At 32.4% G+C, this 232,876-nt stretch overlaps 5 protein-coding genes and 2 long non-coding RNA genes across 9 annotated transcripts; 6 read left to right on the top strand and 1 right to left on the bottom strand.

Moving 5' to 3' along the window:
- The first annotated feature begins 11,526 nt into the window (after positions 1–11,526).
- Positions 11,527–26,101, top strand: LOC148618740 (uncharacterized). 2 transcript variants are annotated; one of them, XM_088577920.1, is made up of 10 exons: positions 11,527–11,761; positions 15,836–15,910; positions 17,004–17,081; positions 18,975–19,030; positions 21,073–21,246; positions 21,699–21,845; positions 22,320–22,433; positions 24,406–24,669; positions 25,037–25,169; positions 25,264–25,939. In XM_088577920.1, the coding sequence occupies exons 1-10, from the start codon at positions 11,742–11,744 to the stop codon at positions 25,523–25,525; spliced, it is 1,323 nt and encodes a 440-aa protein (XP_088434046.1). In that variant the 5' UTR covers positions 11,527–11,741; the 3' UTR covers positions 25,526–25,939. The 2 variants fall into 2 exon arrangements, with proteins under 2 accessions (XP_088434046.1, XP_088434047.1); XM_088577921.1 differs by lacking the exon at positions 25,264–25,939 and adding an exon at positions 25,967–26,101 and having other exon boundaries at positions 11,528–11,761.
- LOC148618739 (uncharacterized) lies at positions 25,976–59,010 on the top strand. Its single transcript, XM_088577918.1, is given in 45 exon segments — positions 25,976–26,116; positions 26,471–26,819; positions 27,376–27,670; positions 27,929–28,055; positions 28,463–28,687; positions 29,113–29,313; positions 29,724–29,995; positions 30,163–30,286; positions 30,690–30,908; positions 31,187–31,343; positions 31,813–32,093; positions 33,161–33,361; positions 34,593–34,722; positions 35,236–35,270; positions 35,486–35,627; positions 35,946–36,160; positions 36,575–36,742; positions 36,994–37,177; positions 37,976–38,218; positions 38,897–39,117; positions 39,779–39,884; positions 40,403–40,519; positions 40,729–40,864; positions 42,030–42,210; positions 42,583–42,859; positions 43,180–43,366; positions 43,567–43,778; positions 45,435–45,667; positions 45,861–46,014; positions 46,267–46,445; positions 47,746–47,889; positions 48,499–48,667; positions 49,262–49,400; positions 49,694–49,815; positions 50,074–50,213; positions 51,037–51,184; positions 51,600–51,803; positions 52,073–52,092; positions 52,094–52,277; positions 52,479–53,222; positions 53,602–53,814; positions 54,192–54,287; positions 55,435–55,763; positions 56,556–56,757; positions 57,443–59,010. Coding segments are annotated over 45 exon segments (8,844 nt in total). The 3' UTR covers positions 57,721–59,010.
- A 10,041-nt stretch (positions 59,011–69,051) lies between these two features.
- On the top strand, positions 69,052–76,845 carry LOC148618738 (uncharacterized). Its single transcript, XR_015921428.1, has 4 exons — positions 69,052–69,269; positions 72,311–72,385; positions 73,599–73,676; positions 75,555–76,845. It is a non-coding gene; the product is annotated as an uncharacterized LOC148618738 (long non-coding RNA).
- A 6,757-nt stretch (positions 76,846–83,602) lies between these two features.
- LOC148618737 (uncharacterized) lies at positions 83,603–104,425 on the bottom strand. The gene is made up of 3 exons (XR_015921427.1): positions 104,289–104,425; positions 95,047–95,143; positions 83,603–87,338 (listed from the first exon to the last, which is right to left on the bottom strand). It is a non-coding gene; the product is annotated as an uncharacterized LOC148618737 (long non-coding RNA).
- A 219-nt stretch (positions 104,426–104,644) lies between these two features.
- Positions 104,645–169,830, top strand: LOC148618736 (uncharacterized). Of its 2 annotated transcripts, none has more exons than XM_088577916.1 (54): positions 104,645–104,802; positions 121,894–121,963; positions 122,987–123,070; positions 123,971–124,026; positions 127,907–128,080; positions 130,657–130,803; positions 131,086–131,199; positions 132,959–133,222; positions 135,152–135,284; positions 135,381–135,600; positions 136,050–136,199; positions 136,538–136,886; positions 137,256–137,550; positions 138,459–138,585; positions 138,982–139,206; positions 139,660–139,860; positions 140,276–140,547; positions 140,717–140,840; positions 141,244–141,462; positions 141,752–141,908; positions 142,378–142,658; positions 144,106–144,306; positions 145,542–145,671; positions 146,185–146,219; positions 146,435–146,576; positions 146,894–147,108; positions 147,513–147,680; positions 147,930–148,113; positions 148,911–149,150; positions 149,828–150,048; positions 150,726–150,831; positions 151,349–151,465; positions 151,675–151,810; positions 152,975–153,155; positions 153,528–153,804; positions 154,125–154,311; positions 154,512–154,723; positions 156,383–156,615; positions 156,809–156,962; positions 157,215–157,393; positions 158,013–158,156; positions 158,788–158,956; positions 159,564–159,702; positions 160,002–160,123; positions 160,384–160,523; positions 161,371–161,518; positions 161,946–162,149; positions 162,419–162,622; positions 162,825–163,568; positions 163,945–164,157; positions 164,545–164,640; positions 166,249–166,577; positions 167,368–167,569; positions 168,219–169,830. In XM_088577916.1, exons 2-54 carry the CDS (start codon positions 121,896–121,898, stop codon positions 168,494–168,496), a joined length of 10,110 nt encoding a protein of 3,369 aa, XP_088434042.1. In that variant the 5' UTR covers positions 104,645–104,802; positions 121,894–121,895; the 3' UTR covers positions 168,497–169,830. The 2 variants fall into 2 exon arrangements, with proteins under 2 accessions (XP_088434042.1, XP_088434043.1); XM_088577917.1 differs by having other exon boundaries at positions 104,649–104,703.
- Positions 169,831–186,687: 16,857 nt separating this feature from the next.
- Positions 186,688–199,414, top strand: LOC148618735 (uncharacterized). Its single transcript, XM_088577915.1, has 6 exons — positions 186,688–186,793; positions 186,998–187,133; positions 189,522–189,707; positions 191,223–191,314; positions 196,824–198,223; positions 198,904–199,414. The coding sequence occupies exons 1-5, from the start codon at positions 186,694–186,696 to the stop codon at positions 196,937–196,939; spliced, it is 630 nt and encodes a 209-aa protein (XP_088434041.1). The 5' UTR covers positions 186,688–186,693; the 3' UTR covers positions 196,940–198,223; positions 198,904–199,414.
- LOC148618734 (uncharacterized) lies at positions 198,973–203,058 on the top strand. The gene is made up of 5 exons (XM_088576867.1): positions 198,973–198,978; positions 199,398–199,635; positions 199,803–200,014; positions 200,379–200,580; positions 201,297–203,058. Exons 1-5 carry the CDS (start codon positions 198,973–198,975, stop codon positions 201,641–201,643), a joined length of 1,005 nt encoding a protein of 334 aa, XP_088432993.1. The 3' UTR covers positions 201,644–203,058.
- Positions 203,059–232,876: the final 29,818 nt, after the last annotated feature.

The raw sequence follows: 232,876 nt of genomic DNA, 5'->3' as shown, positions 1-232,876 counted from the left end.
CCCTACCGGGGTGAAAAATGTCAACTCAAAGCGGCCATTGTTAATGAGCAAAAACCAAATACAGACTAAGCATCGGAGTATGAATGAACTGTTTTTATAGCAGCTAAGAAAGCATTGACCAAATGTACTTTTAAAGCAACCAGAACAGATTTGTAGAGAAAATTATTAGTTGAGGTATTTCAAACTATGCCAAGAACAGGGTTTTAAAACTGCCGGTTTTGCTGAATATACCAGTTACACATAGATATTTCCCTTACAGGCTTAAAGTAATGAACATATGTTTTGATACTCATGTGGTACCTGTGAACTTATGAGGTCAGATATTGTTTCTGCTTTGAAGTTCTTTGGTGTATGATCTACTTCAAAGCAACTGTTTTTCGAACAAGTCAGTAGGTGTTTTAGTGACACATTTATTTAATACACATGCAGAAGAATGGGTAATCATAGTTTCTTCTACACCTTCTACACATTTTTGTTCTCATTATTCAGAATTTCATACCAATACAGTGCACAGGAGATTTACAAGAGGTTGCAACAATTGACAAAAACTGTTTTTGTCATATATCCTGTGCGGCAGGTTAAAACATCTTCTAAATGTTAAAATGTTTGCGTATTCCCTGTCAATTGATCATGAATAGTGTTTATCTGTTGTTACGTTTTATGTGCGCAAACAAACTCAAAATGAGATATCAAATAGCCCATTTTTACATAAAAATAAAAATATCAAGGACAGAAAGGATAAATACAGATTTTTATTTTTAGTTAATGCATTATAGTTTCCATGGAACGAATACATTTTTCATCAAGAGTGCCATGGGAAAAAACTTTTTTGAATAATTTTCCGCATGAGACATTAACTTTTTTGGACAACTTTTTATTTGCACCGCTTCCGCCGGGCAATTGATATTGGGAGGGGTTCATCTAACTATAAGTCATTTATATGGTTGAATATAGCAAGAAAACTTCTCCTTAGTCACTCAAGTGAATTTTATCAAACTTTAAAGAAAGGTTGGGAATCATAATTTATATAGGAATGAAGGAATATAGTTAACCAATACTCGTCATTGTTAATGAGCTAAAACCAAATACAGACTAAGCATCGAAGTATGAATGAAGTAAAACTCATCAATATACGTGACTGCCTGAACTGTTTTTATTTCAGCGGTATAGGTTTTACAGTACAAGAGAATTAATCATTATTTTGTGTTGGCTGTTGACTATACATAATCGTTTTTTAGAATATGGTAAAATACAAGTGTTTATTTTTGGGTGTTTGCAAAATAAAAGCTTGAAATCAAGTCTAGATATCCATGTATAAAGATAAAATATCCTAAATTATGTGCAACAGTCGAATTCGATTTTGTCATAAAATGGCAAATTTCAATTACAAGAATGTGAAGAATTAAAAGGATAATTGGTATCTCAAATGGGAAGAAGTATTTATTTTGAAACTAAGGAATTATCAATGGCCTACATTGAATTATATGCAATTGTAATTGCCGCTTTGATGATAAGGGTTCATGGGTGGACACTAAAACGAATATTGTTTCACTGCGATAACAGATAACAATGCCACAGCGTTTATTATCCAAAACTCTCGATCAAGATCTTTAGAAATTACCGAGACGCCTTACGAGGTGCTCTGCAAAATACAATTTTGTTATGCATGCTGAGTTTCTTTGGTGTTTCATAAACATGAGATTTTTAAAGCTCGAAGATCTCTAGTTGACATGAGAGCCACAATAGTAAAAGGTATTCAGTGTAATTTCTGTTGTGTAAATTTGACCCGAAGTACAAACATATCTTACCCAAAAATTGTTGCGACTTATATTTCCAAAAAAAGTTCTTAACGTCAGCTTTCGACTAATTTTTGACAAAGGTTCATATTAGGTGTCGTTAAAAATGAAAATTGTCACTGAAAGTCACTCGCTATAATATCTCCGAACAAATTAATGTACACTGATCCATTACTCTCTCTGTAGAGGGAGAGAACTGTGACATTTTAGACCAACAATTCAAAATAAGAATAACGGAGCGGATATGCATTACTTCCGGATATAACAACTTCTTCTTTCCTTGTAAGTTTAAGAAATATTGTCATTCGATTGTTTCGAAATTGTCACTTTTGAAAATACACTAAATGTCCGCGATTGACAAATGAAAATTGAATACATTCTTACTCAAAATTTGGATTATCAGCTTTTCAAATAACACAAAAAGAACAGTTCCAATTAACTATAAATACTAAGCAACTAAATAAACTATTGAAATTAAAGGAAAACACAAATAACTTAGCTTTATTAGATTTGGAAGTGTGAAGAGTTTCTCGTGTAATCCTCGAACGAATCTTTATTTTCAATTATGGTGTACGGAACAAGTTTGTAAGGTGTTAATAGATTATTTGCATGTGGTGTTTTTACTAGTACAAAACAAACTTCCTTTAAAACAGAGTCTTTAACTTGCTCTTAATGCCTCAATAGTCTTTTATTTTCTGTTTGTCCTTTTCATCAACATGTCTGTTGTCTTTTTTGATTTGATATTGTATTCGGGCAGTTTAGTTTTAATGTTCCTTCCGAATAAAGCTGTAGTTGGGGCTACACCTGTGGTGCCATCTGGAGTCGATCGATAACTTTTTAAGACTTTGTGCATTCCCGTTTCTAACTTTTATCTTCAGTACGAGCTGCTTTAACAGTCTTGCTAATGGTGCGCACAGACCTCTAGGCCTCTCCGTACGCATTTGCTCTTGGCCAAAGCGGAACGATTTTCCTCTGGCGTAATCCTAAATAATATGAGAATTTTCAAATTCTTGGATCTGAAACGTGGTCCAATATCGGACTTAAGCTCTTCTGGAATTGCAAAATAGCGCAAAAAATGTTACCTAACTTCCGAATAACTGTTTTCGAACTGGTAGACATCGCAATTTCAACTACTGGGAATGTCAAATAGTCATCGGTTAGACCTGATACTCTCCTCTCAGTAGCGGTTCATAGAAATCAGAAGAGACGAAAGTCCATGATTTATCTGGGAGCTTGTTAACGAGTATGATGGCTTGACATTCCGTGCGATTCGATTAAAAATTTCAACAATATTATTTATACCAAAAAACATTTTTCTCTCAGAAGCTGTTTGGTTTTTACCAGTCCTTGAGAAATGTTTACTATTTTTTGTGTAAGCGGTGGCGGTATGACAATACGACAGTTGAAGCACTATCTTTAGTCTGGACGATAGTTAGACTGTCATTGATACAAACGTATGATTCTAATTCTGACCTGTTTTGTAGTCCTTTCCAATTTTCCACGAATAACAATGTATCCTCTGTTGTCGCGATTGCTATTTCAGACATCGACATGGCTTTTGGAATAAAATTTTTGTCACAAAAGTTAGACATTCTTCTGCCTTATTTTCATGACGAAAACTTGCCTGGCTATTGCTTCCACAAGGGTGTCGTGACATATAATCAGTTTGATTGTTCGAACCTTGTTGGTACTTCACAGTGAAACTGTACGCTTGTAGTCCAACGTTCTTTGCGTGCTGGTGTCTTTTTGTTGTTAAAGATGACCTCAAAGGGCTTGTGATCAGTGATCAAAGTAAAGTTAAATCCAAATAGAATCAAATGATAATGTTCGCATCCCCATAAAATGGCCAGTGGTTTCTTTTCAGTATGTGAATATCTCTTCTTCAAATCGGATAACGCACGGCTTGCATACAATAGAATTTTGCTTTCCTGGACAAGAATTTCCCCTTAACAAACTGGGTATCAACGATAAGTTCTGTGTGTTATGATAGATGGAAATAGGTCATTACACTGTCAGTCAACTTTGTCTTCAGAGTTTCAAACGCTTTCGTTTCGTTGTTTCGTTAAGCTGAGATTCCATCTTTCGAAAATACATATCTGAAGAATTTCACTTTGTCTCGATTAAATTTGCACTTTTTTATTAAGTGTTATGTTTCGTTCTCGAAGGCACTGAAACACTTTTTGGAGTCGTTCATTGTGTTCTTGTTGATTTGTGCCATACACAAAAATATCGTCGCTTATACTTGGATATTCCCTTGGTAATCCGGTGGTTAAAATGTCATTCGTCCGATCTAGTTACCGAGCTGGCCAGACGACACTAATGTTATTTATATAAATAAAATTCGGATATTTTACTTTCCACCTCTGTACATTATGTCATATTCTTGTTTTTTTTTTGTTTAATTATTAAACCTGTTAATGAAAATCAGTTGTCAAATATCAACCATTGTTTTCATTATGTTTTTCTTTAAAAAAATTGCTTTAAGATGAGGTAAGAAATGTTTTAATTTGTCAAATCTTTGGACAATGTTTTTATTTATCTGCCTTTCCATAGTTTTTTTTCCTTTCAAACATGGCGTATTTTGGTCATGTGATTGTTTTTGGAAGCTTTTCAAATGGCAGGCGATAAATCAATATCGAATGATTGGTTCCATGTGTATTTTCTACATATCTGAAAGGGATGAAATAATATGGCATACCACAATTTGGGAATAGTTGGACATATTCTATGTTGAGACTAAAACTTAAAAATTACATGGAAAGCCGGCAATAAAACCGTTGTTAGTGTGTTGATGAAACAAGCAGGTTTCAGTGTCGACAAGCTTCTGACCTCTGACCCAAGGATGTGCAATCAGTTCCGTACAAAAAAGGAGATATTAATAATACATCGGAACAGTTATACATCGGAAAAAAGGTTTAAGCAGTATGTTTTTTTTACATCTTATAACCCATATAAAGATTCTCGGATAATCATCTGAAATTTCTCCGCAGCTGATGAAATGTCCAATATCAGTCTTTTATAACGTCTTAAACCTACATGTGCCCAGATGTAGTTCTAGATGTATTGGTATCTAGGGTTTAAGTCTAGCTTACTAAATATTTTTGCTGTATTTTACGCCACTATGATGTCATTTATAGTAGGTGAAAAGTGTTGTTCTCTTTTGACGGCTTCATTAGACAAGCGCATATCGACGCATATTCGGATTTTTTCTGGATTTTTAGGTTTTGGTGCAATCTCTTTAGGAAAAACCCATGGAGTGGGGCCAACAACTTTTTCGATGATGTCTAAATCCTCCAAAGGCTTTAATGCATCCTCAACTTTTTATCTAACGTGAAAGAGGATTCTGCGGTGAGGATGTGCTACCGGTGTACCATCCTCGTCAATGTGTATTTCGGCTTGATTTTCCTTATGCAATGAAAACGATCATCATACTCTTAATTGATATCATCTACTTCAACTACTATCAACAACTCTTATAGTCGGAAACTTGTACAGATCAGCTGCAGTAGAGTAACTGAGGAAAGAACCATAAATCCCTTTCATTACATAGACAGTCGCTTAAGTGCATGTCTTGTAGATAGTGGAATTGATCTTAGTGTCAAATGTTCCAAAGAGGTTAATAGTATTTCCTGATTTATAAAGAAATATCTTGGCTTTACTTGCAGATTTGACAAAGTTCTTTCATCCATAGTGTTCACCGTTGCACACGTGTCAATTACTATTTCGAAATCTGCATTGTATTTTTTGTTATTTAAGCTTTTGGTTGTTTAAAATTTTGTTGTTTTGTAATGCCAATCAAATCCTCATCATCAGAGCTTGAGTAATTTTCATGTTACTGTTCGTGTGATTGTGCCTTCATAGCATGTATTTTTGTGCCTGAATTGCAAACAAAGTGGTTTTGCTTTTAGCAATTGTTACAAGTCTTGACTTTGGCTGCGCATAATCCCCTAGAGTGAGGGAAATTACCTCCTTAATTATAAATTCTTTTTTCTTTCATTTCTACCTTGATTGTCTTGTCTGTGATTTCTAAGGTTGCCCCTATAATTTACTAGCCCCCTAGGTGGTCCACGATCTCTCGAAAATTTTAGTTTACTTTTGTGATGGACAGCATGGATGGTTTCATCTTTTTCAATATTTACGGTTTGTTGTTCGCTAATTTCAAACGATCGTGCTAAAGATAGTAGTTCATCAAGAGTCATTTGCTCTTCCCGGGTGGCCCTACGCCGAAGCCTTGATAATGTGCAAAATTGTATGATATGCGATTTGCTTGCACTGTCTAAATGTGTAAATGTCAAACACCTTATTACATTTTGGAAAAAATTAAGCATTCAATGCATCGAATGCTTGTTTGTATACACCGAGATCACAATCTTCATCATAGGGAGCAATGGTCAAGGTCGAGAAAAATCTTGCACCTTATCTCCGGCATAGTGCAATATATATATGTATATATATGGCTTTTTGTCTGGGTTTGTCTTTAATGTCATTGCTATGAGTAAATTATCTGATCAGTTCTTCCATGGGGTACACTGGCGTGTTACATGCTGGGGTTGTCAGGCTATGTCACGGTTATCGCACGTTAAAGTATCCTGCTGTTGTACTCGATAGCAGTAGGAACCTTTTCGCGCCGCCACAGGAGGCTAAATTGCCCGACCCTAACCATCCCTCCCTTTTTCTAGTGGCAATCAAAATTGTCGATCCTATTATCCATGTGTCCCATCCCTTTTTCATTTCATTATCATCATTTCATGTTCATTCTATTATCTATTTCATGTTCATCGCCTGAATATAGCTGAAATATTGCTGCTCGGACGTTAAACCCCAACAATCAATCAATAAATAAATAAATCAATCAATCAATCAATCAATCAATCAATCAATCAATCAATCAATCAATCAATCAATCAATTTTTCCACCGTGCTAATGTCGAACCTTCTCAATTGAAGTTGAGAAGGGTGGAAAAGATGTTTTTGGCAATGTTTATTTTCGTTGTACGTGATTATGTTTTGTTTAGTTATTTATACACTCTATGCAGTAGAACGGGTGTTTAGGCCATTCTACACATATTTCTTGTTGCGTTATTTGCTGGTTCTTCGTCGCTAGTGTGATATATGTTGGCCTTCTTTGCAAAATAACACATTTCATTCAGTTGATATATTTATTCTCTCCAGTAGGGGATCAATACAACACAAAACAAATAATGGAATGGACATGAATAACTTTCAGATAAAAAGTCAAAATATATTCAGACTATGTTGTAGTCATCAGCAAAAATTTTTGCGACAAGGTAGCCAATGGACAGGTCAAAATCAACATTTATAGCACTTTAAAAGTTAATCGGTACTAAATGTATGACAATTTTTAAAGAATCTTGCACGGAAAAGACACTTTTACGTTCATAATAAAACTGTTGTTGTCTCTACAGCTAAAGCACGAACATAAATAATCTTTATCTGGCAAAAAAACATTGTGGTTGTTTAGCTGTTCTCTTGGTGACTTTGTTGAAACAGCAGTTCATTAGAATACTGAATATACATGTACATTACTGTGTTTATGTTTTATGCATTCCTAAGACATGGTTTATTTTGTGTCTTTGTTGTCAAAATTTTAAAATGATTTATTATATATCCCAACAATCATGGGGTCTTTAAAAATACTTTCAGTCAATTGTCAAGGATTAGGTGACCTGTCCAAGAGGACGGATGTTTTCAATTTTCTGAAATCAGAAAAGTATAACATATATTGCCTTCAAGACACTCATTTTGCATTTGAACAAGAGAACAATATTATATCACTTTGGGGTTTTGACTGTTTCTTTGCATCTTTCACTACTAACTCTAGAGGAGTTGCTATACTATTTAATAAGAATTTTGAATTCAAGATTACAAAGGAAAAAAAAGTTGAAAATGGAAATTATTTAGCTTTAGATGTTATGGTTGATAAGATACGTTTTACATTAGTTACTATGGTCCTAATAATGACTGCCCTGCGTTTTATGACCAGATTATGTCTGTTATTGATGACTTTGAGAATGAATATTATGTAATATGTGGGGATTATAACCTGGTTTTGTCTCCAGATCTAGATTATAGTAATTATCTACATATAAACAACCCCAATGCTAGAGATAAATTACTGCAAATAATAGAGGATAGATCTCTGGTAGATCCATTCAGAGAGCTTTTTCCAAAATTAAAAAGATTTACTTGGCGGAAGAAAAACCCTCTAAAACAAGCAAGGCTTGATTTTTTTCTGATATCAGAGGGTATGTTATCATTTTAAAAAAATTGCTGTGCTGAACCAAGTTATCGTTCAGACCACTCTAAGACATTACTAGAATTGGAGATCTGTCCATTTGTTAGAGGGAAAGGGTTATGGAAGTTCAATAACTCATTACTTTATGATGAGGAATATATCAAAATTGTACACCAGAAGATACTTGATGTAAAGAAACAATATTGTCTTCCAGTTTATAATCATGAGAGTATACAAGATATTGATAATGAGTCAATTGAATTCATTATAAATGATCAACTCTTTCTTGAAACTTTATTGATGGAAATACGTGGAAAATCCATCTCATATTCAAGTTTTAAAAAGAGAGAGAAAAACAAAAATGAGGAAAAACTTAAGGAAGAGGTAAGATATATAGAAGAAAATTTAGATAATGGTTCAATACAGCAATTAGAACAAAAAAAGCAAGAATTAGAGAATATCAGAAAGGAGAGATTGCAGGGTAAAATGGTTAGATCTAGAGTACAATGGATAGAGGAAGGGGAAAAGCCAACAAGTTATTTCTGTAGTCTAGAATCTAAGAACTTTACGAGTAAAATCATTCCTAAAGTTGAAAAAGATAATGGGGAGGTAGTTACAGATCAGAAAGAGATTTTAAACCAGGTTAAGGAATTTTATGAAACACTTTATAAGAAAAAAGACAATGACAATGTCAATGTATATGATGATATTAATCAAGGTTTAGATGGTGTAAATTTTACAAAGTTAACAAATGATCAAAAAGACAGTTTAGAAGGTATTATTACTGTTAATGAAGCTGGTCTGGCATTAAAACGTATGAAAAATAATAAAACGCCAGGTTCTGATGGGTTTTCTACTGACTTCTTTAAGTTTTTTTGGAAGGATTTCAAATATTTTGTTGTTAGATCATTAAATGCAGGGTACCAAAAGGGAGAATTATCTGTCACACAAAAACAGGGCATTATTACTTGTCTACCTAAGGGAAATAAACCAAGACATTTTTTAAAGAATTGGAGACCCATATCTTTATTGAACACAGTATATAAGATTTGTTCTGGTGCTTTAGCTATGAGATTTAAGACTGTTTTGAGTAATCTTATACATACTGATCAGACTGGATTTATCAGTGGAAGATATATTGGGGAGAATATTAGACTTATTTATGACATTATGCAATATAGTGAAGAAAATGATATACCTGGCCTTTTATTATTAATCGATTTTGAAAAGGCTTTTGATTCCATTTCATGGAGATTTTTGAAAAATGTTTTAAAGTTCTTTAACTTTGGGGATTCTATTATAAAATGGACAGAAGTTTTATACAATAACATAAACTCCGCTATTATTCAGGGTGGGAATCTTTCAGAGTTTTTCTTAATTGAACGGGGCTGTAGACAAGGGGACCCTTGTCACCGTACTTATTTATCTTATGTGCTGAAATTTTGAGTGTGAAAATTAGAAAGAATGATATAAAGGGAATCAAAGTCATCCAGGTTGAACATAAATTGTCCCAATTTGCAGACGATACATCTTTACTTTTAGATGGTTCAGAAGAGTCCTTGAACCAGGCATTACATGAACTTGATTGGTTTGGCCAGATTTCGGGACTTAACATCAACTTTTCAAAAACTCAAGTTGTTTGGATTGGGAGCAAAAAGTATTCTAAGGAGGTTTTATGTAGAGAGAAAAATCTTTCTTGGGGAGTTACATCTTTCAAATTATTAGGTGTTAATTTTGAGGTCGACCTGGATAAGATGATAAAACAAAATTATGATAAAAGTATCAGAAAGATCAAAAGTATAATAAACCAGTGGTCAAAACGCAATATCACAGTAATTGGTAGAATAACAGTTGTTAAAACACTTTTGTTACCAATTTTGATTCATTTTATAATGTCACTTCCAAACCCAAGGGATGATACGGTGAAAAATATAAACGACATTTTTTATACATTTGTGTGGAATTCACCTGTTCATAAAGTTAAGAAAGATGTATTACAAAAATGCTATGAAGAAGGAAGCCTTAAGATGATCAATGTAAATGCTTTCATTCAAGCCATGAAATGTACATGGATAAGGAGACTTTTTAGAAATGAAGGAAATTGGCAAAATATTTTCTTATCACAGGTAGACAAAGAAAAATTGTTCACCTGTGGATCAGCATATATATCTCATTTAAGAGAAAATATTAAAAATAATTTTTGGCGAGATGTTCTGTTGTCATGGGAAATGGTAACGGAGAGACAGAAAGATAAAAAATGGGAATATTTTTTAGCCAGTCCTCTTTGGATGAATAATTTGTTTAAAGTTGAACAACGACCAATTCTTTATAAGAACTGGCTTGATGGAGGTATTCGTTATGTTAATGATTTGGTTGGAGAAGATGGTTCTTTTTTGAAACACGACGAATTACAAAATATTTTTTATGTAAATTTGAATATAATGAAATACAATAGTATTATGTCTCTGACATCAAAGATATGTAAGCAGTTTACAAAAGAAAGCTACAAACTAGCATCTCCTTTCATTCCATCACATGTGAAAACTATATTAAAGAGTCAGAAGGGCTCAAGAGATATATATTGTATTTTAAATAGAAATGATTGTACGTCTACAGGGAACACCAAGTGGAGCACAATTTTAAATGTAGATATTGAGAATTGGAAAGTTTTTAATAAACTTCCATTTGTCGTTACACAAAACACAAAAACTGCATTGGCTCCAGTACAGAATTAATCAGAGGATTTTGACAACCAACAAATTTATCAATATAGTTGCCAATGCCTCCTCTCCATTTTGTTTCTTCTGTAATTCAGGAATAGAAACTATTGAACATTTGTTATGGGAATGTGAACACGTACAGGATTTTATTGAAGAAATTGATCAATGGCTCCTTCATAATGGTATAAGCATAGCATTCACTAAAATCATATTTTTGTTTGGTAATATTAAACAATGTTGTAAAGGTGATCCACAAAATAATATTATTCTTTGGATGAAACATTATATTTACAGTATGAAGTGTTATAATAAACCATTAAATGTGCAAGGAATGTTAGAAAAAATGAAGTATATGTATAATATTGAAAAAATGATAGCTGCGAAAAACAAACGTGTGAAAAATTTTGAAAAAATTTGGAACTCTTATAGATTTTTGAATGCAACCTAATGCTCCCAATGTTGTAAACATTCAGCCAGACTTTTTTTTCCTTTTTTTTCAGATCAAATTATTCCTTTTTTCACCTAATTTACTGTATTTTTAATAAACCCAATAGGATAAAGCATATATCTCATTATTAAGCTGGTTGTTTGTATGTACAGAATGATGCGGTTTAAGTAAACAACATGTGATGTTCTTCATGTAGTTTAAACTATCTGTTATGTATATATGTATCTTATTGAATAAAAAAAATAAAAAGTTAAAAAAAAATAATCTTTATCCTTTAACTTAATAAATAAGGAAGTTTAAAATATTTAGACAGTTAAGAGCGTGTGTATCATTTTATTCAATACAAAAGTTATGATAGCATTTTTTTTTAAATAGCTTAAATTGTATGGATTTAAAATTCTGAAGTGAATACTTCATATTTCTCTTATTTTACGCACTTGCGTTGTGAAGAAGATAAATACCTGTGTTCGGAAAATAGGCCGTTAAATTAAACCGAGAAGAACCTATCAAAACCTGTTTGAATGAAGTCAAGGGTGATTTGGTAAGTATTAATGTTATAATTCTATATAAGAATTATACATATTACATATAGTCTATAATATATAAACAAAAATGTTTCTTGTGAACAGAAAATAGATTTTGTATTATTATTTAATTACAAAACTTTCTTTGCGATATCGTTTACGCTGTAAAATTATTACGAGGAATTAATATGGCTGTACAGTCTAGTTAGCCGAATGGTCATGAGAATTAGACAAAATTCAGTGTTTCCTTAAATGTCAGGGCAGAAAGACCCAATTTAAATCACGCATTTGCATTCACGTATTAGTTAAAGTGGACCTTTGGAGTAGATTTAATATGAAAATATTCATTTCTACATCAATATCAACGACTAGTTTGTAAATTTATCAAACTTCTTAGGTTTTAGATAAAATATAAGAAGCGAGATTGTCCTTGTTTTATTAACAAATGAACAGCACCTAAAGTTGTTTTGCACAAACCTGTGTATCCATAGGTAAAGAAAAACAACTGATGGCATTTTAATAAGTTTAAATCACCAGAACAGAAAGGGTGTTGTTAATGTAAAAAATATGTATGGATAATAAAACTTCGGAAATTCCCTCTACGATGCTGCGTGCAAACTTCCCGAATGCCTCGAAGGTAATGGCCTATATCAAATGTTTTTATTCACAAATTAAAGATCTCGTAAACAACATCACTGTCGTGGTTATTTGTACTCCGTCTGCATTTATATTGATGGTATCTTTTACATTTTACAATGCGGATTGTTTGTATCTGTTTGTTTCCATAAAATGAAGAATAAAATATTATATTCTTCAAAACCCTTTAATATAATTATATAATTAATTTAATTAATATAATAATGAATACATGTCATTTCAACTTGCCAAATTGGCAACAAACAGTGCCAAAGGTATTTAACTTTATCCATATCAATTTTTGATATATTTGTTGGACACACATTATGTTCAAAATTAACAAAAGCCCATCGAGCATATTTTGGTAGACTAAAAAGATTATTTTCGCGTTATAATGCGGTACTTTTATAATAACTTGATACTATTGTGTTACAACTCGATAATTTCGCAAAATACCCGATAATTTTCCAAATTAACGTGTAATATCGTATATGTATGACGAAAGCACGCATTATAAGACTTGTGACAAAAAAAGATTGATACCATATGCATTAAGTTAACTATATACGCAGCAATGAGTTTCCTTGCGAACATGGTGGTCAATAAACTCGAAACATCCGAAAAGCAAAGTCAATAAATTGGCGGCACCAGTCTGCAAAAACCACTTGACAAACAACCCTAGATACTTTCCACTGCCACAACTTACACTGAAAAAAAAACACTCACTTCAATTTCATTTTGGAAAAAAATACACTGACATGCTGGGAATCTTTGTTCATTTTGACATAAAAAAAAAACATAGCATTAAAGAGGCCAAAATGCTTTACACAATAGATTCTGTCAGCTTTTTCCTGACCGACCCCTTGTAAAACAAGAATAACGACACCTAGATTTTGAAACACTTAAATATTTCATTTGTCAACGGATTTCTACTTTTATCGTGTCCAATCTTTCCACTGTTATTATTGCTGTTGCTTTACATGTAAATGTCCTTTGGTAATGATTGTTCAACTGTTGCATGCTTCTGCGTTTATATTGAAATTGTTGTGATAAATTGTATTGAGGGGGTGAAGACCACGTGAGTCGGAAAACTTTTTTTCCGATCCCTGTTTGCTCTTTGAGCACAAATAAATCTTTATTAACTTGGAAATCATGGTCTATATTGATTTGTTAACTGGTTTTGTATTACCTTTTTTGGTTATTTATGTTCTGTGTTGTGTGTGTTTCTGTTTGTATTGACCTCTTTATCCCTGGATAATGATCTTTTGATTTCCATTAAAATCTTGGTATCTTTGATTACTTTTTCTACTTACGAATAAAATCAATACAAAGAACTAATATAAACAATAATAAGAAAGAGTAACCAAGGGAACCAAGGTTATAGCGATAATCAAAAGAATGTAATCCAGGGACAAAGACCCGACATGGAAAACAAACATACACAACAAAGAACATAAAGTAACTAAAATCATACATACAAAGTAACAAAAGCAAATGAGCAACTCGGACTCCACTAAAAACTGGGAGCATGGACTAGGTGCACCGGTAGGGTAATTGTCCTCTGCTTTTCTAGAAACACCCGCCGAGTTGCTCATAAAAAGTCAAGTCCGTGGTAGACAAACGAGGAAAGGAAAACTATGACCCGTTGAATAAATCAGTTTATATGATAATTGCCACTATCATTGTAACTTCACCAATCAGCACTGTTATACTTGGTGAAGTACTGGTATTGTCGGCAATGAGTTTCAACAATATAGGATCATTCAATTATATTTCCTATAAATTTTTCTCGGCAACGAAGAATGAAAAGATCTGTCATATTATAGAGTATCTATCTGCATTTCTTGTGTTACATATACCAGGAGAATAACAAACTCCAAACATTATCAAGTTGAAATAATGTAAGGGTTCACTCTGATAGATTTGATACATTTTTAAAACTGGGTAAGTAAGTAGTCCTGAAAGATTGAAATAAATGTATCTATATGGGTGTTCATTATTTTATCATACATTTCGTTATCTCCTACGGTCTTGTCTGATTCACGGCGGGAGCTAAGAACCTGCCGCTTTCGGAATTATCGGTATTCATTAGTCACAAAGATGGCGAGAAAAGAGGAAATCATGGATCAATATTATAGTATTTTTTTTAAAGACGTATAGCAATCTGATGTTAAAATGTATGAAAATAATCTGTCACGAATTCTAGTATAGTTCTATAGCAAATGGATATGTCGCTACGTCAAATCTTCCTCTTTCGTATAATATTTACAGCGGGGTTGGGGTGCCTGGGGTGTCTTCTTTCTTGAGTTTCTGAAGATTAACGCTTACCTATGCAAATGATAATATTTCCAGTCCAATGCAAAAAACTTGTCATATCTTAAAATCAGGTTGACAAAACGATTTTTGTTTAAATGTCACGTAGATATTCTTACCATGAAACCTCAAATAATTCGCAGCCAAGCCATGCATATATAACATTACAACGTAAAATGCATTGTTCCAACCCCTCCAAGTTCACAACCCTGCCTTTATTTTTCAAGATTTTCAGGAGGCGGATAACAAAACTTTGGAAAGAAATCAATGAAATGTATCATTTGAGGCAGCTGAATGATATAAAATAAAACTTTGTTAACACAAAATAAGACGCTAAAATCTGCATGAATATTAAAAAAAAAAAGACAAAAAGCTGAACTTCTGACTACATATACCACGACAGGAGCTTGGAACCAATATCAGATTATACCTTTCATAACAAATCCTAAAACTACATGAAGACATGTACACATGACCGTTGAGAATTTAGATGTTCATCCATGCACCTCGTAAAAGGTGCGGCAAAGACAGCTTTTATATAATAATGGGTCAGGGTTTATAAAAGTTTTATTTTTTGGTGTGTGTTAAAAAAAGTGTATACTAAATACGAAAAAAATGTAATTTTACATTATATACAAAAATCTTAAGAGACAGGATTTTGTACACACAAAAATGCGTTAAAATGCATATAGAATATCGAATTTATAAAGGGACATGTATGCTATGTGTACATTGTACATATACATGTATTTAAGATATTTTTTTCCGGTAAGAGAAAACAGACAGGGCTATTCTAAATCATTTGATTAGATAATTATACAGAGCCTTTTTACATTCAAAAGTTAGAATCAGGAGACAGTTAAATCTTTATTTGCGTTTGATATGAAAACAGTGTTTCAAGCTTTGGCAGATATCATTAGGGAACAGAATTCGTTGCTACATTTATTACAAACAAATTTGCCTTTAGACATCTAAACACCAATGCTTTTACGAGCTTATTTCTCATTCATGTATATTACAGTTAACACAAAAGTAAATCATGGTCCACCTACTGTTAAAAATACTTGTCTGTATATTGTGATATAAAGTTTTGACCCACATGTATTGTCTCTCCTGGCTTAAAAATGTTTTTATTTTTGTAGGACAAAAATGCCTTATATAATAAGAATGATTGCACTATTGATTATTCTTGTATTATTTGAGCCAGTAACGTCAAAGTAAGTTATTATAATTCAGTTTTGTAAAGCACTCTTATTTGTCACACTTGTGCTCAGGAAGCCCCCAAAAGAAACCTTGTCAGTGTAAAATGAACAGGAGAAATTGAAGAAAAAATAATTTCTTTCGGTTTAACAATGTATTTATTGAATAAGGCGGCCATGCTTATAAAAATATCGACTAACAAGTTGTATCCGTTAGATGGTCTCCAAGACCTGGTTTAATATGGATATTCCGGTATGACATTCAATATCCATCTGTCATTCTTTAACGTAATTCCTGTATTTCAACCAACACGAACTTTAACGAATAACACGGCGGTTGTTTTGTAGGAAGCAAGAACTGTTCACCTTTTTGGTAGCAATTGAGTTTCTTGAATATCGTAATTTGTTTTCTCTCTTCACGATCCCTTATCCATATATGGGCTTCGGGTGTTTCTTCAAAGAACAGAGATAAAAGACATCAAAATGTACTCACATAGAAACCTCATTTTACATAGTTATAATGTATGAATAAATAAGGATAGTTAATGGCGAAAATCAACAATATAAACCAAGATGTTTCTTCTCCCAGTTTTGTTACGTTGTACGTATTATTTTAGTTATTTTGTGTTTTTTGTTGTCTTTGTCTGTTTTCTATGTCTGGTCTTTGTCCCTGGATTTAATTCTATTGATTTCCCCTAGAATTTTGGTTCCCTTGATTACTCTTTCAAAATCACTTACTTGCAAAACAACCTACTTTCAACTTATCTCGTAAAGACGTTTTTATCTCACTTTGCTTGCGCGAATTATACACCCCCCCAAAAAAAAATTAATAATTGCATTTGTCTTTCAAGTTTTTCAATTTCGTTACTCCTTTACGTGTGGGCATAATTTTACCCATAAATAAATATACAATCAATAGTCGTAAATTACAAAACTATGCATAAACACAAGTAAATAAAACAAACGCAAAGAAAAATTAGCTTTATCTTCTTTCAAATTTCGTCTGTTCTCGTGATTTTTCATCTTTTTGAATAAATAAATAAATAAAATGATTAAAAAATTAAACGAACGTATATATAAGGTTAAACGTGTTATATCCTATTTATTGCAGTAGATGTGATTATTACATACAAACAACACATTATACCAGCTGTGGCTTTTTAGGATGGAGTCGTTGCACTTATCACAGGTAGGAAAAAAATGTGATGTACGGCAAAATATGAGCAATGTTTTAAACGAAATTTATGTCACAACTCATAATTAATTTGGCTACCCCAAAGTGAAAATCAAAGGAATAAACACTGAAATGCATTTACTTAATATATATTCATAAAAACTATCTTAGGAAAAAACTCCGTTGAAACCCGATTTTTTTTTGACCGAACTAAATAACTACAATTAAGCTTATATAACAAGGTTATACAACCTATATTATGAAAAAAAGTCTTTCGTTACTTGAATCTGTAAGAGTCAAGCAAAATTGAAAAGAAATTAAATCTTGCTCAGAAAAAAAATTGAATTTGTCAAAGTGGTCACATAGATGATGGTCTATTGAAATCGAATTGACAGTTCATTCGTTTGATAAGTGTCAGATTATGCAGACAAGCGAGTTCAAAGTTACAATATATAATAGGGGAATGTTAGATGTATCACTTTGATAACGAAATTGGAATTCATTTTATATAATTTATACCTGAAATTGCTGACTATTAAAAAAGGAAATTGATGCCATTTTTGCTTTTCAGTTAACATTTTCGAACACGATTTTATGGAAAGACTTGTGTGTGTTTTTTTCACCATGATTTGTTTACTAGCTGATTCCTACAGAGATTAGTACTTAATCACTACCTTACAGTCAACAAAGTGAACGGAACTCAATTTCCTTTCACCTTTTTCAGCATTCGAAATAAAAAAATGGAAATTACTTAAGGGAACATCTCAATGGCTTTTTCACAAATTAAATATTTTTTAAAGTTTTAACAAATCCTGAAGCATCTTTGAAAAAAAGAATGTGAAGGGGAATTTGGGACGGAACAAGGGCTCATTTCTATATTCATTTCTTCTTTCAACATCCATTTTAATATTTGGTATTAAATGTCGCACAGATTTTGGAATAGTTGCAATCGATTCGGGAGGTCATACATCTCATTTTAACATTCATTTCCGTTTTATAATTTCATTTTAAGATTCGCCATTTAAGGTCGCACAAAAATGGCAGCTTTTGAAACTTTATTTTGACTGTTCATTCAGAAAAAAGGCGACGACTTTCGATTGCGTTATACAAATATGATTGATTGATTGTTGGGGTTTAACGTCCGAGCAGCAATATTTCAGCTATATTCAAACGATGAACATGAAAGGGATGATAAAAAGAACATGAAATGATGATAAAATAAAAAAAGGATGGGACACAAGGGCAACTGGGTCGACAAATTTAGATTGCCACTAGAAAAAGGGAGGGATAGGTAGGGTCGGGCAATTTAGCCTCCTGTGGCGGAGCGCAAAGGTTCCTACTCCTATCGAATACCACAGCAGGGTTCTTTAACATGCAAGGAACGTGGCATCTTTCCCAACACGGTGCACCACTATGGTTTGCGGTCAGGTTTTCAGTATAATAGCCTGACAAACCCAGCATGTGACACACCAGGGGTACCCCATTCCACCACCTGGGGCACACATCCCAGTTGCTCTGTGGGCAGAGCACCTAACCCCCGGTTTCTGAGCACTATTTAGTCGCCTTTTACGACAAGCTAACCGCTGCAGGCCTATTCTGTTGACGCATGGGGTTATACAAATATGACTCATGGCATACTTGTTAATAGAAATATCAGGAAAATCGTAATTAACAGACGAAACATTTTCAAAAAGATTTATTTTATGTAGAAAATAAAATGTCTAAGTGAACTGATTAGATTTCGTTACATGTGCATGTGTTAGCCACTATTAATACGTACGTGGAAATGGTAAAAATAAATAGGTATAAGGAATAGGAAATGAAGGTTGTTGGTGGGGAACATTGGTTAATACTCCCAGTCAAAAGAGGTACTATGGGCCAAGTAAATAACTTCTTTTTGCTTTGTAGATCACGTAAGATAGACATTTGCTGTTCTGGATATTCACCTTTGCCTAACTGTTATCGTACGTATTGAAGTTACAGAAAACAAATCACGGTTCGAGTTTATTACGCAGCAATTGCATTTATACATGAAACAACAGATTTAGTAATTGGAATAAAAAAATGTTAATAATAGTCTGTAAATATGCTTTGTGCATATGTGTATACATTTCAAAAGTACTGTAGTGAAAGAGTTTTACAGAGCAATAATGTTTGTCGTCGAATGACATTTATTGTCGTTAATTCATATTTATGAAATGACCATGTAACTTAAACCGTTACTTAGATATATCCTTTTTAATGATAAGTTTCTGTGAAATTAATTTTGGAGATTGACTGTAAACTACACGCATATATACAAACCAGCATATATATGAAATAAAACAAGCATACAGACCCACATCACTAGGTTAAATGATGAAAATGAAGAGAAAATTGCCTTCATTAAAACAAAATCGATGTGATTAATTAGATGAGCGTGAAATTCTGCAACACTTTCATTTCAATCAACCTTACTGACACATATCTAAAACATACATCAGTCGAAAGCCAATAAAATATATAAATGATAAGCATAAAGAAAAATGCTTGCTGTTAAGGTCGGTAGTTGCGGAAGGCAATTTTTCCAAATTTATGAACTGTTTCGGCTCAGATATGTATGAATGGTCTTATATCTTTAAAATATTTTAGCAAGGTTTGTATTATTGTGTCTTTTCTTGATTCTTTAAAACACCTCTGTACCAAACAATAGAATAAGAACAAGTTAGACATACTTCGAACAGTTTTCAGAGAATACAACTGTCTATCCAATCAATACCAAACGTCACTGCATTTGAATATTTGTTGTTTTCTATAATAGTCTCATCTCCGCATTAATAATTGTAATGGAGTTAAACGCCTGTAGAGAAAACGACAATTTTGATTCAAAGGGTATACTCGATTGTTTGCTAATATGATTTTGTATAAGTATCACCTTAAACGTCAAAGCATAAAAGAAACATCAAAATTTGCAGTGTTTTTCTCAGTGTCTAAGTTCCAATATCATTCATAATGTATAAATCAGCATGACTTTTTTGTGGGTTTAAGATCTTATTGATTATAGGACATCAAATGGCTTCTGGGAAAGATAAAAGTATATTGTATATCATCTAATAGAATAGTTTTTGTATGTATTTTTAGCCTTTTTTTTTGATCGACTCGTTAAAGTTTGATATAAGATTAAACATAAGGAAGGACTGTTATATATATTTTTCTTTCTATGATTGAAATTACCCAAATGCCCATACTGCATACTTAATTATTGTTATTAATCTGCCCTATATTAATTAGTGCGTTAAGTCATAAACCTTACCCTGAAGCGGTTTATGTTGAAGAGTAAACCAAGCCAAAGTTGTTTTTACCCAATCACCATCATTTATAAACAATTCGTATGTTTTAATGTGAAGAACATCAGGAAAGAAAAATAAGAAAGCAATAAATTGTTTTTTTTTAATAATAAAATCAATATTTTCCTAACGCAGATCAATACTGTTGACGTCATCAATCAATAGCGCCATGTGTAACTTACAACCATGCTGTTAGTGTTTTGGGATACTGTTGAAGTTGTTCCCTAGTTGAGGTCTATATTTGGTTATTAAAGTCTTGGCAACATTGGACCTTTACTCTAAAGACAAGCATAAGAAGAGAAAATATATAGTGTTAGTCACGTCGAGATAACCCTATAGTGAACCATTGTTTTTCATAAAATGATTTTGGGCAGCTTACTCTATATAAAAGAATAGTTTAATCCTGTAGTTAATACATTACTTAGTACTTATCATATTGGGTGGTTTATGTGTCCTGAGCTCGTCATATTGGCCTTTGGCGTTGCCTCATGGATATATGACAAGCCTTGGACCTATAAATAAACCAATATCAATATGAAAATTACTTCATAACAATACTATAATATTGAAGGCCTTCACGTTTTTTTTTTCACCGTATTTCATTTAAATACATTAGTTTTGTTATTTACAATAGAAATTAAAACAAATATTTATCTTTGACTTTCAATGTTGTGTTTCAGCTGTGTGCAATGGACGTACACGTCTTAACAATGCTTGCAACGAACCTTATTCGTCCGATATAATAAGATACCGTACAGGTAGTTCACGTAATAGTGGAGGGGGAACTTGTTCATCTCCTGGATATTGTACTAACTGTCAGGATGGCTTTTACCAATCTGGAGGCCAATGTTTGAGTAAATATTGAATGGGGTTTTAAGATTACCATAAAGCATAAAAACCAAACATTGTCGCCAAAAATGACGATATATTCATAAAGACATGCACCATCCCATGATGTGAAAAGAAAATTAGTTACTTCCTTGTACATTTTGTTAAATAAAGTTTTTTACAAATAAATTTTACTACAGAACTTTAAACCTTAAGTACACAGGTAATGTTCACAGCGAACATCAGTGGTGTCGATGCCATAATTACATTTTTATGCTTACTCGATTGTAAATACCATGCAAATATTTATACAATCATTTTGTTGTTATACGTCAGGGCACTTAATATTTTGTTTCATATATCCCTGTATACCACTGGAAATGTTTAAAAAGCTCTATCAATGAAACAACTTAAATATCCTACTTGATTCACTATATTTATTTATTTTCTAATTTCTTTTTTTTCTACTATTCTTTAGTTTGTCCGAGTATTGATAATTGTAACCATCGAAGGTGTAACTCAATAAGTGATAACTATTGCGAATGGTGTCAGAACGAGATATTGGACAAGATATACTTTAGAGGATATACACGCCATTATGATGGAGCTATGAAAAAATGTAGAAGTAAGTAAAAAATTGACTAAAAATATAAAGAAAAAAAGTATGCAAAATAATAAAAAAAAACAAAGATAAAAAAAAACACAAAATAAAACACAAACACAGAACAAAACAAAACAAAACAAAACAAAACAAAACAAAAACAAAAAACAAACGAAAAAACAAAACAGAAAGAAACACAAGGAACCTGCATCCAAATCGAAACAAACTTACCTATAAATTTATGCACATGATCAATTTGGTTAATAAGAATACAGTTGAACCTATATAAATCTCACCATAAAATGAACAGAACATTGTAAAATCAGACACTTTTCAATTGCCCAATATGTCGGTACAAATATACATCTAGGTCTATCAGCTGCGTATGATGCCTTTTCAATTTTAAAAGAAGGGATATGATAACACTAGCTTTTCGAAATGTTATTGCTGTAAATAAAACATAATGTATTGACATATCGCTGTTCAATCTACTTTCAGAGGCGTGTTCATGGCGATCAGATAGCACCCGATGTTACCCAGGAAACTGTACAAATGAAATAGTAGAGTCTTGCTCTTGTACCTCTGGCTTTGGAGGCAATCAATGTGATAGAAGTATGTTCGCGCTAGAACTCTAACAAATAGGCGTCTGGAATAGGGTTCAGTTGCTACAAGATTGAAGTCATCACTACAGAAGTTTTATGGTCGTCATCATGAACTCGTGGATCGTTATGGTGTATCCATCTGCACCATGAAAACTGATTTATTCAACGGGTCATAGTTTTCCTTTCCTCGTTTGTCTACCCCGGACTTGACATTTTATGAGCAACTCGGCGGATGTTTCTAGAAGAGCAGAGGACGCTTACCCTACCGGTGCACCTGGTCCATGCTCCCAGTTTTTAGTGGAGTTCGAGTTGCTCATTTGCTTTTGTAACTTTATATGTATGATTTTAGTTACTTTATGTTCTTTGTTGTGTATGTCTGTTTTCCATGTCCTGTCTTTGTCCCTGGATTACATTCTTTTGATTACCGCTATAACCTTGGTTTCCTTGATTATGCTTATATGAATCGTTGTCTCACACCATTTTTATTATTATCATATTTTGTTTATATTTATATGCTATTGACATAAAAGCCATTCAATAAACGGTAAAGAGGAGGAGATAACACAATTTCGTATTTTCTTATCCTTATCGCCATATTTTAGGGTAACAAAATTCTATTTTACTCTATGTGGACTTTAAAAAGTCAGTTGATGAAGTCCAATCTGAAAGGAGCGTTGCTTAATCACTCCGTTCTCTATCTTGTATGGTTAACAGAACCATCTATATCAAGTTAATATTATTACGCCCTCGGGTTGAGATGAGTGTTTATTATATGGTTATTTCTTGCATTTTATTAGCCTCACTTCACAGCGATTTGTTTGTTGGAAAGACAATTTGCTTGTATTTGTTCCAATATAATATAATACTATGTAATTGATTACTTTTGTTAACTCTACAGAGTAAAAATAATTAAATGCAATAAAAGTTGAAACCCTACCACCCACTCAGCAACTGAGTCCTCCTTGTAGTATTTTGAGGAAAATTTTATTGGTCACTTGTGTTGGTCACGATTATTTACAAGAACGTCCAAATTCCTTTAACCAGGAAAATTTTGCTATACCGAATATGAAATTGTTGTAGCCGAAGGAATAATATACACAGAATATATGAATAGTATTGAAAGCTGAGAATTAGTATACTTTAAATTATAACAAAGCTGGATACTTGTCATCATCTTGGGACTGACTTCGATGTAAGGGTCGAAAACAGTGAGAACGATCTCCGTCCAAACCCTTAAACAAACAAACTTCCATGCATCTATATAATAACACAAATATACAAAGAAAATAGGGTTATTGCATGAATACTGTGGAATATTATCCCGAGTAGAATTTTATATTGCACGAGTTTACGATTGCAATATACATTCCACGTGGGATAATATTCCCCAATTTTGTTTATGATTGAACAATAATCCCTTCTGGGCGTACTTAATCAATTGGTTAACCGAATGGGATTTTATATTGCACGAGTTTACGAATGTAATATACGATCTTCGAGGGATAATATTCCACAGTTCTTATGTAACAACCCTTTTATTGTATGGAAATATAATTCAGTCATGTTTAAAATGAAATTTTGTCACGGATGACGTCATCAATTAATAAATTTAATTAATTAATATTTGCATTCGTGCTATTGGAAAATTATTTCACGCTGACTTTGCATTGCTTTCTATGGGGAAATTATATTGCTTGACAATATATATTTATATAAACACTACTTATCGCGTATGAAATTACTTTAACGGATAAAAATAAGCATGAAAAAACATCTGAGTAATACCAAAGAAATGACGAGAGTAAAACGTTTTCGTAGCCGTTTATTTAAATCTTACATAGATATGAGTTCCAATGCATTGATCAATCTCTAATGCTAACACAACTAATGATTTTCTTGATAATCAAACCTACCTGAAATTATTTGATTATCCACCACTGATCTAAACATACAATTAAAGTTGTTATTATATTACAAAACAGTTACAGAAGAAACATCAATCCTTTATGCTGAGATAAAATTACATAATCCCTCTCATGAAACTGTGACGACACCGACAGATCCAAGTGAGACCGGTCCTCAGCCGATCAGATTTACAAACAAAGGGGATTTAAATAAAGCAGAAATAGAATTTCATGCAAAATTTGTCGCTTCTGGTACCCCTCCACCTCTGGATCCTGAACATTTTGTGACGTATTTTACTTATGGCATTGTTTATGGACAGATGCAATTGGAATATATAATAGGTAAGTTTGTATACATTATATGATAAGAATTGACTATTTAAAATCAGTATTCATAAGATCAATACAAGAGTGACAAGATTAATAATAATATTTTCGTACATAGTAACGCAAAAGGAAAATTGCTGCTAGAATCTTGGTTCTTGGTTTTCTTTGATTACTCTTTGCAAGGATCATCGTCTATTTGTCGAATTAATTTTGTTTTAGAATATCTAATTTGAATATTTTTGAAAATAAAACTATCATGGTAAAATCCGAATTCCGTCTACAATATGTAGCGTAATAACACACAATAAGTTGAGAGACGCTCTATTTATAGCCCGTGCTAAAGTTTAAGTTGACACCACATTACATGTTTTTATAATTACAGGATCATCCAGCAGTTTTAGCACATTTAGTTGTCCTGCCACTGAAGATTACCCTATTACAACAAGTTATGTATGTTCAAGAACAAACACTAACAATAGTGCAATATCTCTACCCACATTTGGCCATAGAGACAAGTAAGTAGGAAAAAAAATTGTACTTCTTGATTCGTCTTGTACTTTTTGATAATTTCATATTATGCTCTATAATCATTTTGTTTTAATTTTGAAGGCTTATTTTCACAATACAAGTCCGCAATGGAGGTTACTTAAGATATCTGAACAGAGAAAACTCTTTGACATCAACAGTCAGAACATCACTCACGGGTATTACAACAACAAGGAGTTACACTGTTCAATGGGATTATATAACTCCTTATTATACCTGTCTACAGAACTTAGGCAGAAGATGTTCCGACTCACCAATAGATGTAACGGATGTCACTGATCAGGTGATTTTAAATTTACTAAAGCCATTTATCATTAACATTTAGTTATCATGTTAATCAAATTTAAAAATACTTGAATTTTCAGTAAAGTTCGAGAGTCTAGTGTACAATATATCAATCCTAAGATGAAAAATGTTGTTTAGTCGGGTATATGTTTGCTTTTTCCATGCGCTGATTGAAAAGCATTGAGAATTAGCAAAAGGACGTATCAATCCAAAACTCCCGAAGTCATCCTACTTTTATTGAAGTTGCTATTTTAATGTTACTTAAAACTGTTGTCCGTCTCATCAACTTTATGTCCCGTGCTTTGCTTTATGTTATTGTCTTATTATATACTCTGACGATTAAATTTGGAACGAGTTTATTAAAGAATACTTGATAGTGATACTGGAGATGTAGTTTTGGATTTTGTCTTTAGCATTCAAGATACATGAACATATGTTTCAAGTGGATTTTGATTCAAAATGGAATTTTTAATTTCTCCAGAAATTGATAATGTTTACATGGAAATCGTGGTCAGATGATTTAGCTGGAGTTGATTTTTATGAGTATGAAATTTACCGCCTAGCTGATTATGGACAATTTCTTAGAGAAGAAAACAAGTTGTTTCATTCCAACAAGACAAATCTTAAGGAGGTATGGATATTGTAAAACGTAAAAGTAAAGAAAAAAAAAAGAGAACTCTATCACTGTCTTATACCATATTCACAAAAGAACATGTTCACAGCGGTCACAAATATTCTTATCTGTTACTTTTGTTGTATTGTGACGCATCTTCATTTGTATTCTTAGTTTCTAGCGATGAACACGCTTTGTATTGAAACTACGCATTGTCATTTCGATAATTTGAAAACTCCCTCTGATAACGATGTATATATACACGGTGAACCGTGCACGCACAAGCTTTCCTGCCACAACTCTTCCCCGTACGCAAGTAATATATTGCCATGTTCCTGATAATAATACCATATTATTTTTTTTCTTCTTAAGGGTGAATTTAATGTAACACAGCCAGGCATGTACTCTATTATCCTAACAGCTTTTGATAAGGCTGGTAACTATAAGTCAACGAGATCCTTATTGTTCTTTGATGACCAGTCAGTAGTAGAAAAAATAGAGGGAACCAGAACGATAGTCAAGGAGAGCACCATGGATACCAACCGGACATGGGTAGTCTCAGAAACAACTCCGCTTCATGTCACGTGGCCTGGAAGATTTATGAATGAAAGACATGATTTGAATAAATGGCTATTTCCAGTGGAAAACAACAGTCACGTAGACAACTTATATGACGACTTCTTTGAACGAAGGACTGTTAATTTGTTTACTAATGTCAAAGGTATCAGTTCGCCAATATTTACACTTAACTTTGGCTGAAGCGTCCTTAATTTAAAACCTAAAAGATATAGGAAACACGCATTGAATTAGAAAAATATTGTCATTTTGTTTTATATATGTCGTGACATATGTTTTGTACAAATTATTACTTCTCTTATAAGTGGTAAAACCTTTACAATAATGCGGTTTTTGAAAATCTCCTAAAAGATATGTAAGAGTAATCAAGGGAACCAAGGTTATAACTGTAATCAAAAGAATGTAATCCAGGGACAAAGACCAGACATGGAAAACAGACATACACAACAAAGAACATAAAGTAACTAAAATCATACATACAAAGTAACAAAAGCAAATGAGCAACTCGGACTCCACTAAAAATTGGGAGCATGGACAAGGTGCACCAATTTCTCTTGAATGATTTTGGAATACAACACAATGTATGTTTTGCATATCGTCAAGACGCAACACTAAAAACGTTAACGTGTTATATAATTTGAAGTGAAGTCCACGTGTATCGAACACGATAATATAGCGTTTTAAATATGCTTTGGTTGTAGGAGTTGTTAAATTCGACGTTAACTATACAGTATCCGGTGAAGATGTCAAGTCGTACAAAGCCTACACCAACGTGATAGATATTTTACAGGAAACGGAAGTGCTTAACGTCGTTTGGGAAGATGGCGAGAAACTAGACATCTTCGTTAAAGCAACAGACATAATTGGAGAATATATTGAAGATTATATTACAGTATATCGGGATGTAACCTATCCAATTATAGAAAACTTATGGTTGTCATATGGGAATAAAACAGAATTATTTGTACACCGTTTGGAGGACTTTACAGAAATGACGTGAGCAATTTTAAGTTTTATATATTCCTGAAAAATATTCAATCAATTAGTATTAGTAGTTTAGTTCATGTCTTTGGGGTTTTATTATCATGATTCTAGAACACAGAGATCAGTTATTTTTAAACAGAATACTGTTAAATTAGCACCGGATTGAAAGGATTTTCAATATCTTGACGCAAAGTTAAAGATTAATCTTAGAAAAATAATCTTCTTGGAGCTGAATTTGACGTTTTTGATTTTTAATTTTTGGACCGACAGGTTTGAATGGAATGCTTTTGATTACCACAGCGGTCTCCACAGTGTTCATTGGAAATTATACGATAATTTTACAGGAGGTGAAATTCTGCATGGAAGTTCCCATATCCTCGCTCAGGGCAATGCAGAAGTATGTATTTCCAACTGAAATTCACATACGTCTGAAAACTCATATTTGTGAAGTGCAACAGTTATGACAGATGGAATATTCGTGACTACATTTTATCGGGTGAAAATTGAAGAAATGAATATCTATAAAATGTATTATTTTCATGACTCTAAGATGATATGATTACATCGTTCCTACATAGATTTAGAATATTTTTCGTAAGGGAAAATGCATTTATTCACTATTCACATTGGGACAGACTGTATCTTAGATCAATCTCATTGATTCTCAGATTAAACAAATTCCGAATATTCCTAATTTCGTCTCTTTGTAAAAACTTTTTAAAAGGTAGATTTCATCCAAAACATCAGTTTTATTGTGACTTTTATTTCATACTGATGAGAAAAAAATGCTACATTTTTTTCAAGAATATTACTTTGTGTGAAGATCTCTACGAGACTGATCCTCGTGGTCCTGATTGTTACTGTACATTATACCATGGATGTTTCCATCGGCATTTTCATATTAAACCGGAAATAGTACTCGGAGCTGGTCTTTATCCAGGGAAAGACAAGGGCCTGCACGAATCAGATTATTTTATAGAGATCACAGTTATTAACCAGGCAATGTTGACTTCGATACTTACTCGAAAGGTAAATAGTTGATTTCCTTAAGCTCCCTTTGTCAAAATCCAACTGAGAGCATAGCTAAGCTCTGAAAAGTAATATAAAAGCCATTGACATCCAGTGTTTATAAATATATAGTGTATACATATGTACTAACTCCGTAAAGACAAGTTCGATATAGACTCATTTAAATATAATTTAATGTTCGGAAATCTTTTAAGGAATGCTTTATCTGTATTCAATACTTTTTGTTTCTCTCGCAATAACCCAAGGCTAACTTTTGCCGTCTACAAGTTATTTTGACATTAACTAACTTCAATTTCAAGTTTTTCAAGGAAATTGTGAAGGTGCAAAAGAAAAGAAATTTCAATTAAAAGTATATAATCGTACTGGAGATTAAAAATCACCAAACTTTAGTCAATTTATTTGGAATATAAACCATTTTGTTACAGATAACTATTGATACTAGTCCACCACAACCAGGCAGTGTGCATGATGGTGTAACAGGAGGTCCAGAAGTCGACTATCAGCAGGATTTAACATTGAACTTTCACTGGGACGGGTTCTTTGACCCAGAGAGTGGAGTAAAATATTACAAATACATAGTGACAGATCATTGTCAAAACATACAGGATGTTTTAACAAGTGATCAGGTATATAAATTATTTTATCTCAGGCATAGATGAAATGGTTTAGAACATCGATGACCAATGTTTTGCCTGTTTTCTTAATAATTGAGGTCTCACGTTTATTTGATAAAAAAACCTGCAAAACGCACATGCAGTAAAAACAGTGATTTCGAGGGTTGTTGACTCTATTTATTGTTATTTAAGAAAAATCTACAGTCATGTTTCTACTCTCAGTTTTACCATATGTATAAAGATAGCGGTATTTACCTTGATTTTTTATTTTACTGTTGTTATTTTATGTCATTGATTCACGTTGTTGATAATGTCAGTATCTTTACCCGATAAAAATATATTTACTTGAAAATAAAACATATATATGTATTTTAACACTTGTCACACACATTTTTTATCTGTTCAACATAATTATATTATAGATAAAAGAAACCACTCTGACGTCCGTCAGCCACACAGCCACTGTAGAGGGTACATACATTATTACTGTTGTGGCTATGAACAGAGCAAATGATGCTTCGCATGCTGTATGTTCAAATGGTGTCACCATAGTAACAATTACACCATCTGTAAAAAATGTCGTTGTTGAGGGAGCAAGGACGGCTCCGCAACTCATTGAAGACATGGATGGTCAAGTGTGGGTTTTGGCGGAGAACATGACACGAGCACCATATAATCATTCTTCAGGCTGCAGGTAAATACAGTACGATCGACTTTTTGTCCTGGTTTTAAAAGGTTATATTTTAATAAAATATTAGGTAAATTTGTTGTATGGTTTTTTAAACATATTGTTGAAGTGTTCGGCCTTCTGAATTAATTGAGATTAAAACTGTATTGTAAGTAACTGCTACTTTTTTGTAGCGCCAGTCCTTTGATAGTAGATGATATTAAACTGATTCCAGAAACTCGGTCATTTTTAGTGACATGTAACCAGCTTCAGACATCCCTTTCTAACCTGTTACAGATTATTCCCCAAACATCTCAAGTATGTATCATACCTTTAATAGTTATATGGATTTACAAAGACACAAGGCTATGCTAACTTCTTTTAAAAAATAAATTTAGACAATATTATATTACATGTAGTCAGACTGATTTTCTAATTCACCGAAACAAGTCTAATATCATTAGTACGTTTAAAAATAAATAAATGTAGTTACAAGTAATATTTAAGTTGAACTTAACGATATTAATTTTACCTAAGTATTGATATAATGGTCATAAAAGAAATACGAGGTATAAATATTTTATATTAGTTTTCTTACAAAACCTGTTTTTTTAACTACAACTATTTGGTAGTTTTTATTACCACCAGTAATATGACTTATTTGAACATGTTTGATAAATGTTACTGTAACAACTATGAACTGCATTGAAATCGTCTGTAGATGGTTATTACGTGGGACTCAGTAGATGAGGAGAGAATTGTGTTTGACTATGAAATAGGATTTGCATCCACCAGACATAGCCCTGCCCCTGATATTTTGCCGTTCAGGTCAACCAAACATCATCGTCACATCAGGGTAGATAATCCAGACCTAGCAGAGGGAACTTTGTTTTATATTGTCATAAAAAGCATCAGTAAAAGTGGAGTGTCCGGATATCAGGTACAAAATAAATGATTTAAAGTATAATTAACAATTGTGCCAAACATTCTATGGATATTTCTGTGTCTTTCAGGGATTAATGTGAGATCTACAACTGATAATATTTTAAGAAGCTATGTTCAGTACATTCGATGAACTCCTGTATATGTTTTTAACCTATTGTAATGCAACTGTATAACATTTTTAGGCCGGAAACATATTAATTATTACAAAATAAAATGGATAAGGAATTACAAACAATTTGTATTCAGATTACGGTAATCGTCCATATGTTATAGAGCACTGGACCGATTATAATAGATGTGACACCTCCAACATATCATGGATCAACAATAGATGTCAAATACGAGGACGGAATACTTATTGCAAATTGGCCAAAAGGAGCCTTTCAAGACACCGAGGACCATTATCTCCTCAATTTTAAATTTGCAATCGGTAAATATTACTAAGCTTTTTTTAATTGCTACTCGGATCAAAAGTACATTGTCAGGAAAAACAATACCCATTCTGTATAATGTGTTAAATTTGAGTAAACTGTAACAAGATAATGAAGCTATTATATTTGCCCGAGTTTAAGTGGAAGATTTGGACACATTACTGTAAATTATACCCGCAGAATCTTTGGCTCAAATCCCAAATCCGGATCCCATGCCCATTAAAGTATAGTGTGTTGCCTTATTCACTAAAATGGTATATTAGCAGTTCCAGGGGCTATTTAAAAGCCAACTCTAGATGTGTGAAGTATTGTTTATCTTTACTTAAGTTTTACGTAATTTTATTCTATCCTGTTTGCCGCATTGGTCTATTTTTATTTTTTTCAGATTTGCTTAGATTTTAATGTACATATTTTTTTCTATTAATCATGGATCAATGAAATAAATTATCTAATTATATCTAACTTAAGGACAAACTAAAGACCGCACAGAAGTTGCAGGATACCAACCATTGAATTATAACTCTAAATGTACGCCTACACTTCCACCAGAATGTACAGCTATCGATCTATCTGTGTTAGATTCTAAGTTACACGCTCATGACATGTATTATGTGACAATTAAAGTAACAAACCTAGCAGGGTTAAGCACGTCAAAGATATCTGAGGGTTATATACATGATGTCCAGGTGCCTTCAGTGGGTGTTGTTTATGATATTAATCCAAACGATGTCAACAACAAAAATGTTAAGGTATGTTTCACTGTACTGAACCATAAATGTAACAAATGTGATAACTTTTCATACAGTATTGTCAATTTCCCTTTCATCTGTGGCAACATCCCTTAGCACCTGTGTATGGAGTTTTCATATCACATACCATACGTTATGCCAGAGCTTACCGACGCTACGTGGACCCTTTGTACCGTGCTAGACTTCAAACAACAAGGCTTCAGGAAAGAGGAGTATGCTGCTTCATCTGTGAAGTTATCACTTCAGAAGTTTTATAATATTTATCATGAACTATGGTGTATCAATCTTCCAAAATGAGAACTTGTTTGTTCACCCTGTCATATTTTCCTTTCTTCTTTCGTTTACCCTTGACATGACTTCCTATTAGCGTTTCGATTGATGTTTCTAGATAAGAAAAGATGTGGGTATTTTTCAGCTGTCGAAAAACATGACAGCCGTTACTAAAAAAAAAAGAATATTGATCTAAGATAGGAGTTTTTCACGTATTTTTCCAAAATTGTTAAGTTTAGCCAAATTCTGACAAAAATAAATGTTTTGCATGGTGATATCTATCTGTGGTCATATTTTCATGTAGATCTGTTGAGCAAACGTTAAAAATATTGCCCTACTTCGACATATTTTTGCGATTTTTAATTTAATTACTTTAAAGATGTGCTCCTCCTTAGTGGACAGAATTTAATGAAAACTGATATGATTGTTTCTTAGGTATGAGCGTTCGGAAATTTTATTGAAGAAAAAATATGGCCGATTTTACAAAAAATGAATGTTGCTTATCGAGCAAGGTGAGCGATTTAGGCCCTAAAGAGCCTCTAGTTGTCCGGGTACCTTATTTACTTGTGTTTCTTTGGACGTATTATTCAATTCATTTCGTGTTCTTTGGCATGTGTATCTATTTATTTTTTTAGGTCGCATCTTATTTGCTTTGATTATTACTCTTTCTATTTCTTCTGTAAGTTTACTTCATTTTACTGATCGAACATAAAATGAAATGTATAAATGTTCATGCAGTAGGTAAATACATCTGATCAGATGCATAACCCAGTTAGAACATTGGATTTATCTTACAGGATGTAATAGATGTCGATTTTTCGGAAGAATCTAATACCTTGGCTGTGCAATGGACAGGTTTTCGTCATCCTCATCTACCTGTTATGTACATAGTCTGTTTAGGAACAACAAGTGGAGACTGTGATTTCGCCAAAAGAGACAACATTGATGATTCTATCAATCGAATTATATTTACAAACCTGCAACTCGTCTCCTTTCAGGTATCTTTACATGAATAGTTCTTGAATAGATATAATTGTAAGACATAATACTATCTGGATGAAATCTTATCCTGTAGAAATTCTTTCACATTAATTGTTTTTCCGAAGGATATTATTTCGCTATGAAAAAGTTTCCACACCTATCAAATTGTTTCCACTACTTGAACAATGATATTTTAATTACTATATTTTGTTATGAAAAAGCTAGAGGTATTCCCAATTGAAGACAGGATATTATTTCATACTACAGTATTAAATAAAATCCTGAATAAAATACACATATGAAGAGCTCATACTCATGATAAAATGGATAATATCAAGTAAATAGTATCCTAAATGAAAAACTATTTGTAAATATCCCATGAAACATCATCCAGGATACTTATTAATATCGAAAAACATCCTTGATGAAAATTAATATTTAAAATCTTCCTGGATAATATGTCATATCAAAAAACTTTCCAAATCATTAACACTTACAACACTGTGAACTATGTTTACCCAACAGAAAACCAAGCCCGACATTTTTTTAAAAAATGTTATAGTATCTCTAAAGAAAACCCTTTCAGACATGTGTGTGTTAAATCCTATTATCATAAGGTTGGGTATTTAAACAATTTAATAGTCATGGAAAACATTTAACTATAAAATATCCCCGGATTAAATTTGGTATTATTTTTCGGTGGAAAGTATCTGACACAGGATACTATTGGATGTTACATAATCTACTTATTCTATAGTATATTTGAGTTTAAGAATGGGAATTGGAATCCTGAACGGGACGAGAATTGTGCTGATGTATGGTGTAAATTAAATTTCAAACCATACAACAGTTTTGCAGAACATATTTCATAGATTATACACACAATATACGGAGATAATGTAGAATGAGTTTATTTGATGCAATATATAACAATAAAACCTCTTTCTTATTATTGTCTCAATTCCCTTTGCATTTTGACAAACAACGATCACAGCTCTAAAATTTAAATAAAAGGGAGATCTGAGAAGTTGATCCATCAATATTTCAAAATAAATGTCTGTATGTGTTACATATATTTGTTCATTATAGACCGTATGTAGGATATACCTCATTCTACTTGAATTCTAAATGCATTTCATACAAACTAAGATAAGTGTAAACTCAAAAATGGTATCAAGAACTGCGTGTAACTGTAAGATGTGATCTGAACAGAGTTCTGTTTAATATTCATTTAAAACAATGTTTCAGAAATATTATTTCACTGTGAAAGCCGTTACTTCAGCTGGTACGGTTGAGTCATATTCTGATGGAGTAATGGTTGTTGACACCGGAACTAAACTATCAGGAATCTCAATACACGACGGTCCCGTTTGCACTTGTACGTAGAAACATGTTATGTTTACATTGTACGGAAGATGATGAAGTTGTTTCTTGATTTGAATTTGCTGATTATTTAATAAATCATCAAATTATATTGTTTTTTTTTGTTTGCATCGACTCGTTGAATCTGAAAAATGCTTAGTATCAAAGTATAGAACAAGAGATAAATAGTTTACAGATTGACATTAATCAGATAACTTTATGTCAGAAGTCATTGATTAACTCATCTTTTAATATTCCCATTAGAAAGCTCCATGAGACCTTATCAGTTAAACTTCTGTGCAATAAAATTTAACCAGCCATTCTGGTTCGAGATTTATCTATAATTTTAATGTCAATAGTATTAAGATAAATTTATAATTACTATAGATTATACATAATTACAGTAACGGTATTCCACTCCGAAAACACACACACACTAATATATACAAACAATATACCAATATGAATTTAAAAATGTCCATGAATAATGTTAGTTTAACTGGTAACATCTCCCGTCATTTCATTGTAGATGAAACAAGTCTAAATGAAAGTCATCATACAAATGTAAGTATAATAATCAAATTTTAAGACTTATTAATTAACTTTCAAGCCGACAAAGATTACTGCTTCAGAAGTTCATGATACACGATTTGGTGTTTGCACCCGTTTGGTTTGCACACAGCAATGCTTACACCAATGAGCAATCAATAAAGCTTTGATGCTTTAATAACTGTAATAAAGTTTTAAATATTATGTGTATTGTGACAATTTGGTTGTAGGATATTTTGAAGGACTGTCTACAAGATATTGATTACCAAACCTCAACGACTACGTTGTTTGCTAAATGGGATATTCCAACAGCTTTACACGATGTTATCAGAAGTTCCTGGATATCTGTAGATATACGATCACCCGTTGGAGGTTAGGGAAATAACACTATATGCATGCACGCAATGTTTATGGTTGAATTGAATAAATATATGGCATACTTTCATACATGTTGTACATTTGCAAAATAGTGCGCCCTATATTTAAATTAACTTGTTTATGTAAAGCAATTTCTTTAGCAGTATTAATAGACGTTTCATTATAGCTCATACATTTACCATACATTTTATACCTATTGACTTATTGCTAATACACAGACCAAAATTAACATGAAAATTTGAAACTGGCTTGAAATAATATGACCCACACTATGTTCATATAAACATGCATACCCTAAATTGTTTTACACAGACTACTGGAGTACTTTTATTGAGTATGGATACATTGGAAGTCATCAAGTAGCAGTACTGGGGAATTTAGATCTTCAGCCGGGAAGAACTTACAGGTTTAATATAAAATTATGTGCTGACAATCTTTGCTTTCCTCCATTGAGAAGTGATGGTGTTACAGTAGTACCTACTGCCCCAGTTACAGGCTATATCGAAGTTCAACTAGATAAGTCGAAGGTAAAACTGATCAATATAACAACTTGGCAATTCAACAGAAACAGTGGTTTGATATTGTTCAGGAGTATGTTCTGTATTATATACCATTTTAACTCCAAAAAGCGCACAATAATAAACACTATCGATAGTTTGAACTATTTGTGTATTCTGAATTTAATTAATGAGTATTGTGCTACGTATACAAAAATTATCTTTTGTGTTATAGGCAAATTTGTTGTTTTTTTTATTTTATCTTACGATTGATCAAGAGATTGCCTGACGAAAGTGTTTCCATGGGTCGAACTGATTCCACTTTAACTATGTTAACACTAAAGCACCCGGCTTTTACGTATCAAATCTACCTTTGTATCTTGTTTTATTTTGTTTGATTTAATTATTTTTAAGTAACCAATGTCCTAGTAGTTTATATTGTAGATGACAGTCCTTACAAAACAAATGTATGACCCTGATATAGAAGACAGAACGGAAGCCAAAGAAGCTATCGACTTTTATGAATGGGCAATTGTCGACGGTTCAAGAGAAGCGGGTGTTTATAAAAAGTGGGAAAGGGTTTTAACAGTTCAAAGGATAAATAATACTCATGTGAGTTATTCTAATTTTAGATTTCCGTGTCATCAAAATATTTACTTTTCTGTAAAATCATTTTCTGTATCAACGGTGTATTTTCTTTTTTATTGTAATGGATAAGAGAGTGTGTCAAGCACTCGATAGTATTTCTGTCCAGCTTTGATTGAAGATTGAACACACGACTGTAAAATAAATGAAATGTCTGACATTTGAAAAAAAAATTACCCAACCACAAAAAAAGAAATAATACAAAACTTGGTATTTAGGTAAAATTTGACATCATCCTCGAAGATGATATAGATTTTGCAAAGTGTAAAAGAATTGCTTTACGAGGATACAATAAGGCTAGCGTATGGAGTGAAGTTCAGACAGAAATAAAGAAATGTCGCATAAAAGATGAGCATAGCCAGATCATCCCAAGGGCAGTAATTGACGCTATTGGAAGAACTGGTAGGTACAATATTTATGCTTAATTTACATTTATAATGTGTTGACAAGTTCATGTCAGCTATATTACTTCTGTCAATGAACCTATATGCGGTATAACATTTGGTAAGATAAAGAATAGAAACAATTTAATAGAATTTATATTTTTCTAGTAAAATGTATACAGTATTAACAATTGTGAAATGAGATGAAATGGCTTAGGAAAAAAAAAAACTACAAAATAAAAAAACCCTAAAAGGAAAATGCAATTAGATAAGCCACCTTGAGCTGATGGATGGTTTGGTTGTGTTTGACCATTGATCAAATGCACTAGTTAAAAAGAGCCTGTCCGGACATTATCTATTCACTTATTTTTCTAAGTCACATTTGTTGGTACAAAGCGCATTTCAAATCATAAAAACGATACTTAAAGATATCCTTATGGATATTCGAGATGACAAAGATATTATTAAAATCATAACAAAATACTTAAAGATATTCTTTGGAGAAGACAATTATATCTTTCGTGGAATTCTTTTATGACATACATTTTCCTGTATCTCACACACAAACAATTTGAGGATAGTTGTAAGGAAGGAAATATGTCTAATTCAGCAACAAAATTGGCCAAATTGGGTGAAAGCCAGTTGAAAATTGAAAATGAACAATACATTGAATATTTTTCTTTATGAATTCGATAATTTATATAAACGTAGGAAATGTGATATGATTGCCAATAAAACAATCCTCAACCAAATGCCAGGCATTGAACGATTTGTTTGATTTAAAACTTAGTTTTAATTGTATAATTTTTTTAATAAGAAGAAGGATCATTAAAGGATGTTTTGTTAGAACCTAACACACCATGGAATTTACCAGATGTAGACTATATACCAACTAGAAACGTATTATCAGCTGTGTGGCCATCTTTACGCCATGATTCATATCAGTGGGGTGTTTTAGAAGTTCGACCAAATGATGCTTTGACATTTTACAGAAACTACACTGATCTTGTTATCACCGATTCTTGCTCTCATCCAGATATCATCAAATGTGGTCATACAGGTAAATTGTTTTTATTAGAGTCATATTGTGGACCACAAATGTAAAATATTACCATAACTATCACAGATCAAGATTACACATATAGAGTGCTACCAGAGGAATCATCTAGCGTGTTCAACTATTATCAATGTAGTCATAAAAGTAAAATGATACCAGAAAAATTATCAAATTAGATTATTCTGGTAAAATGAAACAGCCAAATGAAGCCAATATTGAGAAATATTCCTGATAGTATCATCAAATTTGTTCTTTTGGCTGTATAAGTATTAATGTAATAAGCATTGTACGAGACCATATAAACATAATGGTATAAGCGAATCACCAAATGTGTTAATGGAGGTACAACTTTTTTATGTTAATTGGAGTGGTTTAGAAAACTGACATGTCTGATAATGAGGATATGTTATATAATTATGATAGGTGTTTCACAAAAGTGAAAATACAAACAAACCTCACATTTAAGGACCTGAATGATATACAAATTTTAATGAAACTATCAAAACAAACCACTCACATTTCAAAGCCTTATTCCAAATATTGCTACTTGCTATAATTCTTCGAAATTATTTTTACTATAAGCCAATAAAGCTGTAAGATTGTTACTACATTTAACTTACGCCTGAAATGTGAAATTCAATAACATCTGATTTGACGAAATATTATACTTTAAAATTTAAGAACACAGGTATATCAATGTACATTTCAATGATTCTCACGAACTTATACATGGAAAACGATACGCTGTATGTGTCCATGCTGAAAGAAAGGAAATTCAACATGAAAAATGGACAGAAATATTAGATGCTGTATCGACCTGCAGTGATGGTGTAGTAGTAGACCTTACAGCTCCAATTGGAGGAAATGTTTGGGTGGGAACAAATAAGGAATTTTTATATCAGGTAAATAGCTTATTAGCAAAATTCATACTAACCGAAACAGGCAGGACTAGCGATAAATAAATTAGATGTCATTACATCGAATAATGAAACTTAAAACACATAACAAAAACAGAGAAAATATAATATATTAAATAGCTTAATATTAAATCCCATGGCACCAAACAAAGGCAGAGTCTGACGCAAGATTACACAAATATCATTTTTTCTATTAAAAAGTTGATTCCATACAAAGGTTCAAAGATAGGTATTTGGTCTATATGAGTATTAATATTTTAGATGCTCATTTATGACACAGTGAATGTAATGTTCCAATATATGTCGAAGCTCCAGTCATAGATTGTTATTATGTTCCTGTGTACATTTTAAATTTCTTATAACATATAACATACATTATAATGATGTCACAAAAGTGCACAATGCACGAATTTACCAGACATGAAATCGTCATTAATTTAAAATATCAAAATATGATAAAGTAGGATAGGGAACATGAACACTTTGGAGTGATGAGACCTTTCTAGAAGACTTTGAGCCTTAATCTGTTTAATGTCGTATCAATGTCGTACTCTATTCAAAAGCATCCCATCAGCACTAACACTTGTCTTAATAACAAAAACCGTAAAGTATTTTCTATTTTAAAACGATGTCATTTTTGTCACAGACATCCTCGTCAGATATTTACGTTACATGGGATTCCTTTATTGATGTTGAAGAAGAAGGGCATTCGATGCACTCATCCGGGATATCCCATTACTTGGTCTCTGTTGGTTAGTATCGTTTTACAAAGAAATAAAGATAATAAGCAAAAATTACATTGAATATTTACTCCTTGAAACTCGTGTACAGCATATCGAAATTTGCAATAAATATGATTGGTATTTTTACCAATAAATCTTATTAGTAAGCTTTTATAAGCGTACACACATTTTATTATTGTATCTGTGTTTGTTTTTGTTTTGTTCATGTTTTGTTTGCTTAGTTGCTTTTACAATAAACATGTATAAGGAAAACGACACAGACGAAGACGAAATATTGTGTTGGGTTTATCAACTATTTCTTAATGTCATTTGTTTTAACTTTATTATGTAATTCAGTATTTCAGTGTTAATTGCATTTCATTTTAGAACTAAAAAGCTAACCTCCAAAAGAAAACCCAACAAAACAAAAACGATAAATGAAAAAAGAAACGCACATATGCATGATTTGTTCGATATTTAAATTACAATACAAACTTCAACATTGTATTGATTAGATTATTGATAATATTATTTTATCTTGTTTGAAGGTTCTGTTAAAGATGGAGTTGATGTTATTGACAAACGAAATGTTGGCGTTACCAATCACGTGTCTTTTCACGGCCTAACCTTGCAAGAAGGACATACATATTTCGTTTCTGTATCAGGTAAGTTTATTTTAACTGACTATTAAAAGAAAACAAATATAACATAAAACTAATTCCGCTGCCCTGTTTTAAAGTTATAGCAATGAAAAATGTACATCTCTGTCTAAACTTATTTATTTCTGATCAGTAGTTGTTTTTATATTTACGTAAATATTTATTAGTTTAATAACCATACAATTGTATTAAATGTTGTTGAATTTTATCATCAGGTGTTGATTTCATCAACCGAACGACAAAAGTTCATGCCAATCCCGTAACAATAGATACAACACCCCCAGTAGTTTCATCAGAATCTATATATATTGGTGGCAGAATTTTAACTAATTTAAGCCAGATAGAGATTTGGTAAATATAATTGAAGTAGAATGGCCTGATTGTAATTACTTAGAAATAATAAGTTCAAACGTATTTTGTTATATGGGACAATATATGAATTTTCTACTCAATACAAATTATATATACATACATTAAAACGTGACTTCATAAGGTACAAGAACGTGCGGAAAACTCTGCATTTTTTTGTCATAGATTTTCTGAAAAGTTCCATATTAAAGAGTGTTCAAATCTATTTTGGTTCCATAAGATAGCCAAATGATACTTTTGAAAAGATCCGCTCTCTATTTGATATACAAAGGTCATTCAGAAAAGTGGTATACATCTTATCAAATAAAGCCACATTTACACGAAGGAATTAAAATCGAAATAGTAATTGTTCTGAACAGATCACAGTTCAGACATATTGCTGAACACATTAACTGTATAAGAATTATAATTTACGTTGCCCGTGGTGCTTTTGCATCAATCCGACCACATGTTTTATGTAAACAAAGTAGATTTTTTTGGTAAATAACTTATTTCTATTTCTGTTATTAGGTGGCTTTATAGGTCTATGTAAAATGTAAAATGATCATTCCAATCTTTCGGCTCTTAGGAGATAATTCACGCAAAAAATTAAATGATTTCTACTGTATTTTAGTGTTATTTACAGGTTTATCTCCGTTTATTTGGAATTCTTCAGTGCATTTAAATAATTGATATCTCTTATGAACAAGGATTATATGAAAAAAACACGTTTTAACCTCTGGTCAGTATAACGTTTTAAACCAAATATTAAAAATAAAAAAATTCTAGGATTTCCAACCATGAATCACATTTCGCATGATTCTTAGCTGGAGCACTAGTTAAGTACACTAAAATACCTTTTCACACCCGATATCAAAGTTTTCAGTACGTGCGTTTAATTTATTATTGTTATTGAAAGTTACCCGAAATATTTATAGTGATTGGTAGTTTGAATTCATTATTAAAGTTATTAATAAATATATGAAATGTGTTTGAGATTTTACAAGAATTGAGTTCTACAGCCACTTAAAGATGATCCGAATAACATTGCACTTATGTATTCATTGTTTGAAATATACTAGTTAAAGTTACGTACAAAATGCTTAATACTACTTGTCTACCTAGTTGTTCCTTTTTCATATGAAATTCATTTCCTCCTTTTTTGTAGTTGGAAAAATATATTCTTTGATATTGAAAGTGGTATCGACCATTACATGGTTGGATTAGGTTCATTATCCGGTCAGGATGATCAAATAAAATTTTCTAGAACCGGCCAGGAATGTGGCAACTTGAAACCAGACCATAATCATCAAATGATAGAAGGCCACCCTTATTTTGTTACTGTGAAGGTAATTCATGATTCATAAACAATAGTATGTCAACGGCGAATTGAATTAAACAATCATTACTTTTTTTGTTCACATCAACGGTTTCATGTTAGAACCAATACCAAACGAAATATTGTTTTATATGAATAAACATATAAAGAATATAAATATACACATCTAAAATATTCATGTGCTAATCAATTTGTATCCTCAATGTAAAACTGCGGAAGATAATTAATTATCGTATAAATCATAATGCATGATTATCATATGACATTACATCAACACTACGTCCATTTCATATACGTAACGAATGCTGTTATGTTGATGGATGTACAACAGAGAACTTTCTACTTGTTTGAATATTACATGACAATTTTTTGTTGTGTTTAGGCATACAACATGGCCGGACTTTCCACCAGTAAATCATCCCTAGCTAATATTTACGACATTTCACCCCCTGTTGCCGGACATGTGTATGATGGGAAATCAGACGCAGTCTCGCCTCACTCTAAAGACATTGATTACCAAACAGATATGAGTCAACTATCCATTTACTGGGAAGGATTTTATGATCCCCATTCAGTTATAAAGTGCTACCGCGTTTATATTGGAACTTGTTCTGGATGTTATGATATCATTAATGAACAAATTGTAGGTGCTCATACATGTAAGTATTTCAATCCCGCAATTGCATCTCATATTGACTTTGGATATGTGAATACATTGATCTTGAAAGTCAAGCTACGACCAAAATTAAACAAAAAAAGAATTCTTTTATCTCAAATAGGGTTGGAATGCATCAACTCATTGACTTTGATATTTCAAATGCGACCAAATGCAACTGAAGAACACACACGTGAATGCAATCGTTCTTCGTGAGTTAAGAAAGATACTTGTTAGATAGTAACCTCATATAAAAGTGTGATAAAAGCCAAAGGTTATTGTGAGCACAGATTCACAATTGATTTTCAATATATTTTTGTTCAGATTTTACCTGGTCAAATGTCGCCCTGGAGGCTGGTCGTACATATTATTCTACAGTAACAGCATGTAACACTGGAAATATGTGTACATCTGTGACATCAGACGGTGTAACCATTGACAACAGCCCTCCTGTACCAGGTGTTGTTCAAGATGGCTCTGCTGATTATGATATCGAATTTCTGTCAGTTAGGTAAATAAGCTTCTATTCAATTTTATTCAGAGTACAAGATATATTTCATAATGTGTTATATATGTGACTACCTTCGTTGTTTTGGCTAATATCATTTCATTTTTGATCAGATGTATTTTGAACTATGTTTCACAGATGTAATTTCAAACAAGCGGTATTTCATGTCTTATTTAGTTATTTATGTCTTAATATCTTTCCAGGAATTACATTTCAATTAAATGGTTTGGATTTAATGATGCACAGTCTGATATAGATTACATTGTTGTTCGGGTTGGTACGTCTCCGGGATCAGCTGATATTTACCCCCCACATATTATCAGTGAAACAGATATGGTGATTATAACAGATTTGCCAGCACCTCTACCACCTGGAAGACGTATTTATAGCACCGTCCGTGTTTACAACAAAGCAGGTACTTCTTGATATATTGATAAAATCATCTATGCATACCATAATACAGAACACCTCAAAACAAAAACAGTAAAACTAACGAAAGTTTTTATCAAAATGTCATGTACTTGCAGCTACCAATTTTGTCTTGATTCGATGACAAAATCTATTAGAAGATTTATTTCTTATTTCGCTTTTAAAATTAAATTAAAGTTTGAATTTCTGAAAGGTAGGGATAAAGGAGGATGTTATATGAGGCAATGTAACCTGTAAGATGACGTAGTTTATTTTATTGATATATTTAAAAAAAAAATCATAATGCCTTCTACAATTTCAAATGAATTAGGATTTATTTTTCAAACTATTATCAGTACGAAAACAAAGTATAGATATTAACTTTCTGGCAGACTGAAAGGCTATCAGTGCTTTTAAGGTCATGGGTTTAGCTTGCATTGATTATCATTATGAGACTAGCATTTGACCTGTAAGACAAGTCAGAAGAAGAAAAAATATATAGACTATGAAAGGGCCTTTGATCATTGTGGATCGTTACGGTATATCCATCGGTACCATGGGAACCAATTTGTCATAGTTTTCCTTTCCTCTTTCGTCTACCCTGAACTTGACTTTTTATAAGCAATTCGGCGGGTTTTTTCTAGAAAAGCAGAGGACACTTACCCTACCGGTGCACCTGGTCCATGCTACCAGATTTTAGTGGAGTCTTAGTTGCTCCTTTAATTTTGTTACTTGATATGTATTACTTTTGTTAATTTATGTTCTTTGTTGTGTGTGTTTGTTTTCCATGTCTTGTCTGTTCACTCGATTACTCTTTCATCGTAAAGACATAGATTTGGTGCCCCTTTTGTGGGTTTCCGTAGAGGAATCGATTCAGTGAAAATTTTAATAGATTCGAAAGATCTTCTGGAAACCCTAAATGCTAGATTATTTTCAGAATATAATAGCATGCGCGGTTGAAAACGAAACTCAGAAACATGAGGCATCGTTGTTACTCCAAAAAAGAAAAGAAAATAAGACGATAAACCTAGAACAAAAACGTAGTACTTGGAACGTAATTCCTCATTTTTTGTAAAAATATCATCTTTTAAATATACCGAAGGTGTTGTATAAATCCTGGAATTTTCTTTCTACAACATTTTGTCTAGTGGGTTGGACGTGATTTTCAGAAAGCGGTCGACATTCTGATGGGAATAAATTGTGCTCCGCTACTCACTGACCAATCCTTCTGTCTTATGATGCTGACTAACTATCTTAAGATCTGACCTATAGAAAGAAACATCGCTCGTGAACCCCGGACGTGAACAAATCGGTAGAAGAGCAGAGAACTTTTACCTTATCGGTGCACCTTTTGCGTGCTCCAAGTTTTATATGGAGTCCAGGCTGCTCAATGAATTTTATTTCATTGTGTGTGTTATTTTGGTTGTTTTATATCCTTTGTTGTGTGTGTTTTCCCAGTCTTGGAATATAATTATTTGATTTTGAAGCTTGGTTCTCCTGATTGTTCTTTAAGTAAATATGTGTCTCTACTGTAATGTTTTTTATGCTTAAAATTAATAAACCAAAGAAAAATAAGGTTAGCTTAATGTTGTAATGTAAATTTAATTCAGTTTATGTTTTCAGAAAAGTTAACCTTCTCTTAGCTTCATATTTATGACCTCAGGTTTATACACAGAATCTACATCAAATGGATTTCTTGTTGATGTGTCACCCCCAGATGTTTTGGAGCCACCAAAATTATCACGTGATATTGGCTCATTAACTGAGGACACATCTGTCTTAAGATCGGCAATTAGATTCCAATGGGATGTTGAAGATAAACAGTCATCTATACTCCGGCAATATATATCGTTTGTATCACACCAAAATGGAGAGTTCAATTCATCGTCAGTGATGGTAATTGTTTTCCTTAGTACATTTGCTGTAATAATGTTATACAATATAAAAATAACTAAAACGGTATTCAACTACAGCCATTCCCGTAATTGACATGAATACAAAACAAAATTATCATTGTCATTGGTAATTTAGATAAATAATGAGACGATTCAATGGATAACACAATATGCTATATGTCACATTATTTTAGATAAATGGAATACTCAGAGAATATACGCTGACTGATTTAGAGTTACAAGACGGAGGAACCTACTACTTCAAACTGATAGTTTGTAACGGAGCTAAGATATGTACAGAGACAGAGTCTGATGGAGTATTGATAGATACAACCCCACCTACGTCAGGTAAACTATTTAAAAACGAACAAGATCGGATAGTTGATATCACAATATACTTCTAACAACAATATAAAGGGATATACAGTGAATATTCGTTTAAATTTGTATTTTCTATTACAGTGTCTTACAGCGTCTTTTTATGCCTGCTAGAGTTGAAAACTTGCATTTGTTACAAATGTAATCTGGATTAAAAGTCGTTACTTTCGAGGTTAAAAATTCTAATAGAAAAACATGCATTTTTTATCATTTTGTTTCAAGGTATGTTTGCTATTGGTACTTATCACGCTGCTGAACTCACAAGACATACAGAAGGATGGATGACTTGGTCTGACTATAGACTGAACTTATCCTGGGTTGGATTTTCTGATCTTCATACTGGTATAGACAAATACTATGTTTCTGTTGGAAGTCAGTTCATGGGGAATGATTTAAACAAGGTATGATACACATATTGGTATAGAAAAATACTGTTTATCTGCTGGGACATTACGTGGAAAATGACTCTAACAGGATATGATATACACACTAGTTTAGAGAAATTCTATGGAACATCGTGATTACTAACTCATTACACAAATATAAGACTACTACAGTACACGTTCACTCATATGCACAAATATTATTTATCACTCAAAGCACACTCACTCACATTTCCTAGGAATACGTTGACTTATCATTGCACACGTTTCATACAAAAATATAAAAACACTTGCAGTTTCTCCTTTTGTTTATATGTTGCATGTTGGATTAAGGAGAATATGATATATAATTGAGTGAATTTTCTGGTCTGTTTATTTGTTGTTTCAGCTCATTTTTGACCTTACATTAAAGTGGGATTTTTAAGGCATTATAAAACTAATGTAATCCCATCGCAGACGTGCACCTGTCCTCACCTTGGATTTTATTACTTTTGTTGCCGGGTCTTTCAGAACTTACTTGTGGGTGTGTTTATACTTATGAAAGACGTTTTGTTAATCTCTGTTAGTATTAACTTTTTTTAAAGAGTATACGATGGTGTATTTGTTGCTTTTTTACCATATCTGTTCCTTTTTCGATTACTTCTTGTTATCGCCGAAACGTATAACTAGAATTTTTAATATTAGTTGTTTACATATTTTATTTAAATAACACAGATTTTGCATATGTAATAAAATCATTGTTTTCTGTAAACTATCTTTCCAAGGGCAATGATATTTTAGCAGTACAGAAAACTTGCGTCACTTCCGCCCAAGTTTTAAAAATGAAATGAGACTTATTCACTTTATTGGTGACATCATAGTCGGTTTATGTAACGTTTGTCAGTTGAAATTGCCATTTTTTCAGCACGAGATATAAGACAGCAAGGATAATGGAAAAACAATATGTTGCCAAACTTAATCATCTGCTGTCATAATGGAGACCGATACTATTATAACTACCGAGAAATTTCAAAAGAATCTGAAATATGAATTATCAACAGAATAGAGACTCATTTTATCCACACGTCATTTATGGGTGTGTGGTTTTTTTCAAACGAAATGTAAATAATTCATTACTAGCTAAAGCCCTCGTATTCAATATCAAGAACTCGGCCAGTATGAAAAAGCGATGTATTAATCTGTAAATAGTTTTCAAAAATATTAAATTTGGGTTAAATACAGAAAAGCTATAATTCAGTCATGTTGTTTGTACCTGATCAAAATGTTTGATTATAAAAAAATGTTTATACTAATTCATTGTAACATTTGTCGTTAATAGGTACCTGGACTCCCTGCAGAATTCTCTCATAATGAGTCTACTGTAGAGTATGCAGACGAAGGTCCTTTACAGTATTTTGTAATTTCAACGCAGCATCTTGTTAATTACGAACATGTATTCATCACTGTATGGGCAACGAATAATGTAATTCAATATAAAAAGCATTTAACATAAAGTTTAGTGTGCATGATAATCATCTTTTTTTCTACAACATTTAAGATTTGATGAATATGTTGATAAATATAATTATCCTATCAAAAAGTACAAATAATACAAATTGATTATGCATAACACATGATCCTAAGGTGATACTCTACTTCCGTTTTTAAGGTAAATAATGACAACCATTATCAACTCTCAGATATAATAGTTGTAGGCTTTACAAGCTGACTTCAAATGTGAAATGTACTTCAGTGAATACGCATGAAAATGCTTCTTGGTCAAGATTAAGAATCAACTAAAATTAAATTATACCTTAATCTTGGTGATACCTGTTCATTTGTTTACATATATCTGCAGAAAGCCTAGCCTTTATAATTCATTACTTATGAATGTACATTTGTAAACACTTTGCAATATACTCTTGTAAAAGTTATATGAAAAATTACAAAACTATATTATAAATCTCTCTTTGTAGAAAATGTTTTTTCAAAGAGGTAAATATTCAATTAAACAATACAACCTTTCCTGTAAGTTATAAACTTAAGTATAAACGCTTACAAAAACACTAATATGTAATATACTCCTTTCTAGGTTGGCCTGAGAAGCCACATGATTCATTATCAGTTCCGGTTAATATCGGGAGGATATTTGGATCTGGTCAGAAGATGTGATGCTCTATATTGTTTAGGACATTGTGTTTGTTCTCCAAAAGGCCAACGTTGTCATATAAATGGACAGACCTGTACGGATGTAACTGTAGGTCAGTCTTGTCAGTGATTGTAAATTTATGACTAAGTACCTGTGTTTTATATAAAAATAATAATAAAAGATAGAAGACTTTCTAAGTATGTCGATTTGATGTGTAGTACAATTGGTTTTAAAATGACGTCATGTCAACTTTTCTTTGTGATAAATATCTTAAGATTTGATTATGCTGTTTTAGAATTGAAAAGGGACCAAGAGAATCAGGATTCGATTAGAAAGCGAAGATTATAATCCAAGTGTAAAGAGAAAACAGGCACACACAAATAAAATAAAAAAATAATAAATAAGTAAAAAAAGTCGTACACAGAAACTATCACAAATGAGCAACCCGGAATGGAGATTGAAACAATGTCAGCTTTTCGTATAAAGATTTAACGTTAACGTCATCTACCGTGTGATTTATGTTTCCCACGCAATATTCCATCACCGTACTAACGTATTCCGAGAGAAGATAACTTTTTCCAAAACCATTACCCATCCATAAAACTTTAACTTAAAAAATAATATCACTTTTATGATATTTATAATTTTTATGTACGTCATGACATGTACATAATGTCGTTAAGTTAGATTTGCTTATTTATTGTAGAAGAGAACACAAAGATAACTGTCGATGACATTCTAGATCTGTCTGGATCACCTCAGTCTGACGTAAAGTTTACACCTAGCAATTCTTTACTAGCAGCAAAATGGAAGATCACAAAACAACAGGGCTTATCCCCTCAATGGTACTTGTTTTTTTTTCATTTTAGGGAATAAAAGGATAAACTGAAACAAGTACTTTTGCTTTTCAGTTTTTTAAATCATTAAATGAATGATAAAAACACTTTAGACAATAGTCAAATGGAGTAGTCAGTTGAAAATTCTTTATCAAAATGGCAATATCAGGTTTAAGACCAGAAACCAGAAACCACAGTATTGGTTCTGTCTTCGTTCAGGCATTTCCGATAGAAATGGTATGTTAAACAGGATTCTATAGCCCACTAAACCTCCTGCTTCCTTTTTCTTCGGTATATTTAAGGTATGAATGGAGTGTTGGTCTGTCTTCTCAAGATTCTCCAGAAGGTGTTATTGATACATCAACAGACCCACTATGGAGACATTCTGGACAGAAAGAAGAAGCAATATTTTGTTTAAAGCCAGGTTGGATTTACGTTTTAGACTCGAAAGAAAAGCTTTGTAGTGTATAAAACAAATTAGGACCATACAAGATTTTCCTAGTAATAAATCAATTCATATAAAAAAAAACAATGACTTTTATCAATCATGGCAAAGATGATATACGAAAAACTCAAACCTATAACCTTCGTTGCTGCTATGGTTTGGTCACAGTGAACTATTAAACGATATGTTGGTCGAAACTTTGTGATTATTATTGTTTTATCAACTCTTTGCTTGCAGGACAAGAATTAAAAGAACTATATAAATACTCCGTCTTTGTCAGAGTTTGGTATAGTGGTAATAAGTTTGCTGTATTTAAATCCAATGGCATCACAGTTCAATCTCGCTCTATACTTGTGAATGACCAACGTGGAACTGCAGTAGGTCAATTTTTTTTTTTTACAATTTTCATGTTCCTTGCAATTGCTTTGTAATAAGAAAACATATTTAGCAACGTAAAATCACTAGACATTTTACTAAATTTAATATGGATTATGCTCCAATAAAGTAATGTTGATACAGAAATTTTATGGTCGTCGTCATGAACTCGTGGATCGTTACGGTGTATCCATCTGTACCATGCAAATCGATTTGTTCATAATGTCATACTTTTCATTTCCTCTTTTGTTTACCCCGGAATTGACATTTTTAAGCAACTCTGTGAGTGTTTCTGGAAAAGCAGAGGACGCTTACCCTACCGGTGTAGCACGTCCATGTTCTAACTTTTGGTTGAGTCCGAGTTCCTGATTTGCTTTTGTTTCTAGGTATGTGTCATTTTGGTTACTTCATGTTCTTTGTGGGATCTTTTTCCTCAGATAACCTTCTTTTAATTTTTTGCTCGATCCTTGGTTCTCTTGATTACTCTTTGTATCAGTTAGGATTCATAAAAAAATACTTATCAAAATACATTAATTTTTAGAAATTGATATTGGAGCCATTCTTCTAATTTTTGTTAGTGGGGTTCCAGATTGGTCTTTTACTTTGTTTCTATGAACATGTTATGTTGATTATTTCATGTGAGTTCTTTGTTATGTGTGTGTATTTTTATTGGATTATGTTATTTTTGATTACCCTTCAAAACATATTTTCTTTTATTTATCTTTTAAATGAAGGTCAAATTACTAGGATCTTAAAATCTTATTAATCTGTTGAAAATACGTTTACTTCTTGAACTAAATATTGTCAGATGATTTTTGCATAAAGGTCTCAGAAAAGATTCAAAACTTCTGGAAGGCTGATGTTGATTTCATCGAACAAGGATCTTTATACACAGTTGATTGGAAGAATGTGTTCGTGTCATCACCGGGAAGTATAAAAATGTTTAACGTGTACCTAAGTACTTATCCCGAAGGTAACTAGTTTTTTAAGAAATGTTATTTGAAGTCTCAGAAATAATGAAACAAAAGTTAAAGTTAAAACTTGTCCAATGCCTTAGATAAATACTGAAAATGAGTTTATGCTACGACTGTGTTCTACATAGTTTAATGTCAAGATGAAGCCTTAGGTTTGCATAAACCCCAGTACAGTTATATTTACTGCAAGATAAACGCAAAGAATGACTTCATTGCTATTTAGAGTTTTTTGTTAATTATTTTTTGTAATTATTATGGAACAAATAAAATACACAGGTTCGTCTTATATATATATACAGTATTGGATTACTGGAAATAATATTTATTCTCTTATCAAGACAAACTATTTGCATCATCTTAGGAATGTATCATTGATATCATGCATACTTGTTTAGTATAATATACTTTATAAAGGTACAGATTTACACACCGTAAATGTAAACATAGACCCTACAATAACAGCTTTAAACATCAGCCGCCTTGCCATGAGCCCTAGTGTGCGTTACTATAGTAACGTTGTTGCTAAAACACACTCGGGACTCCAGACAACAGCGTCTTCTGATGGTGTAATGGTAGATGCTTATAAGCCTATATGTGGTTCAGTTTATGATGGAATCGGTAAGATAAATAGGTTAAAGATAAGCATTATAGCTTTTGAATGATATAATAAATCATAAGAAAATATGAAATAATGAAAATTAGAATGAAGGTAAAAAAACAAAGAAAGGTTAACATTTTTTATTGTTTTGAAAATGTCGGAAAATGTAATTTTAAACTGTCAAAGCAATAATTTTAGTGTAAGTTATCAATTGTATTAATTGTATGAGTGATTCATATTGTACGCGAACTGAACTATAAGTAATAATTATTTTTCATCAAAACAACAGGTTTAAATGACATGGATTACCCAAAATAGATCAGATATAACCGCATCTTGGTGGCACGGATTTACGGACATGGAGTCTGGCATCGTAAAATACTCATGGTGCATGGGTACTGATAAGACAGGCGACACATGTGACATTATTTCCTGGAAAAATAATGGAATGCAGACATCTGTTTCGTTCAATTTACACACGCCACTAAAAAACGGTCAGTACATTTATGTGAAACAAACAAATTTATTATTTATCACAATTGGAAATTTCTATCATCTTAAGGGATCTTATTGAAAATAAAGGCATATCAAAATTGCTGCAAAGTATAGTAATATTTTACCAATTAGTATTGAAGGTATAATATTATTGATAGACTGAAGATTGTAAATGGAGTAATACTTTTTTTAATATACAGGAGCAACCGCATACAGCAAAATCAAAGCAACTGATAGTGTCGGTCACGTATCAGATGTCATGACATCAAATGGAGTTAAGGTAGACACAACAGCTCCAATACCTGTCAACTTTGTACATAAGGACCACAATTATGTAAACAATCCATCCTTTGAAGATACTCACGGATGTTTCATGAACATAACAGAAATTTCATCAACAAACATTTGTGGATTCGACAATTGTTATCATCCTGTTTCATGGTTGGTAGAGGGATGTGCTATCATTATCCGTTCTGACGTCAATGCAGCATATGAAGGACGGTCCTTTATATTTCTAAAAGGCGTGATTCAACAGAATATTACACAACTGAATATCGGATCTATTTATAGACTTTCGTTCGTGACAGCACACCTACCAATACAAGAAGCTATGATCTCTAATGTAGAAGGATCAGTCAGCTTTGGTCAACAGGAACACGTGTTTCAAATGTACACCAAGTCAAACCAGTCTGATATAGTGTGGCATCGTCACGTGTTTTACACGAAATTAGAACATGCTATTTCATTGATCCAATTTAGTAGTTTAGATAATCACATGGGTTTTCTGGTTGATGACATCCGAATCGAAGAAGTTGAAGGAAAGACTGGTAATGATACAGCTATACAAGTCCATACAGTAGAACTACACAGATGGTCTTCTATTCACGCATCCTGGCATTTTGTGGATCCCGAGAGTTCCATTAAGGAATATTTATGGGCAGTTGGTAAGCTAAGACATTTCCTCCTGTAAAATGTATTATAAATCGGAATGGTTGAAAACAGATGCGAGTGTTGGACGTCTTTATTAAAGTTAACATGTTGATTATATGGTATTGACATTCATAAGACAGGTTATACAATTATCAATCTGATCTGTATTGTATTGGTGATATGAAGTTTGCCTTGTCATATGAATGAAAAAAAGAAAAAAATATTTTGTGAATTCTCTCCGACAGAAACACCTTTTTATTCGATATTTTGTTTCCGGTGGTTGGTTTATTGCAGGCAGTATTTTTTATTGTCTACTAAAACAGAAACCTATCGAATTCGAAATATAAACACATATTAACAAAAAGAAGTACCATATTGTTTTTGTCTACTTAGGAAACACAGAGGGAAGTGCTGAATTACAGGATTTTAAGAGTGTTGGCGTTAATACATTTGCCTACAATTATAACTTGACATTAGTCCATGCTTCACAAGTATACGTAACAGTAGTAGCTATCAACGGTGCTGGACTGAGAAATGTAGCATACTCAACAGCGATAGACATAGACAAAACACCACCAGTACTAGAGGAAGTTCATGATGGAACAGGTATGTAGTACTAAATGGTCATTTCTTCCGAACCAACAAATAACTATTCAAACACACAATATAATTATAAGAATATAAAAATGATTGTAATGTTGTGACATGTGATTGGATGTAATGTAGATGGTTTTAATAGAGGGAGTACGTAATGGAAGAGAATTTAATGATGGAAGATAGTTTAAATACTAAATATGTCTCTGTTGATCCAAATTGCATTTAAATTTCAGTAGTTATATATTCATGTAACATAGTAAATGTAATAATTTGGACGCATAAATATTTAACACCAACCTGAAAAAACAAGAACATGATTGGCCTACGATTATTTCGAAAAAAAACTACTTCAATGTGAGTGATGGGAATATGTCTTATATTATCAGGTGTCGATATAGATGGTCAGACTAGTAACACTATAGCTGTTAACTGGAAACTGTTGGATCCAGAATCAGGAATAAGCTTCTGTGAATGGTCAATAGGTAAGTGAATCTGTAGGCAGTATTAGTTAGAACGATTTTCTTGCAATAATGACATTATTTTGTCATCAATCTACTTAACAATACCAAAGATTGACGAAAAGCTATTTGGGTATTCATACTGACTAGTTTGATGAATACTCACTTGTAGAACTCCTTGTTATTTAAATCTGAAGCAGCTACCTGGTTTATGCTTATTTTCCCAGGTAATGTGAGGTAAAACTTTTTACTAAAATTTTCTTCATTTTTATTTTGTAGGCAATATAGAAAAACGGGATTTAGAAAAGTACTTTAAAATCTTTACTTTATTTTTTAACATTGCATAGAAGTCTTATACATCATTATAAAATGAAGCCTAAATTAATGCTGATTCCTTCCTTTATAAAATTGGAATAGTCCTACTAAGATGTCCTTTTAATGAAAGGTGTATAGTTCTTATTATAAGTAAATTTCAAGTGTCAAGTTGTGAAGTTGTAAATTATCTTATTATGGATTAACTGCACTGCTTTGTATAGTTTGGGAAAAAGTGTCTTAATTATTATGACTTTCATTATACTTTAGGATTTACTACACTAAGTCTGATTAAAAATATGATTTGAGATTTATAAATAAATTGATTTTTAATTAAGTTTCAGATGTTGAACGATTGCTGTTTTTATTCTTATTTTGTATTGATATAAACATAATAATTACTATGCTTTACAGCTCTTAAATGAAGGCTTTGTGTGAAAGATTCTTATTGGAATTATACTTTTATATCGATTATGTGCATAAAATTTCATCAGAACTATGTATACATGCATAATTATTAATACAGGAAAAATGCAAGAATATATAAGATTTTGAAACAGTTAAGTAGATACCTTGTGTAGTGACTTCTTACTTTACATCTGCCCAAGTAAATTTTCTTGGGTGAGTGGCTACCTACTCACCGACTCTTACAATATCGACTGAGCAGTTACAGTACACTAACAGTTGGTCAACTCTTTGCATTGTTTAGCATATTGGTAACGAGACAGTGTCATGGTTGTAGAAAAATTGCTGTTATAGAAAAAAGATTTGGAATTAGGGACTTTGCTTACATCGACGAAGGGAAGGACGAATTTCAAACTTATTCAATAATTTAATCTATATCATAAATCCTCTTCAGGTCTACAACCACTTGGTAATGAGCTTCAATCTTTCACACAGACCACTGATCTCAGTTCTGCATCTGCTATCTTAGACGAAGTATCTGTTTCACAGAAAACTATATATTCTACCGTTAGATGTCATAACAAAGGAGGATTATACACAACAGCGTCATCAGACGGTGTAACTGTATCAGAAAAACCGCCATCTAGTGACAATGCTGAGATAACTATAATTCCGTTTCCTGTGACGGAATACAATCCGGAAGATTTTGAACAAGGAAATGCCGCCACAATTCGAATGAAATGGACGGGTTTTACAGACCAATATGGAATAATGTCATTTGTGGTAAATGGTCTGCATATCTATTTGGTCGCAAGATCATCTTTATTGTATTATTCCAATTACATTAACTATACTGTCCTTAAAAATAAAAGATAAGGTATGATTGCTAATGAGATAGTCATTCACCAAATGGCAAACATCGAACAATTAAACTTTTACAGGTCATTGCACTGTCTTCAATAATTGGCAAACTCCACACAACAAAGCAAGCTGTAAACAGCCCTAAAACAAATGATGTGAAACTATTCATAAAAGACGAAAATCAACCTGTAGAAAGTTATTGTTCGTTGCTTAGGCTTTTTGTGGATGATGGTCTCATTGGCAATTATACCACATCTCCTATCAATACAAATTTATACAAAAAGACGTTAAAACGGAAACAACGGACATAAAAGACTAGACTAGCTATTTTCACATTTGACTTAAAAGATGACATGCAACATTGAAAGTGTATAAATATATCATACTACGTGGAGAGAGATAACGCCCATGCACCCTCATGCATCGACATTAAAATAACTTGTATGTACCCATATACCTCCCATTTATGAATCAATTCGAAAAAACAAAATAAACTGAAACATTGTTTAATTAACTTTTTTACCTTGTCGAGGTAAAACTATTTAATGTTTTTTTTTATTTTTCAAACTGAACGACATAAATCAACACATACAGGATTCAACTTGTAGCCCAATGTCTAAGATATCTATCATGAGAAATACTAAATGTCATAAAAATAATATAGCAATAAATTCATTATAGTTTTTACCAATGTAGTCTGTGTTGCATTTGAAGGTTAAATTGGATGGCAGAGACGTTCATTTGAGGAATACCATCTTAAATATAAATAAAGGTGTTACATACATGTCCGTCCACGGATTTGCGCTGAAAAATGATGTTTATACAGCGAGTGTTGCTGCAACCAATTCTATGTACATCAGAAGTAGCCAAGTCTATACTAATATTACTGTTAACCAATCTTCACCTTCAGTTAAAGGTTAGTAGAAATGATATATTCAAAGATCAGTAATACATGAATATGTATGGTGTGAATAAAAATCAAGTACAGGTAATCATTTGGGCATTGGTCGCCGTTACCATTCGATACTCCATATTTATTTCTTTTAGATTTCGTTTTATATTCTGTATTCAAAGTTCATTCTGTATTAACTATCATGATAATTTCCATTTTCAATAATCGAACCTCTCATTCAAAATCTTTTAACTGTTCCAGATAGTATTGCTAAGGAAGAATAGACTTTTGGCAAAGATATATTTCCCTTATAAATTATAATGAAAAGCACAATAAGGCCATTCGGAAATCTTGTTTTCCTTTCATAAAGTTTTTTTGATGTACAAGGCCTAGATTTGTATGCAAATGTACCACCCTTACATTCACTATACAGCGAGCATTTCGTTGTTGATATGATAAAACAAAATCTAGTCAGAGGGTATGGGCAATGATTAACGGAGATGGCATGATGATTACCTCATATAAGAGCTAGTCTGTGTTTGACTTGTTTATTCCAGTTATAAAGTTTACTGACATAAATCATTATTAATTTCTTAATTCTTTTCTAACGTTTATAATTTCTTTTAATTAAAGTGTGTTGTTACGAAGGTATTTCTTGAATGTATTTGTTCTCGTTTTATGTCAGTCTTAATAAAATGTAATTCTTCAGATGGGTCATCGATGAAAATTGCAAGAACAGGTGATGTCGTAAATGTTGACTGGCAGGACTGTTTTATACACACTGGACGTTTGGTTTATGAAGTATCGGTAGGAACATTTCTGGGCGGAGCTGATGTCATACAGTGGCAGGAAACAACCAACCATTTTATTGATGTAACAGTAACTGAAAAACTGAAGACAAAATCTACTCTGAAATTTTATATCTATATAAGAGCTATCGGTGACAGTGGTTTGTTTTCTACTATGAATGATGACGTGTCTTTGTGACGCAAAAATTCAAAAGGACACAAGTCATTGTTAAAATGCACAACTTGAAAAATATCTAACTTTTGTCGATTGTTGATTTTGATTATCCTTGGTTTGGATTAAGGTATGTTTTGTGTAAAAATGACTCTTTTATACTTAAATTCTGATCTATATCTTAAAATGGTTCATACTTTGTTTACGACGCAGTCGGTATAGTTTCGCTTTTTTTACCTTTTGGCCTTAAAGACGCTCTTCCATGAAAACGCAAGTCACCTGATAGCAATTCCTTTTCCCAATTGGCCACATACTGATAACTTAGTGCCGTTCGAAAAAAAAAAACTGCGTGCCATGTGTAATTTCCTGAATGAAATGTAGAAAATTACAAGTACAAAAAACAAACTTTACTGTGTCAGCTATCTTTTAAACGAGGTGCTTGTTTTTACTTTCTTTTTTTATACATTTCAACCTTTAGTGACACATGTTGTCATGGTGTGCTGTCTTAAATTGTTTCTTATGTACATTATAGTACCTAACTTTTATTTTAAGTTTTTTACAATTAATTTGAGTATTTTTTACCTCGCGAAACGAAGTGGTGAGTTTTATGTGATTCCGTCGGAAAATATGCTTGTCCGTCCGCCAATCTGTCCGTCCACCGACGGTTTCCAGATGATAACTAGAGAACGGATCAATGATTTTTAAAAGCTTTCAACGTATTAAAGTACCATTATATACAGGCTCATTTAAATTTTCAAAATGTAGTTTTCATGTTAGGCCATTTCGAACATTTTGCCATCCCTCCTTTTGCACCTTAACATCGCCAGGTATCAATATATTAGTGCTCTATTTTTTACTCTGTGATATGAACTATTCCGTCCATTTTGTTCACTTGTTGTTCAAAGAGTGATATTACATAATTTGTCAACTGAATTTATTTCTTCATACTTTGTGACAATGATTGATAGTGTTTGTTCTGTATTCTTTGTCGACCTACTTTGACCAACTTACACTATAAGTGTTTTTTGTATAACTATGCGTTTTCTCCTCCAGAATAAATAAAATAGGGTTGTGTACCTTGGGTAAGTAAATTAGATATTTTAATGATATATATTATTTTGTTCATTGACTTTTTCATTACTTATATTTCTACTATTATAATCTACTTTAAATGTGTTTTATTGTTATTCCGTTTTTTTTTTTTTTAAATTAATCGATATCACTTAAGCATTTAAGTTGTATGCACATATGCTATTGCTTACACATGACTGTATATATTTCTTTACTTTTACTCTAAAATACATTTCAACAAAAGCCTTTTGATTTTGTTATTTTCATTAAAGTTGAATATGTTGTAACCATTGATGATATATACCAGTCTTTATAAAACTAAATATAATCAACATTCTTTAAAATATTTAGATGAAGCAAAAATTATTTTTTTTCAACAAGCCATAAATTTAAATGGAAACGGTTATCCATGTAGTGAAGTGAACTTTTCTGCGGTCTTCGCAATTAAGTAATGCATGTCTTTAAAATTTGCTGAAAAAGCAAAAGTGTCCGTATTATGTTATTCGAAATAAGTCAAATTATTATAAAATAGTTGTACGTTAATGAAGGTTAAAAAAAGGAATGATATTTAATTACAAGAGCAAATTATAATTGCAAACCGTGCGTATTGATATCTGCTATACTCAAAACTGTTGGAGGCTCATTTAGAACAATAACACAATTACTGAACTTGTATTTTAAATATCCTTTTATATCAAACATAATAATATTTTAAATACCCTCTTATAACAAGAAACGCATCATCAAAAGTAAAGTTCATTACTATATTAATAATGCCTGCTGCTGAAACCAGACTATATCAGTTTAAAAATTGACCGTACTTCTTAAATCCTCATCGTAGCAGGTTTAATTCCTCACTGGTAACTTATTGAATGTTTGAAATGTTTTCAAATGGTAGAAGAAACGTGTTTTTTTTCTTTTCCAAGTCAAATTAATAATCGAAAAATAAAATTAAGTTAAGATAAGTGAAAAGTGTATACTATAATCGTAATCCCTTTCTACCATTTGATTAAAGCAATTCCCATTACACATAATATAACTTAGAAAAAACAAAACAAAACAAAACAAAAACAAAAAACAAAAAGAATCTTAGATAATGTTTGATATTTTTTTAGAATATAATACTAAACAGAGATTAGCATGCGGCTTTTCATATATAACTCTGTAAATGACAAAACACAATAGAAACTGAATAGAATTTTCAATGTGGATTATCTCCTAAAACAGACATATTGGAAAGAATAATTAACACTTCATCATATAGACCTATAAAGCAACTTGATAACATAAAACATAAAAGTGCATTTTGGGGTATGTCACATATTACAATATTTGCGTGATTCTTACAAAGACAACTACTTATCGTCTGTCAATTTACTGAAATTAGAATAACTTCTAAAAGAATGATAACAACCAATATGTTACGTCTTTTGAGTGGTCTCGTTATTTCGTGATTTGAAGTTATTTCCATTTCCACTAACTTAGTCTTACAGTCTAAAAATAAATATTTTTTTGCAATATACAAAATGATACAATGTAACATAGCAAATCGAACAAACCCTAACTTAATCTTCAAATTTAACATATTCTCCCTTAATATGCCTTGCAACAACACCAAAAAAAAATTGCTACCTTTTTTGCCCGAAGTAAGAGGATTATATATATATATATCTATATATCTATATATATATATATATATATATATATATATATAGATATATATATATACAACGTCTCATTGATTTGTAGTGACATGCATCATTAATTGGATCCTCAATAACAACACCTAGATGAACTGTCCCATACTACCATACATCGTGTACTAAGTTACAGCTCTAGATTAATCCTACGAGGAGGAATGACCCGGCCAGCGAAAGCTATATCTTTATATAGCCTAGCTGGCCGAGTGGTCTAGGGCGCTGGACTTAGTGCAGACGGTGTTGCCATAGATGTCACAGCCGTTCGAGTCCCGCGGAGGGAACGACCAAAATTTGTTTCGCAAATTTGACAGTTCTAACATCGTTGGGAATTTTTCAGACCCATATATATATATATATATATATATATATATATATATATATATCCAATCCTGAACCAAAATACACCAACTAGTGTGTTTTACAGAACAAATTTGGGTGTTCTAGACAGTACTGTCAATCTTACCTTACCATCCCAACAGAAAAACTCAGTCACCGTAAAAAAGATTTTTGGAAAAAAATGTTTTTGCATGATTTTCTCAAAAGCCTCTTACTATCAAGTTTGTACCTTCATTCAAGAGTTTAAAATATCAATACGACTGCTCCATTTTTGCATATATTTTGAGGGGTTAATATAAATGCGATTTAGAACAAAAACAGTTAGGGAAAACATTTGCTAGATTCGATGAATAAATATAAATCGAATCATAGCTTTTTTAATATAGGAGTGGTCAAACAGTCAACAATATAGCGTCCATGTCTTTACGAAAATGACGTTATCAGTCATACACCTATTTCCTTGCCGAACAATTCGAACATAAGACATATCAAACCATGACAATTCGGAGGGTGTATTAGGACTATTCATATTGTACACATGAGGCTTTTAAAGTTATCATGAATATAACAAGCCGGATAAAAAGGAAGATGGAATGAATTTATGTTTCGTCGTATCTGGGAACGTATCAGGTTTCAATTGTATACTATTATGCTCGTATTAGACGAAAACTGGCATAAGACATATACTGGAATTTCATATTTTAATTCAGTAATGGTCTAAGACTCATTCTGTGCAACCATAAATCTTGAACTTAAAATTGAATTGTCACATGCTTGTGAATATCAGAGTAAGACCGCTTTATACATATCGCAATAGGTCACACGGCAGAGCTTAAATCGAAATCATTATAATCGGATGGATTTGGTGAATATGTCAGAGTTAACAACCCCACCGGGGTGAAAAATGTCAACTCAAAGCGGCCATTGTTAATGAGCAAAAACCAAATACAGACTAAGCATCGGAGTATGAATGAAGTAAAACTTCAATATACATGACTGCCTGAACTGTTTTTATAGCAGCTAAGAAAGCATTGACCAAATGTACTTTTAAAGCAACCAGAACAGATTTGTAGAGAAAATTATTAGATGAGGTATTTCAAACTATGCCAAGAACAGGGTTTTAAAACTGCCGGTTTTGCTGAATATACCAGTTACACATAGATATTTCCCTTACAGGCTTAAAGTAATGAACATATGTTTTGATACTCATGTGGTACCTGTGAACTAAATAGATATGTCTTGTTCATATGAGGTCAGATATTGTTTCTGCTTTGAGGTTCTTTGGTGTATGATCTACTTCAAAGCAACTGTTTTTCGAGCAAGTCAGTAGGTGTTTTAGTGACACATTTATTTAATACACATGCAGAAGAATGGGTAATCATAGTTTCCTCTACACCTTCTACACATTTTTGTTCTCATTATTCAGAATTTCATACCAATACAGTGCACAGGAGATTTACAAGAGGTTGCAACAATTGACAAAAACTGTTTTTGTCATATATCCTGTGCGGCAGGTTAAAACATCTTCTAAATGTTAAAATGTTTGCGTATTCCCTGTCAATTGATCATGAATAGTGTTTATCTGCTGCTACGTTTTATTTGTGCAAAACAACTCAAAATGAGATATCAAATAGCCCATTTTTACATAAAAATAAAAATATCAAGGACAAAAAGATAAATACAGATTTTTATTTTTAGTTAATGCATTATAGTTTCCATGGAACGAATACATTTTTCATCAAGAGTGCCATGGGGAAAAACTTTTGAATAATTTCCCGCATGAGACATTAACGTTTTTGGACAACTTTTTATTTGCAGCGGCTTCCTCCTGGCAATTGATATTGGGAGGGGTTCATCTAACTATAAATCATTTATGTGATTGAATATATTCTCCATAATCACTCAAGTTAATTTTATCAAACTTTAAAGAAAGGTTGGGGATCATAATTTTTATAGGAATGAAGGAATATAGTTAGCCAATACTCGTCATTGTTAATGGGCTAAAACCAAATACAGACTAAGCATCGAAGTATGAATGAAGTAAAACTCATCAATATACATGACTGCCTGAACTGTTTTTATTTCAGCGGTATAGGTTTTACAGTACAAGAGAATTAATCATTATTTTGTGTTGGCTGTTGACTATACATAATCGTTTTTTAGAATATGGTAAAACACAAGTGTTTATTTTCGGGTGTTTGCAAAATAAAAGCTTGAAATCAAGTCTAGATATCCAAGTCTAAAGATGAAATATCCTAAATTATGTGCAACAGTTGAATTCGATTTTGTCATAAAATGGCAAATTTTAATTACAAGAATGTGAAGAATTAAAAGGATAATTGGTATCTCAAATGGGAAGAAGTATTTATTTTGAAACTAAGGAATTATCAATGGCCTACATTGAATTATATGCAATTGTAATTGCCGCTTTGATGATATGGGTTCATGGGTGGAAACGAAAACGAATATTGTTTCACTGCGATAACAGATAACAATGCCACAGCGTTTATTATCCAAAACTCTCGATCGAGATCTTTAGAAATTACCGAGACGCCTTACGAGGTGCTCTGCAAAATACAATTTTGTTGTGCATGTTGAGTTTCTTTGGTGTTTCATAAACATGAGATTTTTAAAGCTCGAAGATCTCTAGTTGACATGAGAGCCACAATACTAAATAGTATTCAGTGTAATTTCTGTTGTGTAAATTTGACCCGAAGTACAAACATATCTTACCCAAAAATTGTTGCGACTTATATTTTCAAAAAAGTTCTTAACGTCAGCTTTCGACTAATGTTTGACAAAGGTTCATATTAGGTGTCATTAAAAATGAAAATTGTCACTGAAAGTCACTCGCTATAATATCTCCGAACGCATTAATGTACATTTCACAACTGATCCATTACTCTCTTTGTAGAGGGAGAGAACTGTGACATTTTAGACCAACAATTCAAAATAAGAATAACGGAGCGGATATGCATTACTTCCGGATATAACAACTTCTTCTTTCCTTGTAAGTTTAAGAAATATTGTCATTCGATTGTTTCGAGATTGTCACTTTTGAAAATACACTAAATTGACAAATGAAAATTGAATACATTCCTACTCAAAATTTGGATTATCAGCTTTTCAAATAACACAAAAAGAACAGTTCCTATTAACTAGAAATACTAAGCAACTAAATAAACTATTGAAATGAAAGGAAAACTCAAATAACTTAGCTTTATTAGATTTGGAAGTGTGAAGAGTTTCTGGTGTAATCCTCGAACGAATCTTTATTTTCAATTATGGTGTACGAAACAGGTTTGTAAGGTGTTGATAGATTATTTGCATGTGGTGTTTTTACTAGTACAAAACAAACTTCCTTTAAAACAGAGTCTTTAACTTGCTCTTAATGCCTCAATAGTCTTTTATTTTCTGTTTGTCCTTTTCATCAACATGTCAAATGTCTGTTGTCTTTTTTGATTTGATGTTGTATTCGGGCAGTTTAGTTTTAATGTTCCTTCCGAATAAAGCTGTAGTTGGGGCTACACCTGTGGTGCCATCTGGAGTCGATCGATAACATTTTAAGACTTTGTGCATTCCCGTTTCTAGGTTTTATCTTCAATAGGCCTCTCCGTACGCATTTGCTCTTGGCCAAAGCAGAACGATCGATTTTCCTGTGGCATAATCCTAAATAATATGAGAATTTTCAAATTCTTGGATCTGAAACGGTGGTCCAATATCGGACTTAAGCTCTTCTGGAATTCCAAAATAGCGCAAAAAATGTTACCTAACTTCCGAATAACTGTTTTCGAACTAGTAGACATCGCAATTTCAACTACTGGAAATGTCAAATAGTCATCGGTTAGAACTGATATATACTCTCCTGTCAGCAGAGACGAAAGTCCATGATTTATCTGGGAGCTTTGTCATTTTTGTGCGACGGTTCGGTATTGTTAACGAGTATGATGGCTTGACATTCCGTGCGATTCGATTAAAAATTTTAACAATATTATTTATACCAAAAAACATTTTTTCTCTCAGAAGTTGTTTGGTTTTTACCAGTCCTTGAGAAATGTTTACTACTTTTTGTGTAAGCGGTTGCGGTATGACAATACAACAGTTGTAGAGTGAAGCAGTATCTTTAGTCGGGACGATAGTTAGACTGTCATTGATACAAACGTATGATTCTAATTCTGACCTGTTTTGTAGTCCTTTCCAATTTCCCACGAATAACAATGTATCCTCTGTTGTCGCGATTGCTATTTCAGACATCGACATGGCTTTTGGAATAAAATTTTTGTCACAAATGTTAGACATTCTTCTGCCTTATTTTCATGACGAAAACTTGTCTGGCTATTGCTTCCACAAGGGTGTCGTGACATATAATCAGTTTGATTGTTCGAACCTTGTTGGTACTTCACAGTGAAACTGTACGCTTGTAGTCCAACGTTCTTTGCGTGCTGGTGGCTTTTTGTTGTTAAAGATAACCTCAAAGGGCTTGTGATCAGTGATCAAAGTAAAGTTAAATCCAAATGGAATCAAATGATAATGTTCCCATCCCCATAAAATCGCCAGTGGTTTCTTTTCAGTATGTGAACATCTCTTCCTCAAATCGGATAACGCAAGGCTTGCATACAATAGAATTTTGCTTTCCTGGACAAGATTTTCCCCTTAACAAGCTGGGTATCAACGATAAGTTCTGTATGTTATGATAGATGGAAATAGGTCATTACACTGCCAGTCAACTTTGTCTTCAGAGTTTCAAACGCTTTCGTTTCGTTGTTTCGTTAAGCTGAGATTCCATCCTTCGAAAATACATATCTGAAGAATTCCACTTTGTCTCGATTAAATTCGCACTTTGTTATTAAGTGTTATGTTTCGTTATTGAAGGCACTGAAACACTTTTTGGAGTCGTTCATAGTGTTCTTGTTGATTTGTTCCATACACGAAAATATCGTCGCTTATACTTGGATATCCCATTGGTAATCCGGTGGTTAAAATGTCATTCGTCCGATCTAGTTACCGAGCTGGCCAGACGACACTAATGTTATTTATATAAATAAAATTCGGATATTTTACTTTCCACCTCTGTACATTATGTCATATTCTTGTTTTTTTTTTGTTTAATTATTAAACTAGTTAATGAAAATCAGTTGTCAAATATCAGCCATTTTTTTCATTATGTTTTTCTTTAAAAAAATGGTTTTAAGATGAGGTAAGAAATGTTTTAATTTGTCAAATCTTTGGGCAATGTTTTTATCTATCTGCCTTTTCATAGTTTTTTTTTCCTTTGAAAAACATGGCGTATTTTGGTCATGTGATTGTTTTTGGAAGCTTTTCAAATGGCAGGCGATAAATCAATATCGAATGATTGGTTCCATGTGTATTTTCTACATTTCTGAAAGGGATAAAATAATATGGCATACCAAAATTTGGAATAGTTGGACATATTCTATGTTGAGACTAAAACTTAAAAATTGCATGGAAAGCCGGCAATAAAACCGTTGTTAGTGTGTTGATGAAACAAGCAGGTTTCAGTGTCGAAAAGCTTCTGACCTCTGACCCAAGGATGTGCAATCAATTCCGTACAAAAAAGGAGATATTAATAATACATCGGAACAGTTATACATCGGAAAAAGGTTTAAGCAGTATGTTTTTTTACATCTTATAACCCCTATAAAGATTGTTGGATAATCATTTGAAATTTCTCCGCAGCTGATGAAATGTCCAATATCAGTCTTTTATAACATCTTAAACCTACATGTGCCCAGATGTAGTTCTAGATGTAGTGGTATCTAGGGTTTAAGCTTACTAAATACTTTTGCTCTATTTTACGCCACTGTGATGTCATTTATAGTAGGTGTTAATTGTTGTTCTCTTTTGACGGCTTCATTAGACAAGCGCATATCGACGCATATTCGGATTTTTTTACGGATTTTTAGGTTTTGGTGCAATCTCTTTAGGAAAAACCCATAGAGTGGGGCCAACAACTTTTTCGATGATGTCTAAATCCTCCAAACGCTTTAATGCATCCTCAACTTTCTATCTAACGTGAAAGATGATTCTGCGGTGAGGATGTGCTACCGGTGTACCATCCTCGTCAATGTGTATTTCGGCTTGATTTTCCCTATGCAATGAAAACGATCATCATACTCTTAATTGATATCATCTACTTCAACTACTATCAACAACTTTTATAGTCGAAAACTTGTACAGATCAGCTGCAGTAGAGTAACTGAGGAAAGAACCATAAATCCCTTTCATTACATAGACAATCGCTTAAGTGCATGTCTTGTAGATAGTGGAATTGATCTTAGTGTCAAATGTTCCAAAGATGTTAATAGTATTTCCTGATTTATAAAGAAATATCTTGGCTTTACTTGCAGATTTGACAAAGTTCTTTCATCCATAGTGTTCACCGTTGCACACGTGTCAATTACTATTTCGAAATCTGCATTGTATTTTTTGTTATTGTAGCTTTTGGTTGTTTAAAATTTTGTTGTTTTGTAATGCCAATCAAATCCTCATCATCAGAGCTTGAGTAATTTTCATGTTACTGTTCGTGTGATTGTACCTTCATAGCATGTATTTTTGTGCCTGAATTGCAAACAAAGTGGTTTTGCTTTTAGCAATTGTTACAAGTCTTGACTTTGGCTGCGCATAATCCCCTAGAGTGAGGGAAATTACCTCCTTAATTAAAAATTCTTTTTTCTTTCATTTCTACCTTGATTGTCTTGTATGTGATTTTTAAGGTTGCCCCTATAATTTACTAGCCCGCTAGGTGGTCCACGAGCTCTCGAAAATTTTAGTTTACTTTTGTGATGGACAGCATGGACGGTTTCATCTTTTTCAATATTTACGGTTTGTTGTTCGCTAATTTCAATCGATCGTGCTAAAGATAGTAGTTCATCAAGAGTCATTTGCTCTTCCCGAATGGCCCTACGCCGAAGCCTTGATAATGTGCAAAATTGTATGATATGCGATTTTTATTTCATCATTTGCTTGCACTGTCTAAATGTGTAAATGTCAAACACCTTATTACATTTTGAAATAAATTAAGCATTCAATGCATCGAATGTTTGTTTGTATACACCGAGATCACAATCTTCATCATAGAGAGCAATGGTCAAGGTCGAGAAAAATCTTGCACCTTATCTCCGGCATAGTGCAATATATGTATGTATATATATGGCTTTTTGTCTGGGTTTGTCTTTAATGTCATTGCTATGAGTAAATTATCTGATCAGTTCTTCCATGGGGTACATTGGCGTGTTACATGCTGGGGTTGTCAGGCTATGTCACGGTTATCGCACGTTAAAGTATCCTGCTGTTGTACTCGATAGCAGTAGGAACCTTTGCGCGCCGCCACAGGAGGCTAAATTGCCCGACCCTAACCATCCCTCCCTTTTTCTAGTGGCAATCAAAATGTCGATCCTATTATCCATGTGTCCCATCCCTTTTTCATTTCATTATCATCATTTCATGTTCATTCTATTATCTATTTCATGTTCATCTCCTGAATATAGCTGAAATATTGCTGCTCGGACGTTAAACCTCATCAATCAATCAATCAATCAATCAATCAATCAATCAATCAATCAATCAATCAATCAATCAATCAATCCATCCATCCATCCATCCATCAATCAATCAATCAATCAATCAATCAATCTTTCCACCGTGCTAATGTCGAACCTTCTCAATTGAAGTTGAGAAGGGTGGAAAAGATGTTTTTGTCAATGTTTATTTTCGTTGTACGTGATTATGTTTTGTTTAGTTATTTATACACTCTATGTAGTAGAACGGGTGTTTAGGCGATTCTACACATATTTCTTGTTGCGTTATTTGCTGGTTCTTCGTCTCTAGTGTGATATATGTTGGCCTTCTTTGCAAAATAACACATTTCATTCAGTTGATATATTTATTCTCTCCAGTAGGGGATCAATACAACACAAAACAAATAATGGAATGGACATGAATAACTTTCAGATAAAAAGTCAAAATATATTCAGACTATGTTGTAGTCATCAGCAAAAATTTTTGCGACAAAATAGCCAATGGACAGGTCAAAATCAACATTTATAGCACTTTAAAAGTTAATCGGTACTAAATGTATGACAATTTTTAAAGAATCTTGCACGGAAAAGACACTTTTTACGTTCATAATAAAACTGTTGTTGTCTCTACAGCTAAAGCACGAACATAAATAATCTTTATCCTTTAACTTAATAAATAAGGAAGTTTAAAATATTTAGACAGTTAAGAGCGTGTGTATCATTTTATTCAATACAAAAGTTATGATAGCATTTTTTTTTAAATAGCTTAAATTGTATGGATTTAAAATTCTGAAGTGAATACTTCATATTTCTCTTATTTTACGCACTTGCGTTGTGAAGAAGATCAATACCTGTGTTCGGAAAATAGGCCGTTAAATTAAACCGAGAAGAACCTATCAAAACCTGTTTGAATGAAGTCAAGGGTGATTTGGTAAGTATTAATGTTATAATTCTATATAAGAATTATATATATTACATATAGTCTATAATATATAAACAAAAATGTTTCTTGTGAACAGAAAATAGATTTTGTATTATTATTTAATTACAAAACTTTCTTTGCGATATCGTTTACGCTGTAAAATTATTACGAGGAATTAATATGGCTGTACACTCTAGTTAGCCGAATGGTCATGAGAATTAGACAAAATTCAGTGTTTCCTTAAATGTCAGGGCAGAAAGACCCAATTTAAATCACGCATTTGCATTCACGTATCAGTTAAAGTGGACCTTTGGAGTAGATTTAATATGAAAATATTCATTTCTACATCAATATCAACGACTAGTTTGTAAATTTATCAAACTTCTTAGGTTTTAGATAAAATATAAGAAGCGAGATTGTCCTTGGTTTTATTAACAAATGAACAGCACCTAAAGTTGTTTTGTACAAACCTGTGTATCCATAGGTAAAGAAAAACAACTGATGGCATTTTAATAAGTTTAAATCACCAGAACAGAAAGGGTGTTGTTAATGTAAAAAATATATATGGATAATAAAACTTCGGAAATTCCCTCTACGATGCTGCGTGCAAACTTCCCGAATGCCTCGAAGGTAATGGCCTATATCAAATGTTTTTATTCACAAATTAAAAATCTCGTAAACAACATCACTGTCGTGGTTATTTGTACTCCTCTGCATTTATATTGATGGTATCTTTTACATTTTACAATGCGGATTGTTTGTATCTGTTTGTTTCCATAAAATGAAGAATAAAATATTATATTCTTCAAAACCCTTTAATATAATTATATAATTAATATAATTAATATAATAATGAATACATGTCATTTCAACTTGCCAAATTGGCAACAAACAGTGCCAAAGGTATTTAACTTTATCCATATCAATTTTTAATATATTTGTTGGACACACATTATGTTCAAAATTAACAAAAGCCCATCGAGCATATTTTGGTAGACTAAAAAGATTATTTTCGCGTTATAATGCGGTACTTTTATAATAACTCGATACTATTGTGTTATAACTCGATAATTTTGCAAATTAACGTGAAATATCGTATATGTATGACGAAAGCATGCATTATAAGACTTGTGACAAAAAAAGATGGATACCATATGCATTAAGTTAACTATATACACTATATATGTATTACCTTTTTTGGTTATTGATGTTCTGGTAAAATCTTGGTATCTTTGATTACTTTTTCTACTCACGAATAAAATCAATACACAGAACCAATATAAACAATAATAAGAAAGAGTAATCAAGGGAACCAAGGTTGTAGGATAATCAAAAGAATGTAATCCAGGGAGAAAGACCCGACATGGAAAACAAACATACACAACAAAGAACATAAAGTAACTAAAATCATACATACAAAGTAACAAAAGCAAATGAGCAACTCGGACTCCATTAAAAACTGGGAGCATGGACTAGGTGCACCGGTAGGGTAACCCGCCGAGTTGCTCATAAAAAGTCAAGTCCGGGGTAGACAAACGAGGAAAGGAAAACTATGACCCGTTTTCATGATAATTGCCATTATCATTGTAACTTCACCAAACAGCACTGTTATACTTGGTGAAGTACTGGTATTGTCGGCAATGAGTTTCAACAATATAGGATCATTCAATTATATTTCGTATAAATTTCTCCCGGCAACGATGAATGAAAAGATCTGTCATATTATAGAGTATCTATCTGCATTTCTTGTGTTACATATACCAGCAGAATAAAAACTCCAAACAAAATCAAGTTGAAATAATGTAAGGGTTCATAGATTTGATAAATTTTTAAAACTGGGTAAGCAAGTAGTCCTGAAAGATTGAAATAAATGCATCTATATGGGTGTTCATTATTTTATACATTTCGTTATCTCCTACGGTCTTGTCTGATTCACGGCGGGAGCTAAGATCCTGCCGCTTTCGGAATTATCGGTATTCATTAGTCACAAAGATGGCGAGAAAAGAGGAAATCATGGATCAATATTATAGTATTTTTTTTCTTAAGACATATACCAATCTGGTGTTACAATGTATGAAAATAATGTGTCACGAATTCTAGCATAGTTCTATAACAAAAGGATATGTCGCTACTTCAAATCTTCCTCTTTCGTATAATATTTACAGCGGGGTTGGGGTGCCTGGGGTGTCTTCTTTCTTGAGTTTCTGAAGATTAACGCTTACCTATGCAAATGATATTTCCGGTCCAATGCAAAAAGCTTTTCATATCTTAAAATCAGGTTGACAAAACGATTTTTGTTTAAATGTCACGCAGATATTCTTACCATGAAACCTCAAATAATTCGCAGCCAAGCCATGCATATATAACATTACAACGTAAAATGCATTGTTCCAACCCCTCCAAATTCACAACCCTGCCTTTATTTTTCAAGATTTTCAGGAGGCGGATAACAAAACTTTGGAAGGAAATGAATGAAATGTATCATATGATGCAGCTGAGTGATATAAAATAAAACTTTGTTAACACAAAATAAGACGCTAAAATCTTCATGAATATTAAAAAAAAACGACAAAAAGCTGAACGTCTGACTACATATACCACGACAGGAGCTTGGAACCAATATCAGATTATACCTTTCATGACAAATCCTAAAACTACATGAAGACATTTACACATGACCGTTGAGAATTTAGATGTTCATCCATGCACCTCGTAAAAGATGCGGCAAAGACAGCTTTTATATAATTATGGGTCAGGGTTTATAATAGTTTTATTTTTTGGCGTGTGTTAAAAAAAGTGTATACTAAATACGAAAAAAATGTAATTTTACATTATATACAAAAATCTTAAGAGACAGGATTTTGTACACACAAACATGCGTTGCTACATTTATTACAAACAAATTTGCCTTTAGACATCTAAACACTAATGCTTTTATGAGCTTATCATGATCCATCTACTGTTAAAAATACTTGTCTTTATATTGTGATATATAGTTTTGACCCACATGTATTGTCTCTCCTGGCTTAAAAATGATTTTATTTTTGTAGGACAAAAATGCCTTATATAATAAGAATGATTGCACTTTTGATTATTGTTGTATTATTTGAGCCAGTAACGTCAAAGTAAGTTATTATAATTCAGTTTTGTAAAGCACTCTCATTTGTCACGCTTGTGCTCAGGAAGCCCCACAAGAAACCTTGTCACTGTAAAATAAACAGGAGAAATTAAAGAAAAAATAATTTCTTTCAGTTTAACAATGTATTTATTGAATAAGGCGGCCATGCTTATAAAAATATCGACTAACAAGTTGAGTCCGTTAGATGGTCTTCAAGACCTGGTTTAATATGGATATTCCGGTATGACATTCGATTTCCATCTGTCATTCATTAACGTAATTCCTGTATTTCAACCAACACGACCTTTAACGAATAACACGGCGGTTCACCTTTTTGGCAGCAATTGAGTTAACTCCCGGTTTGAAAGCATTTCTTGAATATCGTAATTTGTTTTTTTTTTTTTTTTTTTTTTTTTTTTTTTTTTTTTTTTTTTTTTTTTTTTTTTTTTTTTTCTCTCTTCACGACCCCCTATCCATATATGGACTTTGGGTTTTTCTTCAAAGAACAGAGATAAAAGACATCAAAATGTACTCATGTAGAAACCTCATTTTACATAGTTATAATGAATGAATAAATGTGGATAGTTAATGGCGAAAATCCACAATATAAACCAAGTTGTTTCTTCTCCCAGTTTTTAGTGGGGTCCATGTTGCTCATCTACTTTTGTTACGTTGTACGTATTATTTTAGTTATATTATGTTTTTTGTTGTTTTTGTCTGTTTTCTATGTCTGGTCTTTGTCCCTGGACTTAATTCTATTGATTTCCCCTAGAATTTTTGTTCCCTTGATTACTCTTTCAAAATCACTTACTTGCAAAACAACTTACTTTCAACTTATCTCGTAAAGACATTTTTATCTCACTTTGCTTGCGCGAATTATACACCCTCCCCCCAAAAAAAGAAGCCACCCCAAAAAAAATCAATAATTGCATTTGTATTTCAAGGTTTTCAATTTCGTTACTCCTTTACATGTGGGCATAATTTTACCCAGCGAAAAAATCCGAAATAACAATAAATATACAATCAATAGTCGAGAATTACAAAACTATGTATAAACACAAGTAAATAAAACATATGCAAAGAAAAATTAGCTTGATCTTTTTTCAAAATTCTCGTGATTTTTCATCTTTTTGAATAAATAAATAAATAAAATGATTAAAAAATTAAACGAACGTATTACCATATATAAATTTAAACGTGTTATATCCTATTTATTGCAGTAGATGTGATTATTACACACAAACAACACATTATAGCAGCTGTGGCTTTTTAGGATGGAGTCGTTGTACTTATTACAGGTAGGAAAAAAATGTGATGTAGGGCAAAATATGAGCAATGTATTAAACGAAATTTATGTCACAACTCTTAATTAATTTGGCTAACCAAAAGTGAAAATCAAAGGAATAAACACTGAAATGCATTTACTTAATATATATGCATAATAACTTAGGAAAAAACTTGGTTGAAACCCGATTTTTTTGGACCGAACTAAATAACTACAATTAAGCTTATATAACAAGGTTATACAACCTATATTATAAAAAAAAGTCTTTCGTTACTTGAATCTGTTAGAGTCAAACAAAATTAAAAAGAAATTAAATCTTGCTCAGAAAAAAAAATTGAATTTGTTAAAGTGGTCACATAGATGATGATCTATTGAAATCGAATTGACAGTTCATTCGTTTGATAAGTGTCAGATCATGCAGACAAGCGAGTTCAAAGTTACAATATATAATAGGGGAATGCTAGATGTATCACTTTGATAACGAAATTGGAATTCATTATATATAATTTGTACCTGAAATTGCTGACTATTAAAAAAGGAAATTGATGCCATTTTTTGCTTTTCAGTTAACATTTTTTTCACCATGATTTTTTTACTAGCTGATTCCTACAGAGATTAGTACTTAATCACTACCTTACAGTCAACAAAGTGAAAGGAACTCAATTTCCTTTCTCCTTTTTCAGCATTCGAAATAAAAAATTGGAAATTACTTAAGAGAATATCTCAATGGCTTTTTCACAAATTAGATATTTTTTTAAGTTCTAACAAATCCTGAAGCATCTTTGAAAAAAGAATGTGAAGGGGAATTTGGGACGGAACAAGGGCTCATTTCTACATTCATTTCTTCTTTCAACATCCATTTTAATATTTGCTATTAAATGTCGCACAGTTTTTGGAATAGTTGCAATCGATTCGGGAGGTCATACATCTCATTATAAAATTCATTTCCGTTTTATAATTTCATTTTAAGATTCGCCATTTAAGGTCGCACAAAAATGACAGCTTTTGAAACTTTCTTTTGACTGTTCATTCAGACAAAAGGCGACGACTTTCGATTGCTTTATAAAATATGATTGATTGATTGATTGTTGGGGTTTAACGTCCGAGCAGCAAAATTTCAGCTATATTCAAACGATGAACATAAAATGGATAATAAAATGAACATGAAATGATGATGAAATAAAAAAAGGATGGGACACAAGGGCAACTGGGTCGACAAATTTAGATTGCCACTAGAAAAAGGGAGGGATAGGTAGGGTCGGGCAATTTAGCCTCCTGTGGCGGAGCGCTAAGTTTCCTACTCCTATCGAATACTACAACAGGGTTCTTTAACGTGCGAGTAACGTGGCATCTTTCCCAACACGGTGCACCACTATGGTTTGCGGTCAGATTTTAGGTATTATAGCCTGACAACCCCAGCATGTGACACACCAGGGGTACCCCATTCCAGCACCTGGGGCACACATCCCTGTTGCTCTGTGGGCAGAGCGCCTAACCCCCGGTTTCTGAGCACTATTTAGTCGCCTTTTACGACAAGCTAAGCGCCGCTGCAGGCCTATTCTTTTGACACCCAGACCTGCATGGGGCTATACAAATATGACTCAAGGCATACTTGTTAATAGAAATATCAGGAAAATCGTAATTAACAGACGAAACATTTTCAAAAAGATTTATTTTATGTAGAAAATAAAATGTCTAAGTGAAACTCGAACTGATTAGATTTCGTTACATGTGCATGTGTTAGCCACTATTAATACGTACGTGGAAATTGTAAAAATAAATAGGTATAAGGAATAGAAAATGAAGGTTGTTGGTGGGGAACATTGGTTAATACTCTCAGGCAAAAGAGGTACTATGTACCAAGTAAATAACTTTTCTTTTTGCTTTGTAGATCACGTAAGATAGACAATTGCTGTTCTGGATATTCACCTTTGCCTAACTGTTATCCTACGTATTGACGTTACAGAAAACAAATCACCGTTCGAGTTTATTACGCAGCAATTGTATTTATACATGAAACAACAGATTTAGTAATTGGAATAAAAAAATGTCAATAATAGTCTGTAAATATGCTTTGTGCATGTGTGTATACATTTCAAAAGTACTGTAGTGAAAGAGTTTTACAGAGCAATAATGTTTGTCGTCGAATGACATTTATTGTCGTTAATTCATATTTATGAAATGACCATGTAACTTTAACCGCTACCTAGATATATCCTATTTAATGATAAGTTTCTGTGCAATTAATTTTGGAGATTGACTGTAAATTACACGCATATATACAAACCAGCATATATATGAAATAAAACAAGCATAATACAAACATGTCATTGGATCATACAGACCCACAGTACCATGTTAAATGATGAAAATGAAGAGAAAATTGCCTTCATTAAAACAAAATAGATGTGATTAATTAGATGAGCGTGAAATTCTGCAACACTTTCATTTCAATCAACCTTACTGACACATATATAAAACATACATCAGTCGAAAGCCAATAAAATATATAAATGATAAGAAAAATGTTTGCTGTTAAGGTTTGTAGTTGCGGAAGGCAATTTTTCCAAATTTATGTACTGTTTCGGCTCAGATATATATGAATGGTCCTATATCTTTAAAATATTTTAGCAAGGTTTGTATTATTGTGATTTTTCTTGATTCTTTAAAACACCTCTGTACCAAACAATAGAATAAGAACAAATTAGACATACTTCGAAGAGTTTTCAGAGAATACAACTGTCAATCCAATCAATACCAAACGTCACTGCATTTGAATATTTGTTGTTTTCTATGATAGTCTCATCTCCGCATTAATGATTGTAATGGAGTTAAACGCCTGTAGACAAAACGACAATATTGATTCAAAGGGTATGCTCGATTTTTTGCTCATATGATTTAATATACGTATCATCCTAAACGTCAAAGCATAAAAGAACCATCAAAATTTGCAGTGTTTTTCTCAGCGTCTAAGTTCCAATATCATTCATAATGTATAAATCAGCATGACTTTTTTGTGGGTTTAAGATCTTATTGATTATAGGACATCAAATGGCTTCTGGGAAAGATAAAAGTATATTGTCTATCATCTAGTAGAATAGTTTTTGTATGTATTTTTAGCCTTTTTTGTTGATCGACTCTTTAAAGGTTGATATAAGATTAAACATAAGGAAGGACTGTTATGTATATTTTTCTTTCTTGAAATTACCCAAATGTCCATCGTGCATACTTAACTATTGTTATTAATCTTCCCTATATTAACTAGTGCGTTAAGTCATAAACCTTTCACTGAAACGGTTTATGTTGCAGGGTAAACCAATCCAAAGTCGTTTTTACCCAATCACCAACAATTGTAAACAATTCGTATGTTTAATGTGAAGAACATCAGGGAACAAAAAATAAGATAGCAATAAATTGTTTTTTTTAAATATGAAATCAATATTTTCCTAACGCAGAACAATACTGTTGACGTCATCAATCAATAGCGCCATGTGTAATTTACAACCATGCTTTTAGTGTTTTGGGATACCGTTGAAGTTGTTCCCTAGTTGAGGTCTATATTTGGCTAAAATGGTAAATCAAGTTATACGAAATGAACAAAGTTACTGGATAACACTATTTATAATTTTACAGAAATTAAAATATTGCAGAATTGAGAAAAGTAACAGAAAATAAAGAAATTTAAGTGCTTCCTGAATTTTTTATTCATTTTTTTTTTAAAATAGTTTACTTCGACGATTTCGGATACTTCAAGATTTAAAAAAATATTAACGACAGAGATTGAAGAGTGTGGTATTTTTAATCGATAGGAAGTTTACGTTCCCTTCAAATAAAACAGTACAAAACATACCATTAAAAGCTTTGCTTGGCGACATTTAATGTAATAGAGAATACCAAGATAAAATGAAGTGTAGTGGTGGGTAAGAGACTCATGACAACTTTTAAGTAGATTGATAGCTGACTTGTTAATAAGAGTGATATATAATTCAACTTGTAAAGATGCAAGTATATCATAATTCTTAGACTCAATATTTGGAAATATTTTCCCTTTCATTGGAAATACTCGAAACGAGAATAGCGACGAGAAAGTACCAAGTACCTTTAGAATTACTGATTTTATAAATTGAATTTAATAGTCATTTTTGCTAATATATTTAAAAAACCATGAAAATGTTACTTTTGTGTTTAATGTCCTGATAAATGAGTAATCAAGGAAACCAAGATTCTAGCGGATATCAAAAGAATGCAATCCAGGGACAGAGAGCTTACACGGAAAACAGACATACACAACAACGAACATAAACCAAAATAAAAACCAATACGTACAAAGCAACAAAAGTAAATTAGCAACTCAGGCTCCAGTAAAAAAACTGAGAACATGGACCAGGTGCACCGATAGGGTAAACGTCATGTGCTTTTCTAGAAACACCCCCGAGCTGCTCATAAAAGGTCAAATACAGGGTAGGCTATAGAGCAATGGAAAACTAAGACACGTTAAACAAATAGGTTCTCATGGTGCAGATAGATACACCGTAACGGTGCACAAGTTCATGAAAGCGACCATAAAACTTCTGTAGGGAAGACTTCAATCTAGTAGCTGCATAAATCTATTCCAGATGCCAAATTGCAAGAAGTACAGCGCGATATACTAGTATATGTCTGCATAGTTACGGCAAGCTCTGTCAAACTTGTGATATGAACAATCTATACGCAGGTGCTTAGGGTATGTTGACACAGATTAAAGAATATTTGGGAATGCATAATTAAAAGTCATCGCATTTGTCGTATTGTTTGATCGATAGTTTTCCTTTACCATCGATCTATAAGTGTAGGTCAATATATGAGGTTGTCTTCACAGTGTCTAAAGAATCCCTTTTCTCAAGTTCTTAGGGTAAATGCAATGTATCAAATCCCAGAAACAAGGATTGTTTACCGATTATACGTCGTCTATATAGCGGAAACTGAGATCAAAGGATCTTGCCAAGCGATGTTCATTCCTTTGGGTTAGGTCAGCTATAAAGTCATCCTCAGAGAGATGAATGAATAGATGGTAAATGAATTACGGTTTTCATTGTTTCACCGCTTTAATTGTTGTATGTACACTAAGATTTCAATTCAAATGCATACACTCCTGTAAAACTAGGGAATATACATCACAGTGTGAGTAAAGTAGTCGAATAATTGGTATTATATGAAATTGAGGTTTTTTTTAATGATTAATAGAAAAAAAATGAAGTAAAATTTAAATAAAACCTAGAAATAATACAAACAAATGTGAATATTAGAATTCCTAGACTTTTTACCGCTAATGGTTTGATAAAGGTTTACACGGTAGAATTTATTAGATGAAATAATAATAGGGCACATGCAAATTAACATCATGATTTGCAGTAAATGCATGTAACAACCAATTCTACATACTTGTTTATTTCTAATTTCTGATTCGTTTTTAGGATGCACTCGAATGCATTTTGATTAGATCATCCACTCTACTTGTTTCCGTTAATTGTATTTATTAAGAATTCTTCGTCCAAGTATCTTATATTTTATTTAGACCACACTACTCTTTTCATAGTAATACTTTTAATTAGTGTTGTTTCTATAAAATTATGGTATATTTTTTTCATAGCCATAATGTTGATTATTAACCAACTAGAATATATTTGACTAATTACTAATAAAAATGCTGCATCGATAATTTCATCTTATATGGCCAATTCGAGAATCTACAAGGCAAGATTTTTTCCATATTACTCTGGCCTTGTGGAAGTGAAAACGAGAAGAGAAAAACTACAAACTTTCTAGATAAATTGTTTGAATATGTTAATAAAGAACACAAGCATATGAAATTTGGTAAAGTCCAGTGGAGAAAAAGAAAATATCAACAAAAGACTTTCATGATGTAACCAATATTTTTACGAAAGTGATTGACCTTTCATGGAATCCTTTATGAGCTGCTTATTACAAGTTTTGTAGATCTTAATGATGCTTTTGGAGGTTATTAAAGTCTTGGCAACATTGGATCCTTACTCTAAAGACAAGCATAAGAAGAGAAAATAAATAGTGTTAGTCACGTCGTGATAACCCTATAGTGAACCATTTTTCATTCATAAAATGACTTTGGGCAGCTTACTCTATATAAAAGAATAGTTTAATCCTGTAGTTAATACATTACTGAGTACTTTTTATATTGGGTGGTTTATGTGTCCTGAGCTCGTCATATTGGCCTTTGGCGTTGCCTCATGCATATATGACAAACCTTGGACCTATAAATAAACCAATATCAATATGAAAATTACTTCGTAACAATACTATAATATTGAAGGCCTTCACGTTTTTTTTTTCACCGTATTTCATTTAAATACATTAGTTTTGTTATTTACAATAGAAATTAAAACAAATATTTATCTTTGACTTTCAATGTTGTGTTTCAGCTGTATGCAATGGACGTACACGTCTTAACAATGCTTGCAACGAACCTTATTCGTCCGATATAATAAGATACCGTACAGGTGGTTCACGTAATAGTGAAGGGGGAACTTGTTCATCTCCTGGATGTTGTACTAACTGTCAGGATGGCTTTTACCGTTCTGGAGGCCAATGCTTGAGTAAATATTGAATGGGGTTTTGAGATTACCATAAAGCATAAAAACCAAAAATTGCCGCCAAAAATGACGATATATTCATAAAGACATGCACCAACCAATGATGTGAAAAGAAAATTAGTTACTTCCTTGTATATTTTGTTAAATAAAGTTTTTTACAAGTACTATTTTTTTCGGTCTGCATCGTCTTAATTCTATTAACTTTTACTACAGAACTTTGGATCTAAAGTACACAGGTAATGATCACAGCGAACATCAGTGGAGTCGATGCCATAATTACATTTTTTATGCTTACTCGATTGTAAATACCATGCAAATATTTATACAATCATTTTGTTGTTATACGTCAGGGCACTTAATATTTTGTTTCATATATCCCTGTATACCACTGGAAATGTTTAAAAGGCTCTATCAATGAAACAACTTAAATATCCTACTTGATTCACTATAATTAATTTTTTTTCTAATATCTTTTTTTCTACTATTCTTTAGTTTGTCCGAGTATTGATAATTGTAACCATCGAAGGTGTAACTCAGTAAGTGATAACTATTACGAATGGTGTCAGAACGAGATATTGGAAAAGATATACTTTAGAGGATATACACGCCATTATGATGGAGCTATGAAACAATGTAGAAGTAAGTCATAAATTGACTAAAAATATAAAGAAAAAAAACAATATACAAAATAATAAAAAACAAAGAAAAAAAAACACAAAATAAAACAAAACAAACGAAAAAACAAACAAACAAAACAGAAAGAAACACAAGGAACCTGCATCCAAATCGAAACAAACTTACCTACAAATTTAGAAATAAATGTACATGATCAATTTGGTTAATAAGAATACAGTTGAACCTATATAAATCTAACCATAAAATAAACAGAACATGGTAAAATCAGACACTTTTCAATTGTCCAATATGTCGGTACAAATATACATCTAGGTCTATCAGCTGCGTATGATGCCTTTTCAACTTTAAAAGAAGGGATATGATAACACTAGCTTTTTGAAATGTTATTGCTGTAAATGAAACATAATGTATTGACATATCGCTGTTCAATCTACTTTCAGAGGCGTGTTCATGGCGATCAGATAGCACCCGATGTTACCCAGGAAACTGTACAAATGAAATAGTAGGGTCTTGCTCTTGTACCTCTGGCTTTGGAGGAATCAATGTGATAAAAGTATGTTCGCGCTAGAACTCTAACAAATAGGCTTCTGGAATAGGGTTATGTTGCTACAAGATTGAAGTCATCACTACAGAAGTTTTATGGTCGTCATCATGAATTCGTGGATCGTTATGGTGTATCCATCTGCACCATGAAAACTGATTTATTCAACGGGTCATAGTTTTCCTTTCCTCGTTTGTCTACCCCGGACTTGACATTTTATGAGCAACTCGGCGGATGTTTCTAGAAGAGCAGAGGACGCTTACCCTAACGATGCACCTGGTCGATGCTCCCAGTTTTTAGTGGAGTTCGAGTTGCTCATTTGCTTTTGTAACTTTATATGTATGATTTTAGTTACTTTATGTTCTTTGTTGTGTATGTCTGTTTTCCGTGTCCTGTCTTCGTCCCTGGATTACATTCTTTTGATTACCGCTATAACCTTGGTTCCCTTGATTACGCTTATATGAATCGTTGTCTCACACCATTTTTATTATTATCATAGTTTGTAATATTTATATGCTATTGACATAAAAGCCATTCAATAAACGGTAAAGAGGAGGAGATAACACAATTTCGTATTTTCTTATCCTTATCGCCATATTTTAGGGTAACAAAATTCTATTTTACTCTGTGTGGACTTTAAAAAGTTAACCAGTTGATGAAGTCTAATCTGAAAGGAGTTTTGCTTAATCACTCCGTTCTCTACCTTGTATGGTTAACAGAACCATCTATGTCAAGTTAATATTATTACGCCCTCGGGTTGCGATGAGTGTTTATCATATGGTTGTTTCTTGCATTTTATCAACCTCACTTCACAGCGATTCGTTTGTCGGAAAGACAATTTGCTTGTATTTGTTCCAATACAATATAATACTATGTAATTGATTACTTTTGTTAACTCTAAAGAGTAAAAATAATTAAATGCAATAAAAGTTGAAACCCTACCACCCACTCAGTAACAGAGTCCTCCTTGTGGTATTTTGAGGTTCCTAATTAAGGAATTTTAGAATTAGGAAAAATTATTGGTCATTTCTGTGGGTGACGATTATTTACAAGAAAGTCCAAGTTCCTTTTACCAGGAAAATTTTGCTATACCGAATATGAAATTGTTGTAGCCGAAGGAATAATATACACAGAATATATGAATAGTAATGAAAGCTGAGAATTAGTATACTTTAAATTATAGCAAAGCTGGATACTTGTCATCAGCTTTGGACTGACTTCGATTTTAAGGGTCGAAAACAGTGAGAACGATCTCCGTCCAAACCCTTAAACAAACAAACTTCAATGCATCTATATAATAATACAAATATAGAAAGAAAATAGGGTTATTGCATGAATACTGGGGAATATTATCCCGAGTAGAATTTTTTATTGCAAGAGTTTACGATTCCGTGGGGGATAATATTCCCCAATTTCGTTTATGATTGAACAATAATCCTTTCTGGGGGTACTTAATCGATTGGTTAACCGAATGGGATTTTATATTGCACGAGTTTACGAATGTAATATACAATCTTCGAGGGATAATATTCCACAGTTCTTATGTAACAACCCTTTTATTGTATGGCAATATAATTCAGTCATGCTTAAAATGAAATTTTGTCACGAATGACGTCATCAATTAATTAATTAATTAATTAATATTTGCATTCGTGCTATTGGAAAATTATTTCACGCTGACTTTGCATTGCTTTCTATGGGAAATTATATTGCTTGAGAATATATATGTATATAAACACTACTTATCGCGTATGAAATTACTTTAACGGATAAAAATAAGCATGAAAAAAAATCTGCGTTATACTAAAGAAATGACGAGAGTAAAACGTTTTGTAGCCTTTTATTTAAATAAGTGGTTAATATACTGCATTTAGATAATACCTCACTTTTAAACATATGTTGCATGTCTTAATATACACAGTGTTTGCAATGCAAATTCATCCACGCCACGAAAACAGATTTGTTCAACGTGTCATATTTTTCTTTTCTCTTTCGTCTACCCCGAACTTGACTTTTTATGAGCAAGTCATCGGGTATTTCTCGCAAAAGCAGAGGACGCTTCCCCTACCGGTGCACCTGGTCCATGCTCCCTGTTTTTAGTGGAGTCCGAGTTATTCATTTGCTTTTGTTGCTTTGTATGTATGATTTTAGTTACTTTTTTGTTGTGTATGTCTGTTTTCCATGTCTAGTCTTTTCCTTGGATTGCATTCTTTTGGTTACCGCTATAACCTTGGTTCCCTTGATTACTCTTAATTATTATTATATATTAATAAAAATGTCAAACCTTCATTACCAAACTCCAACATCTGATAGCTCCACTGATCAGCTCTGTCAATCCATAAATATTAAGAGACATATGTAAGATTTAGTACTGAAAATTTACACAGGCAACCTTAATGAGATTACGGTGATCAAGAATAAGCTATGATTACTTAGCAATGTAATACCTGTCAGTGTATACAGCTATAATAAAAAAAGAATCAATGACCAGTATTTACAAAATAGAACAGAAAAAAACTTCACCAAGCGCAGCATGTTGCAACCGCAGTGGTTGAACAGTTGGGGCAAGTGTGGACACAATATCATTTTGGACACAAATAAGCATAAGGACTTACAATTTACTATGTCTACAACAAATGGTTTGGACACTATATTGCACAAAATTTTAAATTCAATAAATAATTTTTAATCAGACCAAAAATAAACTAGAGGCCCTAGAGAGCCTGGATAGCACACCTGATCAAAAATTGTCTTTTAAGCTTTCCAAACCTGGACTCTTGACCTTACTGTACTATTGTCACAAGAATCATTTAATCAATAGAAAGCATCTAAGTTATCTACCTGGTTTTCATATAATAAAATAAATCTGTCATAGTCAACTCCGACATTGGTCAACATACCTTTATTTCAGCATAGGTCGGTCTCACCATGCTAATAAATAATTTCCTTTTCCTAACTAATTAATCACGATTTGTAATTAGAGAATTTTATTTTCCCGCCATTATGGGTGCCACCATGATCGGTTGAACTATGACGTCATAAAGTCGGTTTGTTAAGTGAAAGTAAATGGATAATTGATTACGATATCCCAAGAAAACGCTAATTGGGACATTTCCCCTATATGTGTATCTACTTTATTTCCTCTTTTGTAGAGATTGTTTTCACATGAATAATGAAAAGGAAAAGCGATTATCATTATGTAAATTACATAAAAATGTACTTATTGTCAGAAAAATATAATGGGAGTGAATCGCTGAAAGTTACACAGCAGGTGATCAATAATGTCCTTTATGGAAAGTTATGCACATTCTGAATGTATACTGTACGCAAACTTTACTGAAAAAGTCAAGTTCATCACTTTCTAGTTCGAAATCAGTATTGCAGGATAAGATAGTAACAGTAAAGTTAATAGGTGCTAGACTGTCTAGGTATACGCTAAACTGAATTGGATTAATGTTAATAATGTCTTTCCAAAGATCAACACGTTCGTTTTGCAATGTACTATATGAGACTAAGATGTGCTCTATGATATTTGAAAAGAACATCCCACATCGATCACATAGTAATATCTTATCGTCTTGTTTAATAACGGAACATAAGCCAATAACATATTTAGCTGCTTCTAGTAGTTCTGGGTTAAGTTTTGCTATAGTCCAGGCACGGTGTTTTAATTTCGCTGCGTATACGTCTGAACAAGTTAAAATTCTCGTCGCTTGATAGCCTCGAATACCACTCAGAATGTTCAGACTTTTTTATCTGATCCCTGACAATAGCTGACCATGCTTTCTTTGATGGAAGTTTACTAGAGTCCATAAATATAACAAGGTGTTCTGTCATATTGTATTTATGAGCTAGTCTATACACGTCAGGAATAAAAATAAGCTGAGTTTTAGTGCATTTATATTTGAAGTCGAATAGCCTGGTCACCATAATCCTTCTAGGCAATGCATTCGATTTTAGTCTACATATTCTGCCAAAGAATAATAATTTGCATTTATCAATGTAACACTCAATGCTGAACCAACCTAACAGACTTGTACACTTGTCCGTACGTGTTCGTTTCTAGAGTCCTTGTAACGTTTTACATGCGAATTTATTTGACCGTTCAAGCATCTCAGTTTCAGATTTAGTTAAGCTACTCCAAAGCTCACAACCATACAAGGCTTTTGTATAACACAACTGTTGTACTACCTTTGAACAAGTCAGTGGGTGTACAATTGACGGGTGAATATCAGAGTTGATAACAGACAACACGGATGAGCGTAAGGACCGACAGTCATTGAAAGTTTTGTTCGTTGACTTTAAAGAACTCTCCAAAAGTATTCCAACATGTTTAGAAGAAGTAACGAAGGGTATTGTGTCACCATACAATGATAGGTTGTTTGAAGTATTATGGGGATTGAAACCATAATGTAAAACTTGACTTTTCGAGGGAGAGAATTTAAACGCCCATGAAGTGCTATAATGTTCACACAAATGTATGAGATTTTGCATTTCGTGTTCATTTGATGATATCAGAGCTATATCGTCTGCTTGCAGAGAAGTGCTGACACAAATGTCAAGTAACATAGCACTGCTTTTTGACCGGTCAATATAATGAAGTAGATCATTAATGTAAACAAGGTAAAACAGAGCTGACAAAACACCACCTTGTCGTCCACCACGTTCAAGAGGCAACGAGACATGTTGTTTTGAAACAGCACACAATTGTTCATGACACTGTACGTGTAATCGATCGAAGTCCACGTGTTCCCGCCATATTTGATGTGTTCGTAGGATATATCATCCAAAGCGGTAGATTTGTTGCTTGGCAGATTGATACAAATGTCAGATATCTCAATGAAAGCAAATTGCTCAATTTTGATATCATTAATATGGCAGTTCAGACGAATTTCACGAACCAGTTCATCAATGAAATTGATGTTTTCTTGATTTGTTAACGTGTCGTCAAATTTGAAAAGTGATTCAAAATGTTCAGCCAACGCATTACATAGTTCATTATCGTTAGTGTGAGATACACCATTCATGTTTAGTTCACGACAAATAGTTTTATGTTGTCTTCTACTGTTTAAAACGGACCACACGTACTTTTGATCAGTTTCAACAGAATCTTCAATCATTTTGCAGCACTTTTGCAAATGTTCATTATACGATTTTTCCAGTTGGTGTCGGAAATCCCTCTTAGCGTTCTTATAGTTCACAAAATGTGCATCATTACGACTATGAACTTTGCCATTAAGAAACCATGCAGTTCGTTTTTCTCTCATCGTTTTGTGGTAGATATCAACAGTTTTAGACTAATATGGTTTAAGATGCTTTATGAATCGTTTGCGAGGTAGAGTGTCGTTATCGGCGGACTTGATTACGTCAACTATAGTTTTATAGTACACCTCTATATCATCCGGGGAAGAAGCGGCTGGAGCTTGAACACACCATAAATTTTGAGACAAAGGAAACTAGTAGTCAATTAGATCGTCTGAGGTTGTAGCTTTTGACCAAGCAACTTTCTCACAAGCAAATTCATTAATAGTGGCATTATTTGAGAACGGATTTGAGTCTGTCACATTGTAATAAGCACATGCTATTGATTTATGGTCCAAAACATTGTACATATGATCATCGTCCGTTACAAAAACTATACTAACATCTCGCAAATTGTCTCTATCAGTACTTATGCGATCAATTACAGATTTTGGACCGTTAAAGTATGATTGTGTGGGTAGGCCCTCTAGCAAATTCTTGAACGTGAAGGAACACGCTATTGTTTTGAAGCAATAACTCTTCTAATAGGCTGCTCAGTTTGTCTGAGATGATGAAATGATGAAATACGGGGCCCAGACACTTTACAATTGAAATCGCCAAGCATGAAACTATCCCGTGATTAGAGAATGCACTGTTAATATAATATTTAAAAGGTATTCGATAAATAGATCATGTGGTTGTGTGACAGCAGGTAGGTACATAGACAAAAAGAAAATGATTGGTTCATTTGGAATCTTCAGTTCTATACCACATATTCTGCTATTGTCTATGTCTATTTAGTATATAAAAGGGCATAATTGATTTGAAACTAGAAAACTCACTCCACTACGGGCTTTACATCTATAATTCTCAGGGAAAAATTCATTAAAACCTTTCCCATAAGCTTTATAACGACGACTGTCAATAGTGTCAAAAAGATCAAATTGCGATTTACGTAACCAGTGTTCGGACAATGCGTTAATATCAATGTTGTTCCGTAAAATGTTTAAAAGATAGGGAACAGCTGACATAATGCCTATGCAGTTCCAACAAGCAAAATTTCAATAAGTTTCATTGTCTAGTTACTGTACATCTGTGTAGTTATCTATGTCCTAATTTTCGCACAAAACCGCAAAATTTGAAAGAACTTTTGAATATTTCTCTTTTATCAATTGTACATATGCAATCGTAAGCTTGACCAGACAGCATGTGTTGGTGATTAAAAAACAGGATCGCAGAAATATTTACGAAATATTCTTTGTTTATATATTAATACGCTCCGAAAAAGAGCGTTAATGGTTGTAATATCAACTAGGTTCTGCATACTTATGGCCAGAAAAAGCATCAATATTCGATTTGTACCTTCAATTTCAGGAGCTGAAAATTAGCATAATTGCAGCTTCAGTTCCGTATACTTTGAAGTGCGATTGAGAACCAAACCAGTCTTGGAAAAAAAATCGCTAAATCCGATGATTAAATACAAATCGAATCAAAGCTTTTCCAAGAGAGGGTGGCCATAACAGTCTGCAGTTTGGCGCCCAGAGGTTTACTAAAATCACGTAACCAATATTACCCACAATCTGCAAATGATAACGGAACAAAACGAAACAAAAAGAATCGATAAACCAGAATTGAAACGAAACAATTCGAACAAATGAATCAGAACGAAATAAAAAAAAAACCAAAATAAAATGATACAAATCTAAACAGACTGAAACGAAACTAACTGAAATAAAGAAATATTTTAAGACGTTTCGCAGTTTATAATAACCATAATTTTTACTTATGCCGGCCAATTAGACCCAAAGACATTTCAGATCGTGACAACCCATAACTCCTTACGAAAAACATTTTAGACCATGACAATTAAATCCGTATATCATTACAAAACATATTGGATTTATAATATATCAAATCAGAGCTGACAAAAACTATAAAAGGTGTTTTAATTAATCGCTTATGACTATCCTTCAGATAGAAGAGTTCTGCAAGATGGCTACCCATATTTCATTTTTGTTTACATGGGTATGATTTTTCATAAGAGCCTAACTTAATGCAAGAGTAATCAAGGGAACCAAGGTTATAGCGGTAATCAAAAGAATATAATCCAGGGACAAAGACCAGACATGGAAAACAGACATACACAACAAAGAACATAAAGTAACTAAAATCATACATACAAAGTAACAAAAGTAAATGAGTAAACTAAAAACTGGGAGCATGGACCAGGTGCACCGGTAGGGCAATCGTTCTCTGCTTTTCTAGAAACACCCGCCGAGTTGCTCATAAAAAGTCAAGTCCGGGTAGACAAACGAGGAAAGGCAAACTATGACCCGTTGAATAAATCAGTTTTCATGATGCTGATGGATACATCATAACGAAAGTTGGTCTTTTCCTTTAATAACATACACCTCGACGCAGTGTGAGCTTTACGGTTATTACATGTACTATCTAATTTTGCCGAAAGTTCCCCTATATACTAACGAACAAAATATCGTATCCAGGAAGTAACAAAACATGACTATCCTTACGGAGAAAATTCATCGTTACCTTAAATAAAACAAAAAAAAATATATAGGTTAATAACATGCTTCAGTAAAAATAACAATCTTTTCTGATTGTTTTTGAGTCTTTTCTATTTTTTGTACTTTTAAACGAAGTGAATGTAATATGTTATTAAAAAACGGGAAAACGTGAATGCACGTACGTGTATCTCCGCTGTTCCACTGTTGTCGTCAAGATCCTAACCCGCCTCGGAAAAATACAACTACGATTGTATTATCCAGTTGGAAGCATAGCTTTTCTAAGATAGGAACGGTAATACTTCATGGAATTTAGAGCTGTCAGTGTCGTCTGAATTTTGTTTACGCAACATGATATGTATAATATATTCCCACTGTCCATGAAGAACTGTAATATTTTCGGTATCTGCATAAATTAATCTAGTTGACCCGCTTTAACTGAATATGATTTTGCTAGAGATGCCCTTAATGGTTACAAATGTAAAGTATGGAGAAGCTTTACAAAATCATCGACCATTTTGAAAGCGAGGCGAAAAGAAGGAGGCTGATTGTTGGGATCTTAAAAAATAGAGAGAAAAAAGAATAAATGTTCAAAGTTTTAGTAAACACTTTTCTTTCTAATTTATTGACGAAAAAGAAAAACACTACCCCCATTATAAAACAAAGCAGATTTTCAAATAGAAATTTTGATTTCGCTTGCTGCTGAAATTTAAATAAAAATATTGCACCTGGCGAAACAAGAATTCTCATTCGATCCCACTCCTTTGTGTTAAAGGGGTTTTAATGTCCTATTCTTACGAGTCGGTAAATGTATGATAAAGCTCATGGTGCTCGCTGGTACAGGCAAAGCCTACTCCATATTATTTTGACCACCTCCTCTAGTCTATTTGCTATTGGCACAGCTTGAGCAGGTAGGACTGGTTGTCAAATGTTAAAACAATAAGGAATTTTCACAAGTACTTTGGGTAAGATAACCTTGATACCTGTTATCTTATCAGGGGCAAATTTAGACACAAAGGAGTTATGCCAGCCGGAGTTCCTCAGAAAAAGAGGGAGTGCTAGGACATCATTTACCATTTTTGTCTATAATGACACATTTTCCAATATAATGGAGGAATGCTAACCACCTGCACCCCCGGGTCTGCCAATACTTTCGAAACATTTTTCCTGGGGGGAAATACGATACTGGGCTCGCCTGTCTGTTGACGTTTACAAAGCTTCCCGCCATATAAGAGTTGAACTAAAGCCGAGATAATATTCTGACCCCACCGGCCTTTAAAAGTTTCATTTTGACGAAACTAATTTCTCAAACTTGGAACAATGTGAAAACAAATCCAACATGGGTTAAATTCGCTACATAAATATTTGATATAATCAGAGCATATAATACACATATTATTATAAGGTACATGGTATAATTAATGGTAATCCCTTTAATCAGGACACGGACTTTATAATACATGGTCAGGAGATTTATATTTATTCGACGGGATGTTTTCACACTGAAAACACATGATATTCATTATATTATTTATCTACTGTTATGTATAGTGTTTTGTGTGTTCGCTGTGTTGAAAGAGAGATATTCTTTTTATGAGACTATCTCTTCTAGTATCTTCAGTCCCTCGATCATATCCTATTCCTTTATTTTTTCTCATTGGTTCTTCTATCTTTTATTTCCTGGTTCTGATTGAATCAGTTAGATTTACCTCCATGCTATGAAACAGGTAGATAGGCAAAGAATTTGAGAAAGAAAGATTATGATGAAATAGAATATTAAGTTATATTTATAGCATGAACTTACAAGTTATTCAAATAGACTGTGAGACCGCAGGGCGAGAAGTCTATTTGGATTACGAAGAAAGCGGTTCTACACGTATAAATGATTTGTGACATGAATTGATAATTGACCAATTAGAAATATACAGGGAATATACAGGCACGGGTAGCTCGTGCTCTCGTTTAGTAAGTCAAAATAAAATATGAAAAATATATGGCAATTCTTTAAAGGTATAGTAATTTTCGTCAGAGGCGAAGTTGTCCCTGTGGAATATTTACGCTAATGAGGCTGAATAATTCATGGTTGTTTTCCAACTAAGTTCTATAGGAACACGTAATATTTCATGCAATTTCATACAAGATTTCCAGTTAGAGCATACTTGGTCTTCCTCTCATATTTAAATAACACTATAACAATTAAGTTGAAAACGATAGCACTTCCCGTATATCCGTTACATTCTTCATTTCGTGCATTATAAAGCTAGGGCATAATTGTTGAAATTATATCCTGAGCATTTGGTGTTTATGTTACTATGTACATGTGTATTGAAGTAGGTGCTTAAGAAACTAAGCGCCTTTAATGACACATAGGCGTCTATGCGATAATGTAGCATGTGAGCTAAAAAGCTAATCAACCGAGGAATGTAGCTAATTGAGAGGGACATGTTTCCAAAGACATGATTCATTTAAATGATTGTGGCTTAAGTTTGAAGGATTTGATTGACAGTTTCGAGGTCGATAAATTGAATATCGACTTGAAAATTTAGAAACTGAGAACGACCACCTAGAAGGTTGTAGATCAATTACGCAGTATGTCGGATAGTTTTGTGTTCATTCATCTAGGTGCTCCACGTAAACCGACACTGAACCTGAATACACTCCTTTATCCTCTATATTTGCAATTTGACGATTATTTGAGGCGTAAAAAATCAAACGATCGATTTAAATTGTTTCAGTACATGAGTATTTTGATACTAGTCATTATTGGTTTTATTAAGTCTATATCTATCTGTTTTGCTTTATGTTATTAAAACAAAATTTTTTCTTACTTCTGTGAAGTCTATCTTTTCATGGTTTACTCCTGACATTGCGTACGTTGTTGGTGTAACATTCGATTGAACCGGGGCTGGTTACGAAAACGAAATATTGCTATTAGAATTTGGAGTTATCAAAGGCAATATAGATTTTGAAATGTTCTAAAATGGTTGCTGTTTTAGGATTACAATCATAAATCTTTGAAAGATGCCGTTAATTGTAAAGGGAAAGCATTATTCGATCACAAGAACGTCCATTTTCATAAGTGGACGGGTAACATTAAGAAATGCCTGTTTCCCATTTCACCCATATATCTAAGTTGTTTCTTGGCGTATTTTGATAAAACCAACTCTTTGTGGAAAGAGCAGTTTGTGCTGCAGACGATGTTATATTTTTCATGGCGTAATGATAAGATCAATGTGTATTACAATATCAGTAGTAGGGATTTGGGAAACGCTTATCATTTTTCATCTCGACCATTTCAGTTATATTAACGACTTGAATAAATACAGCCATAGTTTTGCCTGCAGAAAATGCGAAAATCATGTTGGACCATGCAACGCCACGAGCAAAACTGCAAAGTTAACGTCCGATATAATTATCCGGGTGGGGTGTATAATACAACCGTGTTTGAAGAATTAGAGGACGAAGGAATCGTCATTCCCACCGAGGACTGTTTCTACCCGTTCAGAGCCACCTACGATATTGAAACTATGTTGAAACAAACAAACCGTCTCAATTCAAATAAATTGGAATGGACCAGCGAACACGAATTATTGAGTATTTCGGTGTGCAAACCCAGTAAATCAGCCATGGGATACGACGCCAATGCGTTATATTTATGGTCCATTATACAGGAGATACCCACCGGACATTTTAATATTCGAAAAGCGGACACTGTTGCGATACAAAAGCATAGCCATCGATTGGATGGAATGGGAAGCACGAAGTATCGGTCATCACATATGATACCCAGCCAACGATACAGAAAAAATAATCTGAATGGATCGTCTTCCCGTCGACAGCTATTGTTAGGAAAAAAAATTAATATATGAGTTCCAGAGATGTATACGGCACGGGCACGACTGTGGTTTAACCCAAACAACACTGCGGTATAAATCTCGTCAAAGGTAAGCCGTTCGCGGACTTGAGATCCAAAACAAAAGAAAAAATAGAATACATGTATATGGAAAATCTCGGATATACCGTCGTGCAAATGTGGGAATGTGAGTGGATCGAAAAGAAGCGACAACAACGGGACATTCAAGAATTTGAATGCCGTCGTCAACGACAAATTGTTTGGAGCCCTGGAAGTGGAAATAAAAGTGCCTGATCATTTAAATCAGAAATTTGCAGAGATGCCACCCATATTTAAAAATACGGCAATTAATTAAGATTTACCGTTACAAATTGGATGTTTTGTGTATCAGTATGCCAAATTACGCTTGCTGCAATTTTATTATGATTTCATTGATGTATTTGTCAATAGGAGGGACTATCAATATTGTTCTATGGACACGGATTCCGCATACATGACCCTTTCCACATAGTCCTTAGAACAGGTGATACGTCCCCATTTAAAACAAAAGTTCGAGGGGGAAAAGCATCTCTGGTTTCCGCTATCTAACACTCCCGAACATGCAAAACAAAAAAAGTTATGAAAATGTTTTAGGCGTTCCCAAACTTTGACCCCCTATAACTTGAAAACGGTCCAAGAACACATAAAATCTGCTGTACATTTGTTTAGCTGAATTAAATAAAGAAGACTTTAAAAATAGAACATTTAAAATCGAAAAAAGCAATCTACATGGGTTTTTGATAAAATACGTATTTTTACACTTTTTGGTCTCTTTTTCTACAGCGGCAGGGGCAACAAAGTCCAAATTAAATAGGAATCTTCTTACTTGTTGGTAAAATCATATCAACATTTCAGACAATTCGTCAACCACAACTAAAGTTATCGCATGGAAATGAAGTGTCCCCAGACCACGACGACGACGACGCGGACGACGACTGCGCCATAACATTTTTCCGTCGTATAATAAAAACGGGAGATTTCGGTCTCAAATTTCAACAAAGAGGGAGATTTGCCAAGGTTTTGTTTTCTCGAAATTTTTAGCAATGTTTTATGTTTAGCAACAGACATTATAAAATTCCGAAACGAATACATGAATTCGGAAATATCAACATACATTTACATTAGAGATATAAAACCAAATAGGAAAGATTCACTTTATATGCTTTCACAATATGATTTCCGGGAGGGTGCTACTGACTTTTTTGCCTGTAGGTTTGTTGGCTTTCTGTTTTAGTGAGGGTATTTTACTTTTTTTAGAGCATCACGAAATTCGTTTTCATAATTCCTAACATTTTCCTCATAGGATAAAATTTCCTTCAAATCATTTTTAGATGGTTGATGACAAACTATTTCCCATTTGAGGATGTAATCTGATCATTTCAATCGAACAAAACGTACGAAATATTAATATCGAATCGAATAATTAAATAATAAAACATGTCGTGTGTGTTATTTTATGTAAAAAATGAAATAAGCACATTTCTTTCTACATGTAAAAATTATTGAACGATGTACGTCGCAATATATAAAAGACGTCAAATTTTGCCGATTTCGACGTTACAAAAAATGACATCAACACTACGTCTCCTACAAATATAACATTTTTATCAACACACTAACGTGATCTTCAGTGGCAGCGGAAGAGAAAAAAAAACATGCAATGAACAGAAGCATTGTCGTTTTGATATGAAACGGGAAATACAAATGTTAAATTCATGGTGCTAAAGCATTTATTTTATATTCAGCAATTGTTGAATACAATTTTTAAAAGGAGAAAGTATTGAATAGCATTGTATAGGTATTAAGTGCCGATTTGACAGAGCTTTCCGTGTTAGATTGCATAAATATCGCATATAAGTTTTTCGTCAATTAAAAAAATGTCAGAAGATGAGACAGATTGAGTTCTTTTCTTATTGAAACGGATCAACTAAAAGTATAAATTATACCTTTTTCCTTGTTTTGATCCGACACAACACTGAAAGTGTGAACTTTCAACTGTAGCTCTTGGTATTGGTCAGTTTCGTTAATTGTAGAGAAACGTATCTGGAAGGTTTTACAAAAAAAAATGTATTACAATACTATTAATTAAAAAATGATTATGGTATTTCATAGTTACTTTCCATTAGTTCATATATATAACATGACATTTGCGTAACGTACAATACATGCAATGTTTTAGCTCAGTAACATGTAGAAATGAAAAGACCTCAAATGATTCAGACCATTTTTATCTTGTACAATTCAATATTCAAATTGGTTGGATAAAGCTAAAATTTAAGAAGCAAAGAAAACAGAAAAAACGCAGAAATATGAAAACAAAGGTCAACCATAGCTCAAACAACAAATTTTGATCGTGATCGTGCACTAATTTGCAAGTTAGTCATCTTTTCATTTATATGAACCTCCTACTACGGGGAATTGGACTTGAATTCTGTCATAACAAAATCATTTTTGTCATACAAAACAACTATGTTATACAGACTTTATTGTTTTATGATCAACTCAATTTTGAAATGACAAAATTCATTTCTGTAGACAAAATTTAATTTTGTAAAATATGTATGCAAATGTTAACCTATTTGCATATAAAATTGACTTTTATTACCTGATATGGAAATTAAATAACAAAAGTCAATTGTGTGAGCCAGAATTAAAAGAGTATGTAAAATGTAGACTAAATTAGTTAGCATCCTGTAATTTTGTAATTATTTTTTTTTTTGTGGAGACAGAAGCGAAACTTTAACAAAAATTCACAAAGGTCAATTTTGTATGCAAATTAGTTTACAGAATCCTTTGGATATGCAAATGAATTCTCTCATCACGATTTTGTAAGATCGCCTCTCATTGGATATAGTATCCGCGGATCTCGCAAATTTCCGGTTACTTCGAGTAAGGGCATGTCATACGGTTGATGCGGTATTTTGCAAAAGTAAGTAAAAAAGTATTATCCAATGAGAGACTTCCTTGCAAAATCGTCACGACAGAATTCATATCCAAAGGAATCTGTAAGCTTATTTGCATGACAAAATTCATTTTTGTGACACTTTATTTTTGTTACCTAATAAAAACAGTCAATTTTGTATGCAAATCAGTTTAGTTTGGATTCTGTGGAATTTGCTTACAAAACTATGAAATATTATGACAAAATTTGTCACGAAAGTTATTTTTGTTTCACAGAAGTCAATTTTGTGTCAGAAAAGTCAATTTTGTATGCAAATAAGTTTTTGTAAGATCACTTTATTTTTGAAATTTTATTAAATTCAATAATAAATAAAACAACAACTATATATGACGAAAGCGGTGTTGTGTACTCTTTATTGAGATATACTATACAAATGCATTGCCTCAGAAAAAAGAGGAAAATGATGCTTTTCGGTTGATAACCATAGACATTTTATATCCATTCATCACACGAAGCTACAGAAATATCGAAATTCATTTACCGGAACAATGGTCAACAATATACCTGAATCCATACACAAGCACGTACTCGGTATGGCTAATCTTATCTGGACTTGTATTATATGCATTTTCTATTTATTCTTGAGAATTAACTGTACATGAAAGAATCAAAACCTTTAAAAGATACTTTAGAGAGCTTATTGTACCTACACTTGTAGTACACTTCCCGGGTGAAGTAGATCAATTATTATGAAGAAATGATGATTCAATTTAAGAAATTTTCAGTGGGTACATTTATACCACGTATTTAATTCAGAGAGTCTCTCGCAGTATCAAGTTTTGAGATGTCATCAATAAGTAATTTATAATTCCACAAGTACTTGTAATTATTTATTGTCGTTTTCAACAGGTCGCCTAACACTCTTTGTGTAAAGACATCAATTTATGGACCATTTGAAAACGAATTAAGGAGTCTATATAATACATGAAGTATTAGGTTTTAACTGGTTTAAACCTCTTAACTTGCAAGTGTTTAATGACTTTCTCCTTCAAATGCTTAACATAAATCAAATACTTGGTAATATATATATGTAGATTATTATCGAATTCTCCGAATCCAGGTAAACTTCCTGAATCAGATTGAACCCATTGGTTTAAGAGAATCATAAAACTGTTACAACACTTTAATTAAATTCGCTTTGAAGTACATTTCTATACCTATAACAAGAACTGTTCCTGATTCAGTTTTAACTTCCTAAGTACTTCCTTTGTATAAGCTTATAAGCTCAATAGCAAGAATAATAATCGTTTTCCGCGAAACCCATCCAGTTTATATAGTACATATTACTTATAATTGCCCTTGAATTGAACTTCGATAACACAAATTATTCAATACACTATGATGGAATTGTGCTCCCAAAGTTTAAAAAATCAATTGAATGCTCTAAAGTAAAGTAAACAATTTATATAAAACTCTGTATACTATACGTACACAACATAGCGCTATTCATTGATATACAATACTTGCTTCATAAATTAATTGATCACTGAATTTTCAGTACATGCATATTTCAAGTATTTCAGGTATTAAAAAAACCAGTTATATAATATTTATTCTGTGTATGTCGTCGTAAGGAAACACTTCTAGAAGCAATGGAGTCTGCAGTACATATTTTTCGTGTAAATTTAGTGTAAGGAAAAGGTCAAAATTCGTTCATTGTCAATCAAGCTTTCAAGTAGATAATTTTGGCTGATGCACAAATACCAAGCATTAATTTTACTTCAAACTTGTATAACTGTTTGTAGTGACTCATTATCGCCTAGTACATGTATATCCGTTACAGCCTTCATTTCGTGTATTGTAAAGCTATGAAATCATTGCTTCTAGCAGATAATTGAGTTTATAATTCGACTGTCTTTGTGGATATAAACCACTAATATCACCAAAAATCTTTCGTAACATATTTTTTAGCTAATCATTTCCACGATATGAAAGACGCTGACCATCAGGTGACTATTCCTATTCTTGGTTTAATTTTTGTTTTCGTGCTAACACATATACTCAATACTGTTAGACCCGGTTTGCACTCATATGTTGTATTTGTTATTCATGACGGTCGGAGGGTTTTTCTGAACGCCCTAGGCTATCATTTGGGGTCTCTCACGGATGTCGCAAAGCACCGTGGCGTTTATACAGTCTCCGAGCATAGTCAAACCCGTGAATGTGGGTATGGAGTATTCGGTAAAATTAAAGTAGTCATGTGACCATGTTCACTTATTCAATTCATTAAATGCATTACCAGCTGATTTAATGTCGATCTGGTACAGCCTACAGCGTTTGCTGAATCTTTGACCCAGCAAAATATTTTTCGGGATAAAATCAAGTTTCAAGTGCATGTAAGACAAACATAAAAGTCAACTTATTCGTGGATGCCAGTCAATTGATGTTAAAGTAAAAAATAAAGTTATGTTTCCGATCACGATACCGAAATTTTATAGGGTCGGTAGGTAGGGATCTATTTTTATTTACAACTTTTGAAATGAAATAAGTCATTATAGTGACACCAAACTCAGAATACAATGAAAACCAAACATGCAAAGACTCTACAACTACATTGTAATAATTTTAGACATAGTCCACGGCGAAATCTCTTCTGAGATTCGGCGCTTGAGATATATTTTTTGTTTTGATGGAAGTGGTCTGAGCTCATTTCATTATAATATTGTACACATATGTGCATGCAAGATAAAATACATTGCACATGCAATGTTCTTTAAAAATGTTTTATAGCCATAGTGATGTCAGATGATGTTTTCCCCAGAATATTCAATAGACAATGATTTTGAATTGCACAGTTAGATTTACTGTATATGATTATAGATGTAGAGTAACACCGTACACTCAATCAACAAATGCAGGCATTGATATACAACTAAAAATGTATGTTAAAAAAAACATTTTTGATTATTTTTGTAACGTATTAAAGATAAATGTCTACTCTTTTTCTTTTCTAATATTTGCAGATAGAGAAATATGGATGAATCGCTTTTCTTTTAAAAGGATAAAGGTTTTTTTATTCAGTATCAAGACATTAATACTTCACTCGCAAAAAATTACCAAGTTTTTTGAGTAATTTGACAGGCTTTTTAGGGAATTAAAAATGGAGCATTCCCAAACCCCGAATTAGTCTATGTATATGTTTATATTTAATATAATAGTGTTACCGCAAAACATTGTATATTGGTACGGTGCTAACAGCGGAGTTACCGTCGGTGGCGTCCGTGTCGTCGTCCATATTCACTTGGTTTTCTTGCTGATGACTTTATAGTTATAGCTAATTGCTATGAAATTTTGATATGATTTTACTAACTACTGAAGAAATGCTCTTATTTGATTTTTAGCTTATAGCCCCTACCATTTTAAAATAAAGGCCATCCATGTAACTGACAGATACAACACTGTAGGTTTCTGTTAATATAAAAACAAAACTGAGTCCACAATTTTATCAAGCTAACCTGTATAAAGTGAAATGGCCAATTCTTAACATGACATAGCAAGTTCAACACATCCATGCAAGTACATCTTCAAGTAAGAAGCATTGTAATATGTATAATTACGACTTGTCTCATGGTAATTCATAGTGGAATTGGTTCACCATTTAGATGTTTAGTAACACATCTTGATGAATACTTATCAACATGTGCATAATTCAATTATTGATATAAATATATGGAGATGTTTTCTAGACAATGCAAACACGTTCAAGAAAAATCGTGTGTATGTTCAAATTTGCTTTTCGTGCAATACCAGTCTGCGTCCATACTTGCCCCTCTGGCAATGCCAGTCTATGTACACAAATGAATGTAATTCGTATTAAGAATTTCAGATTTGTGAATTTAAATTAGTGTCAAATGTTAACAATTTAGAAAAACAAGAGCGTGTTTAGAGACGTTCGAAGTCAATCTCGGTCTTTTCCTTTTCACTTATCCCTATATTTTTGCAATTTGACGATTTTTAGGCGTAAAAATTCAAACAGTCGATATAAATATAAATTGATTCAGTACATGGTTACCTTAATAGTATTTCAAAATGAATAATTTCTATGATTTTTAAAAAAAAAAGAAATTGAATTTTGCGTAGACCTATATAATTTTGTTCGCATGAAAAATATTTGATCATAGTACAAGCCAATCATGACAGTGTCATCTGATCTATTTATTGCAATTCAGTGCAGTAAGTATATACTATGTTTAGAATATATGACATGTGAAAATAACGATTTTTTTTCCTGTCATAATGGCTTTCAGAATGCACTCAACATTAATACAAAGTTACAAAACAACCTTTCAAATAAATCTAATTATGTCATGATTACGGGTATGAATTTAGTTGGTATGCATTTTTTCACCGGTTACATATAAATCTATAAAAGTGTGAGCGTAACCAACAGCGGCTATAAACAAAGCCTTTATAAAATTGTACAAAGAGAGCGGTTACAAGATGACAAACAGAATCTTAACATTGGAGCGGATCAGCGGGGACAAACAGAGATTCATAAAATTTTATAAAGTACTGCGGATACGCAGTGATACAGTGTCACATTGGATCGGGGACAGCGGGGACAAACAGAGTTTCATAAAAGTTTATAAAATGCTGCGGAACACCTTACGCGGTGACATGGCGACAAACAGAATCTATATAGAAATGAATAAATTAAAGATAAGAAACAGAAAAAAAAACATATAAGTCATTATAACAAGGGTGACATAGATATTGATATTTTACATATATAACAAAGCATGTTTAGCTTCCACGCCAAAAGAAGTGTACTTTTTAACAGTTCAGGGTAATACGATGAAACTTTTTATGAAGTTTGAGTATTATATGTATCTTTGCATGAAATATATTTAAGTCAAACGTACGATTGATTGCGTCTTGAACTTTTCTAATATTATAGTTATTGAGGTTCTATAAAAAACATAGTTTGGCTGCCACCTTGAAACAGATCGCTTAAAATCCATCTGAGGGATTAATTTCAATTTATAAAGCTAGTGGTATTGAACTTTCATATTTCATATTGGAACAAGGTGTTGCACGCTGCGTCTTCAATCACAACAATATTTTGATCAAATGAAACAGGAAGAAAATAAGCTGGGAACCTAAAAAGGAAATAGTAATAAAGGGAACCAAGGTTCTAGCGATAATCAAAGGAATATAATCCAGGAACAAAGACCAGACATGGAAAACAGACATATATAACAAAGAACATAAAGTAACTATAATAACACATACAAAGTAACAAAAGCAAATGAGCAACTCGGACTCCACTAAAACTGGGAGCATGGACCAGGTGCACCGGTAGGGTAAGCGCTCTCTGCTTCTCCAGAAACACCCGCCGAGTTGCTCATAAAATGGCAAGTCCCGGTAGTCGAAAGAGGAAAGGAAGGATACACCGTAACGATCCACGAGTTCATGATGACGACCATAAAACTTCTGTAATGATTACTTCAATCTTGTAGCGACATAACCCTGTTCAAGAAGCCTACTTGTTAGAAGTCTAGCGCGATACAAAAAGTCTGTGTAGTTTCAGCAAGCTCTGACATAACGTATGAGTTGGGATATGAACACTCCATATGCCGGTGCTGAAGGGATGTTTCCACAGATGAAAGGAAAGTTGACAATTCTGAATGAAAAGTCATCACGTTTGTCGTAAAAGTTGGGCAATAGTTTCCCTTACCATCGACTTCTAGTTCAAGTCATCATTCAAATGCAATAAACGTAATGTCTAAGCACCCCAAAATAGGGCACACGGTACAATGCATTATGCAAAACAACATACAAAATATCCGGAACTTTGGTCTTGAATGCAATGAATAGTATAAAGACACCTGATCATGTCAACGATGTCAATCTTTAAATCAGAGTAGAACTTCTTTTCGAAAGTGTCATTGTATAACAAAATAAAAGAAAAATAACTAATAATTATTATCTATGTTAACTACGTTATCTACGTTAAATCATTCAAATGAATGTTTGCAATGTAAATGGTTAACATATTTTGTCATTTGTTCTGGAACAAGAATATATTATATTTATGATTTTGCAATAAAAGCAAATATAATGTTTTGCCATTCTTTTTCCATTTCCACATGTGTCATGTGGGGGTCGGTAGTCATGGAGTTGACAGTCCGAAGTTTAAACTTTCGTTAGTAAGTAGGTTATTGGCTTTGATGACCCAGGTCTGCATCTCCGATCCTTGAAATAAATAGTTGGTCAATTTTACATTATTTATTTGTGTTAATCATTTATCTGCGGTTATGGCATATGCAACTCGATGGGTGTTTCTAGAAAAGCAGGGGACACTCATCGGCGCACCTAGTACATGCTGACATGTTTTTGTGGAGTCTGGGTTGTTCGTTTAGGTTTCTGTCCGTTATCTTTAGAGACTTGCAAGTTTATTATTGTTTTTGTCACAGCGGTAGCATTTTTAAATACTTTTCTAAAGTATTCTGTAACGTTACTGCATATGGAAGGAGATATCCGCCATAAATAAGTTCATGCGTTTCTTTTAACTTTGTTACTTGCTCATTTGTTCTCTGTATTTTCTTTCTTTGTTAATCGAAGATTGTTTAAATGTTAATTCGTGAAATGATTTTTTTAGCACTGTAACTTGCAGTTTGTACATGTACGTATCTTTCTTTGCTTAATGTCGTTACTTTTTCTGTAACACCTTTTTTTTACATTTCTACAATTATTAATTTGTAAGATACTTCTTCTAACCCCGAAAGTCGTAGTTTTCCAATATCTTTCTTCGTTGGAAGTCGATCGACACGGTTACAAAGAACGCACTAACATCAGACAAATTAAGAATAAACATGTTATTCATGAGTGACTTTTCACCGGAAGAGGGATTGGTCTAAAACAGGACGGGCATTTTCCTATACATTTTTTTGCTATAACTTTTGTTTTATTTAATGGTATTCAAAAAATTAGAATGATTTCTAAAGAAGAATAAAAGTGCTTCTGACTGATTTAATTTTTATATGAAAAATGTCAAATAATAAAGCGAAAATCTTGATAGGACACACTTTTGCTGAGAAAAAAAAATGCGATGAAAAGGGGAACATGTTGATGATTGAAAGTTCGTTATTCATAAAATATGTCATGTTTGTCAAATAATGTTTACTTATTCTTAAACCATATACTAATAGGTACATTTTGATATAAAAATATTTCATTTGGAGAAAGTTAATTTTTTTCTAAGTTATAAATGTCTATCAAAAACGTTTTACATATTCGTGAAGCCAGTATTAAACGGTATATTTTGATATAAAAAAATATTTAATTTTGAGAAAGTTAAAGTGGAAAAATCTGGACTGGACGGACGTGATTTGTGAAGTTTTTTTGTGGGTGTGTGGTAACAAAGCATAAAATATTTGAAATTTACTTAATGTCTGTCAAAAATATTTATCGTATCCTTAAAGGTTTTTAATTTGTGCTTCATTTTGATGTATAAATATTTGAAATTAATTTAGAGATAAATCCAAAATCTTGACAGGACGAACTTTTTCCCGGGAGAAAAATCTTCATTTATCGACATAATTAGACTTCGTCTTAATTTGTGTTACCAGTTAATTAAAGTCACATGTTGTTATAAAAGATTAATTGAATATAAACAGCGTTTGTTCTAGTACATGGGCTGAGACACCCCGCCCGTGCATCCCCCCAATCATCAACCCAAAAATAATTTTTAGGTACATTTACACCTTCTTTTTGTCGCCAAAAACTAAATCGAAGCATTTGTTTTGTTTTTTTTTTTCTTAGTACTTTGTATACCTCGTTGAGGCAAAAATCCATTATTTACGTTTTTAACTTTTTCTTTCTACAAAACGAAGTAAACTAACATTTACATGTGGCATCATGTAACCCAATGCCTCAGCTTAACAATGGTACTAAGAAAGTTGCGGTAACACTTGGAGGCACTAGACGGATTGATCTATCCGTAATTTGACGGATCTGAAGTTATAGTTATTAAACTGATTCAATTTTTACCATTACTTTTTTCTAAGCTCCTCGCGTTCAAGATGAAATTTTCTTTTCTGCATCCGAGATTATTTTTCAGTGTTACAGTAGCGGAAAAAGGTGAAAATCAAAAACAATTCAAATATAACCATTTTAAATGCCTAAAATTAGCAAAATCACACATTTTGTTTTTTTCGGAAGATCGGGCCTTCTGACTAATGAAAGTATGGACTAATGAACCTTCTGACAAGAGGAAAAACTCACTTGTATGAACATTCCATTTTCTTGGTCTTTTTAAATCTCCTAAATTTAATTTTTCACTTTCCGGGGGTTACAAAGCCCTAATGTACACATTACATCATATCAAACTAACATGACACTAATAACACTGTTACTACATATCTTTTGGATATCAAATAACCTGACTCAAATTCTACTTTTGTGGGCGTATCTCTTCAGGGACGTATCCAGGATTTTAGATTGGGGGCGCACAGTTAAAATATTTTTAGGTTAAATTTCGCAGTAACGAAAGCTACACGTAAGGTAGTCTTTCTACAATGGGTTTTAACAGTTGAAAGTTTAAATGTCGGAGAATAACTGAACCATGTTATAATGAATGATTTATGGCAAAGGACGTTGAACTAAATATCAGAATCAAATAGAAGGATATCTTACAAGAGTAAGAACTTTAACCATTTTATTATATGCCTGATTTTCATTAATGGCTTTGTGTATTAAAACTGTGATCTTGAATTTAACAACACTGTAGCAGTTCTAGGTAAGTTTCTTGATTTAATTATGTAAACAAACGTTAAAGTCAGACACATTAGAAAAATACATTTAGGGCAAATTTTAGTATCTCCGAATAGGCGGTCAGTTGTGTAATGGACATCATTTTAAGTGCTGAATTATTCTAACCATTCATATATAACAGTATTTTAAATGAATTAAATGGAATTAATTATCAATCGCAAACGGTAATAATTAATTTTCCGTATCTATGGGTAAGTAGTCGTTATCTATGGGTTAGCGGGTGACCAATCCATATATAGCGAAATTTGATATTGTGAGTTACAGTATGTTATCTCATACATAATAATCTGTTAACCCATAGATAACAGTGTTATCCTATAGATAACGGGGTTTTGGTTAATTTCGCGTGCCATATACATATTACTAATATGTGATTTACACCCGTCGTTATTATTGCACCAGACCTTTGTGAGTTGGAATAACTCGTGTCTGATCCAAATTTGTTTATTTGCAAATAAAACTATTATATACTAAAGGTCCCCCGTTTAAGCCCACTTTCGGCCACCTAATGTTCACTTCCGGTTCCATTGTGGTAATACTATTAAAAACCGAAAAAAAGCAAATAAGACAATTTTTTTACTGAAGCATAAATTCTCTATGGATTTGGACATGGACATATATGTCAATTTAAGGAATTTTTCGGTGGGGTAGGGATACACATTTTACATTTTACCCTAAAACCCTAAGTGTTACCGCAGTTATCTTGGTATATGTACCATTGTAAAGCTGAGACTTTGGGCTACATGATGATACATATATAAGTCAGTTCACTTCGATTTGTAGAAAGAAGTTCGAAGAACATAAAAAAAACGTAAAAAAATTGTTTAATCTTTTCACAAATGCTGTTCCAAACGGTCAAACAATTGAGTAACAAAAATCCTGGCTTTCTGACATAGTGGTGTAAAAATATAGCAATTAAAATAATTTTTAAACAAGATTGTTTTAGTGTAATTTTTAATTATTACAGGTATCGCATTTCATTATTCATTGACATTTTTTAAAAAAAATATTAACTGGAAGAACATTTGTTATTGATTGAAAATGTTAGCACTCATACGATTCTGAACATAAATTATTTTTTTTTAAAGTATTAGGGCACATAAGGCACTGTAGCGCCTACTAAAAAAATGAAATTATCTCCCTTTAATAAACTCAAAATTGTTCCATTTTTTAAATTAAAACACTTTATATCATCTTTATTTTTTAAGAAATCAAAAGAAAAAAAATATTTTGTTTATAAAAGAAAAAAACAAAGTAATATGCATATTCAGTTAGCGTATGTTGAATAAAGTAAAAACAATTACGCCTTAGTGATATGTTTTACGCAATTTGTTAGATATGGAGGAAAACCTTGTCTTAGAAGCATACAAGTATAATGTATTTCTCTGAAATGGCGATCTGTTGTGGTGTGTTTTTATCAATTAAATATAATATGTTGCTATATCATATATGTATTATTAATACTTTACAGTTTTCCGTTCTAGAATCTGCCAGAAAAATGTTGTATGTAGTTTTTGGTTTGCGCATGAATTGAGTTTTAAAGCTTCAAGTTAAGGCGGTATATATATTAATACATCTTCAGTGCCCGATGTAAATTCGTTAAGTAGTTTCGAATTGGTGCAATCTCGCACTTAGCCCTGTAACTTCTACATTTTATAAAGCTTAGGGAAATTAATCATTTTTGTCTCCCCTTCCGTAAAATATCGTTTTACCTGAATCAAACTTGTATAAAATTAAAAAAAAAATAAAATAAAATCATTGAGTCTCAGAGTATGTTACGCTGAACAGACAGACAGGCAGACAAACAGACGGATCCCTGAGCAAAGTGTTAAAAGTTTTCCGAGTACAATAGCGGAAACATAATAAGCCCGTACATGCACAAATCGTTGTTGATAAACTTATCAATACTTTTAGTTAAATCAATTATTTCTATAATAGTTGGGAAGTTTTAAATTACATAAATGAGAAAAATAAAAATGAAACATTATTTTATTAGAATTGATAATTACGAATAATTGTAAATTAATGTGGGAAAGTTTGAAAAAAAACGCATCTCTATAGGTAATTAACCTCCCGCTATCAGCCTTTCTCGGCTTGAGCATTCCAAAATTTTATCATACATTCTTGAACGGTCTTGTCCGTCTCCCGGTGGGAACTGGTGGGAGCTTAAATTCTGCCGCTTTCAAGATTTTCGCTATTCATCAGTCAAAATAATGGGGATGAAACTGGGAAGGTAAGAGGCCCAGAGGTGACGCACTTCAATTTTGGAAAAAAAATAACAGGGGTCTCCTTTCGTAGAGTTTCCCAAGATTAACATCAATGCAAACTGTATCTCCGCTAAAATACATGAAAGCTCGGCATATCTTAAATTCAGGTTCGAAAACTTGTTTCAATAAATGTCACGTGGATATTCATACCACTAAACCTCAGATGGCTCACGGTCGGACCATGCTTATTAACCTGAAACCTACATGTATAAGGCATTGTCGCACTCCATCAAATCCACCACCCGCGACGCGCCTGTTTTTGTTTTTTTCTAATATTTTCAAGAGGTGGATAACAAAATTTTGGAGACATGGATTAAATACAAACGTAATACAGGATGCAGCTGACTAAAATAAAAGACAACTTCGTTCACATTAAATATAGACGCTAAAATTTACATTAAATATTCGAAAAACCGACAAAAAGCTGAACTGCAGACAACAATTAGCATGAAAAAAAAAAAAACTCTTGGCACAAATATTATATAAGACCTGTTATAACAAATACTAAAACTATTAAGCACAGATATTTACATGTAAACATGAAGAATTTACATGTACATCCATGCTCCTCCTGAGAGAAACATCATAGTACTTCCTCAGGTAACAGCTTTGATATCAAAACGGGTATTTTAAGTGTCTACATGTTTTTTGGCGTATGTGTAGGTGTACACTTAATACGAATAAATGTTGGAATATTTACTTTATATACAAGAAACTTAAGCAACAGGATTTTATACACACAAAACTGCGTACAATTGACCACCATTTTGCATACATTAAATTTGAAATATCGAATACATGTAATGACATGTTTGATATGTGTGCATTATAAATGTATTTGTATTGAAGATTTTTCCCGGATAAAGAAAGCAGTTTTGAAAGAATTTTGTTATATAGAACTGCGCTTAATCATTGCAATATATAAATGCCAAGAGCCTGGATTTTTTTACAGGCAAACAATGCAAACGGCTTTTAATTTTTCTACTTTCAAAATAAAAACAGAAGCAATTAATAAGCTTTATTCGCGCTTGATATATATTATAACGGTATTTCCAACTTTGCCCGATCGCATAAGGAAAAAATGCTTTGCGGCGTTTAATACAAACAAAATTATCATTAGACAGCGTGCTACAGGTTTCTATACACTATAATGCTTATACGAGCTTATTTAAAGCATTTCATTTTTGTACTTAGTTCCACGCAAAAGTAAATCATAATGTAGAACAATCTTTTATCGGGGAGATTTATACGGATATTAGAGCAAAAAGATATTCAAAACTATCGGATTCTAATATTAAATCCATAGATAAAATCCCACGTAAAGGACAGTAACGCGGTTCAAAGTATATACATGTAAGTGCATTCACGTACATGCATGCATGTTCATAACAGCTAGTGGCTATATCAAAATCGAAGTCTGATCAAAGATTATTTTAGACCTTTTTCCATTCTTTGGCATAAAGATGAGATGAAAGCTCTTTAATTAATATATCTACTCCATTTGCTAATTAGAATGGCCAGGTGCTTGATCATGTGACGGTTAGCTAGGTCGCATGATACATGTACAGGTAAAGTTGGTCATTTTTGAAGCGGAATCCCCAGCAGACAAACACAAGGGTGTTTCTAAAATTTACAGGGTGTTTCATTTTGTTGGTAGGTTACATAAGGATGATTTTCATTTGTATCCCGGGTAAAGAAAATTTATGGTAAGGTCAGTAGAACGAGAAATTCCCTTTTGACTTTCGAGATTTTCTAAAGTATCGTCGATATCGCATGGAAAACCTTACGTGTTCCGAATAAACACCTGCTCCAAAGGGAGATAAATGTTGACAAAATGTTGGTCCGCAAGTCGGGAATATGTTACGGTCGAAATCGGAATTTTCCCATTTCGGAATGGGACACGTCCTGAATTTGAATAACGCGAGATTCCACGTTATTCCGTTTAAAGAGTCACTTTCTGTCCTAGAAAAATAAATTACTACACAAGTATCTTCCTATACACATACTGAATGCATTTGCAAAGTTTCAGTGAAATGTGATAAGCACTTTTTAAAATATTTGATTTTTAAATATAGGGTAACCAAGTTGCGCGAGCAAAAAAGTGACAATATTCTACCATACTTAAATGCATTAAATATTTGCAAAGAACTTTTTCTGACTTTTCAAATAAAAAACAAATCAATCACAACTTGTTTTTTAACAATATTAATAAAGAGATTACCTTTAAAAGTAATCATTTTCTGAAAAATTGGTCTATTTTTAAAAATTTATGTCTGACATGTCTCCCCCTTTTTCTTGATCACATGTCCACAAAACCCTAAATCCTTAAATTTTCATAAAAGGTTATATCTTTGGCTTTAAATTTGTAAATATAGTGTTTTCACATTAAAACATGACCAGTAAATGGCACCTAAAGCAAAAAAGTACTCAAAAATGAATTTTCCATGTTGCCATAGGGAAATGCTTATATGTCCTTAACCGCAGTAATGAAAGTGAGTTTTTCCTCATTTCTAACCAAATTTTTGCTCAAATTTACACAAAACTTGATTTCAAGTGCTGATTACCACAATATTTAAGTAAATATAGCCCTTAAAGTTTAATATTAGATATTTTTTACTAAATTTTCTACACTTTTCACAAGATAGGACATAAAAATCAGCCTAAAAGACCAATTTTCCATAATTTGGACCTATAACTTAAAAAAAATGCATATTATGAAGAATTTTTGTAGTGTATTCCTCTCATAGCAAAGTTTACAAGATCTTCATGTAGTTTAAAGCTATTCCAAGAAACTTTTCATTTTGCCATGGCTTCATCTTAAGGCTGGAATCCACTAATTCCACTTCCCATAGGCTTCTATGCTAATTTCACAATATTCAATGGCTTCTCTGGACTTTACCTTAACTTTAACCTGCAGAGGACTATATATCAGCATGATTCTACATATGTCAGCTCACAATACTTAGAATGGCATGTAGGGTTAGCAGACTTGCAGTGCAGTACTGGTCACCGGAAGTGAAGTGTCTATAAATAGCATTGGAAATCCCAGTGTTTTCACAAGATAGGGGTATATTTAGAAATTATTATGGAGATTAGGCTTCACATCACAAGAAGCAAAATGCACATATAAAATGTACAGAAATGGTTTTCCTTTCAGAAACTGTTTAAATTTTTGAAATAAGATGAGAACTTTTTTTCACAGCACTATGAGGAACAGGGGTAATTTCTGCGTAGGACTATTTTTGCATACGTTCCAAATGCTCATTGTTTGAATTGATGGTCTGTAACCTTAAGGCAGTCCAATTCCGGAATGGAACGATCTCGTGTTTTGACGTACACCCGCTCAGGAGTATGTAATACAAAACTGATACCTATTACTAAAACTTTTTGATATCTTTAAATTTTGTTGCTTTTCTATAACTGTGTTCAATTTCCCACTTAAAAGAGTTGAGTTTCTTGTTTACACAAAGATATAATAGAGTCAAAATGTTGAATAATTATCATTATTTTAATGAAAAAGACATCTTAGTTCCCAAAATGCTGATTTTCAGTCACATTTGGTACCCTGGGCAAGTATAAATGTACTCAATAATTACAAAATGAGAAGTATCTCACAGACACAGATTGATATTTTGCAAGAACAGTAAATAACATACACAGAAAACATCAAAATTTCGACTTACTTCACACCCTATTGAAGAAAATTCATTTTTTATTTGTCATTACCACCATTTTTTATAAATTGCATTAAAATTTGAGTGGAAGTGCCATTAGAAATGGTCATTTATGAAATAAAAAATGTTTTATCGATCAGTTTTCACTTTAATCAATCAAATGGCTGTAGTACAACACTTCTTTAGCAGTTAAAGTAGAATAAAAGTGAAAATGCAAAAAAATATTTCAGTTTTTATATGTCATGTGTAACAAGTGCAATTCAACCATTTTCAAGTCAAGTCTCTACTCCAAGTATTAAAAATGTAAAAAAAAATATCAAAACTGTTTATATTTCAGCAATTTAAGTCACCCTATTTATTTCTTATATAGTAGTATTTTAGAAAACTTTTGATAATAGCAATTGCAATCCATTGGCCATCTTTTATTCCATAAAAAAACATTGCTAATTTCCAAATTTAGTAAAAATATGCCATACAATTAAAAAATGAGGCCGTGAATCACTTTATTCAATTTAAAGTTGCTCCATTTAGTATACAATATGATATATTGTTGTTTGAAAGCTTCTAGGATAATTGAAACTTGCTTACTAAAAATCTCACTTTCCACTGAAACTGTGGTTATCAGGTCTCAGTCTTGTATTCTTTGCCTCACAGGCTTCTATAGTATACCTTAAATTTTCATGATTTTTAAAAAGAAATATACAAGGAGTTTCAACTTTTGGCCAATTAAGGAAATGTCAAAACTAATTTTAAGGTCCATTTTAGAAAAAGGCACAAACTTTGGTACACCAGGACTGGTCAAACTAAAGACAGACCTTTTCTACTTTCACTTTTATTTTGAGTTCATAAAATAAACACGTTTTCTGAAGCATTATTTTTCATGAAAATACTGTTTTTCCTCAAAAACAAGTTTTTTTTGTGTCATAGCTTGACATTTACCCTGTACTTTTGATGAAAAATGATAATCATTTGCGTACACCCGCTCAGGAATATGTAATATAAGACTGATAACAAAATGGACGCCGATGTAGAGTTCAAGAAATTTTGAAAATTTTGTTAACAACTTACCAAATGGATTGAACGAATTACTTAGTGGTCCAATCACTGAGGACGAAGTAGTTAAAATTAAAAATATTAGAAATCTAAAAAATGGCAAAGCATTTGGAGTTGATGATATTCTTAATGAATATCTTAAAAACAGTGTTTTGGAGCTAATACCTGTATGCTTAAAGATTTTTAATTTAGTACTCGATACAGGTATTGTACCAGAACTTTGGTCACAAGAAATTATTGTACCTATTTATAGAACAATATAAGAATAAAGGTTTGGAATCGGATCCAAATAACAATAAAGGAATTACACTAAATTCATGCTTAGGGAAAACCTTCTCATCCATTTTGAATGAAAGACTTACTAAGGCTTCTGATGAGATTGAGCTCTTATATGAATCACAGACTGGATTTCGAAAGGGTTATTCTACTGTTGACAACATTTTTGTGTTACACTCACTGTAAGCTATATATTTTTCAAAAGGTATAACTATGTAACAGGGAAAATGTTTTCAATATGGATCAGAATATTAAGTCTTGTATTAGGCATCAAGGTAATTTCTTTGCATTTTTAACTGTGGAGTTGGTGTAAGAAAAGGAGAAAACTTGTCGCCTTTTTTGTTCTCAATTTATTGAATGATCTAGAAATCTTTTTGCAAGACAATGAAGTACAAAATCTAGATTTGATAGAAAGTTCATGCTCAGAAATGTTTGATGTATATGTCAAAATATTTGTGATGCTTAATGCAGATGATACAATTTTAATGTCAGAAACAAAGGAAGCTATGGAAAAAGGATTGGATGTGTTTGCTAATTACTGTAAAGAATGGAAGTTACAAGTTAATACTGAAAAGACAAAAGTTATTATCTTCAGTAAAATATAGCGTAAACAACATTTTCAATTCCAAATATATAACAAATATATAGAAATAGTAGCGTCGTATACATCTCTAGGCACGATTTTCAATTAGAACGACAGTTTCACTATTACAAGAAAGCGTCTAACAGATCAAGCCCAAAAAGCTCTTTTTGCTTTCTATAGGAAACTAAGAAACATTCAACTGTCAATGGATTTACAGTTGAAGTTATTTGATACTTTTGATATCACCCATACTTTTATATTCCTCTGAGGTCCGGGATTTTGAAAATAAGCAAAACATTGAAAAGGTGCAACTTAAATTTTGTAAAAATATCCTTACGCTGAGAAGCAGCACTCCAAATTTTATGGTTTATGGCGAGTTGGGTAGAATTCCAGTTGTTAAAGTAAGAATTATTAGCTTTTGGGCAAGAACTGTGGAAGAAGAAGACTATCAAATAAAATGCTTCGGCTTATGTTAAATTGCATGACAATAATCCAATTAAATTTAGGTGGAATAACTATCATGTTAAATCTGTCTTAGATGATACGAGTCTTAGTTACTTATGGAACGAACACGTTAAAGTAAATAGTAACTGGCTTAAGGTCGCAGTTAAACAGACATTATGTGATCAATTCTATTAATCTTGGTTTTTACAAATTGACAACATATCTCGTGATGAATTCTATTCCAATTTTAAACACGAATTCAGAATTGAACCATATCTTCTCAGATTGTCCCCAGCAGAACGTATTCATTTGATAAAATTAAGATGTCCTAACTTAAAACTAGCAATAGAAACTGGAAGGTGGTCTGGAGTCCCACGGAGTCAAAGAATATGTAATCTTTGTAAAAAAGGGGTGGGAGATGAAGTTCACTTATTCTTCCAGTGAAATAATCCAACGGTTATGTATTTACGATCTCGTTACATCCCAGATGACTACCGAATATGAGTAAATTTGGTGGCTTACTGTCTATCTGTAATGTTCAATTTTTCAAAAGAGTGTGTGCTTTATTACGAAAAATTGCTAATATCATATGAAAGTGAATGTGTTAAAATATACATGTTAATCTGTATGTATTCACATATTTAATGATATTGTCTGTGTATTTGTCATACTTACATGTAGTACATTTGTTTTTGTTGTCCTCTTGTACCCCTACTGTGTCTGAGGCTATCAATAAATCTTGTCTTAAATGGTCATGATGACGGATGATATAGCTACACACACAGAGAGAGAATCGGACTGTTTTACTCATTATCGCGTATAAGGAAATGTAAGAAATGTCTCTCATTGTTCAATATCAAATTCATTTGTTTATTTATTACTTATGGACCTCTGTCCCGCTGATACTTCTTTTACGCATAGTCCTTTTTGATCTTGAGCTAAATCGGGAACTAAATACAAAAGCAAGTACCGAGATAAAGAGTAAAAATATATCAAGTTATACTCAGTCTGTCCCAGACTTCCCAATAAAAACTGAAATTTTCTATTACATAATTGCTGGCATTGAATCTAATCCTGGGCCCTCGTCTACATCCAGTTGAAGCACAGAACCATTAAATACAAGCTCCACCAGCTTAAACCTAAGTTATTCGCAAATCCTGACGAATTCTGTATTTTTCTTCACTTGAACGTGCAAAGCATAAAACCAAAACTTAAGCAAATATCAATTGAATATAACGACTTCAATATCCTTTCATTTACGGAAAGCTGATTAAAACAGATTGTACCTGATAATGAAATATCGATAACAGGATACCAACTATTCCGCAAAGATAGACTAGTTCGTTTGGGTGGGGATGTTCTTGTGTATTTAAGATCCAATATCGACAGTATCTGTCGTCCCGACCTTTGCGTTGGTCAATTAGAATGCTTATGGTTAGAAATAAAACTTAAAAAGAAAATCGTGTTATACGGTACAGTTTATGTTCCACCGAATAGTAACGATAATATATGGGAAGAACTCTCCGAGTCCTTAGAATTAGCCCTGAATATTGATAAAGACATTACTGTAACAGATAATTTTATTTATTAATCAACTATCTAATTCTCCAAACAATAAAATTGAAGATCTTCAAATGTTTAGCCTTCAGCAGTTAATCAGTGAACCTACCCATTTTATTGAACACTCATCATCCCTTATTGAGATTATCATGCTTAACAATCCAATCAACCTGTTGATCACTGATGTAGGTCCGCATCTCTTAGATCAAGTTCGCTTCCATTTACCCATTCTTGGAATATTAAATCTCCTAAAATCTAACCCACAAAAACCCTTTAAAAGAAAAATCTATCAATATGAACAAGCAGATTAAAACCTATTGAGAGATCGGTTCGCTAGAGTACACTGGTACTCCCTATTTGTAAATATAAGTGTTTTCTAAATTTAACATTTCATCGAAGTAAACTTTTTTTCTTGGGTAATATTGCTTGCACATGCTTAAAAGTTCCCATTGCATCACTTGACTTTTTATGAGCAACTCAGCGAGTGTTTCTAGAAAAGCAGAGGACACTTACCCTACCGGTGCACCAGGTCCATGCTCCCAGTTTTTAGTGGAGTCCGAGTTGCTCATTTGCTTTTGTTACTTTGTATGTATGATTTTAGTTACTGTATGTTATTTGTTGTGTATGTCTGTTTTCCATGTCGGGTCTTTGTCCCTGGATTACATTCTTTTGATTACCGCTATAACCTTGGTTCCCTTGATTACTCTATCACTGTATTGGAAAGATAGTTAAATAAAAATTCTTGCAATGACCACTGAAATAAATTTTCAATGAATCATGATAATTTTTTATCCCATTTTCAAACATCAAGGAAAAAATAAATTTAAAAATGGTCGAAAATTTTAGTTTATATCTTATTGTCCTCTTGATATTATAGTGATAGAGTTCATACTTGGCTCCTAGTTCAATCACAGAAATAAATGCTTAATAATCAATCAACTTATTCCATATTTTCCACTGATCTTGTTAGGATCCATGGAAACCGTTTTCTTATATTGTGGTTTTGCCGTAAGTGAAGTTATATAGTGCATAATCATATATGTGATGTTTGAATTGAATAAAGCAGAAGTAAAAAAGTTTAAAATATATATTTATTATTCTATAAAGATTATTGTAGTGTTGTAGAATTTATAAATAGAAATATGATGGACTTGAATTAATGATAAAATTAAATAAATGTATAATTAAATCTAAACTTGTTGCTGTTTTGCTAAAAAAACTCATTTTGCAAAGCTCAAGTTTGAGATCAAATAGAGAACGTTGTGTTTATTTTGTATTTTTTTTTTTTTGCTATTTAGTACTTAATATTTAGATACACATTGTAATATTTACGGTGTCTTATTATATCCATAGACCTGTGATTAAATTTTTTATGAAAATAAACTAAAATACTGCCGTTTTAGGGACAATTTTGTTCTGTGATTAAACTGTTGTAAGAAAAAAGTTCGTTATAATGTTTTTTTAAATTGTATTAATGTGATTTTTATATGTTATCTGTTTTTAGATACCCACAACGCACAATTTCACTTAAATAACTTCCAACTGGGTATTAGGGTATAGATTGATCTTTGACCACTCTTTAATTACTGCAAAATAGTAGAAAAAATTACAATATTTCAGTTAGAAAAAAATGATATTCAAAAATAAATTTATCTTTCCACTGACATATAATATATACTGAATATCGTCAAAATCGGTATCACATGCTGTATCAACCCGAGATTCCTATATCAGGTCGAGGGTTGACACAGCGTGTGATACAGATTTTAAAATTTCATGTTCATTATATCATATATTTTAACCATATTTCAAGTATGGTCTGTGAAGAGTTGCGATAAAGGTCTGGAGGGGTGATATAGGGTATGCAATAAAGGGTAGATGATTTAGTGTTAAAAAAAAGCCGTATACCATATGGGCCCTTTAAGTTCTAAGAATCAATTGCACTAATATATATGTAAATATCCCATATGTACGAAGACCAGACAATAATACAATCCACCTGTGCGAAAGTATACATTATAAGTAAGTATATTCAAAAAACGATCACAGGTAATATCACGGTAAGCAATCGCAGAGTCTTCATCGATTCCCATACGCGGGAGAATAGTTAAGACAGTCCATTAGTTCAGTTTATCGATCCATGCGGTGAAAATCTCTACACTGTCCAGGAAACGCGAAGCTGAAACATTAACTTAAAAAATAAATGAAATAGAAAAAGACTGGTTGGGATGAAAAAAGGTGGGTTTACTAACATAAGTATTCATTTTCAAAATGTTATTTTAGTATCCCTTGTCGGGCAAGCCAAAAATAAAATTTAAAATTAAATTATTAAAGAAATAAATTCAAATAGAAATATTTCTATAGCAGCAAAATTAAACAATATAAAATAAAATGTATGGTATTAATGTAGTGTATAATAAAATAGTACATTAGGGAGCCAAAATTGTAGCGGAATCAAAACAATGTATTCAAGGGACAAAGACCGGACATGCAAAATAGATAAACACAAAAAAAAAGAACACATATATACGTATAAATATGTATAATAAAAAGAAATAAAATAATTCATAAAAAGTAACATAAGTAAATGAAAGAGTATATAGAAGATGGTATACTCGCTAAGGTTAGAAAGTTCAGCTGATCATTAAGTGTAAAATGAAAAATCGCTGAATTGTAAAGTTTTTGGGAGATTTATAGATAAATAAGGTGTTGATCTATAGCAATTTTTTAATTAATAATGAAAAAAAGGGTGGTGTAAGAACTAATTTAGCGTGTTCCCTTTACAAATCTCGAAATATGCACTGAAATATCTAAGAAACGAGATATTCCCATTACGAAATCGGAATATCGTGGAATCTCGCGTAATTCCGATTCAGGACGCGTCCCATTCCGGAATGGGCCATATTCCAATTTCGGGCGTAACAAATACAAGAATTTTAGACCATTATTGAAATTTAAACTGTCCGCATCCTAAAAATATGCAGAAATGTGTCATTTTTAAGTAATTGAACTGAAATCAATATGTCACAGCCAATCATATGATGCCTATTTTGACAATTTTATCTTTTTAAGCCATAATATAGCACCATAATGGTAATTTCAAGTGTTCGCACTCGTTCAATTTGCAAAAAAACTATCTCATTTTCAAGAATTTGGTCGGAAATATATGCATCACAGCCATCAACATAATATTGATATAGACAATTTCAACATATGTTACATTAATTTTAGATTAATAAAGTATATTAAAAGTGTTCGCACACATACACTTTGCAAAAATATGTCATTTTGAAGATAATAGACTGAAATATGAGTGTCGCAACCACCAACCGGATACTAATATTTCCATTTTTAATATTTTTAACAATAATTTTGGAGCATTATTGAAATTAAAATTGTTCACACCCATACAATCTGCAGAAATATGCCATTTTTGGGAAAGTTGACTGAAATTGAGGTGTCAGAGCATCACACATGATACTTTTTTTGACAATGTAACATTTTAAACAATGATATAAGACCAGTAAGGATATTTTAAGTGTTCGCATTCATTCAATTTGCAAAAAAATATCTCATTTTCAAGAATTTGGTCTGAAAAATATGTATTACAGCCATCAACATAATAATGATATAGACAATTTTTACATTTTGTACATTAATTTTAGTCTAACTTAAAAAAATAAATGAAATAAAAAAAGACTGGTTGGGAAGAAAAAAGGTGGGTTTACTAACATAAGTATACAAATATTGCCCGTTTTAATATTTTTAACAACAATTTTGGACCATTATTGTAATTAAAATTGTTCACACCCTTACAATTTGCAGACATATGTCATTTTTGAGAAATTTAATTGAAATAAATGTTTCACAGTCCATATATAATGTTTAGTATAACACTTTTAACATTTGAAAAAAAAAATATTTAAGACCATTAAGGTAATTATAAGTGTTGGCACTCATTTAATTTGGAAAAATATCTCATGTTCAAGAATTTGGTTTGAAATATATGTATGATAACAATATATCAACAAAAACCTTATCTGGAAAATTTTAACATTTTTAAGAATAATTTTAGAAATCAAATTCATTCACAATTTGTACATATATCAATATTTTTAAGAATATTGTGTATGAGGTTACAGACCACCAATTCAACCAATGAGCATTTGGAACGTACGCAAAAATAGTCCTACGCAGAAATTACCCCTGTTCCTCATAGTGCTGTGAAAAAAGTTCTCATCTTATTTAAAAAATTTAAACAGTTTCTGAAAGGAAAAACATTTCTGTACATTTTATGGGTGCATTTTGCTTCTTGTGATGTGAAGCCTAATCTCCATAATGATTTTTTAAATATACCCCTATCTTGTGAAAACACTGGGATTTCCCATGCTATTTATAGACCCTTCACTTCCGGTGACCAGTACTGCACTGCAAGTCTGCTAACCCCACATGCCATTCGGAGGATTGTGAGCTGACATATGTAGAATCATGCTGATATATAGTCCTCCGCAGGTTAAAGTTAAGGTAAAGTCCAGAGAAGCCATTGAATATTGTGAAATTAGCATAGAAGCCTATGGAAAGTGGAATTAGTGGTTTTTAGCCTTATGATGAAGCCATGGCAAAATGAAAAGTTTCTTGAAATAGCTTTAAACTACTTGAAGATCTTGTTAACTTTGCATGAGAGGAATACAGTACAAAAATCCTTCAAAATATGCATTTTTTTAAGTTATAGGTCCAAATTATGGAAAATTGGTCTTTTTGGCTGATTTTTATGTCCTATCTTGTAAAAAGTGTAGAAAATTTAGTAAAAATATCAAATATTAAACTTTGAGGGCTATATTTACTTAAATATGGTGGTAATAAGCACTTGAAATCAAGTTTTGTGTAGATTTGAGCAAAAATTAGGTTAGAAATGAGGAAAAACTCACTTTCATTACTGCGGTTAAGGCCATATCAGCATTCCCCTATGGCAACATGGAAAATCCATTATTGAGTACTTTTTTTGCTTTAGGTGCCATTTACTGGTCATGTTTTAATGTGAAAACACTGTATTTACAAATTTAAAGCCAAATATATCACCTTTTGTGAAAATTTAAAGATTTAGGATTTTTGACATGTGATCAAGAAAAAGGGGGAGGCATGTCAGAAATAAATTTTTAAAAATAGACCAATTTCTCAGAAAATGATTACTTTTAAAACTATTTCTTCATTAATATTGTTAAAAAACAAGTTGTGATTGATATTTTTTATTTGAAAAGTCAGAAAAAGTTCTTTGCAAATATTTAATGCATTTAAGTATGGTAGAATATTGTCACTTTTTTGCTCGCACAACTTGGTTACCCTATATTTAAAAATCAAATATTTAAAAAAGTGCTTGTCACATTTCACTGAAACTTTGCAAATGCATTCAGTATGTGTGTAGGAAGATACCTGTATAGTTATTTATTTTTTCTAAGACAAAAAGTGACTCTTTAGGTTACAGACCACCAATTCAACCAATGAGCATTTGGAACGTACGCAAAAATAGTCCTACGCAGAAATTACCCCTGTTCCTCATAGTGCTGTGAAAAAAGTTCTCATCTTATTTAAAAAATTTAAACAGTTTCTGAAAGGAAAAACATTTCTGTACATTTTATGGGTGCATTTTGCTTCTTGTGATGTGAAGCCTAATCTCCATAATGATTTTTTAAATATACCCCTATCTTGTGAAAACACTGGGATTTCCCATGCTATTTATAGACCCTTCACTTCCGGTGACCAGTACTGCACTGCAAGTCTGCTAACCCCACATGCCATTCGGAGGATTGTGAGCTGACATATGTAGAATCATGCTGATATATAGTCCTCCGCAGGTTAAAGTTAAGGTAAAGTCCAGAGAAGCCATTGAATATTGTGAAATTAGCATAGAAGCCTATGGAAAGTGGAATTAGTGGTTTTTAGCCTTAATTATTTCTCATGCAGCTCGGAGTGCCGATAATACATGTAAACAATGCAAATATCGCGTGATTTCGGTAATTCTCGAACTCGCAGGCGAGATTCTAAAATCAATATTGATTGCACAAAACTTTTTGCATCCTTATCCATTATATATGTTCGATAATATATTTACTTTACTTTTCTTTTCGGAATAGGGAAAGGCATTTGACAACGGGAAATAAGTCGATGCAATGGGGCATGGGGCAATGGGGAATGGGGTATGAGGCAATGGAGAATGGGAGATGGGGCAATGGGGTATAGGGCAAGTGGGAAATGTATCCCATACAGGGACTGTATTTATTACAACACATTTAGTTTAATCAAAATTATTGAAATTGTAATCTTTCTGTTATTGGCTAAATTTTTCGAAGAGGTTGTTTCTGTCCTTGACGTTTAGTTGTAACATGAGCTACATTCATGATCGATTTAATGCTTAATAACAATACTTTCTTACTTTGATCAACTCTGTTCTAGTGCAATGCATGTCTGGTTTATTTTGCGGTATACTTTCTTAATAAATGACATTTACTATATTTTTCCATTTTTCGAATCGAAAGCAATGATAAAACGTTCAATTCTACATATTTGAGGCTAATTCAGGCAATGATTTGGAACATTATTTTAGAGATCGGACTTGACTTGTGTATGACCTATCTTGTATTTCTGTAAGTTGACACAATTGCTTAAAAATGGAAAAAAAGAAATGCACGTTCTTTGTGTTCTTAAAAGAAACACAATTCATCAAACAAATATCATTGATAGAGAAATAACACGATGATGTCAACTTTTTGGATATTTTTTACTGACACTTTCGACGATCCAAGGCTGCTGCAGATTCATTATCGACTTATACTTCTGGAAATTCGGCATAAACTAAACCCAATAATTCCCCAGTAGATATGCAACGCCATGCATCTTATATAAACATTCACAATGCATGCTAGTAAAACAACTATTCTCACCTATTACGTTCCAGAAAGTTGTTTTTCTCGCGTTCATAGTGTCCTAATACCCGACGTGATGAATGGGCATTCGTTTTTTTTTTAAATTTAACATTCTTAAATAAGTTTTTTTTCATTGTAATATCAGTCTTGTTTTTGATGAACACAGATATTCATAACATTATAGCGTATGTTATCAGCGTCACAAGGAACGATACACATAATTTCAATTTTTTTATTCCTGAAAAGTGTGAATAAATAGTCATTTTTTCAATTGGGCAGATATGGCGATAAATCTGATACTGTATACACTGCTGACAACCAGTGCTGTGCAAATTTTAAGAGTGTCGAGGTAGGAAAAAATCTTACTGATATTCCAGCTACACATTTGCATTAAGAATTGTATTGCATTGCAACAGCTAAGCAGCATATTAAAGAGTAATCAAGGGAACCAAGACTCTACCGAAAATCAAAAGAATGTAATCCAGGGACATAGACCAGACATGGAAAACAAACATACACAACAAAGAACATAAAGTAACTAAAATAATACATACAAAGTAACATAGGTAAATAAGCAACGCGGACCCCATTAAAAACTGGGAGCATGCACCAGGTGTACACAGGCAAATATTTTTCACGTGAAATTCATGTTTACTGAGCTTCACATGAAATTCATGTGAAATTCATTAAACACGAATTTCACGTGAACATTTCATGTGAATTTCACGTGAAGGCTCCATTTACCCGAATTTCACGTGAACTCTGTCACTTAGTTTATTAGCTCAATTCAGGTTAAAATCTTGTGAAATTCGTGTGCAAATCATGTGAAATAATTGTGCCTGTGTACCAGTAGTGTAAGCAACCTCTGCTTTTCTAGAAAAACCCACCGAGTTGCGCATAAAAGTCAAATCCGGGGTAGACGAAAAATGAAAAGAAAGTTATGGCACGTTGAACAAAGCAGTTTAAATGGTGCAGATGAATATAACTGTATTTTTCACATTTCAAAATTTCAACTCGTTAAATCTCATCAACTTTTTAATTTTTTCGCACGGCTTACTTTTCAAGAGTATTCAAAGAAACCAAGGTTATAGTGGTAATCAATAGATCGTAATCCAGGGAAAAAGACCAGACATGGAAAATCGACATACACAACAAAGAACATAAAATAACTAAAATCATACATTCAAAGTAACAAAAGCAAATGAGCAACTCGGACTCCACTAAAAACTGGGAGCATGAACCAGGTGCGCCGGTAGGGTAATCAAATTAAGCAATTTCTACATCATCCTTCAGTTATTATTTAACCCTCTTTTCCATTTGTCTATATATCTCCAAGTCACTAGTTTTTACTGCTCTTATTTCTTTCTCACAGCAACCGTTGTGATTACTATGTAACAAAGTCAGGCACGCGTAAATGTGGTGGATGGATGCGAAGGAGACGATGCACCTATTACTAGTAAGACTTGCTCTCAAAATGTAAAATGTGCAGTTTATTTTCATTGAATAGTATTTAAGAATGTGGAAAAGAAGGTTCATTGGTTGTTTTTTTTTAAATAGAATCGAGATGGAGAAATAACTTCTGAATTTTAAATTCTGTTTTTTTTGGCAACTTATCTTTGTTTTTGTGTGAAAAGTGCTCAAGTATTTTTTTATCATAATATGATGCCACAATTATACGTCGATGAGAACTGTAATTGTTTTGGGACATATTTTAAACATATCTACACCTAAGAAACAACTTCAATTTCCACATATAATAATAAATATGTAATATAAATGTATTCATTAAATAGGAGGTTGTTTCTTGTCTGTGGACACCATTTCCATGCCAAAAGATATTAGCGTAGTGACCAAACAGTCAAGTGAAATTTGGTAATTCTCAAGCAGTTCTTATGTACTTTTAATTCAAGAATGTTTTCCCATGTGTTATGGATACAAATTCACAATTAAATATTTCAGCACATTATGATAATTTTCAGTTGTATTTTGCAGCCTTTAGCATCCCTTCTCCTTTGTCAAATTTATGACGTCATAAATCCTATTAGACTTGTGGTTCGAGTCAGATACAAAACGATACGAAACTTGCAGAATATACAAAGATTGGTTTCTCAATCGGAACTACAGTATTCGGCCAAATGACTACACTACATTGACTACACTAAATCCAGATATCCTTAAATTCCACAGAATGTAACTTCCTGTCAGACTGAAATCAGAAATCACGCTCACAGTGCCAGTAGGGTATTATTTTAAATTTGTGTGGAATACTGTGATGACGATTTCGTCTAGTTTTCCCAAATATACCCGAAAAAGGCAATTTTGATGATTTGTAACATTTTATTTTTTTTTGTTTTAGTTCAGAAATTGTGCATCAGTGTTGTAGTGGATACTCTCCATTGCCTAATTGCTATCGTAAGTATTTAAGCTATTAAGTTGTTGCTAGTGACTGGATAAAATGTTTGTGATTCTATTCCATTGGAAACAAATCAAAGTGTCATTATGGAATTATAGGTTAATTCTAGCATTTTCCATATTTGCACGTATATCAACACGAGACATTCATATCAAGCCCTAGAGCTCTGCTTAAGGACTGATATGGGTCGAGAAGTCTCTTCATGTATAAACAAACTATTTTTAAAATTTAGTATGAGGCAGGTGTAATGAAGTTAAGAATGATAAAGCCTTTTACAATTTTAGTTAACTACGATTTATTTTTCTTCATAATTTAACAAAACTTTAAGGAGTTAAACATGTAGTAAGTTTTATGTATTAAACAACTGAAAGAAGTGGGGATCACTGGGAAAAATAGCAATGCCATGAGGGATAAAACCAGTCCAAAAATGGCTGCACACGACCCGCGAACATTCTTAAGGAAGATTAGCTTTCATATACGAATACCGTTGATATTTTTTCCGTTTTTTTATTGAATAGATACATGGAGTCTAACTGGATTTTCTATCGTTTCGAGGTAAAAACAGTCTCCTGCATGTTGTTAAAACTTATATGAAAACGGCGTCTAGGCTGTGATGAACAAAAACAGCCTGTATGAACATAAACATGTTTCGTATAAGAGCATGGTTTCTTTCTCAAAATCTTGAAGCACACGAAGAATTTAAACCCCCATATACCAATAGAAGAAACAAGGTTTCTTTACAAAATGTTTAGGTTTTATAATGAATGCAATTAAATGTTGCAAAACATCAACTAAATATCAAATATCAATTTCCATATCATAGAAACGAACCTTTACGAGTTTGGTATGATGTTGAAATTAAATAAAGCGAGTTGATATTTTGCGATATTCAACCTTGAAGAGTTATAAATTTGTTTTGTATGACTTCTGTTGAATATTTGGCTGCTTGACATTCGACATCTGACATTCGGGATCCCTAAAAATCGTCCATCTATAACATCCTGAATGGCGTCAGGAGAATAACGTTAGAAACAATCAAGTCGTTTTTTCGACGAACCAGGTTCTATAGAAAATGAAACACAAAAAATAATAACCAATCGCAACAGCGAATTTTTCATATAACTAGTTCGTCTCACATCGTGCATGGTGTGATATCGCAAATATCCAGCCGTCCCAAAGGTACACTACAAACAATTTACAAACGTTAGGCTTATATATTTCTGTTTTGTACTATACTGTTGTGATGTCTACTAAAACACTACTTTATTTTACGGTGACGTTAGAGTACTGTCATTTACAGTAACCTTACAATACTGCTACTTATAGTACTATTCCATTATTGAATTTTACAGTACTGTTTTATTATTGAATTTCACAGTACACAGTAAAATGTATTTGTATTTTGTAATATATGGGTTTTCTATTGTTTTTCTTTGACCTATAATGAATGTTATTTGCAAATATACATGTATAAATGAATAGATTAAATTATTACCCATCAACATTATAAAATAGCAACAATGCATGGTTTCCAGTAAACCTCTAAGTAACACAGCAGTTTGTAAAAGTTATTTACGTGGCCTCTTTTATCTTGATAATGATTGACATTAAAAAATATTGCTACATCATCAAGCGAGGGAAATGATCGGTAACAGATCGATGATATATGTTAAGCATTGCAGTTTGATTGTTAATGAAGCAAATTTAGGATCGTGAACACAAATATTGTTACTTTTTCGACAATTCCCGCAAAACTGCGACATTCACATAAACGTCAAAGAGTTCAGTCAAAATGATTATCATGGATATTATTATGGACATATGTAGTTATAGGTATATCATTTTGATAACCCATTTTTCAGAAATGCAAAGAACAACTTTTCGACCTATGTATTGTAACAAATTAGTACACAATTATGTCAATAATGAAAAATACAACACACCCAATCTTATACAGGACAACAGCGACTCTTTAACCAGAAAAATCGAAGTCGTGATATGATGCATCTATCAACATGCTGTAGGACAAATTTTGCCTATTGCATAATTTTCTGAAAAGTGGTTTATTAGATTAAACGACAAATTCTTCTATATGCTTTACAAATGGTTATCAATTTGACAGACATCTTTTTAGTGTAAAAGTCACGTTTTTGCTAAAATAGTCGAAAAAGTAAAACAAAATTGTGTTCACAATTCTTAACTTATGTAAAGCGGTTACTCTTGTAAACATTTTTTTATTAGAAAAACACCTGACGATAATCGTTTGTTTATAAGAAAAGTGACTGAATGAAATACATTTTGTATCACTTCTGTAATTAATTACCTTTAAATTCTTGGACCGTGTGTACTACACATTTTCTCGTTGTTTTGGCATATATATCAACGGATATCTAATTATATGCAAAAAAGAGAAAAGATAATTCTTCGTCTTTCCTGATGTCTTTGTGCTAGTATATTCTCTTCATTATGGCAGATAATATAATATGAATTTTCGTTTTGATACAGTTAGTAAACATAACCGCAGCAAGGTACGGCTTATATTTCTATTTTATTTCCTCTACTGTTTTCATGGTTAACCACGCCAAGGTGTTTATGACGAACTGAAGCTGTATGTTTATCGGGACTTTTCCATTTCATATACATTTATAGAAGAAATGCAACGAATTAGTGCCTAATTTAATCATTTTTAATCAACAAATGAACCATTTTACTTGAAGATAAATAAAATAAATCAACAATATGCAAGGTTTTACCTTGTATTAAGAAAACAAAGTTGTCTTTACATTTTCCCTTACTAAATATCATGAACTTTGTTTTTCTACGTTGACTGTTTACCTCCATTGGTCACAATATGACTGAAAAAATATCCAAAGACAATTGCATATTATCTTTAGGCTCTGATATAATGACAGTATTGTCAGCATATGACAAAACAAATTACTCAATAAAATACTCAAATAAATAAGAAGTTCATCATTAAATATACTTCGGATCACCTCTTTGGATTGCCCAGTTTTGAAATATTCCTCTAAATCTTTCAAAAAAAAAAAAAAAAAAAAAAAAAAAAGACGACAGATTTTCACCTTGTCTCGCAACCGTTAAACAATTCCGATGCACAACCATCTATCTTACGCATAATTTTATACCTTGGTATAAACTATAGATAACTTCGAAGCATTTCCTGTAATGTTGCATTTTTTAAGGTCTTGATGTAGAATCAAAAGTCTTCTTAAAATCAATAAAAGTACAAAAAAGTTTCCCAATTGAAAAAAAAAAAAAATAAACTGACGAAGGTAATACAAAAGTATTATCAACTGTCGAATACACAGTGAATAAGTAGACCTACTGTTCATAGTAAAAACTTAGCGAAATCCCCTACTGTACTTATACTAAAAAATGTAGCACTGAAATGATACTGTAAAACACAGAACTGAAAACCTTCTGAAACAAACAGTACTGAAATTGTACTGTATAACACAGTACTGAAAATGTATTGTAGAAGACATTACTGAAAACATGCTGTAAAATTCAGTAATGAAACAATGCTGCGAAATTCAGTAATGGGAGAGTACTGTAAATGACAGTATTGTAACGTGACTGTAAATGACTGAACTGTAACGTCACTGTAAAATACAGTTCTGTTTCAGTAGTCATTACATAAGTACAGTTACAGTATAAAATAGAAATATATAAGCCTAACATCGGTCAATTGTTTGTAGTGTAGATAAAATCATAGAGGTTTATGATTTTACTTTTATAGGTTGCAGTTGTTACGTTTTGTTTACAATTTGCCTTAGATAGACAAACATGTTTTGCGGAAGTTTATTTTCATCTTTGACGAAAACGTTTTAATTGCGTAATTGTTTTTTTTTAATTTAGCTGTTTGCAATGGACGAACAATCCTAAATAATGCATGCAATGAAGCATACTCATCAGATAAGATTTACTACCGTGGAGGCAGTTCGCGAAATAGTGGAGGAGGAACATGCTCTTCACCAAATTATTGCACAAATTGCAAAGATGGGTTTTATCAATCTGCAGGCCAGTGTCTCAGTGAGTATTGTACACGATTCTAAAGTTGATTGCTGAAAAAACTACATTTTAAAAAGAAAACTTAAATTACATTTGATATTTTAGGAGTTTGTTTTTCGTAGAGCAGGAAATACTGGTTGTAGTTTGTTAAATCATTTTATGAAAAAACAATTCATTCTGACATGAAGCAAATGCAAAAGTACTTGTCTTATATTGAACACTTAACGGTCTTTATATCACGGGCCGATTTCGGGCAGATTTGCAAATACTACGTCCAGTGCCACGGGCCGATTTGGGCCGATGAGTTTGTCACAACGTCATACGATGGGGTTGTATGAAGTTTCGTATCCTGATTCCCGGGACTACGTTCCAGGTATTAGCTAGTAGGCATACACTGTCATATATTTATATATATGAGTAACATACTGATTATTGCGATCGGGAATCTGTCTAGACGTTCCGTTTCTTGTGTTCTGGCGACGTTCGATATGTATCGGGCATCTCCCATGTATATGGAGACGATCAAACAGAAGTTTCTGTGCATTTCATCATGGAGTCTTACGATTTTCAGTCTAATTAAGATATAGCTCTGGGCTCAAGTTAATGACGGAAATACTATATTTTAATTAGACTGCCACGGTTTTCTGGTCAAAACATTTTACGGCATAATGGTCATCTATCTGAAAATATACACCTCCAGGCGCGGGTCGACGAGCGTACGCCGCCCACTTAAAAGGAGTTAGATAATTTTTATTGCATAAAATCATGTTTTACACAAATTCTACCACCAAATTTCTTGCCTTGCTTTGCTCGGATATAAACTCTATTTACACCTCTAACTCATGTTTGCCGGGGAACTCATTTATTAAATACACTTGTGTATTTTTTTTTAAATTTTATTTTGTGATAAGAATTGATGGATTTAGTACAGCATGTTTAAGTTATCTGGGGATGAGGATAACTATCAGAGTCTTCAAATTTCTTTATAATTTGGACAATACCATTAATGAAGCGATTTTTGAAAGGATGTCAAATTACGGAAAGTTCAGTGGTTTATTACCGATTGCACAAAAAGGGTTGGAATTTATGGTACTGAAACACGTAAAAACCATACGAAATACTTGAGTAGAGTTTCGACTAAACATAACATACATCTTTGTTTGATTGCAAGTTTTCTTATGAAAAAATCTCAAGAAAATTTCTCTTAAAAAGTCACACCTACGCCTTACTCAATCGATTTCATATTTATTTCAGTTCAAGTCATCAGTAAATTGTAAACCCAGGATTATTATAAATGATATTAATTTCGCATGACGAAACAGTATTTTTCGAAAGTTTATTTTCATATACATTGTACATTTGTATATGTATGATTTATTGTTTCACCGTGTTTAGTGTGTACAAACTTAACCGTTTAATCCAATAACCTTTATTTATAATTTTATACCGTATACGTATCTCCTTAATTGCATAAGTGTATATTTTTATTCGTGTGTTTGTTTTTTTTGTCTACATACTACCGTATTGATTGTATGAATCCAGAAGGACAGTTCAACTGTACAAACAATTATACAATCATGCGACATTTTACTACTTTTAGATTAATACTATAATCAATAACTTTGGACATGTACATGTATGTTTAACTTACAGCCTCGCATCTACTTATTATACAGTACAAAGACCTGATCGGTTAATCAGCATTCGAAGGACGAAAACGGATATTAGTTTGGCAAAAAGCCTTTATGCATTCGGGAGGCTACCTGACCTTGATCGCGCGAGGACACCAAAATGTTTCTTTGTTTTTGTTGCGTAAATTTGGTTTGCTGCAATTTGTTTATTAAATTCATTTTAATATCGGTACACTTTACATACTCATAGACAAATCATACAGCACAGTTTGAATTATTAGGACACACTACATGTAGGTTATATATAGGTTTATAGATAATAAAATTGAAACCGAAACTGCCATCCAATTGCTTTTCATTTGCATTGCAGATAAGATATGAAAATAGTCGCTCTTTAGTAAGTTGCCGATCCTCAATATAACTTGGAAAGGAAAATAAAATTTCAACAGAGATGATCGGATGTTCCAAATCATTCATATACATTGAACACATTTTTCTTCACATCTACTTATTTCATTATGTTTTAATCCACTAGCGGGTGTAACCTCTTGGTACTGTACTCATTAGAGCGCAGCACGTTTGTGCGCGCATAAAATCTTGATACGCAACTGTATGCTAGTGTGTTTTGTTCGTGAGCCGGAACGGTCTGTTGCCCTTACCACTGGGAGGTTGAAATGAAATTTTGGAGCAGATTATTATTTTGAAATGATCGAGATTTTTGCTAGTTAAATATCTAACATATCCTCATTTTGGAAGTTGCGTAAACGAACGATTTGCTCGAAATATTCTGTGGTTGACATCACTGTTAATTTTTTTTATTCCCGAATATTCCATGGCACTAAAAGGATCAATTTGTAAAGTTAAACCAAGTCATAATGAATATTGAGCTAAACATATAAATATAAGAAAATACGCTCCATGTTTGTGCATTGATACAGTTTTATAGACTAATATTATTTTATACAGTATGTCCATCGATTACTAACTGTAACCACCGGAGATGCTCGACACCCAGTGATAACTATTGTGAATGGTGCCAATACGAGGTAGTAGACAAGAGGTACTTCAGAGGGTATACACGTCATTATGATGGAGCCAGAAAACAATGTAGAAGTAAGCCATAAATTGTTAAAAAAATGCAAAGAAAAACAATACAATGTAAAAAAATAAAACAAACAAACAAACAAACAAAACAAAACAAATAAAACAGAAACAAAGTAAGAAAGAACACTAAAAAATCTTACAGACACATTTAGAAAATGATTCCATTTATTCGGTTAATTTAAAAACAAGCAATGTGATGTCAATAGCTTTTCAAATTCAAATTTATTTTACCTGAATGTTATTGCTGTAGAGCAAAATGGATTGAAAGATCACTGTCAAATCTACTTTCAGAGGCATGTTCATGGCGATCAGATAGCACCCGATGTTATCCAGGAAACTGTACAAATGAAATAGTAGAGTCTTGCTCTTGTACCTCTGGCTTTGGAGGCAAGCAGTGTGATAGAAGTATGTTTTCTATGGATAGTTGCCTCATTTCTTATACTAAATAACTTATATTTCTTAGTAGTTATTTTATCTGTATGCTATGGACATAAAAGCCATATGATAAATGATGAAGAGGAGGTAACCAAACTTAATGTTTTATTTTTCTAATTCAATTTTCCTTATCGCTTATGTTCTTTAGGAGTAACAAAATTTTATTTTACAGTTTTGACCGCCGTTCTCTACCTTGTATAGTTTTTACAGTTTTGACCGCCGTTCTCTACCTTGTATGGTTTTTACAGTTTTGACCGCCGTTCTCTACCTTGTATGGTTAACAGAACAAACTATGTCAAGTATTACGGGTTGGGTGTTAATTGTATTGTTTTTCTAGTATTTTGTAACCTCAATTTACAGTAATCAGTTTGACTGGTAGATATTTTGCTCGTATTTGTTACAATACAACATACCGAAAGTAAAGCCTGACTTGTCCAACACCGATTTTAGTTTAATTAAGGAAGAGGTATAAGTAAACAAAGACTTATCTGTCGTATCGATCATTAGATTGTAGCGTCTGTGGTACTGAGAGCATCTGCAGTCTCGGTTGCTAGTAATACGTACATAAATGGATGCAATACTCGTGACAGTAAAGAAGTGTAAATTCATGCTTTAAGCTATCCGGAAAGATCATGTTCTCGCCGGATTGGATTCTCTTACTTGCACCAACTGGTTGTTTTTTTTCCAAAATGCGCACGAAGTTTAAGAATTAAAATCATGAACAAATGAGCAAAAAAGGTTCACATTTTATTTGTTTTTTTACAATTATACTATGACCGCTTATTTATTCTGGCAGTTTTACAGTGCCTGATATTTTAGAAAACCTATTTTTTTGGACTATTAATTTTGGGAAGGCACCCTCAATTTGTTATGAAAACTGATATAAATTTTTATTACAATGTATGTTACCATGGCTACATATTTTCATGACAAAATAGAAAAGAATATCTATCTTTTTACATGGATTTCCATAATGTAAGGTTTTAAAAAATATTTACATTTTACAGGAAAAAATTGTTGGATTTGTTTGTTTAAGTGTCTTGATATAGCTTCATTTCCACAGATTGTCATAATGTTATCTGTAGTGACCTATCTATATAGGTGAACCTTAAATGAAATAAAAGTTTAAAACCTAACGACCACTGGGCTGCTGACTCCCCTTTGTCAGAATTTAAGTTCCCACGTTCATGAATTTGAGAATAATGTAAATTTTATTGGCATTTTACTGTGGGGCTTGATTGGTTAAAAATGTAAACGATTTTTTACAAGGAAGTCCAAGTTCCTTTGACCAGGAAACTTCAGCTACAACATATATAAAATGGTTGTAGCCGAAGGAATAATATACACAGAATATATGAATAATAATGGAAGCTGAGAATTATTATGAATTCTATAAATTATAATATTCTACAGTATTTATGCAATAATGTATTATTGTATGGCAATATAATTCAGTCTTGTTTAAAATGAATTTTATTATGATAACGTCATAAACTTATTAATTTAATTAATTTATATTTGCAATTGTGCAATATGGAAATTTATTGCCCGCTGACGTTTTCGTAGCTTTTTATTTAAATCTTACGTAAATTTGATTTCTTATGCTTTGAACAATTATCATGCTAACACAACTTATGATTTTCTTGAGAATCAAACCAACCTAAAATTTTTCGATTATCCACCAATGATCTAATCATACAAGTAAAGTTGTTATTATTTTACAAAACAGTTACGGAGGAAACATCAATCCTATATGCTGAGATAAAGTTACATAACCCCTCTCACGAAACTCTGACGACACCGACAGATCCAAGTGAGACCGGTCCACAGCCGATCAGATTTACAAACAAAGACGATTTAAATGAAGCAGAAATAGAATTTCATGCAAAATTTGTCGCTTCTGGTACACCTCCACCTCTGGATCCTGAACATTTTGTGACGTATTTTACTTATGGCATTATTTATGGTCAGATGAAATTGGAATATGTAATAGGTTAGTTTGTACGCATTATAAGATAAGATTTGACTATTTAAAATCAGTATTCATAAAATGAATATATGTGTGACAAGATTAATAATAATATTTGCATACATTGTAACGCGAAAGAAAAATTGTTTCTTCTTCTTTTATGGAATGTTTCTAGTTTTTTTTAACAGGTTGTGCGAAAGTTTACACTTAAAAACGTTATTTTATTTGGGACTATTTGATTTGCGGAGTGCGCACTGATCGATATTTATGACAAAAATAACTAGCATTGCTTAAAGAGAAACAACCAAATTTAAATCATTTTTCTATGGTTTAGAGTATTTCATCGAATGGTTATGAAGTTGTTACCCTCCATCTTGTGTATTCTTACCCCGGACTTAAGCAACTAAGCGGTTGTTTCTAGAAAAGCAGAAGACGCTTACCGTACCGGTGCACTAGGTCAATGCTCCCAGCTTTTAGTTGAGTCCGAGCTCATTTAATTTTGTTACTTTGTATGTATTATTAAGTCGCCGACTACGAAGTGGCGGTGACTTATTGTTTTTACTGTGTTTCTTCTTTTTCTTCTTCTTCTTCTTCTTATTATTATTATTATTATTACTATTATTATAATTTTAATTCTGTCATAAAAATTGTTGAAAGTGTCCGCCCTTTTTCTCGAAAGTGGCTGATTGAGATGAAACTTTTCAAGAAGTTAGAACTACTCTTCGAATAATCCAGAACTTAGAAAAAAAAATTTCCAGCTGCCGCAACTTTTTCAAAATGGCCGCCGGACTAAAGGTACCTATTTTTGCACCGGAAATTGGAACATCAAGTATCTGAAAATCTGCTGATTAGAATTTGACCAAATTTGGTATATATATTCAGCTCAATGGTGCAAACAAAACTACGAAAAAAAAGGTGCGTGCGTCACGGCTGCCATTTTCAAAATGGCCATCAACGCGGTCGAAAATTCAAATTTGTCAGGTTATGATGAAAATTGATATCTAGGTTCTTTGAGTCCTCCTGCTCAATAATCTGCTGGTGAATTGGCAATTTGAGCTATGTATCGGACGGACGCCATTTTCAAAATGGCCGCCACTGCGGGCGAAATTCAATGTTGTCCGATTTTGATGAAAATTGATATCTAGGTTCTTTTAGACGCCCCAATTAATAATCTGCGGCTCAACCGGCAATTCGAGCTATGTATCGGCTGCCATTTTTGAAATAGCCGTCACTGCGGTCGAAAATTTTAGTTTGACTGGTTTTGACGAAAATTGATATCTAGATTTTTTTAGTCGTCCTGATCAATAATCTGCGGTTGAATTGGCAATTTGAGCTGCTTGTCGGACGCCATTTTCAAAATGGCTGCAACTTCACGCCAAAATGCAAAGTTGTCTGATTTTGATAAAAAATGATATCTAGGTTATTTTGGACGTCCCGATTAATAATCTGACTCAATCAGCAATTATAGCTACGTATCGGCTGCCGTTTTTAAAATGACTGCCACCGCGGTCGAAAATTCAAACCTTTTCGGTTTCGTTGAAATTTGTTATCCACGTTCTTTACGCTGCCTCGATTAATAATAAGCAGTTCTTTTGACAATATCTTTCTCAAAAGACAGATCAGGAAATGGGAGACGACTTCTACACGTTTCATGATGTTTTAATTTTAGCTACTTATTGTTCTTTGTTGTGTATGTCTGTTTTCAATGTCTAGTCTTTGTCCTTGGATTACATTTTTTTAATTTCCGCTGGAATCTTGGTTACCTTGATTACTCTTTGCAATTATCTGCATCTGTTTATCGAATTAATTTTATTGTAAAATATTTTATTGTAAAATTCAGAATTCCGTCTACCATATATAGCGTCCTAACACACAATAAGTTGAGACGCTCTATTTATCGCCCGTGCTAAAGTTTAAGTTGACACCACATTACATGTTTTTTTATAATTACAGGATCATCCAGCAGTTTTCACACATTTAGTTGTCCTGCCACTGAAGATTACCCTATTACAACAAGTTATGTTTGCTCAAGAACAAGCACTAACAATAGTGCAATATCTCTACCCACATTCGGCCACAGTGACAAGTAAGTATGGTAAAAAATGAAACTTTTTGATCCGTCTTGCACTTTTTTATAATTTCATATTATGCTCTATAATCATGTTCTTTTTTTATTTTGAAGGCTTATTTTCACAATACAAGCCCGCAATGGAGGTTACTTAAGATATCTGAACAGAGAAAACTCTTTGACATCAACAATAAGAACATCACTCTTGGGTATTACAACAACAAGGAGTTACACTGTACAATGGGATTATGTAACTCCTTATTATACCTGTCTACAGAACTTTGGCAGAGGTTGTTCCGACTCACCAATAGATGTAACGGATGTCACCGATCAGGTGATTTTAAATTTACTAAAGCCATTTATAGTTAACAGTTAGTTATCATGTTAATCAAATTTAGAAATTCTTTTGAATTTCAACATATCAATCCTAAAATGAAAAATGTTGTTTTAGTCGGGTATATGTTCGTTTTTTTCCATGCGCTGATTGAAAAATATTGAGCATTAATGAAAGGACGTCTCCACCCAAAACTCCCGAAGTCATCCTTCTTTTATTGAAGTTGCTCTTTTATTGTTACTTACAATTGTTGTCTGTCTCATCAATTTTGTGTCCCGTGCTTTGTTTTATGTTATTGTCTTATTATATATTTGGAACGAGTTTATTAAAGAAAACTTGATGGTGATATTGGAGATTTAGTTTTGGATTTTTTCAATGGCATTCAAGATACATGAATATATGTTTCAAGTGCATTTTGATTTAAAATGGAATTTTTTAAATTTCTCCAGAAATCGATAATGTTTACATGGAAAGCTTGGTCAGATGATTTAGCTGGAGTTGATTTTTATGAGTACGAAATTTACCGCCTAGCCGATTATGGACAATTTCTTAGAGAAGCAAACAAGTTGTTTCATTCCAACGAGACAAATCTGAAGGAGGTATGGATATTGTAAAACGTAAAAGTAAAAAAAAAAAAAAAAAAAGAGAAATCTATCACTGTCTTATACCACATTCACAAAGGAACATGTTGACTTCGGTCACAAATATTCTTATCTGTTCCTATTGTTGTATTATGATGTATCTTCATTTGTATTCATAGTTTCTAGCGAGGATTTGTATTGAAATTAAGCATTGTCATTTCGATAATTTGAAAACTCCCGCTGATAACGATGTATATACCCCCGCACAAGCTTTCCTGACACAACTCTTCACCATACGCAAGTAATATTTTGCAATATTCTTGATAATAATACCATATTACTTTTTTCTTCTTAAGGGTGAATTTAATGTAACACAGCCAGGCATGTACTCTATTATCCTAACAGCTTTTGATAAGGCTGGAAACTATAAGTCAACGAGATCCTTATTGTTCTTTGATGACCAGTCAGTAGTAGAAAAAATAGAGGGAACCAGAACGATAGTCAAGGAGAGCACCATGGATACCAACCGGACATGGGTAGTCTCAGAAACAACTCCGCTTCATGTCACGTGGCCTGGAAGATTTATGAATAAAAGACATGATTTGAATAAATGGCTATTTCCAGTGGAAAACAACAGTCACGTAGACAACTTATATGACGACTTCTTTGAACGAAGGACTGTTAATTTGTTTACTAATGTCAAAGGTAGTAGTTCGCCAATATTTACACTTAACTTTGGCTTAAACATACTTTCTTGTATATCTAAAAGGAAAAAGAAACGAGCATTGAATTAGAAAAATATTGTCCTTTTGTTTTATATATGTCGTGACATATGTTTTGAACAAGTTATTACTTCTCTTATAAGTGGTAAAACCTTTGCGATAACGCGGTTTCTTAAAATCTCCTAAAACCTACGTCAAATATAAATTTGTTTTGAATGATTTAGGAATACACAATGGTTGTTTTGTATATCGTCAAGACTCAACGCAAATGTTAACGTGCTATATAATTTGAACTGACGTCCACGTGTATCGAACACGATAATATAGCTTCTTAATTATGCTTTGGTTGTAGGAGTTGTTAAATTCGACGTTAACTATACAGTATCCGGTGAAGATGTCAAGTCGTACAAAGCCTACACCAATGTGATAGATATTTTACAGGAAACGGAAGTGCTTAACGTCGTTTGGGAAGATGGTGAGAAACTAGACATCTTCGTTAAAGCAACAGACATAATTGGAGAATATATTGAAGATTATATTACAGTATATCGGGATGTAACCTATCCAGTAATAGAAAACTTATGGTTGTCATATGGGAATAAAACAGAATTATTTGTACACCGTTTGGAGGACTTTACAGAAATGACGTGAGCAATTTTAAGTTTAATATATTCCTGAAAAAATATGTAGTCAGTAAGTATTATACTCGGCGTCACATAAATAACATACTGTTAAAATTTGAATAAAAAATATTTTCTACGACTTTATTGACACCTACCGTCCTTTAAATTGTCTTAAATGACTTGCTCATTCGTTTAGCCAAACGCCTTCTCCCTAAACATTGAATCGTTAAATTCCGGTCAGATTTTAATTCTCGGTGCCAATATTTACATTGTAAAAAGTCGGCCATGTTTACAGTGATTGGGTTGCTAGGAGATGTTGTTTACGTTTAAATGGTTTGTCCAAAAACCGAAGAACCCAGAATGCATTTCGGCGTTATTTCGGATATCTCGGATTTATTTTACGCGAACAACGTACAATACCGAGAAGTTAACCAAGCAGACGATTGTCACCGGAGTTCGACGGGAACTTACGAACTTCGTTTGTAAACAAATCGTCCCGTAGAAACCAACATGGCGGATATTAGTATGGGATTTTCCCGTAAGGATTTGTTACGCATGATTTAAGCTAAAAGCGACTTGTTCAGGGAGAAGCCGTTTGGCTAAACGAATGATCAAGTCATTTAAGACAATTTAAACGACGGTAAGTGTCAATAAAGTCGTAGAAAATATTTTTATTCAAATTTTAACAGTATGTTATTTATGTGAGTATAGTAGTTTAGTTCAGCTTTTGGTTTTATTATCATGGTTCTAGAACACAGAGATCGGTTATTTTTAAACAGAATACTGTTAAATTAGCACTGGATTGAAAGGATTTTCAATATTTTGATCTTGACGCAAATTAAAGATTAATCTTAAAAAAATTATCTTCTTAGAGCTGAATTTGACGTTTTTTTTTATTTTGATTCGTCAATTTTCCTTTTTTTTACCAACAGGTTTGAATGGGATGCTTTTGATTACCACAGCGGTCTCCACAGTGTTCATTGGAAATTATACGATAATTTTACAGGAAGTGATATTCTGCATGGAAGTTCCCATATCCTCGCTCAGGGCAATGCAGAAGTATGTATTTTCAACTCAAATTCACACACGTCTTAAAACTTATAGGTGTGAAGTGCAACAGTTATGACAAATGGAGTATTCGTGACTACATTTTATTGGGTGAAAATTGAAGAAATTAATATCTATGAAATGTATTACTTTCATGACTCTAAGATGATTTGATAACATCGTTCCTACATAGATTTAGAATATTGTTCTTAAGGGCAAATGCTTTCATTCAATATTTACGTTGAGAGAGACTGTATCTTAGATCAATATCATTAATTGTCCGATTAAACAAATTCTAAATATTCCTAATTTCGTCTCTTTGTAAAAACTTTTTAACAAGTAGATTAAACTTGATTTCATCCAAAACATCAGTTTTATTGCAACTGTTATTTCATACTTTTATTCAAGAATATTACTTTGTGTGAAGATCTCTACGAGGCTGCTCCTCGTGGTCCTGATTGTTACTGTACATTATACCATGGATGTTTCCATCGACATTTTCATATTAAACCGGAAATAGTACTCGGAGCTGGTCTTGATCCAGGTAAAGACAAGGGCCTCCACGAATCAGATTATTTTATAGAGATCACAGTGATTAACCAGGCAATGTTGACTTCGGTACTTACTCGAAAGGTAAATAATTGGATTCCCTTAACAACTTTAAAAAAGTCAACTAAGCTCCCTTTGTCAAAATCCAAATGAGAGCATAGCTAAGCTCTGAGAAGTAGTATAAAAACCATTGACATCCAGTGTTTATAAATATATAGTCTATCTATATGTACTAACGTCGTAAAGACAAGTTCTACATATACTCATTTAAATATAATTTAGTGTTCGGAAATCATTTAAGGAATGCTTCATCTGTATTCAATTGTTTTTGTTTCTCTCGCAATATCCTAAGGCTAACTTTTGCCGTCTACAAGTTATTTTGACATTAACTAACTTCAATTTCAAGTTTTTCAAGGAAATTGTGACGATGCCAAAGAAAAGAAATTTCAATTAAAAGTATATAATCGTACTGGACATTAAAAATCACATCACCAAACTTTAGTCAATTTATTTGGACGATAAACCATTTTGTTACAGATAACTATTGATACTAGTCCACCACAAGAAGGCAGTGTACATGATGGTGTAACAGGAAGTCCAGAAGTCGACTATCAGCAGGATTTAACATTGAAGTTTCACTGGGACGGGTTCTTTGACCCAGAGAGCGGAGTAAAGTATTACAAATACATAGTGACAGATCATTGTCAAAACAAACAGAATATTTTAACAAGTGATCAGGTATATAAATTATTTTATCTCAGGCATAGATGAAATGGTTTAGAACATCGATGACCAATGTTTTGCCTTTTCCCTTCATAATTGAGGTTTTCCGTTGGTTTATTTGATAAAAAAAACTGCAAAACGCACATGCAGTAAAAACAGTGATTTCGAGGGTGGTTGACTCTATTTATTGTTATTTAAGAAAAATCTACAGTCATGTTTCTACTCTCAGTTTTACCATATGTATAAAGATAGCGGTATTTACCTTGATTTTTTATTTTACTGTTGTTATTGTATGTCATTGATTCATGTTGTTGATAATGTCAGTATCTTTACCCGATAAAAATATATTTACATCAAAATAAAACATATATATGTATTTTAACACTTGTCACACACATTTTTTTATCTGTTCAACATAATTATATTATAGATAAAAGAAACCACTCTGACATCCGTCAGCCACACAGCCACTGTAGAGGGTACTTACTTTATTACTGTGGTGGCTATGAACAGAGCAAACGATGCTTCGCATGCTGTATGTTCAGATGGTGTCACCATAGTAAAAATTACACCATCTGTGAAAAATGTCGTTGTTGAGGGATCAAGAACAGCCCCGCAACTCATTGAAGACATGGATGGTCAAGTGTGGGTTTTGGCAGAGAACATGACACGAGCACCATATAATCATTCTTCAGGCTGCAGGTAAATACATTACGATCGTCTTTTTGTCCTGGTTTTAAAAGGTTATATTTTAATAAAATATTAAGTAAATTTGTTGTATGGTTTTTTTTAAACATATTGTTGAAGTGTTCGGCCTTCTGAATTAATTGAGATTAAAACTGTATTGTAAGTAACTGTTACATTTTTGTAGCGCCAGTCCTTTGATAGTAGATGATATTAAACTGATTCCAGAAACTCGGTCATTTTTAGTGACATGTAATCAGCTTCAGACATCCCTTTCTAACCTGTTACAGATAATTCCCCAAACATCTCAAGTATGTATCATACCTTTAATAGTTATATGGATTTACAAAGACACAAGGCTATGCTAACTTCCTTTAAAAATTAAATTTAGACAATATTATATTACATGTAGTCAGACTGATTTTCTAATTCACCGAAACAAGTCTAATATCATTAGTACGTTTAAGAATAAATACATGTAGTTACAAGTAATATTTAAGTTGAACTTAACGATATTAATTTTACCTAAGTATTTATATAATGGTCATAAAAGAAATACGAGGTATAAATATTTTATATTAGTTTTCTTACAAAACCTGTTTTTTTAACTACAACTATTTGTTAGTTTTTATTACCACCAGTAATATGACTTATTTGAACATGTTTGATAAATGTTACTGTAACAACTATGAACTGCATTGAAATCGTCTGTAGATGGTTATTACCTGGGACTCAGTAGATGAGGAGAGAATTGTGTTTGACTATGAAATAGGATTTGCATCCACCAGACATAGCCCTGCCCCTGATATTTTGCCGTTCAGGTCAACCAAACATCATCGTCACATCAGGGTAGATAATCCAGACCTAGCAGAGGGAACTTTGTTTTATATTGTCATAAAAAGCATCAGTAAAAGTGGACTGTCCGGATATCAGGTACGAAATAAATGATTTAAAGTATAATTAACAATTGTGCCAAACATTCTATGGATATTTCTGTGTCTTTCAGGGATTAATGTGAGATCTACAACTGACAATATTTTAAGAAGCTATGTCCAGTACATTCTTCAAAAATTCATTATCGATGAACTCCTGTTTTTAACCTATAATAATGCAATTGTATAACATTTTTAGGCGGGAAACATATTAATTATTACAAAATAAAATGGATAAGGAATTACAAACATTTTGTATTCAGATTAAGGTAATCTTCCATATGTTATAGAGCATTGGACCAATTATAATAGATGTGACACCTCCAACATATCATGGATCAACAATAGATGTCAAATACGAGGACGGAATACTTATTGCAAATTGGTCAAAAGGAGCCTTTCAAGACACCGAGGACCATTTTCTCCTCAATTTTAAATTTGCAATCGGTAAATATTACTAAGCTTTTTTTTTAATTGTTACTCGGATCAAAAGTACATTGTCAGGAAAAACAATACCCATTCTGTATAATGTGTTAAATTTGAGTAAACTATAACAAGATAATGAAGCTATTATATTTGCCCGAGTTTAAGTGGAAGATTTGGACACATTACTGTAAATTATACCCGCTGAATCTTTGACTCAAATCCCAAGTCCGGATCCCATGCCCATTAAAGTATAGTGTGTTGCCTTATTCACTGAAATGGTATATTAGCAGTTCCAGGGGCTATTTAAAAGTCAACTGTAGATGTGTGAAGTATTGTTTATCTTTACTTAAATTTTACGTAATTTTATTCTATCCTGTTTGGCGCATTGGTCTATTTTTATTTTTTTCAGATTTGCTTAGATTTTAATGTACATTTTTTTCTATTAATCATGAATCAATCAAATAACTAATCTAATTATATCTAACTTAAGGACAAACTAAAGACCGCACAGAAGTTGCAGGATACCAACCATTGAATTATAACTCTAAATGTACGCCTACACTTCCACCAGAATGTACAGCTATCGATCTATCTGTGTTAGATTCTAAGTTACACGCTCATGACATGTATTATGTGACAATTAAAGTAACAAACCTAGCAGGGTTAAGCACGTCAAAGACATCTGAGGGTTATATACATGATGTCCAGGTGCCTTCAGTGGGTGTTGTTTATGATATTAATCCAAACGATGTCAACAACAAAAATGTTAAGGTATGTTTCACTGTACTGAACCATAAATGTGACAAATGTGATGACTTTTCATACCGTATTGTCAATTTTTCCTTTCATCTGTGGCAACATCCCTTAGCACCTGTGTATGGAGTTTTCATATCACATACCATACGTTATGCCAGAGCTTACCGACACTACCAGGGCCCTTTGTACCGTGCTAGACTTCAAACAACAAGGCTTCAGGAAAGAGGAGTATGCTGCTTCATCTGTGAAGTTATCACTTCAGAAGTTTTATAATATTTATCATGAACTATGGTGTATCAATCTTCCAAAATGAGAACTTGTTTGTTCACCGTGTCATATTTTCCTTTCTTCTTTCGTTTACTCTTGACATGACTTCCTATTAGCGTTTCGATGGATGTTTCTAGATAAGCAGAGGACGCTCAATGGTTTAGGTTTTTATTAGCTAATTTTTGCTCAAATGGCCATGTAAGCTATTGCAATCAGTTCCTTAGGGTGTTCTATATAGAGGGGTTTTTGATCAGTAGAAAATCTTGGCCGCCACACTGAAATTAGAACTTTGGGCAGACAGAAGTTATTAGCATATATCTCAAAAATCGTAAGGTTTAGCCGACCTCTGACTAGGTTGAAATATTTATCTTGATGAGATCTATCGCTGTTCAAAATTTTTGTGTAAACCTATTAAGCCAAGTTGGAGTTACTGACCTTTTTTTCTCGCTATTTTAAATGTCATTTCTTTCAAAAATCTTCTCCTCTGACACTACCAAACCAATTAGTACCAAATGTCCGTACAGAAAAGATGTGGGGATTTGTAAGCTGTCGAAAAACATGACAGCCGTTACTAAAAAAAAGAATATAGATCTAAGATAGGAGTTTTTCACGTATTTTTCCAAAATGCTTAAGTTTAGCCAAATACTGACAAAAATAAATATTTTGCATGGTGATATCTATCTGTGGTCATATTTTCATGTAGATCTGTTGAGCAAACGTTAAAAATATTGCCCTACTTCGACATATTTTTGCGATTTTTAATTTAATTACTTTAAAGATGTGCTCCTCCTTAGTGGACAGAATTTAATGAAAACTGATATGATTGTTTCTTAGGTATGAGCGTTCGGAAATTGTATTGAAGAAAAAATATGGCCGATTTTACAAAAAAATGAATGTTGCTTATCGAGCCAGGTGAGCGATTTAGGCCCTAAAGAGCCTCTAGTTGTCCGGGTACCTTATTTACTTGTGTTTCTTTGGACGTATTATTCAATTCATTTCATGTTCTTTGGCATGTGTATCTATTTATTTTTAGGTCGCATCTTATTTGCTTTGATTATTACTCTTTCTATCTCTTCTGTAAGTTTACTTCATTTTACTGATCGAACATACAATGAAATGTATAAATGTTCATGCAGTAGGTAAATACATCTGATCAGATGCATAACCCAGTTAGAACATTGGATTTATCTTACAGGATGTAATAGATGTCGATTTTTCGGAAAAATCTAATACCTTGGCTGTGCAATGGACAGGTTTTCGTCATCCTCATCTACCTGTTATGTACATAGTCTGTTTAGGAACAACTAGTGGAGACTGTGATTTCGCCAAAAGAGACAACATTGATGATTCTATCAATCGAATTATATTTACGAACCTGCAACTCGTCTCCTTTCAGGTATCTTTACATGAATAGTTCTTGAATAGATATAATTCTAAGACATAATACTATCTGGATGAAATCTTATCCTGTAGAAATTCTTTCACATTAATTGTTTTTCCGAAGGATATTATTTCACTTTGAAAAAGTTTCCACACCTATCAAATTGTTTCCACTACTTGAACAATGATATTTTAATTACTATAGTTTGTTATGAAAAAGCTAGAGGTATTCCCAATTGAAGACAGGATATTATTTCATACTACAGTATTAAATAAAATCCTGAATAAAATTCACATATGAAGAGTTCATACTCTTGATAAAATGGATAATATCAAGTAAATAGTATCCTGGATGAAAAACTATATGTAAAATATCCTATGAAACATCATCCAGGATACTTATTAATATCGAAAAACATCCTTGATGAAAATTAATATCTAACATATTCCTGGATAATATGTCATATCAAAAAACTTTCCAAATCATTAACACGTACAACACTGTGAACTATGTTTACCCAACAGAAAACCAAACCCGACCTTTTTTTAAAAAAAAAGTTATAGTATCTCTAAAGAAAACCCTTTCAGACATGTGTGTGTTAAATCCTATTATCATAAGGTTGGGTATTTAAACAATTTAATAGTCATGGAAAACATTTAACTATAAAATATCCCCGGATTAAATTTGGTATTATTTTTCGGTGGAAAGTATATCACACAGGATACTATTGGATGTTACATAATCTACATATTCTATAGTATATTTGAGTTTAGGAATGGGAATTGGGATCCTGAACGGGACGAGAATTGTGCTGATGTATGGTGTAAATTAAATTTCAAACCATACAACAGTTTTGCAGAACAAATTTCATAGATTATACACACAATATACGGAGATAATGTAGAATGAGTATATTTGATGCAATGTATAACAATAGAACTTCTTTCTTATTTTTGTCTCAATTCCCTTTGCATTTTGACAAACAACGATCACAGCCCTAAAATTTAGATAAAAGGGAGATCTGAGAAGTTGATCCATCAATATTTCAAAATAAATGTCTGTATATGTTACATATATTTGTTCATTATAGACCGTATGTAGGATATACCTCATTCTACTTGAATTCTAAATGCATTTCATACAAACTAAGATAAGTGTAAACTCTACAATGGTATCAAGAACTGCGTGTAACTGTAAGATGTGATCTGAACAGAGTTATGTTTAATATTCATTTTAAAAAAATGTTTCAGAAATATTATTTCACTGTGAAAGCCGTTACTTCAGCTGGTACGGTTGAGTCATATTCTGATGGAGTAATGGTTGTTGACACCGGAACTAAACTATCAGGAATTTCAATACACGACGGTCCCGTTTGTACTTGTACGTAGAAACATGTTATGTTTACATTGTACGGAAGATGATGAATTGTTTCTTGATTTGAATTTGCTGATTATTTAATAAATCATCAAATTATAATGTTTTTTTTTTGGTTTGCATCGACTCTTTGAATCTGAAAAATGCTTAGTATCAAAGTATAGAACAAGAGATAAATAGTTTACAGATTGACATTAATCAGATAACTTTATGTCAGAAGCCATTGATTAACTCATCTTTTAATATTCCCATTAGAGACCTTACTATTATTTATCAGTTAAACTTTTGTGCAATAAAATTTAACCAGCCATTCTGGTTCGAGATTTATCTATAATTTTAATGTCAATAGTATTAAGATAAATGTATAATTACTATAGATTATACATAATTACAGTAACGGTATTCCACTCCGAAAACACACACACACTAATATATACAAACAATATACCAATATGAATTTAAAAATGTCCTTGAATAACGTTAGTTTAACTGGTAACATCTCCCGTCATTTCATTGTAGATGAAACAAGTCTAAACGAAAGTCATCATACAAATGTAAGTATAATAATCAAATTTTAAGACTTATTAATTAACTGTCAAGCCGACAAAAATTACTGCTTCAGAAGTTCACGATACACGATTTGGTGTTTGCACCCGTTTGGCTTGCACACAGCAATGCTTACACCAATGAGCAATCAATAAAGCTTTGATGCTTTAATAACTGTAATTAAGGTTTAATTATTATGTGTATTGTGAAAATTTGGTTGTAGGATATTTTGAAGGACTGCCTACAAGATATTGATTACCAAACCTCAACGACTACGTTGTTTGCTAAATGGGATATTCCAACAGCTTTACACGATGTTATCAGAAGTTCCTGGATATCTGTAGATATACGATCACCCGTTGGAGGTTAGGGAAATAACACTATATGCATGCACGCAATGTTTATGGTTGAATGAATAAATATATCGCTTACTTTCATACATGTTGTACATTTGCAAAATAGTGCGCCCTATATTTAAATTAACTTGTTTATGTCAAGCAATTTCTTTAGCAGTATTAATAGAAGTTTCATTATGGCTCATACATTTACCATACATTTTATACCTATTGACTTATTGCTAATAAACAGACCAAAATTAACACCCAAACATGAAACTGGCTGGAAATAATATGACCCACACTATGTTCATATAAACATGCATACACTAAATTGTTTTACACAGACTACTGGAGTACTTTTATTGAGTATGGATACATTGGAAGTCATCAAGTAGCAGTACTAGGGAATTTAGATCTTCAGCCGGGAAGAACTTACAGGTTTAATATAAAATTATGTGCTGACAATCTTTGCTTTCCTCCATTGAGAAGTGATGGTGTTACAGTAGTACCTACTGCCCCAGTTACAGGCTATATCGAAGTTCAACTAGATAAGTCGAAGGTAAAACTGATCAATATAACAACTTGGCAATTCAACAGAAACAGTGGTTTGATATTGTTCAGGAGTATGTTCTGTATTATATACCATTTTAACTCCAAAAAGCGCACAATAATAAACACTATCGATAGTTTGAACTATTTGTGTATTCTGAATTTAATTAATGAGTATTGTGCTACGTATATAAAAATTATCTTTTGTGCTACGGGCAAATTTGGTTTTTGTTTATTTTATCTTACGACTGATCAAGAGATTGCCTGACGAAAGTGTTTCCATGGATTCCACTTTAACTATGTTGACACTAAAGCACCCGGCTTTTACGTATCAAATCTACCTTTGTATCTTGTTTTATTTTGTTTGATTAAATTATTTTTAAGTAAACAATGTCCTAGTAGTTTGTATTGTAGATGACAGTCCTTACAAAACAAATGTATGACCCTGATATAGAAGACAGAACGGAAGCCAAAGAAGCTATCGACTTTTATGAATGGGCAATTGTCGACGGTTCAAGAGAAGCGGGTGTTTATAAAAAGTGGGAAAGGGTTTTAACAGTTCAAAGGATAAATAATACTCATGTGAGTTATTCTAATTTTAGATTTCCGTGTAATCAAAATATTTACTTTTCTGTAAAATCATTTTCTGTATCAACGGTGTATTTTCCTTTTTATTGTAATGGATAAGAGAGTGTGTGGAGCACTCGATAGTATTTCTGTCCAGCTTTGATTGAAGATTGAACACACGACTGTAAAATAAATGAAATGTCTGACATTTGAAAAAAATTACCCAACTACAAAAAAAGAAATAATACAAAACTTGATATTTAGGTAAAATTTGACATCATCCTCGAAGATGAAATAGATTTTGCAAAGTGTAAAAGAATTGCTTTACGAGGATACAATAAGGCTAGTGTATGGAGTGAAGTTCAGACAGAAATAAAGAAATGTCGCATAAAAGATGACCATAGCCAGATCATCCCAAGGGCAGTAATTGACGCTATTGGAAGAACTGGTAGGTACAAGTATGCTTAATTTACATTTATAATGTGTTGACAAGTTCGTGTCAGATATATTACTTCTGTCAATGAACCTATATGCGGTATAATATTTGGTAAGATAAAGAATAGAAACAATTTATTGAATTTATATTTTTCTAGTAAAATGTATACAGTATTAACAATTGTCAAATGAGATGAAATGGCTTGGGAAAAAAACTACAAAATAAAAAAACCCTAAAAGGAAAATGCAATTAGATAAGCCACCTTGAGCTGATGGATGGTTTGGTTGTGTTTGACCATTGATCAAATGCATTAGTTAAAAAGAGCCTGTCCGGACATTATTAACTTATTTTTCTAAGTCACATTTGTTGGTACAAAACGCATTTTCAAATCATGAAAACGATACTTAAAGATATCATTATGGATATTCGAGATGACAAAGATATTCTTAAAATCATAAAAAAAATACTTAAAGATATCCTTTGGAGAAGACAATTATATCTTTCGTGGAATTCTTGTATGACATACATTTTCCTGTATCTCACACACAAACAATTTGAGGATAGTTGTAAGGGAGGAAATATGTCTAATTCAGCAACAAAATTGGCCAAATTGGGTGAAAGCCAGTTGAAAATTGAAAATGAACAATACATTGAATATTTTTCTTTATGAATTCGATAATGTATATAAACGTAGGAAATGTGATATGATTGCAAATAAAACAATCTTCAACCAAATGCCAGGCATTGAACGATTTGTTTGATTTAAAACTTTTCTTTTAAAGTTTTAATTCTATAATTTTTTTTAAAAGAAGGATCATTAAAGGATGTTTTGTTAGAACCTAACACACCATGGAATTTACCAGATGTAGACTATATACCAACTAGAAACGTATTATCAGCTGTGTGGCCATCTTTACGCCACGATTTATATCAGTGGGGTGTTTTAGAAGTTCGACCAAATGATGCTTTGACATTTTACAGAAACTACACTGATCTTGTTATCACCGATTCTTGCTCTCATCCAGATATCATCAAATGTGGTCATACAGGTAAATTGTTTTTATTAGAGTCATATTGTGGACCACTAATGTAAAATATTACCATAACTATCACAGATCAAAATTACACATATACAGTGCTACCAGAGGAATCATCTAGCGTGTTCAACTATTATAAATGTAGTCTTTAAGGTAAAATGATACCAGAAATATGATCAAATTAGATTATTCTGGTAAAATGAAACAGCCAAATGAAGCCAATATTGAGAAATATTCCTGATAGTATCATCAAATTTGTTCTTTTGGCTGTATAAGTATTAATGTAATAAGCATTGTACGAGACCATATAAACATAATGGTATAAGTGAATCACCAAATGTGTTAATGGAGGTACAACTTTTTTATGTTAATTGGAGTGGTTTAGAAAACTGACATGTCTGATAATAAGGATATGTGGTATAATTATGATAGGTGTTTCACAAAAGTGAAAATACAAACAAACCTCATATTCAAGGACATGAATGATATACAAATTTTAATGAAACTATCAAAACAAACCACTCACATTTCAAAGCCTTATTCCAAATATTGCTCTTGCTATAATTCTTCGAAATTATTTTTACTATAAGCCAATAAAGCTGTAAGATTGTTACTACATTTAACTTACGCCTGAAATGTGAAATTCAATAATATCTGATTTGAGGAAATATTGTACTTTAAAATTTAAGAACACAGGTATATCAATGTACATTTCAATGATTCTCACGAACTTATACATGGAAAACGATACGCTGTATGTGTCCATGCTGAAAGAAAGGAAATTCAACATGAAAAATGGACAGAAATATTAGATGCTGTATCGACCTGCAGTGATGGTGTAGTAGTAGACCTTACAGCTCCAATTGGAGGAAATGTTTGGGTGGGAGCAAATAAGGAATTTTTATATCAGGTAAATAGCTTATTAGCAAAATTCATACTAACCGAAACAGGCAGGACTAGCGATAAATAAATTAGATGTCATTACATCGAATAATGAAACTTAAAACACATAACAAAAACATAGAGAAAATATAATATATTAAATAGCTTAATATTAAATCCCATGGCACCAAACAAAGGCAGAGTCTGACGGAAGATTACACAAATATCATTTTTTCTAGTAAAAAGTTTATTCCATACAAAGGTTCAAAGATAGGTATTTGGTCTATATGAGTATTAATATTTTAGATGCTCATTTATGACACAGTGAATGTAATGTTCCAATATATGTCGAAGCTCCAGTCATAGAGTGTTATTATTTTCCTGTTTACATTTTAAATTTCTTATAACATATAACATACATTACAATGATGTCATAAAAGTGCACAATGCACGAATTTACCAGACATGAAATCGTCATTAATTTAAAATATCAAAATATGTTCGGCGGCCAAAGATAAAGTAGGATAGGGAACATGAACACTTTGGAGTGATGAGACCTTTCTAGAAGACATTGAGCCTTAATCTGGTTAATGTCGTATCAATGTCGTACTCTATTCAAAAGCATCCCATCAGCACTAACGCTTGTCTTAATAACAAAAACCGTAAGGTATTTTCGATTTTAAAACGATGTCATTTTTGTCACAGACATCCTCGTCAGATATTTACGTTACATGGGATTCCTTTATTGATGTTGAAGAAGAAGGGCATTCGATGCACTCATCCGGGATATCCCATTACTTGGTCTCTGTTGGTTAGTATCGTTTTACAAAGAAATAAATATAATAAGCAAAAATTACATTGAATATTTACTCCTTGAAACTCGTGTACAGCATATCGAAATTTGCAATAAATATGATTGGTATTTTTACCAATAAATCTTATTAGTAAGCTTTTATAAGCGTACACACATTTTATTATTGTCTCTGTGTTTGTTTTGTTTTGTTCATGTTTTGTTTGCTTAGTTGCTTTTACAATAAACATGTATAAGGAAAACGACACAGACGAAGACGAAATATTGTGTTGGGTTTATCAACTATTTCTTAATGTCATTTGTTTTAACTTTATTATGTAATTCAGTATTTCAGTGTTAATTGCATTTCATTTTAGAACTAAAAAGCTAACCTCCAAAAGAAAACCCAACAAAACAAAAACGATAAATGAAAAAAGAAACGCACATATGCATGATTTGTTCGATATTTAAATTACAATACAAACTTCAACATTGTATTGATTAGATTATTGATAATATTATTTTATCTTGTTTGAAGGTTCTGTTAAAGATGGAGTTGATGTTATTGACAAACGAAATGTTGGCGTTACCAATCACGTGTCTTTTCACGGCCTAACCTTGCAAGAAGGACATACATATTTCGTTTCTGTATCAGGTAAGTTTATTTTAACTGACTATTAAAAGAAAACAAATATAACATAAAACTAATTCCGCTGCCCTGTTTTAAAGTTATAGCAATGAAAAATGTACATCTCTGTCTAAACTTATTTATTTCTGATCAGTAGTTGTTTTTATATTTACGTAAATATTTATTAGTTTAATAACCATACAATTGTATTAAATGTTGTTGAATTTTATCATCAGGTGTTGATTTCATCAACCGAACGACAAAAGTTCATGCCAATCCCGTAACAATAGATACAACACCCCCAGTAGTTTCATCAGAATCTATATATATTGGTGGCAGAATTTTAACTAATTTAAGCCAGATAGAGATTTGGTAAATATAATTGAAGTAGAATGGCCTGATTGTAATTACTTAGAAATAATAAGTTCAAACGTATTTTGTTATATGGGACAATATATGAATTTTCTACTCAATACAAATTATATATACATACATTAAAACGTGACTTCATAAGGTACAAGAACGTGCGGAAAACTGTGCATTTTTTTGTCATAGATTTTCTGAAAAGTTCCATATTAAAGAGTGTTCAAATCTATTTTGGTTCCATAAGATAGCCAAATGATACTTTTGAAAAGATCCGCTCTCTATTTGATATACAAAGGTCATTCAGAAAAGTGGTATACATCTTATCAAATAAAGCCACATTTACACGAAGGAATTAAAATCGAAATAGTAATTGTTCTGAACAGATCGCAGTTCAGAAATATTGCTGAACACATTAACTGTATAAGAATTATAATTTACGTTGCCCGTGGTGCTTTTGCATCAATCCGACCACATGTTTTATGTAAACAAAGTAGATTTTTTTGGTAAATAACTTATTTCTATTTCTGTTATTAGGTGGCTTTATAGGTCTATGTAAAATGTAAAATGATCATTCCAATCTTTCTGCTCTTAGGAGATAATTCACGCAAAAAATTAAATGATTTCTACTGTATTTTAGTGTTATTTACAGGTTTATCTCCGTTTATTTGGAATTCTTCAGTGCATTTAAATAATTGATATCTCTTATGAACAAGGATTATATGAAAAAACACGTTTTAACCTCTGGTCAGTATAACGTTTTAAACCAAATATTAAAAATAAAAAAATTCTAGGATTTCCAACCATGAATCACATTTCGCATGATTCTTAGCTGGAGCACTAGTTAAGTACACTAAAATACCTTTTCACACCCGATATCAAAGTTTTCAGTACGTGCGTTTAATTTATTATTGTTATTGAAAGTCACCCGAAATAATTATACTGATTGGTAGTTTGAATTCATTATTAAAATTATTAATAAATATATGAAATGTGTTTGAGATTTTACAAGAATTGAGTTCTACAGTCACTTAAAGATGATCCGAATAACATTGCACTTATGTATTCATTGTTTGAAATATACCAGTTAAAGTTACTTACAAAAGGCTTAATACTACTTGTCTACCTAGTTGTTCCTTTTTCATATGAAATTCATTTCCTCCTTTTTTGTAGCTGGAAAAATATATTCTTTGATATTGAAAGTGGTATCGACCATTACATGGTTGGATTAGGTTCATTATCCGGCCAGGATGACCAAATAAAATTTTCTAGAACCGGCCAGGAATGTGGCAACTTGAAACCAGACCATAATCATCAAATGATAGAAGGCCATCCTTATTTTGTTACTGTGAAGGTAATTCATGATTCATAAACAATAGTATGTCAACTGCGAATTGAATTAAACAATCATTACTTTTTATGTTCACATCAACGGTTTCATGTTAGAACCAATGCCAAACGAAATGTTGTTTTATATGAATAAACATATAAAGAATATAAATACACACATCTAAAATATTCATGTGCTAATCAATTTGTATCCTCAATGTAAAACTGCGGAAGATAATTAATTATCGTATAAATCATAATGCATGATTATCATATGACATTACATCAACAATACGTCCATTTCATATACGTAACGAATGCTGTTATGTTGATGGATGTACAACAGAGAACTTTCTGCTTGTTTGAATGTTACATGACAATTTTTTGTTGTGTTTAGGCATACAACATGGCCGGACTTTCCACCAGTAAATCATCCCTAGCTAACATTTACGACATTTCACCCCCTGTTGCCGGACATGTGTATGATGGGAAATCAGACGCAATCTCGCCTCAATCTAAAGACATTGATTACCAAACAGATATGAGTCAACTATCCGTTTACTGGGAAGGATTTTATGATCCCCATTCAGTTATAAAGTGCTACCGCGTTTATATCGGAACTTGTTCTGGATGTTATGATATCATTAATGAACAAGTTGTAGGTGCTCATACATGTAAGTATTTCAATCCCGCAATTGCATCTCATATTGACTTTGGATATGTGAATACATTGATCTTGAAAGTCAAGCCACGACCAACATTTAACAAAAAAAGAATTCTTTTGTCTCACATAGGGTTGGAATGCATCAACTCATTGAATTTGATATTTCAAATGCGACCAAATGCAACTGAAGAACACACACGTGAATGCAATCGTTCTTCGTGAGTTAAGAAAGATACTTGTTAGATAATAACCTCATATAAAAATGTGATAAAAGCCAAGGGTTATTGTGAGCACAGATTTACAATTGATTTTCAATATATTTTTGTTCAGATTTTACCTGGTCAAATGTCGCCCTGGAGGCTGGTCGTACATATTATTCTACAATAACAGCATGTAACACTGGAAATATGTGTACATCTGTGACATCAGACGGTGTAACCATTGACAACAGCCCTCCTGTACCAGGTGTTGTTCAAGATGGCTCTGCTGATTATGATATCGAATTCCTGTCAGTTAGGTAAATAAGCGTCTATTCAATTTTATTCAGAGTACAAGATATATTTCATAATGTGCTGTATATGTGACTACCTTCGTTGTTTTGGCTAATATCATTTCATTTTTGATCAGATGTATTTTGAACTATGTTTCACAGATGTAATTTCCAACAAGCCGTATTTCATGTCTTATTTAGTTATTTATGTCTCAATATCTTTCCAGGAATTACATTTCAATTAAATGGTTTGGATTTAATGATGCACAGTCCGATATAGATTACATTGTTGTTCGGGTTGGTACGTCTCCAGGATCAGCTGATATTTACCCCCCACATATTATCAGTGAAACCGATATGGTGATTATAACAGACTTGCCAGCACCTCTACCACCTGGAAGACGTATTTATAGCACCGTCCGTGTTTACAACAAAGCAGGTACTTCTTGATATATTGATAAAATCATCTATGCATACCATAATACAGAACACCTCAAAACAAAAACAGTAAAACTAACGAAAGTTTTTCTCAAAATGTCATGTACTTGCAGCTACCAATTTTGTCTTGATTCGATGACAAAATCTATTAGAAGATTTATTTCTTATTTCGCTTTTAAAATTGAATTAAAGTTTGAATTTCTGAAAGGTAGGGATAAAGGAGGATGTTATATGAGGCAATGTAACCTGTAAGATGACGTAGTTTATTTTATTGATATATTTAAAAAAAAAAAATCATAATGCCTTCTACAATTTCAAATCAATTAGGATTTATTTTTCAGACTATTATCAGTACGAAAACAAAATATAGATATTAACTTTCTGGCAGACTGAAAGACTATCAGTGCTTTTAAGGTCATAGGTTTAGCTTGCACTGATGAGACTAGCATTTGACCTGTAAGACAAGTTAGAAGAAGAAAAAATACATAGACTATGAAAGGGCCTTTGATCATTGTGGATCGTTACGGTATATCCATAGGTACCATGGGAACCAATTTGTCATAGCTTTCCTTTCCTCTTTCGTCTACCCTGAACTTGACTTTTTATAAGCAACTGGGCGGGTTTTTTCTAGAAAAGCAGAGGATACTTACCCTACCGGTGCACCTGGTCCATGCTACCAGATTTTAGTGGAGTCTTAGTTGCTCCTTTATTTTTTTTACTTGATATGTATTACTTTTGTTAATTTATGTTCTTTGTTGTGTGTGTTTGTTTTCATGTCTTCTATGTTCACTCGATTACTCTTTCATCGTAAAGACATGGATTTGGTGCCCCTTTTGTAGGTTTCCGTAGAGGAATCGATTCAGTGAAGATTCTAATAGATTCGAAATATCTTCTGGAAACCCTAAATGCTAGATTATTTTCAGAATATAATAGCATGCGCGGTTGAAAACGAAACTCAAAACATGAGACATCGTTGTTACTCCAAAAAAAGAAAAGAAAATAAGACGATAAACCTAGATACAAAAACGTAGTACTTGGAACGTAATTCCTCATTTTTTGTAAAAATATCATCTTTTAAATATACCGAAGGTGTTGTCTAAATCCTGGAATTTTCTTTCTACAACATTTTGTCTAGTGGATTGGACGTGATTTTCAGAAAGCGGTCGGCATTCTGATGGGAATAAATTGTGCACCGCTACTCACTGACCAATCCTTCTGTCTTATGAGGCTGACTAACTATCTTAAGATCTGACCTATAGAAAGGAACATCGCTCGTGAACCGCGGACGTGACATTTTATGAACAAATCGGTAGAGGAGCAGAGAACTTTTACCTTATCGGTGCACATTTTGCGTGCTCCAAGTTTTATATGGAGTCCAGGCTGCTCAATAAATTTTATTTCATTGTGTGTGTTATTTTGGTTGTTTTATGTCCTTTGTTGTGTGTGTTTTCCCAGTCTTGGAATATAATTATTTGATTTTGAAGCTTGGTTCTCCTGATTGTTCTTTCAGTAAATATGTGTCTCTACTGTAATGTTTTTTATGTTTAAAATTAATAAACCAAAGAAAAATAAGGTTAGCTTAATGTTGTAATGTAAATTTAATTCAGTTTATGTTTTCAGAAAAGTTAACCTTCTCTTAGCTTCATATTTATGACCTCAGGTTTATACACAGAATCTACATCAAATGGATTTCTTGTTGATGTGTCACCCCCAGATGTTTTGGAGCCACCAAAATTATCACGTGATATTGGCTCATTAACTGAGGACACATCTGTCTTGAGATCGGCAATTAGATTCCAATGGGATGTTGAAGATAAACAGTCATCTATACTCCGGCAATATATATCGTTTGTATCACACCAAAATGGAGAGTTCAATTCATCGTCAGTGATGGTAATTGTTTTCCTTAGTACATTTGCTGTAATAATGTTATACAATATAAAAATAACTAAAACGGTATTCAACTACAGCTATTCCCGTAATTGACATGAATACAAAACAAAATTATCATTGTCATTGGTAATTTAGATAAATAATGAGACGATTCAATGGATAACACAATATGCTATATGTCACATTATTTTAGATAAATGGAATACTCAGAGAATATACGCTGACTGATTTAGAGTTACAAGACGGAGGAACCTACTACTTCAAACTGATAGTTTGTAACGGAGCTAAGATATGTACAGAGACAGAGTCTGATGGAGTATTGATAGATACAACCCCACCTACGTCAGGTAAACTATTTAAAAACGAACAAGATCGGATAGTTGATATCACAATATACTTCTAACAACAATATAAAGGGATATACAGTGAATATTCGTTTAAATTTGTATTTTCTATTACAGTGTCTTACAGCGTCTTTTTATGCCTGCTAGAGTTGAAAACTTGCATTTGTTACAAATGTAATCTGGATTAAAAGTCGTTACTTTCGAGGTTAAAAATTCTAATAGAAAAACATGCATTTTTTATCATTTTGTTTCAAGGTATGTTTGCTATTGGTACTTATCACGCTGCTGAACTCACAAGACATACAGAAGGATGGATGACTTGGTCTGACTATAGACTGAACTTATCCTGGGTTGGATTTTCTGATCTTCATACTGGTATAGACAAATACTATGTTTCTGTTGGGAGTCAGTTCATGGGGAATGATTTAAACAAGGTATGATACACATATTGGTATAGAAAAATACTGTTTATCTGCTGGGACATTACGTGAAAAATGACTCTAACAGGATATGATATACACACTAGTTTAGAGAAATTCTAAGGAAAATCGTGATTACTAACTCATTACACAAATATAAGACTACTACAGTACACGTTCACTCATATGCACAAATATTATTTATCACTCAAAGCACACTCACTCACATTTCCTAGGAATACGTTGACTTATCATTGCACACGTTTCATACAAAAATATAAGAACACTTGCAGTTTCTCCTTTTGTTTATATGCCGAGAAATTTCAAAAAAATCTGAAATATGAATTATCAACAAAATAGAGACTCATTTTATCCACACGTCATTTATGGGTGTGTGTTTTTTTTTCAAACGAAATGTAAATAATTCATTACTAGCTAAAGCCCTCGTAGTCAATATCAAGATTTCGGGCAGTATGAAAAAGCGATACATTAATCTGTAATTATTTTTCAAAAATATTAAATTTGGGTTAAATACAGAGAAGCTATAATTCAGTCATGTTGTTTGTACCTAATCAAAATGTTTGATTATAAAAAAATGTTTATACTAATTCGTTGTAACATTTGTCGTTGATAGGTATCTGGACTCCCTGCAGAATTCTCTCATAATGAGTCTACTGTAGAATATGCAGACGAAGGTCCTTTACAGTATTTTGTAATTTCAACGCAGCATCTTGTTAATTACGAACATGTATTCATCACTGTATGGGCAACGAATAATGTAATTCTATATAAAAAGCATTTAACACAAAGTTTAGCGTGCATGATAATCATCTTTTTTTCTACAACATTTAAGATTTGATGAATATGTTGATAAATATAATTATCCTATCAAAAAGTACAAATAATACAAACTGATTATGCATAACACATGATCCTAAGGTGATACTCTACTTCCGTTATTAAGGTAAATAATGACAACCATAATCAACTGTTAGATATAATAGTTGTAGGCTTTACAAGCTGACTGCAAATGTGAAATGTACTTCAGTGAATACGCATGAAAATGCTTCTTGGTCAAGATTAAGAATCAACTAAAATTAAATTATACCTTAATCTTGGTGGTACATGTTCATTTGTTTACATATATCTGCAGAATTTATTTATTTTCCATCTTAAAGCCTAGCCTTTATAATTCATTACTTATGAATGTACATTTGTAAACACTTTGCAATATACTCTTGTAAAAGTTATATGAAAAATGATAAAACTATATTATAAATCTCTCTTTGTAGAAAATGTTTTTTTCAAGGAGGTAAATATTCAATTAAACAATACAACCTTTCCTGTAAGTTATAAACTTAAGTATAAACGCTTACAAAAACACTAATATGTAATATAATCCTTTCTAGGTTGGCCTGAGAAGCCACATGATTCATTATCAGTTCCGGTTAATATCGGGAGGATATTTGGATCTGATCAGAAGATGTGATGCTCTATATTGTTTAGGACATTGTGTTTGTTCTCCAAAAGGCCAACGTTGTCATATAAATGGACAGACCTGTACGGATGTAACTGTAGGTCAGTCTTGTCAGTGATTGTAAATTTATGACTAAGTACCTGTGTTTTATATAAAAATAATAATAAAAGATAGAAGTCTTTCTAAGTATGTCGATTTGATGTGTAGTACAGTTGGTTTTAAAATGACGTCATGTCAACTTTTCTTTGTGAGAAATATCTTAAGATTTGATTATGCTGTTTTAGAATTGAAAAGGGACCAAGAGAATCAGGATTCGATTAGAAAGCGAAGATTATAATCCAAGTGTAAAGAGAAAACAGGCACACACAAAAAAATAAAATAAAAAATAAATAAATAAATAAAGAAGTAAAAAAAAGTCGTACACAGAAACTATAACAAATGAGCAACCCGGAATGGAGATTGAAACAATGTCAGCTTTTCGTATAAAGATTTGACGTTAACGTCATCTACCATGTGATTTATTTTTCCCACGCAATATTCCATCACCGTACTAACGTATTCCGAGAGAAGATAACTTTTTCCAAAAACCATTACCCATCCATAAAACCTGAACTTGAAAAATAATATCACTTTTATGATATTTATAATTTCATGTACGTCATGACATGTACATAATGTCGTTAAGTTAGATTTGGTTATTTATTGTAGAAGAGAACACAAAGATAACTGTCGATGACATTCTAGATCTGTCTGGATCTCCTCAGTCTGACGTAAAGTTTACACCTAGCAATTCTTTACTAGCAGCAAAATGGAAGATTACAAAACAACAGGGCTTATCCCCTCAATGGTATTTGGTTTTCTTCATTTTAGGGAATAAAAGGATAAACTGAAACAAGTACTTTTGCTTTTCAGTTTTTTAAATCATTAAATGAATGATAAAAACACTTTAGACAATAATCAAATGGAGAAGTCAGTTGAAAATTCTTTATCAAAATGGCAATATCAGGTTTAAGGCCAGAAACCAGAAACCAGAAACCACAGTATTGGTTCTGTCTTGGTTCAGGCATTTCCGATAGAAATGGTATGTTATAAAGGGTTCTATAGCCCACTAAACCTCCTGCTTCCTTTTTCTTCGGTATATTTAAGGTATGAATGGAGTGTTGGTCTGTCTTCTCAAGATTCTCCAGAAGGTGTTATTGATACATCAACAGACCCACTATGGAGACATTCTGGACAGAAAGAAGAAGCAATATTTTGTTTAAAGCCAGGTTGGGTTTACGTTTTAGACTCGAAAGAAAAGCTTTGTAGTGTATAAAACAAATTAGGACCATACACGATTTTCCTAATAATAAATCAATTCATATAAAAAACAATGACTTTTATTAATCATTCATTGGCAAAGATGATATACGAAAAACTCAAACCTATAACCTTCGTTGCTGCTATGGTTTGGTCACAGTGAACTATTAAACGATATGTTGGTCGAAACTTTGTGATTATTATTGTTTTATCAACTCTTTGCTTGCAGGACAAGAATTAAAAGAACTATATAAATACTCCGTCTTTGTCAGAGTTTGGTATAGTGGTAATAAGTTTGCTGTATTTAAATCCAATGGCATCACAGTTCAATCTCGCTCTATACTTGTGAATGACCAACGTGGAACTGCAGTAAGTGTATTTTTTTTTTACAATTTTCATGTTCCTTGCAATTGCTTTGTAATAAGAAAACATATTTAGCAACGTAAAATAACAAGACATTTTACTAAATTTAATATGGATTATGCTCCAATAAAGTAATGTTGATACAGAAATTTTATTGTCGTCGACATGAACTCGTGAATCGTTACGGTGTATCCATCTGTACCATGCGAATCGATTTGTTCATGATGTCATACTTTTCCTTTCCTCTTTTGTTTACCCCGGAGTTGACATTTTTAAGCAACTCTGTGAGTGTTTCTGGAAAAGCAGAGGACGCTTACCCTACCGGTGTACCACGTCCATGTTCTAACTTTTGGTTGAGTCCGAGTTCCTGATTTGCTTTTGTTTCTAGGTACGTGTCATTTTGGTTACTTCATGTTCTTTGTGGGATCATTTTTCTCAGATAACCTTCTTCTAATTTTTTGTTCGATCCTTGGTTCTCTTGATTACTCTTTGTATCAGTTAGGATTCCTAAAAAAAATACTTATCAAAATACATTAATTTTTAGAAATTGATATTGGAGCCTGGTCCATTCTTCCACTTTTTGTTAGTGGGGTTCCAGATTGGTCTTTTACTTTGTTTCTATGAACATGTTATGTTGATTATTTCATATGAGTTCTTTGTTATGTGTGTGTATTTTTATTGGATTATGTTATTTTTGATCACCCTTCAAAACATATTTTCTTTTATTTATCTTTTAAATGAAGGTCAAATTACTAGGATGTTTTTATTATTTAAGAATCTTAAAATCTTATTAATCTGTTGAAAATACGTTTACTTCTTGAACTAAATAATGTCAGATGATTTTTGCATAAAGGTCTCAGAAAAGATTCATAACTTCTGGAAGGCTGATGTTGATTTCATCGAACAAGGATCTTTATACACAGTTGATTGGAAGAATGTGTTCGTGTCATCACCGGGAAGTATAAAAATGTTTAACGTGTATCTAAGTACTTATCCCGAAGGTAACTAGTTTTTTAAGAAATATTATTTGAAGTCTCAGAAATAATAAAACAAAAGTTAAAGTTAAAACTTGTCCAATGCCTTAGATAAATACTGAAAATGAGTTTATGCTACGACTGTGTTCTACATAGTTTAATATTAAAATGAAGCCTTAGGTTTGCATAAACCCCACTACAGTTATATTTACTGCAAGATAAACGCGAAAAATGACTTCATTGCTATTTAGAGTTCCATTATATTTGATTTTTGTTTATTATTTTTTGTAATTATTATGGAACAAATAAATACACAGGTTCGTCTTATATATTTACAGTATTGGATTACTGGAAATAATATTTATTCTTTTATCAAGACAAACTATTTGCATCATCTTAGGAATGTATTATTGATATCATGCATACCTGTTTAGTATAATATACTTTTATAAAGGTACAGACTTACACACCGTAAATGTAAACATAGACCCTACAATAACAGCTTTAAACATCAGCCGCCTTGCCATGAGCCCTAGTGTGCGTTACTATAGTAACGTTGTTGCTAAAACACACTCGGGACTCCAGACAACAGCGTCTTCTGATGGTGTAATGGTAGATGCTTATAAGCCTATATGTGGTTCAGTTTATGATGGAATCGGTAAGATAAATAGGTTAAAGATAAGCATTATAGCTTTTGAATGATATAATAAATCATAAGAAAATATGAAATAATGAAAATTAGAATGAAGGTAAAAAAACAAAGAAACGTTAACATTTTTTATTGTTTTGAAAATGTCGGAAAATGTAATTTTAAACTGTCAAAGCAATAATTTTAGTGTAAGTTATCAATTGTATTAATTGTATGAGTGGTTCATATTGTACGCGAACTGAACTATAAGTAATAATTATTTTTCATCAAAACAACAGGTTTAAATGACATGGATTACCAAAATAGATCAGATATAACCGCATCTCGGTGGCACGGGTTTACGGACATGGAGTCTGGCATCGTAAAATACTCATGGTGCATGGGTACTGATAAGACAGGCGACACATGTGACATTATTTCCTGGAAAAATAATGGAATGCAGACATCTGTTTCGTTCAATTTACACACGCCACTAAAAAACGGTCAGTACATTTATGTGAAACAAACAAATTTATTATTTATCACAATCGGAAATTTCTATCATCTTAAGGGATCTTAATGAAAATAAAGGCATATCAAAATTGCTGCAAAGTATAGTAATATTTTACCAATTAGTATTGAAGGAATAATATTATTGATAGACTGAAGATTGTAAATGGAGTAATACATTTTTTTAATATACAGGAGCAACCGCATACCACAAAATCAAAGCAACTGATAGTGTCGGTCACGTATCAGATGTCATGACATCAAATGGAGTTAAAGTAGACACAACAGCTCCAATACCTGTCAACTTTGTACATAAGGACCACAATTATGTAAACAATCCATCCTTTGAAGATACTCACGGATGTTTCATGAACATAACAGAAATTTCATCAACAAACATTTGTGGATTCGACAATTGTTATCATCCTGTTTCATGGTCGGTAGAGGGATGTGCTATCATTATCCGTTCTGACGTCAATGCAGCATATGAAGGACGGTCCTTTATATTTCTAAAAGGCGTGATTCAACAGAATATTACACAACTGAATATCGGATCTATTTATAGACTTTCGTTCGTGACAGCACACCTACCAATACAAGAAGCTATGATCTCTAATGTAGAAGGATCAGTCAGCTTTGGTCAACAGGAACACGTGTTTCAAATGTACACCAAGTCAAACCAGTCTGATATAGTGTGGCATCGTCACGTGTTTTACACGAAATTAGAACATGCTATTTCATTCATCAAATTTAGTAGTTTAGATAATCACGTGGGTTTTCTGGTTGATGACATCCGAATCGAAGAAGTTGAAGGAAAGACTGGTAATGATACAGCTATACAAGTCCATACAGTAGAACTACACAGATGGTCTTCTATTCACGCATCCTGGCATTTTGTGGATCCCGAGAGTTCCATTAAGGAATATTTATGGGCAGTTGGTAAGCTAAGACATTTCCTCCTGTAAAATGTATTATAAATCGGAATGGTTGAAAACAGATGCGAGTGTTGGACGTCTTTATTAAAGTTAACATGTTGATTATATGGTATTGACATTCATAAGACAGGTTATAACAATCATCAATCTGATCTGTATTGTATTGGTGATATGAACTTTGCCTTGTCATATGAATGAAAAAAAGAAAAAAATATTTTGTGAATTCTCTCCGACAGAAACACCTTTTTATTCGATATTTTGTTTCCGTTGGTTTATTGCAGGCAGTATTTTTATTGTCTACTAAAACAAAAACCTATTGAATTCGAAATATAAACAAATATTAACAAAAAGAACTACCATATTCTTTTTTGTCTACTTAGGAAACACAGAGGGAAGTGCTGAATTACAGGATTTTAAGAGTGTTGGCGTTAATACATTTGCCTACAATTATAACTTGACATTAGTCCATGCTTCACAAGTATATGTAACAGTAGTAGCTATCAACGGTGCTGGTCTGAGAAATGTAGCATACTCAACAGCGATAGACATAGACAAAACACCACCAGTACTAGAGGAAGTTCATGATGGAACAGGTATGTAGTACTAAATAGTCATTTCTTCCGAACCAACAAATAACTATTCAAACACACAATATGATTATAAGAATATAAAAATGATCATAATGTTGTGACATGTGATTGGATGTAATGTAGATGGTTTGAATAGAGGGAGTACGTAATGGAAGAGAATTTAATAATGGAAGATAGTTTAAATACTAAATATGTCTCTGTTATACTTTTGATCCAAATTGTATTTAAATTTCAATAGTTATATATGCATGTAACATAGTAAATGCAATAATTTGGACACATAAATATTTAACACCAACCTAAAAAAAACAAGAACATGATTGGCTTACGATTATTTCGAAAAAAAAGCTACTTCCATGTGACTGATGGGAATATGTCTTATATTATCAGGTGTCGATATAGATGGTCAGACTAGTAACACTATAGCTGTTAACTGGAAAGCGTTGGACGCAGAATCAGGAATAAGCTTCTGTGAATGGTCAATAGGTAAGTGAATCTGTAGGCAGTATTAGTTTTTCTTGCAATAATGACATTATTTTGTCATCAATCTACTTAACAATACCAAAGATTGACGAAAAGCTATTTGAGTATTCATACTGACTAGTTTGACGAATACTCACTTGTAGAACTCCTTGTTATTTAAATCTGAAGCTGCTACCTGTTTTATGCTTATTTTCCTAGGTAATGTGAGGTAAAACTTGCTACTAAATTTTTTTTCATTTTTATTTTGTAGGCAATATAGAAAAACGGGATTTAGAATAGTACTTTAAAATCTTTACTTTAATTTTTAACATTGGAAAGAAGTCTTATACATCATTATAAAATGAAACCTAAATTAATGCTGATTCCTTCCTTTATAAAATTGGAATAGTCCTACTAAGATGTCCTTTTAATGAAAGGTGTATAGTTCTTATTATAAGTAAATTTCAAGTGTCAAGTTGTGAAGTTGTAAATTATCTTATTATAAATTAACTACACTGGTTTGTATAGTTTGGGATCAAGTGTCTTAATTATTATGATTATGATTTTCATTATACTTAAGGATTTAGTATGATTAAAAATATGATTTGAGATTATAAATAAATTGATATGAACATAATAATTACTATGCTTTACAGCTCTTAAATGAAGGCTACGTTTGAAAGATTCTTATTGGAATTATACTTTTATATCGATTATTTGCATAAAATTTCATCAGAACTATGTATACGTGCATAATTATTAATACAGGAAAAATGCAAGAATATATAAGAATTTGAAACAGTTAAGTAGATACCTTGAAGGACACTATCTGATGCATATATTTTGTATGTAATGCCAGTATTCAATGGGTCCATAGACAGGATGCTTTAAATTGTATCATTAAGTTAATGTTCATTTTAAGAAAACAATGTTAATTGCCTTTCTTTAACTTGCCATTTCATACTTGAAATCGACTATGATACTTGTAAGTGTAAAATATATTTTCTATGTACGACTTGTACAAAAATGACTTTAAACATTGTCAACTATAATTAAATTTATAATATCTAAATAGGTTTAATTGAAAAGTTCAAAAAGCATAAATACAAATGTGATTAATATACATGAGCTGAGGTTATTCCATATGATTGGGTAGTGACTGCTTACTTTACATCTGCCCAAGTAAATTTTCTTGGGTGAGTGGCTACCTACTCACCGACTCTTACAATATCAGCTGGGCAGTTACAGTGCACTAACAGTTGGTCAACTCTTTGTATTCTTTAGCATATTGGTAACGATAGAGTGTCATGGTTGTAGAAAAATTGCTGTCATAGAAAAAAGATTTAGAATTAGAGACTTTGATTACATCGAATCATATCTACTGTTCGCCTAACTATACATGTTTTCATCATGTTTAAGGTACATTGTTATTTAATCTTAGCGTCAATAAAATGCAGTACTAATTTGTAAAAAGTCACTGGTTAGTCTCCAAAGGTAAGTTTTATTCTTTTATGATTGTTGAGGTCATGTTCAGAATTGTGAAAAAATAGAATCAAAAGAAATAACTTGGAAAGGGAAGGACGAATTTCAAACTTATTCAATAATTTAATCTATATCATAAATCCTCTTCAGGTCTACAACCACTTGGTAATGAGCTTCAATCTTACACACAGACCACTGATCTCAGTTCTGCATCTGCTATCTTAGACGAAGAATCTGTTTCACAGAAAACTATATATTCTACCGTTAGATGTCATAACAAAGGAGGATTATACACAACAGCGTCATCAGACGGTGTAACTGTATCAGAAAAACCGCCATCTAGTGACAATGCTGAGATAACTATAATTCCGTTTCCTGTGACGGAATACAATCCGGAAGATTTTGAACAAGGAAATGCCGCCACAATTCGAATGAAATGGACGGGTTTTACCGACCAATATGGAATAATGTCATTTGTGGTAAATGGTCTTTATCTGCATATCTATTTGGTCGCAAGGTCATCTTTATTGTATTATTCCAATTACATTAACTATACTGTCCGTAAAAATGAGTCATTCACCAAATGGCAAACATCGAACAATTAAACTTTTACAGGTCATTGCACTGTCTTCAATAATTGGCAAACCCCACACAACAAAGCAAGCTGTAAACAGCCCTAAAACAAATGATGTGAAACTATTCATAAAAGACGAAAATCAACCTGTTGGAAGTTATTGTTCGTTGCTTAGGCTTTTTGTGGATGATGGTCTCATTGGCAATTATACCACATCTCCTATCAATACAAATTTATACAAAAAGACGTTAAAAGGGAAACAATGAACATAAAAGACTAGACTAGCTATTTTCACATTTCACTTAAAAGATGACATGCAACATTGAAAGTGCATAAATATATCATACTACGTGGACAGAGATAATGCCCATGCACCCTCATGCATCGACATTTAAATAATTAGTATGTACCCATATACCTCCCATCTATGAATCAATTCGAAAAAACAAAATAAACTGAAACATTGTTGAATTATCTGGCAACTTTTATACCTTGTCGAGGTAAAACTATTTAATGTTTTTTTTTATTCTTCAAACGAGTTTATTATACTGAACGACATAAATCAACACATACAGGATTCAACTTGTAGCCCAATGTCTAAGATATCTATCATGAGAAATACTAAATGTCATAAAAATAATATAGCAATAAATTCATTACCGTTTTTACCAATGTAGTCTGTGTTGCATTTGAAGGTTAAATTAGATGGCAGAGACGTTCATTTGAGGAATACCATCTTAAATATAAATAAAGGTGTTACATACATGTCCGTCCACGGATTAGCGCTGAAAAATGATGTTTATACAGCGAGTGTTGCGGCAACCAATTCTATGTACATTAGAAGTAGCCAAGTCTATACTAATATTACTGTTAACCAATCTTCACCTTCAGTTAAAGGTTAGTAGAAATGATATATTCAAAGATCAGTAATACATGAATATGTATGGTGTGAATAAAAATAAAGTACAGGTAATCATTTGGGCATTGGTCGCCGCTACCATTCGATACTCCATATTTATTACTTTTAGATTTTGTTTCATATTCTGTATTCAAAGTTCATTCTGTATTATCTATCATAATAATTTCCATTTTCAATAATCGAACCTCTCATTCAAAATCTTTTAACTGTTCCCGATAGTATTGCTAAGGAAGAATAGACTTTTGGCAAAGATATATTTCCCTTATAAATTATAATGAAAAGCACAATAAGGCCATTCGGAAATCTTGTTTTCCTTTCATGAAGTTTTTTTGATGTACAAGGCCTAGATTTGTATGCAAATGTACCACCCTTTCATTCACTATACAGCGAGCATTTCGTTGTTAATATGATAAAACAAAATCTAGTCAGAGGGTATAGGCAATGATTAACGGAGATGGCATGATGATTACCTCATATAAGAGCTAGTCTGACATAAATCATTATTAATTTCTTAATTCTTTTCTAACGTTTATAATTTCTTTTAATTAAAGTGTGTTGTTACGAAGGTATTTCTTGAATGTATTTGTTCTCGTTTTATGTCAGTCTTAATAAAATGTAATTCTTCAGAAGGGTCATCGATGAAAATTGCAAGAACAGGTGATGTCGTAAATGTTGACTGGCAGGACTGTTTTATACACACTGGAGGTTTGGTTTATGAAGTATCGGTAGGAACATTTCTGGGCGGAGCTGATGTCATACAGTGGCAGGAAACAACCAACCATTTTATTGATGTAACAGTAACTGAAAAACTTAAGACAAAATCTACTCTGAAATTTCATATCTATATAAGAGCTATCAGTGACAGTGGTTTGTTTTCTACTATGAATGATGACGTGTCTCTATAAACAAAATAAACTGCCCTCTCTGTGTGCGTGATACTATATTTGTGACGCAAAAATTCAAAAGGACACAAGTCATTGTTAAAATGCACAACTTGAAAAATATCTAACTTTTATTGATTGTTGATTTTGATTATCCTTGGTTTGGATTAAGGTATGTTTTGTGTGAAAATGACTCTTTTATACTTAAATTCTGATCTATATCGTAAATAGTTCATACTTTGTTTACGACGCAGTCGGTATAGTCTCGCTTTTTTTTACCTTTTGGCCTTAGAGACGCTCTTCCATGAAAACGCAAGTCACCTGATAGTAATTCCGTTTCCCAATTGGCCAAAGACTGATAACTTAGTGCCGTTCGAAAAAAAAACTGCGTGTCATGTGTTATTTCCTGAATGAAATGTAGAAAATTACAAGTACAAATAACAAACTTTACTGTGTCAGCTATCTTTTAAACGAGGGTGCTTGTTTTTACTTTCTTTTTTTATACATTTCAACCTTTAGTGACACATGTTGTCATGGTGTGCTGTCTTAAATTGTTTCTTATGTACATTATAGTACCTAACTTTTATTTTAAGTTTTTACAATTAATTTGAGTATTTTTTTACCTCGCGAAACGAAGTGGTGAGCTTTTATGTGATTCCGTCCGAAAATATGCGTGTCCGTCCGCCAATCTGTCCGTCCACCGACGGTTTCCAGATGATAACTAGAGAACGGATCAATGATTTTTAAAAGCTTTCAACGTATTAAAGTACCATTATATACAGGCTCATTTCAATTTTCAAAATGTAGTTTTCATGTTGGGCCATTTCGAACATTTTGCCATCCCTCCTTTTGCACCATAACATCGCGAGTTATCAATATATTAATGCCCTATTTTTACTCTGTGATATGAACTATTCCGTCCATTTTGTACACTTGTTGTTCAAAGAGTGATATTACATAATTTGTCAACTGAATTTATTTCTTCATACTTTGTGACAATGATTGATAGTGTTTGTTCTGTATTCTTTGTCGACCTAGTTTGACCAACTTACACTATAAGTGTTTGTTTGTATAACTATGCGTTTTCTCCTCCAGAATAAATAAAATAGGGTTGGGTACCTTGGGTAAGTAAATTAGATATTTTAATGACATATATTATTTTGTTCAATGACTTTTTCATTACTTATATTTCTACTATTATGATCTACTTTAAATGTGTTTTATTGTTATTCCGTTTTTTTTTTTAAACATTAATCGATATCACTTAAGCATTTAAGTTGTATGCACACATGCTATTGATTACACATGACTGTATATATTTTGTTACTTTTACTCTAAAAGACATTTCAACAAAAGCCTTTTGATTTTGTTATTTTCATTAAAGTTGAATATGTTGTAACCATTGATGATATATACCAGTCTTTATAAAACTAAATATAATCAACATTCTTTAAAATATTTAGATGAAGCAAAAATATCTTTTTTCAACAAGCCATAAATTTAAGTGGACCCGGTTATCCATGTAGTGAAGTGTACTTTTCTGCGGTCTTCCCAATTAAGTAATTAATGTCTTTAAAATTTGCTGAAAAAGCAAGTGTCTGTATTATGTTATTCGAAATAAGTCAAATTATTATAAAATAGTTGTACGTTAATGAAGGTTAAAAAAGGAATGATATTTAATTACAAGAGCAAATTATAATTGCAAACCGTGCGTATTGATATCTGCTATACTCAAAACTGTTGGAGGCTAATTTAGAACAATAACACAATTACTGAACTTGTATTTTAAATATCCCTTTATAACAAACATAATAATATTTTAAATACCCTCTTATAACAAGAAACGTATCAACAAAAGTAAAGTTCATTACTATATTAATAATTCCTGCTGCTGAAACCAGACTATATTCATATAAAAATTTCTTCTTAAATCCTCATCGTAGCAAGTGTAATACCTCACTGGTAATTTATTCAATGTTTGAAACTATGACTACATTGGTCTTTTGAAAACTAAGACGTACATCTTGTTCTAAAGAAATAAAACTGCAAACTCGTTTGATCAACAAATGAATTACACTTAGTCAAATTTCAAACTGAAATACAATTGTCTTGCCGTCGATGGGCCATATTGGTTTAAACATATTTTATTGGTTCAAAACAAAATGGATCGGACACAAGTAAATCATACTTATGCAGTCCTTTCCGCAATACAATATTAACAATGAAATATTTGTACATATGAGCATGCGAGTAATTGTTTATATCATTAAACATATAACAAAGTTCTTCTGAGAAGTTAGCTACAAAACGGAAGAAATGATTTGTACAGATTTGACGGTGTTGATGAGCATAGCCCATTTATGACATGTTCGCTAGTAGTACATTAGACTAGACTGCTTTATGAAAGCAAAAATGTGACTGAACACACTCTTGGTTTCAGCTGAAGATAACTCTTGATTCCCAGAAACTAATGAATTAATATCAAACGGGATGTTGTTAGGTAGCCAAATGAGATCATTGATAAGTAATTCCCTGTATTCACTGTACAAAGGACATTTAAAAATAGTGTTGGGCATTTTCAATTGAATATCCACAGCGACAAGCCGGATCTGAGATAATGTTAGCTTTACATAAATCATTGTTTAAAAATGAGGCAGAACATCTTATTTGTGTAAGTATAATATTAAGTTTTCTTGGACCAAATGAGAATTATTCTGGAATTTCAGTTTTGACAGTTCTTCTTTTTAATGCCATTTTAAAGTGTCCAATTGATTTTGAGTGGCGTATTGAGAGGTCAAGAATATTCCATTCTTTAATTTTTGCAGGTATGAATGAATCCATAGTTGAAGACAATCTACAAAAAGGTACAATGATATCTTCCCCATTTCTTAGGGGGTACGTTGTTGTACTTTGTATATTAGGAGGTAAAAGATTACAAATATAGTTAGGAGTGTTATTATTTTTCATATCAAAAAGCATTTGTAGTTTTCTTTTCTTTCTTCTTTCTGCTAATGTTCCCCACCCAACTTCTTTATAGATTAGTTCTTTTTTTTGTAAAAATTGGCAAACCAGTGACTATTCTTGCACATTCTAATTGTAATTGTTCCAATTTATTAGAATTACCAACACCACAGTTATCCCAAACTTCGGTTGCATATTCAAAAATAGGTCTAATAAAAACCAGATACAACTTTTCCAAGGTTTTCCTACCTAATTGATATTTCAATTTACGTAGCACATTTAAGTGTTTGGATATGCTTACTATTGTATTGTCAATGTGCTTCTGCAATTTTGCATCATTAGAAAAGGTAATACCCAAGTTGTTATGGGTGTTTGTAATTGGAATATTTTTTCTATTTAAACCAAAATTGAGAGTAGGTAATGCATTATTGGAAATTATCATAATTTCTGTTTTATCAGGATTGAAGGACATTTGTCATTTCTTGGACCATTCATCCAGCTTTGCCAGATCTTGATCAATTACAGGTTTAATTTGTTCATGATTTTGACTGGAAAAGCTGAATGAAGTGTCATGGGCATATAATCTACACAGTGAAGTAAGTGTATCTGCTATATTGTTGATATATTTTACAAAGAGGAAAGGGCCAAGTACAGATCCTTGAAGGACACCCGCCTGAATATTACAGGTGGAAGACGAAGATTGGTTTATTAATAACTTTTGGTTTCTTTCAGAGAGGTAACGTTTGAACCAGTTGAATAATGAGCCCTTTATCCCATAGGCTTTTAGTTTAAGTAGTAATCCTTCTTGCCATACTTTGTCAAACGCTTTTGAAAAATCACAGAAAACAAAACAATTCATTTCTCTATTTTCAAATTAATTCAATATGCAATTGTACATCTCTAATAACAGGTGAACTGTGGGATATTTTGGAAGGAAGTCTGACTGGTGTTTATAAATTAAGTTATTTTTGTACAAATGATTATATACATGTTTGAAAATAATTCTTTCCATAACCTTTCCTACACAGTTTATCAACGAAATCGGCCTATAGTTCTTAAATACAGCAATAACATTTCCCATCTTCCACTGATAGGTATTTTTTCGGGGGATATTTTTAACATTTTATGACTAATGATATCTGGACCAGACGGCTTTATTTGGCTCAATTACCTTGATAATATCGATGATCTCATTTGTTTCAATATCAATTTCCAATAAAAGTTTTCTGTCCTATCACAAATTTCTGGAAGAGAAATATTAGTGTCATCTACGCATGATATATTTGAAAAATATTCATTAAAAAGATTAGATTTGTCATCGTCATCAAAGACAAAATCTCTAAATCGTGGATCATTTGTAATGTTTTGTAGTGTTTTGATGGGCCATGTAGCAGTGAACAAGAGAAATGGAACTCTTTTAAATATGTTTTATTTAAGTATCACTCCATCTAAGGAATCTTGCAAAATGCGATTTATGACTGGAATATTTTTTTATATTTTGGTTAGATTATTATACTAAACAGGGATTAGCATGAGACTTTTCATAAAACCTTTGTTCTTAGTGGGTAAACATATGTATATAATGCACTGTTGAATTCAAAATTGAAGGAGACAACTCTGTAAATGACACTAAAATACAATAGAAACTGTTGGATTTTCAATGTAGATTATCTCATTAAAGCAGACGTATTGGAAAGAATATACACTTCATCATATAGATCTATAAAGCAACTTAATAACAAACATAAAAATGCCCTTTTTTGGGGTATGTCACATATTACAATATTTGGATGATTCTTAAAAAGCCAATTACGTAACATCTGTAAATTTACCAAAACTAAAATAACTTCTAAAAGAGTAATCAAGGGAACCAAGGTTATAGCGGTAATCAAAAGAATGCAATCCAGGGACAAAGACCATACATGGAAAACAAACACACACAACAAAGAACACAAATAAACAAAACCATACATACAAAGTAACAAAAGCAAATCAGCAACTCGGACTCCATTAAAACTGAAAGCATGGAACAGGTGCACCGGTAGGGTAAGCGTCCTCTGCTTTTCTAGAGACACCCGCCGAGTTGCTCATAAAAAGTCAAGTCCGGGGTAGACAAACGAGGAAAGGAAAACTATGACCTGTTGAATAAATCAGTTTTCATGGTGCAGATGGATACATCATAACGATCCACGAGTTCATGATGACGGATTATTGGAAAAGGCAAAAAAAAACTGTAATCTCAAAGCGGGAGCACGATCTTTCCTATATAGAAATGCTAAAGAAAAAAGGCGACTTCCGTGTTTTACTGATTTTTAAAGACGAAATGTGCAGTCAAATCTCATTGTTTTGCACGAATCCATGTGTTGAAATTAATCTTCAAAGTACATTTCTTTTTCTCTTTTTTACTCACCTAGATCTACCTTGTGCGTTCTGTCAAAAGAGTTCCCACGACATTTGAAAATAGCTTGTTTCAAGATCAATATCAAGGTCACATACTAGGACATTATCAATAAACCTAATAACGATGACAGAAACAATCCATATATTCCGTAAATTATGGATATCTGAAAAGTCATGGTTTTTTAGATGTCTGGTATCGGGCTACTGGTCACGTGAATAATTAGCTCATGAATATTCATTTATGGTGATCGCAACTTTTCCATATGAATTATTAGGTATGTTTAACCTTGTACTTGTATATAAATTTACGATTGTTTGGGGGATTATTGGAAAAGACAACAAAACATTTATGATTTATTATCATATATATTTGATTCATCGAGATATGAACCTATTTTTAATTACAGTGGCTTTTCTACAGCCATGACACTCTTTCGTTACCAATCTGCTGAACAATAAAAAAGGATTGACAAAGCTATTGGGACATTTAAACTGACCAGTTGCTATTGTTAAAGTTATGAATAGGTAGCCACCTATGAAGATTTACCTGGTCAGGTGTAAGGCAGCCAATACAGGTTATGTTTCACATCATATGGAATTTTCTCAGCTTATGAATATTACTCACTATGTGTTTTGAGGGAATTTGTTGTATTTTTTACATAACTTGTTTTTGTTTTTACTAGTTAACACAGAAAAATCACTTATGTGGAAAACTATTGGTTGTGAATATTGTTTATATTTTTCCAAGAAAAAAAAAGCTTTAAACCCACAGGTCCCCAATTGGATAGCAAATATGAAATGGCAAATTAAAGTAAAATAGAAACACATTCATGGAATGAATAATAACTTACAAACAAAGTTACAATGTTATGCTACTATTTATTTGAATTGTCCCATTTCAAAGCTGAATCCATTGAATACTGGTTTTTAAATATATACGTTGCAATATACTCGTTCAAACTATATATTTTAACAATAGTTTGGATTCTTATAAATTTCTTGCACACATTTTCATATTTTTAAAATATACATGTACAAAAAGTATATATAGTTCTGATGAAATTTTATGCACTTCAGCCATAAGTATAGTTCCAAAAAAAATCATTTTTCACATAAAACACTCATATCAGATCTGTAAATTATAGCACTTAATCCAGAATGAAAATGAAACTAAGAAATATTGTCCATATAATCTAGTTACATGTACATCATTGCACGTAATCCCAAGCTGTACTTTCAATGAAAAAAAAAAAACAATTACTCCAAATCTTAAATTTAAAAATAAACATTGCACTAGATCCCAAACTACAATTTACGGTCATGAAAATCATTGTACTTTAAAAAATGCACTAAATCCCAATTACAAATCCCTATTACATTTAAATGAAAATCATTGCACTTTAAAAATCCACAAAAGTTTCACGGAAAACAGCACTTAAATCCAAAGCTATAAATTTAATGAACTGCGCTTAATCGAAAATAGTTTCAATGTAAATAACACTTATTCCAAATCTTAAATTTCATTGAAAATCATTGCACTTATAATCCCAAATTATAATTTCAATAAAACTCAATGCACTCAATCCCAAACTATAACACAAATAAAAATTATCATTAACATGAACTTAATCCCAAACTATGAAAACCAGTGTAGTTAATCCGGAACGTCATAATTCCAATGGAAATCCTTCACAATTGACAAAGCACTTAATTCACTTTAAGCTTACTCATACTCAAAATTGAATAAAATAAACTCATAGCACTATTTCAAAAATTGTTATTCGTGTGAACCTCGAACAGTTTGCAATTTGTATAACATTTGTTCCTTAATCATAGCATGAATCATATACTTTCCATCAAACGGGCATATTGGTAGTCCTATTCCAGTTTTATGAAGGAGGGAATAAGTACTAATTGAGGTCACATTTTTATAATAATATTTAAGACTTCTGTGCAATGTAGTTAAGATAAAATAAATACTTTAGTATACTATTCTATGTCATGGTTTTCAACCTTGTCAACAAAATACAAAACAAAATATAATTTTCTTTTAAATTGGAACTGCCCTCACAAATTTCGTTATCCACACAGCCACTGTACATATTTTATTACTGTAGTGGCTATGAACAGAGCAAACGATGCTTCGTATGCTGTATGTTCAGATGGTATCACCATAGTCACAGTTACACCATCTGTAAAAAATGTCGTTGTTGAGGGATCAAGGACAGCCCCGCAACTCATTGAAGACATATATGGTCAACTGTGGATTTTGGCAGAAAATATGACACGAGCACCATATAATCATTTTTTAGGCTGCAGGTAAATGCATTATGATCCACTTATTTTCCTGTTTTTAAAGGTTATATTTTAATAAACAACTTTGTTGTATATTTTTTTCTATACATATTGTTTAAGTTTTTGTCCTTCTGAATGAATTTAATAAAACAAAAAAATGTATTTTAAGTAATTTATTTTTTTGTAGCACCAGTTCTTTGATAGTAGATTTTATTAAACTGATTCCAGGAACTCGGTCATTTTCAGTGACATGTAACCAGCTTCAGACATCCATTTCTTACCTGTTACAGATTATTCCACAAACATATTAAGTTTGTATCATATCTTTATATGGCAACACCCCTTCAGCACCTGCGTATGGAGTGTTCATATCACAACTTATACGTTATGCCAGAGCTTACCAAAACAACGCCGACTTTTTGTATCGCGCTAGAACTCCAACAAAATAGACTTCTGGAACAGGGTTATGTTGCTACAAGATTGAAGTCATCACTACAAAAGTTTTATGGTCGTCATCATGAACTCGTGGATTGTTATGGTGTATCCATCAGCACCATGAAAACTGATTTATTCAACGGGTCATGGTTTTCTTTTCCTCGTTTGTCTACCCCGGACTTGACTATTTATGAGCAACTCGGCGGGTGTTTCTAGAAAAGCAGAGAACGCTTATCCTACCGGTGCACCTAGTCCATGCTTTCAGTTTTTAATGAAGTCCGAGTTGTTCATTTGCTTTTGTTACTTCGTATGTATGATTTTAGTTACTTTATGTTCTTTGTTGTGTATGTCTGTTTTCCATGTCTGGTCTTTGTCCCTGGATTACATTCTTTTAATTATCGCTATAACCTTGGTTCCCCTGATTACTCTTTAATAGTGATACGTACTTACTTTAACACAAGTCTACGCTTACTTCCTTTTTACTCTAAATAATTATATTTCAGACACTATTATAATACATGTAGGCTGATGTCCCTAATTTTCCGAATCAAGTCTAATATTATTCGTTTGTTTAAGAATAAATTGATGTAATTGCAACTAATATTTAAGTTGAAGCTTAACGATTTTATATATATGTTAGTATTGATATAATGATCATAAAGGAAATAAGATGTATGAATTTTCTATATGAGTTTTCTTATAAAACCTGTGTTTTTATCTGCAACTATTTGTTAGTTTTTAATTACCACCAGTAATGTGACTTATTTGAACATGTTTGAAAAATATTATTGTAAAAACTATCAACCTCATTTCAATCGTCTGTAGGTGGTTATTACCTGGGACTCAGTAGATGAGGACAGAATTGTATTTGACTATGAAATAGGATTTGCATCCACCAGGCAAAGTCCTGCCCATGATATTTCACCTTTCAGATCAACAAACATCATCGTCACATCAGGGTAAATAATCCAGACCTAGCAGAAGGAACTTTATTTTATATTGTCATAAAAAGCATCAGTAAAAGTGGAGTGTCCGGATATCAGGTACAATATAAATAATTTAAAGTTTTGTGCCAAACATATGGGACATTTCTGTGTCTTTCAGGGATTAATGTGGGATCTAACTACAACTGATGATATTTTAAGAAGCTATGTCCACTATATTTTCTTCAAAAATTAATTATCGATTAACTCCTGTACATGTTTTTAATTTATTGTAATGTAACTGCGTAAAGCAGTTTTAGATTGAAAACATATTAATTATTGCAAAGTAAAATGCATAAGGAATTACAAACATATTGTATTCAGATTAACGTAATCGTCCATTTGTTGTAGAGCTTTTTGGCAGTACCAGGGGCTAATTTAAGGCCAATTCCAAATGTGTGAAGTATTGTTTATCTTATCTTCAGTTTTTTACGTAATTTTATTATATTCTGTTTGCCACATTGGTCTGCTTTCTTTTTTTTCAGTTGTAGGTTATTTACTTAGATTTTAATTAATCATGAGATCAATCAAATAACTAATATAATTTTATCTAACTTAAGGACAAACTGAAGACCGCACAGAGATTACAGGATACCAGCAATTGAAATATAACTCTAAATGTACGCCTATACTTCCAATTCTGAATTACACGTTCATCACATGTACTATGTGATAATTAAAGTAACAAACCTAGCAGGGTTAAGCACGTCAAAGACATCTGAGGGCTATATACATGATGTCCAAGTGCCTTCAGTGGATGTTGTTTATGATATTAATCCAAACGATGTTATTAATAAAGATGTTAAGGTCTGTTTCATTGTATTGAACCATAAATGTGACAAACGTGATGACTTTTCATACCGTATTGTCAATTTTCTTTTCAACTTTGGCAACATCCGTTAGAACCTGTATATAGAATTTTCATATCACATATACCGTACGTTATGCCGGAGCTTGACGAAACTATGAGGACCCTTTGTACCGTGCTAGACGTCTTACAACAAGGCTTCTGGAACAGGAGTATGTTGCTAGATGATTGAATTCATCACTTCAGAAGTTTTATGGTCGTCATTATGAACTCGGTGGATGCTTCTAGACAAGAAGACGCACGCCATACCGGTGCACCTGGTCAATGGTCTAGGTTTTTATTAGCTAATCTGGCTCAAAGGGCCATGGAAGCTATTGCAATTAGTTGGCGCCTGTCCGCGTCGTCTCTCGTCATTACGTAGTTTTTAAAACTCTTCTCCTCTGACACTACCAAGCCAATTTGAACCAAAATTTCTATAAACGTTCTTTAGTGTATTCTGTATAGAACCAATCTTAGGGTTTTGCGCTTTTTTCTCGCTATTGTAAATGTCAATTCTTTCAAAGATCTTTTCATCTGACACTACCAGACCAATTAGAACCAAACGGGGTATGAATGTTTCTAAGGGTCTGTACAGAAAAGATGTGGGGGATTTTTGATCTCTCAAAAAACATGACAGCCGTTATTATAAATAGAATATAAACGTCAGGCAGAGGTTTTTCGCGTATTTTCCCAAAATGGTTAGATTAAGCCAAATTCTGACAAAACTATATCTTTTGCATGATGAGATCTATCTGTGGTCAAATTTTCATATAGATCTGTTGAGCAACGTTGAAGGTATAGCAATACTTCAACACATTATTGCTATTTTTGATTTTATTACTCTAAAATTGTTCTCCTCCAAACTGGACAGAATTTCATGAAAGCTGACATGATTGTGTCTGAGGTATGACCGTTAGACAATTTTATGCCAAAAAAATATGGCCGCTTTTACAAAAATTGAATGTTGCTTTTTGAGCGATTTAGGCCCTGAAGAGCCTCTTGTTGTCCGGGTAACTCATTTACTTTTGTTTCTTTGTACATATTATTCAATTTATGTCATGTTTTTTGTCATGTGTGTCTATCGATTTCCGCTCGAATCTTATTTCCTTTGATTATTCATTCTATCTCGTCTGTAAGTTTATTTCATTTTACTGACTGAACAAAAAATGAAATGTATTAATGTTCATGCAGTAGGTATATACATCTGATCAGATGCCTAACCCAATTAAAACATTGGATTTATCTTACAGGATGTCGATTTTTTTGGAAGAATCTAATGCATTGGCTGTGCAATGGATATGTTTTCGTCACCCTCACCTTCCTGTTATGTACATAGTCTGTTAAGGAACAGCTTGTGGAGACTGTTATGTCACCAAAAGACGATTCTATCAAATCAATCGAATTATTTTTACGAACCTGCAACTTGTCTCCTTGCAGGTATCTTTACATGAATAGTTCTTTAATGGGTGTAATCTATTCACTCCATGGCATATTCGGGTTCAGAAATGAGGATTCGGATCCTGAACGGATGAGATTTTTGCCGATGTATGGTGTCAAGCAAAGTTCAAACCATACAAACGTTTTGTAAACCATTCATAGATTATATAGAAAAGGAAGTCATGTAGAATGAGCATATTCGATGAAATGTATGACATACAAACTTCCTTCTTATTGTCTCAATTTCCTTCGCTATTTGGCATACAACGAATAAAAGGGAGATCTTAGAATTCTTCAAAATAATTGTCTATTGTCTGTTGATGTGTTGCAATTGTGTTTTAGTTGGTTTACTTATATTTTATTATTATAGACCGTATGTAGGATATACCTCATTCTACTTGAGTTCTAAATGCATTTCATACAAACTAAGATGAAGTGTAAACTCAGAAATGGTATCAAGAACTGCGTGTAACTGTAAGATGTGATCTGAACAGAGTTATGTTTAATATTCATTTTAAAACATGTTTCAGAAATAGTATTTCACTGTGAAAGCCATTACTTCAGCTGGTAGGGTAGAGTCATTTTCTGATCGAGTAATGGTTGTTGACACTGAAACTAAACTATCAGGAATCTCAATACACGGTCCCGTTTGCACTTGTACGTAGAAACATATTACGTTTTGATTGTACGGAAGATGATAAAAGTTATTTCTTGATTTAAATTTGCTGACTATTTAATAAATCATCCCATAACATTTTTGTTCATTTCCGTCGACTTGTTAAATCTGAAACAAGCTTAGTATTAATGTATAGAACGGGAGACATTACGTGATGTCACAAGCCATTAATTCCATTAAAAAGTTCCATGAGACCTTATTATTCATCACTTAAGCTTGACTTTCTTGTTTGAAATTTATCAATAACTTTAATGTCAATAGTTTTAAGATATATTTATTACTACTATGCATTGTGCATATTTACAGTAACTGTATTCCACTCTGAAAAAAAAACACACACACACACATACACACAAATATATAAACAATATACCAATATTGATTTGAAAATGTCCATATGAATAATCTTAGTTTAACTGGTAACATCTCGCGTCATTTCATTGTAGATGAAACAAGTCTAAATGAGTCATCATACAAATGTAAGTATAAGAATCAAATTTTAAGACTTATTAATTAACTTTCAAGCCTACGAAGATTACTGCTTCAGAAGTTCACGATACACGATTTGGTGTTTGTACACGTTTGGCTTTCACACATTAACGCTTACATCAATGGGCAATCAATAAAGCTTTGATGCTTTAATAACTGTAATTAAGGTTTAATTATTCCATATGTGTATTGTGACAATTTGATTGTAGGATATTTTGACTGTCTACAAGATATTGACTACCAAACATCAACGACTACGTTATTTGTTACGTGGGATATTCCAACCGCTTTACACGATATTATCAGAGGTTCCTGGATATCTATAGATATACGATCACCTGTTGGAGGTTAGGGAAATATCACAATGTGCATGCAAGCAATGTTTATCGTTGAATGAATAAATATATTGCTTACTTACATACATGTTGTACATTTGCGAAGTAGTGTGCCCTACATTTAAATTAACTTGTTTATGTAAGGCAAGTCTTTTTAGCAGTAATAATAGATGTTTCATTATAGCCCATACATTTACCATACTTTTTACACCTGTCGACTTATTGCCAATGCACAGACCAAAATCAACAACATAACTTGAAACTGGCTTGAAATACTATGACCCACACTATGTTCATATAAATATGCAAACCCTAAGTTGTTTTACCCAGACTACTGGAATACTTTTATTATTTTAACTAAAAAATAAACAAAAAAAACGTGGAATAATAAACATTATTGATAGCTTAAATTGAATTTTTATTCTGAATTTAATGAAGGAGCATTTTGCTACATATATGAAAATTTAATTTTTGTATTATGATCAAATATGTTCTTGTCTTTTTTTTTTAAATTGATTTTATACTACGATTGATCAAACGATTGCATGACGAAAGTGTTTCCTTAGATCGAACTGATTCCACTTTAAGAACTTTAAACACCGTATACTGTTTACACTAGAACACCCGGCTTTTACGTATCATATCCACCTGTGTATCTTAGTTTCGTTTGTTTGATTTAAATATCTTTAAATTGCCAATGTCTTAGTATTTCGTTTATATTGTAGATGACAGTCCTTACAAAAGAAAGGTATGACCCTGATATACAAAACACAGCGGAAACCAAAGATGCTATCGACTTCTATGAATGGGCAATTATCAACGGTTCGAGAGAAGCATCTGGTGTTTCTACAAAGTGGGAAAGGATTTCAACAGTTCAAAGGAAAAATAATACTCATGTGAGTTATTCTGATTTTGAATTGCCATGTAATCAAAATATTGACCTGTTTTGTCAAATAATTTTTTTTGTATCAACGGTATATTTTCCTTTTTATCGTAAAATATAAGAAAGTGTGCCAATCAAGCTTTTACTGAAGATTGAACACATTACATTTCAATAATAAAATAAGTGAAAAATTGAAAGTCTGACATTTAAAAGAGTAATCAAGGGAACCAAGGTTATAGCGGTAATCAAAAGAATGTAATCCAGGGACAAAGACCAGACATAGAAAACAAACATACACAACAAAGAACATAAAGTAACTACAATCATACATACAAAGTAAATGAGCAACTCGGACTCCACTAAAAACTGGTAGCATGGACCAGGTGCACCAGTAGGATAAGCGTCCTCTGCTTTTCTAGAAACACCGGCCGAGTTGCTCATAAAAAGTCAAGTCCGGGGTAGACGAAAGAGAAAAATTATTACAAAACTACAAAAAAGTAGAAAACTTGATTTTTAGGTAAAATTTGACATCATACTCGGAGATGATATAGATTTTGCTGAGTGTAAAAGAATTGCTTTACGAGGATACAACAAAGCTGACGTATGGAGTGAAGTTCAGATAGACATAAAGAAATGTCGCGTAAAAGATGACCATAGACAGATCCTCCCAAGGGCAATAATTGACGCTATTGGACAAAATGGTAGGTACAATATGTGTACTTAATTTACCTTTATAATGTGTTGCCAAGTTCATGTCAGCTATATTACTGTTATCAATGAACCTATATGCGATATAGCATTTGGTAAGATAAAGAACAGAAAAGAATGGAATAGAATTGATAGTTTCAAATAAAATGTAAGGAGTATTAACAATTACGTTAAGACAATTCAATTGAGAGGAAAGTAAACTACTAAATTAATGAAAACCCTCAAATGAAATTTAAATTAGGAAGGCCACATTGACCTGATGAATGATTTGGTTGTCTTGGACCATTGATCAAATGCACAAGTAAAAAAAAGGCGTGTCCGGACATTATCTATCAACTAATGTTTTTGATTAAGTCACGTTTGTAGGTACAAAGAGCGTTAAAAAAACAGAAAAAAAATACTTAAATATATCATCATGAAGATAAGAGAAAACGAGTGAATTATATTCTTTTGTGGAATTCTTTTGTAATATACAACTAACTTCTTGTATCTCAACAACAAATGTGAGGTAAGTTGTAGGAGGAACTGCGTCTAATTCAGCCACAAAATTGGTCAAAATTGAATTGAGTGAAAGCCAATTACAAATTGGAAATGATCAATAAATTGAATTAAAAGGGAAATTGTGAATTCGAAAATTTATATAAAAATAAGAAATGTGGTATGATTGCCAATTAGGCAGTCCTCAAATGCGAAACAATTAATTTGTTTTAAAATATATTTTTTTTAAAGTATATGATGTCTTTTAAAGAAGACGAGTCATTAAAGGAGGTCTTGTTAGAACCTAACACACCATGGATTTTACCAGATGTAGACTATATACCAACTAGAAACGTATTATCAGCTGTGTGGCCATCTTTACGGAATAATTCATATCAATGGGGTGTTTTAGAGGTTCGACCAAACGATGCTCGGACATGTTACAGAAACTACTTTGATATTGTTATCGCTGATCCTTGCTCTCGTCCAGACATCATCAAATGTGGTCATACAAGTAAATTGTTACTATTAGAGTTGTAATGTTGATTATAAAAATAAAATATTACCATAATTATTACCAATAAATTTCATACAGATACGATGCTACCAAAAGAATCATCTAGCGTTGTAAACTGCTTCAAGTTCACCAAATGTGATCATAAAGGTAAAATGCTTCCAGAGATATTATCTAATTTGGTTATTCTTGGAAAATGGAACAGTCAAACGAGGCCAATATTGAGACATGTTCCTGATAGTTTCATCGAATTTGTTCATTTGGCTAAATTAAGTAATAATATAAAAAAAAACCATGTATGAGGACATACCTATATAATGGTATAAGTGAATCAACAAATGTGTTAATATAGGTACAACTTAATTATGTTAATTGGAGTGGTTTAAAAAAAAAACCCAGACATTTCTGATTATAAGGCTGTGTGGTGAAACTATTATATGTGTTTTACAAAAGGTAAAGTATAAAAAATCTATATTCCTTGAAAGATGCACTCATATTTTCAGACTTGAATAATATCATTAACAGACCTCTAACATTTTAAACCCTATTTTCAAATATCGCTACTTTCATAATTCTTCGAAATAATTTTTTTTAAATAAAGCAATTAAGACGTAAGACTGTTACAAAATTTAACTCATGCCGGAAATGTGAAATTCATTAACATCTGAATTGACGGAATAATATATCTTTCAATTTAAGAAAACAGATACATCAATGTATATTTCAACGATTCTGAGGAACTTGTACATGGAAAACGATATGCTCTATGTGTCCATGCTGAAAGAAAAGAAATTCAACATGAAAAATGGACAGAAATATTAGATACTGTATCGGCCTACAGTGATGGTGTAGTAGTAGACCTTACAGCTCCAATTGGAGGGACTGTTTCGGTGGGAACAAATGAGGAATTATTATATCAGGTGAATAGTTTATTAGTAAAATATTCATTCTACCCCAAGAAAACAGACTAGTGGGAACTAAACATTACAAAAAAAAGTCATTACATCAAATAATGAAACTCAAAAAAATATAAACCAGACATATAAAAAATAACATGTATTAAATGGCTTAAACAAAGGCCTATGGGAAATAACACAAATATCATTATACAAAATAAAAAGTTTATTCTAATCAGGGTTTGGAAGGTCGATATGAATAATAATATTTTAGATGCATATTAATGACACAGTAAATATAATGTTCCATGACGAAGCTCCAGTCATTTACATTTCTTTAAACATACAGTACAATGATACCACAGAAATGCACAATGCATAAATTTACCAGAAAACGAAATCGTCAGAAATCATATTAATGTTTTCATTTTTAGCAAGTTTAAAATATCAAATTATGTTCGACGATCAATGATGAAATAGAGTAGGGAACATGAACACTAGGGATTGATTGACCTTTCTAGAAAATTTTAGACGTCATCTGGTCAATGGGTTGTCGTATCAGTGTCGTACTCTATTCATAAGCACCACGTCAGCACCAATACTTGTCATAAAAAAACCCGTAAATTTATATTTTCGATTTTTAAACGATTCCATTTTTGTCAGAGTTCCTTGTCAGATATTTACGTTACATGGGATTCCTTTGTTGATGTTGAAGAAGAAGGGCTTTCGACGCACTCATCCGGGATATCTCATTACTTGTGCTCTGTTGGTTTGTATTGTTTTATAAAGACATATGGAAACTATACTCGGCGTCACATAAATAACATACTGTTAAAATTTGAATAAAAATATTTGCTACGACTTTATTGACACCTACCGTCGTTTAAATTGTCTTAAATGACTTGCTCATTCGTTTAGCCAAACGGCTTCTCCCTAAACATTGAATCATTAAACTCCGGTCAGATTTTAATTCTCGGTGCCAATATTTACATTGTAAAAAGTCGGCCATGTTTACAGTGATCGGGTTGCTAGGAGATGTTGTTTACGTTTAAATGGTTTGTCCAAAAACCGAAGAGCCCAGAATGCATTTCGGCGTTATTTCGGATATCTCGGATTTATTTTACGCGAACAACGTACAATACCGAGAAGTTAATCAAGCAGACGATTGTCACCGGAGTTCGACGGGAACTTACGAACTTCGTTTGTAAACAAATCGTCCCGTAGAAACCAACATGGCGGATATTAGTACGGGATTTTCCCGTAAGGATTTGTTACGCATGATTTAAGCTAAAAGCGACTTGTTCAGGGAGAAGCCGTTTGGCTAAACGAATGAGCAAGTCATTTATGACAAATTAAACGACGGTAGGTGTCAATAAAGTCGTAGGAAATATTTTTATTCAAATTTTAACAGTATGTTATTTATGTGACGCCGAGTATAGGCTTGATTGTATTAAATATTTACTCTTTGAAACTCGTGTACAGCATATCGAAATTTTCAATAAATATGATTGGTAAATAAATCCTATTAGTTAGCTTCCATAAGCGTACACATATTTTATTAAAGTTTCTTTGTGTGTTTGTTTTTGTTTTGTTCATGTTTTGTTTGCATAGTCACTTTTTTCGGTAAAAAATTATTATGAAAACGGCACAGACAAGGACGAAAAATTATGTTGTGTTTATCAACAGTTGCGTAATGTAAATTTATCGAAAGGCATATCATTTCAGAACTAAAAAGCTAACACCCCCAAATCCAAATAAACAAAAAAGATAAAGAAAAAATAAACAGTCATACACATGATTTTGACCATTTAAAAAAAACAATACTTTATTGTATCTATTACATTAGTTTATTATATTTTTATTTTGTTTGAAGGTTCTGTTGAAGATGAATGTTATTGCCAAACGAAATCTTGGTGTTACCAATTCCGTGTCTTTCCAAGGCCTAACCTTGCAAGAAGGACATACATATTTCGTTTGTGTATCAGGTAAGTATACTTTAACTAATTGTTAAAATTGTTTGAAATCAGTTGAACTGAACTGTTTTAAAGCTTTCGTAATGAAAGTCTTACATTTCTGTCTAATCTTCATAATTTCTTGTCAGTAGTTGTCTTTTTTTTAATTTTTACCTAAATATTTATTAGTATGATAAGCATATTGTTACATTGAATGATATTTAATTTTGTCATCAGGTGTTGATTTTATCAATCGAACCACAAAAGTCCATGCCAATCCCGTAACAGTAAATACAACAACCCCAGTAGTTTCATCAGAATCTATGTATATTGGTGGATGCATTTTAACTAATCTAAGCCAGATAGAGATTAGGTAAATATAATTTAAGTAGAACGATCTGACTATATTTACGTAGAAACAATTAGTTCAAACAGATCTTGTTATATGACATAATTTATGAATTTTCAACTCAATACAAATTATATATATATATATATATATATTAGAACTTGACTTCTTAAGGTACGAGAACGTGCAGAAAACAGCATTTTTATCATAGTTTATTTGAATAGTTCCATATTGAAGTTTGATTCCATAAGATCGCCAGATAATACTTTTGAAAAGATCAGCTTTGTTTTTGTATTACAATGGTCAATCAGAAACGAGGTATACATTTTATCTAATAAGGCCACATTTACTAGGAGTATTGAAAGTCGAAATAGTAATTCTTCTAAACAGATCTTAGTTCAGAAATATTGCTGAACAAATTAACTGTATAAGAATTATATTTTACGTTGCCTGTGGTGCCTTTGCATCAATCCGACCACATGTCTATGTAAGCAAAGTACATTTTTTGTATACGAGTTTGCCTTAATTTGTATTCCATTGTTTTGTAGCAGCCTTTGTAAGAATTATGCAAATTTATGTAATATGTAATACATCCCTAAAAAGGCTACATATTTTTATTTCTGCTATTATGTGGCTTTATAGGTCTATATGATTCAATGTATAAGCAGCATTTCAATCTGTCTGTTCTTAAGAGGTAATTCACATAAAAAAAAATAATTATTTCTACTGTATTTCTACTGTGTCATTTACAGAGTTATCTCTCTTTATTTTGAGCAACTCGGCAGGTGTTTCTAGAAAAGTAGAGGACGCTTACCCTACCGGTGCACCTGGTCTATGCTCCCAGAGTCCGAGTTGCTCATTTACTTTTGTTACTTTATATGTATGATTTTAGTTACTTTATGTTCTTTGTTGTGTATGTCTGTTTTCCATGTCTGGTCTTTGTCCCTGGATTACATTCTTTTGATTACTGCTATAACCTTGGTTCCCTTGATTAACCTGTGAATTCTTCATTAAGTTTTATATAATGTATATAACAGGGGATAAATGAAAAACTGCGTGTTAATTTCTGTTTAGTATAACGTTTTAAACCATAACAAACGTAGGCTTTCCAACAATGAATCACATTTTGCATGATTCTTAGCGGGGTTCTTCTAAAGTACACTAATTTATTAAATGTCACCCGGAATAATAAGAATTGGTAATTAGAATTAGTTATTAAAATTATTGATAAATGATATAGAATGTGTTTGAGAATTTACAAGAATTGAGCTCTCCAGCCTAAGATGATCTGAATAAAATTCCACTTATGTATTCATTGTTTGAAATATACTAGTTAAGGTTACTTACAAAAGGCTTAATACTACTTGTCTACCTAGTTGTTCCTTTTTCATATGAAATTCATTTCCTTCTTTTTGTCAATGGAAAAATATATTCGATGATCTTGAAAGTAGTATCGGCCATTAAATGGTTGGATTAGGTTCATTATCCGGCCAGGATGATGAAATAAAGCTTTCTGGAACCGGCCAGGAATATGACAACTTTAAACCAAACCATAATCATGAACTGAAAGAAGGCCACCCTTACTTTGTTACTGTGAAGGTTATTCATGACTTATAAACAATAGTATGTCAACTGCGAAGTGAATTAAACAATGAGTATTTTGTTTTTGTTCATATCAACTGTTTCATGTTAGAATCAATGCCAAACGAAATATTGTTTTACATCAATAAACATAGAAAGAATATAAATATACACATCTAAGATATTCGTGTGCTAATCAATTTGTATTCTCATTGTAAAACTGCGGAAGATAAATAATTATCGTATAAATCATAATGTATGATTATCATATGACATTACATCAACACTACTTCCATTTCATATACGTAACGAATGCTCTTATTTTGATGGCGGTACAACAGACAACTTCCTGTTTATTTGAATATTACATGAGAATTTTTTGTTGTGTTTAGGCATACAACATGGTCGCACTTTCAATCAGTAAATCATCCCTAGCTCAAATTTACGACATTTTACCCCCTGTTGCCGGATATGTGTATGATTGGAAATCAGACACAGTCTCGCCTCACTCTAAAGACATTGTTTACCAAACAGATATGAAACAACTATCTGTTTACTGGGAAGGCTTTGATCTTGAAAATCAAGCTACGACCAAAATTAAACGAAAAAGAATCCTTTTACCTTACAGAGGGTTGGAATGTATTAAAACATTTACTTGTTTTAAAAGACGATATATCAAACGCGACTAAATGTAATTGAAGAAGTGAATGCAATCGTTCTTCGTGTGTTAAGAAAGATACTTGTAAGATAGTAACATTATATAAAAATGTGAACCAATGTGAGCCAAGGGTTCTTGTGATAACAGATTGATTTTAAATATATTTTTTTTAGATTTTACCTGGTCAAAAATCCACTGGAGGTTGGTTGTAGATATTATTCTACAGTAACAGCATGTAACACTAGAAATATGTGTACATCTCTGACATCAGACGGTGTAACCATTGACAACAGCCCTCCTGCACCAGGTGTTGTTCAAGATGGCTCTGCTGATTATGATATCGAATTCCTGTCAGTTAGGTAAATATGCGTCTCTTTAATCTATTCAGAGTTCAAGATATATTTCATAATGTGTTACATATGTGACTTCCTTCGTTGTAACAGCCAATTTCATTTTATTTTTGTTCCGATATACTTTGAACAACTTTTCACAGATATAATTTAACACATGTCGTATTTCGTGTCTTTTTTAGTTACTTACGTCACAATATCATTCCAGGGATTACATTCTAATAAAATGATTTGGATTTGATGATGCACAATCTGATAAAGATTACATTGTGGTTCGGGTTGGTACGTCTCCGGGATCAACTGATATTCGAAAGATCTTTAAGAGACAATCATTTCAACACTTTTATCTGAATATAATAGCATTAAAACCTATGTCTACTTCTATTTCCCATACTCAGTTAAAATTCCGACTTAAAAACATTATACATCGTTGTTTTTCCAAAAAAGATGGTACACCTAGATACAAATATATAGTTCTTGGTAGAGATTCCTCATACTTTGTAAGAAATAATTCCAAATCATCTTCAAAATATACAGAGGAAGATGTTTACAAAATGCTGGAATTTTTAATCGACAACATATTTGTCCAGTGTGGTGGACGTGTTTTTCAACAAACGGTCGGCATTCCAATGGGAACAAATTGTGCTTCTTTACTTGCTGACATATTCCTTCACTCTTATGAGGCTGACTTTATAGATGATCTGATCAGAAAGAAAGAATATCGTTTGGCTAGATCCTTTAATCTCAGTTTCCGCTATATAGATGACGTATTATCTTTAAACAATCCTAATTTTGGGGATTTGATACATCGCATCTACCCAAAAGAACTTGAGATAAAGGATACTACAGACACTGTGAAGTCAGCCTCATATCTTGACCTACACTAAGAAATCGATGGTAAAGGAAAACTATTCACCAAACTTTACGACAAACGTGATGACTTTTCATTCAGAATTGTCACATTTCCTTTCATCGGTGGCAACATCCCTTCGGCTCCTGCGTATGGAGTGTTCATATCACAACTTATACGTTTTGCCAGAGCTTGCCGAAACTACACAGACTTTTGTTATCGCGCTAGAACTCTAACAAATAGGCTTCTGGAACAGGGTTATGTTGCTACAAGATTGAAGTCATCACTACAGAAGTTTTATGGTCGTCATCATGAACTCGTGGATCGTTATGGTGTATCCATCAGCACCATGAAAACAGATTTATTCAACGGGTCATAGTTTTCCTTTCCTCGTTTGTCTACTTCGGACTTTTTATGAGCAACTCGGCGGTTGTTTCTAGAAAAGCAGAGGACGCTTACTCTACCGGTGCACCTGGTCCATGCTCCTAGTTTTTAGTGGAGTCCGAGTTGCTCATTTACTTTTGTTGCTTTGTATGTATGGTTTCGGTTACTTCATGTTCTTTGTTGTGTATATCTGTTTTCCATGTCTGGTCTTTGTTGCTGGATTACTTTCTTTTGATTACCGCTATAACCTTGGTTCCCTTGATTACTATTTATCCCAAACGTATTATCAGTGCAACAGATATGGCGACTATAACAGATCTGACAGCACCTCTACTACCTGGAAGACGTATTTATACCACCGTCCGTGTTTACAACAAAACAGGTAACTCTTGACATAATATTAAAACCATATTTGCATACTGTAACATAGAACACCCAACAAAGACAGTTAAACTAACGAAAGTTTGTATTAAAATTTCATGTACTTACAGCTGATTATTTTGGCTTGATTCAATGACGTAATCTATTTGACACAAGATATATATTTCTTATTTTCGCTTTTGAAATGGAATTAAAGTTTGAATTGTTTGAAAGGCAGGAATAAAGGAGAATGTTATATGAGACGGGTGTAACCTGTAACAGGACGTAGTGTACTGTATTGATATTTGTTTAAACGATAATACCTTCTACAATTTCAAATCAACTAAGATTTTTTTTTTCAGACTGTTTAAAGTACGAAACGAAACTGGTGCACCCAGTTTTTTGTGGAGTCGAAGCTGCTCATTTGCTTTTGTGTTCTTTGTTCTGTGTGTCTGTTTTCCATGTCTGGTCTTTGTCCCGGGATTACATTCTTTTGATTTCCGCAATAATCTTTGTTCACTCGATTACTCTATCATCGAAAAGACATGGCTTTGGTGCCCTTTTAGGTTTCCGTATTGGAATCGATTCAATGAAGATCCAAATAGATTCGAAAGATCTTCTCGAATCCCTCAATACTAGATTATTTTCAGAATATGATAGCATACTCGTTTGAGAGCAAAACTCAAAAACATAAGATATCGTTCTTAATTAAAAAATGGACGGTAAACCTAGAGACAAAAACAAGTAATAAAAAAAAGAGGTAATTCCTCATATTTTGTAAAAAAAATATGATTCTGAATCATCTTTCAAATATACCGAAGGTGTTGTCTAAATCCTGGAATTTTCTGTCGACAACATTTTGTCCGGTGCTTTTGATTTTCAGAAAGCGGTCGTCATTCTGATGGGAATAAATTGTGCTCCGCTACTCGCTGGCCACTTCTTCTGTCTTATGAGGCAGACTAAATATCTGATGATCTGATATAAAAAAGGAACATCTCTCGTCAACCGTGACGTGACATTTCATGAGCAAATCGGTAGAAGAGCAGAGGTCACTTATTGGTGCACCTAGTTTTATATTGAGTCCAGGTTGATCAATAACTTTGTCTCTTTTGCGTGATATTTTTGTTACTTTATGTTTTTTTTTGTGTGTTTCTGTTTTCCCAATCTAATCCTTAATTTGGAATACAATTATTGATTTTGAATCTTGTTTCTCTCGATTACTCTTTCATTATGTGTAATGCTGTAATGCTTAAAAAATTATTTAACCAAAGAAAAATAAAGTTAGCTTAATGTTGATATTTAAATTAAATTTAATTTATGTTTTCAGAAAAGTTAACATTCTATAAGTTTCATATATATGACCTCAGATTTATACACAGAATCTACATCAAACGGATTTCTTGTTGATGTGTCACCACCAGATGTTTTAGAGCCACCAAAATTATCACGTGATATTGGCTTAATAACTTATGACACATCTGTCTTGAGATCGGCAATTAGATTACAATGGGATGTTGCAAAAGAAAAGTACTTTTTTTAAAAACCCTTACTCATCTATAAAACTTGAAATTGAAAAATAACACAACTTGTATTATATTTATAATTTGATGTACGTCATGATATGTACATAATGCCGATGAGTAAGATTTGCTTATTAATTGTAATTGTGGAAGAGAACACAGAGATAACCATGGATGACATTCTAGACATGCCTGGATCTTCTTAATCTGATGTAAAGTTTACACATAACAATTTTTTTACTAGCAGCAAAATGGAGGATCACAAAACAATAGGACTTGGCACCTCAATGGGTTTTGTTTTTTTCTATGGGGAATAAAGGGATAAACTGCGAAGATTATAAGGCACCTACCATTTGAGCATTTTATACCGAGGTGGGGTGGGGGAGGGCTGGGATTTTCAATGTTGCTAAATATTTGTTTTTCTGCTCATCTTACATTTTCTTCAATAGCAATTGAATTATGTTTTATTTATTTTTTTCAGAAACATGGCAGGTTTTTTTTTCTTTTTGTATCATTATTTTTTTATTAATTTGCTAGTCAAATTAACGATATACATTAAATGTAAAATATTATGTAAGTATCAAAGGATGATATATGAAATTAAAGATAATCAGATATTTTATTCTTTTTAAGACCAAATAAAATTAACTAATAGGTTTACATCCCCTCCCGCTCCTACAAATGACATGAAATAATGATGGAACTTAAACTCCACTCTTCAGGGATTTCTTCTGTTTCCCAAATGTTTTCAAACATGTCATGCAAGGTGAAATAGAGCCCTGTGCAGGTTCGAGTGTCAACAGAACAGGTGAAATATTGCTGATCGGGGGTTAAGCCCCAACAATCAATCAATCAATCAATGGAGATATTGTAGATTTTTTCCGGGTTGATTGTCAAGACCTCAGGTGGAAATATGGTTCGGATCTGGGTCTTTTCCAGTCCTTATTCGTTGGACGTTTATGATTTCATCCTTCGAGATTGGACCAGTATCAACATCAAAGTCTTCTCCAGGAGGTAGATCATGAGCATCTGATATATCTTCTCCATTTAAAAGTGGTCGATCTAGGTTTGTTATCACATTGCCGTATTTGTCTTTCACTGGTTTGAATGTGTTTGGTCTTTCTACCTGTCAGTTGGCGTGTGATGTTGTACTCAGTTTTTGTGTCATTGCATTCTTTGCTTTTGAAGCGAGCTCGTTGATGTAGGTTCTTTTATCCTGTTTGTTCCTTTCTCTTTACTTCTTTCCTAATGCTTACATATTCGCTCGTCAACCATCTTATCTTGACCTCGTCAAGTTATGTCTTGAACCTACGCTGTTCAGTTGTCTCGATTGTATCATCAGGTAACCATGGCTTGTATTCCTTCTTTGAGAATCCAAGTTCTTCTTGGCATGCGATGTTATGTGTGGTTTTTACTTTTTCCAATTGTTTGTCTACTGCGCCTCTTTCTTATGTTTTACCTTCGCCTTCTAATCTGATCTTGTCTGGTTGCCATGGCTATCTTCAATTTAACCATCACAAGTTTCTAGTTTTTTTCTCTGGAGACACCCTGGTTGTTTTGTGTATATCCTTGTGAGGGAGTTGGAATGTCGAACCTGCTATGACCAGATCATTCTGGGAGCAACAATCTGCATTCTGAGTTCTCCATTTTCGTTGATGTTACCAATTCATCCCTTTCCTGTGATGAGTTCTCTCCCTGTGTTATCTCTCCCTGTGTTATCTTTTCAAACTTTGGCAGCATTCATGTCATCCATTACAATCAAGATGCCTCAAGTGTTATTCAATCTTGGGTAACTTGGAGCTGGCTGTAAAACTCCTATTTGTCTTCTCTCTCTGCTACGTTGGAAGGAGCGTAGCATTGAATGAATGTTACTCTTTGTATCTTTGACATAAATCTTGCCACGATAAATTTTTCACTCACAGGAATCCATTCGATGAATGATGATTTGGCCTTCATGTTGAATGAGATATCTACTCAATGTTGATGGTTGCCATCCTCGTTTTGTGGTCCAGATGATGTCCATCTAACTTCGTCCCAAATTATCATGGTTGTAGCGCTCCATTTCTATTGCAGCCTGGGCAGCTTATCCGGTTTCGTATAATGTCTCCACGCTCCAGTTTGCAATCACTGAGGCAGTCTTAATAGAGAAAAGTTTCATCGGGGGATGAAAAATTATAGCTAAGTGAAATCCAATGTATTTTGTAATAAATATACACATATCACAAGTATTTCAGGAATGTTGCTTTGGCTTCAGATCAAATAGTATAGATATTAATTAGTTTCGTGATTATATGTATTATGTAAAAGATGCATATTTAAAGAACGGTATATACATGTGACGATTTTATCTTTAATAGATAAAAAGTGTTGTGGAGTAATATTTATAGTTTAATTGTTCATGAAAGACGTGCATTTTAAAAATTTGACCAGGGTCTGCTTTAGTTGTGGTTCTAATAGTTGAGAGTATTCAGGGTCATTAATTATATAAGACCAGTGCTTTCGTAACAGATACGAGATTGTGGGTAATGTTGGATAGTATTTGTTACAAATGTTAATAATGTTTTTTTTTTATTATTATTAACTTTTAGTCTGGGAGCACACGCTCGTCTAGTGGGCAGCACAAGCTGTATATTTTGCAGTCGAGTAACTTTTTAATGAATTGAAACTTTTGAAATTGCGCATTAGGCACGTTGGACTACTATTAAGTCTTAAGTGTCGTACGTTTCACCTTATTCCATTTGGCTTTAATTGCTCTTTCTCTACTGAGGACTAAGATAAGAAAATTGGAGTAGTTCAGGTTCTTATTAGCGATGTTAAATAACATTTGAAGTTGATCAAAAGACCCAGACCCATTAAAGACTATAAACCCATCATCTCGGAACTAATTATGTTGTGCTTGTTTGGGAACTTTTCAACCATAAAGTTAATAAGTCCTTATACTTGTATGTCGCTTATGTCAGGGCAAGGGACTGTCCTCATTGCACATCGCGTTAAGAACTAATTCTAATAGAACAAATTATAGTATTAGAAGTTCTCATTTCTCAAAAGTATAGCATAGTCTTCTTTTTTTAAATTTGAAAGTGAACGTTTTCAGCCGCCTTAATTAGTTCATTACTGAACATGCTTGTATGCATGCGTAATTATGTTCATTGGTTTTAACTATAGGTTTCAAAAAATAGTGAAGAAGTCTACCCAATTTCCCCAATGGGCAATAATCGGACGGCATGGTATTCCTGTCTTTTCTCTATTGGAGATAAAATCTAAATTAATTATTATGTTTAGTGGTAGTCTATGTATTGTTTGCATCTTTCTAAAAGTTGGTTTAAAAAACTGGATCATTATGACACACAAATCTCTGGATATTGATATCCATTTAGTTACTCATTATACCACTATGAATTTTTCGAATATAAACCGTAAAATCTTAATATAAAAGACATTTGTTACATACTTCTGCATACATAATTTAACATGTTGAATGGTAGTTTATGGTACAGTCACTATATGTACATGAGATTCTTCTCCTCTCCTTTTTTTGTTTCCTTTTTTTTCTACCTTAACTTTTTTTTTATGAAAAACAGAATACATCATTAATTTTTTTTTCACCATTAAGCAACTTCATTTATTTTTTTCTTGCCACAACAAAAATATTTTTTTTATTTTTTTTAAATTAAAGTGAAATTAATATTTTTTTTTCAAACATATCCCATGCCCCCCTCAATATAAAAAATGATCGGTGCCTAATTGCTTCTCAGTTATTTTAATCTTTAAATGAAGAATAATTTTAAAAAAATACCGAACTTATAAACTGGTCAGTAGTCAAATAAAGTAGTCAATAGAACATTCCTTATAATAAGGGGCAATATCAATGTGACAGCAAATACCAGAAACCAGAAACCATTAGTCCTTCCTTGGTACAAGCATTTCCTATGGAAAAGGTATGTTAAACATGATTTAATAGACCAGTAACCCCCACTTCCATTTTCTTAATGTTTGTCCGATATATTTAAGGTATGAATGGAGTGTTGGTGTGTCTTCTCAAGATTCTCCACAAGGTGTTGTTAATACATGAACAGACCCACTATGGAGACATTCTGGACAGAAAGAAGAAACAATATTTTGTTTAAAGCCAGGTTATGTTTACATTTTGAACTCGAAATAAAAGCTTTGAAGTGTACATGTACTAAGCAAATTATGACCAAACAAACACGATTTTCCTAATTTAAAATCAGTTGAGTTAAAAAAAGAACTTTTATCAAACATTCAGTGGCAAAGATGTTATACGAAAAAAATCAAACTTTTAACCTTCCTTGATGCTATGGTTAAGTCACACTGAACTATTAAACGATTTGTTCCCGATCCATGTCTGCTAGATTTATTGGTCTCAACTACATGAATAATAACTGTTAGATCGACTCTTTACTTGCAGTACACGAATTGAAAGAGCTATATACATACTCCGTCTTTGTTCAAGTTTGGTATAGTGGTAATGAGTTTGCTGTATTTAAATCCAATGGTATCACAGTTTATTCTCGCTTTATACTTGTGAATGACCAACGTGGAACCGCAGTATGTTAAAATTCATAATGTTTTTTTTTTTTTTTTAATTTTCATGTTCCTTGCAATTGTTATGTAATAAAAAACATATTTAGCAACGTACATCAGAAAATAGCTAGACATTTTATTAAATTTAATATGGTAATATGGTCCGTGCTCCAATAACGTAATGTTGCCACTAGAATAAAGTCTTACTACAGAAATTTTATGGTCGTTATCATGAACTCGTAGATCGTTACCGTGCATCATGAAAACTGATTTGTTCTACGTATCATAGTTTTCCTTTCCTCTACCCCGGACTTTACTTGTTTAGCAACTCGGTGGATGTTTCTAATAAAGCAGAGGATACTTATCCTACCGATGCACCTGTCCGGCTGATTTGATTTTGTTTGTAAGTACGTGTTATTTTGGTTATTTTGTGGTCTTTGTGGTATGTGTCAATTTTCTAGTCTGATCCCTTTTCTGTTGGTTCTTTTGATTACTCTTTTTATTACTTAGGATTCTTAAAAAAAATCAAAATACTTTTATTTTTACAAATTAATATTGGTGCCTTGATACCTTTCAAAACCTGTTTCCCTTGATTTACCTTTTAAATGAAGGTACAATTACCTGCATGTTTTTCATTATTGAAGAAAACTTTAAACTAATGTTTTCAAAATACTTTTACTTCTACAAGTCAATATTGTCACATGATTTTTAAATAAAGGTCTCAGAAAAGATCCCAGACTTCTGGAGGGCTAATGTTGATTTCATCGAACATGGATCTTTATACACAGTTGATTGGAAGAATGTGTTCGTGTCATCACCGGGATGTATAAAAATGTTCAACGTGTACCTGAGTACTTATCCCGAAGGTACCTAGTTTTTTTAAAGAAATATCATTTGCAGTTTCAGAAATAATAACACAAACCTTGTAGTTAAAACTTGTCAAATGCCGTTAGATCATTACTGAAAACGAGTTTATGCTGAAACTGTGTTCGATTTAGTTTAATGTTGAAAACCTCATTTAACAAAAACCCAAATACAGTTATATTTACTGCAAGACAAATGCAACATATGACTTCATTGCTATTTAGAATTTTTTTTAAAAATTTTTATTATCTTTATTGTAATTGATATGGAACACATACAATATACAGGTTTCATCTTATTAATGGAAGTAATATGTTCTCTCTTATCATGACAAATATTTGCATCATATTAGAAAGTGAAATTGATATCATTCTTACTTGTTTAGTATAATATACTTTATAAAAGTACAGATTTGCACATCGTTAATGCAAAAATAGACCCTAATTAACAATTTACAGACGCCACTAAAAAATAGTCAGTACACATGTGTGAAACTAACAAATGTATTATTTGTTAAACTTGGAAATTTCTGTCATCTTGAAATATCTAATTGAATATAAAGTCATACAAAAATTTTGATTGAATACAAAGAAATCATCTTTTACCAATTACGATTAAAATCAGAATATTACTAGTAGACTTAAGAACGTAAATGGAGTAATAGTTTTACTTAAATATACAGGAGCAACTACACAAAGTAAAGTCAAAGCAACTGATGGTGTCGGTCATTTGTCAGATGTCATGACATCAAATGGAGGTAAGGTAGACACAACAGCTCCAATACTCGTCAATTTAAACATAAGGACCATAAGTATATAAACAATCCATCATTTGAAGATAATAATGGATGTTTCATGAACATAACAGAAATATCATGAACAAACGTTTCTGTGTCAGACAATTGTTATCATTCTGTTTCATGGTCGGAAAAGAGATGTGCTATCATTATCCGTCATGACGTCAATGCAGCATATGAAGGTCGGTCCTTGATATTTCTAAAATGTTTATAGAACTTTGTTTGTGACAGCACACCTACCAATACAAGAAGCTCTGGTCTTTAATGTAGAAGAATCAGTCAGCTTTGGTCAACAGGAACACGTGTTTGAAATGTACACCAAGTCAAACCAGTCTGATATAGTATGGCATCGTCACGTGTTTTATACCAAATTATAACAGGACATTTCATCAAATTTGATCAAATTCAGTAGTTTAGACAATTACGTGGGTTTTCTGGTTGTTGACATCCGAATCGAGGAAATTGAAGTAAAGACTGGTAATGATACCGCTATACAAGTCCATACAGTAGAACTACACAGATGGTCTTCTATTCACGTATCCTGGCATTTTGTGGATCCCGAGAGATCAATTAAGGAATATTTATGGGTAATTAATAATATTAGACATTTCCTCCTGCAAAATGGATTGTAAATCAGTTGTTGAAAATTGTTGTGTATGGCTGTTTTCCATGTCTGGTCTTTGTCCCTGGATTACATTCTTTTGATTACTGCTGTAACCTTGGTTCCTTTGATTACTCTTGCAAAGTTTATCAAGAATTTAATCAATATTATAAATATTTCTAAGGTCTACAACCACTTGGTAATGAGCTTCAATCTTTCACACAGACCACTGATGTGATTTCTGCATCTACTATCTTAGATGAAGCATCTGTTTCACAGAACACTATATATTCTACAGTCAAATGTCATAGCAAAGGAGGATTATTCATAACAGCGTCATCTGATGGTGTGACTGTGTCAAAAAAACAAAACAAAAACAATCTAGTGACAATGCTAAGATAACTATAGTTCCGTTACCTGTAACAGAAAACAGTCCGGGTGATTTTGACAAAGGAGATGCTGCTATTTGATCGCAACGTCATCTTTATTGAATTATTGTAATAACATTAACTATTTTTTTCTATAAAATAGAAGATGTTGTATAATTTCCATTGAGAGAGTCATCTACCAAATGCCAAACCAAGGACAATTAATCGCGGTTTTAAATGATGGGCAAAACCTATACCATAGAGCAATCAATAACAAGCCCCAAATCAAATGATGTAAAACTATTCATAAAGGACAAAAATCAACATGTACTAAATGTCATAAAAAATTTATAGCAATTAATATACCAATGTAGTCTGTGTTGCATTTGAAGGTTAAATTGGATGGCAGAGACGTTCATTTGAGGAGTACTATCTTAAATGTAAATAAAGGTGTTACATATATGTCCGTCCAGGGATTAGAGCTGACATATGATGTTTATACAGCGAGTGTTGCTGCAACCAACTCTATGTACATCAGAAGTAGCCAAACATATTCTAATATTACTGTCAACCAATGGTCACCTTCAGTTAAAGGTTGGTAGAAATGATGTATTCAAAGATCAGTAATACATGAAAATCTATGATATGAATCGATATCAATTAACAGGTCACCGATACCATTCAATATTATATATTCTTTATTTCTCTCAGTTTTTGTTTTTTTTTATTCTGTATTTAAATTTCAATCTATATTATATATTTTATTTTGATGTGTTTTACAATTTTTTAATTCAAAATCTTTTAACTGTTCCCGATATATATCTTAGAAATGTCACATGAAAACTATTATATGATTTATTTTCTTCATAAATTATAATGAAAAGGACAATAAGGCGGAGGAAAGTCATGTGTAACATTTATTACATTAGTCAATGTGTAAATGTACCACCCTTACATCCACTGAACCACGTGCATTACTTTGAAAATGTGATGAAAATGTCTTCAAAGTTAGGGCGGATGTATAACATTCTGTGGGGAAAAGGGAAATAGATCAATGGAATATGGAAAATGTTCAAAAGTTTGAATAAAAGAGAAGTCGATATTGGCAATGGATAAAGGGGGATTGGAATGACTATGTCATAGAAGAACTGTACTTTACTATTTATTTCCGGTTATAAAGTGTCAGAAATCGATGTTAATATCTTCATTCTTTTCTGAACGTTTATGAATTCATGATTTCCTTTAACTAAGGAGCATAATATATTTTCATAATCATATGCATCCTATCATGGAAATGAGAGTTGTTACGTAATCATTTTATAGAATGTATTGGTTTTCATTCATGCTCGACTTAATATTGGAATATTTAATTCTTTCACAATTGTCATCGATAAAAATTGCAAGATCAGGTGATGTGATATATGTTGACTGGCAGGACAGTTGTATACACAGTGGACGTTTGGTTTATGAAGTATCGGTAGGAACGTTTCTGGGCGGAGCTCATGTCATACAGTGGCAGGAAACAACCGACCATTTTTTTGATGTAACGGTCACAGAAAAAGTAAAGACACAATCTGATCTGAAATTTTATATCTCTATAAAAGCTATTAGTGACAGCGGTTTGTTTTCTACTATGAGTGATAAGGTGTCTATATAAACAAACCACTGCCCTCTTCTGCATTCGAGGAACTACATTTCTTTCATTCAAACTTTGATCCAAATCTATACACTGCAAATTCCCAACTTAACAAATGTATGGATGTTATTGATTGTTAATGTTGATTAGCTTTAATTTTGATTAAGGTATGTTTTGTATGATAATCACTCTTTCATACTAAATTGTCTGCTTTATACCGTAAAGAGTTGATATCATTTTGGTTAGTCTATTTTTATACATTTCATACCTTTAATCAAACGATTCGTCATGATATGCTTTTATGTACTTTAAATACCTAATTCAAGGTTTAATAAATAATGATAAATATTTTTTTTCCATTAGGAAGAGTCGATATTTGACGGCTTTTTCAATCTTACATTTTACTTCTAGAAAATGAATTAAGTAATTTGTCCTACTAAGAAGAAATGAAGAAATAAAAAAAGCCTTTCTTTAGATGCATATATTTTATTTTTCTCATGTTCTGCAAACTCAAATTTCAAAGATCGACTTGGGATTCAATGTTTTTAACAACTTCATATTTTTTTGTTTATCTATTATATCAAAGGAGTATAGAAAAATATCATAATTTAATGGCGGCATTTGGTAGTTTGGTTATTTTGTGTAGTTTAATAATAATTTGTGAATTGTGAATCGTGTATTAATTTTTGAAGTATCTGTGATATTACGCATTCCGTCCACTTTGTGAACTTGTTCGCTCTAACAGTGATATAATGATACTCTTCCACTGAATGCCGTTTTCTAACCTATGACAATGGTGTTGGTACTATTTGATTACCGTCACTATATGTATACGTATACTGGGTTAACCCCATGCCAGTGTCAAAATATAAAGCTGTCTATAAAGAGTAAAACACCAATTTATGGATATGTTTTGTATCTTTCTACGTAGCCTGGTTATCTATTATTAAATATCTAAGAAAATTATCCTGATTGAAAATGCTAACCTACTTGAAGAATGAATGAATGACAAGGGTCATTGGTCGCCATTATTGTTTCTGTTTAATTTGTTCCGGTTCAAAGGTAAACGTCTTGGTCATGTGTGTTTTTCACTATCATCTTACTTTAGTGAGGAATGTCTTCTGTCTCAAATATAATAGAGCATTTACCAGTTCTGTTTTATTTTATTGATGGTGAAAATCAATATTGAAATAAGAATTTAATTTTAAAAGCATACAATATTTTAAGGGTATACATTATGTCACAATTACAAAATTATAAAACGAAAAGTATACTATATACGTAATGTTGAGCTGATTGGTATATATGGGTGGACACCACTTGGCCTGACCTTAATGACGTATGATCCACATGCACAGACACCTATTCTTCACTACAGAAAATCAGAATTGTAATTGCGCCGTATATAGGTTTTACCGAATTGAGGTTTAACCACTATAAACATACCAATGGGTTTTATACTTAAAATATACAATAAAGTTTTGTATATTAGATACGTTCATTACATAATATTTATAATATTTTCTTCATTCAAAGCTTTTTTTATCAGGTACATTTCTATTGTTAACCTTAACTGTTTTCTTATTCACTTTTTGTTTTAACATTTTTCGATATCACTCAAGCATTTAAGTTATGTGTATACACTATTCATGACTGTATTTTATTGTAATTCACTTTAAAATACATTTTAAGCTTTTTCATTTATTTCAATTAAGTATAGCATGTTGTATTGTAGTACATATAAACGTTTTTTTTTATATATATAACTTTGAAATACCGCCATTTCAAAATAGTTGGATGTAGTCATATTATATTCAGGTTTATTTCAACAACCAATCAGTATAAACACATACGATTCCATTGTTATGTGTTTTTCATTTGATATTCTTTACCCATCTGACTCTGATATGTGACTTGATTTCAATATTGAATTATACTCGCAAACCTAGATCGTAACAAATGTATATGCTATTCTAAATGTAGATGGGATCCTTAAATATGATTTTATTTCGACCGCTGTTTAACCCACTTTAGACACATTTTAGTAACACACACACACACACACACACACACACAAAACAGTAATCAATACAGTTCGTAATTTATCCTAATGTTTAGAACGTGATAAAGAATTACCGTTTATTGTGACCTTAACATAAAAAGTTATTTTATGTGGAAAAAGAGAGACAATCCTGGTATATATCACTGAACCAGAAATGCATTTAATTCTTTAATGATAATGTATTCATGATATAATATGAGGCAGATGAACTGTAAAAGAACGAAGTTGAATATATACATATAAATTTCATATTCATGCCTTTTAGAGTTTTGCATCAAGTACTTTTCTTCACAGTTTAAAAACAATTTTGAAATATGAGTTGTAAAAAGATAAATATTTTGTTTTTGTCAAAGGTACAAATATCATATTGATTCTCACTCAGTATTTAAGGTTACACATGTAACTTCTTGTCAAACTGTAATCGGGCTCTCAGTACTTCCAAGGTAAAAACTCGTAATAAAAGAAATGCATAACGATCGAGGTACAACACGAAGTTAAATATAATTACTTATTATAAACTTATTCAAGTCATTTTTAGAATGATCGTGCATTCAGAAAAGATTAAGATGGTAAATTCTCTACAAGTACTGTTGAAGTTTTCAAAATCCACATTTAATTAATCCCATATCTAGCACAGCAATTGTCACAGAAACTTTAAAGACCCGTTTTACAGGTGTAATGATCATTGAGTCTAACGTTTACTTTCGCAATGACTTTGTTTCAGATTAATATTGATGACCATCTTGCTGGAAATTGGCAATTTAGATCCGTTGGCATAACCGAAAATTATCAAGCGCGGCGTTTTATTGAAAGCCATTTTTGCCCTTAAAATGTCTAGATATGACCAGCCTCGGCAACATCTTATACCATTAATTGTCGGGAACAAATACCGAAGCGTCAGAAGTAGGACGATTCAAATACGTCAAAATCCAAAACCACTGTACATCAAATTTTACAGACAAATTAGCTGCACATTGTTCCTATATACTAAACCAACCAATTGTAAGATTTTCAATCACAAAAAAGGTATTGCACGATCTCTAATTTGCTGACTTTTAATTAAACCACCTGACTCCGTTCCATTTCGACCTTTGATAATGTTTCTTCCGGACATTTCATCGAGGGTAATTTGAGTGTTGTTGATAATACTATTCGTGCAAAAGATCATATACACCATGAACGTCTTCACGTCAACTGGAAACAAAACATCAAAGTTTTGAAGGATGTATTTGAATAAATTGAATAGAACCTAGGTACTATTACTGAGCAAGACATAATTAACAATGATATTATGTATATTATGTAATTCAGAATACAACTATACCTATGAGAACAAATTGTGAGCCACTATAGGCCGATCTGTTCCTTTGTAAATATGAAGCCAGAAATTTACAAGGGTTACTACAGAGAAAAAAGATTTGCCATTCATTTCAAATTCCGGTACATAGATTATGTATTATCTCCGAGTAACACGAATACAGTTACATCTAATCTTCAAAATGAACCTAAAATTAAAGAGACGATAGATACACATTCTTCTGCTTAATTTGTAACTTGTACATAACTGATACAGGATATTTGAAATCGAAATTGTACGAGAAATGCGATGATATTACAATTGAAAATGTTCCTATTTTAGTGGCAATATAAAAAAATCTCAACCATGTGGAGTATGCATTTTACATTTGATTCGTTACAATCGATTCTGTAATATGTATATGGACTTTCTCTGCAAACCACGGATAGGGTTAAATAAGCTTCTTAATCAAAGGTATGTTTAGCGTTTGTTGATATCATCACTACATAATTTTTACAGTAGTCATTTCAATTTGATTGACTGATAATAAGTTCCTGACTCACAGATGAGACACATCCAATGAGAACACATTGTGTTCCTTTTACTTGCTGACCCACTCTTACGAAGCTGACTTTATAGCTGAAAGAATATCGTTTGGCTAGATCCTTAATTTTGTTTCCGCTATATAGATGATGACGTATTATCTTTAAACAATCCGAATTTCGGGGATTTGATACATCATATCTACCCAAAAGAACTTGAGATAAAGGATACTTCAGAAACTGTGAAGTCAGCCTCATATCTTGATCTACACTTAGAAATGGATGGCAAAGGACAACTATTGACCAAACTTTACGACAAACGTGCTGACATTACATTCAATCAACTTTCCTTTCATCTGTGGCAACATCCCTTCAGCACCTGCGTATGGAGTTGCTCATTTGCTTTTGTTACTTTGTATTTATGATTTAGTCACTTTATGTTTAAAACTAAATTTTATATTGTTCACAGAAATGATTTATGGTCATTGTTTATAATCTTATTTAATTGGTCTACTTTGGATTATTTTTCGTCCTTTCCTTATTGTTTGCTTTCATTTACATCTTTATGCTGGGTTGAACTAAACAATATTGTGAAATGTATAAATCCCCGTGTTAATCTATCTTGTCGGGGAGAATCATTGTTGTAACTAGATTTAACTTGGATTATACTTATATGCAATGTACTCCCATTTTTATGGTAGTTAATATTGCTAGTAATTTGTGTTGAATCTTCTTAACTTCAGTTTTCTATACGTTATCTTTTTTATTACACCTGGATTCAAATATATAGTTCTTGGTAGAGATATCTCATACTTTGTAAGAAATAATTCTAAATCTAATACATGTTCAAGCCTGTAGTTGGTTTTATCATGATTTTTTTTACCGTCTAACGAATTTATTCTCGAGTTTGAGCTGTCTTTTTTGTTATTTGTTATTATTTTCTCTTCTTGAAAAGCCAAAAACATCAGTTCGTACCTTTCATATGCTTAACTAAAAAAAGTAATATTCCGTCGTATTTGTTTTATTATGACGATTGCTGAAAGAGTGATCGATTGAATGTATTTGCAAAAGAATCAAGGTCATTTTTATGTTATTCCATCCAATAAATATGAATATTATGCAAAATGTCCAACCAACATATTTTTATCAGTTTTCATTATACTCCGGACGTTAAAACTGTTTTGAACTTAAACGTATACGTTTGTGTTTTGATATTTTTGTCGGAGTTTTCGATGAAATTTGCTATCTTGATTTTTGGCTGTATAAAACGTGTTCATTGTCATTTTCATTTTATGTTTCATATTATGAATGTAAGATAACATATTGAATAATGATTAACACCGTATCTTAAAAATCAGTAATTCCTAAAATCTGGCGACGTTTTATATCAATTATTATGATATTAGTTTTATTTCCATTTGAAATATTGACAACTGTCGTATACAGTACATCAGTTTGCGTCTTACTATAACTCAATCAAATGAAATCGAGTTTCTTAATATATAAACTTTGTTATGCTTAGCGTGATACTATGATAGCAATGCCGGGCCTGAGTTTAATGTGGAATATAACTATAATTCTTGATAGATATTCGCTTATCTTCTATCACAAACTTGATTATATCTTTTCTCAGCTACCTGTAAAATGAACCAAAGTTAGTGTTTCTCTGCTGTTGTCGAGGGTCAACTACAGTTCATTCAGTTAATAGATAACGATCTTAAGTAATTAAATACGGCAGGTAAACAAGAATAAAAGACGTTAGTTCTATTAGACCAGTTATACTTCAAGAACAAATTAGAATGTCATGTGACTTCATCAAGCGTTTTGATAAAGTTATACAGGAATAACTTGCCAGTGTAACTTAGCAGTTCAAATTAATTTTATTTGTCATCTGTTATCATGTGCTAAAAGTATTTCGATTGTGCGTAAAGTCTTTGCAATGGCCGGGATAGGCAAAGTAATGCTTATCTGTTAAATCTCCAGAGATAAGTATCGACAAAAATACTGACGATAAAACAAGGCAGAACACACACACACACACACACACACACAAACTACATCGAGTTTTACGGGACTGAAAGTCAAAAACTTTGTATACATTTTGTATCATTTTGTATACATTTGTATACTAAGTATAAATGCATCTTTTGAATTTGTTCGCCCAATAATGTGTTTTTTAATAAAGATTGCTTTACCTTTATTGTTTTAAAGCTTATGCTAGTTTCATGGAAACTTCTCCAAAAACTAAAATAAAAATAAAGATGCATTATATCAAGGATATTTTTTAGCGAATTTTAGGCTGAAAAGCTTCCAAATGTACTACGAATAGAAATAAGTTTTGCTCAATGCATTTAGGAACAGAGTTTGATCAACATATAAACATTTCACATGTTTTATCGTATTTTGTTGAATTTGGTGAAATATTGCTTTCAATGCATTCATTTGTCTTCTTTATTATTACGAAAGAACTTTAAAATTTTCTCCAGGTATATTTTATGGCTTAGTCTCATAATCAACTGTTTTATCTTTCTTTGAATTAGTCGAGGTTCTGTAGATCAAACGAAACAATTTAAAAAAAAATAACAGAAAGGAGAATCCTCGGAAGGAAGCCATATTGGATATACAAAGCCACAACAAAGATAAAACGTCTTTGAACATGATTAAAAAACTAATAAGTGTCGTCTTTAAGTAAAGATTCTCCAAAACGGCAGCAAATCTTTTATATGGAATATATGTCTACATTGTACTTGTTTACTTTTCACTAGAATTACTTTAGGGCATTAAAAGTTGTCATAAATATTCTAGTGAGAACATTGTATTTTTAATTTAGTCTATGTTTGTTTTATAAATATATTTAAACATCACAGTAATACAGTCGTAATAATGTGTATGACTATGTTTTTTTTTATGTTTCTATTTTGCATGAAAATAAATTTATGTTCTAATACGAAATAAATACAAGTTGACAAATACAATACTAACACGTTCATATTATAAAAGGTGAGCTATATATTTAGAAGACGCAATCGTCAAGCATTCCAAGTGACAAAGATACATCTATATATTTCACACATGAATCGAGAAAAAATCTTACACAACAAAATTCAATTCTCAAGATGGTTGAGGTCTTCAATACCATTATTGTCTTAATGTCTACATTTATTTCGCAAAAAAATATATTCGATATGGTCTTGTTTCAGTATAATGAATAAAAAATATTAATGGATGTTTGTAAAATCAGTTGAATACATATGTATAGCATGTTATGGCATACCTTAGCTGAAAACTAAATTGGTCAACCCATTAAAAATTCAGACAATGTTTGTAGTACAATACACTTCATATATTTTTTATAACTAAAGTCCTTTTCGTATATGTATATATGAAGATCAATATTTTGGAGAAAACTATACATCTATCTATCACATATACCAACCTTATTAAAAACAACCACCCTTTCTAAGGACCAATTTTATGTTAAATCTATATAGTGTCTATCTTTAAATTGCAATAAACGAATGGCAAATTAAAACTCGTTATGTGCTCTGCAACTGATTCTGAATAAGAAACAAAAGTGAATTTTGTTGTTTAGTTTACAGTGTAATATAGAACAACCTCATTTTGACATAATTCGACATATCGGGATTCAGATCTTAAGAGGCTGGCTACTATTCAATCATAAAACCATTGATAAAACAGGCATTTGGCAAATCGTATTTCAGGACATATGCAGAAGCTTTAATTATTTAATTATTTGACTTTATTATTTACACTATAAACTTTTCCCACAAAACGGTTTAATATGCAACACTTAGTCTCTTTATCAATAGTTAAGATTACGTGTCAGCTACAAAGGTCACTGTCCTTGATTAAAAGGCAGTATGTGAATATGAAATATCGAAATCACACAGCTAAGATAAGATTTGAATATTAACAATGACTATAAATTACATATTTCGCAGTGATTCAAAAAAAAAAAAAAAAAAAAAAAAACAAATATAACAAACATGTTAATTAGTAATCTTTGTAAGAATCATGCAAAATCTTAAAATGTGATACACCCCCAAAAAGGCTACATATTTTTATTTTTGTAATTAAGTTGTTCTATTGATCTTTATTATGAAATGTGTAATTATTCATTCCAGTCTGTCTGCTCTTAGAAGATAATCAAAATCGAACATCCAATATATTTGAGTGTCATTACAGTTATCTCCCTTTATTTAGAAATGTCCAGTTCATTCTATATAATTTTTATGTTCTAAGAACACGAGTTATATGAAAAACCGAATATTTATTTCTGTTTACTAAGGCAATTCAAACATAACATCAACAAAATAACCATATGTAGGCTTTTCACCCATGAATCACATTTTGTATGATTCTTAGCTGGAGTGCTACTTAAATAGACAAATCATTCAACAAATATATTGAAATTGAATTGGTAATTTGCAAAACCTCTGTTTGCTTTCTCCTGACATTCCTTAAGACTATTGTATATATAATGAATTGCATCATCATATCGATGACGAGTGATGTTTTTTCTCTTTTAACAACTCCTACAGCCATTTGTTTATGTAAACATTGTTTAATTCTTCATTAACATCAGGGTTATCAAACAATGCTCTTTATAGTTATAAATCATTTCGATGCTACGCGTGTTATCCGCAGTACAATCATAACAGTTGTTCTCTGACTTCAAACTATAAACATTTAGTGAAATATTACCAGGAGCGGAAAAAAAATGATACTTTTCACGAGTAATTTCTACCGGTTTTGTTCGCTGAATGTTGTTTAATCTCATGATTATGTGTCTGAATAACTAACATATTATGCAAGATTCGATAAGGAAATAATTTTGTATGAATCGTTCTACAAGACAAAACACGAACAGGATCTTTGGCTTCAGTACTGAAACACTAATACTATTATAACATTCTGATCAAAAGAAATATTCTCTTCTTAGTGGGAAAGTCTTAACAGTAGGCGGCTATTGTAAAGGTATTGTTTATTTGCTAAAACGAAACCTTTATAGAAATTTTAGACAATAAACCTTCTCTGAAACTCACAAAGCAGGAATTTTTACCATTAGTATCTGTCTGTATGATGAATAAATTTAACGGTAAAAAGGGATGTTATAAAAGGTGCTGCGCAGATAATAATTGACGACAAAAGCATATTGATGGTATAAAAAGGAAAGGTATTTTTTTAAAAGAATAAATTGAGCTTCGATATATTTTCAATCTCATTTTCTTACATACATTTGGTATTTTTGTTACAGCTTCTTCGTACAAAATGATTGTCATCTTGCTTGCAGAAACATGATTTAAATGTCGACCACAGGATAGTCGAATTAATTTTAATACACATTTCATATTTGCTTTTTTTCAATCAGTTCCTGGACACATATCTCCTTTCCTCTCCTTTAAAGGTTTAATTTGCTATTCGTTGTGTCAGATTTAAGTCAAATTATATTTTGAGTTGCCTTACATTGAACCCAAAGGACTTGCTAAGACGATTTATATGTCTACATAAGTCTATCACAATAACGCAGTCTGTCTTTGGAGCCTCATCATTAACAGAAAAATTCCAACTCAAAATCGTGTTTAAACGACAATTTGTGCAATTCACAAGCTTAAAATGTTTTATAATACTACCCTGTCTTACTGTACATTCTGAATACTAGTATTAACATCGGTTAAAAGAATCAAATTTTTTTCCACAGTAATATTACAAAAGTTGTATATCCAATTACTAATTCGATTCAGATGAATTAAACAAAACATTTCATTCTAAAAACAAGATTGGTAACAAAGGTATCACCTAAAATAACATTTAAAAGTAAAAATATTATATCTATTCGGGTTTAACATCGAATAACTTCACATGAGAGCAGCATGAGTGACTTTTAATAAGGTAATTGACGCATTTTTCTTTTGAATGACACGAATTTAAAGAATCACAAAAATCTCATAGATATTTGCATAACACGTTACCCTGTTAAAAGAAGATACATTGAACTATTATACTTAATGTTCCTTCCAAATGAAATATGTGTATTGAAATGAATTGTCATGTTGAAGTATAAAATTAATTCACAAATATAATGAGATGCTACTCCCTCCTATTAAAGTAAACCTCTGATAATCAAGCTCTATGCAATTCAATTGAAGTATTCTTTCAATATGAACTCTTTTTTTTTGTGTGCCTTTTTCTGTCATGTAGCTCATTATACAATAAATTGAACAGGGTATTAGTTACTGTTTTAAACTTCAAATGTGAAAATACAAAACAAAATTCCTCTTACAGTTATGAACACATTTTTTTAGAATAAGAAAAAAAGTTTCTTTTCGTTTCCTGAACATACTCCTTTGAAGCTATAGTTCTTTGATCTATTACACGGTCTTGTTGTTTGCTGATTTTGCCTTTTCCTGACTTAAAATCAATCATCTTTCAGATAAGGGAACAAACATTTGAAATTTCAATATCTTGCATTTTTATTTCTAAAACAAATCAATTCTGCATTTTTTTCAAGTTTTACCGTAGCCCTCCGCATAGAAATCAAATGGTTGAGTGGTAGAGTCCCTAAGTTTCTGTATTGATTTTTTTTCATTTACCGGTATGAAATGTTTGTTGTTTCTTCTTGTTTTATAATAATATTATGATTATGTACTTTGATTAAACATGTTCAAAACAGTATTTTTTGAACTCGTGATCAGACAAGAATAAACATTGTTTACATCTTTATAACCTTGGTTCCCTCGATTACTCTTTCATGATATTAAATCTTCTTTAATTCTTTGATTTCCATGAAAATGTAGAGAGTATTGAAGCCATTCTTTTCATGTACAGGTTAGTACTTTTAAAAACGGTTGCTCTTTTCAACGGAATGCGCACTTTCAATGTAGGTGTTAATGTGAAAATCGGCTTTGTCTAGGTTCTAAGGCAAAAGCTGACATTTTAAGATAGGAGAATGAGAAAATGATGTTTGAAAAAGAACAGTACGCTAACTGCATGCCAGAGACCAATGATAACATAACAATTCATGACAATAAGTGTTAACCGAAGGTTTTAACGAATATCTGAATAACATTAAAAGAGTAAACATGTTTGCGATCCACTTAGAATAGACGCACATGTACACAGGAATGGTTTTCAAGAATGGTTGATTTCTACTGCGGTTAGTATCGTTTTGAACAAAACGTATCTAAGTATAAGTCTGTCTGAAAACCAGGCAGGGATGATTCATCATATCTCAAGATAATGAACTGTTCAAACGTCCTACAAACAACTCTTCGTATGTGATTCTTGGATCTGCTATAAATCCAGAAAATGTTTTGACTGGTCATAGTGAAATATTTCTGATGGTAATTTTACGTACTTTTCTGTAGTAGAACATAACCAAATATTGAGTTTTAAAACCCACAGTGGGCAACTTTCATTTGCATTATATTTTTGAATACATATTACCGTATAGCGGGTTATTTTCGCGGTGGTTTTATTTTCGCTTATTTTCGCGGTGCGACGGAAATCGCGAAAATAAATCCCGCGAAAATATCCATCTATCGGAATACATATTTTCAACTAAATAGCAAGGGGACTTTCCATATTTCCTAACGGTAGACGGATCAATATGTATTTAAATTGTGAATATTTTTTAAGATCGATCAACCCCGACATTCTAGTCCTACGTCAATAATGAATCTCACTACATTTCACACAAAATAGTATTATGACAGGAATGCTAAGTAAAAGTTGAAAATGAGCATCTTAAATTTTTTCAAGCCGAAAACCTTTGTGCCTTCCGAAAAATCAGAATTGGCTGATGTAGTGGGTCCAAGTGCTTTGAAAGAAGCAAATGAGCGTGTGATTGAAATCATAGGAAGTCCGTCTATTAATGCTAGTCAAAATGCAAGTTCAGATAAAACACCCACTTCGACGAAACGAGGAAAATATCTTATTTATACGCCACAAGATCGGGCAGAAATTGGAAAATATCGTTCACAGAATGGACCAGCCTCAACCTTAGGAAATTCAGTGGAAAGTTCCCGAAATTAGCTGAAAGTACTGTTCGTAGCATGAAAAAGGCGTATGAAAATTCCTTAAATTCACGAAAAAGAAAATTAGACTTTGACGGTGAAATCTGTGAACTACTGATTGATTTCCAATAAAAAATATTTGGAATTAAAAAATGCATGAATCAATGCAGAGAACGTTGATTTTACTGTTGCACCTGTTCCATGCTCCAGCTTTCAGTGGAGTCCGAGTTGTGCATTTACTTTGTTTGCCTAGTACGTATTATTTTGGTTATTTTATGTTCTTTGTTGTGTGTGTCTGTTTTCTATGTCTGGTCTTTGTACCTGGATTACAATCTTTTGATTTCTGCTGGAATCTTGGTTCCCTTGATTATTTTTTCACTAATTCACTAATTATAAGCTTCTATTGTAAAAGTATTGTCATTCCTGGGGTACCAGTTTGTGTGGTATCGTCAGTAGATTAAACCATGAAATTTTGTTCCCAACGGAAGGAAGATTCCCAAATTGATGTGTATCCTGCAACCTCAAAAATACGAATTCAAGAATCCAAGGCCTTATGTTTCTTTCATAATCTAGGGAAATTGGTATCCACGAATTAAAGTACTTTCACAGTATCTAGTTTTAAGGAAGAGCTACACACCCTTGTAGATTTTGTCAACGGTTTATTAGGTTGTCTCAATATGGTAATCCATCAATTTATATATACACTCATCAATATAAATTCATCTTCAAACACTCATTACAGCCTTTTTCTCATATATTTTACACTTAGATGTTTAAAACAAATGTTTCAAAGAAATCTAATTGCATTGTCATCATCGCAACTAAAATACTTCGATAGTTGTTACGATATAAAGATATATATCTTTGCTTTACAAATCTTGATGGACCAGTACTGACTGAAAGTGCATAAATATTAGAGTATATTTTAATTATGTTTAAAATGTATTAAAAAAAGATATACATATACAAAAAGGCAGGAAAACCTTAATACTTCTATAGAACTGGCTTTAAATTTACGCGTTTGATAATGGATAGACTATTATTGTGTCAAACACAATTGAGGAAAAAGAAATGTTTACACCTACTGGATGTATGTTTTGTTTGTCCGTGCTGAGAGTGGTGTTTGTGCTTTAATTTGTTTTATATAGTTCCTAGTTTCTTTGTCATTTTAGTGTTCTCGCACTGTTTGTACTTTCTGCAGTTCTTCTATGTGCAGTCAGTGGTTTATTACAATCACTTAAGTCCGTTTAGGGTAAACAAGGGAACCAAATTTTGCCAGAAATTAAAGAACATATTTCAAAAATAACGACCAGACAGAAAAAAACAGACACACAACACATGAACTAACAAAAAAACCATAAAAAACAAAAAAGCAAATAAGCAACCAAAAACTGGGAGCATGGAATAGGTGCACCGACAGGGTAATTTTATATACTCGTCCCCTGCTTTTCTAGAGACATCTCACTCCCATGATCATAATAAAAGTCCGGTGTAGACTAGAAAAGGAAAGGAAAACTATGACATGGTGTACGAAATAGATGTTCACGGAGCAGATGGATATACCGTTACGACTTCATAGTGACAACCATAAAAATTCTGAAGTGATGATTTTAATCTTATAGCATGATAACCCTGTTCCAGAAGCCTAATTGTAAGAAGTTGTACACGGTTCAAAATCTCAGTATAGTTACGACAAGCTTTGGTGTAACGTATGCGTTTAAAGAAAGATTGAAAACAGAGGTCGGCGAGTTGTGGAGCACATTTTGTTCCCATTGGAAACCGACTGTTTGTTGTCGGAAGGGGGTAAGTAGTAAAGGGTTGAAAAATAAAGTATGTTTTTGCATTTAGATAGTTATCTTGGTAGAAATTCCTCATACTTTGTAAGAAATAATTCCAAATCATCTTCCAAATATGCAGAGGAAGATGTTTACAAAATGCTGGAATTTTTAATCGACAACATATTTGTCCAGTGTGGTGGACGTGTTTTTCAAAAAACGGTCGGCATTCCAATGGGAACAAATTGTGCACCTTTACTTGCTGACCTATTCCTTTACTCTTATGAGGCTGACTTTATAGCTGATCTGATCAGAAAGAAGGAATATCGTTTGGCTAGACCCTTTAATCTCAGTTTCCGCTATATAGATGACGTATTATCTTTAAACAATCTTTATTTCCGGGATTTGATACATCGCATCTACCCAAAAGAACTTCAGATAAAGGATAATACAGACACTGTGAAGTCAGCCTCATATCTTGACCTACACTTAGAAATCCATGGTAAAGGAAAACTATTGACCAAACTTTACGACAAACGTGATGACTTTTCATTCAGAATTATCAACTTTCCTTTCATCGGTGGCAACATCCCTTCGGCTCCTGCGTATGAAGTGTTCATATTACAACTCATACGTTATGCCAGAGCTTGCCGAAACTACGCAGACTTTTTGTCAAAATATTTGTATTTATTGTTCATTTTACTTATTTGTCTCTTGGAATTAAGTAAATTTTGATACATTGCTTATTTTCTTCAAACAGCTTTGACAGATTATATGGTGCGGATTGAATTTCAATGTTTACTGAGTCATGCGCCATGCGTATTATTTTTTTTTCTTCGGGTTTAACGATCGGGGCTCCTCAGGGGATATGCATTTTAAAATTTTATTTTAAAAATGTACACACGCATAAAACTATTAATGTAACAGGATAAAAACAATATAGGTACATTGTCTATAGAGCCTCGCATTTCCTACCCGTTCCGTCGCCTCATCACATATCTTCAATAATTTTCGACAATGTAACTATATTGTATATATATCAGAATTCTGCAAAATCATAATGGTGGCGATGAAAACAATGTTTAGAAGTGAACATCCATCTTATTGTTTTTATTTTTTATTTTTATTTTTTTTTGTTTTTGTTTTTGTTTTTTTTGTTTTTGTTTTTGTTTGTTTTTGTTAAAGTCAATTATTTTTTTAAAGAAGAAATTACTGCAAAATTACAATAAAAATGAGCAAATAAGGGTTTGTCTGACTTTGATTAGGATTACTATTTGAAACCATTTATATCGTGCGGAATAAATGAGCTCAATAACAAGGTACACAAATTTTGTCTCTATATCATTAGGTTTCTTTTATTGGTTTTGTTATTTCAATGCAGACTTTTTTAAAATGATAAATGCTGCTTTGTTTTGTTTTGTTTTGTCTTTTTTGATGTGTGTGTGTCCTGTACAAATTAGTTAATTGTGTGAAATCCAAAGTATGCTTATGTAAATTGTTATAACAATATTCTAGATATACTCAAGAGTAATCAAGGGAACCAAGGTTATAGCGGTAATCAAAAGAATGTGATCCAGGGACAAAGACCAGACATGGAAAAAAGACATACACAACAAAGAACATAAAGTAACTAAAATCATACAAAGTAACAAAAGTATATGCAATGGTTAAAAGTTAGATCATCAATTCTGAGTATTCGTGTCGTCATATTAGCTCTATTTGCACTAAAATGGTTTTACAAAACATTACATAAATAACATTCCATTAATAGAATAATTGAAATTCTTCAATGAGCTTGTCTCCAAAGGTCCAATTTATTGACTATATTTAGTGCAATGGATTGCATAACAGTTTCTTAACCGAATTAGCAGTATGATTTCTTCCAAAGTAAGACGATTAAATGAACTTCAATTAAAATATTATGAATGTTTATTTTGTAGAAGAATTATTTGATATATGTAAATGGCAAATGGTCAATCGTCATATGTTTATTATGTATGTGTGTATCTTTTAGGGGGTGTGGTTGCAATTTTCATTACAATAATTATTCTCCGTAATTCGATTGAAAATTGATATTCAACATATAAGTCCACTTTTTTCCCCTGAATTTTCAAATTATCTATCTATAGATCACTTGTATCTTTTGGTTTATATTTACAATGAGAACAATCTCAAATGTGTTCTCTCAATATCGAAACAAAATTTGAGGACTTAACTTACTTGTAATGGATTCTCAAACTTCAACATATTCCATACAAAGAACGATATGAAGCAGGATCTTTATCTTGCTCCAAGGAGGAGATGTCAATTTATCTTACAAAGATATTGTCCGCAGTGACGGATGGACAGCAAGCTTATTGCAATACCACCTACTCTTGTATTGGCATTATCCATATGTAGATACTTAAACATTCTAAAGATTTACTTCAAAACCTAAATTTTCGCAGTTTTTTCGAAATTAGTTCTCTCCAAACATTTGACTTCTCAACTCTTTACACTACATTACCATATGATAAATTGAAATCTCGTTTGAAAGGACATATTCATAAATCTTTTGCTTTTTCAAAAAATTATGTTGTTTTTTGGTACACATCAACATATTTTTTCTAAAACATCGCAGAAGGGAAAAGTGTGCTACACAAAAAAGCAGGTTTGCGATGTGCTTGTTTTCCTCATTGATAACATTTTTGTCGCTTTTGGAGGAGGTATTTTTTCAACAACAAGTTGGCATTCCAATGGGCACTAACTATGCTCCTCTCCTAGCCGATTTGTTTTTATATTCAAACGAGCCTGAATTTGTTTAGAACCTTGTAAAGAATAATAAATTAAAAGATTCTAAATCCATTAACTTTATATACAGATTTATTGATGATGTATCGCCCATCAACAACCCTTCTTTTGGTAAATAGTTACCGTCACTACATCCACCAGAGCTCGAGATAAAAGAGACTACAGAAACAGTCTGTAATGCATCTTTTTAGTTATCTCAGCACAAAGATTTATGATAAAAGAGACGACTTTAACTTTAATATCACAAATTTTCCTTACCTGAGCAGCAATATTCCTTCATTTCCTGCATATGGTGATTATTTTTCACAATTGATTTGCTACGCTAGGGCAAGTGCTAACTACTCTGTAAAATATCTGTATAACAGGGGTATGAGGAAATGCGTCGTAAAAGGTCTTTTACCAAATTCTTTTTTAGATATCAGTTCTTGGTTGAAAAAAAATTTTGTAAATTGTACCTTATGTGATGTGACGGCTGATTTACCGGTTATGGCAATATCATGCAAAAGCTTTTTAATCACACTAGGGATAGGCACGCCGCAGTGGAAGAATGAGGTTTACCGCGCTGTAAAACCTAGATTTTACCCAACCTTTCGTTTGAAATGCCTGTACCAAGTCAGAACCATTGCGGTACTAGCTGCTCGGGTGGTGTAATATCTATTTTGCCAGATTTATTTTGGACTTATTATGAATCGGATATGTGTTCAGTAATTTTTTTATTAACCTTATATTAATTTATTCCTCATTCGATATGCTGGTGAAATTTTAAACAAAAGAATATATGTGTTTCTTCTGCTTACGTTTGATGGTAGGGAAAATGGCAAGTTTTCGATACAGTTTCTATCGTTCATTTTCTCCGCATATAAAATCAAATTTGTAGATTCCTATCAACAGCCAGTCTAGAGGTCTTCTCATTGTAATCATCACAATAGTATGAGGAAGGTGAAACCTTAAACGCTCCCAAAGAAACATATGCCATCTGTGTTAATTAATTCCGAAATGGTAAAATATCTGGTGATATACTGTGTTTATTGTCCTGATGCATTCTCCTGTTGTCATGGTCTAAAATATGTATGGGCCGAAATAAACTTTGGGTTGTCATTTTCGTTAACATTCAGGTGCCATGTTTTGACCAATGGTTGTATTATCAACTGGGTTCAGTATTCTTATGGCTGGAAACAGCATCAATATCCGGTTTGTGTATGTAAAATCGGGAGCTTAAAATAATATCAAGCATCATGGCTGCTTCATTCTCGTAAATTTGGCAACCATAACAAGTATATAATACATATAAGAAGTTAAGCAAAGGAAAAATATTTTGATCGTTCTCTATCCAATGATGTTAGAATTTTAAAGACGTTACCTGCGATGTTCGCACATGTTAGCATATAAGAAAGTCAGGATTATCAGTAACGTAAACTAGGGGAAAATGTCGTTTATAGCTGTGACAAATAATGAATTCAGAATTCGAGTCGTCAGACAAGCAAGACGCCAAATTCTACGACACGGCATACCGATATACAGCTTATGTTAAACTATCAGGTTATGTAAAACAGTGATGTGGAAAGACAGACAGACTGACGGACAGACGAACAAGGATAAAACCGTATAATTACTAATTCGGATGGGATAAATAATATTACAGAAAATATTGGGTTGTATTAAAGGCTATCAAGATATGGTCAATACATTCAAATGACATTTTTTTTTCCTTTTTTGAATAAAGTTTCCGTATACTGTTCTGCAGGTATCAACATTCCAGTTCAGTTACTTAAATTTACATACATGTAACACCTATAATCATTTCGAACATCAATTTCACAAAGAGAAGAAAAAGTCTAATTATCGTGTTGACATTGAGCATTTTAATGGAAGCCATATTCGGGTTTGATGCATTGCACCTTGCGTGTTTTAAATAATTGCTAAGGAAGTGCTCCACAAAGGTAATTAATGTTCGTTTCAAACTGTTGATTATCCTGCCACTGCATAAATGGTATCGTACATAAACACCTTCATCTATCATTTTTAATGAACATGACAGAAGAGCCATGTGATAGTTGTACGTTGAAAAATGTTATTTAATATTCACACTTCATAAGCCGTTTGTGTCAGTGGTTACTTTGAGGTTTTTGCATTCTATTAAGTTACCCTTTCAATTTCAAATCATTTGATCATTTCACACTTTTAAAAAATTTCATTTTAGTCCTGCACTCATAAATCAGATAAATTGCACGACTTAAAAAGCGATCTTGTAAATACAAGTTAAGTTATAACCACCTTATATAATATAATGTTTGTATTAATCCATACAAAAAAAAACAAACAAACAAAAAAAACAACAAAAAATAAAAAAACAAAACAAAACAAAACAAAAAATAAAAAACAAAAAACAAAAAAAAAAACAAAAACTGATGATGTTTGTATTAATCCATACAAAAAAAAAAACAAAAACAAAAAAAAACAAAAAAAATAAAAAACAAAAACAACATCACACAAAAACAAAAATTGATGATTGTTTGTCTTTCATGTCACTTACATCACTTCCAAAGAAAATATCTATATGAGTATATGTATTTTTCGTTGTTTTAATAGAGTAATCAAGGGAACCAAGGTTATAGCGTTAATCAAAAGAATGTAATCCAGAGACAAAGACCAGAAATGGAAAACAGACATACACAACAAACAACATAAAGTAACTAAAATTATACATACAAAGTAACAAAAGTAAATGAACAACTCGGACTCCACTAAAAACTGGGAGCATGGACCAGGTGCACCGGTTGGGTAAGCGTCCTCTGCTTTTCTAGAAACACCATCTTAGATAAAGCCATCTAATGCAAGACCTATTAAAAATTAAGAGAAATTCTTTTCCCGGCAATTTTTGAAATGCTTATTTTAAAAGTACGAGCACACACTGACCACACATTTTTTTTACTAATATTGTTCTAGCACGAAATATCTTGAAATATCTCACAACTTTATGAAATCCTTGTCATTCATAAAGAGAGTAGCGAACAACCTTTAGTAATTTCATTCAAGTGTCTGATCCAATCATGACAAAAATATGCAGTACCAATATGGATGATGTTGGTGAGTCTTTGGTTGAAAGTATCTACAAATTATGGAGAAAATTTATATTTCAAACAGAACTATACATTGGTAATCGTGATTAATAAAAAAAATAATTACTCGTGCCAAGAACGCTTGAAGATTGAACTCGTGCGCGGAGTAAATGCCACGTATTCGTTAATTCTGTGTGTGTGTGGTTTTTTTTTTTTTTGCCATTCATGATCACATTTTGGTTTTTCAGTCTTTCAAATCAATAATCCTATTACTGTTATTTTGTAATTTAACCTCTTTTTCAACTGAATAAGTTCATTTACACTAAAATAAAATACATACTTAATCATTATCCAAGAAGAGCATATTGACCTGGATTTGAATATTTAGATATACGTTTTACTCATTCAACCTTTCTACTTCAGTGTTGGTCCTAGGGGAAAATGAAGTATATATCCCCTTAGGATTCATAGATATAATTACTATCAGAAGTTCATTAGATCCATGCCTTCAGGTTGACATAAAGATATTTCTGATTTCATAAATGGATTATTTGTGGTGTTTGTTATGATTCATTAGTAAAAAATGACAGTCAAGGAAAACAATAAAAATCAACGTACGATACATTTACAGAAAATACAGGTCAGTTGTCATTGGAAAATATGCTTTTATGATCTCAGAAAAACCTCGACATGAAATAATTCTGACATTTTTTTCTAATCTTTCACATCTAAAAGGAAACAATTTATTTATTTTTTATATTAAAACAATTTAAAAAAAAACGGTTTTACAATATCAAGGCTTAATCATTGACCATTACTTACTATAAACATTTAGTTGTAAGAACAGGATCAGTGGTTTTGATCTTGTACCGACGTCCTTAATATATTTTTTGCTTTTCTAGTCTTTTTTTCAACCCTAGGTAATGTTTATTTGTAGTGTTTATAACTTTATTTCAAATCATTTTTACAAATAAAAAAGAACATTAAAAAAGCTTCATTTACATGCAAAAATTTTATATATTTTTGTAAAATAGCACGTGCGCAAATTTACACAGGCGTGTAAAAGCGCAAAATTGCTGAGTATTTTATATGAGTTTTTGTAAGATGTGCATTTTGTAAACTTCTAATTAAGCAGTCCGTCAATATTCGGTCTTTTGTTGACACATCCTCACAATGGGTGGAATTGACGACAAAGATGATCCATTTTCTAGTAATTTTGAGTTGTAATTTATTTAAAAATCAGTCAGATTGACCTTGGCTTTTGGCAGTTGATATGTTTCGTGGTCGAAACATTCATTGAAGAACAGTGGATTTAGTCCGAATTTCCTCTAAGAAGAGGATTGCAGGGTCAGAGGAAAATCAGATTAAAAATTAAACGGATATTGAGATGCCTCAAAAAACGACTAGACGTGCATGTCTACTTTGCATGCATGATGGTTGAACGATGTGTTAACGAGTGGAGTGTTGAAATTGAAGAGAATAAAACTGCGATACATGAAGACAATGATGCAGTGGTGGACAAAACCATACGGGATGGCCTTCGGCCTCAGTATTTTAGAAATAAACGTATGAACTTTTTGTAATCTAATGAACGGGATATTTTGTCTTTGAATGGCTAGCCTGTTGGTCATGTGTATTTTAAATTTGTTGTCTATATTATGTTTAGGGTATATCTGAACTGATATACCTGTAATTTCTGAGGCCAGTCGAAGACATACTCTGGATGTGGAAAATTCATGGCTCTAAATGTGTCAACTTTTACTTAGTTCTCAATCCCTTATTATCCCTGCATTTGTATCTCTGTATGTTAGATATTGTTTGTCTGACCGTCACTCTTATATCAACTACCTGGTTTCATGTCGGCCAATGCATGACTACTTAATAATAAAAAAATAAATTTCAAACCTTTTAAAAGGATATACATTTAGGTTTGTTCAAATAACTTCTTTAGACGGACTCCGTTAGCACCAAGTATTAACCCTATTTGTCTCAATAGACGATGAAGTTAAATCAAACCAGTAAGTATTTATACATATTGAATTTACATGCACAGACATTATTTCATGATCTTTTGCATATATACATTTATTTACATTTATTTGTCCTAAGGAGATATATATTTACACATGGTTTAAATTTACATACGTATGTATTTGCATTTACATGCAGTATTTGCACACCCATGTATATTTGCACACGTAAAATACATACATCTGTATAATTGTGCATGTAAATGGAGCTTTAGATAAATTGTGATAACATGCGATTGAAATAAATGTAAATTGTAATATATCAGTTTTGTCTGATCAATTTGGAGATTAAGGTAGATCATACATATTACATAGTGCATTCTTTTCTGTCATCTTTCAAGATCATACAAAAAAACCCGCATTTTTTTTTTTTGAAATATGAAAAATGAAAGTTAAGTGTTCGTTTGATAAATTTATTATAAATTGTATCCACCAGTGTATATGTGAAATAATGAAAAAAAATGACAGAATCCATATAAAATGTAAAAAATGTACTTAATTATTGCCCAGTTAGCAAAAATAATAGAAAGAAATAAAGTTCGGTAACCTACGTAAAACAAACGCTACACAATCTATATTACTGTTAAATACATTTGGTCAAATCCGATGTCAAGTGTGTAATAAAACAGCCTATATTTCAGAGGTAATGATTCTTGCATTTTGCATTTTGAATGTTTATAGCCCGATTTATTGACTTGATATTAAAGTAATCCAGTACCTAAATCACTTTGCCGACAGATCAACACTTAGATTAACTTAAACCTTTTAAAGTTAGAAGCATGAGCATACAAATGTCTGTAAGGAACACTGTTTTGTCAATAATAGTGTCAGTAATAATGCCTCTCGAGTAAACTGTTGGTTTTAGATAAAGCACAATAAAGGCGTAACAGTGAAGTAATTTGGTTATAAGCATCTTTCCTTCTATGAAAGCTGATAATGGTAACTTTGATAAAATTAATAATACTGAAGTTTTATACTTGGTATTTTGATGAAAAAAACACTTTTTTGTTAGAGTAATCTAGGGAACCACGATTCTAGTGGAAATGTAAAAATGTTTTAAAAAAATGTAATCCAAGGATAAAGACAATGCAGAGAAAACAGATACACACATAAAAAAACATTGAAATAATCAAAATGACATGTATAAAGAAACAAAAGTAAACTAGATATGATTGTTACATGCAGCATTACAATATGTTCCTCCAGATTCCCCATTGTAACAGGAGCATTTTAAATTACTTTCTACGGCCCTATGAATGATTTCAAATTTCATTTCTTGGAATGGCTGCCACTTTTTTAAATTTCAATATAGCCGATGAAAAGTCCTTGTGGCGATCTGCTTTTAAACCAAGAATGAACCTTCTATGATTCCTTATGATTGTTTGACATTTTTTGGCGACGGCTATGTTTGAAATTTAAAAACCTTTGTGTACACGTAAATCTACATATAATGGTGCCAAGTTTGGTTTCAATCCATGCAGCAGTTTCTGAGGAGGAAATAAGCGAACAAGACGGAGATGAGAAGACAGAAAAACTGAAGTTGGTAGCTGGTACTCCACTAAAAACTGGGAACATGGACCAGATGACTCGTAAACTTTGACAGAGTCAACAAATCAGTTTTCTTTGAGCAGCTGGATATTTTGTAATGATCTGCGAGTTCATGATGACAACCATTAAAGTTTGTGATACTTCAATCTTGTAGCAATGTAACTCTAGAAGCCCAGTGCGGGTCCGGATGCAAAATGAATAGGCCTGCAACATCGCTGAACTTGTCTTAAAAGGCGACGAAAAAGTGCTCAGAACCCTGGCCGGGGCCTAGGGCGTTCTGCCAACAGAGCAACTGGGTTGTGTGCTCCGGGTGGTGGAATGGGGTAATGGTGGAATGTCTCATGCTGGGGTCGCAAGGCCGTAATACGGAAAACTGACTGCATACTATAGTGGGCACCGTGTTGGGGAATATGTCACGTTGCTCGAACGTTAAAGAACCCTAATGTGGTATTGGACAGGAAAAGGAGCCTCGGCTTCGCCAAAGGAGGAAAAAAACAGACCTCCCCAAATTTCCAGTAGCAATTGAAATTCGTCGACCCCTTTTTATCCTTGTCTCCTATCCCATTTTTTATTTCGTAATCATTTCATGTTCATTTCATCATGTATTTCATTTTCATCGCAAGGATAAAGCTGAAATACTGCAGCTTGTGCTTTAAACACCAAAAATCAATAAACTATTCCGGTATCGTAATAATAATAAATCTTAGTACGAAAAATCTGTGCATTTACGTCAAGCTTTGGCATAACGTACATTTGTAGTATGAAAACTCCGTACGCAGATGCTGAAGGAATGTTGCAACAGATGAGAGGAAAGTTAACAATACTGAATGAAAAGTCATCACATTTGTCGTATAGTTTGGTCAATAGTTTTCCTTTTCCGTCGATCTCTGAATGTAGGGCAAGATATACGGGCGACTTCTTATTGTCTGTTGTATTTTATCTCAAGTTCTTCAGAGTTAGAACTAGGATTGCTTTACGATAATACGTCATATATATTTAGCAAAATAGGGTGGGTTTTCCCTTCTTTTCGATCAGATCAATTTTTAATTCAACCATATAAGAGTGAAGGACTTTGTCAGCATGTAGAGGAACACAGTTTGTTCCCGTGGGAGTGCCGACGACCTTGTTTTTGAAAAACGATATATTGATTAACCCAATAGTATTTCTAAATTATCCGAATGTCCTATTTGGGATCAAGATTAGACAATAAAAGTTTTTACAGAATGGTGCAAGTTCAAGGGTAATCAAGGGAACTAAGATTTGTTTGGAACTCAAAAGAATGTAATCTGGGGACAAAATACAGACATGGAAAACAGACACACACAACAAAGAACATAAAATAACCTAAATGATACATACAAAGTAACAAAAGCAACTCGCAATCCACCAAAAAATCTGGAAGCATGGACCAGGTGCACCGGTAGGGCAAGCGTCTTCTTCTTTTCTAGAAACATCCGCCAAGTTGGACGAACAAGGAAACGAAAACTATGACACGTTGAACAAATAAGTTTTCATGTTGCAGATGGATACACCGTAACGGTCCACGAGTTGACAACGGTAAAACTTCTCTAGTGATGACCTCAATCTTGTAGCAACATACATGTAACTCTGTTACAGAAGCCCAATTGTAAGAAGTCTAGCGCGATACAAAAAGTAGTTACGACAAATTTTGGCATAACATATGCGTTGTGATATGAAAAATCCATAAGCAACTGTTGAAGGGATGTTGCCACACATGAAAGGAAAGTTGACAATACGGAATGAGAAGTCATTGCGTTTGTCGTATAGTTTGATCAATGGTTTTCCCTTACCATCAATCTCTTAGTGTAGGTCAAGATATGAGGCTGAATTCACAGTGTCTGTTTTATCCTTTATCTCAAGTTCTTTTGGGTAGATGCGATGTATCAAATCCCCGAAAGTACGATTGCTTAATGATAATACGTCATCTATATAGCGGAAACTGACATTCAAGGATCTGGCTAAACGATGTTCCTCTTTTGGATCAGATCAGATATAAAGTCAACCTCATAAGAATGAAAAGTGAAAATACTTACTGTATAAGAGCTGTACAGTACGTTTCTTGGGCATTTTAGCGAGTATTGTTAAACATTGAATTATTTGGGCAAATGAATAAACAAATAAACTTGAAAAGTTGAAATCACAGATTAATGATCTGAATTAGGACATATACAAAACATTTTCAAGATGAACCATCTCATCAACAGCATAAGAACCAAATAATTAAGGGGCCTCGAAAAGTTCAGTCAGAGTATGTCAAAGGAGCAACATTAATAGTGTAGCACCAATCTAATTGATTTTCGTATCACTCGTAGTATATTTCATGCTGAATTCAGCAAATTAATCTTAATCCGATTAACAACAGCAGTTTTCGACTGAAAGGTCTTAACAAGTATAATTGTTCTTTATGCTTATAATAAAAGGTTGTTTAAAATTGTTTAAAATTGGTTTCTAATGTACAGACAATTGGTCTTTTATAAAAATCTTACAATTAACTTCTAATTTATCGAAAAGAAGACTATAATTACGATGTAAAACACTGAAATTTTATTGTAATAATATCTTTATAATAAGATAATAGTATTGAACAAAAAAACGCAAACACACATCATCTAGTTGGACCTATAACTGTTATATTTAATAAATGAGGTCATTGCATGATACCAAAACTATGGCGATGTCCTCCAAATTTTGTTTCGAATTATGGACGTCTTTATTTGTTTGAAAAAAAACTTGTTCTATGTTTTATACCAACAAGAGGCTCCCAGGAGCCAGAATCGCAATGAATTTATTAAGGAGTTGTCCAACAAGTTTGACTCAAGAAGACTTTGGAAGGATCATTTTAGCAATTGAAAGTTTCATTCTATCTATCATAGTTATCAAGATATTGGCTGAAAACTTTAAAAAAAACATCATTTTTAACCTTTCCAAGGAGGCGTCTGACAACTTCGATCTATAAAGACTTTTCTAGGCCTTATAATAAAGATCATGTCAGAATGAAAAGAATTTGGCTTAACCTAACGGTTTTGGAGATATATCAGGATAAAACTTCTTACTGACCCTTTGTTCTATATTTAGTAATAGCGGCCATGTTTTTTTTCCATAGATCAAAAATACCTTCATCGGTTTTATGACAAATACTCTGTGAAACATTCATACCAAATTTGATTCCAATTACACTAGAAGTGTCAGAGGAGAAATTTTTTTAAAGAAATAACATTAAAATAGCTAAATAACTTTGAATAAAGGGCGATAACCCCAATATGGTTTATTAAAACGAAAACATGACCACAGATCTTATCATGCTGAATACTTTTACCCATGTCATAATTTGGCTAAAGCTAACGGTTTTAGAGATATAAGAGAAAAACTACTGGTTGACTCCTATGTTCTATTTTACGTAACGATGGCCATGTTTATTGACAAATCAAAAATCCCCGCATTTGTTTTATGCAGGATGCCCAAGGAACATTCATACCATATTTGGTTCCAGTTGGTCCAGTAGAAATTGTTGGCGATGACGGACACCAACGACGACGACGACGGACGCCAAGTGATGGAAATAGCTCACATGGCCTTCAGCAAGGTGACATCTATGGCAACACCGCCTGCACAGTCCAGTGCCCTAGACCACTCGGCCAGCTAGGCTATATAAAAATATAGCTTTCGCTGGCCGGGTCATTCCTCCTCGTAGGATTAATCTAGGGTTGTAACTTAGTACACGATGTATGGTAGCACAGGACAATTCATTTAGATGTTATTATGTAGGATAGAGGAGCAAATTAATGATGCATGTCACAACAAATCAATATATAAAGTCTAAAGGAATCTGCCAACCAACAATCTGCTAACCAGCAAACTTAATGGGTATCGGATCGTCGAGTCATGACGATGCAGCACAAACTAAAAAATTATATAAGTCTAAAGGATTGTACAACGAAACCGATAAAGATGTTAATACACTATAATAAAATATATAATGAGTAAAATTTTCAGTCACCAAATGATCTGATCAGAAAGAAAGAATATTGTTTAGCTAGATCATTTAATCTCAGTTTCCGCTATATAGATGACGTGTTATCTTTAAACAATCCTAATTTCGGGGATTTGATACATCGCATCTACCCAAAAGAACTTGAGATAAAGAATACTACAGACACTGTGAAGTCAGCCTCATATCTTGACCTACACTTAGAAATCCATGGTAAAGGAAAACTATTGATCAAACTTTACGACAAACGTGATGACTTTTCATTCAGAATTGTCAACTTTCCTTTCATCTGTGGCAACATCCCTTCGGCTCCTGCGTATGGAGTGTTCATATCACAACTCATACGTTATGCCACAGCTTGCCGAAACTACGCAGACTTTTTGTATCGCGCTAGAACTCTTACAAATAGGCTTCTGGAACAGGGTTATGTTGCTACAAGATTGAAGTCATTATTACAAAAGTTTTATGGTATATCCATGAAAACCGATTTATTCAATGGGTCATAGTTTTCCTTTCCTCGTTTGTCTACCTCCGACTTGACTTTTGATGAGCAACTCGGCGGGTGTTTCTAGAAAAGCAGAGGACGCTTACCCTATCGGTGCACCTGGTCCACGCTCCCAGTTTTTAGTGGAGTCCGAGTTGCTCATTTACTTTTGTTACTTTGTATGTATGATTTTAGTTATGTTCTTTATTGTGTATGTCTGTTTTCCATGTTTTCCATATACATATATACCGCAGTCGTTTTATTTGAGCAACCAAAATGTGTTGACTGTATATTTATTGGCGATATACTGTGATATACGGTGAGTGACAGTATACAACATTGAGGCCCCGTTTACTTTCCTATCCTTGCATGAACTACTTTTTTATAGTTTCGTCGCTATCGTGGGCCACAAGTAGGAAAAAAATGTAATACATACGTCGTATAAAAATATGATAAGGATTGCAGCATAAAGAAAATTATCGTACATTGACCAGAAATAAAAACGATAAAACGAATTCGGCATGAATCGGAAAAAAATGATCGATGAGCCTCGCGTTTTACACCGATTCTAAGCTCATCCGTATATTGTTTTTATTTCTAGTATATATACGGTTATTTTATTACATTCTAAGATACTTAGGCGAACAAATTAAAATATGAAGAAAAAAGAACATTAAGATGATAGCGACTGTAAATTAATACTTGTTTATGCACTAATGAATACACCATGTAAACGAATTGGGAAATTATACAAAGCATTGCCGTCAAACTGATCCGTACAAATTAATTGTTGGCCAAGTTTTATCATTATATTCATTTCTACTAGCGACAGCATTAATCATTTCTTTCTGTTCCGGATCCATTTTAAAGTTGTGCAGGAATGAAATTGCTCTTCAATATTTACATATAAAGTTGCATCCGATTTTCTCAAAAGTTTTGAATAGTATGAATACTTTATTTATGTATTTAACTGTTGGTAAACTAGAATCCTTTGTAATGATTGCATCAATAATAAAAAAAATTCACACTCAAGTAATTCAATTTTAATTTCATCCGCTTATCCATAGGTTGCTATAAAAAAAATTCCAGAATAGAACAAAAGGGGGAAAATAACCCCCTCAAAAGAAAAAAAATCTTTTTAAGAAGTAGTTATACCAAAGATGCAATAACTTCAAGAAGATTAAAACAGGGGGGGGGGGTGCAAAATTCATTGATTTTAAGACAACAGCCGTCTCCTCTTTCGTCTTCCTTTTTTTTTTCTTTCTTTTAATTTGCCTTTCAATTAATACCTCTTTCAATTTAGAAACAGACCATAATATAAGATATAAGATAACTTGATTTTACCATTTTTATTTTTTTTATTACAGTACTTTTTTTCTTCTAAAAGAAATGAATATATAGAAATTAGCACATACACCCGTATCTTAAAACATTATATTGGTCGAAATTTAAATGTTTAGTCTGTCGATTTGACCAAAGTCAGAGGAACACTATGTAGTGTAGGACAATGGTAGTATTAAATTTAAGACTGAACTCTTTTGTTACAGAGAATTTATAAAGGGGAGATTGTTGTTACACATCACACAAATATTTATTAAAGGGAAGATTGTTGTTACACATCACACAAATATTTATTAAAGGGAAGATTGTTGTTACACATCACACAAATATTTACACATATTAAACTTACGGCAAACACACAATTTCTTTAAACGTTAAATCTAATTATTCCAACTATCGCGTCAGATATTTTAATGATAATTTATAGGGATACAATTTAAGTATAAGAACAGGTGTACGAGTTATTTTAACGTACACAAGTGTTATGAAATGTCTTGTAGAATTAAACATGACACTGTTTATGTTAAGCAATTCAATTACTCCCAAACCATGAATCATGAATTCTATTCCGTTTTACTATACGTGCGTTCGAGCAAATTATCAAAGCTTTTATAGACTTATATATAGCCTTGTTATTATTGTTTTGTAGGTCGCATTCAAAATGTTGTTAGAATCTAGGAAACAGATAAGCTGCAGAGTTACTTTCTGGTCAACAGAAGGATGATAGTGAATCTCAAATGTTTATTTTTGCATTCTCAGCAGAATTGAAAAAAAAATCCTGCAAAAGTCAGGTCAGTTTTTGATATAATTTTACATAAACTTGATGTAACGTGTTTTTTTTTAATCTAGAGGATGTTATGCCTCAATAATTTTCTAGATACACAGGTTTGTCTGTAGTCAGTGGGAAATAAGTGGTGAAATTGGGGCCATATTTGTCGAAAGATGATGATGAACCTTAAACAATAGAAACTCGAGAGACTTTTTGTCAAATAACCAACCAATTCAGTCACAAATTATGGATGATCGTCCTAGGACATTTAGTTTGTTTTGTTTAAAACCGGGTCAAGTTTGAAAGATGCAAAATCCTTAGAAAATAGCGTTCGATAATACAATGTACCTTATATAAGTCGGGTTCGTATGTAATTATCTGAAAACATTGAATTTGGCTTCGGTCAAGTTAGTTCAAAGATATTACATAATACCATTGATCATTTTGATAAAGTGGCAATTTTGCATATGATTTGATCATTATTGTGTTGGTGCAATAATTTGATATGACTTTACATCTCACGAGAAAAGACAAGTACGTGTATTACTCTCAATCTGCATAGACTGTAACCCAGATAACTTTCAAGCTGTTGAGGTGGTTTAGGTACCAGATATGATTTCTACAAGTTTTATATTGTACATATGCACAAGCTTCAATTGAAATAGTAATCATGTCAATTAGAATATTGTCAGTGTTATTATTCAGCTTAAAAATATGAGCAAATAATATAACATTTCATGGAAAAAGAAATTAGAGATACTGAAGACACAACAATGTTAATATTCAAATTTGTCCTGCCAGTTCGTTTGTGACAAAATGTCAATTTTGCAACCCATATTTGATTTTTGTATTTCGGGCTTATATATATGTATATTTCATACATTTAATTTAAAAAACAATTTAATTCCAAAATTTGAACAATTGCCATTACAAATTCTGCAACTGGGAACGTGTATCTATCTCTATCATAATGAAAACCGTACCCTACCAGTGCACTTGGTCCATGCTCCCAGTTTTTAATGGAGTCCGGGTTGCTCATTTGCTTTTGTGGTTTTGTATGTAAGATTTTAGTTACTTTATGTTCTTTGTTGTGTATGTCTGTTTTCCATGTCTGGTCTTTGTCCCTGGATTGCATTCTTTTGATTACCCTATAACCTTGGTTACCTTGGTTACTCTTGAACTGATTGTCTCCAAAAGATCATACGAATTATTGAGGATCCACATTGGATTGATACCACTACGGGATTAACAAGTGTTGTGGTAGGACTGCAGACCCTCTTTGACAGTTGTGAGTATAGAAGTTAAAAGTTTTAAAAGAGGATTGATGGTACATTTTGCAGATCCAGCTATGAAATGTTGTTTGAATGGATTCTTGTGGAGTTTAGGAATCCAGTACATACACGGTAAATCACAATCATCGTCCCTGGTAAAGAGACCGAAAGACGATAGCATAGATTTATGGTTTTCACCAATCGCTTCTTTGGAGAGTGTCGTAGCAGTATAGGTCTTATC

This window comes from Perna viridis, chromosome 4 (assembly GCF_037379345.1).
Source record: "Perna viridis isolate PV_CMFRI_1.1 ecotype Kerala chromosome 4, ASM3737934v1, whole genome shotgun sequence".
NCBI lineage: Eukaryota > Metazoa > Mollusca > Bivalvia > Mytilida > Mytilidae > Perna > Perna viridis.
The sequence above is the reverse complement of the archived record's forward strand: the minus strand, read 5'-3'. Positions and strand labels throughout refer to the sequence as shown.

Excerpts from the sequence above, each read along its gene's own strand:
- LOC148618740 (XM_088577920.1), top strand. The coding sequence starts at position 11,742 with ATGAAGTCAAGGGTGATTTG. Across the intron at positions 11,762-15,835 it reads ATGAAGTCAAGGGTGATTTG|GACAAAAATGCCTTATATAA; the intron begins GTAAGTATTAAT and ends TTATTTTTGTAG. Across the intron at positions 24,670-25,036 it reads GCAATTGGAATATATAATAG|GATCATCCAGCAGTTTTAGC; the intron begins GTAAGTTTGTAT and ends TTATAATTACAG.
- LOC148618736 (XM_088577916.1), top strand. The coding sequence starts at position 121,896 with ATGGCGATAAATCTGATACTGTATACACTGCTGACAACCAGTGCTGTG. Across the intron at positions 124,027-127,906 it reads TCCATTGCCTAATTGCTATC|CTGTTTGCAATGGACGAACA; the intron begins GTAAGTATTTAA and ends TTTTTAATTTAG. Across the intron at positions 144,307-145,541 it reads TGCAACTCGTCTCCTTTCAG|AAATATTATTTCACTGTGAA; the intron begins GTATCTTTACAT and ends AAAATGTTTCAG.
- LOC148618735 (XM_088577915.1), top strand. The coding sequence starts at position 186,694 with ATGAATGTTATTGCCAAACGAAATCTTGGTGTTACCAATTCCGTGTCT. Across the intron at positions 186,794-186,997 it reads ATATTTCGTTTGTGTATCAG|GTGTTGATTTTATCAATCGA; the intron begins GTAAGTATACTT and ends TTTTGTCATCAG. Across the intron at positions 187,134-189,521 it reads CTAAGCCAGATAGAGATTAG|ATTTTACCTGGTCAAAAATC; the intron begins GTAAATATAATT and ends TATTTTTTTTAG.
- LOC148618734 (XM_088576867.1), top strand. Across the intron at positions 199,636-199,802 it reads TATTAGACATTTCCTCCTGC|GTCTACAACCACTTGGTAAT; the intron begins AAAATGGATTGT and ends AATATTTCTAAG. Across the intron at positions 200,581-201,296 it reads ATGGTCACCTTCAGTTAAAG|AATCATTTTATAGAATGTAT; the intron begins GTTGGTAGAAAT and ends GAGTTGTTACGT.